General features: G+C 58.0%; 8 protein-coding genes and 1 pseudogene across 15 annotated transcripts; 3 read left to right on the forward strand and 6 right to left on the reverse strand.

The window, feature by feature from the left end:
- The first annotated feature begins 6,860 nt into the window (after positions 1-6,860).
- MACROD1 (mono-ADP ribosylhydrolase 1) lies at positions 6,861-114,341 on the forward strand. Of its 2 annotated transcripts, XM_058662873.1 has the most exons (11): positions 6,863-7,295; positions 15,856-15,957; positions 16,333-16,449; positions 105,613-105,642; positions 112,950-113,066; positions 113,318-113,439; positions 113,535-113,565; positions 113,644-113,717; positions 113,857-113,938; positions 114,019-114,051; positions 114,200-114,341. In XM_058662873.1, exons 1-10 carry the CDS (start codon positions 6,998-7,000, stop codon positions 114,021-114,023), a joined length of 978 nt encoding a protein of 325 aa, XP_058518856.1. In that variant the 5' UTR covers positions 6,863-6,997; the 3' UTR covers positions 114,024-114,051; positions 114,200-114,341. The 2 variants fall into 2 exon arrangements, with proteins under 2 accessions (XP_058518855.1, XP_058518856.1); XM_058662872.1 differs by lacking the exon at positions 114,019-114,051 and having other exon boundaries at positions 6,861-7,295.
- FLRT1 (fibronectin leucine rich transmembrane protein 1) lies at positions 37,169-39,702 on the reverse strand. The gene has a single exon (XM_004596733.2). It carries the CDS (start codon positions 39,630-39,632, stop codon positions 37,584-37,586), a length of 2,049 nt encoding a protein of 682 aa, XP_004596790.2. The 5' UTR covers positions 39,633-39,702; the 3' UTR covers positions 37,169-37,583.
- A 545-nt stretch (positions 114,342-114,886) lies between the features above and the next one.
- Positions 114,887-119,526, reverse strand: OTUB1 (OTU deubiquitinase, ubiquitin aldehyde binding 1). 2 transcript variants are annotated; one of them, XM_058662397.1, is made up of 7 exons: positions 119,387-119,526; positions 118,173-118,234; positions 117,942-118,040; positions 115,891-116,009; positions 115,638-115,722; positions 115,349-115,543; positions 114,887-115,254 (listed from the first exon to the last, which is right to left on the reverse strand). In XM_058662397.1, the coding sequence occupies exons 1-7, from the start codon at positions 119,442-119,444 to the stop codon at positions 115,057-115,059; spliced, it is 816 nt and encodes a 271-aa protein (XP_058518380.1). In that variant the 5' UTR covers positions 119,445-119,526; the 3' UTR covers positions 114,887-115,056. The 2 variants fall into 2 exon arrangements, with proteins under 2 accessions (XP_058518380.1, XP_058518381.1); XM_058662398.1 differs by lacking the exon at positions 119,387-119,526 and adding an exon at positions 118,959-119,050.
- Positions 119,527-124,005: 4,479 nt separating this feature from the next.
- On the reverse strand, positions 124,006-125,012 carry LOC101522590 (cytochrome c oxidase subunit 8A, mitochondrial). The gene is made up of 2 exons (XM_004596735.2): positions 124,821-125,012; positions 124,006-124,273 (listed from the first exon to the last, which is right to left on the reverse strand). The coding sequence occupies exons 1-2, from the start codon at positions 124,932-124,934 to the stop codon at positions 124,178-124,180; spliced, it is 210 nt and encodes a 69-aa protein (XP_004596792.2). The 5' UTR covers positions 124,935-125,012; the 3' UTR covers positions 124,006-124,177.
- A 10,103-nt stretch (positions 125,013-135,115) lies between these two features.
- NAA40 (N-alpha-acetyltransferase 40, NatD catalytic subunit) lies at positions 135,116-147,641 on the reverse strand. Of its 2 annotated transcripts, none has more exons than XM_058662879.1 (8): positions 147,533-147,641; positions 138,858-138,953; positions 138,158-138,210; positions 136,360-136,455; positions 136,122-136,280; positions 135,964-136,047; positions 135,628-135,705; positions 135,116-135,501 (listed from the first exon to the last, which is right to left on the reverse strand). In XM_058662879.1, the coding sequence occupies exons 2-8, from the start codon at positions 138,894-138,896 to the stop codon at positions 135,360-135,362; spliced, it is 651 nt and encodes a 216-aa protein (XP_058518862.1). In that variant the 5' UTR covers positions 138,897-138,953; positions 147,533-147,641; the 3' UTR covers positions 135,116-135,359. The 2 variants fall into 2 exon arrangements, with proteins under 2 accessions (XP_058518862.1, XP_058518861.1); XM_058662878.1 differs by lacking the exon at positions 147,533-147,641 and adding an exon at positions 146,233-146,463.
- LOC101535805 (small ribosomal subunit protein uS5-like) lies at positions 146,237-148,171 on the forward strand (annotated as a pseudogene).
- A 16,037-nt stretch (positions 148,172-164,208) lies between these two features.
- On the forward strand, positions 164,209-168,242 carry RCOR2 (REST corepressor 2). The gene is made up of 12 exons (XM_004596737.2): positions 164,209-164,765; positions 165,465-165,521; positions 165,744-165,824; positions 165,989-166,041; positions 166,123-166,284; positions 166,405-166,529; positions 166,615-166,684; positions 166,769-166,984; positions 167,191-167,268; positions 167,367-167,424; positions 167,540-167,787; positions 167,878-168,242. The coding sequence occupies exons 1-12, from the start codon at positions 164,639-164,641 to the stop codon at positions 168,187-168,189; spliced, it is 1,587 nt and encodes a 528-aa protein (XP_004596794.1). The 5' UTR covers positions 164,209-164,638; the 3' UTR covers positions 168,190-168,242.
- Positions 168,243-168,706: 464 nt separating this feature from the next.
- Positions 168,707-231,608, reverse strand: MARK2 (microtubule affinity regulating kinase 2). 5 transcript variants are annotated; one of them, XM_058662874.1, is made up of 19 exons: positions 230,919-231,605; positions 182,334-182,513; positions 182,068-182,121; positions 179,931-179,979; positions 179,581-179,646; positions 179,421-179,491; positions 179,222-179,278; positions 178,089-178,325; positions 177,554-177,673; positions 177,353-177,452; positions 177,164-177,276; positions 176,264-176,396; positions 175,939-176,117; positions 175,379-175,476; positions 174,546-174,707; positions 173,781-174,038; positions 172,913-172,939; positions 171,197-171,241; positions 168,707-170,676 (listed from the first exon to the last, which is right to left on the reverse strand). In XM_058662874.1, exons 1-19 carry the CDS (start codon positions 230,970-230,972, stop codon positions 170,328-170,330), a joined length of 2,352 nt encoding a protein of 783 aa, XP_058518857.1. In that variant the 5' UTR covers positions 230,973-231,605; the 3' UTR covers positions 168,707-170,327. The 5 variants fall into 5 exon arrangements, with proteins under 5 accessions (XP_058518857.1, XP_058518858.1, XP_004596797.2 ...); XM_058662875.1 differs by lacking the exon at positions 230,919-231,605 and adding an exon at positions 187,418-187,708; XM_004596740.3 differs by lacking the exon at positions 174,546-174,707 and having other exon boundaries at positions 230,919-231,608.
- A 5,887-nt stretch (positions 231,609-237,495) lies between these two features.
- SPINDOC (spindlin interactor and repressor of chromatin binding) lies at positions 237,496-247,410 on the reverse strand. Its single transcript, XM_058662888.1, has 6 exons — positions 246,996-247,410; positions 243,776-244,096; positions 243,543-243,686; positions 243,328-243,447; positions 243,011-243,205; positions 237,496-238,215 (listed from the first exon to the last, which is right to left on the reverse strand). Exons 1-6 carry the CDS (start codon positions 247,123-247,125, stop codon positions 238,004-238,006), a joined length of 1,122 nt encoding a protein of 373 aa, XP_058518871.1. The 5' UTR covers positions 247,126-247,410; the 3' UTR covers positions 237,496-238,003.
- Positions 247,411-273,685: the final 26,275 nt, after the last annotated feature.

Here is a 273,685-nt window from a genome sequence, read left to right on the forward strand (position 1 = left end):
CTTCGGATCGGCGCAGCACCGGCCCGTTGCGGCTCACTTGGGGAGTGAAACGTCGGATGGAAGATCTTCCTCTCTGTTTCTCCTCTCTGTATATCCGGCTTTCTAATAACAATACAATCTTTTAAAAAAAAAGAAAAGAAAAAGAAAGGCGCACACCTGCTGGCGATTCTAGAGAACATGAGCAAACAAAGGCCAGGTGGGGAGCTGCCTCTGGGGAGGACAGGCAAGCAGGCGCTTCTCAATGAAAATAAAACAAATTTTTTTTTTTAAAGATTTATTCATTTTATTACAGCCAGATATACACAGAGGAGGAGAGACAGAGAGGAAGATCTTCCGTCCGATGATCCACTCCCCAAGTGAGCCGCAACGGGCCGATGCGCGCCGATCCGAAGCCGGGAACCTGGAACCTCTTCCGGGTCTCCCACGCGGGTGCAGAGTCCCAATGCATTGGGCCGTCCTCAACTGCTTTCCCAGGCCACAAGCAGGGAGCTGGATGGGAAGTGGAGCTGCCGGGATTAGAACCGGGGCCCATATGGGATCCCGGGGCTTTCAAGGCAAGGACTTTAGCTGCTAGGCCACGCCGCCGGGCCCGAAAATAAAACAAATTTTTTTAAAGATTTATTTTTATTGCAAAATCAGATATACAGAAAGGAGGAGAGACAGAGAGGAAGATCTCACGTCGGCACCGTTTCGTGTCCTCACATCCCCACTTCCTATCCAGCTCTCTGCTTGTGACTGGGAACCAATGAAAAACCTAGATGTTTTCTGCCTTAATGGCTTGGCTGGGGGCTGTGTGAACTCCAGACCCGACAGTCTACATGACACACGGCAGGACACCTGGCAGGTGGCATAGGCGTAGGCAGACCACTCCTCAGGAAGGAGGTACCTGGTGTTTGAGAAGATCCACCACCCTCACCAGTTTGTACATTTTGAAAGTTGCTTGCTTCAAACCCACCAATAGAAGCCTGCTAAATCATGACTGTATAATTAATAGCCTGAAATGTATAAGAACATTCAACCGGGGTCTCTCTCGGGCTCATGCTCTCTCGTTTTTGTCTTCTCTGCGGATCCCGCAGCAGCCTCGGCTGCCCCTCCCCGCCCAGCCCTGCTGGGAGACCTAGGTTAACCTGAATAAACCACCTTAATGCCTTAGCACCGACTTCAGGCTTGATGATTTTCTGGGGATTTCAAAATCCAGCACAATACCAGCACAATACCAGGTCGAGGACAGCCCATAGCCTTGGGACCCTGCACCCGTGTGGGAGACCTGGAGGCGGCTCCCGGCCCCCGGCTCCCAGCTCCTGGCTAGGTCTTCCTCCCTGTCTCTCCTCCTCTCTGTATATCTGACTTTCTGATAAAAAATAAAATACATCTAAATTTTTTTCTTATTTGAATTGCAGTGACAGGGTGGGGGAGATCTTCCATCCACAGGCTCATTGCTCATGTGGTTGCAAAGGCCAGAGCTGGGCCATGCTGAAGCCAGGAGCCAGGAACTCCAAGTGTGTGACGGGCCCAAGCCTTCGGCCCTCTTTCTCTGCCTTCCCAAATGTCTTAGCAGAGGCTGGATCTGCAGAGAGCAGCCAGGGTTGCCACCAGAGCTCTGCTAGGGGGATCCCTGTGCCACAAGCCCCGCCCCTATGGGTGTTTTAACTCCCCCACTTTCCTGAGCCATTCTGCTAAACTGGATTAGGGATTCAGACTCTTGGGGTAGGTGGGTATGGGGAAATGAAGTAGCAAAGAACTTCCTCTCCTTGGGGGGAGGTTTGCCCCACTGGGTGGGCAGGCACTGGCTGTTACTGCCCTGGGGCATCCTGGGACTAGCTGCCCACACCAGCTTCTGGGGATCCCAGAGCCGCACCTTCGTGGACAGCCAGCCCTGTCCTCCACTGCCCTCCCAGGCCTGGGCCCCACACTGCTCTGTCCACTGTGTGTCAGGCATCCTTACTGTTCTCCACTCAGGGCCCTAGGCTGCCCTAGCCCGCCTCCCTCTTGGCTTTCTCTGGTTGGTGCCAGCCCTGCTGTGCCAGGCTTCAGAGTGGAGCCCTGGAAGGTGCCTTGGGTTTGCTCCCATATCCAGTGCATCGGCACATCCATCCCAGCTCTGCACATGCCCTGCCTTGTGTGGGGTGCCTTGTTGGTGATGCGTTCCCACGCCAGACCCTGGTCTCCCCCAGGACAGAGACCACATTCTGCATCTCCTTTGTGCTATCAAGCAATTTACTTCGGGGCCGGCGGCGTAGCCTAGCAGCTAAAAGTCCTCTCCTTGAACACCCCGGGATCCCATATGGGCCCCGGTTCTAATCCCGGCTGCTCCATTTCCCATCCAGCTCCCTGCTTGTGGCCTGGGAAAGCAGTTGAGGACGGCCCAATGCCTTGGGACCCTGCACCCGCGTGGGAGACCTGGAAGAGGTTCCTGGTTCCTGGCATCAGATTGGTGCAGCACCGGCCCGTTGCGGCTCACTTGGGGAGTGAATCATCGGATGGAAGATCTTTCTCTCTGTCTCTCCTCCTCTCTGTATATGTGGCTTTCCAATAATAATAAATCTTAAAAAAAAAAAAAAAACAATTTACTTCTTTGGGCTCGGCGCAGTGGCCTAGTGGCTAAATTCTTTGCCTTGAATGCATCGGGATCCTATATGGGCTCCAGTTCTGACCCCATATAGGTGCCAATTCTAATCCCGGCAGCCCCACTTCCCATCCAACTCCCTGCTTGTGGCCTGGGAAAGCAGTTGAGGACGGCCCAAAGCCTTGGGACCCTGCACCTGCATGGGAGACCTGGAAGAAGCTCCTGGCTCCTGGCTTCAGATCGGCACAGCACCGGCCATTGCAGTCACTTGGGGAGTGAATCATCAGACAGAAGATCTTCCTCTCTGTCTCTCCTCCTTTCTGTATATCTGATTTTGCAATAAAAATAAATCTTTTTAAAAATTTTACTTATTTGAGACAGAGAGCAGGATCTTCCATCTAGCTGCTGGTGCGTGCTCCAAATGATCACAACAGTTGGGACTCAACCAGGTCAAAACCACGAGCTGGGGACTCAGACTGGGACTCCCCACATGGGTGGCAGACCTTGGGAGTCGCACTAGCCCCTGCTGCCTTTCAGGGTGCATAGGGCAGGCAGCCCACTCAGGAGCAGAGCAGGACTTGCATCAGGACCCCAAGTGGTGTCCTGGTCACTGTACCCCAGAATAGGTACATCTGGAGTAATGGGGCAAATACTCATTGGGGTTCAGTGATGAATTACACAGCGATCAATGAATATGATAATATAAGTTCTGATTGCTAAGTGTTTGGAGAACTGGCCTACCTCACATGTGTTTTTAGGCATGTTACAAGCCTTACTTGGGTAGAGTGAGAAGATGATGTTTGTCAGATGTGGAAGAAGTTCTTTTCTCATGCAGTGTATAGTCTCCTTTGTTGGGAGGGAGTTCAGGGTGTTGGAGAGCACAGAGATTTCTGGAACATGTAGCTCAGAGTATTAGGACATTTAATTACCTATGTTGGTAATTGACATTCATTTGTAGGAGAGCATTTAATCCGTTGCATTTATGAGTTAATGAAATATTCATCAAAACATGAGTAAAGGCAGTTGTTCTTATTTTTATGCAAAATTCTTGGATTTATAAATAGGAAACTAGATTTGCAAGTTGCACTCGCATGTATAAGAAAAGCTGGTTGGGTTTTGATGTATCAGTTTCATAACCACAGTGGTGACCGAAGCCCAAGCTGAGGGAGGTGACTGCTCTCTTAGTGCACACCAACTGGTAGCCCACAGAGTCAGGGCTCACAGCCTCCACGGGGCCCCCTGCCTTGGATGTCCCCTACTGCACAGGGCACAATTGTAGGAGGCAGGAATTCCATTTAGATCTGTGACATTGGTAGCTTGGCCCAAGAACTTGGGCAAGTGCATAAACAGGAAGCTGAATTGCAAGTGTGGGGCAGCCAGGATCTGAACCAGGAACTGTGACATGGGATGCAGTGTGCCAAGCTGTGGCTTAACTCACTGTGCCACTTTACCCATGCTGCCACACAAAAATTTGCACAACCTTGTTGGCCCTGGAGGGCTTGGGGTGACAGCCAGGGTCACCTGGAGGGCAAGATGGTGGTTACAGCCAAGATGGGCACGGTCAGGTTAAGTTACATCCCTGGGGACAGGGCAGGACTGCTTCTGGGAGCCGCTGGGAACCAAAAAGTTAAGGGAGGGGCGTGAGTGGACGTAGGGGGTGGGCTTAGCTGGGCAGCAGCGCTGCAGTGCCCTAATCAGGCGACTCCTGTGCCAGCTGCTGTTGTTTCCAGTTTGTTCCTCCTGGTGACAAAGGCCTTCAGCCACCAGAGACCAGCAATGGGCAACTGGTGACACAGTGCACCTGCCAGGCCAGGTGGGCAACTCCACAGGAAGTAGTATGTGTTTACACCAGGGTTTTTGTGGATGTGGTGAGCTTCCTCCTCTTTTTCCTCCCTGGGAAGGTAGTGGACGAAAATTTCCTGGGTATAAAATTCCCCACCCTGGGGTGCAGGGGGCTGGAGGAGGGAAGGCAGAAAGATGCCTGGCTGTGGGACCTCTGACCTGGACCTTTCTTACAAGGTAGGAGTGGGATATTTGTATGCAAATGTCAGGTGAATTTTCAAGACAGGTGTCCGAGACATTGAAGCCCACCCTCCTCTCACTGCTCCTCTCTTCCCTGCCTATGCAGCCTGGATAGCTGCAGTGCGGTGCCTCGCCTGAGGGTCTGGCTGGAGCGTCTGGAAGCTCTGGGCCTCCAGGGCCATTACCAGCTTCGGAGGCGTGGTCCAGGAGCCCAGGCGCCTGTGTGCGGCAGGCAGACTCTGGCATCTCATGCCCACTTCAGGTCATAGTGGAGATCCATGCCCTGGCCGAACTGATCAGCACCTGCCTCCGCTCCTCACTCCAGCTCCCTGCCTGAGTAGACCCTGGGTGCCTGCCAGCGGCTCAAGTCACTGGGTTCCCACCACACCCCGGGGGATGTGGTTGGTGTTCCTGGCTCCCAGCTTTGGGGCAGCCCCATATAGCTCTTGTGGGCATTTGAGGAAGCAACTAGAGAACAACAAATAAACATATACACAAAAGTGTTGTTTAAGATTTATTTATTTTTGGGCTTGGCGGCGTGGCCTAGCGGCTAAAGTCCTCACCTTGAAAGCCCTGGGATCCCATATGGGTCCCGATTCTAATCCCGGCAGCTCCACTTCCCATCCAGCTCCCTGCTTGTGGCCTGGGAAAGCAGTTGAGGACGGCCCAATGCATTGGGACCCTGCACCCGCGTGGGAGACCCGGAAGAGGTTCCTGGTTCCCGGCTTCGGATTGGCACACATCGGCCCATTGCGGCTCACTTGGGGAGTGAATCATCGGATGGAAGATCTTCCTCTCTGTCTCTCCTCCTCTGTATATCTGACTTTGTAATAAAATGAATAAATCTTTAAAAAATGAATAAAAATTAAAAAAAAGATTTATTTATTTTTATTGGGAAAGCAGATTTATGGAGAGAATGAGAAAGAGAGAAAGATCTTCCATCTGCTGGTTTACTCCCCAAGTGGCCGCAGAGGCTGGAGCTGAGCCAATTTGAAACCAGGAGCCAGGAGCTTCTTCTGGATCTCCTACGAGGGTGCAGGGTCCCAAGGCTTTGGGCTATCCTCTACCACTTTGCCAGGCAGCTGGATGGGAAGTGGAGCAGCCAGCACACGTGCTGGTGCCTATGGGATGCCAGTGCCACAGGTGGTAGCCCTAACTCGCTATACCACAATATTAGCCCCTCTTAGTGACTTCTTTGGTAAGCAGCTGTGTAGCCTGCTAAGCTAGTGCGCCAGTCACCTAAAGGTCAGGCCTTCACAGGGGCCAGGGCACTTACGGCCAGGCTCCAAAGCTCATCCAACAATATTAATCTTGTAATAAACCATAGCCGTACTTAAAATCCATCCTGGGAGTCTTTGTAAAAAGTAATAGAATTAGAAAGCCAGAGACAGGTGTTTGGCCTGGGTTGTGACAGAAGTTAGCTCCACAGGCACTGGTCAATGTGTGGGCTCCATCACCGGGGCGGGCTCAAGTAGCTGGGCTCTCTGTGAATCAAAGTCACTCTAGTTCCCAAAAAAGCTTTCAAGATTTATTTTTATTTGAAAGACATAGTTACAGAGAGAAAGCGACAGATTGAGAAGGATCGTTTATCTGCTGGTTCACACCCCAAATGGCCCAATGGGATGAGCTGAGCCAATCCAAAACCAGGAGTCAGGAGTTTCTTCCGGGTCTCCCACGTTGGGTGCAAGGGTCCCGAGTACCGAAGTGGGGTAACCGGGATTCGAACCGGCTTCAGCTTCTGGCAAAAACAACACAAAACAAAACATCATGTTTTCCCACCAGAAACAGTCGGTTAGAACTGAGTTCCCTGTCTCCACTTTCCACTATCTATTGCCACGCCTCTGCCTGGATCGGGCTAGGAGGAGGCATCTCTCAGTTTGGGGCAGCAACTAGAGAGCCAAGACACGTGTCAGTCCCCCTACCCCCAGCCCTAAGACCGGCTGGGGACAGGAGATGCCGGCCCGGGTGACCCTCTTCTGGCGGCGCTAGTCTCGGCTCCACGGGGGCCTCACTCGGCTCTCCATAGCATGCGGGACTGGACGCGGAGAGGTGCGGAGGGCGCCCGCGGGCACGGCCGGGGACTCGAGACACGGAACCGCCAGGCGGCGCGCGGCTATCGCGCGTGGCGACACGGGGGCGCGGCCGGAGGTCGGACGGGGCGTGCACGTGTGCATACGAGTGCGCCGGCCCGGCCGGAGGCCCGAACTACAAGTTCCAGGGTGCCCAGCGGCGCGCCCGGGGTGTGTGTGCGGGGGGGGGGGGGGGCGGATAAGAGTGCCGGCGTCTCTCGCAGGCTGGGAGCAGGTCTGGCACCCGGCACCTGGCCCCGAGTGAAGACGGGAGCCACTTGTCCCGGACACCGTAAATAGTAGTTCCAGTGGGCGGGGAGCCGCCGCGCGCCGCCCGCTCATGTCTCTGCCGAACCGGGTGGCCGGCCGCCTGGCACAGCTGCGCGCGGCGGGACAGCGACTCGGCGCCCCGCGCCCCTGGCCCGGCCCCTCGGCGGGCGTCCCACGACCCCCTGGCACAGCGGGCGGACCCCCGGCGTGCCTGGGCGCGCTCGCTCCTCGCGCGCGGGCTTCCGCGGGAGTTGGGACTTTGGGGGCGGTGGCGGTGGGGCCGAGAGCCGGGGTGCGCACCTGGGCTCCCCTGGCCATGGCAGCGAAGGTGGACCTCAACACCTCCACCGACTGGAAAGAGGCGAAATGTAAGTGAGGCATGAGGGCGGTGCGAGGGGCGGTGCGACGAGAGCCCCGACTTAGCCCCTTCTGCCGGGACACCTGGGCAATCAAGACACCCCCCACCAGTGGCTCCCCTCCCCCTCTCAGCGCCACGCCCCCTCCCTCGTGGACTCAGCCCCACTGACTCCTTCCCGCAGCCCGGGGCCAGGTCGCAGGCAGGCGCAGCGTGAGGAAAGCCACTTTGCCCTGCCGGAGAAGACCCCCGACACCTCTCCAGAGCCCGTGCGGGACCCCCACCTTCTTCCACTGCGGAAAGGACACAAGCCCAGGGCTACTCTATTCCCCAAGGTCACGGGGCGTTAGGGCAGGGCTGAGTTGAGCTTAGCCAGCTCTCAGCAGTTGGCACAGTTGAAAGGGGAGAGCTTTGAAGGGATCAGGGCCAGCTACCCAGCAGGGGGCTCAAAAGTTCAGGGGCAGTGGGCTCCCCCACCCCCAGGCAGGCCTCTGCGGCCTGCACCTGCCCTGGGCATGTGGCAGGGTGCCCTTTTGCCTTCCCTGCTGGCTTCGGGCCATGTAAGTGCTCTGTCCTATTTCACAGTGTGGGTATGGGGGGGCCAGGAGGGAGGCACTGGTAGCAGGGTGGAGCTGGGGTGCTGTGCTTGGGAGAGCTGGCCACATGCCTTTCTTTCCGTTCCCCCCAAGGGGTCAGAATACTTTCTATGGCCTCCTGGACTGGACATGGGAAGGGAGGGAAGCCGACCTGAGGTGCCCCAGAGAGCCCCGCCTGGCCACCAGCTGCCCCTGCCCTTCAGGGTTCTGTCTGGGATGTGTCCTGGCTGGGTCCTCTGTCAGAAGCCCCAGGCTAGGCGGCTGGCTGTGAGCAACTGGTGAGACTGGACAGGCGGCCTGGGGCAGATGAGGCTGGGGTTAGAGGAATGGCGGCTGGTCCTGGTGCCTGGTAGTGAAAATCACGTTGACTGACACCTGCCGGGGCATCAGAGAGCATCTGAGAGGAGCCAGGCCAGACTGTCACACTCACTCTGCCACCCAGGGCAGGTGTCCCCGCAAGGAGGGTGGCTTCCCTGCTGCGTCCAAACGGCACAGGGCTGGGGTGTGGGCAGGCAGACAGCCGCTGCAGCGCCAGGGTTTGCTACCGGCCGGGGAGCCAGGCCCCCTCTCCATGCCTCCTGATGTGCTCACAGCTGGGATGTGTACCCAGTGGCATGGCTGGTGGCTACTGGGTCTGTAGGGCCATCAGGCAGGTGGCTGGGGCCCTGTCCACAAGGGGCTTCTAGTCTGGTGTTTGCTGAGCTTACGCAATTTGTCACGAGATAGCTGGGTCACGGGATGTGGCTGTGGCTTTCACCCCAGGGTCATTGCCCTGGACACCCTAAGGGCCTAGTCTCGCCTCGTGGCAGCCACTTCCCCCCAGGAGCCTGGGATTCAGGGGCCGCTGCAGGAGGCCCCGTGCCTGTGTCTTCTGGCCATCTGCTCCCCAGGAATCTGAGGGCCCTGCAGGGCGGGAGGGGTGGCCTCCGCTGGGCTCTGCCCCTGCCTGGGGTCTAAGCGAGGCCCCCAGACAGTCCCTCACTTTTTGTGCGCAAGGTGTGCCTTGTGCAGAGGTTGGTCACATGATAGTATGTGTTGTGGTTCCCAGATGTGCTGCTAGGCCATGTTGTGACAGCCACCTAGTGCTTGCCACTCCTCTTTTCTTTATTTATTTTAAAAGATTTATTTGTTTTTATTGGAAAGGCAGATATACAGAGAGGAGGAGAGACAGAGAAGATCTTCCATCCGATGGTTCACTCCCCAAGTGGCCGCAATGGCCAGAGCTGTGCTGATCTGAAGCAAGGAGCCAAGAGCCTCTTTAGGGTCTCCCACAACTGGGTACAGGGTCCCAAGGCTTTGGGCCATCCTTGACTGCTTTCCCAGGCCACAAGCAGGGAGCTGGATGGGAAGCAGGGCCATCAGGATTAGAATCGGCACCCCTATGGGATTCCGGTGCCTGCACAGTGAGGACTTTAGCTGGGCCCATGTTCTTTATTATCATATGAGGCTCAGCCACTGAGGTGGCCCAGTACTGCACCATGTGCTCCAGCATCCTGCCACATGTCTATATGATTTTCCTTGAGGTCAGTGACTGAGTACAGGGGTCTAGCTGGGAGTCCTTAAGATAACCTCTCCAGGGGTGGGGGTCCTTAAGACCTGGCTCTCATGTGTACCTGCTGGTGCAGGGACAGGTTCAGCCCTTCCCCTGCACCAGCCAATACAGGTACCAGTGGGGGCAGCTGGCTGTCCAGTCCCCACCCCCATCCTTGACTCTCATGGGAACTGGCAGGTACTACAGCCTAGCCCAGCCCAGCCCAACCCCAGTCCTGGCCCTCATGCTGTCTAGTGGGTGCTGCAACCACGTAAATTCAGCCCCACGAACCCCAACCAAGCCTGCCCCCAGCCCTGTTCTTTGTGCTTGCGTGCACATCTATGAGTGCTGTAACCTAGTTGGGGTGACCCCTCAGAACCTCTACCAGCAGGTATTGGAGCCTAGCCCAGCCCAGCTTGTCTCTCGCCCTGGCTGTCTGCACTGGCAGGTGCTGCTGCCTAGCCTGGCATGGCCCACCCTGACGCTGGCAGGTGCTATAACCTAGCCCATCCCAGCCTGTCCCCAACCCTGGCTCTTCACACTGGCAGGTGCTACTGCCTAGCCTGGCATGGCCCCCACTGAAGTTGGCGGGTGCTATGGCCTAGCCCAGCCCAGCCTGCCTGCTCCCAGTGCAGCCTTCATGAGCACTGGTGGATGCTATGACCTGATCAAGGCAACCCCAAAGAGTTCCTGGCAGACCAACCCCCCCATACAGGGCTCTCGTGAACATTGATGGGTGCTATGACCTAGCCTGGCCTGCCCACCCCAAGTTTCAGTTATCCTTGGCCGAGCAGGCCCCCCGGATTCTTCCTTCTGAGCCATCCCTGTCTCTTCTCCCTCAGTTATCTGCAGGTGCTGTGGCCTGCTCCATGGAAGTCCCCAGTAGTCATTTTGTACATGTCCAACAAACCCTCAGTGGCCCCCGTTCTGACCTGTCTGCAGCTCCCTTTCCCTGGCCGCTGTGCAGCCCTCCCCATCCCTGGGAGCACCTGCATTGTCAGCGGTCACTCCTACCTTGCCCAGGACACGGTGGGCTGGGGCCATGTGCTCTTTCTGTAGTCAGTGGCTGCATGGTGGTGTCGCGACCACGTGTGTGATGGCGACCCCATCCAGTGAGATCACCGTGCTTCACACGGGTAGGCACCCCCTCGTGGGAGGCTCCCACACCCCTGAGCTAGTGCCTGGTGGTACGTTTCTCAGAGCATGTCCTGATTGGCCCTCTGTCACGGCCTTTGGGCCCCTGGGTCATCGCAGTCAGGACCTGGCCTTGGGTGGGCAGAGCCCTGTGCTTTGGTGTCATCCCACACGCAGGCCCTAGAGCTATGTCCACGCTGCCCGGGCCTCAGTTTCCTCACCATTCAGTGGGACCAGGAGTGCCTGCCCGGAGTGTTCCAGGGCGCAGTGACAAAAGCAAGGTTCCCAGCGACAACCTGTCTCGTCTCCCTCCCGCATGCCTGGCTGTCTGCCCGTGTGTGGCCCCCACGCAGGGGCTCTGTCTATGTCCAGTTGGGGATCTGTGAGTCTTCTCATTGACCAAGCTCATGTGATGTAGCCGCCCCTCCCCCCAACTCATTTCTGCCACCAGCCGAAATTGTCGTGTTGAGCTTTGTCTCCTGGGGACACAGCCTTGGCAGGCCCCTGTGTGGCTAGGACCAGAGGTCAGGGGGGCAGGGAGGACTTGGGGCAAACAGTAAAGCCGTGAGGTCCCTCATGCCCTCCCGGTTGCCATGGGCACAGGTGATGGATGCCCTGCCAGGGAGCCCCACTCACAGTGGGCACCTGCTGCCTCCAGCTCGCTCTCCAAGTTGCGAGGGCCATAGAGACACTTCTTAGAACACATCATTGAATTCCCATTGGCCCAGTGCGCTTTATGGCTGCAGCTGAGCCTACTTCCTCCTGCTCAGTTGCCGCGCCCGGGGAGCCGCGTCGTCCAGGGTCAGGCCTCCCCATCAAAATTTACTGCAAACAATTTTTTACAACACCTGCCTCAGCGAGCTGTGAAATAATCTTCCCTCTTCGAAACCCAAGGCAAGTGCAAATGCATGTTTTACGCTGATCATATATATATATAAACCCTACACTTGTGTTCTGGGCTTGTATCTCATCTGGCCAGAGGAGGTAGAAAGTGCTAGAAATGTATGAGCCATGTCCAGCCCTGCTGGCGCGTGAAGCCGAGGCTGTGAGAGTGGCCGTTGACTTTCCATCCATTGCAGCCCCGCATTCTGCTGTGTCATCCCCCCAGGGATCAGCCGGGCCACCCCTGGTTCTGGGAATGGGAACACAGCACCTGGCTCGCTGGCCCTGGAAGGCTCCCAGGGACAGGGAAGGACCTGAGTGCAAGGGACAGGCTGGCCGATGTCCTTAAGGATGGCATCTGGGTGATTGTGGCCAGGGCTGAGGACACAGTTGCTTTGAGGGCTTGGCTGGAAGGAGGGGTTGTGCAGGTGCAGCGTGGGCGTTGAGAGGCTAGAGTCTCGCCTGTGACTGGCACAGGTGGTGCACTGGCACATGATGGCTGCTCCAGAGCCCATTGTGGCTCTGGGCTCCTGGACTGGGGTCCTCAGGGCACCTGGGACCTGCCACTATCGGAACCCGTATCCTACCTCTGCCATCCCCGGAGGGGCTGGCTATCTTGGCCCATTCCTCGCCCTCTGCTCCAGCTGTCTCCGTTTCTCTGCCCAGGTGCTATCTCTGGACACAGGGCTTCTATGCAGGCCGTCCCCGCTGCCTCATCCCCTCTGCCCTCATGGAGAAGCTCAGTGACTCGTGGGGCCTCCCACAATTGCCCACGAAAACCCACGTGTGCTGGGTGGATGGACTGCAGATGGCCATGGCCAAGGGCAAGTGAAGCAGAGGGACTAGACATGAAGGGGCCCGGCAGGTGCAGGAGCCCTGAGGCAGGGAACAGGCACTAGCTGTTTGAGAAGCTGAAAGGTGGCCCTGTGGGATCAGGGAAGACACAGGCTGACAGAGAGGCTGGTCTGCTGTGGGAAGAATCCAGGATACAGGGTGGGGTAGACCTGGGGTCAGCTGGGAGTCAGGGAGAGGGGAGGTGGGGGGAATTGTGTCTAGGGAGCAATGTGGAAGTGGTCTCATGGAGGTGAATTTAACAGACCTGCAGCTGGATGGGAGGTGGGGGTGGGAGTGGGGAAAGGGAGGAATGGGGGTGGGGAAGCTGTATTTGGGGTGGTTGTCCCCGCCCACCGAGGGAAGATTTGAGGGAAGAGAGCCCGGCTGGGGCGAAAGGTGAGGGGTGAGGGGAAGGCTCCACTCCGTGGAAGTGAAGGCCCCCCGGGAGAGTGTGGGTCAGCTGAGGAGGTGACGCCCCAGGGGACTTCCTGTCCACCAAGGCACACACTCACCCGTGACCTTGTGGGGCAGGTGCAGGGACCAGACTGGCTGGCCAGAGGGAAGAAGTGAAGGGAGGAAGGAATGTGGACAGCTGAGGACAGGGCTGGAGGGCAGGAGCCAGGCCTCTGGGAGGGGACGCTGGGACCCGTGGAGGGAGCGTGAGGTGCCAGCAGGTGGCTCCACTTCTGCCTGGAGGCTGAGCAGGTCGTTCTGCTGCTGGTGTTGCGGGGCATTGCGGGGCTGTGGGCAAAATCGTGGTTAGGAGGGTGCCTCCCCTTGGTGTTTGGAGACCCCCTCAGCAATTTTCCTAGCTTTGGGAACAGAAGAGGGGCTGGGGTCGCTCTGCTGAGTTTGCCTCTACTCAGGCTGCCCCCAGGCCGCCTGCACTACACGCACCCATCTCTGTGCTTACCCCAGCCGCCGGAGCTCAGGGAGTGCCTGGCTCCTTCTGGATCCCAGCATCCCGGGCTGTCCTGCTGGGGTCCCGTGCAGAAGGAAGGGGAAGGCAGCCCCCTCAGGGAGGGGGCACAGAGGGGCTGGTGCTGGGGTTTCATTGCCAACATCCCATATCTTTTTTTAAAAAAAGATTTATTTATTTTATTTTATTTATTTTATTTATTTATTTTATCACAAACTCAGATATACAGAGAGGAGGAGAGACAGAGAGGAAGATCTTCCGTCCGATGATTCACTCCCCAAGTGAGCCGCAACCGGCTGGTGCGCGCTGATCTGAAGCCGCTAGGCCACGCTCCCGGGGCCCCCAACATCCCATATCAAGTGATGGTTTGGGACCTGGCTGTTCCTCTTCCCCTCCAGCTCCCTGTTTGTGGCCTGGAAAAGCAATCGAGGCTGGCCCAAGTCCTTTGGGAACCTGCACCTGAGCAGGAGACCAGGAAGAGGCTCCTGGCTTGTGACTTTGGCTTGATCCAATTCTGGGTGTGGTGGCCGCTTGGAGAGAGAACCAGCAGGGAACACTACACCTCTTCTGTCACTCTGCCTTTCAAGTAAATTAATATATGTGTGTATCTTTTAGTAGGAGAACAGACAGGGCCAGAGAAATGGCCTATGAGCCATGAGGGATGCTAGAGGGGACTGGGCCAAGCCAAGGGACCTTGACTCCTTAGAAAGCATCACAGTGGGTCAGATCTGTGATATAATAAGTTAAGCTACTGCCTGCAACAACAGCATCCCAATATATATGGCACTGGTTTGAGTCCTGGCTGCTCCGCTTCCCCTGCAACCTGCTAAGGCACCTGAGAAAGCAGCGAAGGATGGCTGAAGCCCGTACACCCACATGGGAGATCCGGAAGAAGCTCCTCACTTCAGACCGGCCCAGCTCTGGCTGTTGTGACCATTTAGGAAAAGAACAACAATTTAAAAAAAAAAAAAGATTTATTTTTATTGAAAAGGCAAATATACAGAGAGGAGAGACAGAGAGGATCTTCCGTCCGATGGTTCACGCCCCAAGTGAGCACAACATCCGGTACTGCGCCGATCCGAAGCCGGAAGCCTGGAGCTCTTCCGGCTCTCTCACGCAGGTACAGGGTCCCAAGGCTTTGGGCCGTCCTCGACTGCTTTCCCAGGCCACAAGCAGGGAGCTGGATGGGAAGTGGAGCTACTGGGATTAGAACTGGTGCCCATATGGGATCCCGGCGTGTTCAAGGTAAGGACTTTAACCACCACACCGGGCCCAACAACAACAAATTTAAAAAACCAAATGTTTTGGGTCCAGCAGGGAAAGAGACACAGACAGGGCACCCCCATTTGCTAGTTCACTTCCCAAATGCCTGCGGTGACCAGGGCTGGGCAGGGCAGAAACCAGCAGTCAGGAGTGTAATCCAGGTGTCTGACATGGGTGGCAGGGATCCAGGCATACCGAACCGCCCCCACCGCCCCGTCCCTGAGTCAAGAGCCACAGCGGGCACTCAGATGGGGCTCAGACCCCCTAATTGTCTGGCCCAGCAGCCACGCAAAAGCATGGGTGGGTCATGTGACCTCGGTGCCCCTGGCACCCCACACTCCAAATGCCGCACACCCCCTGCTAGGGTCTGACATGCACTGTGCTTGCTGGCAGCCCCTCCTCGAGTCCCAGCCCTGTGCGGAATGCAGGATCCGTGTGGAGTAAGCTACCTGTGGCAGGTGAGGGAAGTGGCTGATGGGCAGCATGGATCGGACAGGTTGGGGATGGCCGTACCATGCCCTGAGCACACCTGTGGTCGGTGTGGCTGTGTGGGCTCTGCTTCACCACCACCACTGTGGGCAGGTGAGGGGACAGAGCCTACAATGGAACTAAGTGACTGGCAGGGAAAAGATGTTTGCATGGAAGCTTCCAGAAGGCCACAGTCCACTCTGAATGCTGTCCCAGATCTGCATGTCTACCGTGCGTTTGCTTTGTGCTTGGTGGCCGCTCCCCACAAGCAGTCAGTGGGGGCTGTGGTTCCAGGAGGGCTTGTCCCCCAGCTCAGAGCCTGGGTGTGCAGGCGGCTAGCAGCCAGCAGGGGGAGCGCGTGAGCCGCGAGCTTCTCGGAAGCCTCCGAGTGGCACTTGGGGGGCCTGACCTGGCTTGGCTGGCCAAAGCCTGGGGGGCACGGCTTGGAACAGGGGTCGCAGAGTCCGTGACCCAGTGGGGCTGTGACTCCCCGCTCCCCAGTTGTGGCCACAGGTGTCCTCCCTGCCTCTCAGTGCTCCTAATTTAGAGTGTGGACAGTTTTGTCTTGGGGTTCTGCTGGGGTCATCTCAGGGGGTCCCTTGGGCCCCGGGGTGTTGTTCTCCAAGGATGGCTGTTGTATGGCCCACCAATCATGAGGATCATGTCACCCGGGAACTGCTGACTGGTGTCGTTGAGTGCCATCAGCCCCCCAAGTCAGCTTGTGCAAGTTCATTTGGAATTGTTTGGGGGGACATCTCAGTCCCCCTTCTCCCCTCAAAGACATGAGGGCCTGGATGGATGGAGGCGTGGCTCTGACCCCAGTGCTGAGGGCAGGGCTCCCCGGGAGCGGTGGAAAGCTGGATGCACCCTGCACGGCGGGGTGACCCTGAGGGTGGGGCGCCCCTAGCCGGCTCCCCTTGACTCTCCTCCCCACCCCCACCCACAGCCTTTCTGAAGGGCCTGAGCGACAAGCAGCGAGAGGAGCACTACTTCTGCCAGGACTTCGTCAGGCTCAAGAAGATCCCCACGTGGAAGGAGATGGCGAAAGGTAGGCGTTGCAGGGCATGCGTGGGCAGCGGGAGCCGGCAGCTTGGGCACTGCTGGCGGCAGGCAGGCACTCAGCACCATCTCTCCCCAGGACCCACTGGGAGTCCAGGCCTGCCACTGGAGCCACCTGCCCACCCCTGCTAGGTTGTCAGGAGCTGTGTGTTCGGGGGAGAGGGAGCTCCCAGTCCCTGCACATGGCTGAGTGGGGCTCTCAGATCATTCACACCTCAATATTCATTCAAAAATGGGCACGGAGAGCATTCATCTCTGCCGGGCCTCCCCCTCCACCCATGCTCGGTCCTGCGTGGGGATGGGCAGCGAAGGTGGCCTCTCTGTGACCCCCATCCCCACCCTGTGGTGGTCCCTGCCTGTCCAGGAGTGGCCGAGAAGGTGGAGCAGCCCAAATACAAGAAGGACAAACAGCTCAATGAGAAGCTCTCCCTGTTCCGGGGTGACATCACCAAGCTGGAAGTGGATGCCATTGTTAATGCCGGTGAGTGGATGGCTGCCTCGGTCACCTCTGCCCCTGGCCGCCCACGCGGCAGGCTCCAGCGAGGCTTGGGCGCCAGGCGAGGGGGTCCCGCTGGCGCCTGAGGCCCTGCGGGGATGCCCAGACCCAGGACCCATTAGCAGCTGGAGAAGGGTGGGGGTGCTGCTGGAGCAGGGCCAGGAAGGTTGGAAGTGGAGTGTTTGGTCTGTGCTGGGTGGAGGCGGCCGAGTCCCCATGCCTGGCTTCCTTGCTGCGCCTCCATCATACCTGGACAGGTGGGGGAGCATGTGCAGGTGTCAGGGTGGAGTGGAGTGGCGCCCTGGCTGGCTGCTGCCCACCCAGCGTTCGCCTCTGCTGGCTCGGCACTTTATGGTGAGGAGTGCGGAGTGGGCTGCGGGTGGGGAAGGGCAGGCGGCTGGTTGTCTGGCTGAGGTCAGGTGTCAGAGGAAGGACCGTGGCCTGCTGCCGAGCCAGCATGGGCCCGGGAAAGTCCCATAGATGACCGGCCACTGAGTCCACAGCCCCTACTGTCCTAGGCGGGCAGCCGAGGCACGGGGCGCCTCTGGGAGGGGGGTGTTGCATTCACTGGGCCTGCCCCCACCCCCACCCGCAAGCTTCTCCCTGCTCCTTCATCTCACCCGAGGCAGCCATGCTGGCCGTGCTGGCCATGGGACCTGCCGGAGTTGCTGCTGCGGGCCGGCCAAGCTCCGGGACAGCCTTGGTACTGGTACAGTTTTGTCGGCTGGCTGTGCTGTTTTCTCGATGGGCCTCCAAGAAGGGGCGGCAGCACTGAGGCGGGGGAGACATGCCCCACTGGGCTCAGGTCTGGCAGCTGTCGGCCAGGAGGAGAGCCTTCTGCGCTTGCCCCAGGGTACGATGGGGTGGCTGGGCAGCCACACAGGTCCCCCCTCCAGGGTGCTGGGGACATCTGCTGATGTTGGCCTGTCCTCTCTGTTGTCCTTCCAGTCGGGGGACAGAGGATCGACGTAGGGGCCCAGGTGGGTGAGTGTCTAGGAGGCAGATGGAGTGGGTCCATGGGGCTGTGAGTGGTGGGTGATTTACATGCTTGGGATGCGGTGGCTCCGTCTGCTTCTCGTTCGAAGAGGTACCAAGGACTTGGCTTCCCCGTGTTCCCGTCTGGCTTCCAGTTGCTCCTGGGCACAGTTGCGAGGGATGGTGGGCAGCCTTCCCAGGGCCACGGGAGCTGGGGATAACTCGGCCAGAGCCTGAGGGCAGCCTTGTGCTCCGTACCCTAACCCCTAATCCCCAACACTGCTGCCTGTCTTGGTGGTCCTTCGGGCCGCAGCCCTGTGTTCCCTACAGTTCCCTGCCTCAGTTTACCCTACGCCTCACAGCTTGTCTCCCCAGGAGGAGGCAGGCCTAGGCCTGCCAGGAGCACCCCCTCCGGCCCTCGGCCCGCCGACCGCCAGGGGGCAGCAGAGCCCGCGGTCGCTGGGCACCCGTAAATCAGCCTGTTTATTAGCGGAATGAAAGTCGTGGGCATGGCAGGGCTTTTGTCGAAGCCGCATAAATCCGCGTCTGGCCGTGTGGAACCCATGTGTGCTTAATTCATATGTAAAGTTTCAAGCAGGAGGAGAAGACGTGTCCATTAAATTCTATTTGACTTGATTATAATCATTAGCCGTGAATAATTGGCGCTCGGCGCCGACCGCTGAGCCGCCACAATGGGTGAGAGGAGAGAGCGATTATCTCGGGTGGGAACGTCTACATTTTGCTTTTTGAGACTAGAGCACTGTTGATCCCCGGGCGTTGGTGGCCCGTGGACAGCAGTGCCAGCTGGACTGGGCAGAGGCTCTGGGCCCTGCTTCCTGCAGGACTGTGTGTGCTGACTGGGGGGGAGCTCATGCCTGCTGGCTGGGGTGGGGGCTGTGGCTGTTTGGGTTGTTGCACCCGCAAGCACCCTGGGAAGGATTGGAATAGGATTGGGATTGGACGCACCGTGCTGTTTCCTCCCCACAGAGGGCCCAGCCCCGCGGCGTCCCTCCAGCTGGCGCTCCAGGGACAGCCCTGCAGCCTGGCCCACCAACAGGTGCTTGAGAGTGATGTGGTGGGCATTTCTGTGTGTATGTGAGGGGATGGGGGTGATGTGAGTGTGTTAGTATGGTGATAGACTGTGCATGTGTGTTGTGTGTGTGATAGCATGTGTATCGGGGTGTGTGTGATGGTGAATATGTATTGGGGGGTGTGTGTGATAGTGTGTTGGGGTGTCGTAGGGAGCTGGTGCAGAGCACAGGGGGTGCCTACCTGTGGATAGCAGGAACAGGCCCCGAGGCTGCCTGAGAAGTTGTGGGCCTCCGCAGGCCACTTCAGCCCTGCCTCTGGGCTGCTGGCCAAGGCTGCTTGCTCAGGCCATGCCGGGCGAGACCCAAGCTCCTGCCCATGAGACCTGCCGCATCCATCGTAATTAAATTGGGGCTGCCATGTGACTGAGATAAGCTGGAGGGTTCCATGGGCCCCAATTAGGGAGAGGAGAGGCTGGGAGGAGCTGGTGGGGAGCTCGGGGCCAGGGATCCCCACCTGGGGGTACTGTGGCCTGCAGGGCACTGGCGGCTTCTTTGCCAAGGCGGGGGGTGGGGAGGTGTGACCTTCATTGAGGCTTCTGTGGCCAACAGGCAGCTGGGTCCCAGACCAGAAGCGTCCGGGACAAACACAGACCCCGATCTGTCTGGCCGCCCAGCCCTGACCTATGGGGTGTCATGGGGGGAAAGGCAAGTCTTTGTGCCCAGAAAGAGATGCCCAAGCTGCTCCTTACATTTTCCTCTGGTGGATGACATTGCACTGTGCCCCTCGTCCCAGGGCAGACGGTGTGGACAACACGAGTCCAGTTGCAAGACCCCCATCAGTCATCGGGAGTCAGGCCCAGCTGCTGAATGGGCTGTGACGTGCCCAGCACCGGGCACGCCACACCACACCACGCCAGGACTGGTTAATCCTGCGGGGTTGCGCAGTCCAGGTGCTGGGGAACAGGCGGGAAGCCATGTCTCCCAGGGACAAGCCGGCCTTGCCGGGAGTTCTTTAAGCCGCTTATTGATTTAAAATAAGGCATGAAGTGGCGCTACGTTTCCTTAAGACCCAGGGCTTTGATTTGTGAAAATCTGCCGGCCGCGGCCCGCATGCCCCCTCCCAGTGAGCCCGCGGATGCCCAGGCCCCAGCCCTTCCCGCCACCGCGCCTTGGTGATTTAGAGACCGCCTCGATGGACTGAAGCAGGGGGGCCGCAGGGATGCAGACTGCCTTGTGGGAAGCGTTCTGATGCTAAACTGTCGCCATAAATTGCTTTATCTGTCACTTCACATTTCAGCGTGTTTGCTGAGGCCAGCCGGCCAGCGGCTACACGGGCGCGGGCCTGGTGCGCCGGGCTCTGTGGTCGGCGGGGCACACGGACACAGCTTGTGGGAGGCCATGCTGTGTTCTATCCTCCCCCCCCTGGGGGTCCCCCAAGGACTAAGGGCTCTCAGGGCAGAGAAGGACTCATCATCAGACTTCCCGGCCCGCGTCCAGCACTGGGAGGGGGGCTGCCACAGCCACGCTTTCTAACCTCCCGTAAGCAGTGGGGTACAGGAGCAGCAACAGAGGAGTGCCTTCCCCCTGCACACACCTGCTTCTGCCTGGGGAAGGTCCAGAGACGCCCCCCACCCCGTGCTCAGATGAGGGGTCTCAGGGTTGCTGTGCTGGGTGGAGGTGGGGCTCAGTCAAGCTCGTTGTTTCACCAGCCCACCCTGGGGTCCAGTCTGGGAGCGAGGGGCTGGGGGAACCAGGGAGGCTGGTGGGGAAGCCTGGGTCCGGGTGTCCTCCCTCCGACATGCTGGAGGCTGCCCGGGTGACTGGCTCCCACAAGGTTGAGCGGTGGTTACATAAATCCGTGACTGATGGATTCCTGCTGAATTATTGAGATGCCCTCCTGATGAACAGAGCTATGGCTGGTGGGTGGGACCCTGGGAGGCCCTGGAAAGGTCCTCCTGTCCCCCTCCGCCCCCCAAGGACTTCCGAGCGCCCTGGTCCTTAGCCGGAACCTTCCACTTCCACGGGACCAGCCCCGAGAGCCGGAGCCTGGACCCGAAAACTCACGCTGTCTTGGGTTTGAGCAAATGTCTGTTGAATGAAGGAGTGATCAGATGCCCTTGGGAGGCAGTCAGCAGTGGAGAGGGGCTGTGGGAGCCTCGGACCCCCTCAGGGGCACGCCTCTCTTATTGTCCCAGAAGTGGTTCCTTTGTTTTGCTGGATGGGGTCGTCATGTACTTCCTGGGGTCTTAGTGTGGCTCTGGGGAACAAGGCATGCGAACCAGTGCCTGCCCTCCGGGCAGCTGCAGTCCCCTCGGAGGGAGACAGTGACAGCCCAGAGAGGGTGCTGTCTGCTGCCTGCTCAGGGTCACACAGCAGGAAGTGAGCCTCAAAGCCGACTTCCCGCCTCCCAGCTTCGAGCACTGTCCGGGCAGCCCTTCTCTACAACAGACCCCAGCCACCTCCCCCTCCCCGCTGTGCCAGGGAGTGGTGGCCCGCCCGCGAGGTGACCCTGGAGTGAGTCCTGTCCTCCGCTGCTCTGTCCTTGGGGCTGCCTGGCCGGGCACGGGCACCTGCACGCCCGCCCACCCGCGTCCCCGAGGTGCTGAGCCGAGGAGGATGGAGCTTGTGGGAATGTGTGTGTTTTGAAATTAATGGGGGCCATTAAACTGGCTGAGCATGAAAAGGGCTGGATGTGCGGCCCTTGGCTTGCGCCGCCGAACTCATCCGTCCGTGCCTGGGCAGACGGTGCCTAGTGGGCCCCTGGGTCCCCAGGCAATGAAGGGGTCCCCGCCCTGCTCCCCTTCCTGAAGCGGGAGTCCTCTTCCCCCTGACACCAGGCTCTGTGCAGATGGTGGATCTGGTGGGGTAGCCACTGAGTCCTCCCGGGACCCGCAGGCTGCGCCTAAACACACTCTCCTCCCTGAGCCTAGGGAGTCCTGGCCAGGCCTGGTTTCAGCGTGAGGCGGCCTCAGGGACTCAGTGCAGGCCCTGTTCCGTTACCTCTCCCTTGACCCTTGCAATGGGGACCCTCTGGAATTTCGGAGCTGGATTCCCGGGTCTGAGTCCACTCCACTGCGTACTGGCTGTGAGGTCTCAGGCAGTCCCCCAAGCCCTCAGTTTTCTCCTCTGAGAAATGGATGTGATGGGTTCCACCCCCTGGAATTATGTATTCAGTGTTTAGCACATGCCTGGCAAGATGGGTCCCTTGGGACATGCTGTTGCTGCCCCAGGGGCTCCTTGGGCCTGCCTGGCAGGTGTGCTGCCTGTTGGAAGCTGTCTCATATCTGGGGCTGGGCTAGGCTGGAGAGCAGGCAGGTGGCTCAGGGAATCGCACCTCCTGGCAGTTGGGGTCTTTCAGATGGGGGGGGTGTTCTGGCCAGGGGCCCCTCCCTGGCCTTCCCCTGAGCAGTTCTGCCACATGGGCGGCCCCCTTGCCCTCTGCGTCCCAGCATCTGCACTCCTGGTTTTCCCTTGCAGCTGATGTGTGCATCTGCTTGCCTAGGCCCAGGTCAGAGGGACGGGGAGGGGAGGCACTGCTGAGGTACCCCTGCATTCTGCTCACACCTGCAGCCGTCCTGGGGCGTGGCCAGGTCTGGCTGTGCCCACGGGGTGGCCTCGGAGGCCTCTGCAGTGGACCTGGGCTCTGGTCCATCTGCTCCTCTCTCGGGCACACTCTGTTTCTGTGTCATCTGTATGGGGGAGGGGGGAAGCAGTGAACAAATGGCCAGCAGCAATACACCTTGTGCTGGTGGCTCCTAACTGGAAACATTGCTGAAGATTTATATATTTGTTTATTTTTTTAAAAGATTTATTTTTTATTACAAAGTCAGATATATAGAGAGGAGGAGAGACAGAGAGGAAGATCTTCCGTCCGATGATTCACTCCCCAAGTGAGCCGCAACGGCCGGAGCTGTGCCGATCCGAAGCCGGGAACCAGGAACTTCTTCCGGGTCTCCCACGCGGGTGCAGGGTCCCAATGCATTGGGCCGTCCTCGCCTGCTTTCCCAGGCCACAAGAAGGGAGCTGGATGGGGAAAGTGGAGCTGCCGGGATTAGAACTAGTGCCCATATGGGATCCCGGGGTGTTCAAGGTGAGGATTTAGCCGCTAGGCCACGCTGCCGGGCCCATATTTGTTTATTTTTATTAGAAAGATTTACAGAGAGAAAGAAACAGAAAGAGCCTCTGTCTACTGGTTCACTCCTAAAGTGGCCACAACAGCCAGAGCTGAGCTAAAGCCAGGAGCCAGGAGTTTCTTTAGGGTCTCCCACACGGGTACAGGGGCCCAAGGTTTTGAGCCATCCTCTACTGCTTTCCCAGGCCACAAGCAGGGAGCTGGATGGGAAGTGAAGCAGCTGGGATACAAACCAGCACCTGTATGGGATCCTGGCACATGCAAGGCGAGGATTTAGCCTCTAGACTATCACACCGGACCCACAAGATTTATTTATTTACCTAAAAAGTAAAGTCACACAGAGATCTTCCATCCACTGGGTCACTCCCCAAATGGCCACAGTAGCCACAACCTGACCAGGAGCTTCTTCCAGGTTTCCCACCTAGGAGCAGGTCCCAAGCCTGTGTCGTCCTCTGCTGCTGTGCCTGGTACGTTAGCAGGGAGCTGGATCAGAAGGGGAGCAGCTGGGACTCAAAACAGGTACCCATATGGATGCTTGACATTGTTGGCTTAGCTTGCTATGCCACAGTACCAGTCCCCAATCCACACTCCCAAGCCTCACCCCACCCATCCTGAGAGCAGGAACCCCCTTCAGGCCCGGGCCAGCCCACTGGCTCAGGGTCTGTCCCTCGTCAGGGCTTACGGTGTTACACACCATGGCCAAGGCTCAGGGTGTCTGTGCCGTAGGTCTCCGAGGGACATACGAAAGTCCACGGAAGGACAGCTCGTCAGAGCAGGGACCGGGCAGCTTCTATCTTTGTCGGTGGAGGGAAGTCAGGAGCCAGGGAGGGCTGTGGCGGAGGACCGCCCAGGACGGGATGGAGCCGGCTTCGGCTGGCGTGCCAGGTGTTGCCCAGAGGTTGGACTGTGAGCGCAGCGGAGTCACCAGGCAGCTCGTGGCATCCAGCCTCAACGGGCAGCCATGAAAACAGGAGTTCAGGGACTGCCCAGCATCCCCACCTATGGTGCTGGTGTTGGCTTTATTAATGCTGTCTGCTTGCATTTCCCATTGGGCTTCGATGCCATTGAACTTTTGAAAAGCAACAGCTCCCTCACTGAGCGTGCTGAGGGAAACAGGAACCGCTGGAAGCCACGAAGCAAATGGCCCAGAATGCATGTTCGCAACTGGAGCTTGGGACGAGCAGGTGGGGGTTGCTGGAAGGAGGTGGGGGGCCCTTGCTGGGGGTAGGGTCTTCTGAGTACAAAAGGCAGCTTGGAACTTGCTAGCAGCTTTGGTGACAAGGGAAATGGGCTTTGGGGAAGTCGGTTGACATTTCCTTTCAATCCATGCTCTGCCTTTTTCTCCACTCTCCTGCCCTTGTCTCCTTGTCGGCAGTCTGTCTCCTGCCCCCAGAAAGTTCTTTGTCGCCTCACGCAGCCACCTCGTCCCAGCTGGGGAGCCCTTTCCCTGGGTGTGTGCTGGAGGTTGGCTTCTGCCATTTTCTCTCCTGCCATGGCCTGGCCTCCCAGCTGGGCTTCTGGGCCCCTTGCCTTGCCCTGGGCCCACTGGGTAGGTGGCTGTAGCTCCTCTCAGACGCACCTGTGACTAATGAGGCTTGCTCCCGGGGGGCCACCGAGTTTAAAAACGTGTCATCGTCAATTGGAGGCAGAGGCTCATGCCTGATGAGGGTGGCCTGGGGATGGTCGCCCCTTAGTAGTAGCTGGCTGTGTGCCCCAGGGGGCTGCCCATGCAGCCGTGGACCTCAGCCCCTCACAGCCTCCTCCCCTCCCACCCTACAGAGACCTGGGGAAGCCCCAGTGCAGGGAGGGGGTCTTCTCTTATCTCCCCATCTTGGAGGCCGAACCTATGGCTGATTCCGTGTCAGGTGTACGTTCTAATCTCAGAAGCGGAGAAGGATGAGTGACTTCCGGGCATGAGGCCCCAAGAAGGCCCTCACAGCGCCCCCTGACCAACCCCCACAAGGGCTGGCAGGCAGGCGTGATGTGTGGGTCCTCCAGCAGAGCCTCCCTGTGGGAGACACCCACAGTGCCTCTCCTCAGCCTTGTTGCTTCCTTGCTGGGAAGGGACTGTGGGGGTCATTTGGTCCATGCCCCTTCTTCTGGGCAGGTGGCCTCCTGACTGGTGGGCCGGAGGGTGCACCTCTGCCCTTTCAGTGACCTGGGATGTTGTTCCGTGCTACGGGGATGGCAGATGACTTATCTGTAACCCAGAGCTTCTCACCATGTCGCCTTGAAGGAATGATGAATGAATGATTGGGTGCGGGCACATGGGACCTGTTTGAAGCGTTGCTCTAGTTTGCGGGCTTGGTAACAGCCGCTGCTTGGAGGGAGCTGAGCCCGCTAGCCCACCCCTACCCCGCTGAGGTCCCACACCTGCCTCTAGTGATTGTGGCGTCCATGTCTGGGTACAGCAGGGGGTGATCTTGGCCTACAGCCTCGGATCCCGGCAGGGAGCTCAGCTGGAGTGGGAGGGGGCTTGAGGCAGGGGGCGGGACCTGGGGGCGGTGGTGTCATGGGCTGGCAGTGAGAGGTTCAGTGGGCCCTGGCAGCCTCGAATGTCCGCACACCACCTGCTGCAGGGAGTCCAGGCTTGCCCCACCCCTGGCTGCTGGGAGGCCTCGAGGCAGCCGTTGCTCTAAAAAGGGGCCTTTATTTTTCCTGTCTCCCTAAATGTTATTGCTTTTACGGGCTCCAGCAGTCAGCTTCATAGCCTGTGCGCACACATCTGGTGGAACACAGGAAGCACTGGAGGAAAGACGACCCCGGGGCTGGTTCTGACCCAGGAGGCCAACCCAGGGGGCAGGTGCGTGTCCCCTCCCAGGTCAGGGGACAGGTGTGTGTCCCCTCCCAGGCCAGGGGGCAAGTGCATGTCCCCTCCCAGGCCAGGGGGCAGGTGTGTGTCCCCTCCCAGGCCAGGGGGCAAGTGCATGTCCCCTCTCATACCAGGGGGCAGGTGTGTGTCCCCTCCCAGGCCAGGGGCCAAGTGCATGTCCCCTCCCAGGCCAGGGGGCCAAGTGCGTGTCCCCTCCCAGGCCAGGGGGCAGGTGTGTGTCCCCTCCCAGGCCAGGGGGCAGGTGTGTGTCCCCTCCCAGGCCAGGGGCAGGTGCATGTCCCCTCCCAGGCCAGGGGCAGGTGTGTGTCCCCTCCCAGGCCAGGGGCAGGTGCATGTACCCTCCCAGGCCAGGGGCAGGTGCGTGTCCCCTCCCAGGCCAGGGGCAGGTGCGTGTCCCCTCCCAGGCCAGGGGCCAGGTGCGTGTCCCCTCCCAGGCCAGGGGCAGGTGCGTGTCCCCTCCCAGGCCAGGGGCCAAGTGCATGTCCCCTCCCAGGCCAGGGGGCCAAGTGCATGTCCCCTCCCAGGCCAGGGGCAGGTGCGTGTCCCCTCCCAGGCCAGGGGCAGGTGCGTGTCCCCTCCCAGGCCAGGGGCAGGTGCGTGTCCCCTCCCAGGCCAGGATTATGTGTAGGGACTGTCATTGCTGCAAGTGGGGGCAGGGAACTGTGGGCCCTGCAATTCTGATGGATGAGGTAGTGCACCTGGTGGGATGAGGGTGGCCTTCCCATCCTCCTGGCACTCCTTGGGTGCTGGCGGGTACACCCCTAGTCCCTGACAGTGTAGATTCCTCCGTGCAAGTTAAAAATTACTCTGGGTTTGGCTAGCTCTTTACAGGCCCTGCCAATAGGAGATGCCTTTTTGTCACCCCCTTCCCACCCCACAGCAGGAGGAGCGGAGGAGGGAGAGGGGCAGGGATTGGCGGACCATTTGAAAACGCAGGCCTGCCCTTCTGTTTGCTGGGGCCAAGAACCCTCCCTTCCCAGGAGGTCCCCAGGCTGTGGCTGTTGCTTTTCTCCTCCTGGCTTATTGTGCAAAAAGCTCCCACAAATCAATAAGAATACTGGGGACAGATGGGGACAGGTGTTTCTGGTGGGAGGTGGACCTGTGACCAGCAGTAATGCAGAAAGACCTTGCTGGCTTGGGGAGGCCGTTACAGTGAGTTCCTCTCCTACGCAGATATGGGTGCTGAGGGCCTGTGTGTGCAGCCCGGGAGACTGCCCTTTCCCGTGTGACCTCTGTGGTTTTCACCCCAGGCCGGCCACAGCAGGTGCTGACACATGTGAGCTGTGCGGCTGGGATCCCTCTGGCCCGGCATCTTGTAGGTTGGGCTGATACCCCTACCTGCTCTCTGCCAGGGATGCTGTTTCCTCCACTTCCCCTTGGCCAGCTCTGGTCCCCTTCCAGCCAAGGGGCCGCCTGCTTCTGGAACCTTCCCTTGCCTGAGTTGGTACCTCTTTCCCCCTTCATTGAGTTCTTTCCTTCTGCAGGGCCTGGGCTGCAGCGGGGAGCTAGGGAGCTGTGGCCTCTACACCTGGGACCCCTGGGGAGCCATGAGTTCTAGCCAGCCCTGGGACACCAGCAGGAGTCCTGAGGCGGCTATGTGTGTGTGTGTTGGGAGGCTCAGCTCCCGGCAGTGCAGGGCAGGCCAGACGGAGCCCAGCGCTGCTCCTGCAGGACCCAGCCCTCCCCAGGTAGCCCTTATCTGCCAAGCCCAGAGTGGCCAACCATGGTGGCGCTGCCTTTGAAGTGTGACTTCAGAGGGAAAGAGCTGCCCGCAGCCGGCCACAGTCCAGGGGAGTCTGGGGTTTCATATCCTTAGGTCACCCTCTGCTCACCTCCCCTGAGCCCAGGCCTGGTAAAAATACTGCCCCAAGCGTCCTCCATCACCGGCTTCTGTTTGCACCACCAACCCTACAAGGCCCAGCCTTCTGTGCCCAGTCCCCCAGATGGAAGTGGACATCCGCTTTCACCCTTCCTCCAGGGGGAATAAAATGGCCCATGTCCAGTCCCTGCCCCTGAACAGCACCTGCCTTAGCATGGGGAATCCATGCTAGTCAGGGAAGGCTTCCTGTAGGAGGTAGCCTGGGGGGAAAAGCCTGCACCTACATGGTTCTGTGCTAACCTGTGTTTTGTCCCTGGGCAGGCTGCTTTGGTATGTCTGTTCCTTGCTCTGCTCAGTGTAAACAATGGTCCCGCTGTGTGACAGGAACTTGTGACAGATGCCTGGCGCCCTGGGACCCTGCTGCTGTGCAGCTTTGGGGAAATCCCCCTTCCCAGTTAGTGAAGGAGCAGATCCAGTGGTCACACGGGGAGGTGCCATGTTTGTGAGACCTCCCCCCCCGCCGGCGCCTGGACCAGCCTTGCCAAGCCTCTCTCTGTGCCAGCTTTCCGAGGAACAGGCAGCTCGCAGGAACACTCTTCCCCACCCACCTGCACCTCCCCCACCGCCCGCTGGAGGGGGCCTGCTGCTTCTCTGGGGATCGCCCAGCCCTGGCCCCGTCACCCAAGGGTTTCTGATCTTGGCCTGCAAGAGGCCCCCAATTCCTTTTTCCTGCTTCTCACCACAACGAATCCATTTGCCAGGGCCCCGATCCAAGAGAAAGCTAATTAAAGAATTTCTGCTCTTGGCGCAGCCAGAGCCTTCAGGCTCCCCCACCAACTCTGTCCTGGAGTGTGTGAACACAGGCAGGAAATGGGGTGTAGGGCTCTGAGAAGGGGATCCTGGGCATCCTGGCCTCTTAGAATGAGGGGTTGCCTGGGCATCTCCCAGAATTTTAGGGGGGGGAAGGTGGGCACTGACCCCTCCTCCATAGCCCTCCAGGGCAGTGAAGGAGTGGAGTCCCCACCTTGTCCACCTGCTGTTCTGACAGGCCCACTGCCTGGGCTGCCCTCGCCCTCCAGGGTCCCTACGCCACTTGAGTTTGCTTGCTTCTCAAGGACTTTGTCTTTATTTAAGACTTCTGGAGAGAAAAAGAGATCTACATCTGCTGCTTCGTTCCCCAAATAATCAAAACCAGGAACCTAGAACTCCTTCTGGGTCTCCCATGTGCCTGGTGGAAACTCACACGCTTGAGCCATCCTGCAGCCTCCCAGGGCGTGCAATCTCAGGAAGGTGGATGGGAAGTAGAAGCGAGACTTGGTCCCAGGCGCTCGGCTACGCATGCAAGTGTCCCAAGGGGTGGGAGAGGCCTCCAGGCCACGACACTGCTCCCTAGAGACTTTCACCAGACAGCCAGCCACTGGTGACGGGCAGAGGCCTCGGGGTCGCATTCACAGTAGATGCTCAGAGACAACTTGTTGATCCTGTGCTTGGCAGGCAGGCAGCTCGCAGGACAGGGCAAGGGTCCTTACCCTCCTGCTACCTTTAGGAAACTTCTGGAGGGGGAGGGGAGGGATGGAGGTTCTTCCCCATGCAGCCCCCCTAACCCCCCCCATCGGGTCCCTGCACCCTTAAGTCCTGGTGCCTCCATGGGAATGAAGCACATTGAAACCCACAGGTGTCTTTTCGGGAACACGTGGGGCACCGGCGGCCTCGTGGAAATGAAATGATAAGAAATTGCCGCTGAATTCTGGGCAGAAGTAAATTACTTAACACCTGAGGCAGGTGGAGATGTGGCTGCCACTGCGGTGGCTTTTAATAAGCCGGTCTCCGAGGCCGCCGCTTCCTCTGGGAGCCAGCCGGCGTCTTCTCCAGGCGTAATTTCATTGTGTCCTAGGCTTGGCAGCGGTGCAAATAAGATCTCACTTCCCCCATAAATCTCCATGGGGGGAGGTCAGATCGCATCAGTATTGTCTGTCAGCAAGCAGGACCCACGTACTCTGCCAGGGAGGAGGGACCAGCTGCCACCACCCAGACCCACCAAGGTGGAGCCTCAGGGCTGACCAAAGTTGGGGGATGGCTTCCATCTGTTTGGGACCCCCCCAACCCAAGCAGGCTGCTCTGGACCCACTGCCACAGAGTTGGGGTGCAGGCTATGGTTGGGGAGGTCCTGCCCCCTCCTGGTTGGAGGCTGCAGGAAGCCAAAGATGTTCCCCGGGAGGAAGAGGAAGGAGAAGGGACATTTCCAGCACCCAGTGGTGGCCGGGTCTCTTGCTGCAACCGGTTGTGAGGTGGACCCTGTGGTCCTGACTGTCAGCAGATGGGGTCACCTGGGCTGTGGGATCCCAACCAGCAGGGGGCTCCTGCCTGCCTTCTGTGGGTCCTGATGCATCTCGGCTGCAGTGGCAGGTCTGGGGTCCTGGTTTTGCAGGGTATCAGGCGTCGGCTGGCCATACAGAGCAGGGGTGCCAGGGAGAGTTCTTGGACTGTGGGGATTTCCTCTCTGCTCAGCCTTGGGTCTGCCTGAGGGGGCTGGCCAGCCCTGCTGCTCTCCCAGAAGGGTGGGCTCTGTCTCTTAGGCCACCCACCCTTTCCCAGAAGTGATCTCTTCCTTGGTTTGATCTAAAATGCAGGGCCTGGAACCTTCTCCTGGGGCTTGTAGCAGGCCCAGCCCCGGCTGTGCCTCTAATCCCTAGCAGTCCCCCTGAAGCTTATGGGCCCCCACCCTACCCCTCCCAGTCCTCTTACAGGCCAAGCTGGGGCCAACCTTGGCCTTCCTGCCCCCTGCACTGGGCAGGCTGGGCTGGGGGTGTGGCCAGGGTGCTTTAGCTGGTGGAGACCCACCTGTGGGAGCCTCTGCCCCCTTTGCTGCATCCATGAGCGGACCCTGCAGGGGTGAGGCCATGTCGGGGTGGGGTCGGCACCCCTGCCCTGGGGAGACCCACATCCCAACCCCTTCCTGCCCCTGTGGAGTAGACAGAGCAGTACCTATGGTTTCTGTGCTCCTGATTTTTTTTTTTTTAAATTTCGTTTTGAAAATACAAATTTTATTATCAGTCAGCCATTTATCCCCAGATGCCTGCTGGGGCTGGGCCAGGCTCAGCAGCCAGAAATTCAAGCCCAAGTCTCCAACCACTTCACTGTGTGTGTGTGACCTCCCCACCCTCCACGGACCTGGCTGGTGCCCTCCAGGAATCTGACGCTGTGGGAAGTGACACCTGCCAACTAGGCCTAGCCACACCTGCACATTCTAGCTGTGGGGCCGGGCAGATGTGTCTCTGAGTCCTTTCCTGGGAAGGTCACATGGTTAGAGGGTCTGCACAGCCTGACCTGAAGCCCGCCACAGGACAGGGCCTGCTCAGGTGTGTCTGGGAACTGAGCCACGTGAGACAGGCCTGAGAACCAGGAGAGAAAGCAGCCAGGGAGAGTTTGCTGTGTCGCCCTCAGGCCTAGAGACAGCCTTGGTGCAGATCTAGCTCCCCCAGCCAACCCCTCTCCCTAACACCCTAGCCCCAGCGCACAGTAGGTCTGCAGCAAATGTCTCCTGCCTGGTAGGCTGACTATACATATTCCAGAAAGATCCCTCAGCCTACGCACACAGGATATGATCAGAGTGCCTGGGTTATGCTAAATTTAGCAAGAAACTGCTGCTGTTCTCATGGAAAAAAAGAGTCCCGGCCCCACCTCCAGCCCCCAGCTCAGGGCGTGAGATCCGCAGCAGCAGCAGCTGTGGGAGCTGTGGGCACTGCGGGCCTGGGAGGGGGCTGGGGGGTGACAGGCCCGGCTGGTGTTCACTGGGGCGGCAGACTAAGCATGCATCCCAGGGCCCCGCGGCACAGCCCTGCTCTTATCTGGGCACGCACATGGCTGCCAGCACCTCTGACGGGCTAATCTGTGGCTCCTATTAACACATCCCCATATGGAGACTTGCCGGGGTGTGTCCGATGTCATGGCTTGTCTAAGTTCCCACTGGTGGCGGGTGTCACCAGCAGCTTTCCGGGGATCATGGCATGAGGATTAGGGTGCAGGGTGAGGGGTGCCCAGAGAATATGTTAGTCCCAGAGTCCCCATCCCTTCTCGGCTCCCGCCTCTGGACCACCTAGACCCTGGAGGGGAGCTGAACGAGAAGGGGTAATGCCCAGCCACCCCACCCCTGACCCAGGGCCAGCATGCCAGTAAGCAGCCGAGACACCCTTAAAAGTTAAATCTGTTTATTTCAAGAAAGGACAAAGGCAGGTGGGCCTGTGGACATCTCGTAGGAAAACAGACAGACAGAGAATGGGACGGGGCGGGCTCATCACATTCATTTCCACGCGGAAGTCTGAAGGCACCTACAGGAAGGAGGCCAAAGGGCGTTCGCAGTGCACTTTGGTTTGTGTTGTTGTGGCGGCGGCTGCAGTGGCGGCGGCTGCAGTGGGGGTCTGTATGTCTTAGTTTTCCAGAAACCCACCTGGTTTGGGAGTGGCCGGGCCTCCCAGGCACACAGCCAGCAGTGGTGGGGGAAGGCCTGGTCCCCAAGACCCCCCTCCGCTTGTACCCCTTGGAGAAGGAGAAAGATGGGACTGTGTGATTGAAGGCCTCCCGTCCCCAGCCCCCCCGCCACACACACTGGGGGAACTGGAGCGGAGACTCACCCCCCCCAGCCTCTGACAGAGGAACCACGCACCTGCCCCCTCCTCCCCAGACCCCTGGGAAGGGGCTGACTTGGAGCAAGCAGACCCGGAAGCAGATGCAATCCAACCAGGCTTTAATCATCTGGACAGAGAACGGCAGCCAGTGGGTAGAAGAACCTGCCCTGGGCTGGGCCTGCCTGCGTGGGGGCCGAGGGCTCTCTTTGCTGACCCCTGTCTGCCTGACAGCTATAGCCACCAGCATCACCTGGCACCCACCTTCCTGTGAGGTCCCCTGACACTAGCACCTGCTCTCAGCTGCTCCTGGAAGGTTTCAGGGTCCTTGCGTTGCTGTCCTAAGAGTTCCCAGGGGGCCAGGCCTTGGGTGCCCATGTGGACATCTCCACCAAGGAGGCCCCTGGCACGTAGGCTGGGCTGGGCGGGCTGGGACACCTGTAGGCACGCAGCAGCCGGCAGCCAGCCAGAGCTGCCTGGCCGAGCCCTGCGTTCATGGCAGCTTTGATTGTCGGCTGGGGTGGCATTTGTTTCCCTCTGTCAGAGGAAGAAGCTGGATGGGCCTCCACAGGCGACGGCTCGGCGACTCAGGGTGGGCAACCTCCTCCCCTCCTCTGGTCCGCCTCCTTCCAGGTCACCCGCTGGAGGCAAGGTTTAGAGGAAACAGAATTCCTCAGGGTCTCTGCCAGGGGCTCACAGCTGGAAGTTGGGGTGAGGCGTGGCTAAGCGTGTGAGATGACTCCAAGGCAAGGCGGCCGGTAGGCAGCCAGCAAACGGGGAGGATGGGGCAGTGAGAGGTGGCAGCCGTGGATGGCTGTCAAAGGAAGGGCGGAACACTCGTGTCCATTGGGCACTGTGCCAGGCTTCCAGGCCCTGTGGACCCCTGGGAGTCTGTGGGGAGCTAGATGACAATTCTGATGGGCCTCCAAGGGACTTAGGACCAGGGCAAGTGAAGACTGTTCCTGCTAGGACCATCTGGGGTGGGAGACCAGGGGTCAGGTTGCCATGCCTGCACTGACTGTCACAGTGCCCTGCATACTAGTCAACCCATGCACAAGGCCCCCTGGGCCCTCCCTGAGCCTGTGAGCAACACAGCTGGTCCCCTGAGAGCTAGGGCAGGTGCCAGCAGGAGAGCCTCCAAGCTGGCAGCCAAGCTGGACCCGATGTCCTGGGGTCGGGGGGTGGGCTTCCGCAGCACCCCAGGGTCTCTCTCTGGGCAGCCCTGCAGATTCTGACAGCAGGCACGTGGGCTGACCTCCGCAACAATGGGACTTTCCAAAGCAGAAATAAACCATCTATATAGCATGCCAGGGGAGGGGGAGGCAAACAAAATCTTTACATCAGTTTGGTTTTTTCTTTTCTTTCTTTTTTTTTTTTTAAAGAAGCCAGCAAGGATATTTCAGGCAACTACTTGGAACATTTCAAAAGAGCCATAAATGCCGAAAAATACAGAGCGTGCCGTGCCCTGGGAGCTGGCAGCCGGCCGCGATGGTTAGTTTGTGCCTGTGTGTGCGAGGTGGCAGGCATCAGAGCCCCAGGCCCAGAAGGGGACCCTCGGCCAGCCCTGCCCCAAGTGTGGGTCACTGTCCTCGCCCCCTTGCCCCTTGCTGAGTTCTGAATGCTGGAAGGGGTGGCTCAGGCCCACACTTCCTCCCTGACACCTTTGGAATCCTGAGGCTGGGCGCAGTTGGGTCTTGGACCAAGCTGGGTGGCTGTGTCTGGGAACCTTGGGACACGGAAGCCTGGGTGGGGCCCAGAACCTTCCAAGAGCTCATCTCAGGCTGCAAAGATTCCCGCTCTAACCCTGTCTGGCACTTGAATGCCCCCAGTCTAAGGGAGCTCACTGCCTGTTCTTACTGCTGGGCTGGCTTCCCTCCTCCCTCTTTGGGGTGTCCCAGTGTAGTGGAACACCCCTGTCCCTTTCACTTTCCACAGACAGATCCACCCTGTGACAGAGAGGAAGCACAAAAACCCACAGCCTTGGAGACCTCTCAGTGACCACACCTTTGCAGGCTGGTGGAACCCAGGGGTGGGGATAGCTTCTCAATCCCCGCTGTGGCCCACTGGGCAGCCCCCCTAATCCCTGAAGGCCCCACCTGGAGCCACTTGTGCCCTTCCTATAGGCAGAAAGCAGGCACTGCGCCCGAAATGCTCACCATGCAGACAGCCACTTGGGGTGGGCCCATCCACCAGGAAAAACCCTCCTCTCCCTTCAGCCCTGGGGAGTTTAACCTCCCCTGATCAATTTAGCAGATTCACTGGCTTATAAACGGCAATGATTTGCATCTTTGAGCCTTTTTATCCCTCCTTAAGGAAAAAAAAAAGCCTCCTCTCTCTGTGTTCTGGAAGGCCTGTGAATTGCTCGTTAGCACCCGCCCTGGCACCCATCCAGCAGCAGGTGGTGGCCTGGCTGCCTTACCTGCAAAGATTGGAGTGCGAGAAGGGGATCCATCGCACAGCGGGACCCGGCCTCGCTATGGACCTGGGAGCGTGGCTGCACTCCAGCCCTTCCTGGTAATGCACGCCCCAGCTCCACGGGCTGCATTCCCAGTGTTGCTTTTATAAGCTCATGGCTCCGCTCGGAACCCTGCTCTCCCTGGTGTGGTCAGCAGGAAGTGGATTTGCGGAGTGGGTTGGCCACAGGCTGCGGTGGGTCTGGCAGAAGGCAGGGTTTAGGTTCAGCACTGTCCTGGGTGTGGCTTAGAACTGCCTTACCCCTCTCAGAGGCTGCTCTGGGCACTGCCTGTGCCCTGTACCCAGCCCCACAGTATCCTTCACTTGCCTCAGGGGACCAGAATCACTGGAGAGAAAGGGAACTGTCCGCTTGGCTTCCGGGACACCCCACTCTCCTGGGTGAAGTTAGATCCCACCCCCGGTACCCCCACCTCACAGGAAGGGAAACCGTGTTTCCGGTCCCTGCCTCTCGCTTCCCCTGAGGCTGGACAAGGCCAGCCCAGACCTCGAGGGTGTCCCTGTGCCCAGGCTTCAGGCCTTGGCCAGGGGCTGTCACACAGAGGGTGCCGAGGGAGGCTGCGAAAGGAAAGCAGGACGGCTTCTGATGCGCATCAGGTCTGCAGAATTGAGTATGACTAATTAATAGATTTTATTCTTAGTAATCTCTTAAGCATTCCATACATCGGGCCCCTCTCCTGAGCTGAGCTTGGGAGAGGCCTCATTCGCAACATGCAAATGACGCCTGGCCCGCCTGCCTTCTCTCCCTCCTTGCCTTTCCTCTCTCTCTTTTTAAAGGGAAAATTTAAAGGCAAATTGCCATGTAATAGAAAAGAGATTCCAATCACTACATCTAATTACCACGAAGGGTAAACCACTTAACCAAAGAAGTGTCATGGGCTCTTTTTCCTTTTGTAAACTTTAAACCTGCCTTAAATACCACCAAAAAAAAAAAAACCAAAAAAACAAAAAAACCACTGTGGACACCAAGGCCAGCAGGGTGGTTCTGACTCTAGCGCAGGAGGAGGGGGTATGGGAGGGCCCTGGGGTATCCCCGAGCACCACCTGCCCATCTTGCTGTGTGTCCAGGCCTGCCTGCAGGGGACCCAGGGTGCCCAGCTGGTGCCTGGTATCCCTATAGCCAGAGTCGGGTGGAGATGGCCGTGCTGCTGGGCGTGGTGCCTCTATGGGCACCTGCAGGGCCCAGTTGCTCTCCAGCTCTGCTCCCTGGGAACTCTGGTCCCCAGCAGGCAGAGCCTTCCCCAGTCACCATGGGGAGACCCTGAGCTGGGCCTGGGGTGTGGCTGGAAGATGTGGTGGTGCCTCTCTTTTGCTGAAGACTTGGGGGGCCCCTGCCCCCCCCCACCTTGCAGGTAATGCCCCTTTTCCAACAGCCTGGAAGGAAAGCTTGGGAACAGTGTCCTCCATCCTCCCCAGCCTCAGCATCGGAAAAAAATGATACAGGCAGAAAAAGGAACATAAAGATCGCCTGGAAGCAAAGACGGCCCCAGGGGCTGCCTCGGGGCTGTGCCACCTCCTGCCCAGCTCTGAAGGGCTGGGTCAGAGCTTTTCAAGTGCAGCAAGCGGCTGGCACCAGGACCAGGGTGGGCAGCCCCGTGCCTGCTGCCCAGCCTCCTGCTCCTGCCCTGGCTGTGGTGGAAGTGCCGGAGGCATGAGGAGACCACTGTGGCTAGCGGCTGGTGCCTTTTAATCCTCTGCCCTAGGACCCACGCCTGCATCCGCTCGGCGGCAGCGTTGACACATGCCGCCCCACGCTCCCAGGGGGCTGGGATACAGCGAACATCAGAGGCCGCCGCCCTGTTCCCCCACCCCCAGCACTGCTGTCATTATTTCATCATCGTTTTAATCTCATGGCTCGCCACACTGCGCCATCACTTGATAAATGATAGCGACACTGATTCCAGAGGGAGGAAATAAAATCTTAACTCTTCCAAGGGCCCTGGCCGCTCCCCTCTCACAGGCTGTTTTCTGAAGGAGCTCTAGTCTCTGTCCCTGGGAGTGAGGCATGAGGAGGGGGGCTGGCTGGAAAGGGTCTTTGGAACCTTTTCCTGTTGGTTCTTGGGTCTGAGCAGCCCAAAAGGTCTCATCAGCCGAGGTTACCAAAAAGAAAAAAAACAAAAAATAAAACAAACTTCCTGTGCTGATGACCTGTCCCAGGACTCCCATGGAACATGCTCAGAGAGCAGTGGCTGTGTTCACCTCTGCTGGAGAGAAGACCCAGTAGGGGCTTCTTTCCTCCACAGCAGGAAGGACAGCGGCCCAAGACAGCCAAGCTGAGATGGGCCAGGGAGGCACATCCTTGCCTGGCCTGACCCTTGCCAGCCAGCAGGAAGAACATGCCTCCACCTCTGAGAGCAGCAGTAGCCTCCCCCATCTCCCTCTTCCCCTCCCCCATTAGCTCCCATCCCCCATACATGGTCTACTTACTTATACTCAGTGATTTCTAGCAAAAAATATTTTCACAATTCTATTGTCTCAGGAAATGTAAGGACTGACCCAGGAAGTACTGCAGGGACCACAGATGCTGCTCTAGCTACCCATCGGCACTGAGAGACGCGGGGCTGGGACGGACGGGCGGACGGACGGGCGGAGGCACCTCCACGTGGTGGCCAGGGATGCTGCAGCTTCTATGGGGACCTCTACAAGGCCCAGGAAGAGCAGCATGCTTCTCTCCCTGGAGCTGACAGCATGTAACCCTCCAGAGAGTGCAGTGAAAGACCCCCACACTCCCACTGACCAGGCGGGGGGATGTGCGGAGGAAGCAGGGAAGCTATCCCAGACATCCCCTCAGCCGACCGTGGGCTGTTGAGCCTGCAAACTTCCGTGAGGGTGTGGCAGCCGTGGCATGACTGCGTGGGGCCCCGTGTGCAGCCGCTTCTCTCTGGTTCTGTATGACAGCTTGCAGGTGTGCATCGAGGGCACGTGTAGGTAGTTATCTGTTGCAGTTTAGGAAGAAGCCCAGACTACTTTTAGCGCACCCCCCACACTGACTTGACTCCCCTAAATCATATCTCTTGTGGCCGTGAACCCCCTTCCTGCCTTCTATTCTTAAAAAAAAAAGAAAATTCTTCCCCTGACCATGACATTCTAACAAGTCGCCATCTCTCCCCAGCCGTGGCTTACTGCTGGGGGACCAGAGGCGCCCCCTTTTCTCGCTTGCTTGCTTGCTTGCTCGCTCGCTCTCTGGGATAGCGGTAGCAATGGCCAGAGCCAGCCGGCCGGCGGGGAGCCAGCATCATGTGTAGGAGTAGTCAGCGTCGGGGATGCCACCGTCACGGTAGCCCCGGGTGGCGCCGTAGCCGATGGTGTGTGTGCCCTTGCCCAGGCTGCTGCCATTGGAGGGGAAGATGGTGTGCACCACATACTCCTCTTTGGTGCGGTATGGGTTGATGGGCAGCATCTGCAGCCCGGGTCCACGGATCTCCAGGATGGAGTTATCCTTCTTGGTCCCCGACTCCATATAGTCATCCTTTCTCCTGCTGCCCCGGTTATAGGCCCTCTCCCGGCCCAGCAGCTCACCGGCCCGGTGCACATACCAACAAATGGCCCCCAGGACCAGGAAGAGGAAGACCAGGGCCACGGCACTGCCAACAATGCCCGCCAGGGGCAGGCCTGCCATGGGGCCCACATTCTGCTCCTGGTTGAGTGTGGTGGCAGGGCTATGGCTGTCAGCTGTCTCTGCCTTGGCACACACAGGTGTCTCATCTGCCACGTAGGCATTGCTGGTCTCCATGGTGACCATGCAGATGATATAGGTAGACTTGGGCTCCAAGGCCGTGAGCAGGTACTCAGTCTTATCCCCCTGCACCAAGGTCTCGGTGATGGAGCCCACAGCCGGGCTATGTCCCAGGCGTAGCCAGCTGAGCCGGAAGGAGGAGGCTGGGAGTGTGGCCTTCCACGTGATGCGGATGGAGTCTGCTGTGAGTGGCTTCACATGGATCACCAGGGTCTTGGCGCTGTCGCCTGTGGCCATGGGGTAGTCAAGGTTGGAGTCAGGGAGGCGCAGCCCCGGTCTCTTGGCCTTGAGCGTGAACAGTGAGCCCTGGGGTGTGGTGGCTGCAGCAGCGGCAGCAGCGGCGTGGTTGGAGGCTGTGGTCTTGGCAGCAGTGCCGGCCACGCCGGCTGCACCACCCTGAGCCCCAGCCTCGGAGCACTCGTCCATCTCGGTGGTGATGTCCTTGATGGCCATGCCCCGGACCTTCTCGGGGCCCTGGCACATGAGACCCCGCACGTTGACCACAGTGGCCCGTGCTTTCACCCAGTCCCGCAGCCACATGAGGTTGCAACCACAGAACCAGGGGTTGTTCCTGAGCAGCAGCTGGGCCAGGTTGCCCAGGTCATCGAAGAGGCCACGGGGCAGTGTGGTGAGGTTGTTGTTGGACAGGTCCAACCGCTCCAGCTCGCGCATCTTGGCCAGCGTGTTGTAGGGGATGTGGGTGATGGCGTTGTCCTGCAGGTAGAGCTTCTGCAGGTGGGCGCTGGGCAGGTTGAGGGGTGGCGCGGCCAGCGAGTTGCGCACCAGCGACAGCTCCGTGAGGTTCTGCAGGCGGCTGAAGGTGTCGTCAGCGATGCGTTGGTTAGCCAGCAGGTTGCCGTCCAGCACCAGACGCCGTAGGCTGCGCAAGCCCTTGAAGGCGTGCAGCGGGATGGTGGAGATGCGGTTGTCGTCGAGCCGCAGCTCCTCGAGCGTGTGTGGCAGCCCTGGTGGAATGCTGCTCAGGTGGTTGCGGCTGAGGAAGAGCAGCTTGAGCTGCTTGCTGTCGGCGAACGCGTCCTCCTCGATGCTGACGGTGGACACGGAGTTGTCATCCAGGTGCAGCTTCTCGAGCAGCGGGATGCGGGCCAGCGAGTCACGGGCGATGGCACGCACATTGTTGTCCTGCAGGTGCAGCTCCCGCAGGGAGCGGGGTAGGTTGATGGGGAACTCATCCAGGTCGTTCTCATACAGGTAGATGACCTGCACGCTGACCTTGGTCTTGAGGTCCTGGGGGATGCCAGCGTTGTTGATGTGGTTGTTCTGCAGGTAGAGGGTGGTGGCATCGTCAGGGATGTCGGCAGGGATGGAGGTGAGCCCCCGGTCGTTGCAGTAGATGAAGCCATTGTTACAGCGGCACACAGAGGGGCACGTGGTACTGTCGATGACCTCTGTCAGGAAGGCGATGAGCCCGTAACACAGGAACAGCCAGTCCCGCAGGTCCATGGTGGCTGTGGTCATCACCACGGTGGCTGTGACCGTGGTGGCAGGCGTGGCAGTGGCAGTGGCCATGGAGTGTGCCACCACCATGGTGCACGGCTGGTGGGGGGAGAGGAGAGTCCCACTCCGCCTGACCCCACGGAGGACCCCACCACCTGCAGGGAACACAGAAGGGGTGTGGTGAGCATGAGGCAGGGATGAGCATGGCACGTGTACACCCACCCACCACTACAGGACCTCCACAGTCACGGCCATGGTCAGGGTCACAGACGAGTGTTTTTGTCAAACTCAGATTCTGATGGTGTAGACAATGCCCATCGTGCCCCTGGTGCACCCTGGGCAGTGCCAGGGGTGAGGTTAATCCCAAGGGCAGACTTGATTTCTTTCTGTTAAGGACTCACACCAAGCCCGTGATTGTGGCTCGTGCCGGAGTGGCATGGATGTGGTAAGTGCTTTAGGCATTCAGGCTGCTGTTTCTTCCTGGGGCGGGGAACATGTATGGTCCTCCAGCTCACACCCAAGCTTGGAAGAGAAAGCTGTGTGCTCAGAGGATGAGGTAGGGGAAATGGAGGTTGGGGGAGGCGTCGCCGGAACCGAAGCCGAGGAAGCTGCCGGCCACGGCCTCAGCAGAGAGCGGTGCCTCACTGCCTGGTGCTAAAGCAACACCTCTGTTTGTCACCGGTCCGTGTCATGGGCAGAGGGACAGGGAGGCGTCCTCAGAGCTGCTTTCCCTCGCTCTGTGCCCCATGCAGGGTTTTGCCTTGCTCCCCTCTCCTCTGCTCTGCCCATGCCCCCTTCCCAGATCAGAACACCAGCTGCCCTGGACAAAAGAACCAAGACCATGTCCAGCACAAATCAAAGGGGTGAGGAGGTGTTCGTGAGATGTGATCTCGGAATTTGCAAATCAGTGTGAAAAAAAAAAAAACCTGCGCTGTGGGTTTTTTCTGCTGTTTTTCCATACATCGTGGTAGACAAAAATCAATTAAAGAGAATTCATCTGTCAGCCTGGGCGGGGAAGGTGTCGCCAGAAGACACAGGGGTCTGCTTGGAAGCCCCAGGCTCACAGAGCCTTCGTGACCATGGGACACCATGTGGGGTCCTCGCTCCAAACCCCACAGGCCGAGCGCCTCCACTTCTCACCCTTTCCAAGCCCCTTTCCATCCTCTCCATCCAGAAAACTCCTCATCCCTCAGGACTCAGCTCTGATGTCCCCTCCCCGCCTGGTCTTCCTGATGCCAACACAGAGCACTCACCCACCATCCAGCTACTCACTCACCCATCCAAGCACCCATTTATCCAGCCACCCAGATCTTTTTGGAGCAACCTGTGGTCCCTGGGAACTCCCTCCAGGTGGGTGGCGATTCTCGTCATATTACAGATTTTGCTTAGCGTTGTCAGGATGTCTGCTGTTCAGCCCCGAACAAATGTGTCAGTGCCGCCCTTCTTTCCATTTAGCAGATGGGAACACTGAGGCCTGGAGATGTTAGCTTTACCAAGACCTCTTGGAACTGAGCAGAAACTTGCCCAGGTCACCAGGGCCACCGGCCAGCCTCCCGGTCCCTGCTGAACTTGAGGGGCCCTCTGGGGAGCAAGTTGTATTATTGGATGATTGGTTTTTTAATGTTCCCACATGACCTTTGGGACTGGGAAGGATCACAGGCAGGGATATGCTCAGAGCTGTTGACACTGTGCAGACCGGGACAGGTCAGCCCTTAGAGGAGGGGGCTAGACTCGGGAGCTAGGGCAGAGCCCCTACGCCTGGCTGTCGCATCCACCAACTCCTCCGTCCCATTCCACAGCTGAGCAGCCTGGAACAAACAAAGACAGGTGAGAGCCTGTCCGTCTTTCTGTCCGTCTGTGCTGAGCCAGCACTGTGAAGGTCACACACATGGGGAGGCAGAGCCGAGCAGGTACCGGAGGTGGGGACCTCATGCTGGCTGGCAGCCACCTCGCACAGGTCTCAGGGCATGGCCCAGCCTGGGGTGAGGAGGGGGCACTCCCGCTTCCCTGATCTGCCAGCTGCCGAGTCCCAGCACGGGGGCCGCAGGTGGCCAGCCTGTGTTCAGTCACCATGGGGCACTGCCTAGAGCAGGCAGCCGACTTGTTAAAGCTCGCACCCAGGCCAGCCCCTGACCCCGTGGCATGGACATCTGTTCCTGGTGCCCTCACCGTTCACAGTCACAGCCACCAGCCTTCAGAGGCACTGGCGTCATGATGGAGTCCAAATTGTACTTTCAGAGCCGTGTGATGGACGACCGAGGCGTGTGTAGGAGGCAGGGGCCCAAGGCCTCATCCATCTTGGCCAGTCTCCCCCAAGGTCAGCAAGGCTGAGCCCCAGGAAGCACAGTGGGACCTGGAGGCAGGAGGGTGGTGGTGTATGTAGCTGGGTGGCCCCGCTGGGGAGACCCCCGCGCCTGGCAGCCTTTCCATTCCCTTGTTGTGTGTTTGATAGTTTATGTGGCCATCAAATTATACCCGGCAAATCGCCCATATCTTACGGGATCACTTATCATCGTGCAACAGCACCCTGTGAGTTATGGCCTGCTGGCTCTGTGAGTGACAGTAGGATCCAGGAAGGGGAAGGGGAGCAGCTGGAAGCGCCCAGCAACCACCCCCCACCTTAGCAGAGGAGAACGGCACCCAGCCCTCTCACTGCCAACACCTGAGACGGACCACCCTGGGTGGGGTCCTGCCGTTTGCAGCTTCCTGGCTGTGTGGCTGAGTCAGTCATTCCCTCTCTGAGCCCATTTCCAGTCACCCTTCCTACGGGGCTCACGCCTCTTGGGCCTCAGTTTCCCCCCACCCCGCTGCTGCTAAAAACCCCCGCTGTCCCAGGAGGAGACAAAGCAGCAGTTGTGTGGGCACCCAGTGGGGTCCCCTGAGGGTTAGAAAGGGGAGCCGTCCCTTTGCTGTCCCCAGGAGGATCTGCAGCTGGGCGACTCCTACCTGGCTTCACCAGCCCTTCTGGAAGAGGCCACAGTATAGTGGGGGAAGGGAGGAAGGCATGTCCCTGGGGTGTCGCTCCCCCATGGTTCCCTCCACCATTGGTGTGGGCAGCAGGTGGATAGCAGGTGTTCAGCTGGCCCGTCAGTTGAGTCCAGCGCAGTGGCCAGAACTCCGAAAAGCAGCCCATGGACAGACACCTGCATTCCGACCTTCTGCCCATCCTCCTACACTGATGCAGCCGACAGAGCTGGGGGAGGACAAGCCAAGGGGCTCCGCTGATGATCCCAGGGTGGAGGATGGCTCGGAGAGCCAGGGTGCCCTCCCACAGCTTCCTGGCTCCACCTCGCACTTCCTTATTCACACAGCCTCAGCCCCAACTCGTCCTTCTCCCCTCACAGCTGCCACCTGCCCTTGAGTGAAGGGTCCCCTGAGTGCCCAGCTGGACTAGCTTGGAGCAGGTGCTTGTGTGAAGGCCCTCAGGTGGGAAGCGGTGCGTGGCCTTGAAGGCAGGTGCAGCCTGGGTCCAGGGTCACAGAAGAGGGAACCATATGAGGTAGGGGTGTGGGTGCTCAGGAGAGCAGGCCCTCCTAGTCACCCAGGACCATAGCCCAGCTCACAGCTCTGGGCCACGCCTGGATTGCTGGCGCCTGTCTGTTTTCTAAACAGTCTTTCCCCCTCTCTGAGCCTCCTGCCACCCCTCATCTCCGGGGAAGGGGGTGCCAGCTCCCAGCTGTGTCCGGGCAGGAGGTGGGGGAAGGCTTCCTGCTTGGGCATGCTGCTAGGGGCCCTGGAGCTGGCTTGTGGGTCTGTGTGGAAACCAAGGACTCCTCAGCTCCCCTGCTGTGATCCTGCACCCCCACCCCACCATCTCCAGCCCAGGCCTTCACTGATGAGTCGGGGCGGTGGGCAGCAAAGGCTGTGAGCTGGGCAGGGGAGGGGTGCCAGCCATCTGCACTGCCTCCTTTGGCTGTGATGCAAGTAGGACCCAGGGCTCCCCCACTCCTGACAACATGGCCTTTGTTAGGGACCCAACTATGGCCTCCTGTCCCTGCTGGAAACCATAGGTGCCACAGAGGCTGTCCTAGGCTCCTGCCTGCAGCAAATAAGGAGACGGCCATCCAGCCCCTGCATTGGCTCTGTCTAGCCACTCGACCTATGGGAAGGTGGCCTGGGGGCTCAGGTCTTCAGCTGTGAAATGGGGCAGCTAATGGCCTTGCTGTCTCCCTGGGGTGGACACCCTGAGGGGACTGTGTTGGTGCTCAGCCGAGGCTCCAAGGAGCCAGGACACAGCAGCCAGCCACACTTCTTGGAGGTTCAGCCAGGGATCTAGGAAGGGAACCCAGGCCTTCAATATCCCTAGGACTTTTCCAAACCCTCATTCATGCAGGGGCCGCAGGGCCTATAGCCACCAGGGGCACTTCCTTGGGGATGGGGAGTGAATGCCAGGACCTCCCCAGGACCTTCTCTAATTCTGGCCCCTGCAGGGTGCCAGTCACACCCATCACCACCAAAAACTACTTCCCTGGCTAACTACCCTGCTTCCCTGCCACTGGCAAGGCCATCTACAACTTGTAATGCATGCAGGGTGGGGTGGGGGTGGAGATTCTTGCCAAACCTAAAGTTAATTATTTTTCTAATTTCATGCCGCATGCATTATGCATCAGCTGTTATCACAGGTGGTAATTGTAGGCAGGTATGCAAATGCAGCTCGGGTTCACTTAGCCACATGGGCCGTCTGGGTGGTGCCGCAGCCGGGCTGCGGGATGCCCCGAACTTCAGAGAATGCAAATCGCTTGGAAAAAACGCGACTTTAAAATTGTGTCTTAGGAGGTTAATTATATTGATAACAGTGTTCGATATTAAGCTATTCAGGGCCAGGAGAGGGTAGGAGATGAAAGGAGACACGTGTAATTTTGTTTCTTTTCCTCTCTCTCCGCATTATTTAATAAGATGCTCCTCCACCTGGTATTTCTGTCTGTCTCAGTCCATTTTTAGTTGAGCTGCCTAGACTGAGGCTTAATTCCTTTTGAGAAGGAAAAAGAGAGAGAAAGGAAAAAGCCCAGTGGAGTTTCAGAGGGGAGGGGCCTTTGTTTGAGAAGGTGGGGTGCAGAGGAGCAAGAAGAGAGATCAGGTCCCGAGCACAAGGCAGGCAGGGGCTTCAGGAGCCGGAGCAGGCGGAGGGGCTGTAGGAGTTGGGGCAGGTGGAGGGGCTGCAGGAGCTGGAGCAGGTGGAGAGGCTGTAGCAGCCGGGGCAGGTGGAGGGCCTGTAGCAGCCGGGGCAGGCGGAGGGGCTGCAGGAGCTGGGGCAGGCGGAGGGCCTGTAGCAGCCGGGGCAGGTGGAGGGGCTGCAGGAGCTGGAGCAGGTGGAGAGGCTGTAGGAGTCGGGGCAGGTGGAGGGGCTGTAGGAGCTGGGGCAGGTGGAGGGGCTGTAGGAGCTGGGGCAGGTGGAGAGGCTGTAGGAGTCGGGGCAGGTGGAGGGGCCGCAGGAGCCGGGGCAGGTGGAAAGGCTGTAGCAGCCGGGGCAGGTGGAGGGCCTGTAGCAGCCGGGGCAGGTGGAGAGGCTGTAGGAGTCGGGGCAGGTGGAGGGGCCGCAGGAGCCGGGGCAGGTGGAAAGGCTGTAGCAGCCGGGGCAGGCGGAGGGCCTGTAGCAGCCGGGGCAGGTGGAGGGGCTGCAGGAGCTGGAGCAGGTGGAGAGGCTGTAGGAGCTGGGGCAGGTGGAGGGGCTGTAGGAGTCGGGGCAGGTGGAGGGGCTGTAGGAGCTGGGGCAGGTGGAGAGGCTGTAGGAGCTGGAGCAGGTGGAGAGGCTGTAGGAGCTGGGGCAGGTGGAGGGGCTGTAGGAGTCGGGGCAGGTGGAGAGGCTGTAGCAGCCGGGGCAGGCGGAGGGCCTGTAGCAGCCAGGGCAGGTGGAGGGCCTGTAGCAGCCGGGGCAGGTGGAGGGGCTGCAGGAGCTGGAGCAGGTGGAGAGGCTGTAGGAGCTGGGGCAGGTGGAGAGGCTGTAGGAGCTGGGGCAGGTGGAGGGGCTGCAGGAGCTGGGGCAGGTGGAGAGGCTGTAGGAGTCGGGGCAGGTGGAGGGGCAGGGAGCCTGGGCAGGGTCCAGGCCTCAGGACACCTGTGGCACCTGGAATGGTACCACCAATTGTCTGCCTGACCTCTCCCACTAGAAGGCCAAGTGCCCAGGCAGGATAGGGTCTCCTAGCACAGCAGGTGTTCCAGAAACATCTGCCACTTAATAGAGGAATAAGTGAAGATGCCCGAAGAAAGACCCTTAAACCTCCAACACAGGATGGGCGACGGGGAGAGAGGCAGGCGGCTGAGCTCCATCAGTCTGTCCCATGCCAGGAGAGATGCCCTGGTCACAGTGGCCCAGGCAAGCACAAGGCTGGTCTGGACACAAACCAAGACCTTGGGCTTCCCGTCTGGTGCCCCCTCCCTTTCCCATGCCTCTTTCCAGCCCCTCTAGGCTGTCCGGGGGGCCATCTGTCCCTGTTGACCACCCAGTGTAACACAGGTGCACCTGTGTCCCCTCCCACAACCCCTGCACTGCCCTCCCTGGACTGAGCGTCTTCCAGTCTTGGCACTGAATTTGCTTGGGGAGAGTGATGGAGGATAGGTCAACACATGGGTCTCAAAGGAGCTGCCCTCCCCACAGGCAGGGAGCTGGAGCCCAGGCTGCAGGCTGGGTCCTCCCTTTAGTCCCTGGCCGTGTGGCTGCCCGGTGCACACAGGAGCGCCCAGGGAGGGGACAGGTCCTGCCCAAGGCCACAGCACTGGCAACTGAACAGCCAATGCCTATGTGTGCCTCACAGCCCCAGGACCCCTGAGGACAGCAGGGACCATTGCCTTGGGCTGGGCGTGGACAGCCACAAGGAGGCGGTGGGAACGGGCAGCACTGGGCTGGCGCGCCTCCACAATAAATAACAGCAAATAGCCCATCCGCAGGGCATCTTTCACGCCAGTGGCTAATAACGCGACTATTAATGCCCCTGCGGACAGCGTGCGCCGCACGGTGCTGACGGATGTCCCGGGCCCTGGCGCGCTCATAAATCAGCCCCAGTGCTGGGGCTGAGCGCCGGGAGGTGTCATTTTCCATCTTGGTAATGAATTGGGGCTTCCCTGCCCTACTCAGGGCGCTGTGGATCTGAGTTTGCTGAGCCACGGCCCCTCCCTCCATGGTCTTGGAGCACCCCTGCCCCTCCCCACCCCAGGGTAGGGGGTAGTAGGCAGGCCCTGCCTGCCCAGGCCTGGCAGGATCCCTCCTGCACTGCTATGTGACTCTGGGGCCTCTCGGGTCCTCTATGGGCCTCCACTCATTCCTCTCACTGGCGAAGGGGTGGAAGTAGGGGCGGGCCCTTAGCTGGTAGCTTTGCTTCCAGGTCATCCTGGCCGCTGTCGCTCAGGGGCTTGTGAGCCATGGCTCCAGGACTTGGATGCCAGGGCCTCCCTGACCCAGCTCACCAGAGCACCTGCTTGCCAACCGCCCCTCTCCCCTGCCCCAGGGCCTTGCTATGACCCCCACTGGGTAGAGCCAGTGATGTTGGCAGGGAGGGACTCTAAGTGAGACAGCCCCCTGCACCTGCACCTGCTCCTGTGTCTGCTCCCATGGGTAGGCACTCACCCCTCACAAACCCAGCATTTAGACTGACACAGACCCAACAGCACGAGGGCTACCAGGCGACAGAAGACACAGGTTGCATGGGGTTGGTGGAACTGCTCTCCTGGGCATTCTGACGGGGCTCTGTGTCCCCCAGTTGGGGAGGGGGCTTTTCATGGGCAGGCTGAGTCTCTCCAGCCTCCCGGGGCCACCTCCCTGCATCACAGCCCAGGCCACACCCCTTGGCCTTACCTTGTTCTGCCGCTGCAGCCTGGGAACTGACGGGGTCCACCTGGGCTTGCTGCTGCGGTGGCCTCTGCAGACACAGGCCTTGTCAGAGTCAGATTCCTGGCCCCCACTTACCTGCTTCTGGCCACAGACTGCAGGTCTGGGGCCCTGGGCAGCAGTGGCAGGTAGTGCCTTGGGGGGGTGGGGTGGGGAGCAGGGACCTTGATCTCCTGGGCTCCTGGCTTCAGATGAGGCTATGGGTTCCAAGTGGAGGCATCCCAGGCCCCCTGGGCCACAGGGGCTGCTGGCTTCTCCCTAGGGAGCTTGGGATGTGGGGGCTGGGAGCCCAAGGGTGCCCTTTGTGGCCTAAGGCTGTTGCTGACCCTTGCACCCCAGGCATGCCCTGTGGCCCGGCACCTGGGCCTGGGAGATGACCACTGCCTCACGGCCTACGGTCAACTCTGTCCCCTTTGTCCACAGGCTGCCACCTCCTGTTGCAAGGCTTCTGTGTGTGGCTTTCCCCCCTTTTCTTTACCAAGGGTTTTTTTTTTCTTCTTCTTCTTGTTCTTCTTTTTAATCCCTTTAAGTCACTTGGCAGAATGGGCTCGGCACTGAGTGCGTTCTTGCGTGACAGCGCCAAGAGGGGCCTGCGCTCGGCCGAGTCGGTATTCCTGCCACTCAGTCCGTGTCCCCCGGGGGAGGTGGGGGCCCATTACCCCGGCAGAGGAGTTCAGACGTTCACCGCGGGGCCGGTGCCGCCGACACGGGCTGCTGAACTGTCAGGGCCCGCATGTCCTGCTCCGGGAAGACGCCGCGGGGGGCGGGGCCTCCGTCCTGCTTCGCTGCGCTCTGGCCGTGGAGAAGGCTGCTGCACGGATAGGGGAGGCTGGGGCGCCCCACGTCGCTCCCCACCCTTCACTGTCTTGTCTGTCCAGGGGAGCCCTTCTGCTACTCCCTGCCTCTTCACCTGCCAAAGACAATGGGGGGATGAAGCGTGAGGAAATGGGAAGGAAAAGTCATGTGTGGGCATGGAGCTGGCGAGGCAGTCATTCCGCCCCATCCCCACCTCCCAGCCACCTCCCAGAAGCCCAGGCCAGCCCAGGATGGTTCCCTCTCCTCAGCGCCAGGTAACCGCTGCCCAGGCCTGAGCACCTGCTGTCCTCGGCTGGGGCTGGCAAGGGCTGGGAAGATAAAGGTGAAGTTCTTCAAGCTCCTGGCCCGGCCCCAAGCTGGCGCTGTTCTCCCCGCGCCAGCCCCCGCCCCCCCAAAGCACCTGCTCCTCTTGTTAAATGTCATTCAAAGGTTCCAGCTGGGCTGCTGAGGCCTGGACTTCCAGGGCCAGCACTGCCTTTACCTGTGGTAGCAGGCAAGGTCACCAGAGACCCCCAGGAAAAGTTGGTGTACACAATGCTGGCATTCCTTCTGCAGCCCCCCTTCCCCCAGCCCACCTGCCAGGCTGGGGTCAGAGGCCTGAGGCGGGGCAGGGCTGGGAACAGAGCCTGAGCGTCTCATTAGCGTGCGTGTGGAAGGGCTGGGTGCCCCGCTGTCTGTGTTCCCCCTGCAGGAGCCCCTCTTTGGAAAAGAGCTTTCATTACGCATCTGAGGGCCGCAGCTATGCTCTGAAATCAGACCCAGATGCTGCTTGCATCCGGGCACTTCTTTTTGTGGGGCCGAAGGTGGCCGATTTGAGAAATGCCATTGGCCTGGGGCCGCAGCAAATCACAGGATCTGGGGTGCAGCCTGGGCTACCCCCAGCACAGTGGGAGGGATGAAGTGCCACTGGCCAGAAGCAGATGGGTTGGCATGGCTCCATGGAGGCTTTCTGGGGGGAGAAAAGGAGGGAGTTGGACTGGGCCAGGGCTCTTGACAAGAGCCAGCCAGCGGTGGGTACAGCCCTGGGGAGGGACAGGCAGGAGAGGACAGAACCCCTTGCCCATCTGAGGATGACAGCCCTTACTGCTATTACCACCACGTGGTTTCATCCAATTATAAATTGTCATTTCTGTATGAAGGCGAGAGATGGAGAGAGCCCCATGAGGTCGCCGCCTCCCCAGCTGGGGTAAAGAAATTGTTTTCTACCAGGGCTAGAGGGTGTGGGCAGGGAGCGTTGAACCCCGGCATTTGGTGAGGGCACAGGGCTCCAGCCAGTCATGGCTGCCACCTGCCTACAACACAAGGCAGGCGAGGGCTGCCTCTGAGGTTCTGATGGCAGGAAGGCGGCGACAGCAATGGCTCCCACGTGGCCCAGCCCCTCCTGCAGCGTGCAGGATCAAGGCAATGCTAGCAGGGGGTCTCCAGCGGCCCTGTCTGGCCCACCATCCCTGCTGTCTCCCCACACAGTCCCTCCAGGCTCTGTGCTGGCCCCTGCTGGGCTCTGAACCACGCTGTGCCAGTCCTGCCAAGGTCTACTCAGACATCTCCCTCTCTTTCTCTCTCTCTCAACACACACATATGTCTGCCTCATGCTGCTGTCCCTGCCCCCCGCCCTCCCCACCATGTGCATGGTCACTGGAACCGTAATAAACAGCATCCAGTATCCAGGGAGGATCTGAGGCTGTATCCACTGCCTGGTACACTGTCGACAATAAACACACCTGTGTGAACTCTGCCTTGGGCTCTCTTGTTCTGAAAACCCAGGCTCTTGGTGCTGGGGTGGCTGTGTGCAAACTTGGCCCACCTTCTCTGCACTGACCGTTACCCACCCTCACCTCCCTGGGGAAGCTAGGTGCAAGGGCCTTACATGAACACGTTGGGCTGTGCCACATGCAGGATTTCCTGGCGAGCCTGGCCACAGTAGCCAGGAGGCATGAGCTCTGGGCAGCAGCATGGCAGCAGCCCTTCCTGTGTGTGGGCACATAACGATGGGCTGTGGTGACCACCTGCGCTCGCTGGCTCAGGTGTGGATGTGCCCACACGCCTGCCAGGCTAGCACCTGTGGGAGAGGAGCTTGCATCCCACAGAGGTAGTGACTGTATTTCCCCTACCACATGGCCAGTTGGGTTAGGCAAGAGTGACAGCGATCATGTGGTCTCAGTGACCAGAGGCATCCCTGGTCTTGGCCTTCCCTGTTCCTGCAGGCCCCAAGTCTGGCCTCTACAGCCAGGCACAGAAACAAGGTTTTTCCAATTGACACTGAGATGCGCACACAGTTTTACTGTTGTGGTCGACAACGCACGTGATAGTCGTACGAAAAGATAAGACAGTCGGGGGACAGCCAGGCAGCTATACATAGGGTGCCCACTTCACATTTGGACTGGGTCTGCCATCTGACGGGAGCAGGCCATGAACCTTATCCTTTGAACTGCATTGGCATCTCCTCGGGGCCACTCCACAGTGCCAGCTCAGAAGCAGGAAGGGAGAGGGGGCGAGGCTTCAAGTTCCAGGCCAGCTCCTTCCCTGGACCCCAGCCAGTGGGCCTCTCCTGCCTGTCCCTCCCGCCACCTCTTAAACCACTCAGCCCTTTGTCCAAGCCACGTTCATCCATCTCTCCATCCGTTTTTCCACTCGTCCCATCCAGTTCCCCAGTTAGCCATCCATCCTTCCCACAGACACCCAGTCCAGTCATGCTGTAGGTGCTATATGAGATGCTGGGGCTCCAAAGAGGAGCCCCCTGCCTCCTTCAGTGGTTCCCAGTCCAGTGCAGGTGGAGGGGGCTGCCTCACAGAGAGCCCACCTTGCCCAGCCTGGAGGAAGTGGTGGCTCGCAAGGGACTTCCTGGGAAAGATGACTCAGTGCTGCGGTTTTGGGATCCCCTGGACTCCCAGGTCACAGGCCCCTTGACCACCGTCTGTGTTGCCACCGTGCCCATTGTGGTCCCCCAGACTTCCTCCCACAGTTCCCAGGCACCGTGCAGATCTGTGCTTCCACCATTAACTCTGATGCTAGCGACTGGCCTGACTGTCGTGCTCTGGCCTCTGGCTTCCCGGGCTGGGTTTTTTTTCCCACGTGCCTGCCCTGCATCACATTCCTGGTATATGCTGTCAGGCGCCGAGTGGGCTGGGCGGGCAGTGGTATTGGACATGAACCGTGTGCCCCGCACACCACCTCCTTCCCGGGCAGGGCCAGCCGTGGCCAGGAGGGCAGAGTCAGATCGCTGCAGCCGGTCCCAGCTGCCACCGTGAGCCAGGAGAGCTGGGCTGCTGCTGCCTTTGGACTAGCAGGCTGAGGTCAGCAGCACGGCGTGACCCAGTGGATGAAAAGGCGCTTTATGACTCACACCTGGGGTTTCTTCTGCATTCCTCCCACCAGGCCAGCAAGGACCCACTGAGACCGTTTCATTCTCCCTGTCAGAGAGAATGCTGGCCTCCCTGGCCCATCCCTTGTGGGCAGTGGGAGCAGCAGGCACAGAGAGCTTGTCTACATGCAGGGGGCTGGTACTGCACCTGGAACTGGGTCGGCACAGCGGGCAGTGGGACAGGAAGTGCCCTGGCTGCGTGCAGAGGCTTGGAGTGGGAGGGCTAGCGGCAAGGAGGTTGGCGACCTGACCGGAAGTCAGAGATGGGGACTTGGTCCCTGGGAACCACCCCAGTGCTCTGCCCCAGGGGCCTGGTGGCCATGCTCAGGGTGCCGAGCAGGGAAAAAGCGTGACTGGAATTGTGACCATAGGAAGGGTACCAGGGTGCAGGTGGAGGGCACTGGGAGGCCAACATGTGTACTTGGCAGTGGTGGAGTTGGAGGGGCTGAGCAGGGAGGCCCATGAGCTGGGGGCTCCCGGGTCCTCCCTCCTGGCTGCAGTGCAGGCAGGTATGGTGGGCTTGTGGGGGGAGGGGGTTGGGTGCCAGAGACCTCTGGCTCCTGCCTCTGCTCTCCCAGCAATCGCTGCCCTGCCCCCTTCTCACTCACTCTGCAGGGCTGGGCCCGCTCCCGAGGGAGAAGGTGTGATCTCTCCCAGCCTCCGCGCCGTTAATTAAGCAGCTTGCTGACAGAAAGACTCAACTACTGGTGTGCAAGTCAGCCTGGGGGTGGCCACAGAGCCCACGCTGCCACTTGGCCCGGCCCAGCCCAGTCACCAGGGCCAGGACCTGGCACCAGTACCCACCCTGCTAGACAGAGGACACTGAGGCAGGCAGGGGCAGCCTCAAGCCCCAGATATCACTGCAGGGGGAGCCACTGTGTCTCTTGTGTTTCTCCTCTCATGTGGGAAATTCAGGGCCAAGGGGTGGCCTGGAAACCCTGCCCATGGCCCCTGGAGCTAGGCCTCCCATCAGGCACCTGCTGCCCATTAACCCCGCCCGACTTCTCCCTGCCCTGTCTTGGGGGATGGGGTCTGCTTCCAGCCAACTCCCTTGTGTGACAGTGGCTGCCAAGTGGGCACCGCGGCCCCTGAGCCGCCGTGGGCGGACGCCTCAAGAGGCCTTGAGTGCTCTCGTGCCTGTGAAGTCCCCTCTGAGCCATGGCATGCTGAGGGGACGCCACGGCCCGGGAAAGGCGGTGAGGGGACAGCAGCTGCCCCAGCTCCAGACAGGGAGGCCACAGGTGGCTGTGTCCTTAGGAGGAGGGGTAAGGCCACCAGTGTCCTCCCCAGGCCTGGCTCCTTGCCTCAGGGACATAAGGCACAAAATAGGGGGCAAGGAGGGGGTGGCTGTGGCCCGCTGGGCAGCACTCTGGGATGGAGTCCTCCTGCCCCCACCCCCAGCAGACCTTGCTGTCTGTTCCCAGGAGTCTGTGGTGCCACTGCCCAGGCTGGGCCCTTTGCTCTTAGGAGCATGGCTTTTGTGCAGGAATCTGACCCCGACCCTGAGATGGGGGCGTCCTGCCCACCCATCCCCACTGCTGCTCTGACCAGAGTGGGGTTATATGCCCTACCCCATCAGTCCAGCTGCCCCAGAGCGGGTGTGTGGCACAGAATGGTTGGCTGCAGCATGGCCTATCTTGTGAGCTTATGGTCCCCTGGTGGCAGCCAGGGACAGAGGTAGTGGTATCGTGGCCCTAGCCCAACAGTAGAGGACCAAGGAGCTATCAGAGAGCCCTAGGCTATATTTAAGGGGTGTCAGCTCCCTTCCTGGGTGACCACTACCTGGAGACAGCAGGTGCCCTCCCAGCCTCAGGTTCCCCCCAACTCAGGTGCTGTCTCCTGCCCCTCCACTCCTCCAGGGTCTCTGTGCTGGGGCTGGGGGCAGGGGGTCCAGCTTGGACCCAGGGACCCCTGGTGCTGCCCCGTCTTCTTCTTCAGACCTCTGTACCCACCACATTCAAGTCATGCACCTGCCATCCCCCAAGCCGCTAGAGCATGGCTGTCTTTCCTTACAAAGTGTTCACCTTCAGCCCCAGGCCTGCGCTGCCCTCCAGGCGGCTGTGCCAGCCCCGTGTCCCCAGGCTCAGTTGCCTTCCTGCCCTTCTCTCCACCTGTTCAATTCCCCACACTGCAGAAACTCGTGCCAAGGGATTTTCGCCTCAGTGTTGGAAATCAACCACCACCCCCCCCACACCCTTTCCCGTAAACACACTCCCTGGCCGAGGGGAGCGTTGTGCATGTGGACCAGACGGTCAGACTTTGTTAATATTTACAGCGAGTAGCTCAGGAAGCTATTAGCTCCCTTTTCTTATTGCTAATTGAAAGAGGAGAAAATGGTTGTAACACTTCAAAAGGACTTAAAGCACAGCCAGAGAGACCGCTGCATTGGGAGGAGGGGAAAGAGGAAGATGATCTTAAATAAATGCAGCTGGGGAGCCCGCACCTCGCGTGCGTGCCGGGCTGCGGCCGCCTGTCCTGCGAGGCCTCCTCACAGCCCTGCTTTGTGCGTCTTCCCATTCATTCACGAGCTGTTTTAAGGAGAGGAGGAGGAGGAGGGAGGACTCGCCGCTTGCCTTTGTCCACGATGAGGTTCTCTGACACTGTCAGGGCTGATGGGGCTCCTGGCACCCCCCACCCCTGGAATCCACGCTGGGAGGAGGTGGGCATCTTCCCAGCAACTGCAGGCTGGGTGCCTTTGGCCCTTGAGCTGGAAGTGATCTTGGAGAAGTGATTGGGCCTCAGTCTGCCCATGGGCCTCCCTGCACCCAGGACAGCCAACAACAGCATGGTCCCCTGGGAGGCGGGGTGGACTTCTCCAAGACTAATGACCAGGGCCACCTCTGCACAGGACGCGTCCTATCCCTGTAACCAAGCAGGTCCTGTAACCAAGTGCAGGTCCTGCTATGGCTAACCAGGGGCAGGCTTGGGGCCGGGGGGCGGGGAACTCCAAAGGCTCCAACGACTGTGCCATCCTCCAGGCAGTCCTCCCTGGCTGCCTGGGGGTGAGCACACTCTTTGGGGGCCTCAGAGCCTAGCCATGTCTCCTCCCCCCCCACCTCCCTTACCCCCAGACTGCGCACTTGGAGGGGCAGGGGCTAAGTCTGCAGCAGCAACAGCACCCAGAGCTGCCTGGGGTTGAGTTCTAACGCGGTCACAGCCCACAGCCCATGGCGCTGAGTGGTCTCCACAGACGACAGTGCCACCAGCAACAGGAGGTGGCCCCTGGCAGGAACTCTTCCTCTGCCACCTCGCCAAGCTCACAGGCATAGCTGTCCTCGGTTCAATTTTCCACCTGAAAGAGCAGAGGTGTCCTGGAGCCTACCCAAGGGTGCCCAGCAGGGGCGCCGCTGAGCTCCGACGCACGTGCTCCCCACCCCTCAAGGCTACATCTGCCCTTCCTGTGTCACCGGGGACAGGAGGCTCCCGCTGCATGAGCATGGGGCATGACAGCCTACCAGAGCCCCAGGGTTAGTCTTGAGGCTGAGAGACAGGTGGCAGGCTCCTGGCCCCAGCGGTCAGTCACAGAGATTATGGCACCTGCTAAACTGCCAGGCTCAAGCAGACCCTGACCCAGTCCCTGATGGGGCTGCTGAAGGTCAGGGCATGGCCCAGGCAGACCAAGAGACCTATGTGTGCCCAGTGCCCATCTGGCACACAGGCGCAGGGAGGGAGGGGGTGTTCAGCAGGTGCAGCTGGACGAGGGAGGGGTAGGATGAGATGAGTGTGCCCTGGCTGGCCAGGCGTAGGCTGTGCCCTCAGCTGTCCTGTCTCTTCTTCCTGTCTTGAATCTCAACCATGCCAGCCGGAAGCAGCCTGGCTGTCTGAGGCCCTGTCCTCCTGGCCCTGGCATAGCCATAGCCCTCTGCCCTCGCCCGCACCCCAGCTCCAGGCCCTGAGCCTCTCCCCTCCCCTCCCCGTTCCGAGGCTGCAGCCTCCACATTCAGATCACATCCCCAGCCCTGCCTTGAATACTGATTCTCCCGTGATGAAACCAGCAGTGCTTAGGTTTTTTCTTTTCTTTCTTTTTTTTTTTTTAAGCCAGGCAGGAGGAAAAGACGAGAGAAGAGAGAGAGGCACTGATGGGTGAGAGTTGGTGCCTGGCTTGGGGCTTCCTGCAGAGCTGGCTCAGGCTGGCCCCCCAGGCCACCAGGGGACCCTAGTACACAGGGATAGGTCCTGGAGTGGGAGCACTGCTTTGGGGTCCCTGGGTGGGGGGAACCCTATTAATTAAGAGTGGGTAGGGTCCAGCTTGGTAGCCTAAAGTCCTCACCTTGCACACACCGAGATCCCATATGGACTCTGGTTCTAATCCCAGCGGCCCCCGCTCCCCATCCAGCTCCCTGCTTGTGGTCTGGGAAAGCAGTCAGGGATGGCCCAAAGCCTTGGGACCCTGCACCCACGTAGGAAACCCAGAAGAGGCACCTGGCTTCATATCAGCTCAGCTCCGGCCATTGTAGCCACTTGGGAGTGAATCATTGGACAGATCTTCCTCTCTGTCTCTCCTCCTCTGTATATATGACTTCCCAATAAAAATAAGTAAATCTTCAAAAAAAAAAAAAAAAAAGAGTGGGTAGCCATCCACCCCTTCCTTGCTCAGCTCTCATCAGCAAATGGGAGCTTTTGGGCAGCCCCCATGAAGCTAGGGCCTAGGGGGCTCTGGGAGACCGCACCCCTCGTGTGTTCCTCGGCAGTGGACAGGACAGCAGGGTGGGCCCAGGAACGGTTGGAGCACCAGGTGAGCATGAATGAGCCCCTAACTGGGGCCTCAGCTGCCTGGGCGCTGGGCTCACGGCCCTCCACTCGGGGACAGGAGGTGAGCTGAGCCTGGCAAGAGGGGGCATGGGAAGTTGCAGGTGCAGAGCACAGCTCCCTAAGGGGCAGGTATCTTAATGTCCCCACATAGCAGTTTTCTTCTTGCTAAGAATGAGGGGAGAGGGTGGCTGCTGGCAGGGACCCACCTGGGGGGGCTTCCATGCATGCCCACCTTGGCCCGCAGGGCCTCCTGCAATGGCTGCTCCCTCCTACAGTGCCCGGCCTGGGCCTGGCGTAGGAGCTGAGCGCTGCTGTGCATGCCCCCCACCCCCAGCAGGCAGTTAAGGTCCCTGGAGGGGTGGCAGGAACCTGGACGGAACAGCAGACGTGATGAAATCGGCAAGGGTAGTGATGAAATCCCAGTTAGCCCTGCTCCGTGGGGATAGGTGGCTGCCGAGGGAGGGGGAGGATGGGGGCTAGGCTTGGCTGCTGATGGCTCAGCCAGGAACCTCTCAGCAACCTCTTCTCTAGGGAGATGCTACGAGCGCCCCTTCAACGGACACTTGCCCTACCCACTGGGCATGCTGTCCTCCCTCAGGGTTGTCCTGTGTCACGCCCTGCTTCCGAGATGCTGCACCCAAGACAAGCCCCAAAGGCCTTGGCAGACAGATGGACAGCTGGCCGCTGCCTCTCCATTAGCCAGGCTCTGTCGGAGCCTCTACTCCCCTACCCTCTCCCAAAGCATCTGCTTCTGTCTGTCCATCCATCCCTCTGTCCCATCCCTGGGGCCACCACCTGTCAGCATGCGGAGTACACACTCCCTGCCCCGTCACAGGGTTGTGTCATAAATTATTATCGACCCAGGGCCAGCCTGAGCTGGAGAAGCGTTGGGGAAAACACAGCCACGGGTTTTCTCACTGTGCCCCGCTGCCTACACGGCCTTATGTGTGGCTTTGCTGCCCACCAGAAAACGTGGCAATAAACAGCTGCTAACTATCATGCTTGGGGGCAGGGAGCACCCACCAGCTGGCCTGTCCCCCAAGGACTGAACCTGCATGCCCCTTGCTCTGCATGGCCTGACCAGGGTTTCCTGGCTCCCTCTGCACGGTGGCTGGCCTGGAGACCACGAAGTCTGGGGCAGGAGGTGAGTCCCCTGCCCCGCTCCAGCAGGTTCTAGGCTTGAGATTGGCAGGACCATCACGGGCCCTTGTTGTGTTACCTCGACAGTTTTCTCAAGTTCTGAAAGACCCGTGGAGGCACGGCCTGGGTCAACTCTGTGCCAGCTTTGCGGAGGGGCGGATAGAGGCCCAGCAGGGTCATATCTGTGAAGACTGGGGTGGGGGCCGGGAAAGGCCAGAAGCGGGGGTTGGCCACCACACCAGTCTGGGCTCCCAACTCTGCCCCTCCAGGTGGCAGATGGGACAACTTAGACCCGGCCACACCGAGTCATTTGACCAGTTTACACACAAACCCAGACTGTCTGAGGCCTAGGACCACCCCACCCTGGCCTCACAGTTCTGGCCTGTGCCACCTGTTTCATCGTGGGGGTTGTGACATTGCAACACACCCACCTGCTCTGTGCCTGGGAAGCTCTCTGGCCCTTGGACCCCTGCCATCCCTGTGTCCCTGTGGGCCTGGTGACCACTGCCTCCCTCCTTTAATTCCCTCCGTCAACCACCGGCCTGCGGCCCCTGACACCTAACAGGCCTGCCCCCTGCAGGCTGTCAGACGCTGTTCTGAGTCATTGCCAGGGACCCCCAGCTCCTTCTGGGCTCTCAGCGACTGCACAAAAGTGCAGAAGAATTGCATTCTTGACCCCTAGATCAGGTACTTGGGACCCAGTGGAGGGGTTGTGTGAGTTCCCCAGGGACAAGCAGTGGGAAGGGCAGCTGGATTTTGGGGACCAAGCCCCTGCTATGTTCCTTCACTGGAGACACTCGTATCCCCCCAGGCAACCTTGTAGGGTCCAGGTCTCCCTTCACAGGTGAGGAATCCCAGGGGGCACACTGTCATATCCAAGGTCACTCCATCACCTCCCAGCCCCACCCTAGGGGAGTCAGGCCACAGGAATTCCTGGGCGCCCAACTGCATTTTTTTGCTTAGTGAAAGAATCCTCAGGGCCCTGGACTGGGGCAGGAGATACATGGGGGAGGGGCTGGTGGCAGGTGCCTGTGGGCAGAGCCACAGGAGGAGGGACATGGTGCTAATGGGCCCACTTGGATGGCCCAGCACCCCTTGCACTGGGCCCGTGGCCACCCAGGGGCATCCCACAGCTCTGTCCTCACCCAGGGAGTGCAGGAGTGCTAGTGACAGCCATGCCACCTGGCAGCCTGGCAGGATTCTCCGTGGTTCCTGTTTTCACTGTTCCCTGAAGCAGCCCAACTCCCTTCCCACCACGAGCCGGACCTCTCTGCCTCCCCCCAGCCTAGAAGTGAAGCGCTCAGCCCTCACCCACCATCCCTCCATCATCTTCCCAAACAGTCCCCTAGAAAGTAGCAAAAGAACACTGCCTTGGGCCAGGCGTGTGGCCTCCAGCTGTCCCATCAGCCGAGTGAGCACCAAACAAGCTTACTATGTCCCCAGGGAGTTGGTGCTTCCAGGTGCCCTGGCCTCCTGGGAAACAGATATTACTAAAATCATTAGGGACCTGGGACAGGCGGCGGGCAGGGCCACCCTACAGCTGCAGGCAGGGTGAGACTGACAGGATCTGATCCCAACTGTGCCCACTGTGCAGGGAGCGGGTACAGGACTGTACTCGTCTGGTCCCCTGGCATGGGAGGTGGCAGATGGGGGGCAGGTGCACCCTACGGTCCCCTCCATTGCCCTCAGGCTTCCTGGTTCTGCCTGTGAGCCCCAGCGACAAGGAGGGGCTTTGGCTGCACAGGGCTGTGCAGCTATGGGCAGCCTGGGCAGCGGGTAGCAGGTGGTCAGCCCTGTTCCCTGGACAGCAACACCACGTCTGAGGCTTTTGGAGGGCCCCACTCTGGGCCTGGAGTTAACACAGGTGCCCACATGTCCGCGGCCTCGCAGAACTGTACCATCATAGATTTAAACTGCCTTGGGCCCACACCCAGGTATAGGTGAAATATAGCCACACGCCATTTACCAGTAGAGATGTTAATTGTGCGCCACAGCTGCTGTCACCGTGGAGACAAACATGCCTTTGGAGGGGTGTAGAACCCAGTGGCAGTGCGCGGGCCCACGTGGCTGTCAGGAATGGGGAGGGCAAGAAGTCAGCTCCTACTGGGTTGGGCCAGGGCCAGAGTGGGCAGGAGAGAACGCATGTGAGGGGCCTCTGCAGTGTGGCCCCAGCACTGTGGGAGCCACACCCTTGCTCCCCATCTGTGTGCCCTGAAGGAGGATGGGGCACACTGAGTAATCTCCAGAACTGGAGCTGGCAGAAGTGGGGCTGTAGAGAGAGGAAATGCCATGCTGGCGGGAGGGGTGAGAGGCACCAGGGATGACCCGGTGGGCCCCCAGTGGGGAGGGGGCCTGCAGCAGAGGTGGGCGCTGGGAAAATAAAGGAAGGAAGTTGCTCTCACATCAGGACCCACTGTCATCCCAGTGCTGTGCACGCCACCCCCAGCTGTGTGAGTCTCAGTGGGGATGGGGCAGAGCAGCCCCTCCAGCGCCCAGCCCTCTGGGGGCTGCCCTCCTCTGCTCCCAGGGGTTCAAGGCCGCTCACTGTCTGCTGGGCGTTGGGGCTGACGGGGGATGGGGGACCGCTGGGAATATACTTCATGTCCATCACTCCCCTCTCCAGGCAAGGCGGTACCATTGTTCTCCCACTGCACCCCCAGGTGCGTACCCCACCTTCCTTCCTGTGGGTGACAGTCGCCGCTTCCTGCCATTTGGGGCATTGGGACGAAGCCATGGCTCTGGCTGTGGCAGCGTGTGGCGGACCCGTCGAGGGATGGACTTGGTGGAAGATTTATGAGCTGGGTTAAAATTTAATTTGGGTGGAAGATCCCGGCCAGCCGAGCAGGCTGCCCCAGACAAATGGCCTGCTCCCTGCCGTGGCCGTGCCCCGTGCCAGCCTCCCACCCGCCCTCCCCGGAAGGCAGGCCGCCGTGCCCGCAGAGAAATCAGAGCGAGAATTCGATTTGGGCGGGAGTGGCGGGAGCTGAGGCTTGTTTGCACTTGAGTTTGAAATTGAACAGGACAGCTGCATGGCTTCGGGGGCTTTGGGCGGGAACTGCTTCCATATGGGGCCCTCCCTGCGGGGAGGAGGCCAGGAGGCCTCCCTACCCTCCGGAGGAGCACCTCGTGCTGGGGCGAGTCAGCCCCCGGGCACCCTAGTGTCCTGCTCAGATGCACCCCTCCCGTTGCCCCCTGGCTCCAGGTAGCTCCCAGTCATCTCTGAGGTCAGCTACCAGGGCTTGGAAATGCCATTGACCTAGTTTAGGCAGGGAAGGGTAGGGTGGGAACTTGGTGCCTGTGCTGAGGGGCACCAGGGCTTGTGGCGGGTGGCAAGGCCCCTGCACAGTACCCTGGCACTTTCACTCTCACAGGCACACCCTCGTGCTACTGCTGGCAAGGAACCAGGTCTGGAAAGCTTGGTCTCCTGTTCACAGGCCAAGCCCTTGCCTGGGGCACTGGGAGGCTGGGCAGGGCGGGCAGTGCCCTCTCTCCACACTCCCAGCTGTACAGCACACACACACCGTGTATATTCCCAACCCGGGCAGACACTGACAACCTCAGCTCCCTCCTTGCCCCCTGAGTGGTCTCCCTTGCACTTTAGTCATCCCCACAAGAATCGGGGTCCCTCTTCAGGACCCTGAAGGTCAGGGAGCCTCGGCTTGCACAGGCGCTCACAGCCACCTCCATTCCCACTGTCTGGTCCGGCCCTCGTGCTCAGGGGCTGTCTGCACTAATCCCCCCGGTGTGTTCACGAGGCCTAGGGCAGAGGAGTCACTGTGTCCACACATTTGTGTCGGTCCAGGAGCCCCGGGGTCTCAGCTGAGGGAAAAAGCCAGGACAGGTGTACCACACCAGCACCTTCTCCCAGCACAGTGCCCCACCCACGCCAGCCCCAGCCAGCAGGTCACCCTTGACCTTGGGAGTCAGACCCCCTCCTCCCAGTCACACACCTGAGAGCCAGCACTGGCCCTGGCTGGGCCAAGTCACCCTCTATGTGACCAGGCACCTTGGGACTTCTCCTTACTTCTTTATGCGTTGATCACCTGCCTCCCCCAATGCCGCCCAGCTGCGATTTGCGGCAGCTTTCAGAAATGCAGCCCAAGAAAAAAGGATCAAGAAGAGATACTGGGGGGCCAGGGGAATAACTCAGGCATCTTCTGGGGTCCAAACCCTGCACTTGACTCATCTCGTCATCTGTACAGCGCCTTTGGCCTGTGGAATCATGTCACGTCGCTTTGCACTTCGTTTTGCTCAGCTGTAAAATGGACATGATAATGTCCACCCTGTGAGTTGTTCATGGTGGCACTCAAGGTGCAGTAGAAAGGGACACGCAGTTCATGGCAGCCGTTCTGCCTGAGGGGGAGGCAAGAGCAGGTGGTGCTGGGGTGAGGCTGGCCTGGTACCGCCCATGGCTACCTTCTGGATCCTGGTAAAAACGCGAGCTCAGGGAAAAAGACGAAAGGGTAACAGGTGACCTCAAGGGTCTCACTGACCCAATGTCAAGGCCCAGAAATTCCCCCAGATTCCTCTCAGAGGGAAACCCTATGGGTGACATCCTGGCCCGCTCAGAGGGAGACTGTCGGGTTCTGGGGCCCTGGGCTGGGGAGACTCCTCTCCTGCCTGGAGCCTGTCCCCCCACCCCCCGGCAGCGGGGTCTCCAGCCTTGGGGGTCTTGACTTTCTCAACCTCCATTGTGGGGGCTCCCAGGCTGGCCCAGCTCCAGGTCCCCCAAGCACTCTGCGTTAGCCCTGGGGCACCAAGGCTCGAGGGATGGGGAGCCAGCACCTGCTCTGCTGCTGTGGGAATGGCATACCCTGTTAGAACACACAGACACAGGTGGGGGCAGCAGTGGCAGGGCCAGAATTGGTGGGATCTGAGAGTACCACCCAGCCGCCCAGCCGCATAGGCCTCAGTCTTCCCATCCGTGAACTGCTTGTTCAATACAAGAACATTTATGATGCACCAGCTGAATACAAACACCAGGCCACAACATCTGGCTGGTGCTCAGCTGTGTGCTGGGGGTGGTGGGAGGCAGGTAGCAGTGCCTTCAGAGCCCACCCGCCTGCTGCACCTGGCACAGCCCCCTGTTCTGGCCCTGTTGTTCCCCTGCCAGCCGGGATACAAGGGTCACAGACCAGGCAGGCTCTAGGCTCAGGCCCTGGTATGTCCCTGAGTACGCCTAGCCATCTGGACAATTCTTGGTCTGTAAGAAGGCATGCCTGGGGGGCCCGGCGGCGTGGCCTAGTGGCTAAAGTCCTCGCCTTGAAAGCCCCGGGATCCCATATGGGCGCCGGTTCTAATCCCGGCAGCTCCACTTCCCATCCAGCTCCCTGCTTGTGGCCTGGGAAAGCAGGCGAGGACGGCCCAGTGCATTGGGACACTGCACCCGCGTGGGAGACCTGGAAGAGGTTCCTGGTCCCGGCTTCGGATCGGCGCGTACCGGCCCATTGCGGCTCACTTGGGGAGTGAAACATCGGATGGAAGATCTTCCTCTCTGTCTCTCCTCCTCTCTGTATATCTGGCTTTCCAATAATAATAAAATCTTTAAAAAAAAAAAAAAAAAAAAGAAGGCAGGCCTGGGAGGCAGAGGGTCCCCTTGTGAAAGGGTCTTCAGTAATGCCCCGTGAGGCCACAGGGAGGGGGGTTGTCAGAGAGGGCTGCCCCCAGCCAGAGCCCTGGGTGCCCACCACTGATACTCAGGGTGCCCATGGCCCCTCCTCTGACAAACCCTCCATCTCTCTTACCCAACAGCTGCTCTGGGCAGCGTGTGGTTCTGAAAACGATCCAAGGGCCACCTGCTCTCCCTGTGTCCCGCCCATGTCCTGCTTCTTGCTCAGCAGTCCTGGCCTGGTTATGGGGGTGCAGGGGCTCTGGGGGCAGGGAAGCTCTCACCTCCGCTCCCAGCTCCTCCTTCGGACCTGGACACTACTTTTCTGGCCTCACTTTACAAGCAGTCACCCTGGGGCTGCTCTGGGGGGTGGGCAGGGCACACCCTGCTTTCTGTCCTTCATCACAGCTCCTAGGCCATGTGATCAGAGGTTCTGTCAGCTGATGTGGACACCCACCAGAGGTCTTGGCCCCGACCCCCCAGGGATGCCAAGTTATGGCCACTGATTCCAGCTTTGTAAAATGAATTCAAGCTACACTTTCCAAAAAAAAAAAAAAAAAAAAAAACACATGAGGTCCAGGGAGGGGAAGGAACGCTCCTCTAAGATGCAGACTGGTCCAAGGGCGCACCCTGCCTCCTGCACTTAGGGACGCAGACATGTTTCTGTCCTGTCGTCCTCCCCCCAGGTCCCCACAACTTCCTGGTGCTCCCTGCCCAGCCCCAAGTTGTCCTCGGCCCCAACCACACCTCCAGAGGGTGGTGCCACCCCCTCCTTCCCCACATCCACACTACAGTCCCCTGGGGCTGCGGCCCTGCCTTGTCCCAGCCCCACTTCCTCCAGGGGTCCCTGAACTCCCTCCCTGCCTCCCTGTCAGCCACAGCCCCTCTCACCTCCCAGCCTGTGCACCTGTTGCACCTCGACTGGGGACAGGGCTCTGGTGCCACACTCCCCACCCACCCCCACACACCCACACACACCTGGTCCCCACCCCCCGGCCTGGCTGACTTTCATCTCCTGTAGGTCCTGCGCCAGCAGCCCTGCTCCCCTTCCCTCGTAAGCGCGTGCTCCTAACAGAATCTGCCAGGTCTGTCTACTTCCCAGAGGCCCCCCAGCACAGCTCTGCGGAGCCCGTGGCAAAGGTGGGAGGGCCCCCCAACCCCGGCCGTGACTCCAGCAGCCCTTCTGGCCTGGCTCACCTCTGCACTAGCCACTGGCTCTGGGCTGCAGACAGCACCTCCCTACTTCCCGCTCAGGCCTCCCAGCACCCAGCCCAGCCTTGCTTTGGTAGCAGTCCTTGCTGCAGGTCTCTGCCCCGCACACACACTGGGTTCTAAGGTCTGGCCTTCCCTTCCGCCGGACCAGGCTTCCCCGACTGGCATCTGCCCTGTGCCCCACTGTCGTCCTTGCCCTTAGTCACCCCCCATGACAGGGTCTTTCTGATCTCCTTGGGTCCCCATGCTGGACTCAAAGGCTGGCTCCCCTCCCCTGGGCACCTCAAGAGGGGACAGAGGGGCTGTCTATCTTGCTCCCGGAGCCAGGAGCCCGAGGAAAGGGGGTGCAGGGCAGTGTTCAGCTCCCGCCCACCAGACAGCACCCCTCCCAGGCCTCCTTCCCACCCCACCCCCGAGGCCCCAGTAACCAGATTATCCTAAGCGGCTCCTCTTGTTTCCTGGTATAATTGGATTGAGGCCATGTTTCAGTGCAGCTGCATTTAATATTCTAATTCCATAGCCGCCTCGCCTCGGCTTTGCCCGCGTGAGGCTGGCAGCCAGGGTTGGGCGGGAGTGGGCCCCAGGCGGGCTCCAGGCTGGGCACAGGGCACTGCCGGTTCTTCTGGCATCTGGGCAGGCAGGAGGCAAGCATGAGGAGGACCGAGGAAGGGAAGCAAGCCTGGTGTCCAGCACCTGCTAGGCAGGCCCCCTTGGGGTGGCACTGGGGAAGGGGCAGATCTTCCTGTGGCCTCCAGGAGGCACTGTTAGCTTTGCACCCCACTGGGATGTGATCGCTGAGGTCCTGGGGGGGGACCAGGTAGGGTGCTGCTTAGCGGTAGAGCTGGCAGGGGACAGGAAAGGAGCCCAGGCCCTACTGTGCCACGTGGGGCACCTGAGGCTACACCACTCCATTCACCCCACACTCCACCCTGATAACCCAGGGCTCAGTTGAGGAAGGAGCCAGAGAAAGGCTGCACTAGGCAGGGGCGGGAAAGGCATAGGCTCCCAGCGTCCTGGCCCACGCAGCCAAACAGCAGCAGTCACAGACCCCTAGGCAACTGGAGCTCCAGTCAGGGTTGAGGTGTCCTCCCTTAGCAGTGTGGGACCAGCGCAGGTGTCTGTGTAGTCATGGGCAAGGCCCCGACCAAGAGACCCATGTAGAGCCTGCCGGAAAAAAAGAGGGAGATATGGGAGCCTGAGTATGTGCCCAGCCATGAATGTGTGTCCACCCATCCATGAGCACCAGCCCATGTGTGCAGTGCTCAAGTGTGGGGAAGGCTGGCGGACGCTCACTCCCAGGCCTGTCCCCCACTGGCCAGCCACAGCATGTGGGTCCTGCAGCCAGCTCCATGGGTCTTTCCAAGTCAAGAGTGTGAGAACTGAGCATAGCTGGGAAAGATGAAGAGCAGGGCCACCACGTGCCAGGTGCTCTGCCTCTCAGACACCTCTCCCCGGGCGCCAAGAGCTGGTGCCGCCTTATGGCTGGGGCCTGCCCATCCGTGAGAGGGGGCCCGACCCACCAGGGGGGCTGGAGTCTGTATACCTCTGCCCCTGGACCCCCAGCCCTTCTTTCCGCTTCCCCGGCTGCAAAGGCCCACGCCAGCCCCAGTCCATCACTCAGCCCTATTTTTAGGAGGTGAGAATCCAGCTGTGAAGACTCACTCCGCACCAGTGCCTTCCACGTGAGGGAGTCAGCTCCAGCCAGGGAGGAGCCAAGGAACATGGGAGCAAAGGAGGGGGAACGCACACGGGTCCCTGGCTGAGGGATGCAGGGCGGGGCGGGCAGGAGGACAGGTGTTCAGGGCCGGGGGGCTCCCCTTCCGCTTGCTCTGGCTGGCTGGCTGGCTGCAGCATCACACCCTGGCCTGGTGCTCGCCTCCAGAGCAGCACCGACTAAGATGTACACTCAGACAAGGAACAGCTAAGGCTGTAGTACAAGCACGTTCCAGCCAGCCCAGTGGAAACATGACAGGCAGGTGCGGGCCTGGCCTTTGCCCTGCTGCAGCTCCCTAAAATGCATACCCTGGGGGGCTGTGGCCATGGCTCGGGTAGTGGGGTCCCTGCCACCAGCACGGGAACCTGCTTCCCCAGCTCCAAGCTTCCATCTGGCCCAGCATGGACGAGCACTCCCTCGCGCTCTCTAAGGAAATATAGATCTGCTGTTTCTCTTGGGCCCTGAACTTCATCATTGGCTAAATCCAGTGATCCTCCTCTTGTGGGGGAAGTCTCCCCTAAACCCTGCCGCCATTGGGCTAACCCCTGAAGGGGGCGTGGCCAACAGGTGCTTGTTCTACTCCGGCCCCAGGGGAGCCATAGCGGGGCTGTGTCACCTTAGTCGTATCACCTCTCTTTGCCTCAGTCTCCTCCTCTGGAAAATGGGGCCAGTTAACAACATCCCACAACGATGTTCCAGAGCTGGGCACTTGAGGGATGTGTAGGAGCTTGGCAGACAAAGCCTCACTTGCTGCTTGAGGGAGAGGAAGCGCTCCCTTTTTCCTGCCTCAGTTTCCCCACCATGAGAGGAGATCCCAGCCCTGAGGCAGCCTGGCTGGACAATAGGCGGGGCTGGGGTGAGGAGTGGTGTATGCCGCATGGGTGCCCTGTGGGAGTGTGGGAGGTGAGGCCAGGGCATGCGCCTTCTCCTGGGGGGGACAGATACGCATGCAGCAGCACGTGGAGACAAGTGCCACATGAGGCCCTGTGAGCTCTTCCCAACCCCCCCTACATTCCACCCATCTTCTGAGTACCCAGCGCTCAGGGCAGCTAGGCCAGAGGAGGGGGCCCGATGGTCTGAGAGGAGTGGGGATGGCCAGGGGGGTGAGCGGCAGGGGCCTGCAGAGACCATGAGACAGGGCTGGGGGGCAGGTCCCTGTCAGCACACAGCGGGTACCCCAAAAGTGTGTGTGTGTGAATATGTAGGTGACTAGGCAAGCAAGGAAACTCAGGTGCAGGCAGCCCTAGGGACTGAGCCTGGTCCTCCGAGAGCCCCAGGAGGCCAATGTTTGGTGCTGCCCTGCCTTCAGTCCCCTGCCCATGGCCGGGCACCCTGGAGCAGGAACAAGTGGCTCAGAGTGGTCCCAAGGACCGCACTGGCCTTGCCTCTGGCCAGCCATGGGTCGGCCTCAGCCAACCCCCACGACAGGGAGTTGGTCACCCTTGAGAAGGATGTCCTCATTCTAGGGTCCCATGGTGTTGGGGTTCACAGATGATTGTCACCTCAGGGCTGCTGGGCCGCCATGGAGGAGGGAGGGAGGGTTGAAGCTGCCACAGAAGCAAGAAACAGGCGAACCTCAAATTCCAGCAGCAGAAGTGGCAGTTCTGAGGCGGCCATGTGGACCCAGAGCAGCGTTGTGGCAGGCAGGAACACGGGGCGCAAGGTCTCATCCCCGTTTCATGGTCAGGGAGACTGAGGCACAGCAAGTGAACTAGCTGACCCGGCTACTCTGCAGGAGGCGGTAGCTGTGTGGACTGCGACCCCGGGGGTGGGACTGGCATGGTGGGGCCCGATCCGGGTTACTCCAGGGCTTTAGTGTTAGGAGACCACAGGCTTGCTTTACTGCGTCTCCAGAATTTAATTCTATTTGTGAAAGACCTGGATCAGGTGGCCTAATTTAGCTCCTGGGATTCCTCCCACCCAGGGCGATCCTGACACACCCCACCCCCACACCTGTGCGTCCTGGGCCTTATGATCCCTTATGCCCTCTTCCTGCCTAGGAATCCGGGGCAGGGACCACCCACCACTCACCATTCACCCAGGGCCAGGGTAGGAGCAGGGAGCAGGCCCCGCCCCCAACCTGTTTCCCTGGCAGCGGCCCAGCTCTGGCTCTGCCCGCTGGGTGGCTGCCGGGCCAGCCGAGGGGGTGCCCAGGCAGCAGTCGATTCAGTTCGGGCTCCCATCATCTCGTCTGCCGGGAGGATTTAGTGCGCGGCCGCGGTCAATAGCGCGTTTGTTTGGCTATCGACTCGCCCAGGCAGAGCCGCTCCGAGTCTCCTGGGCCCTGGGCAGCTCCAGGTTCTCCAGGCTGCAGGGTGGGAGGGACCCTGAAGGGCCACTGGGCAGCAGACTAGTAGGGACTCCTTGAGGCCCCCACCCAGGCCACCCATTCCTACCCACAACCTGGCCTGTGTGGGCCTCAGCTCAGGACCCCATGCTCCCAGGACACACTTCTCCCACTGCATTTAGGTCTGGGGAGGGCAGATTAGCTGCAGTCTCCTGCTGCAATGACTCTGGGGCCTGGGGGCTCTGGGGCCAGAGCAGCATTGGGAAAGGAGCTGCTGGAACCAGGGAAGCGGCAATGTGCCCACTGTGCGTCCACCCACAAGTTCCACTCACACACTCGGCACACTGGCAGCATGCTGCCCTGGGCTGGGTATCAGTGATCTGGCCCACCGGGACCTGACCCCCAGCTGCATTCTGGGAATAATTCAGGCCCCAGTGGGAAGCGACACGAGTTCCCCGAGAGGAGTGCACCTGTTGAGGCAGTCAAGCGGGAGAGGCTGGGCAGGATCTTGGATGCCACAGAGGCAAGCCAAGCCTGTTGATGGGAGTGGGGCAGCAGGGGCCGTGGGTGAGCCTGCCAGAGGCTGTGTGTGCCAATGTGGGGTATGCAGCCCCACCCTGGCCCATGGAATCAGCCCTTCCCCAGCAATCCTGGAGTGGGGTTCCCACTGCCCACCTTTCCAAAATGAGAAAGAGCCAAAAAAAAAAAAAAAAAAAACCCCACTATTATTGTTCACGCCTCATCTCCCTCCAAAGTTATTAAATTTCATTCCACGAACAAATAAATCCATTTTTATTGCAACAGGAGGAGCAGGCAGCGGTTTTGCTGTGTTACCGCTTTTATTTTTCAAAGTCCTGTTAAATCTGCCCAGTGGGCCCAGAGGCCCCCCGCAGCCCCAGCACGCCCACATCAACCCTGCTGCTGGTGGGCCTGGATCCCGCCTGACCTGCTCCCCATGCCCCGGGGGAGGCCACCCACCACCAGCGCTGGCAGGCAGGGCCGCCGGGAAGGCTTCCTGCCGGCCTCCTGTCTGGCTTGCATTCTACAGTTTTTCTTTTTTTCTTTCTTTTCTTTTTTTTTTTTTTCCCCTACCGTTTTTCTGGAATACTTCCGGGCCCCCTCCTTCCTGCTGGTGATGGCAGCCGGATGCTTGTTCCAGGAGAGGGAAAAGGCTGGGGACCTCGGGGCTGCAGGCTTCCCACCCAGGGCTGGGGCTAGACCTGGCCAGCAACTTCAGGCTCACTGGCATGCCACACTGAGCTTGCCCCCTCAGTTTGTCCAACCATAGGAAAGGGGGTGGGAACAATGCAGCATCTCCCCAGGCACCAGGAGGGCCACCCGAGAGGGACACTGGGGCATGGCGCCCGAGATCAATCCCCCTCGTGGTTAGGCCCCTCTCCCTCAAGCCTTGGTTGAAGACTCTGTGCTGGTCGATGGGCAGCCTGTTGCACACAGCCAGCCTTCTGTGGGCAGTTCCCCAGGGCCTGGCAGGTGATGCTGCTGCCCAGCCCAATCCGGGTGTGTGTGTGGGGGGGACTCTCACGGCCCCACCTTCCCTCCCCTGGGACCAGGCTACACCCCCACCACACTGGTCCTACATCTGAAGCCCCACTCGCACCCCAAGCCTTCCAGTAATTGCTCATCAGGGAGTAGCTGCCAGGACTGGGGTCTTGCAGCCACACCAGTGGGGGATAGGCACAATCTCCAAGACTGCAACAGGGTTTGGACCCAAAAGACCCTTGGGGCCCCCTTCCCTCCCCTGGCCCAGCTAGGCCCGCTCCCGTCTGCCCCTGGATCCTGACAGCTGACAGCCCAGGCAGAGCTAGGAGGCCGAGCAGCACCTTCCCCTGCCTGCTGCTTAAAGCTGTCTCAGGAGTCGCATGGGATCATGGTTTCAGCTAAAGACGTCCACCGCAGGGAGTGGGGGGCACATGCCCGCCTGCATGCTTCCTGCTGCTCCCCACCCACACACACTCTCCTCTTCCCCGGGCTGCTCCCCGAGGATCCCTTGCTCTGGTCTCTCCCCGGCTGATGAGGGCACACGTGGCACTATCAGGAAAGGCAGCTCCAGATAATGTTCCCAGCGGCTGCCTGTCAGTGCCCAGGGCAGCACGCCTGCATCCTGCCTGTCTCCCTGCCAGTCCCACCCGCCGGAGCCCAGAGGCCAACCTTGGCCAAGGTGCGAAGGCTCCTGGGGGCCCCAGGCACCACCCGGGACACTAAGGCAGTAGCCCAGTCTTTCTGTTTCCCTCCCCCAACCCTGCCCGGAGAAACGGGACAGAAGTGCAATCCTGACGGTGCAGGAGGCTGCAGGGAGCACTGCCTGGTGTGTCCCCGCCTCCCTGGCCCCGGTTTACCTGTCAGTCAAACAGGGACACTGGCCCTGCTGGCCTTGAAAGGACACTATACAACACCTCCTCTGGTGGCAAAGGGGGATTAACAGAACCAAGCTGTCACCCGTGGCCACGCCCTCATGGCAGCAGGAGTGGGTGGAAGCAGGGGACTGGTCTACACCAGCCCCAGCCTGCCAGTCCTTTCTGCTGTGCCAAGGGTGGTGCCTGGAGCATCCCTGTTTTACTGCTACCAGGACAGGCCAGAGCTGGGCCTGGAGTGGCATTGCACCTGACTTGGTCCCCGCCCCCAGGGAGTCCCAGGCTGGGCCTGCCAGACACTTGTGGCTGCGAGTGCCCGGGGAAGGTGGGCTCATGGCTGGGAAGCCGCCTCGTCCCCTAACTCCCCAGGACTTCAGGGGTTTCTGGCATGGCCGGGAGGTGCCACGTCACCTGAACAGAAGGCTGAGCTGCTGTGGGCGCTCCGCAGCCACGGCTCCTGCCAAGTCTGACGCCGCAGCTCGACGCCATTGATTTACATTTTGATTCAACTTTTCTTAATTTTACTTCAACTTCACACGACTCCGGTTTGAGAATCATTTTAACGTATTTATCTGTGAGGCAATTTGTTAAATAACCCCCAAGGCTTGGCGGTTTTCCGTTCTGAGCTTTTATTGCAAGGCTGTTTTAAATTAAATTAGTTGTCAGGGTCCCTGAGTGCATTGTAATGGGGATGGGTTCAGTGCCGGCCCACTCCTCCAAGTTGTGCCACCCACTGGTTAAATATGCAGAAGCGAGGTATGCACCCTCTTTGGGAGGGGTCGGGGTGGCAAGACAAACAGCTCTGGATCCCATTCCCTGTCTGCAGCCTGCAAGGAGCCATCATACCCAGGCTGGCAAAGCTTGCAGCAGGCCCTTCCCTGGGTGCCCAGGGCGCCCCAGGAGGTGCAGGCAGGTGACACGGGTGCCTCTGCAGCATCACCCACCTGCAGGCTGCAGTGAGGCTGAGTGGGGTGTGTCGTCAAACCTGGGGCGTGGGGAGCTGCCAGGCTTCCCACCTGTTCCACCTTCCCCTGGCCATCCAAGCTGGCCATGTCTGTGGCGGCTGTCACCTGGGCCAGGAGCACGAGCTGTGAGCTGCGAGGTGCAGGTATTGAATCTATATTTCATTTTCACATCAGCAGCTGCTATTTTGCCCGATAATGGATTCCCCCCACACTGTCCTCTGGGAAACAGCAGGCAGAGGCAGCGTCCCGCGCCCCAGGAACAAAGCCACCCTGTCCCTCCTGGGCTCTCCGGGTACTCTGCCACCATCGGCCCTGTTGCCCCCACCCCACCGTTGCCCATGCACGGACATGGACTGCTCTTGTTGCCCAGGCCTCAGTATACCAGTTCCTCAGTCCTCATTCCCAGCACGGGGCCCAGCAGCTCTCACCTAGGGACGTCCATGCAAAGGACAGGACCTGGGGCGGCTCAGGGTGCAGGCTCCATGGCCACAGCCAGGGTCTAAAAGGATGGCTCCACCATTCTACAGTTATGCGGCCTCACTCGGGCCACAAACCTCACAGTGCGCCTCACGTCGCCCTTCTATGAAATGGGGATCACAGGGCCAAGGTGCCTGGAAGCCCTATGGAAGGGGAGCAGGATTTGAACCCCCAGGCTCTGCCTCCTGTGTCAGGTCCCGCCCAGAGGCCACTCGCACAGCGTGGAGGGGGAAAGGGAGAACCATGGTTTTCTGCACCCTTTCTCCCCCCTGCAGCCCCTGTCACCCCTTGGGGTGCAGGGGGAGGTGGACTTGGCCAGCCTTCAGGCTCTCGGCAACTCAGAAAGGAGGGAGGGAATGCCTCAGAAACGGCAAACCTGACCACGTCAGGCCCTGGCCAAGGGGCTGGGACTGTGACACTGGGTTACACTGTGTCTGGGGATGCCAGCCCACCATCCCATATGGGGTGCCTGGGATGGAGGACCACTCCACTTTCCATCCAGCTCCCTGTTAGTGCACCTGGCAAGGCAGCACAAGAAGGCCCAAAGACCTGGGCCCCTGGCACCCATATAGGAGACCCAGATGGAGCTCCAGGCTCCTGGCTTTGACCTGGCTGTTGCAGCCATTTGGGGAGTGAACCAGCAGGTGCAAGATCTCTGTATGTCCCTTTCCTCCATCTCTGTCACTCTGCTTTCCAAATAAAATAGATAAAATCCATTAAAAAGGGGGGTGGGCCCAGTGTGGTAGCCTAGTAGCTGAATTCCTCACCTTGCAAGTACTGGGAATCCATATGGATGCCAATTCTAATCCCAGCAGCTCCACTTCCCATCCAGCTCCCTGCTTGTGGCCTGGAAAAGCAGTTGAGGATGGCCCAAAGTCTTGGAACCCTACATCCATGTGTGGGAGACCCAGAAGAGGCTCCTGGCTTCAGATCAGCACAGCTCCGGCCGTTGCGGTCACTTGGGGAGTAAATCATCAGACGGAGGATCTTCCTCTCTGTCTCTCCTCCTCTCTATGTATCTGACTTTCCAATAAAAATAAATCTTTTTTTTTTTAAGGGGGCGGGTGTCAGGGACCTGGTTTAATACCCTCCACCCTCCCAGGGGGTCGAATCAGGGGGATGAAGCCCAGGTCCCACACACCTGCTCAGCCCAGGCCCACCTCCCTCCCACCGGCACTGCCTATAGCCGGTTGCCTGGTCCACTCCACGTCACTTCCGCGCCAGGCCCAGCCCGTCTGCCAGGACCCTGGGCCAGGCTCAGGAGTCTGACCTGAGCTCTTTTATCAGTGTATGTCTCCACCACATCCCAGACTGCTCCTGGGCGGGGCAGGCACTTACACGGTGGGTGTCGCTCCTGCTGGGTGGGCCTTGGGAGGAGTGACTCACTAAACAAGTAGGTAACTCTTTACCTTGAGAAAACTGGACTCCTGACCTCTGAGTGCCCAGGGTGCTGGCTGGCAGCAACCCCTACCCACCGCAGCCCAGCCGGCCTCTGCCAGACCTGGCTGCCCCCTGCTGGGGCTTGGGAGCGCTCAGAGACGCCCCCTCCATCCTTGTGCTTGCTCACTCGGGCCTCGCCAGGGGCCGGCACTCTGCATCCTGCTGTATTGCTGTCAGGACACGCTTTGGGTTTTAATAGGGCTGGAGAGGAGAGGCCAGACTTGCGCCAGCCAGCCAGCAAGAATCTCAGGAGAGGGCCTCGGGAGAGGGCTGTGCACGGGCCAGCAGCTGGGACCCCACGCAAATGGGGAGCACTTGTCCCCACGCCCAGAGAGCCCGTATCCCCACTCCCTGCCAGTCCACACTCCCGGACCCCTCTGAGTCCATCTGTACAAGGGGGTCCTCCCTGGCGTGAGACCCTGTCCCCCAACCTCACCCCGTGGCCCAAGCCGCTGGGCACGAAGGCAGCGCGTGGTGGCGGCTGGGCGGCTGGGGAACTATTGGTCGCCAACCCTGGGCTGTGCACTTAGGGACTTTCTCCACTTCCCTAATGTTTTATTCATGCAAACCCAGGCTGCATCTGTCCTCGGAAGACGGGGAAGAGGCAGGAAGGAGAGCGAGTGAGTGCGAGCGCAAGTGGCTCTGGAGACCTCGGGCTGCAGGCGTTGCTGGTGCAAGCTGCCGGGGAGGCTGGGAGCTGCTGGTGCACATGTGCGCTCGCCCGTGGCTGACACCCACAGGAGCCGCCATGCGGGCGCCTCCTCGGCTCCTCCGGAGCTTCCCGGGGGAGGCCCGGCTCCACGTCGCCGCCCCGCGCCACACTCTCTGGGGCTCGGAAGGGAGCGGGAGGCACTGTCTGTGCTAATTGCATTGTTAGACCGAAGGTGCTCGTGTTCGGCTGTCTAATTTGGGGCCTTTATTAAACATGATTGCTGGCTGACAGCCGGGCGAGGACCAGCGGGGCTGCTGGTGGCGGGCAGGCTGGAGGGGCAGGTTAACATGCATGCGAGACTGGTGGGGGTTGGGGTGCACGCTCTGTGTCCCCCCCCCCCGCCTTTCCAGCCACTTCCCTTCCATCCATCCTGCTTGGAGCAAGGGTGCCGGGAGGCTGGGGTGCCGCCAGCCGTGAAGGCCTCCTGTTCACCCCTCCAGGAAAGCGCCGGCCCCCTCCCCTGCTGGTGCCCCTTCTTCACACTCTGGGCACCCTTGGGGGCCTCTGAGCTCCTTTGGGGGGGCTCGTCCCTGCCCCCGCACCGGGGCGTTATACTCCTACCCACTGAGCCTATGCCCACGTGAGGGGGCCCGAGGCATAGCCAGGGCACAGCTGGGCAGCTGTTCACCCTGCTCCTGTACAACAAAGTCCTCACCCACAGAGTGGCAGCTGCTCATTCCCCTGTTTATTTGAAAGGCAATTTCCCCAGCAAAGTTACCTGGGTTACTCCCTCTGAGCCAGCAGGTAGGTGGGGCAGGAACCCAGGAGGGTGGGGCAGAGCACAGGTGGGCAAAAGCGCAGTCAAAAGCAGTGAGAGGCAGGGGGCAGAGGGTAGGGAGTACTCACCCAGCCCACATCCAAGCCAGATCTTCCAGGTTTTGGGGTGGCCAGCTGGGGGCATGGGATGGCACACAAACAGCCCCTGGCATTGTGGCTTCCCTGGGCAACACTGTGGGGCTCCACCCCTAGTCCCTGCCCTCTGAAGCCTGGGGTTCAGGCACTGCAGACCCCAGTCTAGTTGTCAAAGTTAGGGTTATAGGGGGCGGGGTTGAGCAGACCAAGATCAGCCCCCCAGCTGCGCTATGCCCAGTTGGGGTGCTCCAGCCAGGCCCCCAAGACTCATCAGTGGCACAGGGGCTTGCATGCTTTACACCTATTGAGCATCTGCTGTGTGCACCAGTGCGGGGTGGTTCAGAGAAGTTGGGGGATGGGGAGCTACCCTTGTGGTGTGGCACAGCCCCTGTGTGAAGAGACAGCTGTGACAGACCGCCAGGGAACACAGGCCTGGGGCTGTCCAGGGGGGCTTCCTGGGAGCACAGATGAGGGAGCAAAGCCGCACCCGCCCCAGGCCTAGGGAACATGCAGGGGCATCAACAGGGTAGGCAATGTTGGCCAAGATCAGCTCCGGCAAGTGGACATGGGGACATGCATTGTGACCCCTGTGTCCCAGGTCGGAGCTCTGGCACTGACACCTCCTGTGTAGCTTCTTGTGAATGTGCAGCCCCCTGAGAAGCAGTGGCCACCTCCAGTGGCCCACACCACCCAGGCGCAAGCCCCCCACGCCCGCCGATGGCATTCCTGACTACCACTGTCAGCCTGGCCCCATCCCCGCTGCTGCAGGCATTTGCACAATGTTTCCCTCCCCCTCCCCCTCCTCACTCCACCTTTCAAATACCATAAATAATTTTTTAAGCAAATGGAAGGTGTGGGGAGTGGGGCCAAGTTCAAGGGCTTCTCATTTTTACTCTTCCACAAATCAAACTGGAACTCGGTGCTTCTCCTGGAAGCACACCGCCAGCCTCATCTGGGGTCGCAGGGGCCCCTAACTCCAGAAGGGCATGGGGGTGTCCCAGGAGAACACGGTGGTGTGTGTGGTGGAGTGTCTCCAGTGCCTTCTGCATGGAGCACTTTGGGGGTCAAAGCAGGTGACTTGAAAAGCTCCGGGTGGAGTGCAAAGTGGGCCCCCGAGTTCAGGGACTCTGAGCTGGGGCTGCAGCGGGCCAGGCCCAGTCCTTTCCTGGCTGTGTTTGCAGCAGGGGCCCGGGGGCTGGGGGCTGGGGGCTGGGGGTGGAGGCGCAGCGTGAAGGAAGGGCACGCAGCGGAAAGTCAGCACGGCGAGCATCCATCTGCCCTGACAGCAAGCAATTACACCGTGTGATCGTCAGATTACTCCAAATGCATTTATTACAGGGGTTAGAAGCGGGGGACTTATTTACTGGCAAATCCATACTCATTACAGGACTCAGCCTAGCCTAGACTGAAAACAGCTCAACTGAAACAAATAATTACCAAGGTCCTTCCAGCGCGAGGCTCTCAGGTGGTTGTGTGTGTTGAAGCGGCGGGGGGGGGGGGGGGGGGGGCGCGAGGGGAATGCCACACCTTTAAGGTAAAGGAAGCAGGAGGCCCACGGTGAGAGTGCCTGGGTCACCACGTGCTTGCCCACCGGGGTCATAACTGTGCTGACACGCCTACTTGGGGCGGAGCTAACTTGCCCCGCCCAGAGGGGTTGGCCACACCCACACCGCAGGCGTGGAGCCAGGTTAGGGTTCAGGGGAAGATGACCAGGCCAGTCTCCCCGCTTTCTGGGGAATGGAATAAGTGAACGCATTAATTTAAGGGGAGCTCACATGGACCTGGACCCAAGTCACACAGGCTTGCTGAAGAACCCAGTTTGGATCCTGGAATTTGGGGCTCTTGGAGGCCACCTCCCTGGGGAGACCCCAGGCTGGGATCTCCTCTAAGCAGGTAGCTCTTATCAGAACACTCAGAACTACCAGGCACACTCAGTGCATGCGTGATGTTGGGGGCGCAGGTGACAAGACTGGTGGGTCCCCAAGCCCCAGATGCCTTTTGCAGACCCCCTGTCTGGTTCCCCGGCAGAAGCAGTACAGTGTGCTCCAGCCCGAGCCCTCACTCTACGGATGAACAAACAGGACCGTCCGGAACCAGGGCCAGCCCGGGTCTCCCCAGAGCTCGGACAGCTCTCAGCAGTTCCGGCTCCACAGCCCCCTGGGCAGCGGCGGCACCGATCGATGCCCGCATGGAGAGCTGTCAGGTCGATTGAAATGTAGGCCCGGCCTCTGTGCCCGCTGGGCACATGCTGGCACCGCCACCCGTGCCTTAAATATTCATTCACTTGACAGAACACTAATTAAACAAAGTAAGGTGCATTATTACTTGATTAAATTTTTTATTGGCAGCTTAATTGGTCTGTTAGTTGCCCCTTAGGGAGTTGTCCTCCCACTCCCCCTCCCCACCCTGCTGTGCGGGAGGGGCCCCTGGCACCGCCTGGGGCTGAGGTCACCCTTAGCCGCCAAGGTGCCCACCCTGGGTCAGTAACCACTAGTCAGCCCCAGGCTCCCCAAAATGAGCATCAAAGACCCAGACCTGAGAGCACAAGGTTAGCCCACACGCTACAGACAGCACTCGGGGGAGCCATCCCACCCTGCACTTCAGTTTCCCCACCTGCACCTCTGCAACCCTCTCCCTGCAGACACATAAACGCCTCCTTGCCCACAGCCTGTATGGGAGAGCCCTGATAGGAGCCCCATGGCCTGGGAGACCCCAGCACTCTGCGAGTCCACTTGTGGAACAGCTGGGGCACCCCCACTCAGCAGGTGAACCCCCTCTCTCTCCCATCCAGGCTCCCACCCTGGGGTGCACACCTCTCACTGCCACCCCAGCAGGTAGCCAGGAAGCTAGCTGAGCTGTGTGTGACACCTCCCAGGTTGGCAGCCAGACACAGCATCCCCCAGTGGAGCTGGGACCTGCCTGAAAAGACCCACTTCCCCTGGCAGCATCTGGCACCTACTCCCGAGCCTGTCCTTCAGTACCAGCAGACCCCCGAGGGAGCCATCATTCTAACCGCGATGCTAGGCTCATGTTGCGGCCACCCCAGTTTACAGAGGGGAGGAGGGTGAGGATGGGAAGGGCTGCTGGGAGACCCAGGGTGCACAAAGCTGCCCGTCCTGCCCCCACCCGTACCCACTTGCTGGCCCCCTAAATCCTTCAGCAGGTGACGGTAGTGCACCCCTGAATGGGGAGTGGAGTTTTCCCAGGGTGGCCCAGCCCCATGGTACTCACCCAGCAGTTGCTGTGCCCTATGTGGCCCAGGCCAGACGGAAGCTGGTCCACCCCCCGCTTCATGGCCAGTCCTGCCCACCCCCACCAGTTGCCCATCCCGCAGAGACGATCCAGAGCCTAGCCGATGACACAGGAATCATCTGGCCACCCCAGAAGCCGCCGCTGGCGCGCAGGAGGCGAGCTAATTGGCATCGCCGGCCTCAGGAGCAGGAAATGAGTGGCCGCAGCCGGCGTGGAGCGGTAAGCTGCTCAGTGTCATCGGCCTTATCTGCGAACAGGCTGCCCAATTACAGGGCCGTGCCCGCTGCACACGCAGCTGCCTGCTCCTCGGCCACCCCTTCCGCAGTGTCCTCACAGCATCTCCCAGGCCTGGGCATCTGTTGACCTTTCCGGGAGGCAGCTGTACTGGGGAAAGACCCAAAGCGACAGCCACGCGCCCAGGTGTGTGCAGCGGCGGCAGGTGCACTGTGTCCTCTCCCCTCCCTCTCCTCCCCACCCACAGTAGGAGCAGGTCACGCTGCCCAGGTGCCCCGCCTCTCTCCACCAGCCACTGCCTCACGGGAGAGAGGACGAATAATTTCCGGGGTGGAGAGCACTCTGCCATCTATCTCAGAAATGCAGCCACTGGGGGCTGTGGTAGGGTGTCATATATTAGGAAAATAGGACGGTAATGGGTTTGCAATTGTACCTAACGTGGCCCGGTATTACAGGATTACACGGTGTGTGATTAGGGGCTCCTGGGTGGCAGCAGGATGGCTGTGCTGAGGGTGGGGCCACCCTCTCAGACAGGTCAGTGAAGAAGTCAGCTGGCAATGCTGGCTATCACAGGGGTCCACAGCCCAGGGCAGCCTGACAGGTGCAGGGGAGGGCACCTGAGGTCAGCTTCCATGCCTCCTCCCAGTTCCGCCCCAGGTTCCACCTCTGGGTGGTGGTGCCACTGTCAGCTCTTAGTCCCCAAGAGGATGATCCTGAATGCTCAACCCAAAACTGTCCCCTTTGGACCTTGACCTTGACTCCCAAGGGGTCATGGGCTCCTGGGTGTCAGGTCCTGATCATATAGCTGCTGGCCAAGGGCAGGGCAGGGGCAGGCTCTGCTGTGTCCCCAGAACCAGCGCAAGCCCCAGCATGGCACACAGCTCACCGTTCATGAGGAGCTAAGCATGGCCAGGGGGCAGAGAGGGGTCCCTGATGGCCACAGCCTGAGCAGAGGGACCCCAAGCGTTGTGTGTCCATAAGGAGGACATAGCAGCAGGCAGCCCTGCTCCAAGCCCAGCTTGTTCTTTCTCCCAGGCTGCGGGGCCACTGCAGCACTGAGCAAGGCAGGTGGCACAGGCTGGCCTCCAGAGAGAGGCCCGGCGGCCCTGGGGGTTAGCAGGGATGGCTGGGGAACCAGGGACAGGCCTTGGCTGGGCAGGGATATGCAGAATGGGGGCTGTCCCGCGTGGCTCTAAGTCTGGTTTATCAACTCAAGGCAGGGCAGGCACAGGTCCTAGTACCCCACCCCATGCCACAGAGATGCCGGATTGGCCCTCGCTTGTCCCGGGCTTGGGGGGGTTGGCCAGCAGGCAGAGCACAGGACACTCCCTCCCACCATGTATGTTTCACCCACTGCGGTTCCACCAAGCCTCCCCACAATCCCTGGGGGCGGGGGGTGGGGCTGGCTCCCCACCTGGCCCCTGCTGTCACTCCCAGATGGAGGACTGGGCTCCTCTCTCAGCCGTCTGTCCGCGTTCCCGCAGCTGCTCTCCTTGCGGCTCCCCCGCCCACAGACGGCTTGGCTTGGGAGGGGGGAGTGTGACTCCACCCGAAGGCTGCCTGTCTCTCCTGGCACTGAGGAGCACCAGGGAGGGGAGTGGAGCCCACAGGAGGAGAGGGTGCCTGCTGTGGGGGGAGGATGGGTGCTGCACCTGCCCCGCCCCCAGTGCCACCCATAGGTGAAGGCACTGGCGCTCCCGCCTGGGTGACTTACAAGGCGGCAGCTTCAGCGGGCAGGACTCCTGCCCACCCAGGTGCCATGCTGCTCAGGATGGGGACGCGAGTGGACCCTCAGCCCCCTCTCCTTATCCCATCGACCCTGCCCCCACAACAGGTGAGAGGCCCCCCACTTGAGGGCTGGGTCACCTGTGCCCACAGCCATGGCACCTGTCCCCACCTACAGCCCTGGAGGGACCGTGGCACTCCCAACACTCTCAGCCAGGCCTCAGCTAACAACCCAGCATTCAGGGGGGCTGGGCCCCACCCAGGCCTCTGCACGGAGGAGTGGGGCATCACCTGTCCATTTGTCATGCCTGACGGAGGACGGGCAGCAGCCAGATTGTGTCACAGTGTGCCTGGGCTGGGCATAGAAGACACATTACCCAGCTCTTCCTCGGCCCCAATGGGACACGGAGACCGACCCGGAGCCCCAGGCCCGCTGGCATTACCAGCTCCTCTGCCTGTGTGAAGCCCCTGCCTTGCCCTCCCCCTCTCCACCCTGTTAATCATGGGCAGCCCCTCCCTGAACCAGCTGTGTCCAGCTGGGGTCTAAAGTGGCATCTCTGCCCACTCCAGTCTCCTGCCCACCCCACGCTCTCCCTGTCAAGGTACACCTGAATCAGGGCTCCTCTCCCCCTTGCCCCAGCCCCCAGAGGAGCCCCACATCCCAGCTGAGCCCCTCAGCACAGTGGTTCCGGGGCTGCTCTCGGGGGACACAGAGGTCAGCAGTGATGAGGGTCAGCTGCTGAACCAGGCTGGGATAAGCAAGGAAGGCTCCCTGGAGGAAGGGCTGTGAGCAGGGCACAGAAAGGAAAAGCCAGGCTGTGTGCAGGTTGGGGAACAGTATGGGGGCATCAAGGGCCGTGAAGTCGAGGGTCCCAAGGAGGGGAGACACCACCAGGCTTCCCCAAACTGGCGGGCAGGTGCCACCCAGGGAGCGGTGGTGGCAGAGGCTGGCAACCCTCAGGGTGGACCCACTGGCTGGGGCAAGAACATTCTTCAGTTTGGGGTATGAAGCTGTTTTCCAGAAAGCCCTGTGTCTACTTGAAAGATGAGAAAACTAAGGCCCAGGAATCCTGGCCTGCCCTGCCATGCCGATGGCACCCCACCATGCCCCTCAGGGAATATAGGGTCGTGCTCTTGCCATCTCAGCCCTGCCCCTGTTCCCAGGGGACCCTCACCCAAACTCCCCTTCCACCTCTACAAGTGAGTGGGTTGGTTGCAGGCCAGAGCAGCCAGGGCCCAGCAGCTGGGCCAGCTCCAAGCCCCAACCGGCAAAAAGCCTCGGGCTGCCACAACCCCCCAGCCTAGCTACAGAACCCTGCCCAGCTAATCTGCTTCATTAAAGGCACTAATTAATTGGCTTAATTAACAGGGTAACCTCGGAGCCAGCAGCACTACCTCCTAAAGAGGCAGCACCAAGCCACCGCCCCCGGGGCTAGAATGGAGATGTCTCACCCACCCCCGCCAACCCAGGGCTCTGGCCGAGCTCTGCGTCCTCTCTTGGCAGCATCTTAAGGCCTAGGACCCCAGGCAGCAGCATCCTGGGCACTTCCCCGCCCCATACCCCACATCCATACGCAGGGCAGCTGGTATCTAAAGGGGCCTCTCTGTTCCCACTCTGAGCTCAGGATGTAAGCGCTGTGATTAGGGTGGAGCGACAGAGCGCTGTGATTAGGGAGGGAGGCGGGGCTGCTGGAAGAACCTACCACCCCATGCAGGCCGGCAGGGATGGCCTCTCCTGGCACCATGGCAGGAACCTGCTGGGTGAGGGTCCCTGGACCACTTGCCCCCATGATCACTAAGCACTGGATAGGGTTGGGGCGAAGTGAGTTCAAAGCCTAGGCCCACCCCAGGAGCGGGAGGTTGTGACAAGCTCCTGCACCTCCCCAAGTCCCACTTCCTTCTGTGCAAAACACCTGCCCCAAGTGTCTGGCGGCTTCCCTTCCTAAGTGAGCGCTTGCAGGGAGGGTGGGTTGGTTGGGGAGCTCCACAGGAAACAGTGTCTGCCAAGGGCAGTGGGGTCAACAGCAGAGGTTCATTGCCACGCTCCTCCTGCCCCGGGGCTGTCCCAGTCAAGGCCTTTCCTGGAGCCACAGGCAGATGATCCTGGCAACTGCCTGTGGCCGTTAGGGCCTCATGGCTCAAACAGGGGATCTGTCCAGGCAAGGCTGGGGTGAGCTTCCCAGGGCCTCGGTGAACCAGGGCCAGGCGGACCATATGGAGGAGGGTGGGCCTTCCTTAGGGGTTGGCTCTAGCAGGAGACCCTGCCCTCCCGCTCCCAGACATCACCACAGATACGGACAGTGCTCATTAGCAGGGACAGCATCTCACTGGAGCAGAAACGCCCAGTCCATGGACTCGCCGTCCCTCTCTAGCCCTCCCAAAGAGGAAAGGCAGGACCCTAGCAAGGGGAGCCCAGGGAGGCCCTGTGTCCCTAGGAGTGGACAGGCCCAGTGAGAGCTGGAGTCAGGGGGAGGGGCCCTGGCACACTGGAGCCGCACAGTGGCCACCCAGGATGTCCACAGCTGTCAGCGCCAACAGATTTTGGCTCCGTGTAAACAGCTGCTCACCAGCTCCATAACCAGGAGCCCGGGACTGTGGGCCCTGCCCAGCGATGATGACAGTCAATCAGCACGGCCCAGGGGACGCGCCGCCTGCGGCTGTCACCACCGAGTGCCGGCGAAGCCGCCACCGCCCACGTCTCCACGTTGACACCTGGAGAGCTGTCAGGGCGAGCGGCAGCCCCTCTTGGGGCCAGCCTCTGCCCACTCCGGCCCCAAGTGTTACAGATAAGGAAACCGAGGGCCCCCCGGAGGGAGGGGCTCTGGAGGGCTCCACCTCCAGGTAGACGGAGCCTGGGGATGCAGAGCTGGAGGAAAGGAGGCTGTCCCCCTGGGCAAGGCTGGACAAGGGGGCACAAGGAACAGCAGGCTCAGCCCAGCCAGTCCTCTCCAGGAAAGTGAAGCACAGAGGGTACAGGTGCCTCAGTTGCCTCGTCTCTCAAATGGGTGCATAACACAGAGCTGCGCGCCTGGCTCAGGCCACTGCTCTGCCCACCCCATGCCCCAGCCAAGACCCAGGATGCTAGAGGGGTCCAGGGCCCCCAGCCTCCTGAGGTCAGCAGCCCCTGTCCTGCTGACCCTGGGTCAGGGCAGGGACCCCGTGCTGGCACACAGACCGAGCTCTGTGTGGATTCGGCTGGGGCGTGGGCAGCTGCCCAGGCCCCGGCTCTGCTACCACAATGAAGCCATTGAGCCGCGGCCCACAGGAGCCTCGTGCTCCTCCCAGGCTCGTCCCCCTCCTGATTCTCACAAGCCTTGTCTTGTGTGCAAGGCCAGGGGGCCAGCAAGGCAGCTGTCGTGGAAGTAGGGCCCACACTTGGCCAGGCCCCTGGGCACCAGCCCCACCCCGAGGCAGGAGCCCCCCCAGGCTTGGCATGCAGGGGACCAGGAAGGCACCAGCTGTCTACCCCCTAACCCAGCGACCTCACGAGACCACTGTGCTGGGGCTCCTCCCTCCTTCTCAGCCTCAGTTTTCTCCTCTGTAAAATGGGACCTCGGGAACCATAAACCAATCTGTGAATTCTGAGCCCAGCACTGAAGGCCCTGCTCAGGACCCAGGCAGGTGGGGAGACCTGAGGTGGGGTAAAGGCCGGAGCCGGGGAGAGGTTTGGTGTCTGCAGGGTCAGGAAGGGCTTCATAGAGGAGGCAGTGTCCCGCCAATGTCAGGGAGGGACGGCAGTGTGGAGGAGGCTTGGAGGGGAGGGCTGGCCAGGCCAGAGCCCCAGGCCACAGGTTTTGGATTTGATGTGTCAGGAACTAGGGAGCCACTGATGATGTTGGAGCTAATGAGTGACTTGATTCAATTCAGCTTTTTCAGAAGTGTGGCAGTGTCTGGGCCAGAGAACACAAGGGACAGGGCTGCAGAGGGTGTGGGGATGCGTCTGAATTTCATCCGTGTCTTCCTGTCTCTGTGGGTTCATGATGCAGTGCGACCCGGGGCAGAGAGGAGCTGTGGGTCCCGGGGGTGGGGACAGCATCTGTCAGGGAGCGCCCACAGGCCCAGAACCGCTAGGCTCTGTCAGCCTATGCTGACAGATGCTGCTGGGATCCTAGGAGGTAGCCACACCAGTGTGCCAGGGCACCTCTGGGAGAAGCTGGAGCCCTGGGGAGAGTGCACTGCCCCGGGGATGGCGTTCAGGGAGGCTGGGACCCTCCCTGGTCCCCCCATGGTAGCAGTAGTGCTGAGAGCAGCTGGGTGGGTATCCCAGATCTGCCATGCAGAAGCTGTGTGGCTGGGTACCCCCATGCATGGGAGGGGTGACAGCCATTTCACAATACAGTTGGCCAGGTGGGGGACCCCAGCTGAGACCCTAGGAACAGTCCCTGTGTCTGCACCCTCAGGACCCATTGAGGCTGCCACCTACCCTCATCCCATGCCCAGCCCGGGGCTGTGTCCTCTGTATGAGAGCCAGAATCAGGGCAGCCAGGGACGTTCCCTCCCCCAGTCCTAGAAGGGCCAGGCACAGTTCCCCAGACACACCCAGGGGTCCTGGCAGCCAGCAGTGCAGTCCCCTCCATTGTCAGCACCCCAGAGGCCTCACTCCTGCCTCCCAACACTTCCTGCCTGCTCCCCTCCCCCTGCTCCCCGTTGCACCCCTGCAGAGCCTGGCTCCCCCACTCTCCACCCCAGGTGGCAGAAGGACCAGGGAACCGGACGGTCACCCCCTCCTGACAGAACCCGGCTGAGTAAATAATGACATTTCCTCCGCTCCCCGGCGCCTCGCCCCGTTCCCTTCCACAAATAAATTATCAACGTGCCCGGGTCCCGGCGGAGCGGAGCGGATCTCGGGGAACAATGAAAACGCTTTTAATAGGATTCCAGGAGCTGCAGCCGCGCACGCTGGCCCTAATGGAGATTGCTGTGTGACCGCAGGCCACCAGCGCCCTCCCGGGGCTCCGCCAAGCTTGGCCCTGGGGCACCCGCAGGCAGCCAAGTCCAGCTGGGCCACCTGCTGACGTCACGGGGCCAGAGGAGAGTGGGCGCAGGCCACCAGCCACCAACAGCCCGAGCACCACCCCCGAGGCCCACCTCCCTCCTCACGCCCCCTCCCACTCTGCTTCCGTGCCCTCAACCCCCAGCCCAGGAAGGGGGCAACACCAGAACTGGGAGCAATTCGCTTGCCATCTCTCTGCCTCCATTCCCATCTGTGTTTGTAAAGGACTCCAGGGACGGAGACCAAGGCACCGTGATGGATGTAGCTGCTCCCACCCACCGCCCTTCCCCAGCTCCATGCCTCAGTTTACCCGAGGAGAGGCTTACTAGGGGAGCAACTGGCTCGCTGGTGCCCCCCACGAGCCCTGTCAGCCGCAGCCAGCACTGCTGGTACCACACACATCCTCCTGCTGTGCTGAGTGGGAGCAGATGCTCAGGGCATGTGGCTTTTTTTCTGGAAAGGTTTATTGTTATCTGAAAGGCACAGTGACACACTGAGATTTTCCACACACTGATCCGCTCTCCCCAGGTGCCCACGACAGCTGGAGCAAGGCCAGGCCGAAGCCACGTGCGGGGAACTGCATCCGGGGCTCCCCGGGGGTGGCAGAGACCCCTGTGTGTGCTTGGGCTGACTTCTGCCGCTCTCCCAGGTGCGTGAGCAGGGAGCTGGAACTCAGGCTGGGACTCTGGGGGCTGTGGTGCCCAGTACTGTGCCTCAGCACGCCATGCTCTGGCTGTGTGACCACGCTCTAACCACTCCGCATGCCAGCCTCGGTTTTCTTTTTCTGTAAGTTTTATTTATCTTTATTGAAAGGCAGATTTCACAGAGAGAAAGATCTTCCATCCGCTGGTTTACTCCCCAAGTGGCCACAATGGCCAGAGCTGTGCTGATCTGAGCCAGGAGCCAGGAGCCTCTTCCATGCCTCCTATATGGGTACAGGATTCCAAGACTTTGGGCCATCCTTGACTGCTTTCCCATGTCACAGCAGGGAGCTGGATGGGAAGTGGAGTAGCCGGAACATAAACGGGTGCTTGCAAGGTGAGGATTTAGCCATTGAGCCATTGTGCCAGACTCTAGCCTCAGTTTTTTGTTCTGCAAAATAATTGTGCTGGGAAGTCGCACTGAGACTGTGCAAGTCGAGCTGAGGGGCTCCGTGAGTTACACTGGGTATACAGCAAGCTCCTGAGCCCAGGGCCTCTCAGAACCCCACATTTCTGAGCCATCGTACTCCTAGCCCTGTGGTACCTTGTGGCCCAATCCCGGGTCTGGCAGCAAAGGGGAAACTGAGGCAATGGTGCCCCCCATGACTGAGTGTGTAGTCTGTCCCTCATCTGAGAGGGTGTGGTCTCAGCAGCAGGTGCAGAGCCCCACCCCCAGGTCCCCACCAGTACCACGGCAGACAAGCAGCCCTGCCCAGTGCTGCCCCTCCTGGCACAGGGGTGCAGCTATGGAGGGGAAGGGGTCTGCATCTGCCCTCTCCCCAGGAAGAGCTCCCTGAAAGCAGGACGAGGAAAGAGGATGGGGTACAAGGTTCACCTGCTCGGGGAGGTGGGAAGGCAGAACCCCATGTGAAGACAGGTGTTCCCCTTGCCTCCCGCTTCCACCTAGGCGCAGGGCCTCTGCCCTGAGAGAACAGGAGAGGGAGTCCCCACTGGACGCCCTCTGAGCCTCGGAGCCCCCAGCCCAGGAGGGATCTGGTGGCCCTGGCTTCTGTGTTCCACCCGAAGCCACCACCCACCTCGGCTGCACAGGAGCCGGGCTAAACTCCCACGATCCTCTGTGACTTGCCCAACCCGGCCCTGCGGCCAGACCGCACGGAGCTCCTTTTCCAGCCCTGAGCCCAGGACGGCAGCTCCCAGAGGCACCCCAGGCCCGGTGTCCTGGCAGACAGGTGGCCACACCCTCTGCAGTCGTTTGCCCCCTAGCTCACCTCTGCTCCCAGGCCCCACCTCCGCCTGGCAGCCCTCCACCCACTACTCCCCAGAGAAGCCCATTCCTGGCGCCAGTGCCCCACAGCATCAAGGAGGCTATTTTCCCAGCAGCATCTCCAGGCGTCGCTGGAGGGGCAGGGCGAGGGGGGCGGCGGCTCGACAGGAGCAATTTGCTTCCATGGATAAATGCCATCTCCCTTCCCAAGCCATCCCCCTGCTCACTCTCTTCCTCGCACGCACTAGATATATTTTTTTTTACAGTTTGCTAAATCTGTTGTAATCTGGTGCCAATGATTAATTCGGGTAGAAGGAGGGAAAAGGGAGTGAAAATATATGTATTGCTTAGAGTCGCCTCACAGCAGCCACGCAGCTACCACGGTCAGGACCCGCGCCTGCCAGCCAGGACCCACACCTGCCAACCCCTGGTAGCGCCAAGCCCCGATGCGCCCACCCGCCCAAGGGGCCGCCGGCTGGGGTGCCAGGGTGCCGGGGTGCCGGGGTGCCACACTCCGCCGCCGGGGAGGCAGCGTCCCCTAGTGGTTAGCATAGCTCGCGCAGCGAGGCCTGCACTGCCTCTTCCCCCCTTGCCTGCACCCCAGCACTTCTCAGCCCTACAGCCCTTGCCACTCCAGGGAGCATCTGGACATTCCAAGCCCAGGGGCCCTTCGGGTGGCCTTGAGTGCCTCTCAGCCCAGCCATGCAGCGGAATCCGCAGCTCTTGGGGCCAGGGGCACCCAGGAGTGTTTGAGGGCAGCCGAGGACGCAGCACAATGTACCCCAGTGGCCAGCCAGCGTCCTGCCTGAGGCCTGAGGCCTCACACCCGCCAAGGGTCCACACGCAGCCCCCCTCTGCTTCAGCCTGTCCTGTCCCCTGGGCTCTCATCCCTGCCCCTGTCCTCACCGACTCCTGCCCACCCTTCCCTGGGGATAGTCCCAGCAGGCTCTCACGCACCTTGCCCACTGCCCTCTGCTCATGGTGGAAAGGGTGTGGCAGACCCCCCTCACTGTGAATTCCTGAGGACCCCCGCCCACCAGCAGCTCTCTCTCCCTATCATGTATCCTCCAGGGCCCAACACTGCACCTGGCTGTGACCAGCACTACAGCTACCCCACAAAGCAATGAATGAATGAATGAATGAATGAATCCTCAGGAGAGGGGAAGCAGGGACGGGGGGACAGCAGATGGAGCCACGGGTTCAGGGGAACACCCTTGCCAGGCGGGCCCCACCCCCAGCGTCTGTGGCCTCAGCCCCCCCAGCCTCCCCAGTTACCAGCAACTTGTACATAACAAGTCAGGCCCCAGAGTACTGACATCATCGTAGAGCTGGGGACTCCAGGGAGCAGCCAGGCTCTGGGGGGCCCGCCCCATCCACCTGCTGCTTGAGCAACCGCAGGCTGCATAAACCCAGCTGTCCGCGGAGCCCTGTGAGGCAGAGCAAGGCACTGTCCTTCCCATCTCCTCCCAGCCCCGAGCTCACCCGGGATGATAACTGCCCCACACACGGCCCAGGAGTGGACACATGTGCTTTGGGCCCCCAACAGGAGCTGTAGCAGGCCTGAACTTTGTCCTCCAGGGACCAGCAAAAGTGAGGGAGGGGGACCCCCATCACATCCAGGGGGCCCTGGCTAGAGGCCCAGTGATGCCCCACCCCCATGGCGGCACACACCCCTGGCTCTCAGCCCATATCTGTACCCACTCAGTGCACCAGGAACCACAAGGCCACCAGCGATGGCCACTGCCCTAAGAGGTCACCACTGCCATCCACGGCCAGGGCTGCAGCTCCCTGCCCCGCCAGCAGGAGGAATGATTCCACCTGCAAATGTGACTAGGCCCGGGGTCCGAGTCAGTCTCTACCTGTACTGCAAGGCCTGAAAGCCTGAGCCCAGAGGGAACTAGAACCAGGCAGGAAGGGAGGGGGATGCCAGGGCCCGTACTGCCAAGCGGGAACCCTGCTAAACAAACCATGCCTACAGCACTTCACAGCAGGTGCCCCACTCCCCAAAAAGGGAAGCTGAGACCAGCAGGCCAGACAGAGGGTTCTCCTGGCAGCCCAGTGTCCCAGCCAGATACCTCCCCCAGTACAACAGCACCAGATGGGCCCAGCCCGGACCCTGGGTGGGGGCAGGGTCATTGCTAGGTCCCCAGCTGCCAGTGACCGTCCACACTGTAGGCAGGGCTTCACAACACCACATGGTGCCCCCACCCTCCCTTGTGCCTGGCCCGCCAGGGGTCTCTGTGATTAGCCGGTGACTGGTCTCTCTACAGTCCCCACGACAGGGCCACCAGGGGTTCCTGGCCCCTCTCAAGCTGACTGTGGAGTCCTGCTTTTAAGATGTACTTCTTTCTGGGAAATGCAGAGTGACAGAGAGTGAGAGAGAATTCTCCATCCACTGGTCATTCCCAGAGTGGCCTCAACAATTAGGCTGGGCCAAGCCAAAGGGCAGTAAGGAGCTCCATCTGGGTCTCCCATGTGGGTGCAGAGACCCAACGACTCAGGCCACTTCCTGCTGCCTTCCCAGGTGCATGAGCAAGAAGATGAGCAGTCAGGATCCGGGCCTCAAACCAGCACCCAAGTAGGGGATGCTGGCATGGCAGGCGCAGCTAAACTTGCTGCACCATGCCACTGGTGGGCTGACACATGCATTGCCCTGCGCTGCCTGCTCCTGTGCAGGACACCTGGCTGTCCTCACAGGGAGGGATGAGGCAGGTCCCCAGGGGCCCTAGAGGGGAGGATGTAGGCCTGGCTCACCCAGGAGCTTGGCCAAAAGGCCCTGGTCTGCACAGAACCTCACCCTGTGCAGCCCTGGCAACAGGTGACAAGTCCACAGCTGCTTTAGCATGACCTCCAGCCCAGACACAAACTGGGTGGCACTCTCCAGGGCTGCTGTGGAGCGGGAACTCAGGGGAACACCAGGGGGACTGCTGCTGGGGCCAGCACACGGGCTGCATAGGGCAGTCTGATCCCCAAACCTTCAAGCTCTCTGCGGGCTCCCTAGGCCCAGAACAGGGCCAGGGCCATTAGCAACCTGGGACAGGTGCTCCTTGGGAAGCAGTTCCTGCTTCTGGTGGGGATACAGCAGTGGGGTGAGGGGCTGGCAAAAGTTGGTGCTGGCTACCAGGCAGGGGCTCCAACTCGGCAAGCCTAGCACAGCACATCCGGGCTAGGGGCCTGCTGCATGGGGCACACATTGCCCAGCCCACACACCCACACACCCCCTCATACTCTGCCACCTCTGCCCTCCTTCCTGCTCTGACCTGCCTCTGGCTAGCCCCACAGCCAGATGTGAGCGCTCAGTGCAGTGGCTCCCTCTTGCCCCCAGATCCACGCCCCCCCCCCCGGGGGCAGCTCAGGTTATTTCCATTTTAAACCTTCTTGAACAGTCGCCCACAGAGTCGGCAGCAGCTGACAGGTGATGTTTGCGCCGTCCTCCTGCGGCTGGCAAGAAATGTGCTTGACCTTCCATGCCAGAAACCCCAACCTGGAGCCCCCCACTGCAGGCAGGGCCTCCACCTGGAGCTGGCCCCTGAGCATCCCTGTCCCCAGCTCCAACACCACCCCGCGGGAGAGGGGCTGCTCTCCATTCTTCCTCAGCGGGTGGCTACTCCCCCTGTCCCCCTTCTCCCTGTCCCAGGCTGGGCTTTGTTTATTCACATCAGAGCTCTAGCTTGGGCCTCGGGGAACTACTGGGCCCCAGCTGATTTAAGGCCCCACGCGCCTCCCCAGGTTGCGGCGGGGAAGCCAGGACCAGCTCCCGTGGGGCCGCCCCACAACTTTCTCCTCCTCCAAGAGCTCTGAAGAGCCTCGGCTCCCTGCCGCCTCGCCTCTGGGCCTCCTGCGCTCCCAGGGGGAGGGCGTGTGCCCTGCCTGCGCGAATTCTGGCCCGGAGATCTTGGGGAAGGGTCACTGCTGCCACCCACCCAGCCCCGAAGTTACAGAGCTCTGGCTGCCAGGTGCACGGCTCCAGCCGCGCAGGCACAAGGCTGCCAGTCCTCCGCGTGCACAGGGAGGGAAGTTGGAGGCTGTCTGTGCCCCCCTTGAAGTCGTTTTAAAAATAAAACCTCGCTCCAACCGTGACTCACGCGGCTGCCGGGGATGGGAGCGCGGCGCCTGGCCGGCCGGTGCCCTCACCACGGGCATCTCACCCTCCAGTGCCCCAGTGTGGGGCCAAAGCTGGGACTGACCCACCCAGCCTGGTACCCCTCTCCCCTCCACCCCGCGGGCCTGGCCGCCTCTATGGAGCAGTGGGTGAGCAGCGACGGCTTGGGCTGGGGCTCCGCCGAGCGCCCGCCCTCTCCAGCGTCTGCTGGGGAGAGCGGAGCCGCCGGCCACGCACCCCGCGCCTCCAGGCGGTGGGGCCAGCGCCTCCAGCGCTCTGCGCTCGGCTCCCGACCTCCCACCCCGAATCCCAAAGGCTGCGCGTTCCTCCGCCGCGCCGGGGCAAAGCCGAGCAGCCTCCCGAGCCCGCCGCGCCTCCGCGCCTCGTTGGCCCCGGCGCCCCGTCCCGGGCGCGCGGCCCCGGCCCCCGCCTGTTCAGTCCGCCTTACCTGCGTAGCAGCTGGGGAGGCGGGTCTCCTCGGGAAACTTTGCGACGCCGACTGGAGCCTCAGGGGTTATTCCAAGGAGCGGGCACGAACCCGAGCTGGAGGGCGCCCTGTGGGGCCCAGGCGAGGAGCCCCCGGGGCGCGGCAGAGCACGGTGGCGGGCCCGGGGCGGGGGGCGCGCGGCGGCGCATCTGCCCGGCTCGGGCGCCCGGCAGAGACGCGGGAGGAGTGCGCGGGGCTGCGCCGGTGGCGGGCTGCGTGTGCCCGGGCGGGTGCGCTCCGTGGAGCAAGGGCTGGCGGCGGCGAGCAGGGCGCGGGAGCCAGGCTGTGCGGATGCCTCTCCCCTCGCGGCGGCGGCGGCGGCGGCGGCGGGGGCCGTGCGTGCAGGCGCGGAGCGAGCGAGCGAGCGAGCGGGCGGGCGGGGAGAAGAGGAGGCGGCGGGCGGGGAGGAGGCGGCGGGGGCGGGGGCCGCGCTGCGCACTGGCCGGCGGGACCCGGCGCGGGAGGCTGCGCCGCCGTGCGGGGACTCGGGCCCAGCCCGGGAGTGGCGGCCTCCGCCTCCCGCTCCTCCTGCCCTCGGCTAAAACGGTTGGGGGTGGGGCGCGCGGCCTGGGGAACTGCCCCTTGGGAAAAGGGGGTGTTGGGGTGGGAGGGGGGAAGGGAGGCTCCCGAGGCAAACCCGCCTCCGGCGCCGGGAGAAGAGAGGGGTTCTCATTCGCGCCGCCTCCTGCTGCACCCCACTCATTCATCCAGCCTACCAGCCAGCCATTCATTCAGCCCCCACCCCCGACCCCGTGCATTCATTCACAAACGGGTACCCACCGCCTCCTCTGTGTGCTGAGATAACCCCTTCCTCGCCGCCTGGCCCCGTTGCCCAAGGAGCCACACATGTCAGTGCCCTCGGAAGTGCCCCCAACGGCTGCCTAGGTGATCAGATGCCAGCCCAGGCATTGGCCTCACCAGCTATGACCTTGGGCACGGTACTTAACCTCTCGCAGTCTGGGTGTCCTTGGTAGTAAATGGAAGTATCAAGGAATCTTAAGTTCAAGGTTAGGGTGAGGTTAGGGACCTTGCCTGAGCAGGTGGTTGGGGGAGGCTGGAACACTGTGGGGACTGCGCTGTGGGTGGGGGCTAGTGTGGTCTCGACCAAAAGCCCCCTCCTGATGTCCCAAGTGCCCACGCTCCTGGCCTCCTGCAGGTCACTAAGGAGGTGTCCCGTCTCCCTGTTCTGGCTGGACCCTGTCACCTTGTCGTTGAGCTGGATCACCACTTGAAGGGCTGCTCCCAGAGTCCCTGCCTCTGCCCCCCTCCACTGCCAGCTTCACCCCCAGGACCCTCACAGCCTGGCTGGGCTCCTCTCCACAGGCCCCTTCCTCCGATGCCAGGCGTTGGGTCAAACCTTCCAGGGCCAAGCCTAGGTTGCTCTCCCCTGTCCTTTGGGGGCTGGCCAGACCACCCAGATCCCCGCTGGGGGAGGGGTCATCCACAGAGGTACCCTCTCCCTCCCTCCTGCTCCCCCCACTCTCCCTCAGGGCTAGCCCCCCTCCTTGCCCCTCTGTCCACTCCTCTCCCATCTGAGCCTCCCTTAACTCCTTTTCTTCCTTCTCCCACTTTCTACTCAATTCACCCAACAGCTCTTTTTTCCCCTCCCAATTTTCATTTATTGCCTAAACAGCATTATGCCAACAATAAAGGAAAGAGAATAAATCCCCCACGATGCCACCACCGCATGGCGCCTGCAGCCTCCGGGCCTGCTCCTCTTCAGGCGGGTCCAGTGGGCAGGGCTGGCATTCCCAAGCTCCAGGACTTCCGTTCCGCCTCAGCAGGCTCCAGGTGCATGCGAGGCATGGAGCTCCATCACCCACGGTCATGGCACCATGTGCAGCTCAGCATATCTGTGTCTGCCTTCCTCCTCAGCTAGGCAAAGGGAAGATGGCCCCCAGCCCCACCGTCACCCCTGTCAAGTGTGGGCTGGCAGAGAGTGGGCACTCAGGGCCTCTGGTGGATGTGCAGGTATAGCTCTATTTGACACCTGATCCTTAGCTATCAAAATATCATCTTGGTAATTGTGGCCTAATGGCCATGCTATGCCACCTGGCTAATGAGCCATCGCCTGTTCAGCCATGCTTGGTGGCCACTCCTGGTCCAGGGGACACACTGATATGCCAGCCACTTTTCAGGGCATCAGAGGTCTGGGTGGAGGGGGAATGAATTGGGCCCTGCTGAAACCCATGGTGGCAAAGCTAGAAACTGTGAGTCCCTCCCCAAAATGTGCGGAAGCCCCCTATGGTGCTGGCAGCATTTACAATAGTATCACCAGGGAGCTGGAACTCAGAGAGCTGAGAGAAAGATTCCGAGTGGACAAGCTGATTCCAGCCGGCTCCCAGGTGCCATGATGGCTGAGGGGGAATCCTCATCTGAGTTAGGGAGAAGAGTTGGGGGCTCCTGTGCAACACAGGATGGTTGATGTGTGGCATCTTGGAACAACCTGGGGAGTCTGGACTTTGCCTAAGGAAGATCGATTCCAGAGGGGGACAGTCGGCCCTGAGATGCAGGATGCTCACTTGTTCAGTCAACAAACACTGAGCCCCTGGGGTGCTCTGTGCGCTTCAGGACTATTCCCTGGGCTGGTGGGGAGCACGGAGGCGCAGAAGGACCAAGCTGACCTGCATGCCAGGTCCTGATAAGGACGCTGTCAGCCAGGAAGGATGCATAAGTGACCTGGTGACAATTTGTGGCTTCAACCTTGAGCTCGCCACGCCTCAGCTCCCTGGCTCCCACAGCAGCTGTAACCGGGGTGGCGTCTGGCAACCAGCACAGGGGGCCCCTGGCACTGGACACTTGAGGTCACCCTGACCCTGCCCACAGCACCCTGGCCTCCCCAGCCACCCACCCTCCCTCCCTTCCTGGACCACTGGTCATCTTCCACTCACTACCTTACCTCTTCGTGGCTAGTCACCCTGGGCATGGTCCTGGCCTCCCCGCTCCACCCCCAATCGGAACAGAGCCAGCGAGATGGTCCTGTGAGATCGCTGGAGGGGTGCTGTCCGGGCCAGGGCAGGGTCTTCCCCACGGGAAGCTCCAGGTAATCGCCAGGACAGGCCAGGGGGCAGTGGGCAAGGCTCTGGGCTCAGCCTCAACCCGCAGAGCAGACATGCTCTCCAGCCTCACCCCAAGCCAGCGACCTCCTCACAGGCTTCCCATCCCAATCTCGGATTCTGTGTATCTCCAGGGTTGGCACTGTGGCGCAGTGGGTAAAGCCTCTGCCTACAATGCTGGCATCCCAGTTCAAGTCCCAGCTATTCCACTTCTCATCCAGTTCCCTGGTAATGGCCTGAGAAAGTCCCCTCGGCACCAGGACCTTATGGGAGACCTGGAGGAAGGTCCAGAGCCCTAACTTCAGCCTGGTGCAGCGATTAGCAAATGAGCTAGCACATGGAAGCGCTCCCTCCCTCTCTCTCTCTCTCGAACTCTGACTTGGAAATAATAAATAAATCTTTTTAAAAAGATATCTCGGACCCGGCGCAGTGGCCTAGCAGCTAAAGTCCTCACCTTAAACGCGCCAGGATCCCATATGGTCGCCAGTTCTAACCCTGGCGGCCCCTTTTCCCATCCAGCTCCCTGCTTGTGGCCTGGGAAAGCAGTCGAGGATGGCCCAAAGCCTTGGGACCCTGCACCCGCGTGGGAGACCCGGAAGAGCTCCAGGCTTCCAGCTTCAGATCTGCGCAGTACCGGATGTTGCGCTCACTTGGGGAGTGAACCATCGGACAGAGGATCTTTCTCTCTGTCTCTGCTTCCTGTATAACTGACTTTGCAATACAAATAAATAAATCTTTTATATATATATCTCACATGCAGAATAAGAGAGAAAGAGAGAGAGATCTTCCATTTCTGGATCACGCCCCAAATGCCTACAAGAGCCAAGGCTGGGCCAGGCCAAGTCTGTTAGCAGGGAGCTGAACTGGAAGCTGGGACTTGAACCAGCACTCCAATAGAGGCTGTTGGCATTGGAAAGGGCAAGTGAACCCATGGCACCACAGTGCCAGCTAGCGCATCTCTGAGTTCTGTCTAAGAGGGCCCCCCGGGTCTCCAAGAGTCAGCCACTGAGCACCCAGCCTCCTGGTCCCGTCCCACAGCCTGGGCAATGTACAGGGTACCCTGGATTGCTGGCTTGGATTCACAGGCAGGTGGCTTTATGGCAGACTAGCTATGCACTCCAGGATGCCTGGCCAGCCCAGCAGCCCTCGCTGGAGGCCCCACAGCCCCTTGGACCTGTGCCCCAACACCTGAACCCCACTGTGCTGGCTTCCCTGCTGCTAGACACAAAACTTCCCCTGGGCACCCAGTACAAGACTGGGCCTTCCTGCCCATCAGACCCTGGCTCTGCGTCTTCTTCTCAGACCCCAGGGGACCTGTGTCTGGCACAGAGGGATCAGCAGGTGCCAGGGTGTGGAGGCTGCTGGGCAGGGGTAGAAGGCAGTAAAGGTGAGGCGTGACCAGGAGGCGCCTGGGCCTCACTCTGATTGCAGACTGGCACCTGGGATGGTGCGGAAGGAGGAAGCAAGGGGTGGGGCCTGGTCTGCAGAGAGGGCGGGGCCACAGAAGGACACAGGGGAGCCTGGAGGTGAGCTGCTGGGAAAGGGAAAGGGGATGTCAAGGACCCCCAAGTGTCAAACTGGGGGCCTCAGAGAGATGCTGGATCAGGCACCCCACCACCCTGGCGAAGCCTTCAGTCCTCTGCCCTCCTCAATGCCCCGTTCGTCTGTGTCCCCTGCAGCTGGGTCACTGCCTCAGTCTCTCCCACAGCCTGCCCCTCTCAGCTCCCACTGCCCCAGTCACCTTCCCCACTCCGCTGAGGCCTCCTCCGAGGCTCCTCTCTGTCCCCCAGCACTTGGGATAGCTGATACCACTGAAAAGGGCATCCTGGCTTGGGTGGGGTTCCTGAGTCCTGCCCTCCCACCCAGTCCTGGACCATGGCATCTTCTGGGACCCCCAGCTTTACCTGTCCTGGGACAGTGAAGGGAAAGGGTATCCCTAAACCTGGGGTCCACAACCCCGAATCCTGGGAGTTCAGAGCTGCAAAACAGGCCCGGATGGGTGAGGGTCACTGACAGCCCCTCTCACCTGTCACCCGCAGGCTTCCCAGCTCGGCACCTGCTGGTGCTGGGTGGGGGTGGAGCGCAAGGAGGGGCAGGGGCGGGGTCCCGGCGCCGGCGGGGGGCGGGGAGAGGGTTGCCTGGCAACCGGCACGCGGCGCCAAGGAGCGGTTCTTAAAGAGCCCAGGCTGGGCCACGCGGGGCCGAGGTTTCGCCTCGCATACCAATGGCCGCCAGGCAGCTTCCTCCTCCCTCACAGAATGCAACTCAAGCCAGGAAAGACAGGGAGGACGGGGCGCTGGCACCGCGGGACTCTGAGGCAGACGGGGCAGGGCCCAGGCCTGGGAGGGGGTCGCGACTGTTTCTGCAGGGCTGCACCTGCACGGCAGGTACACGCAGGAGCCTCGGCTGGCGGGAAGTTCTGCTCTGTGTCCAACCTGAGGTTCTTGCGCAGCTAGTGACCCCGGTCCAGCCTCGATGCCACACACTTTGTGGTGGCCATCCTTCTGGGCCTGTCTTACGCAGGGCTGCCTTGCAAGGGGACGGTGGGGGGGGGGGGGGGACTCGTTGTGGCCATGTCTGGGGATGCCTCTGAAGCTGTCCATGGGATGGGGGCTGTGACCCCAGAGGTTAAGACCCCCAGGGCCTTAGTCAGGGGGCAGGCAGGGAGCCCCTCCCACTGCTAGCGAGGGTGGAGGAAGGCGGCTGGGCTGAGCGGTTGCCCCTGATGGCTTCCTCTCCTCCCACTGACTGGATCCAGCCACGCTGGGATCCCTCCTGCCCGGGTCCACTAATTGGTCCTCTGGGTGCAGCCATACCTCTGGTGCTCTCTGCGCCTGTCTCAGCTCTGGCCGACTGCCGCACCCACTCCCAGAGCAGCCCAGCTCCACACCTCCCTACTCCAGCACCTGCACCGCCACCCCACCCCCCAAGGGCCGTGGCAAAAGGATCAGGGTACGCCCACCTCTGCATGCTGCCTGCATCCCAGGCCTACAGGGCTCCACGCAGGGACCCTCTGTCCTCTGGCGGCCCCCCGCCCCCTGTGTGAGTGTCTGTTGAAGGCTCACGTGGGCCTAAGAGGCCCCACCCAGGCTAGCCTTTGGGATCCAGGAACCAGCAAACCCCAAAGGCTTCTTTGAGGGTGGTGAAGGAGGGTGTGCCGAGAATCAGGACAAATAAACACAACAGTGGGAATGGAGGGCAGAGCATATTTCCCCCCCCAAAAAAATTCAGTAAAAATATGTTCATCTAATTCAGAGGCAGTGGGACAGCTCCCATCCGCTCACTGGGTCACAACCAGTGCCTGCAGTGGCTAGGGCTGGGCCGGAGCCGCAGGTGGACGCTCCATCCAGGTCCCGCCCAGGCATGGCAGGGACGCAGCCAGTGGAGCCATCACTCACAGCCTCCCAGCCTCTGCATCAGCAGCAGCCAGAACTGGGGGTGTGGTCTGGTCCGTGAGGGTCTTCACCGATGAGCTCAGCTGCTAGGCTCCATGTCCACGTGCTGGCAATGGGCGGGGGAAATCAAGGGGATATGAGACCCAGAGGAGAGGGAGGAACCAGGCTGGACAAGAGTTGGAATAAGAGTGCCAGGCAGAAGTGCAAAGGCCCTGGGGTACATGGGAGGGAGAGGAGCCTGAGTGGGGGATGCATGGGTGGTCGTGGAGGAGAGCGCTCATTTCTTTTCTAAGTATAATAGGAAGCTATCAGAGGGCTTAAGGCAGGGAAGTGACATGATCTAATTTATATTTTAAAACGTTCATCAGAACAACCACTTTGGAGACCAATTTGGTAATAACTAGCAAAGTTTAAAATGCGCGTGGAGCCCAGCTCAGCCACACTGTTCTCACGGCGGGCACCCAAGAGAAAGGTGCAGGTGTGGCCCTGAGCTACCACAGGTGGCCTAGATCCCCCCGCTGCCCAGCCTGTGGGAGAATGGGCAGCTGAAGGGACACACATACACCAACCCCAGATAGGAGAGGCCAGCACGGGCCTGCAGGATGCAGCCCACCACTCGGTGGGAGTCATGCCCAGTGTGAGGCCAAGGTCATGGTGCTGGACCCCTCCCAGAATCAGCGATGGAGGCCAGGCCTGCAGGCCAGGCAGACCTGGGGCACCTCTTCCTCCCACCCACCCCCAACCCTTGGTTTAGTTTTCTCTGCAAACACTCCCTGTTTTGTTTTGTTTTGTTTTGTTCAGAAGACAATGGAAGGTCAGAGAAATTGAGGCGTTACCAGGGGTCACACAGCCAGCCTGCACTGGGGGGAAGAGGGGCCACCCTGAGTTCTGCTTGCAGGTGGTTGTGGTTTTCCAGCTGCGACAGAGCCCAGGGTTCCAGGATGCTGGCTCAGTGAGCTGTGGCTGAGGCCCCCCCATCCCCAGCACCCGCCCACCTCTCATTCCTACACTGAGGAGACCACACCGGCTGGCTGGAGCCCAAGCCATCTCAGGGTAATTGGGTTTAGGGCTGGTCATGATCATGGTTATGCTAATGTCGATGCTGAGTGCTTGAACCCCTGACTTCTGGGGGAGGGGTGGCAGCAGGGGTTCCCCCCCCACACCATGTACACACAGTCAAGCAGCAGTCAGCACCCCCTTGAAGCCACACCACCTCCCCAGTGCTGTGACCTGGAGGAGTCACCCAGCCCCTCTGAACACGCCCCTCCCCCACTTCCTCATCAGTAAAGCAGCAAAAATGGCTGGGGCTCTGGGGGTGGGGAGGGTGGAAGAAGCAGCGGGAGACAGAGGGTGGGCCCAGAGACCTGCTTTTCGGTCCACGGTCCTGTGGGAGGTGCAGCAGGCCCGGCCGGTTGACGGGATGGTTGATTCACACTGCGCTCTCGCTTCCTGTCTGGGTCTCTTCTCCAACTTGGGGCTGTAAATGGAAATTCGTTACCAAAGGAGATGGCACTAAAGCGGAAGGTGCCCAGGGACCAGACCTGTGGAGCAGGCAGTCCACACTGGGCAAAGGAGGGTTGGCATCCCCAGGCCCTGGGCACAGGGCGATGGAGGTACCTGGGTGGGTTCCATGTGGGAAGGAGAGAAGGGGTGGCCGGAGCTGTGCAGTTGTGAGCACAGCCAGGTAACCTTCAGGAGAGGTGGAGGAAGAGGAAGAGGCCCAGCTGCATTCCCGTCTCACCCATCCCTGGGCTCGGGTCCGAGGTGAGGCAGAGAGGTCCTGATCCAACCAAGCCAGAGCTGGCTGACCAGGTTCCCTATGTGACCCTGGTCCATGCAGCTCACAGCCTCAGTTTGTCCTTCTGTACAATGGAGCTGTGCATCCAGCAAGGTCCTGGGGCCACCGCCACCACTGTCATTGTCCCTGTGGCTGCAGCTCATCTCACCCTTTTTCTGTGCTGACCTGAGGACACCAGGACTCAGAGCTCGTGTGGTTCCCAGGTTCACACGGTGATGGGGTTAGCTGGGAGTCTGCAGGGGGACGTAGGGATGGGGTCTTGGGAGGAGGTGCCCACACACTTGCTCCTCTGTGACGCTGAGTTCAGGGTGTCCTGGCTACCAGGGACAGGAGCCCGTGCCCTCAACTGTCACCTGTGACAGCCACACCCACTGGGGGGCTGTATGGCCTCAGCAATTTTACAGCACCTTCTTTTTTTTCTAAGATTCATTTATTTGTCTGAAAGGCAGAGTTAGAGAGAGAGAGATCTTCCATCTGCTGGTTTACTCCCCAAATGGCTACAATGGCTGGGGCTGGGCCAGACCGAAGCTAGGAACCAGGAGGTTCTTCCAGGGCTCTCACATGGGTGCAGGGCCCCAAGCACTTGAGCCATCCTCAGCTGCTTTCCCAGGCCACAAGCAGGGAGCAGTCAGGACTTGAAGCAGCACTCACACGTGGGATGTCGGCGTTGGCACCGCAGGCAGTGGCTTTACGCGCAGTACGCCAGGGCTGGATCCTGCCGGCTCCTTCATCATCTCTACCTCCACCCTTGGCTGGTAAGGAGGCTGAGGGATCTGAGGCCCAGGAGGAGCTGCCCAGATGGGCTCCTCCTTGGGACTCAGTTTCCCCATCTGCCAATGGGGTGAGAAGCAATGTGTGCATCTGAGATGGTGGCAGTGGTCCCACATGGACGCTGGGGGTCTGCTTGGTGCCCACACACGTGAGCCCCTGTGTACCCCCACCCGCCCGGGAGGCCCATCTCCCTTGCTGTCCCCCCACCCCCGGCTGGGAAAGGGTCAGAAAGGCTCGCATGGGTCTGCCCAACCTGGCTGGGCAGCCCCAGCTGGGAGGACGTTGACCTTGGCCTGGGGGGATGGCGTTTGTTAGACATGTGGAACGTGCTGGCTGCTGGAGGTGCCTTTGAAGTTTCTTATTTTATCTTACGAATTCAGCCCACTCCGCTCTCTAGGCCATCTGCGGGATGTTTCTCATCTAAACCCTGTTTTAAATGACTCGCCCTTAAGTAACACGGATCCCGCCGCCGGCATGTGGGACCCAGGGCTGGCATTGAACACTGCTTGCCCGGGCCCAGACAGGCGGCAGCAGCAGCACCCAGCCCCTGGGCCAGCAGGATCCAGAGGAGGGGGAGGGGGCTCTGATCCCCAGGGGAGGCCTGGGAAGGCAGCCAGTGCAGTGGCCAGCAGCACCCCCTCAACCCCCATGCAGAGCCCCAGGCAGCCTGCCCCTGCTCGCAGCTGCCCCAGGGGGTGCTCATGCCCCTCTGACCTCTCCGTCCTCCTTCTCTGCCAGCTGGGCTACAGCAGGGCCCTCCCCACCCCTCCAGGCCGCTGCCCCCTCCTCCTCTTGTCCTGGGGGTCCCAGGGCCACCCTTTCCGGGTCAGCCTCCACCTGCCCACCCACCGGCACTCTCTTCTCCCTTTTATTGCCTTCACAACCTCTGGCATCCACAGCAACTCTTGTTTAAGTTCATTCTTGGTCTGTGGTTTCTGGATCGTCTCCCCGCTGGGGGTGAGCTCGGTGCCCACAGCAGCACGCGGGCAGCCCAGGTGCATGTGCTGTGGATGCACCATGTGGGGCATGGAGGCAGCGAGCCAAGCTATGCGGCAGGTGGGGCCGGGGAGCAGCCCCCGCAGCTGGCAGGCACTCCAGGCAGGGATGTGTGGAGGAGGATGCAACGTGGTGGGGGGGTAGTGTTGGCCTCAATGTCACCCCTGTGCCTGCTCCCCAGGGCCCCTCCCAGGCCCAGGGACCTGCTCAGCACTTTCCTCGGGTCACTGCGGCTTCTCTCTGGCGCCCCTCTCCTACCCAGCCCCCAGCAAGAGGACTTACTCCCTGTCAGGGAAAAGCCATGGAGGCTGCTGCACCTGCCAAGGGGGCAGCACGACCTAGGTGTCCCACTTCTGCCCTTGGACCAGCCGTCCACACACCCCCTGCCTCAAAACCTGCTCCCTCAGGGACCGCAGCCCCCAGCCCCAGCCCTGTGGGGGGGAATCACCTGCAAAGGCTGCTGGAGGCTGGCCAGGGCAGCCAACCTGTAGGGGCTGCTCCGGAAACTGGAGGGCACCTGCTGGCCTCTGCCCTGGGAGCCGTGGGAGGAGGGGAGCTGAGGTAGAGGATGAGGATGTTGCCTGGTGAGGAGGGGCCAGCTCTGCAAGGGTGGATCTTAGGGTGAGGCTAATAAGGCTCTCTTCTGGGCAGCTGGCAGCAACATCGTGGGCAAAGGCCCTGGGGCCGCAGGAACTGGCACATATGTGAGGGAGGGGAGCCTGAGGTGCACGGTGGGGGGAGGGGGCCTAGTCTGTTCTGGCAACAAAGGGGAGGTACTCTCTTTCCACATGGGGCCATCAGGAAGATTCTAACTAGCAAGCCAAGAATGACACAGGTTAGGAACGCCTATGGGTGCACGGCGGGAGCCTCCAGGCCGGGTAAGGGGGCGTCCCTTCCTCCACCGATCACCGCGGCAAACTGCGCTCAGGATGCTGTTGGCACGAAGACAAATGTTATAGTTTAAAAACATTTTCTTTGACCTGGAACTTCATTTCTTTTTTCTTTTTATGTTACAAAAAATTGACATTTTCCTGAGCTGCTGGAAGCATGCCGGGCCTGAGGCCATGCCTGCTTGGGCTCCTCAGTGTGTGTGCAGTGCCCAGGCTGTGCTGGGCTGGGTAAGGTGCTGTGGCCATGACGGGCACTGTGATCTCAGTACCAGCCCGCAGCAGGAGGGGTGCACAGTCGCCTCTGGCTGGCCCACGCTCACTCCCCACCCCCACCCCAGCTCCCAGAGCCCCCCTGGCTTTCCCCCACCCCTAGGCATGGTCCTCCTGCCCCCACCCCACCCCCACCAGGGCCTCTTCATTCTCTGGTCCTCTCATGCAGCCATGTCCTGGCCAGGTCCCTGCTCCCACTTGTCCTCATTTCCAGGGCGCTGTACCAGGCTCCCCCACCACATCAAGCCACCTCCTCTTGGAAGCCTTCCAGGAGTATAGACTACATTAAGTCACATATCATTCTTCGGCTGTGGCAGCTCCCAAGGCCCGGCTACCCAAGTGTCCATCTCCACATGCCCAGCGCCCACACAGCTGGCATACAGTTGGTGCTCAACTGAGCAAAGCCAAGGCCAAGGCCAAGGCCAGCTCCGCCCTGCAGTGATGGCTGCCAAGTGCTAGGACCTGGGACCTGTCTTGCTGAGCAGTGGGCCACCCACCAACCCTTGAGCAGTTTCAGCCCGAGATCAGAGCAGCCAAGGCTAGGGACACAGGAGGGGACCCAGTGTCCAGCCTCTTCCTGGAGGACAAGGGACTTGGCAGCAAGGGCCATGGTGGACTGGGGACGAGGGCTACCTCAAGGTCACAGGAGCGGCACTGGGCTGGAAGCCGAATCATCAGGTGGCAAGGGACACCCAGCAGGGCGCTGACCTCCTGCTCTGGGGCTGACAAGCAGGCCTCTTGGAGGAGGCTAGCCAGGATGCCCCCCCCAAGCCCCCAGGGCCCACACTAGTTTGGAATCTGTCTCCGCCTGGGAACACCTGAGATGGCCCCTGAGTTAAGGCCAGGCCCCCTCTTGAGCTCACAGACCGCCCCACCCCTGGGTTCTCTGCAGGAAAGTCTGGGTCCCTGGGTCCCTGCAAGCAGGGTTCAGGGATGAGCCTACCCACTGTGGAAGAGACCCCCCCAACCCCAGGCGTGCCTCCCTACTGGCCTGGCCAACCCCTCTGAGTTCCAGCTGCTCCCTCAGGCTCCCCTTGGGGGTGTTGGCAGGGAGGGAGAGGGTGGGGTGACCTCCCCTCCTGACAGGGGCCCCAGGCAGGAGGTCAGCGGCCCTCCCGCCCTGTCGCGGCTGGCTGCCGACCCGCTTGGCGCTGCGCCTGCTTGGGTGCGAGCCAGCTCGTTTGCAGCCGCTGTTAATTAAGAGAGAGCGGTGTCGGGGCGGCGGGGGGGGGGGGGGGGAGGGGGGGAGGTGGGCCCTGGGCCATGGAGTGCAGCGCCTGACAGCGCCAGGGCTTGCAGGTGCCTAGGGGGTTGACCTGGGACCACTCATCTGTCCTTGCTGTCCTGGACGGACCTGTGGGGGACCTCCGAGAGCCCCCACCCCTCTTCATGCTGCCAGGGTGCTCTCTGCAGGGTCCTCGCCCACTGCATGCGTCCGCCTACTATGTGACAGACAGCAGGAGCTGGGACAGTCCCTGCGCGCTGAACAGATCCCTGCCAGTCCTGGTGGAGCCGCTGTGGGACCCCCCCAACCTTCTCAGGGCCCCATTTCCTTCCCTGTGACATGGGGACAGGCGCACCTCCTTGGGGACCTTGCTGTGAGTCTGGTACAGGGCCCGTAACAGACTCAGGTCGGGCCTGGCAAGCTATCCTCACAGAGGCCACCACGGTCCCTGGGGCAGGGCTGGCCGGCCACCGCCTGCCCCTCACCTGGCGCTCCCGACGGCAGTGACCCCAGTCGCCCAGCCTGCCTTGCTCCCCTAGCCCTGTTCCTGGAGCGCCCCGCCGCTCTGTGCCTCTCCATCTTAATTAGCTGCTCGTATTAATCTCCCCAGTAACGTGGCAACTCGCAGCCTTGGGTTTTCGGGCTATGGAATTAATTATTCCCCAAGCGAGGAGCTGTCAACTCCGGAAGACCGGCTGTTCGGAGCCGGCGACACCACTTAGCAGCGTGCGCATGGGTGCCTGTCGGGTGCAGGTCCTGCTCTGGGCACCCTGGGGCCTCCCCAGGATCCAGCAGGTGGGGTGGGTGGGGAGGCTCTGAAGGCTCACCTGGCGCCCGGCGCACCTGGGCGGCACCTGCACGCCGCGCATGTGGCTGCCTCTCTCCCTTCAGCAGTGATGGTGCCATGGCTGCAGGCCGCGTGGGCGGGAGCTGGCCCCAGGCTGCGGGACTACGAGCCCCAGCCCGCTCTGCCCCAGTCAGCCCATTAGGAGACAGCCAGCTGAGAAGAGGGGGGGGGGGGAGGTCACCCAGGCTTGTCCTGCAGCCAGAAGCTTCACCCCAGCTCTGGGAGGTGACGTTGCTCTCATTTACACGTGAGGAAACAGGCACAGGGTCACGTGGCCCCGGTTATCCACCCGTAGAACCCTAGTCCTGGAGCTCCAGAACCCGACGTCGCACCCCTAGAAGCGCCCAGCTGGTACCAGTGCCCTTCAAGCCGAGGCTTAGCCCGCCGCGCCCGCCCCTGGCCTGGGGCATCGTGTGCGGCCACTTCCCGGGGTGGGCCACCCCGCTTTTCCTCTTGTGGGCCCCCCTTCCACGCCTGCCCCCGCTCATGGCTCCGAGGGCTGGGGCCCCAGGCTCTGGCGCTGTACCCGCCTTCCCACTTTCCCTGCTAACCCGCCTCTTTCTTCTCTTACAGCCAACAGCTCGCTGCTTGGAGGCGGAGGCGGTGAGTGGATCTTCCTGACTTCCGGTTTCGGGGTGCGGCTGGGGCACAGCCCTAACCCTCGGCGTTCCCTTGCCCCATCCCCGTTGGCTCTGGGCAGCTTACCCCTCTTCTTCCTCTCCATCGGCCGAGAGGCAACCCCGGGTGGGAGCAGACCTGGCTCCCTCATCGTACAGTCGCGGCCAGGATGCAGGCAGGCCTCCTGGTCTGTCGTGGGATGAGTGTGCTGGCCCCGGGGTGAGGGTCCTGATACAGGGAGAAGGGCCTGTCCCAATGCCCTGGGAGCCTGGAGAGCCCTGTGCTCCTGACCTTGTTGGTCACCGCCACGAGGCCATGGAAAGCAAATCAGGGTGGGCCTGAGCACCTGGGCTTGAGGTGCAGATGACCTGGAGGGCACCCCGGGGGCCCCTCAGTCCCGCCTTCCTGGTCACTCTAGGGCTGTAGCCTCCTTCCCACCCCTCACCCCCACCACCACTGGGGGGGACCCCCAGCCCCTTTGGCCAGCGGGTAGGGCAGCCACTGCTGTCTGTGCGGGAGGCTGGATGATTGGCAAGCCACAGGCCAGGGGTTAATGCGCCGTCGGATAAATCCCAGCGCCATGTTTACACTCGCGGCGGCGGGGCCCAGGCCAGGTTTTAAAAGGGAGAAGTATAAAAGGGGCAGCGGAGGTCGGGAATAACTAAGTGCTGTCGCCGGGCGGCCGGGAGGCAGGGTGGCAGGCGGGGCTGCTCAGGGCTGTGCTAGCCTCCCCCGCCGACATCCCCCAACTTCTCCTCTGGCTGTCCCCATGGAGGTGACCAAGGCCCAGAGCCAGGGGCTTCACTGGGAGCTGCAGGACAGACATGGTGACACTCAGAGGTGGGCCTGTCCTACCTCTGAGGGCGCAGCGGGGGAGGGGGTGGACACATGCACAGGGCTAGGGGTGACCTAGTGGGTGCCAGGCCCCGAGCCCGCCCACTCCCTGCCCCTGGAGCAGGCAGAGCAACCCTGTGACCCAGGGAGTTTTCTGGGAGGAGGTGGCACCTGCAGCAGGACCCGAGCCTAGGTAGGAGTGTGCAGAGTGCAGGGTGCTGGGAAGGGGGTCCCTGGGCACAGTGCAGGTAAAGGCCTGCAAGGAAGGAGCACCTATGGGCCCGGGAGAGGTGGGCAGAGCCCAGCCAGCAGGTGGGCAGCAGGCGCAGACCTGGGTCAGGATGGGGCAGGCTGAACAAGGTGTGGCCTTCTAAACTCCCTCGGCAGCCTGTCACCCCTATTCTGAGCCAAGGCCAGGGTCCCTCTCAGACTCCACCTGCTCCCGGCCCCCTACCCACCTCACCAGTCTTCTCAGGGAGCCTCCCTGCCCCCCACCAGGGGTGTCAGCAGTGGCCTCTGTCATCCTCTGCTCGGATCAGGGAGGACTGTGTCTACAGCACCCAGAAGGGCCTGGTGGAACAGGCGCTCAGCATTTATTGAACGAATGTGCAAACTCCAGAGAGGGGGTGCTGGCAGAGGGCAGGAAGCAAGGGGCAGCTTGTGGACCCCACTTTGGGAAGTCCAGAGGGGTATCTAGCCTGTCCAAATCAAAGCGGAGGGCCCCTGGAAAGGGTGCCTGTGGCTCCCCCTGCGGCTTTGGGGGCAGCCCTGCACGGGGCCTGACTGGCGAGCAGATGGATGGTGCGGCCGTGACCCTGGGAGGAAGTGGGCCCAGAGTCCAGGCTTTTAACGCCGGCCGAGATTTATGGAGCCGCCGCGAGTGCTTGCCGGGGCTGTCACTCCGCTAATGTGATTGGAACAAGGTGGAGGTGGCGGGGAGTGGACGGCGCAGGGCTGAGGCCGGAGGGGTCTGGCACCACCCTGGCATGGGGGATGGCCCCAGACCTGCTCTGCGCCCCACAGCTGCCATGCAGGTGCTGCCACCACCCCCACCTACCTCCCAGAGTCCCTGCTGGTCTGGCCCTAAGCTGTTTTCACCTGTTGCAGGGGAGCAGGGCTGGGGCTCCGCCTGAGCTCACCCAGATACCCCTGCCCTACCCCCGGGTCTCCCCAGGCTCCTGCTGCAAAGATTCAGGCTGCCACCCTGCCCCAGCCCACCCCGTGCTTGGGGTGCACTGCATCCCCTGCTGCCCACCATCCTGCTCCAGTCGCCTGCCTGGCCCCTGCCCCCTCCCCTCCCCTCCAGCGGCCCCTGCTCCCCTCCCCCCCAGCGGCCCCTGCTCCCCTCTCCCCCCAGCGGCCCCTGCTCCCCCCCCAGCGGCCCCTGCTCCCCTCTCCCCCCCCCCAGCGGCCCCTGCTGCTTGGCCACTCCTGGGCCAGCGTTCAGAGAAGGTTACTTAGCTGTCCCACCATGGTGCCCTCCAAGGGGCCAGCCCGGTGGGGAACCCCTGTTGTAAAGCAGTAGGAGACTCAGAGAGCAGAGCTACCTGGCCTGGGAAGAGTTCCTAGGGCCCCCAGGGCTAATGGGACTTCCCCTGGAGGGTACTGCCCTTTGGGCCCCTCTCAGGCCTAAGGCCAGGCTTGGGGGTGCTGGCCCCTCCCTCCAGCCCTTGGGGGCGCTGTCCAAGCTGGGGGAGGGGCCAGGTACTCAGGATTTGGCTCTGTCCCGGAGGACACCCAGCCGGGCGGGGAGCTCTCTGCTGGGAGTGGGAGACTGGGCCTGCCTGGGCTCTGAAGGCTGCATAGGAGTTCAGCAGGTGGAGCAGCACAAGACAGCCCCCAGAGAGGTCCCTGGCCCCCACCTCCCAGAAGGCAGCTCAGGGCACCACTGGGCATCCCAGTCACTGTTGCGAGGTGAGTAGGAAGGCGGTGAGTCTTAAATCAGGCAGGGAGTGGCAGCCCGCAGCCGGGGACTGCGCTGTTTACTCGGCCACAAAGCGCACGGCTTTCCGGGGAGATCTGTGCGCTCCTTTTCAATTACCCTTGTCTTTCTCTGCCACTTTCGCACTAAAGGGATAATAAATGTATCGGAGCGTTTCAATTATTCATCTGCATCATGACCGTGCCTGCCACGGCCCAGCTCCAGTCACAGACTCCTTCAGGGCCGCCATCTCTGCTCCCACGGCGGTGGTGGATAAGAGAGAGCAGGATGAAGCTCACCCCACCACACACACCCCTCAGGGCCAGCACCCCTCATGCCAAGCCTGCAGGAGCCCCCCACAGGGGGCCAGCCTCCCACCTACAGCCCCGTGGCTGGAGCACCCCGTGCAGCCCCCGAGTTGGGGCCGGCGTTGCCTCCTGTGTCGGTGCTGGTGGCGCGCACACTGCCTGCCGCCGTCAGACTGCCCCAGGTACCCCACACAGAATCCCTCCTGCCAGGCCCGGGCCTGCCAACCATGGGTCCCTTACTGCTGCAGAACTGGCCTGTCCCCTCCTCACCCGAGACCCAGCCCCATGGCCCTGGAGCTACCAGGGCTGTTCCTGGCCATCACCCAGCTCCTGCCTGCTGGTCTGTTGGCCCAGAAGAGTCACTGCTGTCCCTCCCGTGAGCCAGGCGGGATCTATCTTCTATCGCCACCACTGGGGATCCCTGATTGCTTCCGTGGCCTCCAGGACAGGGCTCGCCTCTGGCTGCCCCATTAGCCGTGGCCAGGCTCCGCTGGAGCAGAGCACATCATGGCTGCTAGGGTCCTCTCCAGGCCAGAGTGTGTGTGGTCTCCCTGGCCAGGCCCTGGGGGCTTGGCAGCCATACTCCACAGACGTGTCCCTGAGCCAGCCTGGGTGAGGGCTGTGGGGGTGGCAGGGTAGGAGTGGGAAGGCAGGGACCACATTGGGGCACAGGGATGGGGGACAGTGGAGGCCCCGAGGTGTGCTCAGAGTATGTCCCTCCTCCCACACCCCAAGCGGATGGCAGAGTTTTTGTTGCTGGCTGCTGTCAGGCCAGGCAGGTGCAGTCGCCCCTCCTCCTCCCTCTCCGCCCCCCACTCTAGCCCCAGCCCTGTCCCTGCGCATGCTGAGCTCCCTGCTGGAACCTGGGCCCCTCCCCTCCACATCGTTATCGACCCCACTAGCACCTCCTCTAGGGTGGGCCCTGAACGGGGTGTGGTTTGGAGCAGGGAGAGGTGGACCTTGGGTGGGCTGGCCTGGCTCTGGCTTTATCTCAGGGGAGAGAGTGCCAAGTGTTTCCCAAGGAGGAGGACCTGACCTTGCCGCCCCCCAACCCCTCCCCACGCTGGCCTTCCCTGGATGATGGGACAGAGGCACTGGCTGTGACCCACACGTGGGCTGGGCAGGCAAGATGGCGGTGCAGCTGCGCACGGCTGCCACGAGGCCCTCACGCTGCCAGCAATTTCCGCATGATGAACGAGGCGCCGCTGCTGTGTACATAATGAAGCCGTGATGTTTTCAGATCCCTGCGGACGGCCGCTGATCTCACCCCGTAATGAATTTCGGATCACATCGTGGAGCTGTCGCCCATCCATCTCCTCCCCTTGGGGTACCCGCCCGCCCGCCTGTCTTGGCACCCACCAGAGTGGGCACCACATCCCTCCCAGCCCCAGCCTAGTCCAAATCTAGTGCTGAGCCCAGGGTGGGGCAGGTTTGTCAACTGAACAATGACATAGTGGACAGAGGCTCTGAGAATGAGCCACAGGCGTGCAGCTCTGGCCTCAGGGGCACCTACCTCAAAGGTGGAGCAGGGGGTACAGTAGGAGAGCGGAGGGTGCAGAGCACCCAGCTGGTGCCCTACTTCTGCTCTGTCTCATGGGCCCTGGCACTTGCTGGGAGGGGCACAGGACTGGTGGGCAGGGCAGGGCAGTGGGAAGGCACCCAGCTCCTGCCTCCAGCTCTCTACCTGGCCGGAGGCCCCTCGCTCGCACCTTCTGTAGAAGGGGGTAGCTGTGGCATGAGGTATGGGCAGCTGGCTCAGCGTGTGCCCAGCTCGGCAGCCCCAGCCTGCTTACCCCCAAGGCGCCAGGCTGAGCTAGAGGGGTGTCCCACCCTGGGGTGGCAGACCCAGGGGATGTGTTGGGGCCTGTGGCTGTACAGGCCCAGGCCAGGCCTTATCGCCCCTGCTGAACTGTGCAACCCTGAGAAAGTGGCTTTGTGCCCCTGTGCTGGGGGCGGGGTAGTAAGGGGCATGTATACATCTTGGTCCTGGTCCTTCCTCTGGGACAGGCTGGCCACCACCTCTGCATACAGGCTCAGTCCCCATGCTGCCCCCACACAGTGCTCCCTGCCATGTCTGCGTCCCAGGGGCTCCGCTCAGGGGACGCCATTGGCCCCGACCTCCATCTGCAGTCAGCTGGCCAGGATTTCCAGGGACACCCAGGGCAGCGGAGGGGTGTCCTGCCGCCCCAATCCCAAGGCTCCCATCAATAATTAACGAGGCCCCTGCTTGCTTGTTTGTTTAGTGTGAGGAATGCTTCCCCACTGAGGCACATTTATTGCTGAATAAATTTAAATATCTAATCTTCCCTTCATGAATATTACAGCACCCTAAATAGCAGCCAGCACCACCCTCAGCCCCCCACCTCCTTGGGCCAGCTCCTGGGAGAGCCTGGCCCCAGCCCCCGCCCTAGCAGTCGCCCCTCCAGGGGCCAGCACAGGGCTAGGCAGGGGTGCCTCATGGCCAGGGCAGCTTCCACCAGCAACGGAGGGACGAGTGCCAGCAAGAGCCAGGGCGCCCTGTGGCTGGCCCCATGTGGAGAGGAGGGGTGCAGGAACATAGAGCTGTGGGCATGGGGAGGCAGGGATGGGACTCCGGACCAGCCCACCAGCAAGTACCCTGGGCCAGCTGCCCTCTTCCATAAAGCAGGAGGCGGTGAGGGATCTGTATGTCCTGAAGGGGCTGGAGCAAGGAGGCAGGCGGCCAGTGGCAGGTGGGTGGGGGTACCCAGGGCTCAGTTTAGCCCAGGGTAAGCAGGCAGAGCAGGACCTGGAGGTGGCTGAGCGGGGTTGTGTGTGGGCCTGTGCCTGAGATCTGCAGGGCTGGGGCAGGGGACACGGGACGGCCAGCACTGGCCTGCAGGGTGTGGGTGATGGGCTTCAACACTGGGCAGAGCTGTGCCCGGGCCCGCCCCCTCATTCCCCAGGTCAGCCCTGCAGGCCAGGCTGTGTGGCTGTGATCCTCCACCAGAAGCATTTTGTCCCTGAAGCGTGGCGGCTCACTGGCTTACCAGCTCACCGCAGGGCCTCCTGGCCGGCCAGGGACCCCCGGGGCAGACAGCAGGTGGACCTCCTGCACGCACACCTACTTCCTCTATTGCTGCCCCTGTGGACACACGCCCTGAGCTGCCCACACAGACCTCTGTCGCCTCTGCACAGGCCCAGCCCTGGTGTCCCCCCTGCAGCCCCATGACATGGGACGAAGCGGACACCGAGGCCTAGAGCAAGCAAGCGAGGCCGCCGTGGGCTGCATGTCTGTGGCCAGCCCTGCTGTGGCCCCAGTGCTTCCCAGGGTGTGGGAACCCCGGAATGTGCACCCACTCTGCCACGGGGGAGCCCAGTCCTGACTGCTCCCACCCACCCAGCCCCATCCCCAAGTTCCCACACTCCTCTGCCCATCCCCAGTCCCGTGCCAGCTACAAACTCCCCAGGGAACAAAACAAGGGTACAAGTTGGCAGTGACGGGAAGCATATGCCAATGTGCCTGAACCTGTGCCCCGACATGGAGGCCAGAGTTTGGAGGTGACAGGCAGACAGGGCCAGGCCTGTACACCTGTTGACTGAGGAGCCGATGGCCCTTGGCTTTTCAGCCAAGCTTCTGGCACAGGCCTGGGCAGCATCATCACTGCCAAAGATGGGGCAATGGCCCCTGCTCGCCTGCCCCGTCCCTGGTGCCAACTGAGACTTTGGCAAAGTCTTAGAGCCCTGAAGAGTAAGCACAGCCTTGCACGGAGCCTGCCTGGGGTGACCCCCCACACACAGGAGCATCGCCCCACACCTCCAGCCCCGCCCCGTGGGCCTCAGGGCCCCTCCCAAGGCCCCCAGCCGCCTGCCCTCTTCGTGGGATAAACAAGCCAAAGCCCAGCCCAATTACAGCGATGCTGTAACCAGGGGCTCATTAACCATCAGGGATTTGTGCTCCCAGAGCCACCTGCGCAGCCCAGGCCCGTCCCCTGATGGGACCTGCCACTGTCTAGGTGTCCCTGACAACGGGTCCCGGGCTGTGCCCGCCTCCCACCTGTCCCACCTGCCTCCCTGGCTGGCCGAGAGCAGGGCGGGCCGGGAGCGCCCCCTGCCGGCAGCCCCGCGCTGCTTCCCACCAGGCCAGGCCAGGCTGGACGCAGGGGAAAGGCGGGCGCCCCTCTCCCCGGCCTGTTCAGGGGAGGGGCTTACACTGCTCCCCATGTAAAGCGGGGAGCCCCGGAGTTCACGAGCCCTCCTTTCCCCTGCAGTGGACGGGTGCATCCACCGGGCCGCCGGACCCCTGCTCACTGACGAGTGCCGGACCCTGCAGAGCTGTGACACCGGCCAGGCCAAGATCACCTGCGGCTACCGGCTGCCGGCCAAGCGTGAGTCTCCCCTGGCGTGCGGGGACACTGGGCGCCTGCGTGCGGCGGGGGCAGAGGGCTTAACCTCGCTGCTCCTCGGCACCCAGACAGCAGGCGGGCAAGGACAGGCCGGGAAGGTCACAGTCCGGGCTCCGCCGCGTCCACACGGAGCAGCCGTGCCCTGGGTGGACGTTAGCTCAGCGGGGAAGGTGGCCCCGGCCAGCAGGGGGCGGAAGCGAGCCGGGGCCAGGCCTGACCCTGTCGCCCCGCAGACGTCATCCACACCGTGGGGCCCATCGTGCAGGGCCAGCCCAGCGCCGGCCAGGCGGCCGAGCTCCGCAGCTGCTACCTGAGCAGCCTGGCGCTGCTGCTGGAGCACCGGCTGCGCTCGGCGGTGAGCGGGCCCGGGCGGGGATGAGGGGCGGGGACGGGGGTGGCAGGCCGAGCCGCAGAGCCCTGACCCCCTCTCCCCTGCCCTGCCCCGTCCAGGCGTTCCCCTGCATCTCCACGGGCGTGTTCGGTGAGTGGGGTCCAGAACAAGCGCAGGGGTGGGGGTGGGGAGGGCCGAGCCCCTCACAGCCGCCTCCCCCCACCCCAGGCTACCCCAGTGAGGCCGCGGCCGAGGTGGTGCTGGCAGCGCTGCGCGAGTGGCTGGAGCAGCACAAAGACAAGGTGGGGTCCCCAGGACCTGGGGCCCCGTCTTCCTGGGGGCTGTCTCTTAGAGAAGGGTGTAGTGTGAGCTGCAAACTTGGGGCAGGGGCACCCCCAAGGCAAGGTCAGGTGCAAACCCCTAACCCCGTGGCTGACACAGGTGGATCGGCTCATCATCTGCGTGTTCCTGGAGAAGGATGAGGCCATCTACCGCCGGCGGCTCCCGCACTACTTCCCCGTGGGTAGGTGCCCCCTCCGCGCACCGTGCTGTGCCCCCCAAGCCCTGGCCCCTCCCCGGAGCTCACTGACCTCTGCCTTCCAGCCTGAGGCTCCCGCACTCCCCAGACCAGGAGCGGTAAGCAGGGCGTGGCCGGGCTGGCTGCCCTGGACTAACCCAGGCCCACTAACACACCTGCTCAGCCCCGCCCCCAGGGGGAGGAAAATGGGGTCCCCTGGCGTGGGATGGGGGAGCCGCAGCTCCCTGCCCTCTGCTCTGCCCTCAGACGCTCCTGGGCCTGCAGGACCCGGCTCCCGGCTCTGAGGGCCCTGAAACCCTCCTGCTGGCCCGGGCCTGCTCCAGCAGCATCCTGCTTCCCCAGCACCCAGTCCCACCGGAGCCTCCCAATAAAGACAGCCGCACAGCCAGCCCCCACTGTGTACACTCGCTCTGTCTGGAGCCTGGGGAGGTGCAGCTGCGGGCTTCGGGCTCCCCGCAGACTCCCCCTTTTCTGGGGCTCCTCAGGGAGCACACGGCCCAGGCCCACCCCACACATGTGGAGGGGAAGGCAGCCAGTGCAGATGGCGGTATGGCTCAAAGGGGCACACAGCAGGCACAGAGAAGGGGCAAGGGTTAAGGGGGTGGCAAGCTCCACTTCACCTGATGGCTGTGGACAGGCCTGAAAGCTGTCCCTCCCTCACCACTTTGGGGCACAGTGTGCACCCCAGCTCCTGCACCCGCCCAGAGCCAGGCCCCATCGCCCAGGACTCCAACCACACACACCCCTGGAGAGCAGGAAGCCAGGCCTGGGTCCTGGTCAGGAGAGCAGGGTGGGGGCACTCCAGGGCACCGGGCAAGATACCCAGGAATTACAACTCCAAGGAGCCAGGAGGGGGCTCCCCAAGAGGCCTGCCCCCCAGTGCTCCTGCTGGGGCAGACCCACCCGTGGCAGGGACACGTGGACACGCACACATGCAGCTCACCACCAGCATCCCCTTTAATAAAACGTGGGAGGTTGTGACAGGAAGTGGGGGTGAGGGGAGAGTGAAATATGACCATTTACAACCACAAAAAGCCCCTCTGTCCACGCCTGGCACCTAGCGGACGGGTGGGCGGGCCGGGGGCGGTGCCAGCGGGCTGGGCCTACTTGTAGAGGATGTCGTAGTGTCCGGGCCGGTAGAGCAGGTAGACCTTGGGCTCGGAGCCCTCAGGGAAGACGTGGGGGTTGGTGGTGCCGCCCTCGCCGCGGTCCATGTACTCCACCTGGATGGCCACACTCAGGGCCTGTGCCAGCGCGATCACGTGGATGTGGTCGCTCTCCTTGCACATGGGCTCCACCTCCTGCGGCACAGGGGCAGGTCAGGCCTGGGCCTCCCCTCCCAGACCCAAGACAGGGGAGGGGGTCCCAGGCCGGGGGGGTGGACGGGAGCCGCACCTGCTGGCAGAACTCTTTGACAGTCCGTCCCCCCTCAATGAAGTGCTCGAAGAACTGGCTCTCACGCTGCAGGTAGCCCGAGGTGAGCAGCCGCAGGTAGACCACGAGGTAGTCCGAGGTGCTCTGGTCGTTGAAGGAGGCCAGCAGGTCGGCCACCGAGGTCTGCTTCTCCACTTGCTCGATCAGGTCCATGAACTGCAGCCGTGGGCAGACAAGGGGCCGGTGAGCGACCCTCCCCAGGCCGGCCCTCCCCACCTGGCGGGCGGCCCGAGACGGCCTCGTGGCTCACCGTGTTGTGGAAATCCTCAATTGTGAACTCAGTGAAGCCCTGGGACACCAGGTCCTCTTTGCTCTTGGCGGACACGGCTTTGAATCTGCAGGCAGAGGGACAAGGCGGCCAGCACAGGCCCTAGACTAGCAGCTGGGGACTGCGACGGCACCTGTTCCCCAGCCCCGGGCAGGAAGAAGCTCCAAGCAGGAACCCAGGTCCCGGGCAAGGCCTTGCCCGCCTCCCTCAGTGCCCAGGTGCCCACCCTCCTCACCGCTGCAATTCCTTGCTGTCATCCAGCAGCGCCTCCAAGTGGGAAAATCCGAACGCGCGGTAGAAGCAGTTCCCATCAGGCCTAGTCTTCCGGATGTAGGAGTACTTTTTGTGAAGGTCCTATGGAGGGACAGCCCCGCCCCTGACCATCAACACTGGCCCAGAACCAGGGCTGGCCTGACCAGGGTCCCCACATGGCAGCCACCTGCTGTCCCAGCTCCGCCCTCCCCCAAGCTGCTGTGGCTGCACGGGAGTTACCTCACCAGATCCCCCAACAGCCTCAGGAGGCCGCGCACATGCGCACAGGCAAGCCGGCTGCCCAGGTCCCTGAAGCAGCCAAGGCACGCCCTGCACTTGGCCTACAGGGCTGTGCAAGCTGATGTCTCCCTTATCATGTGGCTTCTCCACGTTTCAACCGGAGGCAATGTCAGGGCAGGGGGCACAGTGCCAGGCTCACATGCTGGCCAGACACCTGTGGTCCCCATGGCCCAGCACCTGGAGGTCCACTCCCCTTCCTTCTCCTCCTCCCCCAGGCAATGACCTAGAGTCCTCTCCCGAGAGAACTCAGCCCCACCAGCAGGAGCTGCCCCCTCGGATGTGTGCCCTCTGTCCCTCCCCCGGACCCCAGGGCTCAAGGACCCATCCCAGCAGGCACCCCTCCTGCTGCTAGACACCCACAGCTCCTCCTCGGTGCAGACCCCCCCAGATCTCCTCCCCGCTGTGGCAGCGCCCAGCTGTCCTCACACCACAGGCACCCCTGCCACCATGCCCACTCCCTGCCAGCTCTCCAGTCAGCTGGCTGCCTGCTGACTCCAGGCAGATCCCTTGACATCCCCCCATCTGTCCACGCGCTAAGGCTGGGGTGCCACCAGACCACAAGGCCCCTTCCTTCTGACACACCCCCACACAGGGCTGCCACACAGGCGGGGAGGTGTCAGGCCCATGCAGCTTTTGGTTGCCAAGCCATGTGGCTCCTGTGCCTATGTAAATCTTGATTCCCACAGTCCCGAGAGTAAATCCACACCTTCCGGCACCCCCAGCGCCAGCTCTCACCCAGCTGCCTCCAGCCAGTGCACGCCGCAGCACTGGCAGGCCTTGGGCTACTGTCACACCTTCCTGCCCATCATGTCCCACTAAACACCCGAGGATCTGCGGAGCGACCCAGGGACAGGAGCTGGAGCCCACCCTGGCACCTTCACCAGAGACTAGCGTGGCTAGTAACTGCAGCTGGGCCCCCAGCCCTAACCCATCATGACCCAAGCCCCCGCACTGTCACCTGCACCCCTCGGGCAGTCCTGTGTGGTGCAGAACACTGCATTCAGAGACAGCCAACAGCGGAGGCTCCACCAGGTCTGGCGATAGAACAACTGCCTGCACCCAGGGGGCTGGCTCCATGTCCGGAGTGCAATTCTGTGACTACGCAGGCACGAGCTGGGTCCTCCATTGGGTCAGGCTTCTCTTGGAACAATGCAGCCAGTGCCAACAGAGTGGCTACTGCAGACACCCGCCCCAGCCTGATGCTTCCACTCCAGCCACTGCACCTGGCCTCCCTCCGGGCCGGCCCCAAGCTCTCCTCCAGGGGGAAGAGCTGGGCAGCCCCAATTTCCCTGGGGTAGGAGAACAAGCCTCCACCCCGGGCCTAACTAGCCCATTACCCACACATGCAGTCACACTACGACCATGAGAAGTAAGGCAGCCCGCCTCAGGTGAAGTCGACACAGCAGGTCCTCCTGCCCAAAGCCACCCGCACCCCAGGCACAGAGATCCAGAAAGCAGGCTGAGACGAGCATTCCCCAGGCTCCTGCCCGCCCTGTCCCGGTCTGATCAGCCAGGGTGAGCCTGACCGTGCTGGAGCCTGTCTAGATGCACAGGCCCCACCATCAGCAGCTCCCTCAGGCTCCCAGGCAAGCCACCACGGGCAGACGCTGGGCATTCCCACCACACGCACAAGGACACAGAAGGACTGGCCATGGCTCGTGGTCTCTGAACTCAGAGCCCACCCCCAGGCCTGGCAAGGAGCAGGCCCATCGCCCCCGCCTGACGGACGCCCACCTTGATCTTCTGTTGGTAGACATTGTCGTCCTCGGCGTACTCCTTGTACAGGACGGAGAGCTCCAGGCGCTCGGACACCAGCGGATTCTGCACAGCGATCTGTGGGAGGCGGCAGGCAGGGGGGTGGCGTGACCCACCTCGCCAGCACACCCAGTCACACCATGATCCCTGACGGGCCTCCAGGACCTGGCTTCACCACCCAGGCCCAGCCACCACCTGCCCCATGCTCACCTCTTGCTGAATCCGGTCCTGCTGCGCCATGATGGCTTCATCGTAGGCCAGACAGTTGACACCTGCAGGAATTGGAAGGGCCGGCTGAGCGGGGTCCAGGCCGCCTCCACAGCAAACAGGCAGGCAGGCAGCGGGGCGGGAAGGCAGGCTTGGCATCTGGGCGCCGCCTCCGCCTGCACCGCGCCCGAGCTGGCAAAGTCCTTGCCCTCCTGGGCATCCCGCGGGAGCCTGTGGCGGCCAGGCCCTTGGGAAGGCAGGAGGCCCGGGCGCTTCCTCCGCCCACGCCAGCCATCGGTAATGGGGCTCATTGGACAAAGAACAAATCCAGGGCTGGGCGGTGAAGTCGCTACGGCAAGTAAGAACCTGTGGTCAAGGCCGCTGGCTCCGCCTCCTGCCCGGGGACCCCAGCGCCTCAACCGGGGCAGCACCTCAGCCAGCTGCTTCCCCTATGTGTGGGACCCCAGGCGCAAACCCTCTGTCCCGGAACCCAGCGGCTCAGCCGGGGCTGGGGGCAGAGTACCCTCCAACGCTCCAGCAGCAGCAGCGCGGGGGGTCGGCGGGCTCCACTGTCTGCACGACCCCCAAGGGGGGCGTCAGGACACCTGCGTTCCAACCCCGGCTCCCTCTTCAGTTTAGTGACCCTTGCACATCGCAGCGTGGGGTCCTGGCCTTCGCAGGTGCGGTGCCCGGCCCGAGGTGCGGTGCAGGACTCGGGGTCGGGACGGGGTGTCCCTCGCCGGCTCGGAGGAGGAGCAGAGGGCGGAGCCGACTCGGAGGGCTCCCCACCTGCTCCAGGGGAGGGGGCTTCTCAGCACACAAGGGGCGGGCGGGTGTGCGGGGCTATCCCAGGAACGGCGGCGCCGCCCCGCACACCCGCAAACGGCCGCCACGGCCCTGCAGGGCCCGCAGCTCAGCCGGACTCGACGCCGACGCCGCGGGCGGCTCGGGCCGGGCCGGGCCTGGACCAGGGCCCCGGGGCCGCCTCAGGCCCCGCGCCGGGCGCGCGCCGCGGGGAGAGGGGCCACCTCGGCCGGGCCGCCCGGCCCTGGGGGTCGCGTCGGGAGCGCCTTCCATTGTGAGGGGGAAGGGAGGCGAGGAGGGCAGCGGCCGGCCGCGCGGCTCGCCCCCGCCGGCCAGCCCGCCCGCCTCGAGCACCGGTGGGCCTGGCCTCGCCCCCGCGAGCCCGGGGCGGACATCGCCCCCACGGCCCGTACCTTCCGAGTCGCTGCCCAGCGCCTCCTGCTTCTGCTGCTGAGGTTCCTCCGCCGCCATCTTTAAACAGCGCCGCACTGCCGACCGCTTCCGGGTTACCCCTATGCCCTCGTCCCGGAAGCGGGCCCCTCCTAGGCAACGTCCCTAGCAACGGGCTCCCCTCCGGCGTTGGCATGAGCTGGGCACCCGGGCCGCGGGCAGCGGCCCCCTGGCCCGCACCTCCGCTTGGCGTGGCCAGAGCTTCCTCGAACCAGTTCAGTTTTCCCTGGAGTTGGGAATGCGGGCTGCTACTGAGCTAAGTAGGGAAATGTAATGAAAATTACTCCAGCTGGAGCTGGGGCGGCACTGGGGGCCGCTGGGTGACGCCTGTCATCCCCCTGCCACTCCACCTAGCCCGGGGTCCTGCGGAGGCCCCCGCAGCGACCATGTGAGAACGGCCATCTTTAAGAGACAAAAAGGAAATCATTGAAAGGCAGAATTACAGAGCGGCCAGACAGAGATTTTCCATCCCGTGGTTCACGCCCCAGATGGCCGCCACAGCAGGAGCTGGGCTGGTCCAAAGCAGGAGCCAGGAGCTTTCCCCACGTGGCTAAAGGGCCCAAGGACTCGGGCATCCTCTGCTACTTTTCTTTTTTTTTAAAGATTTATTAATTTTTTTATTACAGCCAGATAAACACAGAGGAGGAGAGACAGAGAGGAAGATCTTCCGTCCGATGATTCACTCCCCAAGTGAGCCGCAACGGGCTGATGCACGCTGATCCGAACCCGGGAACCTGGAACCTCTTCCGGGTCTCCCACGCGGGTGCAGGGTCCCAAAGCCTTGGGCCGTCCTCAACTGCTTTCCCAGGCCACAAGCAGGGAGCTGGATGGGAAGTGGAGCTGCCAGGATTAGAACCGGCGCCCATATGGGATCCCGAGGCTTTCAAGGCGAGGACTTTAGCCGCTAGGCCATGCCGCCGGGCCCCCTCTGCTACTTTTCCAGGTGCATTAGCAGGGAGCTGGACCAGGAGCAGGGCAGCTGCTGCCCATATGGGATGCCAACACTGCAGGCGGTGGCTTACTTAACCTATTCTGCCCCAACACTGGTCCTGTAAATTACCTTTAAAAAAAAAGATATATATTTATTTTTATTGGAAAGGCAGATATGGAAAGACAAGAAGAAACAGAGAGAAAGATCTTCCATCTGCTAGTTCACTTCCCGAGTGGCCGCAACAGCCGGAGCCAAGCTGATCTGAAGCCAGGAGCCAGAGCCTCTTCCAGGTCTCCCATTTAGGTGCAGGGTCCCAGGTCCCAAAGCTTTGGGCCGTCCTCGACTGCTTTCCCAGGCCACAAGCAGGGAGCTGGATGGGAAGGAGGCTGCCGGGACACGAACAACTGCACATATGAGATCCTGGTATATGCAATACTACTTTTAGCCACTAGGCTACCACACCAGGCCCAATTAACTAGGTTTTTACCTGTTGTTTATTTGAAAGACTGGGTAACAGAAATCTTCCATCTGCTGGTTGATTCTGTAAGAGGTGCAGACAGCCAGATGCAGACCCAGCCAGAGGCCAGGAATTGCATCTGGGACTCCCCTGTGGGTGACAGGGCCCCTCTCAGCTGTCTCAGGCACATTATCGGGGAGCTGGATCAAAAATAGCTGGAACTCAACTGAAAATGGGATGCCAGCGTCCTCTGGTGCACACGGAGGCTGTGCAGGAAAGCCCCTGGGAGAGGCCGGCTTTGGGGGACGTCAGGCCCTGCACAGTGCGCTCTCACTGCTCAGCCATCACCTGTGCCCCCGGTGAGGTGGTGGGTCACAGCCGAGGTGGGCTGCAGCCCTGGCTGCTTCTCGACCCCAGGAGACCAAAGGCCCCCCCATCTGGACCCTTTGGATGGTGACATTGTAGTGTCTGCCCGCCTGGCAGGCTGGAGCTGGGGCTGGCACACAGACCTGATCCTCTGTGCCTGAGGTCCTGTAACTGGGGGCACTCTGCACAGCACCCCGGGGCCCGCCCTTTTGGAGACAGATGGCAAGGAGTGCCAGCAGGAAGCTTCTGCTCTCATCCAGCCCCAGGATGGTCGGCTTTGGGCTAGCTCTTTTTTTTTTTTTTTAAGATTTATTATTTCAAAGGCAGAGTTACACAGAGGAAAGAGCTTCCATCCACTGGTTGGAAGATGGCCAGATGGCCACAATGGCCGGAGCCGAGTTGATCTGAAGCCAGGAACCTGGAGCCTCTTCTGGGTCTCCCACGTGGGTGCAGGGTGCCAGGCACTTGAGGCACCTGCTGCTGCTTTCCCAGGTGCATTAGCGGGGAGCTGGATGGAGTTGGAGCTGCAGGGATGGGAACGGTGGTGTACGTATGGGCTGCAGCAACAGCCTAGCTCTGGCCAGGGGTGACTTAGTTGGGGGTTAGCAGCAAGCCACTGATCCCAGACCAAGGGTCCTGTTATTTCTGCTGTCTTGAGATTCAGCTTTTCCATTATGAACCTCTCCAACCTGCCTAGAGAGCTCAGCCCAGCCAGTAGGGCTACCCTAGAGAGGCCCCAGGCCCCGTGGAACCCTGCTGGGATCCTAGCTACTCTGTATCTAACCCAGCTTCCTGCTACAATGCTCCCAGAAGACAGCAGGGGAGGGCTCCACACGACCCAGCAGGGGCGCCCATTAGGGGAGTGAACCAGCAGATGAAAAGGCTTCTCTCTGCTTTTCAAATAAGGAAGTCTTTAAAAAGAAATGGTTATCGCTTCTCGGCCTTTTGGCTAAGATCAAGTGTAAAAAGAAATGGGAAGAAATAAATCACGCCTGCCTGCGAGGATTTGCCCGGAGACCTTGGCACAGCCCAGTTTGTCTCCACCACCTGTCACCTGCTGCTGGCTCCGGCTGCCAAGGGCGGGCCTGGAACAAAACAGCACAGGTGCCAGGCCTTGGACTGCCTGCGGGAGAGTCGCCAGGGAGAACCCAGGGAGACCGCAGCAGCCACAGGGTAACCTGGCCCAGATGTACCCTCCTGCTGGACAGAGCATGCGCAAGTCCCACACCCACCCACATCTGTGGGATTGACAGGTGAATACATGGAGAGGACAGGAGACTCCACACAGGGTCCCAGTGACCATGAAGCCTCAGTCCTGGAGGAGGAGGGCTTGCAGACCACCCAACAACTTCCAGGGGACCCAGGAGACAAAGACGGCCCCTGGGACGGCACAATCCCCACGGGCTGCCACGGCCAGGAGAAAACCGCAAAGGGGTAGCCACTGTGGTCCACAGGCTGCCTAGTAGGTTGCCGAGGCTGTGGAAGCTGAGTGGGTCTGCACTTCTGGGCCATCGGCTGGGTTGCCATGGTCACTTGCAGGATCCATGCCACCTAAAGGAAGAGAGGGGCAGAGCAGGGACCCCAGTGGTCTGGGGTAAACCCCAGCTCCACACCTGCCCACCAGCTCTCACGGCTGACCTGCCCCTCAGTGTCTGCTCAGGGGCCAATGTCACACTCCATCCCCTCTGCAATGAGACAGGCAGCACAGAAGTCATCCCGAGGCCACTGGGGGATGGGCAGAGCCCGGTCAGCAGGGCCTGGGGACCGCAGCACTTGTGCCCTCGCCCTCTTGTACCCAGGGCTCTTGGCTTGGGACCCCCTTCCCTTTTCCCTCCCGCCTACCGGGAAGACTCCCTGTCAAGGTCCTCAGCCTCATTCATGACCACCAAGTCCCTGTGCTGGGGACAAGATGCTCCCCAGCAAGGGCAGGGTCCTTGCTCTTCCTGCTGCCACACCGTCTGAACACCAATGATCAGTGCCACACTTGCCCAAGTCACAGGACTACCCAACCTGACTCCCATCCTCCACAGACCGGGTGTGCTGCTCCCACGCAGAGCGCCCACAGCCCCTCATGCTCCACTTTGCCCCCGTCCCGCTACACGACCTGGCAGCCTGTGGAGCCCAGGGGGCTGAGGAGGGCTGGCCAAGGCCCCTAAAACAGGGCACCCCACTTGAGACTGTGAGGCTGGAGTATTGCCCCCAGAAGACGACTATCACCCATGCCTTTTTGAGTTCCTGGGGTGAAAAAAAGAAAAAACACACAAAAGGCATAGTGGCTCAACAGGCTAACCCTACACCTACCAGTGCCAGGATCCCATATGGACACCGGTTCATATCCTGGCTTTTCCACTTCCCCTCCAGCTCCCTGCCTGTGACCTGGAAAAGCAGCAGAGGATGGCCCAAAGCCTTGGGACCCTGCATCTGTGTGGGAGACCAGGAAGAAGCTCCAGGCTCCAAGCTTAGGACCAGAAAAGAGCCTTGGAGCTGACATAAAAGCAGCCAGGTACTACAAGGTGCCTCACCCCACGGCCAGGGTCTGGTGGGGCTCACGGAGGGCTGGTCCTGCAGATAAAGGCTTGTCAGGGGCTAGGAGGCAGGGACATAACCCAGGGAAGGGGCTGGCCAGATATTCACCACCCCCAGCCCCCCAGCTACCCCACCCCAAGTATACAGACAGGGCTGGCCAGAGGCACCGGTTCAGTAGGCTTTATTGTTGTGAAGTGGGCTGCAGGAAGCAGGCCCCACCCAGACAGGTTGTCCCAGGAGTTCAGGCAGAGCTGACTGGAATTGAAAGACATGATCCAGGAGAGGCCTGGTGGAATTGGAATTGAAAGACATGATCCAGGAGAGGTCCCAGGCCAGGCCAGGAATGCAGGAGTGGTGGTCCATCAGGTGGGGGTGGGCTGGGGCCAGTGTGGGTGGTCACTGGGGCCCTTGGGCACAGCTCAGCTGGGAATGCAGGGACGGGTGGTTGCTGGCCGGCCAAGGCCGCAGCCCCCTTCACTCCCGCTTCTTGTAGCTGTCCAGGTGCGAGAGGATCCAGCCGGATGGCAGGAGGAAACACAGGATACAGGAGGTGAGCCCGACGGCCATGTCCTACACAGTACAGAGAAGGGACCCCGAGTGAGGACTCCCCTGGGTTCCCTCCCCCCGCAGGCAAGACTCATGGGGGGGCGCAAGTCGCCCAGCATGTCCACCACAACGGGGAAGGGGCACAGCAGGTCCAAGGGCCGCGCTGAGCCCCGCGGTGCAGAGCAGGGCTGGGATCCAGGGAGACGCTTCTCCGGCTCCCAGATCAGGTGGAGGGGAGGCAGCAATGCACCTGCTGGGCATCGGAGTGGGCCTCCCCGCTCCCCTCCGCTCCTGGACGAACAGGCACGGAGGCAGGGGACTCCTTACAGCCCTGCCGCCTCCGGCTAGCGGTGCCCATCGCCGGCCTCGAGCCCCGAGGCCCCCTTGGTGCCTTCCGGGGGGCACCACGTCGCCCCTGAGGGGCAGCAAGCACCTCGCGGTCACGCAGGCGGGTGCAAAGCTAACTGCAACATCCCAGAGGCCCGCGGGGTCCTCCTGTCCCCGCCCGAGGCATCCACAGCGCGTCACCCTGCAGGGTCGGGAAGGCCGGTGCAGGGCGGAAGTTCCTCACCATGGTCCCGAGCTGCTCCCGCGGAGGCTTGGAATGGACCTGCGCGCGCGGCACCGGGAGCCGCCGGACCGGGCCCGTGAGGCCCCTCAGCAGCAGCGGCGTGAAGACCGACATAGCGGACAGAGCCGAGCCACACGCCAAGGTCGGGAAGCCAAGATGGCAGCGCGCCGGAAGTTCCGGGGCTGCAGAGGCCCGAAGATTCCCGGAGATGACGTCAAGATTTACCTCCCAGGTTTCTGGCGCGTCCCCCGAAACAGCCAATCCACGCTTTCCGACCACCGGCGGGCGGAGCGTGGAGGGGCGGTCTTTCTGTTGATGACACCTCCTGATTTGCCTAGTTACGTGAGCGACATCGAAGGTACCCAATCATATCGAAGACTACCTAAGCCTCACTCTTGACTCCTCCCTCCATTCATTCTAAGTCTAGACGTGTGTCCTCCAGGTTTTCATGGATTGATTCCCCTCTTCTGTTCTATAGTTAACTTCTCTCAGCTGGGCCGTGCTGCAGTCAGAAACTCCACCTTGGTCTTCCACGTTAGAGGCAGAGGCTTGAGGGCTTGGGAACGGGATTGGACTTGAACCTGCCCTTTCCAAATGTGATGCCTTTGTCTCAGTCTCTTAACACGCTGTGCCACACCGCCAGCCCCCATCTCTTTTTTCTTTTTCTTTTAAAGATTTATTTTACTTTTATTGGAAAGGCAGATACACAGAGAAGAGGAGAGACAGAGAGGAAGATGTTCCATCCGATGGTTCACTCCCCAAGTGAGCCAATCCGAAGCCAGGAGCCAGGAGCCTCTTGCAGGTCTCCCACGTGGGTGCAGGGTCCCAAAGCCTTGGGCCATCCTCGACTGCAGGGAGCTGGATGGCAAGCAAGGCTGCCGGGACTAGAACCGGCGCTCTTATGGGATCCTGGAGTGTTCAAGGCAAGGACTTTAGCTGCTAGGCTATAGCGTTGGTCCCCATCTCTTCTTTCTTAAAGGTCACAGACCGTTCAGTGGCTGCCTTGCTTGCCCACATCCAACTTCTGGACACCACCTGGCAATGGGCCACAGCTCCTTGCCTTCTGGTCCCCAGTCATCAAGCCTTTTATCCCTTTCCATTTTCTTTTTTTCTGATTATTACTTATTCAGAAGTCAGCTAGAGAAAGAGATACAGAGAAGTCTTCCTTCTGTTGCTTCAGTCCCCACATGGCCACTCAGCAGAGGCTGGGCCAGGCAGAGTCAGGACAGTAATAAGGCCAGAGGCCTCATCCAGGTCTCCCATGTGGGAGCGGGGACTTGGGCCATACTGGCTGTCGTTCGAGGTGAATGTTCAGGGATGGATCCAGAGTGAAGCCGGCAGGTCTCCAACCAGAGCTCAGGTGGGATGCTGCTGCAGGCGGCAGCACCTCTACCTCTTCAGATCATGTTGTATCTGAAACACTTTTCAACTCTCGCCTACCCTTTTTCCTTTAAAGATTTACTTTATCTGAAAGGCATAGTTGGGTCCAGTGCAGTAGCCTTGTGGTCTCACCTTGCACACACCGGGATGCCATAGGGGAACTGGTTCTTTTTATTTTGTTGATAATCTTTACATAGTTGATTAGGGCACAAAGGTTTAAGGGCTAGAGGAACGTGGGTAAAACCACTGTTTTTCTTCTTGTCTCTGGGATAAGGGGAAAAGCCACATCGAGCCTCCCACCCATCCCAGGGTCCCCAATATGGGGCCTGCTCCGAGGGCTCTGCTCAGATGTTTTGATAGTTCCACAGTTCCGAATTACTCAACCTCACCATTCCAAGCATGAAGAAATCTCTCCAGCATCCACTGGCTGACATAGTCCACCTTAGAGTTTCCATTTGCTTAGATTTTCACTGCCAACACTTGACTGGGGTAGTTGATCGACTTGTTCTGTCCTCCGTCCTCTGTCGTGGTACCTGGTGTCCTCTGCAGGCTCCAGTGTATCACTGTATCCTCCGTGTGCACCTGGATATGCTGTCCACTGCTCCATCTGAGCCACTGAACAAGCATTCACGGTTAAACCAAGGACCCTGCAACCTTCTCCATGGTTGAAGTTCTGAGTCCAGTGGTCCAGTTGGAAGATTCCCAAAGAAACCTCATCTGAGGTGATCCCAGATCTGATTCTTGTGTTTGTGCTTGCCAGTACAGGTCTGGCACAGTCCATCACCCTTATCAGCTTACACTCATACTGGTGGTTGTGATTGCTGGATCAGTTCTGCCTCCAGCACTGTCCTCTTCGCAAACCAATGGCTGTTGCAGCCCAACCCAGTCCCACCCACTTGGCCAACCCAGTCCCACATGTGGCCACATAAACCAGTTGGAGCTGCAGCCTAGTTAGGGCGACTCCCAATAACCCCCACCAGGCCTGCCCCTTGCCCTGGTTCCCATATTTACCAATATGTACAGCAGACTGGTCCAGTCTGTCCCACATCCCATTCAGCTCTTGTACATGTCAATGGGTACTAAAGCCTAGTTCACCCCAACCAGCCCCACTATCCAGTCCACACACCTGCCAATGGATGCCACTCTCTGCCTCGCCATGCCTGCCCCAGTTCTGGTTCTCATGCTCACCAGTCAGAGTGGCAACCCAAAAGGGAGGTGTCCAGTTTCCCTACTTGGCCCACTCCCACTCCCAGATCATGCACTATCTAGGTGGTTCTGCAGTTTAACCTGACAAAATGCCCCCCATGACAGCCTCTGCCAGCTGATGCTGCAGCAAAGCCCAACCAATCCACACCTGCTCTGCTTATGCATACACCAGTAGGAACAGTCAACCAGTCTGGCTTTCCCCTGATCCAGTTCGTATGAGGCCAACAGGTGTTGTGGTACTGCCCAGCCTGGTCTGCCCCAGGGCCAGCTCTTACACTCACCAGTGGTCCAGCAGGGGAGCGCCATGCAGCCCCCTACCATGTTCATGCCCTACTCCCGGTCTCACATGTGCTGGCTGAACACTGCGGCCCATCCTGGCATGGCCCATCTCACCTCAGCATTTGCCAGTGGGTGTTGCAGCATGGATGGGCCAGGCACCACCACCAGTTTCGGCTGACACTGGTGGAGGCTACAGCCTAGCTCAGCCCAGCCCAGCCAGCTGCTAGTCCCGGCCCTAACGTAAGCTGGCTGGTATTGGGGGTGCCAGTTCTAACCCCAGCAGTTCCGCTTCCGATCCAGCTCCCTGCTTGTGGCCTGGAAAAGCAGTCGAGGACAGTTCAAAGCCTTGGGACCCTGCACCTACATGGGAGACCTGGAAGAGGATCATGGCTTTGGATCGGCTCAGTTCCAGCTGTTGCAGCCACTTGGGGAGCGAATCCTCTCTGTACATCATACTTTCCAATAAATATAATTTTAAAAAAGGCAGAGTTACAGAGATACAAGGAAACGAAAGATCTTTTTTTTTTTTTTAAAGATTTATTTATTTTTATTACAAAGTCAGATATACAGAGAGGAGGAGAGACAGAGAGGAAGATCTTCTGTCCGATGATTCACTCCCCAAGTGAGCTGCAACGGCCGGTGCTATGCCGATCCGGAGCCAGGAACCAGGAACCTCTTCCGGGTCTCCCACACAGGTGCAGGGTCCCAAAGCTTTGGGCCATCCTCTACTGCCTTCCCAGGCCACAAGCAGGGAGTTGGATGGGAAATGGAGCTGCCAGGATTAGAACTGGCGCCTATATGAGATCCCGGGGCGTTCAAGGCGAGGATTTTAGCTGCTAGGCCACGCCGCCGGGCCCAAGAGAAAGATCTTCTATCTGCTGGTTCACTCCCCAAATGTCAGCAACAGCTAGGGTTACTAAGGCCAGGAACCAAGAGCTTCTTCTGGATCTACTATGCGGGTGCAGGGACCCAAACACTTGGGGCACTTTCTGTTGCTTTCCCAGTTACATCAGCCTGGACCTGGATTGGATGTGAACAGTTGGACGTGAGCCGTTCCCACACTGGATGCAGGCATTGCACCCCGAGCCAGCCCCTACCCTTCCTTTTTCACCATGGTAACGCCTAACTGGCCTCCACCTGCTGATTCAATCTACTTGACTGAGCCAATAGTCCTTGGGACTGGCATTGTGACATACGATGGAGTTCCTGACTCCTGGCTTTAGCCAGCAATGAAAGATGTCCCTCTATCTCTGTCAGCTCCTGGATCTCCCTATCTGGAGCACAGGGAGACCCAGAGGAAGCTCTGGCTCCACATTAGCTCAGCTCTAGCAACTGGGGCCATTTGGGGGATGAACCAGCAGACAGAAGATCTCTCTTTCCTTCTCTCTGTATATCTGCCTTTCCAATAAAAATATATCAATCTTTAAATCAAAACAAAACAAAACAACCTCTAGTATTTGGAGAGAAGACAGCGACAACAAACAGGCACGCTGCCCTGCCCATGGGCAGCAGCATTCAAACAAGACGACATGCCAGCAGCCCCCGGGCCAGGCCTTAAAAACTGGACCAACTTGCTCCATCTTTACAAATGTGGCATGAAATAGATACCACTTTTTCAAATTTAAAAAATGCTTATTTACCCGAAAAGGAAAGTAACAAAGATCTTTGATCTGCTGGTTCACTACCCAAATGGCTGCAGGAGCCAGGGATTCCATCTGGGTCTCCCCCATGATGGCAAGGCCCCAAGGGGAACTGAGTATAAAACGACATAATCAAACACTTCTTCAGTGCCAAGTCGGGAGGGAGCTGATGCTGGCTCCCAGGACCATGTCCTTGCACCTCATCTCAGCCTGTTTTCATAGGGGAACCCAGTGAGGCGACATCCACTCTCACTCCCATGGACCCAGAGGACCACCCTGCTGAACCACCTAGGGCCAAGCCTCCGTTGAACCTGCTCTTTTTGGGCTTTCGCCATGGCCTCCAATGTCTACTGGGAAGGGGAATGAGCTGACGGCCACCCATTTGCAAACAAAGGCACCTGCTGCCAGCTTCCCGCACTGCACAGACTTTATCTCCAGCTGCCACACAAGCTGCTGCAGAAAGGGGCTTTCCAGAAGGTTCCATATCCACGTCAACAGCCTCAAAGGCACTGCTGCTGCAGGGGTGAGGGGCCAGGGCCGCAGGTCAGAAGCCCTGGGGGGAGGGGACCTGGTGGGCTGGACAGATAGCAGGGGACCCAGGGCGCTGGGAGACTCCAAGCTGCCCAGCTGGTTGGCAAAGAAGCCCAGCTTAAAGGCTTCTGGACGCTCCGCCCCCTCCCTAGGGGTCAGGGCTGGGAGGCCAGGCAACAGCTGCCTCCCACTAGGAGAAAGGCGGGGACCTCCAGCTGCCCTCTCCAGCATTGTCTGAGGTGGCAACTCCCAGGTGGGCAAGCACAGCCAAGCCAGGGTCCTGGAGACCCGCAGGGCTCGCTGTGGGCTGCTCCCTTAGCTCTGCAAACGTTTGCACTTTTGTGCCATGACCCAGCCCCTCCCCGCTGTGGGCTCGAGGAAGACCCTGGTGAGCCAGAGAAGGAAAACACTGCCATCCATCTAGCGTCAAGTTGCCGTGGCACCTGCTGCTTTGGGGATTTTGCCATGCCAGCAGGCCCTTTGTGCTCAGAGCAGCCTCACCCGCAGGGAAGTGTCAGGCAGTGGCGGCCCAGTATGCTGGCCCAAGGAGGCCCAGCAGGCAGTCTCCATTCACCTGGTAATAGAATAACAGCCTCCCCTCCAGAGCCCTGGGACAGCCCAGCCAGCACCCCTTAAGCCAAGCTCCCAGTTCCCGTTGGCTCCCAACTCCAGCTGCCTGCTAGCGCAGACCTGGGGTGGCTCAGGTGGGAGACCAGCCTGAGCTTCAGCCCCCCAGGCTTTGGCTGGTGCTAGGGGTGTGGCCAGCGAGTGGGCGTTCCCTGGGCGTTCCCTTGGCCTTGCCAGTGAGCCACAGAAAGCTGGGCTGTGGGAGCAGAGCAGGGGCTTCTCTGGAAGCCCACCTGGCAGTGAGGACAGACTCTGTCCCAGCCTGGGTGAACCTCCCGAGCAAGGCCAAGGGCACCAGGTCAGCGGAGGGAGCTGCCCAGGGTGAAGGTCATCCCCTGTTGCCTTCCCGGGTGCATTGGCAGAGAGCTGGACCCAAGATGGAGCAGCCAAGTTCCAACCAGCATTCCAATATAGGATGTTGCCGCCCATGATGCTCGCCCCATACATGTTTTGTTTTACTAAAAAGCAGGAAATTAAAAGTAACACAGGCTTGGCGGCGTGGCCTAGCAGCTAAAGTCCTCACCTTGAACATCCCGGGATCCCATATGGGCGCAGGTTCTAATCCCGGCAGCTCCACTTCCCATCCAGCTCCCTGCTTGTGGCCTGGGAAAGCAGTAGAGGACGGCCCAAAGCTTTGGGCCCCTGCACCTGTGTGGGAGACCTGGAGGAAGTTCCTGGCTCCTGGCTCCAGATCAGCACAGCACCAGCCGTTGCGGCTCACTTGGGGAGTGAATCATCGTACGGAAGATCTTTCTATTTATCCTCCTCTCTATATATCTGACTTTGTAATAAAATAAAATCTTTAAAAAAAAAAAAAAAGACAAAAAAAAGTAAGTAACACATACCTTGCAGCCTGAAAGGACACAGGCAGTTCTGAACACTGCTGGTCTCACACTGCAGTGGTGGGTGGAGAGGGTGTAGCGGCCAGGTGTGAGGTGTTGCCTTCTTGCTGCTGCACTGCCCAAGGTTCCCCCTGGGCACTCTCCTCTGTAGCATCTTCAAGGGGAAGAGGTGCTTGGTCCTGGCTGGGAGACTCACCACACAGGATAGACAGGAACCTTGCTTTCGCTATCACCCAAGATAATCTGTGCTATCCACCCTGGGGTCCCCATCACCCCCCACTCCTGGGAGTCTCTCCCAGCCTGGGTCCAGCTGTGAGCCCAGGGCTCGTGTTCCCCTACCCACAGCGCCTTCCACCAGGGGGGATGGGCATGGAAGCTGGTGCCAGGCCCACAGGCTGCATGTAAGCTGGAGCTGTACCTCATGGCCCCAAGCTTGGCTCCCAGTTCATGAAAAGCTCAGGCCCAAAAGTGGTGCTGGACCAAGTTCAGACAGGGAGCCTGTGAGGCCCAGGAAGGGGCTGGACTCCAGTGCTGTGGGGTCAGAGGTGGAAGGTCTCAGTCGGCCGCCCCCAGGAGCCTCTGGCCTCAGCTCTGGGTGCCAGCTTTCTCACCTGGTCTGGGCTCACCCTGGCAAGCTTAGGGCAGGGGTGACAGGCCCTGAGGCTGGTTGGAGGTAAATGGAAGGGATTAGCTGGCAGACAAGGAGCCAGCTGGGTCTCCTGGGGGTCACAGAGGCTGGCAAGGCCCTTTCCTGATGCAGGGGGATGGGATGCAGGGGACTCCTAGGAAGGGCCAAGGCCGAGGGGAGAGGGGTCCATGAAGCGGGCACAGGGAGAGGATGCGGGTGTGATCCCGACCTACTGGACAAGCTGGAGAGTGCCCCTCCTATCTGGGCCTTGGCTTCCCCATCTGCTAAGTGGGTATGGCAACACAAAGGCCAGCAGGACACAGCAGGGACGGCTGGCCTCCCTGGGCTTGGAGAAGGAAAGCTAGGCAAGGTGGGAGTGGAGTGGGGGCAGGGCAGAGGCTGCGCTCCCCGAGGGCCATCTGTTCCTCTTGGGCACAGCTGCTGCCAGGCGCCAGAAGCACAGGGGACGTCTGTGTGCAGCTGTCCCTGGACAGGGGGAGGGGGCAGTGCCCCAGGGGGAACAGACTGAGGGCTGGGGCTGGCTGGGAGCCAGGCGGTGGTTAACCCCTTCCAGCCCACATCCATCCTCCTGCCCCCTGCTGCAGCACTGGCTCCAGTCTGGCCATGGGTGCTTTGGTGCTCTGGGTCATGGCTATGACCTGCCCTTCTCCAGGTTCAACAGCTCCAGACCGCTCTCCAGGACCCCTCCCTCTGGTGGGGTGGCCTGCACTACGCAAAGCTGTGGCTGGTGTGACCTTGGCCTGGGTGGACCAGCAAGGCCCCAGCACAGGTGCTCAGGCTCCCAGAATCCCTGGTCGTCCAGGGCCACGACTGCAGCAGAGGGACATGCCGTCCATGTCAGGCTGCTCAGCTGCGGCTCCCAGGTCCCCGCCTCATCGTGTGCAGCATCAGGGACAGGGAGCATCCCAGCAAACATCAGCCATCAGGGTGGGCACACACCTCACAGTGCCAGCTCTGGCTGCTCCACTTCCTACCCAGCTTCCTGCAGGAGCACATGGTGACCCTTCCCTGGGGAGAGCAGGTGCCCACCTTAGCAGTGGGGGAAGCGGGTTGCCTCGCAGGCCTGCTGTGAGTTCTCTTCCTCTGAGACAATCTTTTACTAGAAACAAAACGTCATGGCATAGCAAGTTAAACTGCAGCCTGTGGCACCAGCATCCCATATGGGTGCTGGTTCATGTCCTGGCTGCTCCCTGCTAATGCCTGGGAAAGCGGTGAAGATGGCCCATGTGCCTGGGCCTCTGCACCCATGGGGGAGACCTGGAAGAAACTCTTGGCTCAGAGCAGGCTCAACGCCAGCGACTGTGGCCGCCTGGGGAATGACCCAGCACGTGGAGCTTGCAGCCAGGAGAGGTCGCCATGAGCTCCACCCAGGGGGCCAGGAAGCAGCACTTGTACACCCGAGGTCTCCATGCACCCCCCGGCTGCCCGTCCAGCCGTCCTCATGCCTGCAGGCTTCCGGGCCTGCCAGCCAGGGGTCTCCCAGCTAAGGGCTTCCTGGAGCCCACACCGCCTGTGGTGCCCTGGCATGGAAGTCACCCAGCAGCTGAGCAAAGTGTCTTTTATTTGTGACAGATACAGGGGTTACTGTTCCCCCTTTGATTCCAGTGGTAACAAAACATTAAAGAAAATATCCAGGAGGACTCTGCCTTCCAAGAGTTTTCTAGAAAACCAGAAAGGGTATATGTATATATATATATTTAAAAAAAAAAGCCAACATGTCAGACACACATTCAACACCAACAGAATAACCTGAAATAGGGTGGACAGAACTAAAACAACACCTGAAAGAATTCAACATGTCCCCCAACAAAACACTGCGCCCCACAACCAGACTTGAAGGGCCTGTGGCATCCCTCAGAACCCAGGTCAGGAGAAGCAGAGAAGGGTGTGTGAGCCATCTGCTGAGCCACAGCAGAGGGACCCCTGCCCCCTTCCCTGTTGCCAAGGACTGGGCCTGCAGAGGCTGGAGGGGCAGAGCGAGGGCCTAGCACCCGGGTGCTAGACGTCCAGTGACCGACACACACTCACCACGTGTGGAATTTACACTGGGGCCTACTGTCCGCCCCCGGGAGTGGGAGGTATCAGAAACCCATGATCTGAGACAATAAATATTATTCCTATCCTTTGGGACAGGGGTCAGAGGTCAACCTCCTACCACGCTCTGTCCTCTTGGGACCCTTGGGGAGCCCATCCGCCCCCTTGACGGCTCTGGCGGGCACACTTGGGGACAGGCCCTGGGAGCCAGCAGGCTGGGCACGGGTGGCCCAGCCTCCCCGAGGGAAGCTGTGAGGCCCTGGCCTGCAGCATCCAACCCCACAGTGCTCAGGGGTGCCAGGCCCCGCCTGGCCGGTAATCCAGGGCAGGGGCAGTCAGGGCAGAGGTGACGTGTAAGTTGGACCCACAGGACACCTGCAGTGCCCCCCAGCCCCGACCCCACAGCAGACAGGCCAAGGGGAGGTGCTGGGACTTCTCCCTGGACCAGGATCAATGGCTGGGGAAATGAGAAGGCGGGGTGGGGTGAAGAAGGGGTGTACTCCAGGCCAGCACCCAGCTCCGGCTGCCACACAGGGACTCCAGGGAGCCAGGGGCACCCACTGTGGTCCTGGACTGAGTGTGACCGGCGGGGATGTGGGCACGGCACTAGTGCCTGAGGCAGCGAGGGGCGAAGCTGGGGGGCACAGACAGGCGGCCTGCTGCTGGCTGGGGGCTCCCGAGGAACAGGTGTGGGGTTGGGGAGGCACATCACACCCCCCAGAGCTGTCAGCACCAAAAGATGGGAGAGGGCATCACCCACACAGGAGGGGCTTTTCCGGGGGAAGAGGAGGGCTCCCTGATGCTGCTTCCCCTGAGACTAAGATCAGAGGTATGTGGAGTGGGAGCGGGAGGGGCAGAGTACGCAGAGCTGACAGCAGCTAAGCACCCCAAGCCCCACACCCCACCCTCACTTGCTGCTCGCTCCCAGGGCCTCTCACCCCAACAGCAGAGAGGAGAGGGACCTCCTCCCGCAGCCGGCTGGGCAGGAGCGCCCCCGTGCGTCCATCCTCCAGGCTGAGCCGGCTCCCTTCGAGGGTCAGTGAGCACGGCAGCTGGGTGTGTCTGTGTGTCACCTTGGGAGCCCAGCCTTGGGGCGGTAGCCGAGATCTGAGCTGGGACAAGTGCCGCGCCGTTCCAGGCCCCCAGCTCTCCTACCCACGACGTCCTGCTCTTCGTGCAGAGGGAGAGGTGGTCGGGGTCACTTCTCCCCAGGTTCTGTGTTCTTGGGGAGCCAGCTGGCCTGGGCAGGACTGAGGCTGAAGCTCAGCAGGCACCTGGCAAGCAGCGTGGGCGCAGGGGAGAGGACGGGCCCTAGGAGAGAGCGCTCCGGCCCGCGGGTGGCCCTCAGGACTCAGTGGCAGCAGCCTCCATAGTGCCCTCCTGGGTGGGAGTGCTGGCTGTCCCCAAACTTGGTCCTCCGGCTGAGGATCTCATAGGAGCAATCTTCCCCACAGCAACCGGACATGCTAGGGGAGGAGTCATCGATCTCAAACCTGTGGCAGGAGAAGGAGGGGGCTGCAAACAGCCGAAGGCCTCCCACCCCACTTCCGGGCTCCCCAGGCCCAGCAGCACAGCGCGGTGGCAGCCGCCCACTCCCTGACCCCAGCCCCGCTCCTTACTGCATGGCTTCCCTGAAGAACTGATAGGCGCCGTGGTTGTGCTTAAACACTGTCAGCATCACCTTTTTCATCTGTGTGCTGAGGAGGACAGAGCAAGCACCTCACAGGTGGCCCGGCACGGCCTGCCCTACCCCAGGCGGCCCTCCTGCGTCTCCCCGGGAGTCACCCCACGGGTTCTCCTGCTCCCCCCTGCAGTCCTGGTAAAGGGGCACAGATGAGCACTGTGCAGTGTGGAACACGCCCAGCCCGGAGCTGCAGACCTCCCTGCCAAGGAGGCGCGGTGGGCAGCAGATGGCAGGTGAGTCAGGGCCCGCCCTGCCAGCAGGTGGCCCTCACCTGTTGGCCAGGAGCTGCAGGATCTGGAGGAGGAACTTGCCCAGGCCTTTCCGCCGCACCTTGCTCTCCAACTGCACTTCGTAGCTGCAGGGAGCAAGCAGCCCAGTGAGCAGACAGGGAGGGCTGCGTGCCACCAGGCAGGGTGTCCCAGTGCCTACCAGTACAGGACTTCGTCCCCGCACTCGACATCAAACCGGAAGTGAGAAAAGGCAACGGGGACCGAGTTGTTTTCCCAAGCGATGAGGTACCAGGCTCGGTCATCCGTCATCTCCTCCCGCTTCTCCCGGTCCTTCCAGCCCCACTCGCTGTGCTCATACCTGGGGAGGTGGGGGCAGTCAGGCGGGTGGGAGCCAGGCTGCAGAGGCAGCTGGGGCGCAGTGCCTGGGGCATGCTTACATGGTCTGCATGTTGGTTTTGGTCAGGTCGAAGGCCCAGTCCACGGTGGCTGGCTCTAGCCCAGACACTCGCTTGCACTCGATGGAGACATTCAAGCTGTGAGGACAAGAGGCACTCAGAAACAGGGAGCAGGGCGGTGCCCACCAGGTACACGTTAGCTGTGGGAAGAGCCAGGCCCACACCTAACGAGAGAAGGGGCCTGGCAGGGGGGAAGGCCTGCAGGCCCAGCCCACCAGCCCAGCCCACAGGCCAGGGGTGCACACCGACTAAGCCCAATGCCTGCTCCCCGCTGGATCTCTCCTTTGTACTGGCTCCCAAACATTCCTGGCCACCAGCTTTGCCCTCAGGCGCCTCTCCTGCTCCACTGGGCCTTGCCCCTCCACCTGCAGCCAAGCTCTGCCAGGTGGCTGGGCTCCAGGCGCCCACATCCATGCCCCTTTGTGCTAACATAAACCCAAACTACCTTGGTCTAACAGCAGCTTGGCAGGGGCTCAGAAGGGTAATACGGCTGACACGAGCCCCTTCTGAGCACATGCGCTCCCACGGGATCATGAGCACCCCACTCTACAGGAGGCCCGGGTGCAAGGATGGGGGATTCTTGTTTCCTGCAAAGTCGATGGAACAGCTCAAAAGAAATCCAGTTCACAAACAGAACATATTTTCAGAAAGGACAAAACAGGGTGGCCAGCACTGCAGTGCAATGTGTAAAGCTTCTGCCTGTGGTGCCAGCAGCCCATATGGGCACCAGTTCGTGCCCTGGCTGCTCCACTTCCCTTTCAACTCCCTGCTTGTGGCCTGGGAAAGCAGCAGAGGATGGTCCAAAGCCTTGGGACCCTGTACCCACGTGGGGGATGCAGAAGAAGCTCCTGGCTCCTGGCTTAGGATCGGCACAGCTCTGGCCATTGAGAGGTGATCCAACAGAAAGAAATTTGCATACTTGCTCTCTCCCAAGCTCTGCCTTCCAAGTAATAAAAAAATCTAAAAACAAAACACCAAACACTTCAACTGGTGCCCATAAGGGATACAGGGTTACAGGCTTAAGGTGTTAAACCACCATACTGGCCCTTAACAAACAGAAAAACAACTGAACAAGAAAAGCTTGGTATTCGGGCACAGATCTTTCACTAATCTGAATTCACAGCACGTGGGAGAGGGACCACAGCTGCCAGCAGACCCAGTCTGAGGCCAAGGGCAGCTAGGTGCCCAGCCTGCGACTACTGACTCTGCCTCCAGGGCAAAGCAGCCCGAGGAAGCTGGGAGAGCAGTGGAGCAGCTGGGACAAGAGCCGGCATTCCAGGGTGGGACAGTCATTCCAAGCACCAGCCCGATGTGCTGTGACACAAAACCTGACTGACTTCCTCGCCTCTTTCTGAAGCTACTCTAGTTAGCCACTGCCGTCTGTTCTAACCAAGAGCGGAGCAAGTCATTCGTCACGGTACAGATAACAAGAGGCCCGGCTGCAACTGAATCCATAGCACAGACATACTGTTCTTCCCGAAGCCCAGCACACCACAGCTGAGTCGCAGTGTGTTCAGGAACCCAGCCCACAGCCGCGACAAGTTCATGGCAATGCTGAACACACAGGGAGAGCGCACTGGACAGCCTGGATGTCCCGGCCGAGCAGTGGACATGCCAGCCCCTAGGGAACCTTGCTCATGCACACAACGGGGCAACCCTGGCAGTGTTGTCCCAGGAGACGAGTGCCACCCTTGGGCATGTCCCTAGCGGGAGCCTCTGTGACCACAGGAAGAGAAAGGCTGTTTCACCGCCAGGGGTGCCAGGTCAGTCTGCGACTCACCCATTGCGGTCGTATTTCTTGAACACTGGAAAGGCTTCCAGGGGGTCTCCAAGCTGGGGAGGGAAGGCGAGCAGTAGCAGATACGTGGCGTGGGGACCCCCAAGGGGGTGGGCTCCTGGCATCACCCGAATGGTCTGTGGGCAGGACACCTGCTCCCAGCACAGAGATGGAGAGGGGCCCCGTGGCCTGCCTCGCACCACCGAGAGCCGCATCTCACCTGCCCTTGCCAAACACTGCCCGTAGCAGGGCAGGCACCGAGCCATACCCTCCCACGTGTACAGTGTCTTCCATGAGCCAGCTACAGGAATGACAAACACGGCATAGGATGGCCAGGGAGGGTGAGCCATGCCTGTCAGGCTGCTCCAAGACTCACAGGTGACCCACACCTGCTTTGGATGACCACGGCCCCTTGAAGATCAGGGCAATGGGTGAAGGAAAAGCATGAGAAAGCCATACAGCACACTTTATCACGGGCCTTCCTCCCACACGCAGGGTCCCAGTGAAAACTACTCCAGATCCTCTTGGGCAGCAGTCCCTCCCCTAAGGGTCACCACTGCCCAGGTCCTCCCAGCTGGCTCTCCCAGCAGGAGCACAAGCATGGGTGGGGAGTACCACAGTCCTGCCACAGGGTGGCGCCAGAGGCAGCTGAATGAAACCCCAGGCAGGTTCGGGAGGCGGGGGCTGGGCAGGAGGAAGTCACCCTGTTGGCCGCGTCCACTTTGGCACACACAGCATCCATGGCTGCTCGCTCCTCCAGCCGCTTCTGCTTCTTCTCCTTCGCTTTGCTCGACTTTCTCTGCAACAAGGAGAAGCAAGCTGTGGCCGACCAAAGACTTGACTTTGAGGAAGTGCAGGGGAAGAGGCCCAACACAGCAGGTCCTGCCACTTCCCGGCAGGGAGCCCTGCTCTTCAAGGAGGTGGACTGGCTGCCAGACTCCTGGTCCTTGGGAGGACCAGCAAGAGCCAGGGCCTGCAGCATGGCTGGTCCCTGCAAGGCCCAGGAAATTCCCACCAGCCCCCTCTCAGTCAGGGTGGCCTTTGCAGCCAGCATCTTCTGCTGTCTCGAAGGGAGCTGGGCACACTGGGCTGAATATGCTGAATATGCCAGTCCCCAAAGCCACAGCATATTCAGGCAACGGGGCCAGAGCCAAGGTTCCCGGGGGTTCAGCCCAGGACGCGCGTGCTGCCCAAGGCTCAGGGCCAAGGTGCACGCAGACCAGCTCCTGCACTGAGGCTATCGTGGTCCTCACAGGGCCAGAAGAAGCACTTCCTATCCTGTAAAAAAACAGGGTGATGCGCGGAGCAGGTCTAGGCCCTGGGCTCCACCTGACCTGGTCCAAGCCTGCCCCTGCTTGTCCCTCTAGCGCTGACAGGCTAACGGGAAGGGACAACACTACCACACACTCGCCAGGGCTCCCCCACACCTCCAGGGGTCTGTCTTCTGAGCTGTGCGGGGTGCCAGGCCTTGCTCGGACCTCCAGGCCTGCACCCCACTGTGAAGGCCTCTGGCCTGGGGACTCCAGCCCTTGAGCTGCCCAGGGAAGGCCTGGGTCCTCAAAGGCCTCCCCTGCAAGCAAGCGACGGGTGCTCCTGGTGACACACTCCTGCTGGCGGTCCCCCCGAGCGGGCTGAGCGCCCGCACATAACCACCAACTACTGCTGCATAAAGCAGGCCCTATGGGCTCCAGGAAAGCTGTCCTAGTTACAAGGGGCAGCAAGCTCGCAGGGCCCCCAGGACGCTCACAGTGGCCCCGCAGCTCCCACAAGGGGCCCCTGGAGCAGCAGAGAGCTGGGGTGCAGCTGGGCTACAGTCTCAGGTCCTGCCTTCAGCCACTGGTTGCTGGCCCGGGTCTGCAGGAAGTCACTTTCTCCCTCCTCAGCCAACCCCTTGGCCTCCTCACTCACAAAATGAGGGTGACAGTAACAGACCCTGGACTCTGGGGGGACAAACTGCTATGTTCTCCTGTGCATGAAGTATGCGTGCTACAGATGTCTGCCATGTAGGACGTGCGATCCCGCACAGGCAGCCTGGCCGAGTCCCAGGTCTGCCACAAATTCCAGCTGCCCGCCAGCACGCCTCCTGGGAGGCAGCAGGGATGCCAGCTCAAGCGCTTGAGGTCTGCCACACATGAGACCAGGATGGAGCTCTGTCGGGGCTCCTGGTTCTGGCCTTGCCCAGTAACCATGGACATCTGATGAGTGAACCACAAGACCAAAGCTCTCTGTCTCTCTGCCAAATCTTTTTTTTTTTCAAGATTTATTTATTTTTTGGGCTCGGCGCGATAGCATAGTGGTTAAAGTCCTCACCTTGCATGCCGGAGATCCCATATGGATGCAGGTTCTAATCCCGGCAGCCCCACTTCCGACCAGCTCTCTGCTTGTGGCCTGGGAAAGCAGTCGAGGATGGCCCAATGTATTGGGACCCTTCACCCGCATGGGAGACCAGGAAGAGCTCCTGGCTCCTGGCTTCTGATTGGCTCAGCTCCAGCCATGTGGTCACTTGGGAAGTGAACCATCGGATGGAAGATCTTCTTGTCTCTCCTCCTCTGTATATATGACTTTCCAATAAAAATAAAATCTTAAAAATATAGATATATATAAGGTCTCCAGGTCTCCCACACGGGTGCAGGGTCCCAAGGCTTTGGGCGTCCTCGACTGCCTTTCCAGGCCACAAGCATGGAGCTGGACGGGAAGTGGAGCTGCTGGGATTAGAACCGGTGCCCATATGGGATCCCGGGCATGCAAGGCGGGGACTTTAGCCACGAGGCCACAGCACCAGGCCCTCTGCCAAATTTTCAAAAAAGGAAAAACAACCCCCTTTTTGCGGTGCTGACCTAGGTACAGGGAGCCACTGCACATTACAGGACCCCTGACCTGTTTCCATCCTTGTGACCCAGCGAGGCACGTGCACCCAATTCCCTGGAGAGATATCTGAGCAGACATAGCAGGGTCCCGGGACACAGGGTACAGGCAGAGTTCTCAGAGGCCGCCTGCCCCCACGTCTACTACCCACACACCCGCCACCTGCCCACATGTCTACCCACCCACCCGCCACTTGTCTGCTATATCAACCTGCTCACACGTCCACCTGCCCGCCACATCCACCTGCCCACACATCTGCCTGCCCACCTGCTGTGTCCACCTGCCCACTATACCCACCTGCCCGTCGCATCCACCTCTCTCCACGTCCACCTGCTCACCCACCTACTACACCCACCTCTCTCCACATCCACCTGCCCACCCACTACATCCACCTCTCTCCACGTCCACCTGCTCACCCACCCACTACATCCACCTCTCCACATCCACCTGCCCACCCACTACATCCACCTCTCTCCACGTCCACCTACCTGCCCCCCACTACATCCACCTCTCTCCACATCCACCTGCCCCCCACTACATCCACCTCTCTCCACATCCACCTGCCCACCCACTACATCCACCTCTCTCCACATCCACCTGCCCACCCACTACATCCACCTCTCTCCACATCCACCTGCCCACCCACTACATCCACCTCTCTCCACATCCACCTGCCCACCCACCCACTACATCCACCTCTCCACATCCACCTGCCCACCCACTACATCCACCTCTCTCCACATCCACCTGCCCACCCACTACATCCACCTCTCTCCACATCCACCTGCCCACCCACCCACTACATCCACCTCTCCACATCCACCTGCCCACCCACTACATCCACCTCTCTCCACGTCCACCTACCTGCCCCCCACTACATCCACCTCTCTCCACATCCACCTGCCCACCCACTACATCCACCTCTCTCCACGTCCACCTACCTGCCCACCCACTACATCCACCTCTCTCCACGTCCACCTGCCCCCCACTACATCCACCTCTCTCCACATCCACCTGCCCACCCACTACATCCACCTCTCCACATCCACCTGCCCACCCACTACATCCACCTCTCCACATCCACCTGCCCACCCACTACATCCACCTCTCTCCACATCCACCTGCCCACCCACTACATCCACCTCTCTCCACATCCACCTGCCCACCCACTACATCCACCTCTCCACATCCACCTGCCCACCCACTACATCCACCTCTCTCCACATCTACCTGCCCACCCACTACATCCACCTCTCCACATCCACCTGCCCACCCACTACATCCACCTCTCTCCACATCCACCTGCCCACCCACTACATCCACCTCTCTCCACGTCCACCTGCCTGCCCACCCACTACATCCACCTCTCTCCACGTCCACCTACCTGCCCCCCACTACATCCACCTCTCTCCACATCCACCTGCCCACCCACTACATCCACCTCTCCACATCCACCTGCCCACCCACTACATCCACCTCTCTCCACATCTACCTGCCCACCCACTACATCCACCTCTCCACATCCACCTGCCCACCCACTACATCCACCTCTCTCCACATCCACCTGCCCACACACTACATCCACCTCTCTCCACATCCACCTGCCCACCCACTACATCCACCTCTCCACATCCACCTGCCCACCCACTACATCCACCTCTCTCCACATCCACCTGCCCACCCACTACATCCACCTCTCTCCACGTCCACCTGCCCACCCACCCACTACATCCACCTCTCTCCACATCCACCTGCCCACACACTACATCCACCTCTCTCCACATCCACCTGCCCACCCACTACATCCACCTCTCTCCACATCCACCTGCCCACCCACTACATCCACCTCTCTCCACGTCCACCTACCTGCCCCCCACTACATCCACCTCTCTCCACATCCACCTGCCCACCCACTACATCCACCTCTCTCCACATCCACCTGCCCACCCACTACATCCACCTCTCCACATCCACCTGCCCACCCACTACATCCACCTCTCTCCACATCCACCTGCCCACCACTACATCCACCTCTCTCCACGTCCACCTACCTGCCCACCCACTACATCCACCTCTCTCCACATCCACCTGCCCACCCACTACATCCACCTCTCCACATCCACCTGCCCACCCACTACGTCCACCTCTCTCCACATCCACCTGCCCACACACTACATCCACCTCTCTCCACATCCACCTGCCCACCCACTACATCCACCTCTCTCCACATCCACCTGCCCACACACTACATCCACCTCTCTCCACGTCCACCTGCCCACACACTACATCCACCTCTCTCCACATCCACCTGCCCACACACTACATCCACCTCTCTCCACATCCACCTGCCCACACACTACATCCACCTCTCTCCACATCCACCTGCCCACCCACTACATCCACCTCTCTCCACATCCACCTGCCCACCCACTACATCCACCTCTCCACATCCACCTGCCCACCCACTACATCCACCTCTCTCCACATCCACCTGCCCACCCACTACATCCACCTCTCTCCACATCCACCTGCCCACCCACTACATCCACCTCTCTCCACATCCACCTGCCCACACACTACATCCACCTCTCTCCACATCCACCTGCCCACCCACTACATCCACCTCTCTCCACATCCACCTGCCCACACACTACATCCACCTCTCTCCACATCCACCTGCCCACACACTACATCCACCTCTCTCCACATCCACCTGCCCACCCACTACATCCACCTCTCTCCACATCCACCTGCCCACCCACTACATCCACCTCTCTCCACATCCACCTGCCCCCCACTACATCCACCTCTCTCCACATCCACCTGCCCACCCACTACATCCACCTCTCCACATCCACCTGCCCACCCACTACATCCACCTCTCTCCACATCCACCTGCCCACACACTACATCCACCTCTCTCCACGTCCACCTGCCTGCCCACACACTACATCCACCTCTCTCCCTGTCTGCCTGCCTGCCCACCCAGCAGAAGCTCCTGGCTTCAGATCAGCTCAGCTCTGGCTGTTGCAGCCATTTGAGTAGACCAGCAAATAGATCTTTCTGTCTCTCCTCTCTGTAAGTTGCCTTTTTTTTTTTAAGATTTATTTTTTTATTGCAAAGTTAGACATACAGAGAGGAGGAGAGACAGAGAAGAAGATCTTCCGTCCGATGATTCACTCCCCAAGTGACTGCAATTGTCGGTGCTGTGCCGATCAGAAGCCAGGAGTCAGAAACTTCCTCCAGGTCTCCCACACGGGTGCAGGGGTCCCAAAGCTTTGGGCCATCCTCGACTGCTTTCCCAAGCCACAAGCAGGGAGCTGGATGGGAAGTGGGGCTGCCAGGATTAGAACCGGTGCCCATTATAAATTGCCTTTTCAATAAAAAATAATAAATAAGCCTTGAAAACATTTGCCACATCCATGCCTCCACCCTTCACAACATCCAGAGGCCCAAATGAACCTGGTTTTTGTGAAAACAGACGGTAATCCACGTCCTAACCTGACACATGCCTACTTTCACACAAGTACACACCCGACTCTCAACGCACAGCCCCCACGAGGCGGTGGGGTGCCAGGCCCCCGAAGGAGTGCTGCCTCTGAAGCTGCTCTCTCTCGGGCACTGGGTGACATGCAGAGCAGGGACCCCGCCGAGGGTGGTCCGGCGGCTCAGGCCCATCTGACTGGGATGTCCGAGGTGCCAGCTCTGGCTCTTGGCTGCCAGTTGTGCGTGAGGCAGAAATGATACAAGGATGGTCTGTGATGCCATGGGCAGGTCTGAAGGGCAAGACAGGGGCTCAAAGGACCAAGAATCGCAGCAACTCTGGGCCTGCTAGTTCAGCTCGGCCAGCAAGCGTACAACAGAGTGGCCGGAGGCGCCCGGCTTTTATTCTGGGTACAGTGACCAATGCCAGCTGGCCATACAGGCCTCACTGCAAACAGCAGCTGGGTGTGGGGAGATGGGCTTCTCCCTGTGAGGTACACAGCACCCCAATCCCTGGTCAAACACGGTGATTTCTTCATTTTTCTCCAGGTCATTGGTTCACCCCCCCAAATGCCCACAGGGTCGGGCCAGACCCAAGTCAGGCGCTAAGACTGCGATCCCAGCCTCCGTACACGGGCACGGGAAGCCAGCACCACTGTCCCCCACAATCAGCATCAGCGGGGGAGCCAGCGCCTGCAGCACCCCATCCCAGACCTGCCTGCTCAGTGCCCACGCCCCAGTGCCTGTTGTGACAGGGGTCAAGTGTCCACTAGGTTCATGTGCTCAGTCAACAGATACTTGAGGTGGAGCAAAAGAAAAATCTGGGTTAGTAACGGCAGGGACAAGTCCAGCAGGTTAAAAATAGCGCCCTTCTATTTCAGAGGTCTAAAAGCCAGGCTGCACTCCAGGCCAAAATGATAGCAGCCACCTGCCTCCCTTCAGCCCTCACCTCATCCATTCCTCTGCCCCCCAGGGCTGAGCTTGGCACCCCCAGACCCCAGGCCTCCTCCCTTGGTCCAAAGTCCAGCCTCCCTAGGACGCGCCCCTAGCAGATACACACGGATCAAGCCCCTGGCAGCGAGGGACAGGCCCCTCTGACCTGAGGTGACCCACAGGCACATGCCAACCGCTCTGCCCAACCGTTTATCAGCACATGCCAGAGAAGGGCAACCGTGGGGTAAGGAGGGTGCTCCCCCATCTTCTCCCTTGCAAAGCCACCTGCAGGACAAGGACCAGGAACAACCCCGAGTCCCTCCCAGGGATCCCCCAGCCATAGCCGCGGCCAGGGATGCCCTTGGCCCCCTCCCCCCGTAGCAGTAACGGGGTGGGAGACAGGGGGTTCTTAACCCAGGAGGGTTCAGGGGGGACCCCGGTGACCTTGGCCGAGTGCTTCCTTATCTTGGGGCGTCCACGGCTGGCCTGGCCGGCAGAGGACGGGTGACCAGGGCAGGAATGGGGGCGACAACCTCCGTGCCCGCGCGGGGAAGCCGGTAACGGGCCAACAAGCGGGTTGCTACGCCGGGGGCTCCCCGGGGGACGATTCCAGGGCTAAGGCCAAAGTGGAGCACCTTAGAAAGGGGGAGTCGGGTCATGTGGGGGGCTGCGGGTCACGTGAGGCGGAGGGGGTCAGGGTCACATGAGGGGGTGTTCCAGGAACAATGAGGCGGACGGGGGTGAGGGTAGCGAGGGGCGCCCCCAGACCCGCCGTCTCCTCTCTCAGCCGCACTCACCCCCATGGCGGCGGCGGCGGCCCTCGGCCCTCGGCCCCTCCTTCACACTCTCCGGCAGGGAGGAGGCAACGGCGGCTCCGGCTCAGGCGGCGGCGGCGGCGGCGAGCGCGGGGCGGCGGGCCCGGGCACGCGCATGCGCCTCGCGGGCTCCCCGAGATCCCGGAGGGCACCGCGCCGGCGCAGAAACGGGGACGGGGGGCGGCGAGCGCGACACGGCGCGCAGGTGGAGCGCCCGAGGGTCCGCAAGAGCAATGTCGCGCCGGCAATGACGTGTGGCCACGCCCCCTCGCCGCGGCGTCATGGAGCTATGGCAACGGCCGGGCGCCGGTAGGCCGGCTTGGGCGGTGGAGAGGATGGCAGCGTCTTCCTGGCTCGGAGCCGCCGGACCAGAAGTCGCAGACGACCCCCGCTCTGAAATACCAACCCCTTCGGGGACACAGCGGAGGCTTGGGAAGCGGTCGCACCTTCCAGCTGTCGGCTCCGCAAGTGCTTTTGCTTCCCGCAGTCCTGTTACTTCTCCTTGTTCCCACCTTCCAGGCCCCCTCCATTCATTCTCTGCCCCGCCCCCCGTGCGGGGCTGAACCCCGAGACGCGTCGCCGCCGCCAGAAACGTGAGGGTTTTTTCAGAGGGAGGCGGCTGGGTGACAGTTGAGAACTAATAGCGCTGTTAAAAACAAGTGAGTCCTCTAGGGGACTTGCGCCACATTCCTGTTGATCTTTACCCTAACTAAGCAGAGTTTAACCTCCATGTGACCTGCCCCGGAGTCACCTGGGGAGGCGGTGCAGCGTGCAAACCCCTCCCCGGATCTCCCGGAAGACCTCAGCGTGCTCCCTTGGCTGTTACAACGACTCTTTCCTGACAGTAGAGCTCCTTAAAGACGCGGCTGCTCCACCCAGCGGCTCCCTCCTCACAGGGTCCCCAGGTGGCAGGTGCTCAGCTCTTGGCATCGGTACGTGCTGGCTCCCAGGATGCACAGGAAGTCAGAGCGACACTGGGACTTGAGCCAAGGCACTGTCCCAAGGGGTGCGTGCCAGGCCAAATGCCTTCCCCCAGTCTCCCACAAGGAAAGAGGAAACCCTGCCACAGCAGCGCCCTGCCCTTTGCTGGGTTATGCTCCTTATCCCATCTTTAGCACTTAGTACCCTGGGGGCTTCCGCCGAGGCTTCGGAAGCGGGCTGCGGGGCCAAGGCCTTGGAATGCACCATGGCAAGGCCGAGGACAAGGAATGGATGGATCCCCGTCACCAAACGGGGCTGCCTGGTGAAGGACATGAAGATACAGTCCCTGGAGGAGATCTACCTGTTCTCGCTGCCCATCAAGGACTCTGAGCTCATCAACTTCTTCCTGGGTGTGCTCCTCAAGGACGAGACGCTGGAGATCTGGCTGGTGTGGAAGTAGATGAAGCCCGGCAGGCACCTCGGCTTCAAGGCCTTCGTCGCCATCAGGCACTACAATGGCCACGCAGGCCTGGGCGTCAAGTGCTCCAAGGAGGTGGCCACGGCCATCCAGGCACTGTCATCCTGGCTGAGCCGTCCATCCTGCCGGTGGGCCGAGGCTACTGGGGAGAACAAGGTCGACCAACCCCACATGGTGCCATACAAGGCGACAGGACATGCAGTTCGGTGCTGGTACGCCTGAGTCCCACACCCTGTGGCACCCCTGGTGCCCAAGAAGCTGCTCTTGATGAATGGCATTGACAACTGCTACACCTCCGCCAATGGGTGCACCGCCACCATGGGCAAGTTCGCCAAGGCCACTTTGACGCCATCTCCAAGATTTACAGTTACCTGACCCCTGACCTCTGGAAGGAGACCGTGTTCACCAAGTCTTCCTACCAGGAATTCACAGACCACCTGGTGAAGACGCACACCGGTGTGTCCGATCAGAGGACCCAGGCCTGCTGTGGCTACCACCTACTTTTCTACACAAGGACAATAAAGCAATTTGACCTGAAAGAAAAAATAAGTTTGGGCATGGCACAATGGCTCAGTGACTAAATTCTCACCTTGCAAGAGAATTAAGTTTATTTTGGTGCAAAGCAGTTTAAATCCTTACATACTTTTTCTTTAATTATTATTTATTGGAAAGCCACAGTTTACAGAGAGGGAAGGATGGAGAAAGAGAAAGTGCTGTACTTGTCTGTTCACTCCCTGAATGGCCACAGCACTCAGGTCCTGGCCGGAGCCAGGACCCAGGAGCTTCCTCCGGGTTTCCCCTCGGAGTGGCAGGGGCCCAAGTGCTTGGGCTTGCCACTGCTTCTCCCAGGCCAGAAGCAGGGAGCTGGGTCAGAGAGCAGAAACCAGGGCCATGTGGGATGCCGGCACTGCAGATGGAAGTTCAACCCAACAGGCCACAGTACTGGCCCCTATGCAATATTTTTTCATAATGCACATTTTTCAAGAACTTTTAAAATGGAGAATCAAGATGGCGGAATAGGGTAAGGACACGTTTATACAGACGGAAAAACATTTAACCAGGATGAAGCAGAGAGGACATACTTCAGGAAATAGGAAAGGACAGAACAACAGCAGAGGGGTACCTGGAGACTGACAGACACAGGAAAGCAGCAGACACAACGGTGTGGTGTTGCAGAGACTGATACTCCAGCACGGCAGTCTGAACTCCACAGCAGCCAGAACTCCACCAGCAACCAGGTGGGAAGAGACTTTCACTGGGAGCTCGGGTGGTGAACCCAGACAAAGAACTGTCCGTTCTGCTGGTCCGTTTGACTTGACCAGGAGCAGAGACACAGAGCAGCAGATCTCAGACGGGCAGTGCGGGAACAGAGTGCATTTCACAGTCCAGTCAGCACCCTTGAGCTGAATTGGGCGCCATTTTGCGTAAGGAGGAAAGGGCGAGGGAGAGGACTGAGCATGCGCTGAGCTGGGAGTGAGCTCATTTCTGACTGGGTGAACTGCAACGACGTGGCATTCTACGGGTTCCACTCAGGGCAGGTCTGGGATAGCCCTCAGATCTGACGGCCGGAAAATCAAGAACCTTAGTGGTTGTACGGCAGGCACCATTTTGGGCACTGTGGCAATAGCTTTGGGACTGCAGGGGACAACAGTGAACTGCGCATGTGCTGATCTCACGATAACTTGCTGAGGTCCGAGATTGCACTGGTCCCTCAGGAAAATAATACTGACTGTGTCATCGTGCGTTTCAAAATAGGTCCGTGTGGCACCCAGACCTAATGTCCAACAGGTTCCGACAAGATCAGCGCCACCAACAACCTAATTATTTTTTTTTTTAAAGATTTATTCATTTTATTACAGCCAGATATATACAGAGGAGAGACAGAGAGGAAGATCTTCCGTCCAATGATTCACTCCCCAAGTGAGCCGCAACGGGCTGATGCGCGCCGATCCGAAGCCGGGAACCTGGAACCTCTTCCAGGTCTCCCACGCGGGTGCAGGGTCCCAATGCATTGGGCCGTCCTCAACTGCTTTCCCAGGCCACAAGCAGGGAGCTGGATGGGAAGTGGAGCTGCTGGGATTAGAACCGGCGCCCATATGGGATCCCGGGGCATTCAAGGCGAGGACTTTAGCCGCTAGGCCACGCCGCCGGGCCCAAACAACAACCTAATTATATAGGACACCTGGTGTCTCTCTAATCCTGGGACCTGCTCCAACCGGAAGTGGGAGAAAGGTTGCAAGACAATGGTGCAGCCTCACCACAGTATCACAGGAGGTGGTGAGTGGTGAGCCAAGAGCTGGGGCTGTGGAGACCACAGTGGAAATCTGACATAAGAACCCAGACCTGCAACTTGCTGGAGGTTGTGGCACAAGTGACTGCAAGAAAAGTTGTGTACCAACTGCAATAAGTAAAATCGCATTGTAGCCCTGTGGGTGACACAGCTTAGAAACCTACCCCAAGGAGAAGACTCTGCTAACCAGAAGTACAATGATCAAGAGCAAAAGAAGAGACAAAGGCACAATGAATATTGCCGAAAACTCTCCTGCAAGGGAGCAAAACTCTATGCCAATCTCAGAGTTAACTGAGGAAGACATCGAGAAAATGGGGCACACAGAATCCATAAGACTCATTTTAAAGATTCTGATCAACAATGAGAAGCTCATGCAAGAGTTCAAAGAATTTAAGGAAGCAATAAAGCAAATCAAGGTTGGTATATCAGAAATTAAGAACACAGTAGAGCAAATTAAGAGTACAGTGGAGAGGCTCCAAAATAGAATGAAGCAAGCAGAAGAAAGAATCTCAGAATTGGAAGGTATTTCCTGTCACCAGGGGGAAGCAAACAAAAAGCTGGAAGCAGAGCTGGATCAGGCCAAAAAAAGTATTCAAGAATTGAAAGACACTATTAAGAGGCCAAATCTAAGAGTTATGGGAGTCCCAGAAGGTGCAGAAAGAGAAGCTGAGTTTGCAAATGTATTTAATGAAATAATAAAGGAAAATTTCCCTAATGTGGAGAAAGAATTGGGAAACAAGTTCCAGGAGGGGCACAGAACTCCCAACAGGCTTGACCAAAAGCGATCTTCATCACGACATATGATAATCAAGCTCTCTTCAATTGAACATAAGGAAAAGATCCTTAAATGTGCATGTGAAAAAAAATCAATTGACATATAAAGGAAAGCCAATTAAGCTCACAGGAGATCTCTCACAGGAAACTCTACAGGCAAGAAGAGAATGGAGTGACATATTTCAGATTCTAAAAGAAAAAAATTTTCGGCCCAGGATAACATATCCAGCAAATCTTTCTTTTGTCTTTGAAAATGAAATAAAATTCTTCCACAGTAAAGAAAAGCTAAAAGAATTTGCCTCTTCCAAACCTGCCCTACAAATGATACTTCAAGATGTTCTCTTGGCAGAGAAGAGGAATAGCACCTACCAAAACCAAAGGCAAACGGGAAGAACATCCCAGTAAAATGACAACAGAAGACTAAACCAATGAACAACCCATTGCTAAAATGACAGGACCAACGTAACACCCATGTATATTAAACTCTGGATGTAAATGGCTTAAGCTCAATCAAACATCATAGAGTAGTACACTGGATTAAAAAACAAAACCCATCTGCTTATTGTCTGGAGGAGACACACTTCAACAAAGATTAGCGGAAACTATATCACATGGGTTTTGTTATTCTCTGTTAGTTTCATCTCTTCAAAACACTTCCTTCTGATTAAATCATTCAATGACTCGTATATCATACAGTAGCATCATTTTCTTCAAGAAGGTTTTTGATTTTGGGCCCGGCGGCATGGCCTAGCGGCTAAAGTCCTCGCCTTGAATGCCCCGGGATCCCATATGGGCGCCGGTTCTAATCCTGGCAGTTCCACTTCCCATCCAGCTCCCTGCTTGTGGCCTGGGAAAGCAGTCGAGGACGGCCCAAAGCTTTGGGACCCTCCACCCGCGTGGGAGACCCGGAAGAGGTTCCTGGTTCCGGCGCGCACTGCCCGTTGCGGCTCACTTGGGGAGTGAATCATCGGACGGAAGATCTTCCTCTCTGTCTCTCCTCCTCTGTATATCTGACTTTGTAATAAAATGAATAAATCTTAAAAAAAAAAAAGAAGGTTCTTGATTTTCATTTCTTCAGCTACACATTAGTCATTTAATAGCATGTTATTTAACTTCTTGGTGTTGTTAATTTCTTTTTTCTTCCTGTTGATTTTGTTTTGTGGCTCTTTATTTAAGGGGATGTATAGTAGCTGTGTAATGGAGACTGTCATATCTAGTAACATGTCATTTCACTTTAGGCATTGTAAATTTCTATTTGTTGATTTTGTATCATGACTTTTCATTTAAGGGGATGTACAGTAGTTGTGTAATGGAGACTGTCATATCTAGTAGCATGTCATTTAGTTTCATGGCATTGTAAATTTCCTCTTTTCTTTCTATTGTTGATTTTGAAACATGACTTTTCATTTAAGGGGATGTACAGTAGCTGTGAAATGGAGACTAACATTCAGATGTGAGGATATAGTGTGGTATGCATTTCCGCTTCCAGACAAAGATGGACTTACAATGAAACTGTTTGGTATATCTTGACAATAGGATTCTGGACTGTCTGCCATTGTCCATGCCCACAATGATGGACATATGACTGAGTATGAAGAACTATATGTTAGTAATGATGTAGAGGGACTGGGGGGGCGGGAACTGGGGAGGGGATAAGGGAATATGAAACTGTACTATAAAATAATAATAAAATGTATAAAAAAAGAACTTTTAAAAATGTTTTTCTTCAAATTTTTATTTCTGCATCATTTGAAAGGCAGGAAAACAGAGGTCCTCTATCTCTTGGTTCATTTCCCAAATTTTTGCAACAGTTAGGACTGGGGCAAGCCAACATCAGGAGCTCAGAACTGTATCTGGGTCTCCTTCATAGGCACCCAAGTACTTACGCTGTCACCTCCTGGCTCCCGAGGTGTGCATTAGCAGGACTGGCTGGGGGACAGTGGGTGCGGGACTCAAACCAGACCACTCCACTACAGAATGTGGGCCCCCAATGGGGGACCTCAGCTGTTAGGCCACGAACACCCACCCTATTCTTTTCCCTCATATGCATGGTTCTCTTTTTCTTAGGTTTTTGTTTGTTTGTTTGTTTTTTGGAAAGTCAGATATACAGAGGAGGAGAGACAAAGAGGAAGATCTTCCATCCAATGATTCACTCCCCAAATGGCCGCAACAGCCAGAGCTGAGCTGATCTGAAGCCAGGAGCCGGAAGTTTTTTCTGGGTCTCCTTCATGGGTACAGGATCCCAAGGCTTTGGGCCATCCTCAGCTGCTTTCCCAGGCCACAAGCAGGGATCTGGATGGGAAGTACAGCAGTTGGGACAAGAACCGGCGCCCATATGGGATCCCAGGGCGTTCAAGGCGAGGACTTTAGCCGCTAGGCCACACCGCCTGGTTTTCAAAAACGCTTTGCACCAAGGTAATTTTGTCTTGCTTTGTATCTTCATAATACTCTCTGAGGTCCCCAAATATTAACTGATATAGATTCCTTGAACGGTCAATGCAGACAGGAAAGTGGACAGAGAAGGTGAAAGGGCTGCTTTTCAGCAAGAGGATGAGCTAGGAGCAGCTGACTGGCTTCCGTGGATTTAGACACCCTGGGGGGCGGGGCGAGGACAAAGGAAGGGCGGAACAGAGACCATTGCTGTCAGAGAGGCTTCAGCACCAGGGGAGAGGCGTGGCTACTGGAGGGCGTGGCCACTGGAGGGAGTGGCCATGAGAGAGGTGTGGCCTCTGGGGCGTGGTCGCGGGAGAGGTGTGGCCACGGGAGGGCGTGATGGTGGGAGGGCGTGGTTGGGAGAGGTCTACCTGCTGTGAATCCCACTGCAGGCAGAGGTAGCAGTACTGGCCAAGTGGACGTGGAGGTGGGAGAGAAGGAAGAGACTCAGGACACTGTCGATCCAGGTGTAGACTGGGACCCCGGAACATCTCAGGTGGCTTCTGAGGAAGGAGCAGGATTGGGGGAATGGGGAATTCCACTGTGGCCAGGTCAAGTTCAAGTTGCTTTGTAAAGCCAAGTGCTTGCACTGGAGCTGTGCTGGAAGTCGCCCTGGGCAGGGAACGCAGGTGATTGGCCACCTGTCCTACTCAGAAAGAAGCAAAGCAGCCTAGCATGCCGTGGGCTGGGGAGCGAGGTGAGAGCAGCAGAGATGGCAGCCGGGGTGGGCAGCGGGCCCCTAGGAGCCTGCTTTTCCAGCAGGGAAACTGGGTTTATGGAGGAAGTAGGGAGCGTGAGGGGATGGGCAAGGTGAGGTGTGGGGCTGGTCTCAACCCTAGTCCCAGCACACCTGACCCTGGCATGGCTTCCTCATCTGCTTGCCACCACTGAGCCTACCACTCCCATGGGCCCCAGGCTGCCGGGCCGTCCTGACCCTCAGGGCAATGAACTAGCAGGTGAAAGATCTCTTTCTCTCTTTCTGTTATCTTCTTTTCAATAAATAAACTCTTCAAAAGATAAACACGGGTTCAGTGCAGGAGCCTAGCCACTGAAGTCCTCATCTTGCATGTATTGGGATCCCATATGGGCACCAGTTCTAATCCCGGTGGCCCTGCTTCCCATGCAGCTCCCTGATAACGACATTGGAAAGCAGTCGAGGATGGCCTTTGGGACCCTGAACCCGCATGGGAGACCCAGAAGCTCCTAACGCCTGGCTTTGGATCAATTGAGCTCCAGCCGTTGCCATCATTTGGGCAGTGAACCAGCAGATGGAAGATTGTTGTCTTTCTCTGCAACTCTGTGCTTCTAACAAAAATAAACCCTAAATTTAAAAATTCTATCTCCTATAACATTTTTTGGCAGGTGTTATTTGAAAGGCAGAATAATATGTGTAAGTGAATCACACTGAATACCCACATGAGCCAGGTATAGGGCCAGGCTGAAGCCAGGAGCCCAGAACTGCGTCCAGGTGTCCCCCGTGGATGGTAGGGATCCAAGTGCTTGGGCCGCACACCTGCCTCCCAGGTGCTTCAGCAGTAAGCTGCATGGGGAGTAGGACAGGGCTTTGCCCAGGCCCCCTGGGATAGGGGGCTCAGGTAGCACCACCACATGGCATGCCCGTTAATGGGAACCTACTTGAGTGGCTCTTCCATCTACCCTCCACCATCCCCACCAGGCACCTGCCCCAACAGAGGCTTCTCGTCCCACTGGCTTCCTAACCCCCTGTTCCTCTCTTCCCTGGGAATACGCTCCCCTCAGCCACTAAGCTCCCAGCCACTAAGCTTGCACTGTTTGGCTCAGCCGGACATAGGGCTGCCATGGGCTTCGCAGACTGGCTGGAGAGCCAATCCCACCCCTGAGGGTCATTGGTGGGGGGCAGGAGGAGCCACAGTTGGCACATGGCAGGCCCCTGGCTCCCCAGAAGGCACCCTCCTCCTGCAATCTGCCCCACTCCACTGCAGGCAACTTCCCCCACTCACATGGCTGGCCAACCTCTCTCCCCAGGGCCCCTCGGAGTCCCTCCTTACCATGGCTCCCCCTCCCTGCCTCAACGCTGCCCTCACTGCCTCCTGCCTATTCTCAGAAGCTTCTGGAAAGAACCTTCCTGGGCCCGGCGGCGTGGCCTAGCAGCTAAAGTCCTCGCCTTGAATGCTCCGGGATCCCATATGGGCACCGGTTCTAATCCTGGCAGTTCCACTTCCCATCCAGCTCCCTGCTTGTGGCCTGGGAAAGCAGTCGAAGACGGCTCAAAGCCTTGGGACCCTGCACCCACGTGGGAGACCTGGGAGAGGTTCCTGGTTCCCGGCTTCAGATCGGCACAGCACCGGCCGTTGCGCTCACTTGGGGAGTGAATCATCAGACGGAAGATCTTCTTCTCTCTCTCCTCCTCTCTGTATATCTGACTTTGTAATAAAATAAATAAATCTTTAAAAAAAAAAGAACCTTCCTATTCTGTGTCTACTCCCACGTGTCCCTGTCAGTCACCAGCAGAGCCCCATAGCCTGGACTCTGCCCTGCCCCCTCCCTGACCCTCCCAGCCCCCTGGCCAGTCTGCCCAGCTCTGACCCTGCTCCTGTGTCCCAGGCTTATCTTTCCGGCTGCATCTGGCCCTGCCTCCACTGTCACTTCTGAAAAGCGTCTTTCTGTCCTTGGCCTCTGGGTCTCCAACACCCTGGTCTCTCCCTCCCTTTCTTCTTTCCTTCCTTTCTCTCTCTCTTTTTTTCTCAAAATCTATTTTTTTCAAGATTTATTTATTATTTCATTGGAAAGGCAGATATACAGAGAGGAGGAGAGACAGAGAGGAAAGATCTTCCGTCCGAAGATTCACTCCCCAAGTGGCCGCAACGGCCGGTGCTGTGATTGCCCCTTCAGGGGAAACCCAGCGGCCACACTGTCTGGACCCACAGGCAGTGTACCAGCAGCGCTGTGCACAAGCCAGCCCTGGAGCCCAAGCTTCTGCCAACTGCACCTCCTGCTCGCCACATCAGGCAGCTGTGGCTCCCCCTCCTCATGTTGGGGCTCTGTTCTTATGGTGTGGCAGGACCTTCACACGCCTGTGATCCCCGCTCTGCTGTGTCTAGCTTCCCCCTTCCTAAAGGCATACCACTCAGACTCGCTTTTGCTGTTCCTGGAGGGGCACACGGGCTCCAGGTCTCCCATGTGCCTGGAAGGAGTACCAGCTGGGGGTTGCTGCGGCGTGGATGTGACAGTTCTTTTTTGGGGGGGATGAGCCTTCTTTTCTGATGCGGTGAGGCTGTTCCTTTGAGGAAGACATTTAGTGATCTCATACGTGGCCCGTGGGCCCACCATGTGAGATGCCTCTGGTGCTGTAACCTCGCATTTTGTGCAAGTTTCTGTTCTTAATAAATGACCCAGTGTCAGTGACAGGTGAGTCAGCTGAAGTTCCAATGGGTGGCCTAAAGCACACACAGCCACCCCTTCCTTGGTCAGGGACTGGTGGGAGGGACATGGGCAGGCTCAGGGGTTCCTTGAGGGAAGCTTCTTGGCCCTCTTGTCTGTCTTGGAAAGTGTCCTCTGCCTGGAGGGGATGATTGGAGCAGCTGCAGGCATGTAGTGACCATGAGGACCCCTGGGCATCTGCCTGGGTGACTTGACCTCTGCACTGGGCTTGGACCCTCCTGCAGCCACGGGCATCCTCATGGCAAGGCAATGGACACCCTGGTATGAGTGCCTGGCACTCCGCATCTAGCCCACAAGGTGTTGGCTGCCCGCTCTGCCACCTTGGGACCGGCCGTCTGGGCCTAAGCAGGTAAGCTTCTGTGGTCTCAGCTTCTCACCTGGGAAATGGTGCTGAAAGTACCCAGGTGAGGCACTGGGCTCAGGGTGCGCTTACTTATGCACCAGCTAATTTACACGTTAACAGCTATTGTCACCTGCTGTGTACTAGTACTCTTTAGGGACCGGGATTGTAACTAGGAGACATCCAAAGTTGGTTCTTGTTTCTGGTACAGGCAGGTGTCTAGCTCCGAGGGGCTACAGGGGAGGTAATGACCGTGGCGTCAGCCATTAATGGAGCACCTCGGATGTCCCAGCTGCTGAGTGCTCTTTGGGCTCATCCTCCAGGTGGGGCACAGTGAGGCAAACAGGTGGGCATGTCTGTTGGGCTGCTATCAGGGCCAGTGTGTGGCAGGGCGCATGCCCTAGACAAGGGGATGGACGTCCTGGCTTCATTTTGGAAGGTGACTTAAGCATTAGTCGGCAGGGGGAGGAGGAGCTGTGCCCCAGGACTCTGGCAAAGAGAGAACAGACCACAGGAGGCCTGGGCCTCTCCGGCTGCAGGCGGCTGAGGCATACCTCAACCTGCATCATGTCCGAGGCTGCACTGTGAGTTCCAGAAACCAGCCAGGCTAAGCAGGAAAGGGAGGAGCCTGTGGCACTGCCCAGCTCAGTGGTTCCCAGGTTCCAGCTGAGGCTGGGCCGGGGGGCTAGGTACTTATCCAGCTCCTTGGTGCCACCCCTCTACTGCTCAGTGTTGACTTCCCTTTATTTGCGAGACAGAGATGGACAGAGCTTCCCCACTGGCTGGTTTACTCCCTAAATGCCTGCACTGGCTGGGACTGAGCAGCCTTAAGCCAGGAGCCTGGAGCTCCATTCAGGTCTCCCATCCAGGTGGCAGGGACATGGCCTCTGGAGCCATCAGCCCTTGCAACTTCCCAGGATGTGCAGCAGCAGGGAGCTGGAGCTGGACGTGGGGCTGGGGCTTGTTCCAGGCGCGGCATGGAAGGCAGGCACCCTGGCGGTGGGGGGCCTCAATTGCCATATCCAATGCCTGCTGGCTTTCCTCCAGGACCACAGAGGGCAGTCCATGCTCAGCCCTCCAGCCGACTCCCAGCTTCCAGGGCTGGGTCGCAGCCTTGTAGCAAGCAGAGTGGGGCAGGGTCTCTATTCCACTTCTGAACCAATCATGGTATCTGGAGTCCTGGGACCTCCACACAAGAGGGGGGTGTGAGTAGGCGTTTTGTGCACGTTGCTTGGGACCCCTAATCCCATAGCAGGTGCCAGGGTGGAGTCCTGGCTTTGCTTCCTGCAAACATGTGATCCTTAGGCACTGGGGTCTCTGACCCTAACTGATATGCGGCTCCTGGCTTTTCCACCTGGGGCAGCCCCAGCTGTCACAGGCACTTAGGAAGTGAACCAGCAGGTGGATCTCTCTGTCTGCCTTTCAAACAAAATAGTTGAACAGGAAGTGTAGGGGTACGGCCATCAGGAGACCTGAATTGAAAGAGTTAACTCGTGCTGAAGAGCCTAAACTGAATCCAAGGATAAAGTAGCAGAGGTGGGGTTGAGCTTTAGAAAGATGGTGATGGGGCCTGGCACAGTGGCCTAGGGGCTTAAGTCCTCGCCTTGAACGCACCAGATCCCATATGGGCGCCGGTTCTAATCCTGGCAGCTCCACTTACCATCCAGCTCCCTGCTTGTGGCCTGGGAAAGCAGTCGAGGACGGCCCAATGTATTGGGACCCTGCACCCGCGTGGGAGACCCGGAAGAGGTTCCAGGTTCCCAGCTTCAGATTGGCGCGCATCGGCCCGTTGCGGCTCACTTGGGGAGTGAATCATCGGATGGAAGATCTTCCTCTCTGTCTCTCCTCCTCTCTGTATATTTGACTTTGTAATAAAATAAAATCTTAAAAAAAAAAAAGAAAAAAAAAGAAAGAGGGCTGGTCAGGCTGGCAGGCCCGGGCAGCAGGGGGTGGGGCCTGGCGGGAACTGGGTGGATGCGGATGATGGGAGGGGCTTTCACCTGGGATCCTGGGCGGGGCGGGGCAGGCCGAACACCGACCACTGGGCAGTACCTCTAGATCCGCGTTTGGCTAGGCTTAGATGCCTGGAGCCCAAATCCAGCAGGCATTTGGTTGGTTGAGTGGGTCCTGAGGCTGCGCTGGGGCTGGGGTGCCCATAGCACAGGGTATGGTGGGGAAAGGAAGAGGCGTTGCCTGAGCCCCAGGGACCAGCCCTGAGGGTCCGGGGGCCAGCGGGGAGACGGGCCGTCCTGCCCAGGCGCGGAGGGACCGTGGCTGCCAAGGGGTCCTTGGAGTCGGAGATAACCGAGGCAGTGACCTCAGCGAGAGACCAGGGGTGCCACAGAGGGATTGGGGTGTGTGTAGGAGGTGAGGACTGCGAGAAGGAGGTGTGAACAGACACACACACCAGTGGCAGTGGGAAGGTGTGGGAAGGCAAGGAGGGGTGCCTTGTCGGTGCGGGACTCAGGCACCTGACGGAGGAGCAGTAAAGTAAAGCTCCGAGGGAGAGGGAATTTGGTGGAGGATGGGAAACTCCCGTCCCCTCCACCAGTTGTGGCCTTGAGGGGCAAGGGACATCCTCCCCTCTTGCAGGATCCTCCCCTAGGGGCTTCGTTTTGTGCAACCTCCCTCCCCTCTGCAAGTGGGAGGCAAGGTCACGGGCAGGCGGCGTAGAGCCAGCAGGCAGGTGGGGGCTGGTGCAGCTGCAGCGCGGGGAAAGGTGCCCACTGCCAGGCTGGCTCAGAAAAGCTCAACCAGGAGCCTGGGCAGTGGAGTAAGTCCTAGGGCGGTGGACAGACCCAGGCTAGAAAGCCCTTGAGTTCCAGGCTGGGAGAGCTGGGACCAGAAAGGCAACAGGCAGCCATGGCAGGTTACGGAGCAGGCGCAGGACAGGCTCTGGAAGCCGCGATGGGTAGAGGGATTCCAGGGGCTGTGCTGAAGGCTGGGGAGAGTAACGGTCATGTTCTGTGGGGGCGGAACCAATGGTGGGGCCCCAAGGCCGTCCTGGGCAGAGGATGGCGCCCTGCTCTGACGACAGTCCAGTTGGCGAGGCGCTGGGTCCTCCTGGCAAACAGCCCAGGAGGTTAGGGTTATGGCCCCTTTTTAGAGATGCAGGGCCCGAGGCGGCCAGGAAGCAGAGTTCACCTCAGCCTAAGGTCAGCGCTCCCAGGCGCCCCTGTCTTGCCTGCAGGGGGCTCTGCTGCACCTGATTTTGCAATGTGGCCGGACTTGGAAGGGACGTGAGGCTAAAGCTAAGGCTCAGGGAACTCCTACGGCCTAGGACGACCGGCGTGCAGGCACGCACCCCGCGGGCGTGGGCCCCGCAGGGCGCCTCGGCCTCGGGGTCCCCCTGCCTGCCCCCGCGGCCACCGCCAGAGGGCGCTGCGGTCACCCAGGTGAGCGCCCCCCGCCGCCCGGCCCCCGCGTGGGAGCGGGGCGCGCTCCCTGGTGTGGAAAAGCCGACCCCGCGTGCAGCCCGGGAGGCCCCGGTGGCCGTCTCCCCTCTGTCTCCGCCGAGGTCTCGCTGACCCTTCCTGCCCGGGAGTCAGGTTTCTGAGGCGTGGGCGTCAGGAAGCCGGCCGGCGGGGGGGGGGGGTGTCTCTCGCTGACCTCCCGTCTGGGGCCGCCGCCCCGTGAGAAGGAGTCCACCCGCCTCCTCAGGCCTTCCCGCCCGCACGGTCACCCGGTGCAGAGGCGGCGGGAGCCCCGCACCGCCACCTCCGTCGCCTTCCCGCAGCCTCTTCCCCACGGCGGGGTGGGGGTGGGGTGGGCTTGCAGGCGCAGCCCAGGGATGGGGCGGGCAGCACCTGGACCACAGCGCCCGCCCCCGGCCAGGGGCCCCAGTGGGTCTGAGGGCAGGGAGGGGCCGCATTCCTGTCTAGGCAGGAATGAGCCGGTGGGGGCCGGCCAGGGGGGCTCAGCCAACTCCTTCCACCCCCTCCATCTCCCCCCACTTCACCTCCCAGTAGGTCGCCCCTTTAGGGAATACCGTCCCTCCGCCGCCGGCCCGCCACGCTCCTTCCCCCCACCCATCCACCCGCCTCCCTCCCCAAGCTTAGCCCCTCGGCGGTGGCCAAGGAAGGCCTGGCCTGGGTCCCAGCTGCACACACCACAGCGGCCAGCCTGGCCGGGCCAGGGCTCGGGACAGTCCCGGGCTGTCTGGCAGGGCTGGCGGGGCCGGGATTGGCTGGAGCTGCCCCCGCGTTTGGGAGGAGGGAGCAGGAGGGGTGGCCGGGTGGCTCACCAAGGTCACCCTCCTTTCCTTTCTCAGCATCCCAAGCCACCTTTGTCCCCGACAGGCAGGGCGCCGGGGAGCTGGTGTCTTCAGCAACTGCTGAGCGCCTGCTGTATGCCAGGTGCTGAGAACACAGCAGGGAAGGCGGGCAGTGGGCGGCGGCCCTGTCCCCCCAGCCCAGCAGGGGGACATGCCGGACAGAGCGCCACACAGCTCCTGCAGTCTGGTGTCGTGGGGCGGTGTGGCTCTGGCACCCGGGCCGGCTGCGGCCAGGGCAGGGAGGCCTCCCTGGGGTGGGGGTGGGGGATCTTCAGGATAAGCAGCCTTTTAGCGCAGCCTGCTCTTCCCTGAGGGGAGGCTTGCAGCCTGGCCCACAACCTTCAAGGAGGAAGGCGGAACCCACACCAGGACGAATGGCGGAAGGGCATTCCTGGGAGCTCTTCCAGCGGGTCCTCGGGAAGCCAGGGGACCCCAGCTCTCCGGGCTTGCTGGGCTGTGGCCCGCGCCCAGGCTGAAGGAGAGGAAGGGCTGTTGCCTTCTCTCCCTCTCCTCCCACATCCACACCCGCGTGCCTGTGTTCCCAACCACGTGGCTCCTCTGCACCCTAAAGCCTGGGGGAGGAGAGTTCCCGACCTGGGGCGGGGGTGGGGCCTTGGGGAGCCGGGGAAAGGTGGATGGGGTCAAAGGGGTTCTGCGGGGAGCCCAAGCCTTAGCACAGCCCCGCCCCACAGCCCCAGGGCCCCAGGGAGGGGGTGCTGTCTCTTTAAGAGCCTTCGGGCTCTGCTGGGAGCAGATGGCCAGGCCGGCCGGGGCCCCTTGTCCTTTGTGTGGCTTCGCACAAAAGAGGGGGCCAGCTGGGGAGGGGGCGGCTGCAGCAGGTGGGAGGGGTGGGCCGTGCCCCTCCCCCTCGTCTTCCAGTGCCCTTGCCCCCCCAGGGGGGAGAAGGTTGCTCATTAGGCTTCTGCCTCCCCTCTGGAGACTGTGGCCCCCCTCAGCACCCACAAATTCCGGAGGCCTCTCCCAAGCCACAGCCCACCTCCTGGACAAGGCCTAGGGACTCCCTGTCCCCAGGGACTAAGCTGCTTCTCCCCATCCCAGCCCCTTCGGCCCCAAGCCTGCATTAGACACTCAGAACAGAATGGGGAGTTTCTGGGAGGGGGATGCTGGGGGTCCCAGCTAGGGAGACTGGGGCAGGCAGCCTTGGAGGAAGGTGGGTGGGATGTTGACACCTTAGACCTCTGGTGGGAGTTGGCAGTGGAGGGCTGGCCGGGGGTGGGGCTCCAGGCAAGGCCCCTACCATCCTCACCTCGCGGGCCCAGCCTGCAGGGCCCATGCTAGGAGAGGGAGGTGTGCGCGGGGGGGGGGGGGAGCACCAGGACCACCCTGAGCAGCCTGTGGGCAGCCCTGATAGCTCTGTGCCTGGCCCTTGCTGGGGCCACCGCCCTCCCCGCCCTGGGGCTCGCTGCCCAATCCATGATTTCAGAGGAGGAAAACGGACTCGAGGTGTGGCGGGCAACGTGGCCGCTGGCTGGGTGGCCGCACATGGCCCAGTAGCACAGCCTGGCAGGGGGGTGGGGTCGGCTGGACTCGGCCCTGCCACCCGCACGGGAGCCACCCTCCCCCGCAGCCGGGTCGTGGCCCGACCGCAGGCCCCCGGACCGGTCAGCCGCAGGCCGCGGGTGGGGGCGGGGAGCCCTGGCAGGGCCCGGGGCCGCTGCTAAATTTAGGAATCTGATTACAGAGTGGCCAAGCAAGGGAAAGGGATAGAGCGGGGTGCGAGGGCCGGCGCGGCGCGGGTGCCCTGCAGCCCGGAGCTGGCGCGGCAGGGGCGGGGGCTCCGGCCTGTGTGCGCCGCAGCACGTGCCCCGGCGGGCGGGCGGCGGGGCCGGGCACCGGCGCAGCCGCCGGTGTGCGCGCTGGCTCTTTGTGTGCCTGGCAGGGTGGCTGGCTCGGGCTTGGAAAGTCTCTGCCCACCCCCTCCCCCACCGCCGTCTGCGCCTCGCTCCCCGCTCGCCTGTCACTCTGCCCGTGCCTGTCCGGGGGGAGGGGGATGCTGCTTCCAGCTGGGGTGACAGAACCCAGTGGGGAGGAGACCCTGCCGCCCCCACCCCCACTCCCCCGGCCCATCCCTCAGCTCTGGAGACCACTCTTGTCTTTTTGGAGGGGTGCAGACGACGGCGCTTAAAGGGAATTGGGGTAACCCCTGGGGGACCCGGAGAGCCACCAGAACCTAGGCTCTGGTCCAGTAGCTGCTGGAGCAATTCACCGGTCGCCGGTGCGGCTTCCCACCCGTTCTGGCCCCCAAGGGCGCATGAAAGAGGGGGGGGTCCCCTTTACGGAAGGGGGCAGGGAGTTCCTTGGCAGGAAGGGAAATGGAAGGAAAAGCTGGGCTCCACCCGGGCGGGCGGTCTCCGGGTCCCCAGGGCAGGAGAGTCACCCAGGTCCACTGATGTGTAGGACTGGGGCGCGCGTGGGTGGGGCTGACCCCCGGCTCCTCCTGGGGGGCAGCGGGGGGGGTCTTCCCTGCCCCTACTCCCCCTCCCCTCCACCTCCTCCGGAGCACAAGTGCGGGTGCCCCCGCAGAGGGACGCGCACCCCCAACCCGGGCCTGACCCCACCCCCTGAGGTCTGGCCCCGCCCCCGGGTCCTCCCCCCAACCCCAGGGCCAGATGTTCAGCTGGCGGAGGCATCGGCTGGGGGAGGGGTGCTGAGGCCGCAGCCGGCACTACTTCCCTGCCAGCAGCTTCATTGTGTGCGCGAGGAGCGAGCGGCGGCGCAGCGCGGGCGGCCGGGCGGGCGGGCGAGCGGTGGCGGCAGCCGGAGCGCGCCCGGGAGGACGAGGGGGAGGACGAGCGGGAGGACGAGCGGGCGGACGAGCGGGAGGACGAGCGGGCGGGCGCGCCCCGGGACCGTGCGAGGCGGCGCCGGCGGCTGCGCTCCGCCCGCCTCCCCGGCAGCCGCGCCGTGTGTGCGCCCCGTCCCGCCGGCGTCTCGGTGGGACAGGGTCCCCCCGCCTGGGGACTGGGGCATCCCTGGCGCCGGCCGAGAGGCGCGCGGGCGGAGGAGGAGGAGGAGGTCCTGGGGCGCCCACCGTGCCGCCGCCGCACCCGCCCGCTGAGCGCTGTGGGTCGCCGCTGGTGGGATTCCCGGGCGCCCCGAGGGCAGGGCGCCCAGACGAAGCCTGACCCTGAGCGGTGACCAGAGACAGTGAGCCCGAGCTGCACCGGACCTTGCGCTCCCCGCTCGTCTCCTCCTCCGCTCGCCGCGCGTACCCCGCTTCTGCACAAACTTTCCCGACGCCCTCGCCCGTGGAGGGCGGGGGTCGCGGAGAGCGCCTGCACCGCCCGCCGACTCGCGCCCCGCCGGACCTCGAGCCACGCTGACCGGCGGCTTCGCGCGGCCTCAGGGGCGACCTCTCCAGGCCGGGCCGCGCACGGCAGCCGCCCCCGGCGCTCACCCAAGGCTCCCGTGCCCCCTCGGGGCCGCTGGCCGGGGGGCATGCCCTCGGTGATGGAGAAGCCGAGCGCAGGCTCCGGGATCCTGTCCCGCAGCCGGGCCAAGACGGCGCCCAACGGCGGCCAGGCGCACTCGGAGGATGACAGCAGCGAGGAGGAGCACTCGCACGGTGAGCCCGGCGGCCGGGGGTGGGGGGCGGGAGAGGCGCGCGCTGGCCGTGAGGGCAGGCGGGGACGGGGCGGCAGCGGTGTTACAGGGAGCAGAGTGCACACCGCGGGTCTCCTGCTCTGAGCCACCGCCGCCACCTCCTCCTTTCCCAAGCCTGGGCCGCCGCCACCGGGCGTCTGGAGGCTGGGCCCTCGCCGCGTGCCGGCGCTGCTGCCCGCCCTGCCCTGGCCTGCCCTCCGTCCCCGAGGGATCCAGGCTGCGCGCCCCACCCCGTGTGGATTGGGTCCCTCCTGCCTGACCACCTTGCGTGGAAATGAAATCTCCTGGGGGAAGGGACTTGGCGAGACCGCTCCCACTTGAGTCCTCCTGCTCCTGTTGCAGGGAGGGTTGTGGCCCGGGTCTGGGGGCTGCCTTCTAGACCCCCCCAATCAGAACAAAGCACTATGCTGGGTCTGGCCTCAAAACTGTCTCCTGTGGGCTTCTCCCCCGCCCCCCGTGTGTGTGCCACTCGCTCCCCACCCATGGCCACGACTGTGTAGGGGCAGTTCCTTCTGGGGCCCAGGGTCCCTGAGGGGAGGTGGGGTAGTGAGTCCCCTAGCGCCCCCTGGAGAGGTGGGTAGCTGGGTGGGCCGGAAGGAGCTCTCCAGGCCATAACCTCCCCCTTCGTTGGAACCCTGACCACCTCCCCCTGCCTCCACAGACAGCATGATCCGTGTTGGAACCAATTACCAGGCGGTCATTCCTGAGTGCAAGCCCGGTGAGTGGCGGGGTGGGGCGGGGCAAGGCCCCTGACTTGGCGGCTTGGCTGGTGGCCCTACCTAAGGAGCTCTGGGCTGCCTGCCCCTGGTCTTGGTTGGTCTGCGTGGGAGTGGGTGGCCCTGGGGCTGACCCTGTCTGGGTCTCCGGCTCCGCGCCTCCCGGCTGCCCTCTGGCCTGGGTTCTGGGACATCAGACTGATGGTGTCCCCACTCCCTTGCAGAGAGCCCAGCTCGCTACAGCAACAAGGAGTTGAAGGGGATGCTGGTTTGGTCACCCAACCACTGCGTGTCAGATGCCAAGTGTGAGTGGCTTCCCCCTGGGCCCCTCTGGTTCATCCCACCAGGCGTCTGGTGCAGGCCCCACCCCTGTGGGTGTGGGTGTTGGAGGGTTACCCTCCAGGGACAGGCCTGGGGCAGGAGTTGTGACACCCCCCCTCCCCAGCACCCTTCTCTCCCATCCCTGTAGTGGACAAGTACATCGCCATGGCCAAGGAGAAGCATGGTTACAACATCGAGCAGGTAAGTCTGCCCGTGGGGTAGGGTGGTACCAGGGCGAGGTGCCCGTGCATCCTGATCTCTTACTCCTGGCTCCTGGGCCAGGCTCTGGGCATGCTGTTGTGGCACAAGCACGATGTGGAGAAGTCACTGGCCGACCTGGCCAACTTCACCCCGTTCCCCGATGAGTGGACGGTGGAGGACAAGGTGCTGTTTGAGCAGGCCTTTGGCTTCCATGGCAAGTGCTTCCAGAGGATTCAGCAGATGGTAAGGGCCTCCGCTGGCATCCTCCCTCCTGCCCAGTTCTTCATCCCCTCCTGTCGGGGAATGGGGTGGTGGGTGGCCAGTCTCAGATGGGCCCCAACCAGTCAGCCTTGCTTCTGCCAGCTGCCCGACAAGCTGATTCCAAGCCTGGTGAAGTATTACTACTCCTGGAAGAAGACCCGCAGCCGTACCAGTGTGATGGACAGGCAGGCACGGCGGCTGGGGGGCCGTAAGGACAAGGAGGACAGGTCGGTGCCCGGGTTAGTGCCAGGGAGGGGCAGGCAGAGGGCCTGCTCCTGCTCCTGCTCATTCCCTTCCCCCTTGTGTTGGCAGCGATGAGCTGGACGAGGGCCGAGGAGCTGTGAGTGAGGGTGAGCCAGATGCCGGGGACACCAAGAGAGAGGTGAGGTCCCAGGCTGGCCTGGTTGCCCCCGTATCTCTCCTTGGGTCCCAAGCCACTTATCCACTGTATCTTCTTTCCCTGCAGCCTGTGCCCTCTCGGCCCCTGAATGCCCGCCCAGGCCCCGGGAAGAAGGAGGTACAGGCATCACAGTACCGTCACCACCCACTGCGCACCCGGCGGCGCCCCCCGAAGGGCATGTACCTGAGCCCAGAGGGCCTCACTGCGGTGTCTGGAAGTCCGGACCTGGCCAACCTCACACTGCGAGGGCTGGACTCTCAGCTTATCTCACTCAAGCGCCAGGTAGTAGGCTGAGAGGAGAGTGGGCAGGCAGCACTGCCTTTGGGGTGTGGGCGGGGAAGGATGGTGCTAGGTGGAGGGGCTGGGCCTGGCTCGGCTCCATGGGTCCTCACAGTGTTCCCCTGCACTTTGGGGGTGCCCTGGAGCAGTGTCCAGTGGATGCGGGATGGTGGCAGGCTCATGGCTGCCATGTCCCACTGGCCTCACAGGTTCAGAGCATGAAGCAGACCAACAGCAGCCTGCGCCAGGCCCTGGAGGGTGGCATCGACCCGCTGCGCCCCCCTGAGGTGAGGGGACAGGAGGAGTTTGCCCTGGAGGTGGCACAAAAAGGGGCTTGCCGTTTTCATAGTTTTGAGTCTGAGATGTATTGCTGCTTGCCCTCCAGGCCAATACCAAATTCAACTCGCGTTGGACCACTGATGAACAGCTTTTGGCTGTGCAAGGTGGGTTGGACTACGGGGAGACACCAGGGCCCCCGGGATCTGTGTCGTGCCCCATCCAGGAGCCCTGTGGAGGGGAGCAGCTCCCCAGGGAGGCTGATACTCTCGCCCCTTGCAGCCATCCGGCGGTATGGCCGAGACTTTGGGGCTGTTGCCGAGGTGATAGGGAACAAGACACTGACACAGGTGAAGACCTTCTTCGTGAGCTACCGGCGGCGTTTCAATCTGGAGGAGGTGCTGCAGGAATGGGAGGCTGAGCAGGATGGGGGGCCCGGCGCCCCAGTTCCCACGGAGGAGGCTAGGAGAGGGGCTCCGGTGCCAGCTCCGGCCCCCGTGCCTGCGCCCGCCCCAGAGGAGGATGATGAGGTGAAAGGGCGGGTGAGGACACCTCTGCTCCTGGGATGGCTGAAGGGCTGCCAGGGCTGCCAGGGCTAGCCTGTCTCTTGTGTCCCTCAGGTGCAGATCACCTCCGTCTCCACCTCTGCACCCCGAGCTGTTCCTCCAGCTCCGCCGCCACCCCCTCCACCTGCTTCGCTGTCCCAGCCACCTCCACTGCTGAGGCCTCCGCTGCCCACGGCCCCCACGCTGCTGCGCCAGCCGCCTCCGCTGCAGCAGGGCCGCTTCCTGCAGCCTCGGTTGGCCCCAAACCAGCCCCCGCCGCCGCTCATCCGCCCTGCCCTGGCCTCCAGACACAGTGCCCGGCCCAGCCCCCAGCCCCCTCCCTCTCTGATCGGAGCCCCGCTGGAGCCTCCTGCGCCCTCACTCTGAGCCTTGGAGACTCTAGGGCCTTGGAGGCTGGGCACGGCCTCCTGGACCCCTGGGTCCTGAGCCTGTCCTCTTCCTGGCCTGCACTGGGCCAGAGACCAGTGTGTGAGAGAGGACGGTTTGGGGAGTGGCTGTTATTTCCCTGTCCCTTCTTTAGCAATAAGTCCTGGGTCAGGCGGGAGGGCTTGGGTGAGCACAGGGGCTCCCTGGGAACTCTTTGGGGGCCTGGTGGGTCATGAGGAGCTCTGAGGGGGCCCACCAAACTCACCCCCCCAAAACTTGCAAATTGGGGAGGGGTAGGGAACTTATGCAGACATGGGTTTATTTTTCAATGTTTTTTAAAAAATAAATAAAATCTCCCAAACTTTCTAGTGTCCCCATTTTGATGTCCAGGGTTTCTTCCCTCCCAGTCACTTCCCCCTCTCCCCAGCCCAGCCCCCATACTGATTTCACTCCTGCAAGGCAGGTGGGGTTGGGCCAAGCTTGCCTGGTGGGGGGAGAAGAGGCAGGAGGCAGCAGCTCAGATTCCAAACATTCTCTTTATTACGTGTTTGATCCAGAGGAGAAACTAAGTGCAGGAAGGGGAGGGGGGCTAGGTGGGGGGGGCCACCTTGCCTGGGTGCCCCGGCCCCACCCGCTAGGTGAGCCAAGCCACGCCCTCCCGGCCAGGCCCCTTCGGAGCACCCGGGCTTTTCCGCAGGGCTGGGGGAGGACGGGGAAGCCCTTGGTCTGAGCTGGAGCCACAGGCTGGGGGGGAGGCAGGGCTGAGGTTGGCGAGGCCCCATCCCGGGGCCAAAGGCCTCGATGTGTCGGGGGGCCTGGCCTGCGAGTGGGGGTGATGAACAGGGCTGGAGTCATCATAAATCAAGAAAAAAATAAAATAATAAAATAAAAAATAAAACCCATCACAAAAAATGTACAACTTGGGTGAGGGCAGGGTGGCCTCTGCAGGACTGCCCCTTCCTCCCCCAATTTCTGAAGAACAGAAACAGCAGAGAAATAAATTAAGGGATGCAGTGGCCGCCACCAGCCAAGCGCCCATCCATCGCCCACTCCCATAGGCCGGCCGCGAGGTTAGCAAGCTGGGAGTCACTTATCCGCCCCCACCCTGTGCAGGGCAGCCAGCCCCTGGCCCTGCTACCCAGTGCAGCCTCCCACCAGGTGGCCACAGCCCTGGGCATGTCTCCTGAGGGCAGGAGCAACAGTGTCAGAAGAGAAGTCAAGGCCAAGAGATGAGAAGGGTGCAGAAGTCACTGCACTGGCTTGAGCCAGCGCCTGGATTAATGCCAACGACTGGGAAAGGGGGGAGGCACTGGAGGGGGCGGATGAAGGCCGGCAGCCAGCAGGGGGCCTGTGCTTTCAGACGAGGGGGCTGCAGAGCCCATGCACCCTGCGGCCCCCTCCCCTCTCCCAGCCTGGGGTCAGCCCCTCCTGCTAGGCAGGTGAGGTGGGAAAGATGGCACAGCCTTGAGGAGGGGAGCGAGTGTCCCCACAGCAGCTCATGGAAGGGAATGCCCAGCTCTGCGCAGGCAGGGGCGGGCTCCTCGTCGCCCCTGCCCACCCCCGGCGCCCAGGCCTCCAGCCCAGGGGCCCGAGGGCAGGGCAAGGCCACCTCTGGTGGTTGGCTTGGAGGAAGGAGGGGAGGAGAGGGGAGAAGCCCAAAGCGGGCCAGGCGGGGGAGGGCCTGACGGGAGCTCCACCACTCTTGCCTGAGAGTGTCCCAGCTGGGAGCCCCCCTCCCGGGCGCCCCACAGATCCAGTCTCAGCTGTCCCAATGGGGCAGGGAGGAAAGCTGGCCGCTGGGATATTTTTTTTTTCTTTTTTCTTTTTGGTAATAAAAAATTTCTTGGTTTAGGCGAAATACTCTGTGCAACCGCAGTACCGAGGGGAGTCCTGCCCCCCACCCCCCTTCCTTTGCCTCCAGGGGGGAGAGAGGAGGAGGAGGAATTTCTGGGCAGGGCGAATGTGGGGGAGGGGGGAACCATCTCCCATCCCCCACAGTCGTGGAAGAAAGGACCCAGCAGGGCAGGGACGGGGTGTCAAGTCCCAGCAGAGGGGACACGCTGCCCTGCCCTGCCCGGCGCCCCACCGTAGTCTCGCCCAGGGTGTCCAGGGTGTGCAGTCGCTGGCCCGGCGGCCGGTTAAAGCTTCAGCTCGTTGGCTATTTTGGAGGCAATGTTCTTGAAGGCCATGGAGGTGCCCGATATCCGCTTGAAGCGGACCCCGTTGAGCGAGAGCCGTGGCAGTTTGCACACCTCCATCTCCCACTGCACGAAGTTCTCGTGGCCCGGCGTGCCGTGCATGCACAGCAGCATGTACTTCTCATGCAGCTCACTCTGGCAGCTGTTGGCGTCCAGCACCTTGCGGATCTCCCGCATCATCTCGTTGGGCTCCATGGAGCTCGTGGTCTTCATGCTCCACGTGAAGCGCAGGGAGCGGGGCTTGGCCTCCTTGTCCTTGTCATCGCCACCTCCGCCCACCATGTGAGGTCTGCGGAGAGGGCAGAGGCCCCGTCAGGTGGGAGGCCCGGGCACCCACCCATGGGACCGCCACCCTGGCAGGCAGACCTTGGGCCAGAGAGGACAGTGGGAGGGAGCCGAGGAGCACAAGGCCAGAAGTGGGCAGCAGGAGGAGCAGGGGATGGGCAGGCCTCCTGGGCTGCCCAAGGGGGTGAGGCAGCCCTGGAGGAGGGGACTCATACACTGATCTCTCTGCCGGGGGAGGGGATGGCTGAGCATGGAGCACAGCCTGTATTAAGCAGTGTGGCACGGCAAGGCCAGGCATCTGCTGCCCCCATGGCCCACCCCAGGGCTCCCATTTCCAGAACATCCAGGCTCTTGGGCGAGCAGGCCAGAAGTGCTGCAGCTGGGTTAGGGAAAGGGAGGTCCCAAAAGGGTGGGGCAGGGTAGAGTCCCTGGAGAAGAGCCAAGTGGCAGAAGGAAGAGAGGGACAGGAGGCTATGGCAAGCCTGGTGCCCGGGCGGGGCCTGCGCTGGCTCCGGCCCTCTCACCTGAGCGTCTCCACTCGGTCTTTGCTTTCAGGTTCATTCAGGTTCCTCAAAAAACAGAGCGAGGGAGAGTTTAGTGCTGCGATCTCTCGCTCCTGCTGGCCACAGACCCAGGTGCGGGTGGGTCTGGGAAGGTGCTGCCAGCAGGTGGGGGGGACCCAAGCCAAGGGCCCCCTGTCCACGCCTGCAGGCCAACAGGGCTCTACAGCACCTCCCACCGGCAGCACAACAGTCCCTGTCCAACGAGGAGCCCAGCTCACGGCCTGGCCCTCCCCACACTGCAGAGCTGTGCGTTGGAGGGAGGGGCCTCTGCAACAGCAGGTGCCAGGCACAGCACGATGCAGTCTGGTTTGTCCACTGGCTGGGCCGCCCGCTCAGCTCCTTCTCCATGGTGCTAACAGACTGGGGGCTCAGGACTGCAGTGCTGGCAGAGGGGAGGGGCTGCAACATCCCTAACTTTAGGAGAGAAGGAACCAGAGGTGTGTGGAGGATGCCTGGGGGTGGGGCCTGTGACTCCCCAGCAGCCAGGAGGAAGAGGTCTGGCCCTGCTGAGCGGCTTCTCCAGCTCCTGCCTGGAAGATGCGTGTTGGGAGCTGGGTAATGGGACTGCAGAAGGGGGATGGGGCGGCAGCAGCACATGTAAAAGGGACACAAAAACACAAGACAGACATGATGCCAACAGGTGCACTGTGAGCAGGGAGCCCAGTGGTGCAGGGGAGGGGGCCCCAGCAGCTCTCTCCGGGCCCCCACAATACGAGCACTAGTCATGCAGGGAAGAGCTGGGGGTCAGGGATCGGGGAATGGGGAACACTTGGAGATCCGGACTGGATGCTCTCTCTAGCAGCAAGGACCCCAGTGTGCTTTCCAGGTGTCCTAGGCTGGCACCAGGAACCCATGCCCCTGGCTTGGCCTTCTGTGTACAACTTGACATTTGGCTCGCCCAGGCCTGCAGGGAGGAGGATAAGGCCAGGGTGAAGGAACCAGGATCCTGCCCAGAGAGGCAGAGGCCTGTGAGACGTGCCTCGCCATGGCTAGGGGATGAATGGCCCTTGCCCAGGCTACTCGGCTTCAGGCTTTCTGGAGAGAGTGACTAGCCTTGCTGCTGTAGGGGCTGCTTCTGCAGAGCTGCCAGAAGGGGGTGCTGTGCCCCATTTGTGAAGCCAAGGCTCCCTGGGCCTGGAGGAGTCAAATGGAAGCCTGGGAATGCCAGGGTTGCCCCTTTAGTACCACCCCCACCCTGCCCCCTCCCCGCACTCCCCACTGGTCTTCTCCATCCCAGAGGCCAGCGGGAAGAAGCCACAGAGCCTGGAAGTTCAGGAAGCCCAGGAGATCCCAAATGAGAGACTGTCCCAGGTGCCCTTGTAACCCAGTGCAGCTTCCTCATAGCACATGCACACGACGGGAGGGAGGGCCAGAGAAGGAACCCAGTGCTCGTGACCAAAACCTGGGGGCAGGGGATGAGACAGACAATCTTAAAGGGAGAATCCCCAGAGAAGGCCTCCCCAAGCGTGAGCATAGACATGCCCGCAAGCCCAGGCCGGCCCCCGCCTGTCAGGCTTGGCACCGACCACGGGCACCCAGGCTTCGTCCCTTTAAGATGGCGCAGGAGGACCACACAGCGACGTTAGCAAATGGAGGGGAGCAAGAACCAGAAACAGCGAGTTAGTGATGGAGCAGGACAAGGGACAGACACACACACACAGCGGGCTCAACGCCTACCTTCTGGCAAACCTGAAAGACAGATTTCTAAAAAAACAAACAAAAAAAGACAAAATAAAAAAAGAAATAAAAAAAACCCAACAAGACGGTATGTGGATAAGCAGGTGGGGAGTGGGCACCCCAGTCTGGAAGAGCCGCTCAGCGAGAGTCGAGTCGCAGACTCGCAGACCTGCGCCCGCCCTCTGCAGCCCGCACCCCTGCCACCCGTGCGACCAGGAGAGCAAGCCTGCTCTCTCCACGGCCCAGCCCACACGGGTACCCAAGGGTGGGACCAGGGCATCCCAAGAAGCCAGGTGGCTGGGTGTGGCCCTCCCAGCTGCACCCCAGCTGGCAGGGCTCAGAAGTGAGAAATCTGAAGAAACTCCCATCCAGACCAGGAACTGGTCAGCCTGGGGCTGGAGCAGGAGAGGCCCCAGGAGTCCCCAGCAGCTGGTCATTTAGTACATCCTCTTGGGAACCCCGCACTGGGAGGGGAGTGACCCATACGGTGAGGGAAGTGGTCAAAGGGGGTAGATGCAAGGCCAGAAAAATGATCCTCCCGGGCCCAGCCTGCTGCCCTAAGGACTCTGCAGCTGCGTCACCAAATAGGTTTCCATGGGAACCCAGGAGCGAAGAGGGGGCTTTTATTTTAGCATCTGAGTTCACACTCTCCTGGAGAGGAGGCGGCACGGGCCATCTGCCGGGGCCAGAGAATGATGGGCGCCTGTGAGGAGGTAGGGAGAGGCCTAGGGAGCAGGTCTGGGCATGGACAGTGTTGGGGATCACCCAATTTCTTGGCCCTCATGGTGGCTTCTTTGAATCCCCAGGACCCGAGCCCAGCTCTCGGCACCCTCATTCCCCAACCTGTCAGTCAGAACTCCCTGCTCACCTGCGTACAAACTTGGAGGTGAATTTGCTGAAGATGCTCCCAGAGGCCCCCCGCCGGCCCTGGCTATGGCCGGAGGGAGAAGCTGGGGTCACGCCGTAGGGCAGATTCTGCTGGTCCCGTACTTGCCGGAGCTGCCCAGCATGGAAGGTGCTCCGAGTGGACACACCCCGGGGGAAATTAGTTCGGTCTGGGGCTCCAGCACTGCTGCTGATGTTGTGGGCGGAGGGAGAGGCGACAGGGACACGCTGGGGGGCTGTGCTGTGGGAGAAGAGTTTGGGGAGGGGAACACATCAGGAAACAGGGCAGTGCCTTGTGGTGGGGAGGTTACGGCAGAGGTGGTCACCACGAGGACACACGAGGAAGGAGGGGTGTGACCACTGAGGGAAGAGGCAGGGGAGCAGTGGGGAGGGCAGGCAGGGGAGCGTGCTGCCTGTGGACAGCAGCATGGGCTGCACACAAGCCGGCTCTGGGGGTGGGGGGCAACCCTCAAGGACTGAGCCCTAGGCACGCCAGCTGTCCCTAAGGAAGTCAGGCAGGCTCTGAGTCTAGGAGCCACAGGACAGCTTCTTGTATACCTCTCCTGAGGGAAGACCTGGAGAAGAAGGACATTAATGCTCTTTTCTTGTGCCTTCCACTTCCTGGCTGCAGGGGACAAAGCCATTTCCTGTGGCTAAGATGACAGGAGAGCAGGAGCTCCAGAAGGGGAGAGAAGTTGCTGAGGACCCGGCAGGGCAGCACGTGCCCCAGCTGACCCTGCACACTTGCCTGGGCCGCGGCACCTCACAGTTACTCTCCGTGGGGGGCAGCCCAGAGGCCTTGTTGGGGTGCACGGAGGCCGACATGGATTTCTGGTGCTGGCGGGGCCGGGCCGCAGAGACTGTGGCGGAAGCAGAAGCCGTGGAGGCCCGGGACCCTGGCATGGTTAGGCTAGGAGACAAAAGCAGCGGAGAGGCCTGGGTTAGGGGGCGGACAAGGGCAGAGCACTGGGATTAGGAAGCAAGGGTGGGGTGGGGGGCAGAGCTAGGAGCAGCAAGGAGATGTGGGTTAGGCACAGGGAGCAGCAGCAGGCCGTGCCAGAGCTGGGAGCTGTGCAGGGGCAGGAGGCCAGAGGTGAGGCAAGCTGGCAACAGGAATGCCTGCAGTCTGCCTCAGCCTCCTGCGAGTCTAGTTCAAGGTCTACTGAGGGAGCACGATGCTGCCAAGGAGAACCTGCTCAAGAAATGCCCACAGCCAAGGTGGGCAGCACTGCTCTCAGGGGTATGCAGAAACCATCTGCCACGGGTATACTCCCACGACGGGCCACTTTTGGCTCTGCCCTGAACTGTACCCCAAAGACAAAGGTGCTGACCCTGACGATGCACAAAGGCCGCGAACATGATCTGTGAGAGACCCCCTCGGTAAACCATGAGCAGCAGTCAGAGAGGAAGGGGGAAGGAGGTGGCAGGGGGCGAGGTGGAAAGACAGTTGGACCCCACAAAGCCAGGACAGGACTCTAGGAGCACGGATGATGCTCTGGGGGACAGAAGACGGTGTTGACAGACTTGGTCGCTGGAAGAGGAGGCCCCGAGAAGCGGGGCAGGCAGACCCAGGTCGCTCACCTGTCCTTGCCATTCTGGATGGAGGCCTGGCCAAGGCTAGCCCTCTCCAAAAGTGGGGAGTTCCGGCTTCGGTTTGTGCTGGTGGAGAGGACGCTGTTCTGTTAGGGAATGAAGAGCAGGAGTGTTGTACGGTCAGGTTCACCAAGCGCTCTCCTTCCTCCCTGGCCTTAAGCAGGAGCTTGAGATTAAAGGGATTTTGCTTTTCCTCTTGTGTGTGGGGCCTGGAGCACCAACATCGCATAACAGAATGTCAGCTGAAGTCCTAACTATTCTGTTTCCAATCCAGCTCCCTGCTAAACTGTGCCTAGGAAAGCAGTGCAGTCCAGGAACTGCAGCCTATGCCCCCAACATGGGAGACCTGAGGGAACTCAAGGTTTCTGGCCTCACCCTGGCAGCACAAGCCGTTGTGCCCAGTGAGTGAGTGAACCAGCACATGAAAGATCTCTGTCCCTCCCTCTCTCGGTACACTGCTTTTCAAATAAATAAATCTTTTAAAATAAAATAAAAGAGCTGCCTGGGGAGGGGGGAGTGGGGAGGACAGGCAGGCACGCCCAGCTCACCGTGGAGGGGGTCGGGGTGGTCTTCTTCCTCTCCAGGCCGGGCAGGGGGCTGGCAGGCACCTTGGCTGTGCTGCTGGCCTTGCGCCCCGCATCCCGCTCCTCTTCAGGCCGTTTATTCTCTGCATTGTTGCTCTGTGTCTTCTTGGAGTAGGAATTTGAGGTGGGAATGGCAGGACCAGCTGCAGGGCCAGAGGGATGGGTGAGCCTGGAGTCACAGGCGCCAGGACCCCACACAGCGTCCTTCCACAGCCCTGCAGCTCAGCTGTGACCCTCATAGCCCGTGCTGGGAAGGTGAGGCCATCTGCCAGCCCCCTGGGAGACTCACCCTGGTCACTGAAGCGCCGCTGCTTGGGGTTGGCCGAGATGCTGCGCTGTACCTTATGGGAGGGGGAAGGGGCGCTGCTATTGGTCAGATCTGCCGAAGGCCGGGGCTTCAAAGTGATGTTGTCACCTTCCAGCTGCAAGCACAGAGAATGTGAATTCAAGACAGATGTAGGTCCTATGACCCAGACCATCACAGGGATGGTACCGCCAGCACACAACTGCCTAGGCTCCCAGGGGACATCATTTCCTAGACCAACCAACACCCACACATGCCTCCTTCCCACCAGGGACACATGTTCCCCAGCACAGATTCCAACTACAGACACAGCCAATGGCACCACCCAGAAAGATCAGCACGCATGTCAGATGCAGAGATGCTCCGTCCTCCACCCCAGGAATGTGAGCCCAAACCAAGAGAGAATGGAGAGAGGGTGTGCGGAGGCTCCAAGCACCCGCAGGCACACACAGGTGAGGGACCAAGCCCAAAGGCAGAACAGCTACAAAGCTGTCCAAACTGCAGACAGGCTGCACACATGTGTCACACACACACCCAAACACAATTCACAGGTCTGGGGTGCTGCAAGGCAGAGAGCTCTCTAACCCAGAGCAGGGCACCTGCAGACACATTCAAAAGAAACCTTGACCGATGAGGCCAAGCTGCCTAGTGAGGCTGGGCCCACTCTAATCAACTCACCCTCTGGGAGCCAGACCTAGGGCCTCCCTCCAGCAGCTCGCAGCCAGCCCCTTAGAAGGAAATCAGCCAGAGGCCAGAGGGCCTGGGACACCCAAGCTGGGGTGTAAAGATGGCCAGCAGGGGGCGCACCCACTGGAGAGGTGCTTCTGGCCCCAGGAGCTAGGAGCCAAGAAGGAGCCAGCACAGGCGCAGGCAGGGAGCACAAACCTCGGAGCTCTTGTAGCCCAGCAGCAGGTAGGTGGCCATCACCTCGTTGTACCTCTGGCCCACCAGCGAGTCCTGGATCTCTTCCCGTGTGTAGCCCATGGACACCATCAACTCTGCACAGGGGACACACAGTTAAGGCTGTTCCTGATGCCCAGGCAGGCATGGCCTCACGGCCCAGCGCGGCCTCACCTGTCCGCCGGGGGTCCTTGTAGTCAGGCAGGGGCTCCACGTAAGGCTTCAGCTCATCGTCCTCGTGACCCACGTTCATCCACCGGTCTTTCATGATTTGCTGGGAGCAAAGGGAAGGCAAAAGGGCAGAGGGGAACACTCAGCTTGGAGGTTTCCATGGGAAGCCCAGGACCTCCAGGTAGCCGGCTCCAGACTGCTCACCTCTAAAGTGCCTCTCTTGCTGGGATTAAGAATGAGAAATTTCTTCAGCAGGTTTTCACAGTCCGTGGACATGTAGAACGGAATACGGTATTTCCCCCTCAGTACCCGCTCCCGCAGCTCCTGTGGAAGCACCTAGGGTTAGCACAATCCAATCCTGCGAAGGCTCAGGGCAGAGACCAGTTTCCCTGGGACCCTGGGGCCGGAGAGTGGCCATGCAGATGGCAACAAGGCCTAGCAGACGGCTGCGGCAGAGAGGGAGAGAAGTCGCAGGCCGTGCGGCCTCACTGGTCTGGGGCTGCTACCCACAGGACCTGGCCAGGGAACTCCTGTGCAGTACAACCTTTCTCTCGAGGAAGTAATTGTGAATTCCTAGGGACAGAAGGTCTGGTTAACTGCTACCATGGCAGCAAACCCTTCTCAAGCTCTGGCTTGGAAAAAAATGCAGAAAAAAAAGGTGAGAGGTCAGGGCAAGATCAGAGGCCTAGAGAGGACATGAGAAGTAGTGATCATGCGCGAAACTCGCACTGCACTCCACCTTGAGGTTCTGTCCATCAAAAGGCAGGGATCCGCTGACCAGTGTGTACAGGATGACTCCCAGGCTCCACACGTCCACCTCAGGCCCATCATATTTCTTGCCCTGGAAGAGTTCTGGGGCAGCGTAAGGGGGACTGCCGCAGAAAGTGTCCAGCTTGTTCCCAAAAGTGAATTCGTTGCTAAAGCCAAAGTCTGCGATCTTGATATTCATGTCCGCATCCAAGAGCAGGTTTTCTGCCTGGGAAGTAAGACGGAGACCATCAGGGAAGGTGGGCTCCATGGAGGAGACCATCAGGGAAGGCGGGCTCCACGGGGGCTGGGGCAGACAGCGTTGAGGTGTGCAGCAGAATGACAGGCAAGTTCTCCTGGGCCTCTGAATGCTCTCCACCAGTGGCAGGCAGGGCAGGAGGATGGCACGCAGGCCGCTCCTCTCGGGCAGTCATGGCAGGGCCGTCATCTGTGAGCTGTGTGAAGCCTATGTGCCAGGCCAGGCTAACCACCCTCACATGTGCAAGGTCTGAGCAGTCATGAGACACACAGGTGGTCTGGGATCTCGGTAAGACAGGCAGCACGGATGTGCCTGCTTGCAAAGGCACTAGGACCCAGCTATGGAACATTTTGGGTCCCTCCCTTGACCAGCCAGGAGGCTGCCTATGGCCTGGCAGTGCCCATACCAGAACAATGAGGCTCCCAGCAGAAGTGTTCTGAGGGCTTCCTGGTCACCTGACAAAGCGAATGGGCAGGTGCCCAGCTTAGTTAAGAGGTCAGCTAGCATGCCTGAGTCCCACATCGGAGTGTCAGGTTTAAGTCCTCGCTCAGATTTCTGACCCTAGCTTCCTGCTAATGCAGACCCTGGGAGGCAGCAGGTGATGGCTCAAGTACTTGGGTCCCTGTCACCCAAGTAAGATACCTGGATCAAGTTTCAGGCTCCCAGATTTGAACTGGCACAACCATAGCTGGTGACATCTGGGGAGTGAATAACCAGTGGATGGGAACTTGCTCTCAAATAATACATTATGTGCGTTGAGTGTGTGTATATAAATAAACGAATGGCAACTCTCTGGGCCTGGTGACGTCAGAGCCAGAGGGAACAGCCCAGCCCGCACCCAAAGGCACAGGAAGGACACGCCTCACCTTTAGGTCTCTGTGAACAATGAACTTCTGATGACAGTACTGCACAGCCGACACTATCTGAAAGGAAGAAGAAGGGTTAGTCTAGGCTGCCCAAGAGGTCACCAGGGGACTGGGAAGGCTGTGACCCTATAACCAAGCAACCTACAGACCGGAGCCCCTCCCTGGATGCCCAAGGCAGGGCTAACAGAGGTGCACCCACCTGGCGGAATTTGGCTCGGGCCTCTTTCTCTTTCATCCGCCCGTGAGCTACTAGGTAATCAAATACCTCTCCTGGAAGAGACGGGGTGGGCATCTGTCAGAGCCGGGAAGCCTGGGAGACAGGGGCCCGAGGGGAAGAGGCGGGCAGTCCCCACACCTACCGCCACTGGCATACTCCATGACAAGGTAGAGGGTTTTCTCAGTCTCAATCACTTCAAATAATTTAACTGCAAAAGAAAGGTCAAGCACTGAGTCAAGGGCACAGCAGGTGCTACACACGGCATGCATGGCCCCGATGTGCACAGGGTCCATTAAGGACGAAAGCCCCCTCATGCTGCCCCCTCTGAGGAACAGCTCCTCTCACTCCAGCTGGACCACATGGTCCAGGAATGAAGCTCCTCTGAGCTGCGCTTCCCCAGAAAATCCCTGGCAATTCCAGACTCTGGAAGGAAACCCACACGCCACCAAGTGGAGCCTGGCTGGGGGAGAAGAAAATGTAACTGGTTCTCACCTATGTTGGGATGATTCAAAACCTTCATTATTCTTACTTCGCGGAATAGCTGGAAAGCAAGACAGCAGGGGTCAGGCTTGTCCCTCCCAACAGAGCCCTGCTAGGACTCTAACACCAAAACCAAAACCAGAACAGGTCAGGAGGGGAGGGCAACAGCAAGGCAGGCAGGAGCAGCACCTGGATGAGCCTGCGGCGCCCTGTCAGGCACCTCTGAAAAAGGGAGTGTGGGCCCATACAGGAGACCGCCAGCCCAGCCCACGACAGCACCCTGCTCCGGGTGCTCTGGGTGCTGGGCTCGTTTTCCAAGATCACCTGAAGCACGCAAGCTGCCGGGCTGGGGCTGGGGGCTGGGCTTTTCTTTCTCTCCTGGGCCTCTGGGGTGGTGACAGAAGAAGCCACTCCTATATATAGCTGATGCCAATTTTAATCAAATCCACCTCCACACACTCACGCTGTCTTTGTGAAACAAAAATCAGGGGCTCCAAACCATATATTTCCATGAAGAGAGATGACAGAAATGAACTGCCTTCTCTTGGCGGGGGCCAGAGAAACAAAGGTGGGGCTTCTGTAACTTCCAGGCCTCCGCACTTGAACTAAGCAGCAGAGTGGGGGTGATGGGGGGAAGGCACCTGGAGCCCAAATTCAGGATACAATGTTGGGAATAAAATGAATCCAGGTTCCCCCTTAATGGTGTCCAGGAGCTCTGTGAGCTGGAGGCAAAGGCAGCAACTGGTTTCCCATTGTCAGGAACTGGTTCTGCCTGAGCCTCCTTGTTGGGTCACAGGAGGGACAGGCACGAGGTGCAGCACGGGAATAGGTCCCTTCCTGAGGGTGGCCCTTGGCTTGTAAGCGGTAGTGCCTGGGAGAGCTTGGCGTTCCTGGGCTCCCAGGGACCCAGGAGGGACTAACTTCTTCAGGTACCCTTGCTGGGGTGAAACCTCACCAGTGATTTGGTCAGAACCACAATGCATTGGTTAAGTGTGGGCTGTATTTGTCTCATGCTGGTGTCTCCTGGCCAGTTAGCCGGAGGGACGGAGGGCTGACTGGCCATTATTGTGATGACTGGCTGGCTGTTCCCAAGACCCAGGGGCCCACCTCATGCCGCTGCATGCTTCCATAGGGTCAGAGCCAACATGTCCAGTGCAGCACCAGGGAAGCTCTGACGATGACCAAGTGGCTCCCTTAACCCAGGGCATCTTGAGGGGATGCCAAGGCTCACAAAAGCAGAGAATGCACGGCTCTGAGTCGGCCTCTCTGCTCTCAGAAACAAGTGCCAGCTCCAGCCAGAGCCTCTTAGCATCACCACAACATGTGCCTGCTGGCCTGCAGCCCTGCCCTCGGACAGAAAGAGGCAACTGGCCATGAGCTGACTAAGCTAGGTCAGCTAAGTCAGGAAGCACCAAGCGAATGACAGTGCCCTCTGAGCACGAGGCACACGCTGTGGAAGCCAGGCAGGACCCTGGTGCCCAGGACACAGAGAGGAGGCAGTTACCAGCTCAACAAGCCCTGGCCACTGGCAAGCTCTCTCCTTGTTGCAAATCCTTTCCTCCTGGGTCTACATCCTCACGGGGAGAGGGTCTGTGTTCCCAGCTGGGGACCCCTGCTGGCTAAGGAGGACTCCAGCTCCCTGCTGCTCAGCAGACGACTTTGACCTCTGCAAGTGGGAAGGAAACTGGGAGTTCAGTGTGCCAAGCCCAGGCTGAAACGCATTTGGCACAGGAGCAGGGCAACCTCTATCCCAGACCACTCTTCTGGATCATTCCAGGTCTCAGTGCAGCTGCATGCATTTCTGGTAATGGCCACAAACACACACTTTTGCACAGGGCTAGCCACAGGCCAGGAGATAGTCAGATGCAGGCAGGGGCTGGGCCAGCAGTGCCATGTGGCCGTAAATGGGCAGAAGGACTTGTAAGAAGTCATGCCTGCGGCCAGGAAGGCCACCCTGCAGGGGTCACCCCAGAGGATCTGACCGAGCCCTCAGGGGAGGAGTCACAGGGAGCAGGTGCTGGGCACGTGCAGCAGCCAGAGATCCTCCACCGGGTTCTAAAAGTAGTTTCAAAATGAGAAGCTCCAAACAGAATGGCAACACCCTTGGCCTGCAGGGATCTCGGCAGGACAGCAGGTGCTGCGTACTTACCTTCTGGAGGCTGGAGGAGTTTAGCTGAGTCTTGTCAATGATCTTCACAGCCACCTGAACATGCGAAAAAAATCCCAAGATGACCTGTTTGTGCAGGCCAAGCCCAGGAGCCCGATCTACTTCCTCCCCGCTCCCCCTACACGCCTGCTGGGCACACTGCTCTTAGCACCCTTACGTGCCCAGAAGGTTATGGTGACACTCGTCCCATCACAACCTTCTGGAGTGCAGGCAGGGGCCCGCTGCTGTGCCCCAACTCCAGTGCTCACCTCCTTCCCAGTTAGGATGTGCCGGGCCAGCTTCACCTTGGCAAAGTTGCCCTTGCCGATGGTCTTGAGGAGCCGGTAGTTGCCGATGTGGGGCTGCTCGTCAGCAGAGGGGGCCGAGTTGCGGCCCCGCAGCATGTTGGACTTACTGCTGGGCTTGGGATCAAGGTGTCCCAGGGTGGGCTGCAGGGGTAAACAGATACATGCTGACCTGTTGTCCCTCCAGGTCCCTCCAGCCTCACCTTCAGCTCTCTGCCAGGGGGCCGGGAGCCGTGCGAAAGACCAGCCGACCAGCCAGCCAACCTTCTCCGGAAACAGTGGGTGCCAGAGCATAGGACCAGAGGCGTTCCCTCCCTGGAGCCCCGACCCCCTCCCCACGCTAGCCTAGCAGCTCCTCTGCCGCTGGGGCAACTTGGCTGAGCCTGTGTTACTCATCACCTCATGCGTGGTCACCACTTCTCCCAGGGGGCATGGCAGTCAGCGAGGGCAGTGCCCCACGGTCCAAGACGGGAATGTGAGGGAACAGAAGTCCCAGCAGCCACTGACCATAGGATAAAAAGGGCATGGGCCAGGCAAACTACACCACTCCACTTCAAAAAGCTTGGGGAAAAGCAGATTAAAAGGGAAGCTTATTTTGGGTCCCCCTCAAAAAAGCAAACCCCAAAATGAAATCCATATGCCTACTGTTTCATAAACACATCTTCCAAGACCCTTTGGGAGCCCTTATACATCTACATGAAGGCCTGGGTACTCATGAAAGTGCTCAACAAGGTGGGTGTGAACCAGCAATTCTACTCCTAGGCATACGCAGAAGCAAAAACGCATCCCAGCAGCCAGCGTCCGCAGCAGCACTGTGCGCAGTGGTCAGAGTGTTACACCTCGGATGGACATCAGCTGCCCAACAGAGAAACCCGTCCAGTCCAACGCTGACAGCACACAATGGTCTATGCTGGCCACAGAGGCCACACACGCTGCACGTCCCTCTGACAGGAAATGGCCAGGACTGGCAGTTCCACAGACAGGAAAGGGACAGGTACTCCTCTACGGAGTAGGAGGGTCAGGAGGACCCAGCAGTGACAACTTAGGGGTGAGAAAATGTTCTGAAATTGTGTGAAAGATGAGTACACAGCTTTATGAATTTAATAAAAGCCACTCAAATGTACACTTCACCTCTAGTTTGCAAAGAGGACAAATCTACTTCTATGTAGACTCAAAATATGGGACTCTTCTAGCATCTGTAAGTCACCCTCGTGCAGGACCATGCACACCTGTCCAGCATCACTCCATGTTTTATTATGCTTATGTCCAGCTGAAGGCAGCGACGCGCACACCCAGAATGGCGGGCTGCCCACAGTTCGTTGTCCAGTTACCACACTAGGACAAGGCCGTCACCAGAGCCTCATCCCAGAGCTTCCAAGGCTGCCTTGAAATTTTAGGGAGGCTGCGTGGAAGGCTGTGGGGAGGTCAGAGGAGTGTGAGTCAACACTTTTCCTTTCATAGTCCCTGCTGGCTCTAAGCAAAGCCCTCAAAAACCACAAAGAATGACTTGCTAAGGAACTGTCCAGGGTTCCTGGGCAAGAAGCACACTTGCCCAACGAGATGCTTTGCAAACAGCAGGAGAAACCCGCAAGCAGACTGCTTCTTGCTGAGCAGACTGACCCAGATCCTAGAAGCCCACTGCTGGGCTGAGCCTCCTGACATCCCTCCTCGGGTCTTCAGCTGTCACTTGTCAAGTTCCCCTCCTGCACAGCTCCATGGGATCCCCTGTACTGTGGCCTCTCCATCAGGCCCTGCGCCTCACCTAAGCCTGGCTGGTTTCCATCAGCGTTTGCTACACACATAGTTTCAAAGACTTGCTTTTGCTCCTACCAAAGGATCTCGAAGTGCCACACTCTATGGACAGAGGGCATGCCTGGGTCCTTCTGGCACTAACCGGCATCACCATAGCCAGGTGCTGGGCACAGCAGGTAAGTTGCTGCTTGCGACATCTGTAACCCATGTGGGAATGGCTGGGTTCAAGTGGCAGCTCTATTGTTTTGAACAACAAGAGGAAAAGATAGAGAGGAATTCTCCATCTACTGGTTCACTTCCCAAACTGCCACAATGCGCAGAACTGGGCCAGGCTGAAGCCAGGAGCCGGACTCAAATGGTAGCAGTAGTGACTTATACAAGCATTCCCATGTGGGACATCAGCACTGCAAGTGGTACCTAGCCTTTTCCATCACAAGGTTGGGCACCCTAACCTCACTACTTCTTTTTTAAAAATCATTTATTTATTTTTATTGGAAAGGAAGATTTACAGAGAGGAGACACAGAAAGATCCTCCATCCGCTGGTTTACTCTCCAAGTGGTCGCCACAGCTGGAGCTGCCACCAGGAGCCCGGAGCCTCTTTTAGGTCTCTCATGCAGGTGCAAGGTCCCAAGGCTTTGGGGCATCCTCTACTGCTTTCCCAGGCCACAAGCAAGGAGCTGGAAGGGAAGTGGAGCAGCCGGGACAGTGCCCATATGGGATCCTGGCACAGGCAAGGTGAGGACTTTAGCCATTAGGCTGCCACACCAGGCCCCTAACACACTTCTGATTCCTGGCTTCTTGCTACTACAGACCTTGGGAGGTCACATGCTCAGGTTGCTTTAGGTCCACCATACAGGAGACTTAGACAGCATTCCTGGCTCCTGGCTCTGGTTTGGCCCAGCCCTGGCTGTTGTGGGCACTTTGTCTCTGCCCTTCAAATAAAATCAAAGTAAATCAGAAAGTCTCTAAAAGAACACGGTGGCCCCCCCAGCAGGGCTTGGAAGGTCTGGCTCCATGCCCCGCCTCTCCTCAGCCCCATGCCGCCCAACGGTGCTGCCTTCCTGGCCTGCCCAGGGGACCACCAACAGGCCATTCCTTCTGCCAAAACGCTCACAAGGGGAGGACAAGACGGGCCAGCTTCCAAAGCAACCTCGAAGTTAACTCACCTGAGCTACTTCCTCTCTTTCCTGAGGATACACACAAAAGTGGTCAAGTCTGGCTGCTTCTAGGCCCTCAAGGACCACCTGAGAAGTCTGGAACCTTCACCTCTGTGCCGCTCAATGGGGGAACCTCTTGTGCACCGTGGGCTCTGCCCTGTCCATGCCCTTGGTGCTTCTGGGCCCAGGGCTGGGTGTCCTCGCCATACCTGGCTGCATGTGCAAGCTGGCCTCCACACTCGCTCTTCGTCCCTGGCCGACAGGATGAGGACTGAAGATGCCAGAGCTCAAATTCCAACTCTGCCAGTCACTCAACTCACATACACTTCCTTATGGCCAACAACACACACAAGGGGCAGGTGCTGTTGCTCTGAAGGGGGAAGAAAGGCACCCCAAAGATGATGGTGCTGGGGGTGTCACACATCTCTGTTGGGGGTGAACTCAGGCTTGCCCAACCTCCTAGCTGTGCCTCCTTTATCTACAGGGTGATGATAAGAGATCCACTACTTCCCTCAGGCAAAGAGAGGATGCCTAGGCAAGGCCGTACCCAACACTCAACAAGAAACAGTCATCATGTCCCTAAACGCCAGTGTTCTCAGAACCAGGGCTTTGCTGAGCCAGGCGCCATACCCCAGAGCACAACCACGAATGTCAGAGGGTCTTTTCCACAGCCAAGGGGCCAGGGCTGTTGGCCACTGTCCTGCAGACTCAGCTCTGTCCCTCAGACTCAGGAGGAAGGGATGGAGGGGCCAGGAACTGTGAGAGGCTGGCCCCAAGCTGAGGAGCCAGCACAGTGAGAGCAAGGAGGTGCTGCCTGCTCGGGCTCCGGGCAGGAACACTGGCAACCACTCTTTGACCCCTGCCCCCAAGTCCCTTCTTGGGACTTAACAGCCCAACACTGGGACCTCTTAGCTCCTACCCAGTTCTCTGACCCCCACTTGCTTCTCCTCTGGTATAAACGTTTCCACAGCTGGGTGCAGAGGACAGGGCATGGAGGACATCAATGCAGAGAAAGGGCAGACAGAGGAGAAAGTCCCAGGAGACAGGGCTTCCTGGGCAAGGACCCCAAGAGGCACTTCCTCACCTGGCTACTTTCTGAAGGAGGAAGAGGAGCCTCAGGCCCTGCAGGGGAGGCGCTTGTGGAGGGAGCGTCCCCGCTGAGGTCATGACTGGGCCCATCCTGGGAGGCCGGCTAAGCCAGAGCAGGTCCCTGAATCAATGAAACAGCATCTGGCTACTGCACGCTTAGCCCCCGCCCCCCACCAGCTCGGGCTGCCTGTTCTCCCGCTGGCAAAGCCCAGGTGGGCCCCCAAGGCTGTGTGTAGTCTTTGGAAAGCAGCCCCCTGGTTCCCAGCAGCCTTCAGAAGGAGCAAGGAATCCCCCTTAGGTGGTATCGACAACCAACATCATCCAAGCAGGCCACTGAGCAGGGTCCACGCAGTGCCAGAGTTTGCAATGGAGAGGAGAGATGGCGGGACATGGAGGGCGTGCTTGCAGATCCGCTGCGTCTGCTGGGACTCTTCAGCCTGGGATCTCAGAACTTGGCCTAGGCATGTAGCCAGGCCCATCCGGAAGACAGCCTCCACCCTGAGGCCTGCGCTGACTCAGGTAGGCAAGGCCCCCTGCCCTAATGCTGGCAGTGCCTACCAGTGAACCCCAGGGAAGCTGTGCTCTGTGGCTGGCCGCGGGGGGGCTGGTCCCACGTGTTCTGAGGCTTCTCCCAGAGTGGAAAGGGATCACACAGGAAGGGGTGCAGGCAGGTACTCTCCCGCCACAGGCAGAGTGAGCCAGGGCACTGTGGCGGCAGCGGGGGTGGGGCAGGGTGCTCCTTGGGTACTGGCACCGGGCAGGGGGCCCAGATCCCAGCCTCGCTTTCCCTGCAGCGCCTGAGCGCCCTTCACAGTAACCGCCCAGGCCTCTGCCTCTGTCCCTGGCTGCCTGGGCCCGCAGGCTGAAACACTGCCGGTCCCTTTTCCTTTCCCAGTTTCTCTGTTCCTTCAACATCTGGACCCTTCCTCTGGATTTCACAGCCTGGAGCCAGGGTCTGGCTCCCTTTGGTGCTTCTTGAAAGTTCCTGTGACTTGGTGGGGGTGGGGGGAGCTCAGGGGCAACCCAGAGTCCAGAAGGGGAAAACATACCCGGTTGGAGAAAGGGACCAGGCCTGCCAACGACTTCCATTCGGCGGGGCCCACAGCAGAACCTGTCAGGCAGCAAGGGCAAAGTACAAGGGCCGGGACAAGCCAGGCCCAGGGCGGGGGCCGGCTCAGCCAGCCACCCTTCCTCAGCAGCAGTGGGCGACACCTTCCACCTCCTCAGTGAAAAGCAGTGAAGCTGCCGCTGCCGGCGGGCTGAGCGGTTTCTGCCTGGGAACCTGGACGGTGTCGCAATCGAAACCGCCACCAGCAGAGAGAGGCTAGGTTTGGCCAGGAGAGCAGCAGGGACAAAGCCCTGCAGCTTCTCAGGGCTGGGCCCTGGGGGTCAGGAAGGGCCGGCAGCTTCAGGACACCACTCCAGGCACCAGGAGCAAGGTGGGAGGACAGGGGCAGGAGAGGACTGGGCGGAAGGGAGACAGAAAGGGGCGGGCTGACGGCCACTTCCTCCTCCCCTCCCCCAGGCCTCACTCCCCGGAAGTGGGCTGCCCCACCCTCCCCAAGGTGCTCTGCTGGGTAACAGCTGGCAAGAGGATGAGGAGGAGCTGCACTCCGGCCAGGCCTGTCATAAATTCCTTATCTCTCTCGCAGCAGGTGAACCCAGGTTGGGGCAGATCACTTTAACAAGACCTCAGACTGGGCTGGGAGGAATCCTGTGACTCCAGCATACCGACCCAGAGTGGCACCCCTGCTGACAACCAAGCAATCCAGGCCCTGAGCAAGCAAGGTGGCAGGCCTCGGCAGACATCATGGGCCCACAGTGGCAGACGGATTTCCTATTTCCTGGAAAAGCAGTGCTCAACCTTAGCAATCACACACATCACTTGGACACAGGACGTTCTCTTCAAGGCTTCAGGGGCCTTGGTGACTCCGAGAAGCCCTTCAGGGACCTATGGCTCTGGACTAAGAGCCTTTCTCACTGTCAGATAATGAGGTGTTTAATCCAAATGCCGGGGAACAGTTCACATGCTCCCCCCAAGTTCCTTCCTTACTGGGAGTCTGGCCCCAGGCTTCTGCTCAATCCCAAATTTCCAGTCACCATACCCTGCCCCTGCTCTTCACAGATGCCCCACGTGCCCCACAAAGGCCCCTGCTGCCCAAGCACGTATGGCCATCTCCTGTGACCAGAGGCCTTGCCTCCAGACCGGGGACTTCCACGAGTGTCCTGGCCTCAGCCACCCTATTGGCGTGTGCATAGTTCTGCTTGGGTCAGAGCCTTCCTAATGGAGCAACTCTGTAAGCAACTCTTTTTGGAAAGGCCAGGTCTCCTGGAGACCATGCCAGCCTGCCCCTGGGAGCCCTGCCCACAGAACCAGTGTTCCCGACGTGACCATAGGTCCATGCTTATATGCATACACACCTACTGGGTCTGTGGTCTCCCCACTTCCCAGGGCCCAGAACTGGGGCCTACTTGCACCAGCTATCCCTCACTGAGAGCAGAAAAGGAGGCCAGAGCAGGTTGGCACAGCCCCAGAGCTTAACCATGCCACTGGATGGTCTCCTCAGGCCTCCTGGTGACACTCAATAGGGGGTGTTCTCTAGCTGGCTAGGGAGAAATGGACTGGGACTCAGGCAAAAAGTCATGTGGCTGTGGCAAATCCCTAGTTTTTGTTTTCACAATTATTTATTTATTTTACAGAGATACCTGGGGAGAATACAACGGTTCATGCCATGCAGAATGTCCACAATAGCCATAGCTGGGCTGACACTAGAGCCAGGTTTCCTACCTAGGTGGCAGGGACCAAATGATTGAAGCCAGCCCTGCCGCCTCTAGGGGTTCCATGTTAGCAGGAAGTTGGAGCCTGAGGCGCGTACAGGACCCAGCATCTTCATGGCCAGGCTGAATGGTCCTTGGCTTTTCCAGCCCTTGCTGCCTCCAGGGACCACCCTGACATCCTCTGATGCTGGGCAAGTGCCCCCAGCCAGAGGTGCCTCCTGGACAGGGAAGCATGTGGCAGCAGAGAGACCGGACACCCTTGCTCTAAGCATCAACTGTAGGGGGGTATCCAGTGCCCTTGATATGCCTGGCAGAGGAGAGGCAGCGGTCGCCCCCCTTTTCCAGTCACAAAGGTGCCTCCCTGACAGGAGACACCAGAAAAGCCTGCATCATAAGCCCTCACTGCCCTTTAACCATCCAAGCTACAACCCTTACCCTGAGCCAGGAAGCCCATCACTGCAGCCTGGGCTTGGGGCGCCTGTATGCCTCCAAGTCACAGCAGAAGCCAGCGGCGGCCAGGCAGCCCTGCAGACCTCAACTGACCTGCAGCGAGCGTCAGCTTACTCTGTGTCCTGTCTGTAAGCTGCTCTGCTGTGCACTCCTCCAAGCACCTGTCATTGAACTGCTGCTTGCGGTGCAGGGCTTCTCCTGAGACACAGTGGGTTCCAGGGTGCCACAGGGCTTCAAGGCTTCTGGGGGCTGCTCTGCACTCAAGGGCCTGCTCACGGGCTATGGCTTCTCTGCCAAACCTTGGCCACTGTTGCCCCAGCAGACGGCTGTGGAGTCACAGCCAAGCATAGAGACCAGCAAGGTGTGCGTGCCCTGCTCCTAGACATTCTGGCAGAAAACCACACTGGAGTCTCCTTGCAGTTCCCACCGATGGGAACATGGGGCAGGTCAGTGGAGTGTCTGAACCTGGGTGTGAGTCAGGAGCACCATGACCAATTTCTCAAAGTTTGCTCATGTGGAAAACAAGTACACTAGCTATAGCCATTTCACAGGACTAGAGGGACGACTGAGCAAGAAGATGCACACCAGTGCTGGGAACAGTGCCTGGGGCTCCTCTTGTTGCCCTACCCTATGCCAAAGCCTTGCTACCGCTCTCTGAGGCTGAGAGAGCCTGAGTGCGTCACTACAGGCCAGCAGAGTCACCGGACAAGGCCAAGTCAGACTCCAGCCCTGGCTGGGCTGGCGGGCAGAGGACCCTCTCTCCAGAGGAGGGGCAAAGGAGAGGGCGCTCATGCCATGCCCTCCTTGCAGCCTAACGGGTGAAGGTGGTCCTGCCAGGCCCGCCCCTCATTAGATCTTTAACTCTTCCTTTCCTGCAAGGACCCAAGCAGCAGCCGACATACCAGTACCACACGGTGCCAAGGGCTCGGGGAGGCTCACCCTGCCTCGGCTCCTCCTGTACCAGTGAGTTACTGTAACCATGGAGACCACAACTTCCTCCATCTTGCCCAAGCTAGCCTGCCGGCAGCCCTAGCCTACAAAGAGTGGACAGAAACAGCCTGCAGCAGAGGCCTGGCTGGCTTACTGTACAGGGGACCACAGCAGGCGGACACCGACTGGGCTGCCTCCTAATTAAAGCCCGCAGGCCTTTGTCCAGCAGAGCACATTTGTTGGACTCTGGGCTTCTGCACACAGCTGTCCACAGGAACGCTGTCCATGGCAAGGCACGAAGGGCACCTGCTGTGGGAGCAGGAAAAGTAGTGCAGAGAGCTCCCCAGACAGACACATTCAAAGGTCAGCACGGTGATGTAGCAGGTAAAGCTGTTGTCTGCAGCGCTGCCATTCCACATGGACACTAGTTCTAGTCTCAGCTGCTCCGCTTTTTAAAATGAATGTTTGAAAATATTCATTTATATTGGAAAGGAAGATTTACAGAGAGGAGAGACAGAGAGATCCTCTATCCACTGGCTCATTCCCCAAATGACTGCCAACTGCTGAAGCTCAACTGATCCAAGGTCAGAAGCCAGGAGCCTCCTTCAGGTCTCCCATGTGGGTACAGAGGCCTAAGGCTTTGAGCCATCCTCCACTGCTTTCCCAGGCCACAAGCAGAGCACTGGATCACAAGTGGAGCAGCTGAGACACAAAGTGGAACCCATGTGCAATGTTAGCACTTGCAGGCGGAGGACCAGCCTGCGGAGCCACCACACCAGACCCAATTTTTAAAAAAATACTTATTTTTATCGGTGTTGTGACTATCTGATGAGTAAACCAGTGGATGGAAGATTTCTCTCCCTCTGTAACTCTTTTAAAATCAATAAAAAAAAAAAAGGGGGGGAAATAGAAACGGGCCTGGCACAGTAGGCTAGCAGCTAATGGCCTCGCTTTACATGTACCAGGATATCATATAGGCATCGGTTCTAATGCCGGCAGCCCCACTTCCCATCCAGCTCCCTGCTTGTGGCCTGGGAAGGCAGTCGAGGACGGCCCAAAGCCTTGGGACCCTGCATCTGCGTGGGAGACCTGGAGGAAGTTCCTGGCTCTGGATCGGCACAGCACTGGCCATTGCAGCCACTTGGGGAGTGAATCATTGTATGGAAGATGTTCCTCTCTGTCTCTCCTCCTCTCTGTATATCTGACTTTGTAATAAAAATAAATATATCTTTTAAAAAAAAGAGGAAGATCTTCTGTCCACTGATTCACTCCCTAAGTGGCCGCAACAGCTGGAGCTAAGCTGACCTGAAGCCAGGAGCTTCTTCCAGGTCTCCCACGCGAGTGTAGGGTCCCCAGGCTTTGGGCCGTCCTCGACTGCTTTCCCAGGCCACAAGCAGGGTACTAGATGGGAAGCAAGGCCAGCAGGATGAGAACCAGCACCCATGTGGGATCCCGGCGTATTCAAGGCAAGGATCTTAACTGCTAGGTCACCGCAACAGGCTCAGATCTTCCTTTCTTTCTCTCCTCCCTGTGTATCTTTCCAGTAAAAACAAATCTTAAAAAATAAATACACAAGGGCCCGGCGGCATGGCCTAGCGGCTAAAGTCCTCACCTTGAAAGCCCCGGGATCCCATATGGGCACCGGTTCTAATCCTGGCATCTCCACTTCCCATCCAGCTCCCTGCTTGTGGCCTGGGAAAGCAGTTGAGGACGGCCCAATGCCTTGGGACCCTGCACCCGTGTGGGAGACCCGGAAGAGGTTCCAGGTTCCCGGCTTCAGATCGGCACAGCACCGGCCATTGCGGCTCACTTGGGGAGTGAGTCATTGGACGGAAGATCTTCCTCTCTGTCTCTCCTTCTCTGTGTATATCTGGCTGTAATAAAAATGAATAAATCTTTTAAATAAATACATACATACATACATACATACATACATACACAAACAAAACTGCAGTGCTCTGTCAAGTAAGCATCATCTTCTTTCAGCTGACCCAGGTAAGGAGACCCAAGGTGAGGGGCCTTCCAGGGGGGAGCAAGGGTCCCTCCTCTGTCTTGGGCACTGGCTGCACATTCGCTGCTTCCTGTACCTGTTCGCCTGGCCTTCCCATACCCTTAGGGACCACTGGTGCTTGCACCTAGCGGCCCATGTTAAAATATTCAAAACAAAACAGGTAACATTTTTTGATTCTGAAAGTTAGCCTCTCCTGTCTTGCAAGGCATATTATAGACAAGGCTTGGAAAGCGAAGATTAAAAGCTTGCCAGAACACTCCCCTCTTTCAGAAGCCCTTGAAGTTGGTCAGGCTCTGTCTCTCCTGTCAGACCGCACTACGAAGACAGTGACACTGGCCTGTCGTCTGTGTGGCCCACAACAATGTCTAGCACAGCATTCAATCAGGTAAAGAAACGGGGCCAGTGTTGTGGCTCGGCGAGGAAAGCTGCAGGCGATGACATCAGTTTGTATCCTGGCTGCTCCATTTCCAATCCAGCACCCTGCTAATGGCCTGGGAAAGCAGCAGAAGATGCCCCAACACCATGTGGAAGCCCCAAGATGAAGCTCCTGGCTTGACCCAACTCAGTGCAGGCCATTGCTGCCAACTGGAGAGTGAATCAGTGGATAGACATTCAAATGAACGGCTTTTAAAAACCACTGCAGGAATAAATGTGCACAAGAACCAAGAGCTGCCCCGAGGCCCCTCCACCATGATCTCTGCGGATGGGATTCATGCGGGCGGCTGGGGGCGGAGCCGAGTGGCCACCAGGGGGAAGCAGAGATGGACTCGAAGGCCAGGCCCATCCTAGTCGGGACCCTTCCCTCAGACTCTCCCACTCCAGGGCGCTCTGCCCTCCTCTGCTTGCTATTAACACTCCTGGGGCAGTAGAGATTACTCTAAGAGTCACCAACTGGGGAAATGATGGAGCCCTGTCTGAGGGCGGAGGCCACTCCTGCTCACTGTGTCACACTGAGAGCTCTGGCCTGGCCCACTGTGCCCACCCTAAGGCCCCAGGATGCCAGCAACAGTCACCCGTGCCTGCTGTCTGCCTGCACTGATTGGGACTCCTATCCTGCCCCCCCTTCCCAAACTGGCTCCTGTTATAGAAGGCAAAGGAATGGGGGGAAAAAAACAAAACAAAACATGGCAGCTGGGAGCTCTCGGCTGACTCACCCAGCATAATCATCTCCTCCCAGAATCTCCCATCTCTCCTGGGGCGTTTGCCAGCACAAAGTAAAAAAGAAGTACGCGGGGGTTTTTCTCTCTTGCCTTTCCCCCTGCCACTATGGCAGAGGATCTCGAGGTCCCCTCTCATCACCAGGATGGGAGTCTACTTTCTCAACTTTTTCTAATAAATCTTGCTTTAAAACTAAACTGTGTTAGCATGAAAATTCTTCTTTCCTGCGAGACAAGAATTGAGGTTGCTGCAGTATTCGGGGTTCAAAAACCCTACAACAGTTTTGGTGCCGTGACTCGGATTCTACCAGCGAGATTTCTCCAGCCAGCCTGCAAGCATCCATCTCGTCGGACGACTTCAACAAGAAGGAACACTTGGAGCCCAGATAACCCACCAGGCACCTCCGATGACTTCTGCCAGGCGTCTCTGATGACTTCTGCATTCTACTGGGGACCCTCAGACCGACCCCCAGAGGAATACCCAACTTCTGCCCTTTTGAACTATGCCCCCTCTGTCAGCAGGAAGCAGCCAGAGCAGTCACCGTCCCATTTCCCCTAACAGAAGTTAGGGTTACTTCTTCTGGGGGGCGGAATGTGAGAGGAGTTAGACTGGGTAGTAGGCAGTTAGGGTTTTCTGGGTCCCCAAGTCATTTTTTTCTCAAATATAAAGGGGTATTTTCCCCACCATGTCTTGGATTCACCAGAACATGTCTCTCCCAAGACAAATGCATATCTTATCAGGAGTGCTTCCCCAGGAGACAAGGGTGACATTAACATATCTATTCCCCACCTGAAGCCTCCACCCAATTCTGTCTCCAGCCATTGCCAAGGGGGAAGGCTTCAGACTGGCCTCTTTATCATTAGAAAGGGACCAAGGAAGTTGGCCAGTGACACCTTTCCGGCCTTTTGTCCCAAGGCCAGGTACCATGGAAACCAGGAATTTTCTTTGTTTATGGAGAAACATCATTGAGGGGAGTCTTTAAAAGATGCTTTCCCCACCATTAATACGGGTTTTTCTCTCTTGCCTTTCCCCCTGCCACTATGGTAGAGGATCTCGAGGCCCCCTCCCATCACTAGCATGGGAGTCTACTTTCTCAACTTTTTCTAATAAATCTTGCTTTAAAACTAAAAAAAAAAAAAAAAAAAGTACACGATCTCAAAATAAATAAATAAATAAATAAATAAATAAATAAATAAAAATAGAAAAAAATTATATATACATATCAGCATTTATGCAACAGCTCTCTACCTGGGCACAGTTAACCCTTTGTTTCTGCTCCTTCCACCACTACAATGCCTTGGCGCGGAGTGGAACCAGCTCTGGCTGGCAGACAGGCCTCATGGGGCCTCTCCTGCTCCAGCTCTGCTGCTGCCAAGTGCGGAACAAGGCCTGCACCTCTTCCCAGTGCACCCCCATGAGTGGAAAAAGTACCGCCTTTCCACTCCTCCAGTTTCAAAGAGAGAGCCGAAGGAGGAGGAGGAAATGTCAGGGAAACTCACTGGGACAAAGTTTGCTGTCCCAGAAGTCAGCCTGGCCAGAGGTCAGCAGCATGAGCGAGGAGGAGGAAAGGCCATAGTAACCACCCAAGGTCTCACAACATCCCCCGGCACACCAGGACCCAGCGTGACCCAGCAGGTAAGACGTCGTTAGCTACCCCCTCCAATCAGAGGGCCTGGCCAGGGTTAAACACGAAACTTGGCTCCTGACTCCAGCTTCCGGCTTCAGCAGCTGCTGGGCAGCAGGGGAGTGAACCTGCAAACAGAATCCCTACTTCTCTCAGCCTCTCAAATAAACACAAATAAACCCAGCAAGCTGCTTCTGCTGACAAGCACAACGCCACCTCTCCACTCAGGGGAGGGTCCCCGGGCGTGGGAAGGGGACAGCTGTCTCAGGCACTGCTGGATGAAGGGCCAAATTGGCGGAGGCTGGGAGCCCAGACACTGTGTCTGTAGAGCAGTCACAAGGACCAGTGCCAATTCTCAGCCACCTCTCTGGGCAGGAGGAGGTGGTGTTCCTTCTGTCTTTGTCACCTGGTGTCACTTACGCACTGAGGAGTGTATTGTTAGGCAAGTATGTCACGTGAACACCTCAGTGTGGACTCATGGACCCTGCCAGTGGTCACATGGATGACCGTCCCGAGTGTTTCCAGCCCATTACTGATGGAGATGGCATAACATGGCACGGGACTCAGCCAGGGCAAAGGATGTTGGCAGGCCCTCAGGCAAGAGAGCCCTGCCACTCCCATCAGCACCACAAATCTCAGGCAGCATGTTCACCACAGAATCCTCCACGTACCAAAGGGTCCATTCTCAAAAGGAACTAGCATTACTATTATTATTTTTAATATAGAAATACATTACAAAGGGTGTGTCTTCAGGCTAGCTGAAGAGGACCCACAACTGTGTCTGAGCAGAGAGTTCGACTGCAGCCCAGAACAGGAGACGACCAAGTCTGTGTTGCAGGTTTGCTCTGTGGACACCAAGGGCTGCCTCACCCAGAAAGTCAGAAACAGGGCTTAAAGGGCGGAGGGTGGCCATATGTGGCGCACCAGCATTACGCTGCCTGCATCAAAGTGCCTGGGATTGAGCCCCATCTCTACTTTTGCTGCAGCTTCCTGCCAATGCACACCCTAGACAGAAGGAAATGATGTTTGAAGAATTTGGATCCCTGCTACCACATGTGAGACTTTATGGAGTTACTGGCTCTCAGCACCCACTGGGTCCACCCTCAGCTGTGGTGGTGGCTATTTCAGGAGTGAACTAAAGATGGAAGATCAACACTTCACTTTCCTCTGCAGCTCTTTTTAAATATATAAGTAATTTTTTAAAAATCAATAAGAAAAAAAAAAGCCCTTGGAGCTTGAGGCTGGGGTAGTAGCCGGGGTGTTGGGAGAGAACCCATTCAAGGGGACCAGCTGGGGAGGGAAGCGGGCAGGGCACGCCTCCCTGCTAGTCAACAGAGGCAGGCGGTGGACTGCGGTGGCTCCTGAGCTCCCAACATTGGCTGGCCTTCAGGACTGGGGTATTCTGTCTGGAGTAGCAGGGCCTGGGCTGGGCTGCCGGCCTGGCCAGTGTGCCAGATAGCAGCAAGACCAGGCTCCCCAGAGGGCTGGGCACAGGTCAGTGCTGGCACCGAGTGCAATTCGCAGCCAAAGCCTGAGGCTGACTGGCTGCGGGCAGTGGCAGCTCAGCAGTCCAGATGATAACCATCTCCCACTACAAGTGCCTCTTCAAAAAAATAACACTCGTTTTATTTTACCTGAAAGAGAGAGGGGAGCCCAGCAGGATGGCTCAATGGCTAAATCCTCACCTTGAAACCACCCGAATCCCATGTGGGTGTCGTTTTGGGTCCAGGCTGCTCTATTTCCTTTCCAGCTCCCTTGTAACTTGGGAAACCAGTGAAAGATGGTTCAAAGTCATCCTCTGTTATTCACCCAGTCCATAAGCAAAGAGTTGGACTGGAAATGGAGCAGCCAGGACTTAAACCAGTGCCATATGGGATGCCAGTGAACAGCGGAAGATTAGTTTGCTATGTCACTGTACCATTTCTGCCCTTAAAAAAAAAAATCCAACCTCCAGCTAACACATCTGGAAAGGCAAAAGACGATGATCTAAGTGCCTGGGCCTTCTGTCACCACATGGAGAACTGGACGGAGCTCTTGGCTCCTGGCTTCAGCCTAGTCCAGCTCTGGTCATGGTACCTATCACTACCCAGTGAATGGAAATGCTCTCTGTCTCTCTCATTCTGCCACTTGACCTTTCCAATGAATAAATCCCACTTAAAAAAAAAAAAGGCTCTTTGTACCGTGAATTCATCTTCCACAGTCCAGGCAAGAGTCAACTACACTTGCTGCCCAGAGAGGGCGGCAGGGAGACCCGGGAGCAGCGTGCTCTGCAGGCCAGAGGCTGCTGGAAGCCCTCTAAAGAGCACCACTCAGCTGGCAGAGCTGTGGAGGAAAGGCCCCCACTCTCAGGCAGTATCAGATGCACTCTTACCTCAACCTCACAAAAGAGAAGGGAAAGGAACCCTTCTCTGAATTCACTTGGTGATGCCACAGGTGGACATCCTACAAGAGGAATCAAACTCCCAGACCCAATAATCCCGAAGGACAGCATAATGAATGAGAGAGAGGGAGCAGAAAAAGAGCAAGTGATCTTCTCTCCCCTAGTTTCCCCCCTAGTTTCCTGCCTAGGGCCAAGCCAGGGCTGAGCCAGGCTGAGCCATCCAGGTCTCGCCTGTGGGCGGCAGAGACCCAAAGCACATGGCTATCACCTGCTGTTTCCCAGGCACAGTAACCGGAAGCCAGTCTGGAAGTACCAACTAGATGAAACTTGAACCAGTATTCTGATAAGGGATGTGGGCATCACAGATGGCACTGTGGCCTCCTGTGCCACAAGGTCCACCCTGGGCTGCTTCAGTTGGTCACAGGTCGGACGGCACAAGTAAGGACTCAAGGGAAGAAACAAAAAACAAAAAAACTCCACACAGGACACCGCCAGTGAGAACTGGACTAAGTGGCAGAAGCATTGCTACCAGGCCAGTGCTGTACCTGGTCAGTGCTAACGGCAGCGCCAAGAGCTACACAGCAATGAGGGCATCCACCACACCATGACAGCACAGGTGAATAGTGTCTGGGACAGGCACACAACACACCATGCACACGCCAGCACCCCAGAGGAGTCACTGGGTTCAAGTCCTGGTCCTGCTCTCAATTCTGGTTTCCCACTAACGCTCACTCTGGGAGGCAGCAGATGATGATGCAAACGCCTGGGTTCCTGCAGCTCATGGAGGAGACCAGCACTGAGCCAGTCCATGGAGAGATAACAATAAAAACATCTGATAACAGTAAAATAATACAAATTTAAAATGTCTGATGTACAGCAAACATAACAAGTTCTCCTCACTGTAAGTCCACCAGTTTAAACATCTCCACTCAGTGCTCACCAACACTGCTCTGCACCTTTCCACACTGGCCTGAGAGCTGGGCAGTTCAAGGCCAAGTTCTGGTCATCCACTTACATTGCTTGGACTTGGACTAGCTTTCTTACAGAGTCAGAAAAAGCTCCAGTAGCTCAACTGCTCATCCTTTCCATAAAAGGTCACTCCCTCTCCCTTAATAAAAAGCACTTTAAACATACACATCCTACCCAGGAAAACCTGAGGACCCCACAGTCTCCTGAGGAGTGAAGCGTTACAAGACCCCCTAGTCTTACAGATCAGGAAGCTTCGCAAATGACTCTGCATGATGACTAGTATTTCTCTCCTTTCCACACTCACTAAAGCTGTATGTGTGGGGTGATGGAGGCCATGACGTCATCGCTGCAATGGCCTTCCAGCTCCCGAGCGTCTCCGCTGCCTGCCCCAGGGGACTCGGCCGACTCCTCCACCAGCTGTCCCTCCCACAGCACTCCTGGATCACTGCTCAGGAAGATGGGTTTTGTATCCCATGAACTGACATGTGTCTGTCTCCAGGGCAGTTTTCTGAAGCAGTTGCATGTCATGGTTCTCAGACAAAGGATTTGAGATACAGGGCAAAGTTAAATGAGATGCCAGAACTAGGAATCCAACAGGAATATGGGTAAGAAAGAACAGAAATGAACCACTGCCTCCTACAGCAAAAAGCCCTACCCACAGGGGCCTCATATCCACCCCCTAAGTTCCCTTCCTTTGGCTGACAGAAGCTGCCTCCCGGGGCCTCCCCGCTTCCACCCTGACAGCTCCACCGTGTCAAGTGACTAAGGCATCTAACACTGGTGCTGGCTGCCCCATGAAGAGATAGCCAGGGTCATGTGAGCCGGGCCAACATGTTCTGTTGCACTTGTTTATAGGCAAGAGGATTAAACAACTTGTCAGGGGAAAAGGGGCAGACCCTGCACACAGGGCAAGCCAGCAGAGGCCTCCTGCCAAGAAATCCTTTGCTCAAATATAAAGCAGAAAGCTCTAGCTAAATGCCAAATCAGCTAACTATGCCAAACACCACTACTATCAAGTGACTTTGAAGCACTGCTCAATTTTTCCAAAGTTCTTCGTATGGAAGGCTAATGCGTGGAGTTTCTTTTTTCTTTCTGGCAAGGGGAAGGGTGGGGGAGAGAGTGGGAGACTAGGAGGACGGGCAACAAAGGACCCATGAAGAACCCATATTAAATGCCCAAACAAAGGCACTCTGGCCTACCAAGAAATGTGTGTACAGCACATCTGGACAAAGCCTCCACGTCTTAGACTCTTCAACTTCCAGTGGGAGGGCAAACCAGCACAATCAGAATTTGCTGTGGCCACTTCCTGCTTGGTCAATGTCAGACTGGGAAAGAAACATCCCCACGAGGTACAGCAGCTCCAGGGCAGAGAGGAGCAGGGAGCCGGGGCCAGCGCAGGGTCACCTTCCAGTCAGCAAGTGAGTGTGGCCACAGAAGCCACTGGTCACAGACCCAGGAAACAACAGGGCCAGGCAGGAGCCCTGTGCTCCTATCCTCAGGCATTCTGTGCTGCCCAAGCTACAGGGCTGGGCTGGGGCTGGCTCCCCTGCCCTGGGCAATCAAACCCTTTCTCTCCTGCTCTTCTGCAAAGCCCTCTGTCCCAGCCCCCAAATAACTAATCCTTCCCATGTAGCAAGTGTAGCGGTTACCCGCTAAGGAGGCACCTTGCTGAGGGGCGAGGAGAAGCCACCTGAAGCCTACAGTGGAACCCCTTGTCCAGGAAGCCCAGAGTGGGTTGTGATACAGTGGCACGAACGCTGCACTCCCTCCCTGTCGCCTTCTCAGCTGCAAGGCAGCCATCACTCTGATGAGGACAGGGAGGAAGGTAGTGAGGACTGCGGAACAAGCCCCAGGTTCCAGGAGGAAAAGAGATCAACCTCCCACCCACGTTCAGCTTCTGAAGAGCAGGAGTGTTTAAAAGTACTTTCCATTTCCCGATGCACTGACAGACAGGGAAGCCCTGGGCAGACCCGGCAGCCCCGTGGCCAGGTCACTGTCTGCCCTCAGGAGCGCTGGTCTCCACAAACATTGCAAGACAGTGTGTCTGTGGTGGGTAGTATGCTCTAGCACCCACACATCATCCTCTAGACCAGCACTACACGAGGCAGTAACCTGCTCTGAGCTGATCACTCCAGCTTGCTCGGCAATGACAGGTGGCAAGAAGAGGGGAAAGAGGAAGACAGATTAGGATTTTGTACTTTCAAGTCCTGCCCCAAAAGTCAGGGAGAGAAGCAGCTGAGCGCCCACGGGGTGACAGGAGTTCAGCTCTGGGTTCTGCAGAGCCAGCTGCGTCAGGAGAACCGCAAGAATGTGCACCTCAAACAAACTGGCAAGAGGAGGGGAACCAGCTAGGCCAGGAACGTGAAACAGTCCTCCGGTGAGAAGCAGAGCAGAGCTGGAGGTGGGCAGTTGATGGTCTCTGGGAAGAGGCAGGAGGTGAGAGAATAGACTGGATTAACATGGCAACAAAAGTCATGTGCTGGCAAGAGAGGTGACAGCTCGGGTGGGCAGCAGAGCCGGCTGTCATGGCACCTTTTCCAGCTGGTCCCATCCCAGTCCTGGGTCATCCCAAGCACACACCTGTTTCATGCTTCTCCAAGCACCTATGCCCTGACGTGTAGTGACAGGTGCACAAGGGCGCTCACTAGCTGTGTGGTGCACCCTTGCCTGGCCATGGGCACACAGGAGCCCCCAGAGTCCACAGTCCCTCCCCCAGTAGGCCTGAGCTCCTCCCTTCCCTGCACCAAGCCCAAGGCAGCCAGAGAGGTGCTGTTTAGTGACAAAACCAGGTGTCAGGAGTGGCAGGAGGGAGGGCCACTTCCTCCTTCTCCACCCTCCACAGGAAGCCTCTATGACTCCCTCCCCCAGGGGAGAGGGACAGCAGTGTTGACACCTGGGCCTGACAGCCAGTCCTGAAGCAGCCCCGCTGCGAAGTGAAAGCAGCCATCCAGGACTGACACCTCAGCCAGCCCACGCTCCATCCTTACAGACCTGTCCCCTCACCCCACAGGCCACTGAACATGGCTCCCAGCACCAGGAACAGGAAGTGATGGTCTCACATTCAAAGAACGACTAAGAAAAAAAAGCAGCTCTCCCTCGACAGGTATCAACTGTGCATTACACACACACACACACACCACGCATACACAGCTGAGCCCAATGCAGTGTGTACGCCAGTGGCCTGCCTGCAGCTCTGTGCTCGGCCCCCCAGGTCTCTGCCGCCAAGTACCCTGCCCTTCATCGTCGTCCACTCCCTTCTTCCTCCTGATAAGTCTCGGTCCCACACCTCTTCCTACAGGTAGTATTCCATGCTTGTTTCACAGGGTGCTCCAACTTGCACCTCTTCTATTAGGACTGAATGGCTAATTCTCTTCTCAGTTCTTGGCGGCTGCCACGTTCACTGAGCTGGTCCTCAGTACCTGCCATCTAGCAGCCCTCCAGAACACTCTGTAATCTGTGGTGGAGTTGGAGGGTCAGGGTCGTCCAGTTTTCTTCACAGGGACTCCTTCCGCCAGGGCTATCAGCACAGCTCAGCCCCCACTGTTCAGAGCTGCTCCCCAGGGCCTCCCGGCACCTCAATGGACATGGCCTCTGGTAGGATTTCAGAGCTCATCTCCAGTTGGTGGAGCAGGGGCCTGCTGCGTAACCATGCATCCTTTCCCAGGCTGACCCCTGCCATGGGTAGGGGCTACAGGCTGCCCTTCTGCAACAGACTCTTTCAACAAGATCATTTCTGAAGTGGAAGCAATGGGGATGTAGTGCCAAGAGCCCAAGAGAGATCTACTTGAGGCCCAGCTCTGCCCAAACAAGTTACATAACTTGAAGCAAGTCATTCTCCCTCCTGGGATCCATGTTTAAACACCTGCAAAGTGAGGGGCTAGAAAAGGGCCGGGAGGGCCTGCCCTTGAGGGTGTGACAGTTCTCAGTGCCTCTGCACTAACAAGCCTGCCAGCTCTGACCCAGAGACCACAGCAGGAAGTGGGCAAGGACTGTGTGTCCTGAAGACCACTTCCTGGCCTTGGCTTACATCAAGTCAACTTACCTAAAAGTCGAGTCTAAAAGCAAACCTCACTTAACATGCCTGGCACACCAGGCCTACATACTGAAACACCTCTTTTGCCTAGGGTTGAAAAAAATAAAGAGCAACCTATGTGACAACTTAGGAAATTAAGGGACTAAGCATCAGCACTTGTTAGAAAAAGTACAAATGCCTGGCGCAATGGCTCAACTGGCTAAATTGTTTCCTTGCAAGGGTCGGGATCCCATATCAGCACCGATTCATGTCCCAGCTGCTCCACTTCCCATCCAGCTCCCTGCTTGTGGCCTGGGAAACAGTCAAGGACAACGCAAAGCCTTGGGACATTGCGCCTGCATGGGAGACCCAGAAGAGGCTCCTGACCCTGGATCAGCTCAGCTGTGGCTGTTGTAGCCATCTGTGGAGTGAACTAGCAGATGAAAGATCTCTCTCATTTGATCTCTCCTACTCTCTGTAAATCTTCCTTTCCAATAAAAATAAATGTATCTTTTTTTAAAGATTTATTTATTTTATTACAAAGTCAGATATACAGAGAGGAGGAGAGACAGAGAGGAAGATCTTCCGTCCGATGATTCACTCCCCAAGTGAGCCGCAACGGCTGGTGCTGCGCTGATCCGAAGCCAGGAACCAGGAACCTCTTCCAGGTCTCCCATGCGGGTGCAGGTTTCCAAAGCATTGGGCCGTCCTCGACTGCCTTCCCAGGCCACAAGCAGGGAGCTGGATGGGAAGTGGAGCTGCCAGGATTAGAACCGGCGCCTATATGGGATCCCGGGGCGTTCAAGGCGAGGACTTTAGCTGCTAGGTCACGTCGCCGGGCCCAAAGTAAATAAATCTTTTAAAAAGAAAAAGAAACAGTACAAGCCTGAACTCAGGGTCCCCTAGGAAAGGAACCTGCCCTTCCCAGACTTCATTTACACCCCAGTTATAAGTGCTCCTACTCCCAGCCTCTTTAGACAAAAGGTAGCCACAGGAAGGCTGACTCTGCCTGCTCTGAGCAGGCGCAGACACTAGTGGTGGGGCTGGCGGTGCACCTCATGCTTCTCCTCCCTCGCCACACTGTATCCTGATTCCCACAGAGGCTGGGCTGGGCTGGGAGCTGCTGGGTGCGGAGCTGCCCACCTGCATGGGCAGGTGACCTGTGAGAAGAAACTGACTTGGCAAAGCTGAGCAAGCAGCAGTTTCAGTTTCCCTGCCCTGAGTGGGGGCAGGGGGAGCAGGTACAAGCAACCAGTCTGACAGGTCTGCATCTGCACCACCCTCACAGCTGTCCTTCACAGTGCCAGACAGACAGGAGACTGCAAAGTTGGACGAGGCTTTCAAACCCAGGGTCACAAAGACCACACAGGCAGAAGGGAAAAGATGAGCATCTTTCCCACTCCTGTTCTACCATACAGATCCCAGAGAACCTGGTCCCCATCCCTCACACCTCCTGGGCACTTCAGAAACCGAGTGACCTCCTCCGAGAGGTCCCAAGAAGAACCCAGGTCCTGCTGGCTGCAGGCACTGGGCGGGTGTGCAATCAGCTAGGAGCTCTCGTCCCTCTAAATCACTCCAGCCTCAGAGGCAGGCCTCGGGGTCTCCCCAGCTCTGGACACAGTGCCCAGGGCCCCCCGGCTCCTCACTCACAGAGCGAAGGATGGGGCCAATGTGACCAGGAGCAATAACGCAGGCGAAGATGTGCAAGGGGTAAGAACTGCTCGACTTCAGGGATCGGGGCCCCAGCCTGGGAGTTAGGGTGCCCTCCTGGGTGTGCCCTTTCCCTGGGGTCTCCCCTGAGTTCCTAACACAGTTCAGCACTAGCATAGCCCTACCCCACCCCCTTCCTCTCTGAAAAGTAGCTCTACATCTCATTACAATATTGATTAAAACTAACTTACAGGGCTGAAGATTGGACAGAGACAGACATCTGGTTTACCAGACACTGGATGCACTTCCTTAATAGCAGCTGCACCAGAGAACACTCATGTGACAACTTTTCTCATATTTACTTCATAAATAATTCCCTGAGACGTGAGCATGTGTAAAACACTCCATGGGGACCCGATGCAGATGGCTCACCTGGCTCATCTTTGCCTTGCAAGTGCCAGCATCCTGCACGGGCACTGGGTCATGTTCTAACTGCTGCACTTTGGATTCAGCTCCTGCTTATGGCCTCGGAGACCCCAGGAAGCCCTTGGCTCCTGGCTTGGGATCAGCTCAGCTTTGACTATTGAAGCTATCTGGGGAGTGAATCAGAGAACGGAAGATCTCTCTCACTCTCTATCTCTTCTTTTCTCTGTAAATCTGCCTTTCCAAACAAAATAAATCTTTCAAGATTTTTTTTTAATTGGAAAGGCAGATACACAGATAGGAGATACACAAAGTGAGAGAGATCGTTCATCTGCTATTTCACTCCAGTGGCCACAACAGGCTGAGCTGAGTGGTTCTTGCACATCGGAGCAAGGTCTCAGGGTCCCATAGTGTCCTCGACTGCTTTCCCAGGCCACAAGCAGGGAGGTGGATGGGAAGTGGTGCTGCTGGGATATGAACTAGCACCCATATGGGATCCTGTAGATGCAATGTGAGGATTACGCCACTAGGCTATGGTGCCGGGCTCTCAAAATAGATCTTTAATAAAATAAAATATACTCAAAGACTCTGGTGGTGGTAGTGGGCAGATGATGCAGAGAATACAGCGCAACCCTCAAAGTAACCAACAGTGCAGTAGAACACAGAATCACACCAGCCAGCAAGGACCACAGCAAGCCATGGCAGGAGCCTGCTCCGCCCCCAGCTTCCATATGCCACTGGCACAACAGGCTGAGACAGATCAGGCAGCTCCAGGTCTCCCGTCTGCCTCCCCCAGGATCTCCACTCCCGGAGCAGCACCGAAGCATCGGCCACCCCTCCTCATCTTTCCTCGCCATGTGGAAAGGGGACAGGCCCAACAATTCAGCTGAAAGGCGATCACGTGGCTTAGTCATGGAAGTGACGTCAGAGAAAGCCCCTGGCAACAGAGCCATGGAGGGCTCCCCTCCATTTAGAAAAAAAAAAAAATCTAAATTATTTAGTTTTTTAATTTATTTTTTATTGGAAAGGCAGATTTACAGAGAAAAATCTTCCATCCACCGCTTCACTCCCCAAATGGGCACAATGGCCAGAGTTGAACCAATCCAAGGAGGTGGCAAGGTCCCAAGGCCCTAGGCCATCCTCCACCTCTTTCCCAGGCCACAAGCAGGGACCTGGATGGGAAGTGGGGCACCCGCGACATGAACCAACATCCTCTGGGACCCCAGTGCTTGAAGGGAGAGAATTGGCCAATTGAACCATCACACTGGGCCCTAGGAAGGATTGTTGCTCGTCTGCATCTCCACGCTAGGGTTCTGCCCTCGATCTCCTCCCACCCAGGGCGGTAGCTGGTCTAACCCACGAGAGGTTTCATGGCAGACCTTTTCCACAGGTGACCACAGTTCTTCAGGAAGTTAGCAGGGAAGAGCAAATACTCTGAAAGTGCAATTCCCCAGGCGAGTATTTGGTGCATTGGACAGCTTAGACTGCTGGATTCCTAGATATGAGAGTGCCTGGGGTCAGGTGCTGGCTGCGCATTTTGTGTGGATGTGCAACGCATCAGTCCCTGCTGTCCACGTGGAAGACCACGGAGCACCCTGACAGTTTTGGGCTGCTGGCTATGGCCTGGCGCAGGCCCTGGCTGTTGCAGGCATCTGGAAAGTGAGCCAATGGATGCAAGATCTGTGTCATTTCTGCCTTCCAAATAAAAACTTTAAAGAAAATCACATCCAATCCTAGAATTAGAGAGAAAAACAAAAAGTAGATATAGAAGAATGGGGATGGCTTTCTTGCTAAGTAACCGTCCTATTGTAGCAGGCAGCAGACTAGCAGCAAGACTCTGTCCTAATGGTTTTCCACGCAGAATTTCAGAACGCAAGCACCACGTTGTGAGCCCAGGCACTCAGCCTCACCCGCTCCTGCCCAGGGAAACCCAAGGAAGGCTGAGCAGCAGCGCCTGCCGCCGTCATGAAACAAGGGGCTTGAACACACCACCCCCAGGCAGCCGCCCAGTTGGCTATTTCCCTGGCAGTTTCTGTGGTCTTAAGACGGTAGGATATTTGCTTTTAAACACTCTTAAAATTATATTTCCGAATAGGGTTCAGTCATCCAAGACAGAAGGAATGAAAACCAAACCAAATAGAAGGATCTGGCACTACCAAATAGAAGGGGAACCTCGTGAGAACAGGGTGGGCAGAAGCCCTGCTTACCACCTGCACCAGGACGCAGACCCCTGGGAACTGAGCCCTGTTCACTACCAAGCCAGAAAACGACGACAGAGGTGGCACCAATGCACGAGATCAGGTCAAGGGAAATCCCCGCACAGACACTCACCGCATCAAAACCTGTTCGCGTGACCCAAATCTACAGTGTTCACGTGAAAAAGCAAACAGAACTAAAGCAGCACAACAGTTATACACCAAGGTAAAGGACTGCCGTGGAATCAATTAGCAGCCACACCTCTCCGCCAGCATGCAGCAGTAATTAAGGCAGCAGGTTTCCTCGCTGGGAATTTGAGTACAGAAGGCCAGAGCCCCTATGGACTCAACCCGTTACAGAAGCCTTTTCATTAGGCAGGAAGATGCGGCCACGGGCTCTCCGTGGGAACGGCGGCCGGCCCCAGCACGGAAGCACACCTGTGCCCAGCGGCCCAGAGCACTGGGCTGCTGGAAGAGAAAGGGAGAGCGAGGGCACCATCTGTGAGGAGACCAGCATACTGCCGCTCAAATAATTGATGCTTATCCATTCTAACAAAAAAAGACATGCTTCTAAAGCCACTTTAAAATGGCACAGAACTGTGACTTCAGACCAGTGAATCAGCTTGGGACACCAGTAAGCACATAGTCAAACCCCTCTCTTTGCCAGGGCAGCAAGGGCCCAAGAGGTAAGTGATGAGTCAATCCAGGGCAGAGGCTCCTCCCATCACTCTCGTCCCATCCTCCAATGCACCACCACCAAGATCAGACAAACAGAAGAGCAAGCGGCCCAGCTCCAGCACACAGTGACCCAAAGGCGAATAGGAAATAGCAGCAGGATAAAGGGCAAAGCAGGACCACCTGAGCCTGCCCTCAGGTCCCACATGTACACAGAAGCCTGTCGCCACCAACTGTGTGCTCCATGTTCCTGCATGTGGGACACAGGCAGGGGTGCAGAAAACCTGACTTGGCTTCATAAGGGCAAAAAAAAAGTGAAGCAAGCAAGAGCTTATTTTATCTTTTTTTTTCCTTACAAAGAAAGGATTCTAGAATTCCAACAGCCCACGTGTGCTATGGGAACAGGAGCGTCAGGTGTAGAAACGCAAGCCACCCGATGCTGAGGGTCTGGTGTTTCTAAAGGGATTCCTGACATTCCAAAGGATGGAAAGAAATGAAGCAGCTACTCAGAAGCCAGGATTTGATCAGCGTTTCCCAGCTTCCCCCTGCTCTTGCATGGAGCATTAAATACCAGGTACCAAGACTCCTGCCACTTTCACAACTGCAGGCAAAGGAAAGCAGGCACAATTCTAAGTCTAACAGGTGGGCATTTCATTTGCCCCACAGAGGCAGAGCTCACTCAGGGAACTAGAGGTGGGGTGTCCAACACGCTTCCTCCTTAAGCTACCACCTACTGACCTGCAGGGTATCAGCAGTCGGACGCCAGATGGGAACAGGAGCTGGGCCTTGGAGCCTGGCACTCAGACACAGGGTGCCCAAACCCCACTCCTACACAACAATGCTCGTGTGTCTGCATTCTGAGTGTGCCTACTCACATGAGGTGTGAATTTTTTTTAAAGATTTATTTATTTTTATTACAAAGTCAGATATACAGAGAGGAGGAGAAACAGAGAAGATCTTCCGTTCGATGATCACTCCCCAAGTGAGCCGCAACGGGTCTGAAGCCAGGAACCAGGAACCTCTTCTGGGTCTCCCATATGGGTGCAGTGTCCCAAAGCTTTGGGCTGTCCTCGACTGCTTTCCCAGGCCACAAGCAGGGAGCTGGATGGGAAGTGGAGCTGCCGGGATTAGAACCGGCGCCTATATGGGATCCCGGGGCGTTTAAGGCGAGGACTTTAGCCGCTGAATTTTCTACTTGAAGCATCAGACCACTGCTGAAAGTTTTTGGGTTATGGAGCACTTTTTGATTTTCAGATAGGATTAGTCACCCTGTGTCTGCTATGCACTGACACCACTGAAGCCAAGAGCGAAGGGCTCTCCCCAGAGGGCAGCCAGTGCCAACAAGGAACACACTGGACCATGTGGGTTTACAGCTTTGAACAAGTGACTCGGCAATTCTGGGCTTTTATCTCACAGCCTGTGAAGAGGGGGAAATCATCAGATCTACCCTTCTGCAAAGAGTGAGCCGAGACGAGTTTCCGATGCGGCAGCCTACATACGGTCATTTCACATGGGAGGCCTGTGTCTGACGTCATGGACTGGCTCCTGATTCCAGCTTCCTGCTGGCGCGAACTCTGCCCTGAGCAGCTGTGTTCCCAGACCCCACAGTGGACCTGAATTGGATTCCCAGCTCCTGGTTTTGGCCTGGCCCAGAATGGCCATTGTGGGCACTTGTAGTGAGCCAGCAAACAGGAGCAAAAGAGGATGGCTGAAAGGCACAGCAAGAACAGCAGCCAGCATGTGTGGGAACTGGGACAGGAGGTGGGTGTGGGGAGTCCCTGGGGCTCAGTGGGGCTGGACCAGGTAGGGGATCTTTGGGGACAACTTTGCTAATGCATATGAGAGCTGAGGCTGAGGGCAAACCAGGCTGTGCTGGACAGCTGCACCTGTCACCATGTCTAAGAACCAGACCAGCCTGGGATGGGCACAGTAGGGGTCCAAAGGGATCACCCCAAGCAGATTACAGCACCCACTTGTGAGCACAAGAACCGGGACTGCAAGATCAGGCTAAGCCTCAACACCAGCTGGCAACTGTGAAAACCGAGGCTGTGGGCAGGCCAGGTGGAGGTTCTTCGGGATTGCTCTGACTAGGCTGCAGCACATGCTGGTTTGCACACAAGTCAGCCCTGGGGGTGGGCTGGGATAGACTGCAGCACCTGCCAGTCTGTGAGAGCCAGGGCTGGGGGTGTGACTGACCAGGCAGCTGCACCCGTTGGTATGCACGTTGGCTGGTACAGACAAGCCAGACTCTGCAGCAGCTGGCACACACAAGAGCAAGGTCTAAGAACCTTCTAAGGAAGGTTTCCTGGAGACTGCTGCATTTGATCTCTGACCTCAGATGAAAAACACAGACGTGTGGTGCGACCCCGAGCACTCGCTGCAGGACCCTTGTGTAAGAATGCAGAGCACACCCAGATGCACACGAAAGACAAGACAGCCAGCTCCTCCAGCCAACAGAAGACTTCGAGTACCGCATCAAAAGATGGAAAGCAGAATCTGAACAATACGCCAGGCCAGCTCTACAACAGGAACCTAAGTCTGTGAGCACACCGAGACACACAAGGACAGCCAGCAGGCCTTAAAAAGAACTCCTCAGGCCTGGCATGGTAGCTTAGTGGCTAAAGTCCTTGCCTTGAAAGCGCCGTGATCCCATATGGGTACCAGTTCTAATCATGGCTGCCCACTTCCCATCCAGCTCCCTGCTTGTGGCCTGGGAAAGCAGCCAAGGACAGTCCAAAGCCTTGGGACCCTGTACCCATGTGGGAGACCTGGAAGAAGCTGCTGGCTCCTGGCTTCAGATGGGCGCAGCTTTGGCCGCAATGGCGCTTGGGGGATGAGTCAATGGACGGAAGATCTTCCTCTGTCTCTCCTTTCTTCTCTCTATACATCTGACTTTACAATAAAATTACATAGATAGATAGATAGATAGATAGAAAGAAAGAAAGAAAGAAAGAAAGAAAGAAAGAAAGAAAGAAAGAAAGAAAGAAAGAAAAAAGAAAGAAAAAAAGAAAGAAAAGAAAAGAAAAGAAAAGAAACAAACAAACCTACTCACCTCTCAGGCCCAGCACTACTAGTCTAGTCTAATGGCTAAATTCTAGTGGCTACATTCTCACCTTGCAAATGCCAGGATCCCACATGGGCTCCACTTCCCTTCCAACTTGCTGCTTGTGGCCTAGAGGAGGTTTCTGGCTTTGGATTGGCTCAGCTCTGGCCATTGTGGCCACTTGGGGAGTGAACCAGTGGACGGAAAATTTTTCCACCTGTCCTCTCTGTAAATCTGCCTTTGCAATAAAAATAAATAAATCTTAAGAATTCCTCACCTCTGCTGTAACAAAGCTGTCAACTTCTCAGAACAATCAAGACCACTCAGGTAACACCCTGGAAACATCCTTCCCCACATCCAGGCCTCCAAGGTGACATCACACGATCTCGGTTCCCAGGTGCTGACGCAGTGTGACGGAAAGGAGCAGCGTACTGCCTCTTCCCTCTCCCACCCCTGACACTCTCATCCATTTCCCCCTCCAATACGGGTCTGCAACCCCCTCATTTTTGTAATAAACATTAAAATCCTAACTAAAAAAAGAGAAAGGCATAGCAGAGAAACTTCAGGGTAGCTGAAGAGAAAGTGGGGTGGTGAGGGAAATGAGGGGGACTCAAGGTCCAGGTCTGAAGTTCCCTCCTGCACTGTTGGCTCTCCCAGCAGCAGTGGGGGACACTGTCATCTCGAGTTGGCAACGAGCTGATAAAGATCTGCTTCAGGGGCATCCCAGCTAGCTGAAGAGGCGTGAGCCACACTAGGCTGACATGACACAATACAACAAAAACAAGGAAAGGACCGTATTTCCAGGGATCTGACATAGCATAAGAATAAGGACTTGATGGGACAGTGGGAAGAGGGCAGAGAAACAGCTGCAGCCACCATGCTGGGAGTTACCCTCTCACCTAGGACCCAGCCAGACGCCGGTGTCAAGAAATAAACAAGAAAATAGTAACCAAGTTAATGAATGAAGAACAACTAAGTGTGGAGCTACGGCAGGAAAAGCATCAACAGTGCTGGCTGCCGAGTCCACAACCGAGGATGGACTTGGAGCCTGGAAGGAGCAGGGCGCTGGCCCGCCACTGTTCCCTCGCACACCGAGACTCTCAGCCACTTGCAACGGATCAGCCTAGAGGAACCACTACCAACTGTGTGAATATTCTTTAAAAGGTTTATTCTTTTTTAATTATTATTAGAAGGGCAGATATACAGAAAGAAAGAGATAGAGAGAAGGATCTGTCCGCAGGTTCACTCCCCAAGTGGCCACAACGGCCAAAGCCAAGCTCATCTGAAGCCAGGAGCCAGGAGCCAGGAGCCTCTTCCAAGGTCTCCCACATGGGTGCAGAGTCCCAAGGCTTTGGGCCGTCCTCGACTACTTTCAGGCCTCAAGTAGAGCGCTGATGGATGTAAGATAAGGATTTAGCCACTAGGCTACCACACCAGGCCCGTGAATACATTTTTGAAAGCCAAACTCCATCGTCCATTTAGACCAGTGGTAAAGCACAGCAAAGTAGCACACCAAGTTCAATTCTGGAACTGAACTTAAAGCTACTCGTGAATCTGGAAATATCCTTTGTGTAAGGACAGAGGATTGTGGGGCTTGCTGAGTGATGAGAATTGGAGCCATAATCCTGTAAGTCTGTATGGAGATTCAACAACGTTCAGCATCTGATTAAATTAAAATTTTTTGTTTGTTTTTAAATTTAGGAGATATCTTTCAACCAGTGGTTCACTCCCCTCAATGCCCAAAATAGCTGGGCTGGGCCAGGCTGAAGCCTGGGGCTCAATCTGGATAGCCCTGGGTTGCAGGTACCCAACTATGTGGGCCATCGCCTGCTGCTCCCAGTGCACACATTAGCACCAGGAAGGAGCTGGCACCTGCATCCAGGCACTTGGACCAGGATACAGATGTCCCAAGCTCTGCTTTAAGCGCCTACTCTTAGTGTTCTGTTTTTTGTTTTTAATTTATTTGAAAGGCGCAGTTAGAGAGCAAGACAAGAGGATCTTGCGTTTGCAGGCACACTCCCTGGAAGGCCGCTGTGCTCCCCACAGAGCAAGGCCGGCCCAGGAGCAGACAGCTCCATCTGCATCGCCCCAAACACCTGGGCCACCTTCTCCTGCTTCTGCTAAGCCATCAGATCCAAGTGCAGCAGCCGGGACCACAAACTCACGCCCAAATGGGTGGCAGTGATGGGACGGCTTTCCCTACCATGCCACATCACTTTCCTTCTGCACGTCAGGAATTTTTTTGGGGGAAGGGGTTATTCGATTTTAATCTTACTATTTCTTTAAATTTCCATCTGGTTTTTAATGATGCTGCTGAGATGAATTCTGAGCAAGTTCTATCAGTCTAGGCAGACTTTCTTCAGATAGACATTGTGGCACAGATAGGAAGCTACCACTTTAACGTCCATCTCAAATACCAGGTGCCTAGGCCCAGCGTGGTAGCCTGGCAGCCAAAGTCCTCACCCTATCTGCGCCGGGATCCCATATGGGCACCAGTTCTAATACTGCTGGCCTTGCTTCCCATCCAGCTCCCTGCTTGTGGCCTGGGAAAGCAGTCGAGGACGGCCCTACGCCTTGGGACCCTGCACCCGCATGGGAGACTCTGGAGATTCCTGGCTTTGGATTGGCGTAGCTTCCAGCCATTGTGGCTGCTTGGGGAGTGAATCAACAGACAGAAGATCTTCTCTGTCTCTCCTCCTCTCTGTATATCTGACTTTCCAATAAAAATAAATAAATCTTGGGGCCCGGCACCATAGTGTAGTGGTAAAGACCTCGCCTTGAACGCCCTGGGATCCCATACGAGTGACGGTTCTAATCCTAGCCACCCCACTTCCCATCTAGCTCCCTGCTTGTGGCCTGGGAAAGCAGTCAAAGATGGCCCAAAGCTTTGGGACCCTGCACCCATGTGGGAGACCTGGAAGAAGCTCTTGGCTCCTGGCTTCGTAACAGCTTGGCTCTGGCCATTGTGGCCACTTGGGGAGTGAACAATCAGACGGAAGATCATCCTCTCTGACTCTCCTCTCTGTATATCTGACTTTACAATAAAAATAAATAAATCTTTAAAAATAATAAAAAATTAAATCTTTATATATATGTGTGTGTGTATCAGATGCCCGTGGCCAAGTGAAGGCCTCCCTTCTGATCCAGTTTTCTGCCAAGAGACACCTGAGGAGGCAGGGGATGGCTCAAGGACTTGGGTTTCGACCATTCACACGGCCCCTGACTCCTGCCGACAGCCTGGCTCAGCCCTGGCTGCAACAAGCATTTGCAGAGTGAACCAGCAAACAGATCTTCCTCCCTCTGCAACTCTGCTTCGCAAATAAAAACTGAGAGCAGCTGAAAGGTGGCCTAGGTGATTATTAGAGAAGGCCCAAGGTGGCCACCTGTGGCACTACGACACAGTTTTCAAAGTCAGAGTGCGTAAACATTGGAAGAGAAAGAGTAAGAATTAAATGGTAACCTAAAAATGATGTATGTACTACAATTTTGTTCTTAAAAACTATTTTATTGGGGTTAGCATTGTGGCATAGTGGGTAAAGCATCAACCTGCAAAAAACACTGGCATCCCATACAGATGCTAGTTTGATTCCTGGTTACTGTGCTTCAGGCTGGACTCCCTAATAATGTGTCTGAGACAGCAGTGGAAGATGGCTCAAATGCTTGGAGCCCTGCACTCAGGTAGGAGACTCAAAAGAAGCTCCTGGCTTTTAACTTCAGTCTGCCCCAGGGCTAACTGTTGTAGTCATTTGGGGGAGTGAACCAGTGGGTAGATCTCTAACCATGCTATTGCAATAAATTTTAAGAATTAAAAAAAAAAAAAGTTTGTTGTCAGCACGATAGTTCAACTGGCTAATCCTTCACCTGCAAGCACCAGCATCCCACATGGTCCATGTCCCATCCAGCTCCCTGTTTATGACCCTGGAAATCAGAAGAGAAAGGCTCAGTCCATGAACCCACATGGAAGACCCAGAAGCAGCTCCAGGCTCCTGGCTTCACATCAGCTCAGTTCTGGCCATTGTGCCCACCTGGGGAGTGAACCAGAGATGAAGATCTCTATACCTTCCCTCTCTATAAATTTGCCTCTGAAATAAGTAAATCTGTAAAATATATATATATATACACACACACACACACATACACACACACACAAATGGGTTATTTTCTTACCAAAAATTTATCATTAAAGATTTTTTTTTTATCTGAAAGAGTTAGAGACACAGGGAGGGGAGAGGAAGAGGAGAGGAGAGATGAAGTGAGATGAAGAGAGAGATCTTCCATGCAGATGGCGGCAGTGCCAGAGCTGAGCCAGGTAAAGGGTAGAGGCAGAAGCTTCATTCATGTCCTCCACAGGGCTGGAGGTACAAGTGCTTATGCCACCTTCTGCTGGCTCACCCAGGCCATTAGCAGAAGGCTCGATTGGAAGTAGAGCAGCCAGGACACAAACACCCCATATGCAATGCTAGCATTCCACGCAATGGTTTTATCTGCTATGCCACAATGCCTGCCCTAAGCTATTGATTAAAAAAAATTTTTTTTCTTTTAATTTATTTGAAAGAAAGAATGACAGAGTGACAGAGATCTTCCACCTGTCGGTTCACTCCTCCAAAGCCTACAGCTCCTGGGGGCGGAGCCGGTGCAAAGCCAGAAGTCTGGCAGGAACTCCATCCTGTGTGGAGTGGAGAGGACCCAAGGATTTGATCCTCTGCCTTCTGAAATAGTGGGAAACTGGGTATGAGTTAGAGCAGCCAGCTCAAACTAGTGCTTGAACATGCGATGTGGGAACCCAAAGCAGCAGCTTTGCTACATAGCTGTGCTACGACTGACAGTTTCATAAAAAAAAATAACTTCTTTCAAAACACTGATTTAATTCATGTCCACACAGTAAAATACAAGTAATGGAACTGAACTTAAAAATCATATGATGTATTCAGAACACACAGATTTGGGCCGGCATGGTGGCCTAGTGGCTAAAGTCCTCGCCTTGAAAGCCCCGGGATCCCATATGGGCACCGGTTCTAATCCCGGCAGCTCCACTTCCCATCCCATCCAGCTCCCTGCCTGTGGCCTGGGAAAGCAGTTGAGGATGGGCCAGAGCCTTGGGGCCCTGCACCCGTGTGTGAGACCTGGAAAGAAGTTCCTGGCTCCTGACTCTGGATCGGCACAGCACCGGCCGTTGCGCTCACTTGGGGAGTGAATCATTGAATGGAAGATCTTCCTCTCTATATCACCTCCTCTCTGTATATCTGCCTTTCCAATATAAATCCCCCCCAAAAAAAAAACCACACACAGATTCGTAGAAAAAAAAAAAACTGAACAGAAGTTACCAGGATCTTGGAGTTCGTAAGCAGGAAGCTGTTGTTTAAGCAAACCTCCCAAGCAGGAAAACAACTGGGATGTTTTATTTGGGATAATGAAAAAGTTCTGGCAATAGAGAAGATTACAAACCATTGCAAATAAATTTTGTGCCACTGCAACTGTACAGCTAAAGATGACTAAAATAGTAAAATTTGCTACATATACTTCACAGCAACAACACAATGAACTGAAGGCCAAGGTCAGGAGAGAATCTCAGAACACTAACTGAGGAACAGTCTGCAGACCAGAGACCTGACACCTGCCGGGGATGGGCCTACGGGAGCTGGGTCAGTGTCACGGCTCAACAAGCTCACCCTCCACCTGCAAGTGACCTGAAAGTATCAGCATCCCCTATGGGCGCAGGTTAGTGTCCCAGCTGCTCCACTTCCGATCCAGCTCCCAGCTTATGGTCTGAAAAAGCAGTGAAGGATGGTCCATATCATTGGACCTGCTTGTGGCCTGGGAAAGCAGTCAAGGACAGCCCAAAGCCTTGGGACCCTGCGCCTGCGATGGCTTCTGGCTTCAGATCGGCTCAGGTCCGGCCACTGCAGCAGCTTGGGGAGTCAATCAGCCGACCTAAGACTTTCCTCTCTGTCTCTCCTTGCTGTATATCTGTCTTTCCAATAAAAATAGATAAATCTTTTTCAAAAATACACGTACTACCTAAGAACATAAACTTATATAAGAAGTCTACCTGCTGAACTGATCCTTTTTTTTTCAGATTCATTTATTTTTATTGGAAAGGCAGATAAACAGATATACATCCACTGACTCACTCTCCAAGTAACCACAACAGCCAGACTTGAAGCAATCCGAAGCCAGGAGCCAAGAGCTTCTTCTGCATCTCCCACACGGGTGCAGGGTTCCAAGGCTTTGGGCCATCTTCGACTGCTTTCCCAGGCCACAAGCAGGGAGTTAGATGGAAAGTGGGGTTGCTGGGATTAGAACCGGCGCCCATGTGGGATCCTGGCAGATGCAAGGGGAGGACTTTTAGCCGCAAGGCTACCGTGCTAAGCTCTGATTAACTGATCTTACAAGAAGTGAAAACACAGAAGCAGGCATCAAGCTGCATTCATCCTACAAACCTAAGTACCAGTTCCAGCGCGCCACTTCCACTGCCAGCTTCCTACTAGGGTGCATCCTGGGAGGCAAGAGGCCACGATCAAGTGGGAGACCTTGACTATTGGTGGCTTCTTCAGGCTCAGCCTTCGCACTCACACTGTTTGCCAGCAGATGGGAGATTTTTGCCTTTCAAATTAAATTAGAATGAAGTGAAATATCGCAGTGGCTTAGTGGAGGGAAGGGATGCAGATAGGCTGGTCAGGCACGCACTGTCCCAGCCAGCCAGGAGTAAGCTGTGGTAAAACAGCACACAGAGGGCACTCACGGCCAACAGCACCACATCAGACCAATCAAAACAGCTGGAGCGCGATGCCCAATGTCCTCACAGCAAGGAAGTGACCGATGTCGCGCAACAGTGGCTTTCTCACCCTTTATATAATTAACCAATTACTCAGAACTGCGAAGCTGGTGTCTCCATGGGGGTTACAGCAGTCCACAGCTACCTTAGCAGAAATTAAAACCAACCACTTACATTTTACTAATTCATCCAAAATAATAAAACCATTACATGTTTACACAAAGATCTATCTTCATGAAGAAAACAGAAAAAAAAAAAAAAAAACCAGCAGTATTTTCCAAAACAAAATGAAATTTCAGGACAAAAGCTGCGTTGTTTTACCTCTTCCAGATCGCCTTACTATCTGCCTTGGTGGAGACAGCCGACTTCCGCACTCACTGTATTACAGTATATTGCTTTGGTTGGAATAAGAGAAGGAAATCTCACGTCTCCCTGATGTATAGGTGGAAAACAGACTGAGGAGACTTTTAAGTACTGAGGATCTTCTTTGGCACTAGGCTAAAACTCACAAAGTGGCCCATATTCCAGGCTAGTTGCAATGTAGAATCTGCCATCTTAATGAATCTTTTGTACAGGTTTTATATCAAAACCCATTGTCATCTTGCGTGGTGAATGGTTCTTTTACCTACTGGCAAGCTGGAAAATGTTTCTTCTCTAAATTATGTAGAATTCCAAATACTGACATTTCAACCAACATTAAAAAGCCACATTCTCTATGCTGGTCTCCTTTAACAGATCTTGGCTTTTATTAAAATTTAAATTTTTTGCTTGAAAACTTGAGTTTTGGTGGCTAAAGTCCTCGCCTTGAACGCACTGCACCCATGTAGGAGACCTGGAGGAAGTTCCTGGCTCCTGGCTCTGGATCGGCACAGCACCGTCCGTTGCGCTCACTTGGGGAGTGAATCATTGGACGGAAGATCTTCTTCTGTCTCTCCTCCTCTAGAAAAGGCCTCCAGGTGTGTAACTTCAGCTTATGCACTGGGTGCTCCCTAGAACAGGTTCAGGGCCCAACACACCTGCTGCAACAACCAGCACACGCGAGACACACAGCCGAGCCTCATGGGAGCTCCGCAGCTCAGTACTCGGGGCAGAGGATTTTACTAAGGATCAAGATGGAACGCAGATTAGTGACCTGAAGTCTTTGGTCCAGGACATTCCAGAGTACAGATGCCTTTAATTTTGTCCAGTGGCAGGCTGGTTCCGGGCGGGATGGCTGCGGCCCCGCCCAGCAGAGCCTGGGGCACCAGCAGTGCAAGCGGAAATGAAGCTGTTCCAGGACAAGCCAGGAGATTCTGAAGCTTCATCACCACTTCTGCCTGTTGCTGAACATCCTCAGAAAAAGAATTCTCACAGTCGTTGGTGCTGACCCGGCAAGTCCAGCCCCGTCTGTAGATCTGCTCATTTGTGTAAAGCGCAACTTCTGTAAACAAGAGAGTAACTTGGTCTTCATGCTTGCAGGGGCACCTTCAGCTTGCCGAACCCCAGGAGCATGTATGTGCAGGGGCACGGTCCTGCACGATGCCAGCTTCCAGCCAGTCGGCACTCATGAAGGCCGCCATCTCACGGGTATGGGGCAGCCTCCGGCCACAGCAATGCGGCAGACTCGCCTGGCGGAGGCTCCAGAGACTCAGCTTCCTGGGTGAAACGCCGGAGCACATGTGGCTTTCAAACAGCTCCCAGTGCATGCACTTAAAACAATTATTAAAAAAAAAAAAAAAAAAAAAAAAAACTCTGAGTGGTTGTACTTCAAAGCCCCAAAATGTTACATGGAAACAGACTCTTGAATGAGACACAAGAAGGTGTGCTATTAATGTCCGCAGAGTTGAGACAGGGTGCATTATGACTGTCCATCTTTCCTTCCGTCATGTGTTAAATGCAGTCCTGTCCACTGCTCCCGAGGAGTTCTGCTCATGTGTCCATATCAGGATTTGTTTTTTAAGATTTATTTATTTTATTGGAAAGGCAGATGTACAGAGAGGAGGTGATATAGAGAGGAAGCTCTTCCATCGATGATTCACTCCCCAAGTGAGCCCAGTGGCCGGTGCTGCGCTGATCCGAAGCCAGGAGCCAGAAACTTCTTTCCGGGTCTCCCACGCGGGTGCAGTGTCCCAATGCATTGGGCCGTCCTCAACTGCTTTCCCAGGCCACAAGCAGGGAGCTGGATGGGAAGTGGAGCTGCCAGGATTAGAACTGGCGACCACATGGGATCCCGGTGCGTTCAAGGCAAGGACTTTAGCTGCTGGGCCACCTTTCTGGGCCTGCCTTCTAGTTCTTAAAATTTTTACAGATTACTTAGCAGTTACTTCTATTTTGTCTTAAAACAGAAGAGAAGTTGTAATATTGCTCTTGTATTTAAGTATGGAGTGTCAGCTTGAAACAGGGAGAGGACAAGGCTTGCTTTTCAACCCATCACCAGAGCCTCCATTTACAAATCCTGATATGGGGGCCCAGCACAAAAGCGTAATGGCTAAGGTCCTCGCCTTGAATGCGCCCCGGGATCCCATATGGGCGCCGGTTCTTACCCCGACAGCTCCACTTCCCATCCAGCTCCCTGCTTGTGGCCTGGGAAAGCAGTCGAGGATGGCCCAAGGCCTTGCGACTCTGCACCCATGTGGGAGACATGAAGGAAGTTCCTGGCTCCTGCCTTCAGATCAGCTCAGCTCTGGCCATTGTGGACGTTTGGGGAGTAAACCAGCGGATAAAAGATCTTCCTCTCTGTCTCTCCTCCTCTCTGTGTATATGACTTTGCAATAAAAACAAATCAATCTTAAAAAAAAAAAAACTTGGAAAGCCTTATAGCCTTTTTTTCTTCTATTTTTAATTTTACAATATAATTCCATAGGTGCTAGGATTTCCCTTATCAAGTGTTTTTATAATTGTAATTAACTTGTTGAATTTTCTCAATGCTAAAAAAAATGCTGGGATTTTAAAATAATTTTTAAATGTACTTATTTATTCATTTTTATTTGAAAGGCACAATCACAGAGAGGGAGAGACAGACTCTTCCATCCACTGGCTCATTCCCCCAAATGGTTGCCAAAGCCAGAGCTAGATCCAGCTAAAGCAAGGTCTCCCACTTGGGTGCAGAGCCAAGGAATCCCATAGGGGATTCTAGCACTACAGGTCAAGGTTTAGCATGCTAAGTCACTGTGCCTGCTCCCTCAAAACAATGTTTTATTCAACAACAATGATCTTACCAAGAAAAACTTAGCAACTAAGAGAGTTGGAAGTAGTAACTGCCCATCACTGCAAACTTCCCTATTCCCACCTTAAAAGACTGACTTAAAATTTCCAGGGGCTGGGAAATTCCAGCACAGCGTGTTAGCCTAGTGGCTAAAGTCCTCATCCTGCACATGCAGGCATCCCATATGGGCGCTGTTTCAAACCCTGGTGGCTCCACTTCCCATCCAGCTCCCTGCTTGTGGCCTGGGAAAGCAGCCAAGGACGGCCCAAAGCCTTGGGACCCTGCACCCACGAGGGAGACTCAAAAGAGGCTCTGGGCTCCTGGCATCGGATTGATGCAACTCCAACTTTCACAGCCACTTGGAGAATCAGCAATGGAAGATCTTCATCTCTGTATTTCTGACTTTCCAATGAAAATAAAAATAAATCTAAGAAAAGAAAAGTTTCCAGGGGCAAGTGCTGTGGTGTGGCACACTAAGCTGCAGCCTGCAACGCTGGCATCCCGTATGGGTAAAGGCTCTGTCCCGGGTGCTCCATTTCCAATCTAGTTCCCTGCTAATCTGCCTGGGAAAGCCCAGACGAAACACATGGCTCCTGGTTTCGGCCTGATCCAGGCCAGGAAATGTGACCATCTGGGGGTGATGGAAGACCTCTCTCTTTGTGTCTCCTCCAATTCTGCCTTTCAAACAAGAGTAAAAAATTCTAGACAACACAACACAGAATCACACATCTCACTGGCCTAAAGAGGAATATTATCACACAGCCGCTGGAAAATACCCTATACACTAGGCTGAGAGAACAAGAGCGAAAAAGGCAAATGCTGTTTTTAATAACTATGACTTCGTGCACCACCTGAAAATCTCTCAGTGATTCCAGGGTTCCCTGATACGTACACTCAGAACCAAGTTCAATACTGCACTTTGGGCCCGGCGGCGTGGCCTAGCGGCTAAAGTCCTTGCCTTGAAAGCACCAGGATCCCATATGGGCACCGGTTCTAATCCCGGCAGCTCCACTTCCCATCCAGCTCCCTGCTTGTGGTCTGGGAAAGCAGTCAAGGACGACCCAAAGCCTTGGTACCCTGCACCCACGTGTGAGACCTGGAGGAAGTTCCTGGCTCCTGGCTTCAGATCAGCACAGCATCGGCCGTTGTGGCCACTTGGGGAGTGAATCATCAGATGGAAGATCTTCCTCTCTATCTCCTGTCCTCTCTGTATATCTGACTTTGTAATAAAAAAAGTTTAAATAAAATAAGATACTGCACTTCGCAGAGGAGCAAGCGTCTCCTCAGATGTGTCCCAAGACAGGTCAGAGCTGCCACCAGGAAAACGGGGCAGCTGGTCCTAACCAGCTGTGGGGTTGCCAAGCCGGGCCCTGCCAATCAGGTTGACCCTGGGAGATGTCAATAGCACATATGTCCTACAAGCAGAGAGAAGGCAGGGCAAGGCGGCCGCAGCGGCTCTGGGAGGCAACAGGAGGAGCTCCCGGCATGCCAAAGGAGAGAAACCTGTGCCGCCAGGAGCACCAACACGCTCCGAAGGAAGGGAGGTCAGAGACGCCTAAGGAAGAAGAAGGAAGTGAGACAAGTCAGCAGGGGGGCAAAAGGAAGCGGAACAGAAGTCTGAGGCAAGACTGTCACCTTCCTCCTGGGCCACAGCTGCAGTGTGCCAAAAACCAACCAAGCAACTTAGAAAGCATTCAGGCTCCCCAAATGGCCTGCAGAAAGCAATCCCAGAGCTCCCAGCGTAGTAATGTGGGCAGCCTGCGGCCGGGTGCTGCAGCACAGCACGCTAATCTGCCACCTGCAGCGCCAGCGTCTCACTTGAGCATGCTGGTCTGAGTGCTCCCCACTCCACTTCAGATCCAGGTGTTAGATGATGCTCCAACGGGGGCCCCAGGAGGGGTTCCAAACTCCTGGTTTCAGCGGGGCTGAGTCCAAGCTGTTACGGGCTTTTGAGCAGAGAACAAGCAGATGGGACATAGGTCTCTCTCCCTGCTTTTCAAATAGATCAGAATAGACAAGAATTTTGGAAAGTACAGAGAACTCACCAACGTATTATTTTCGTCCAGACAGCTGATTGGTTAAACAAAACAAAACAAAACCAGCATCACTAAAGTGAGCAAATATTAGAAATCAACACCTGTGGGATTCCAATGACTATCCTAGGGCAGACAGAACACGATTCCTTCAGCCAATTGCAGGGGTTTCCCACCACACCATACACCCGTCCACTGCGAGGTGCCCAAAGAAAGCTCACCAAGTTGCTCAATCGAACAATCATCATGTTATTGTGCCAGGCAATATTCTAAGGGCTTTAGTTACTAATGCCTCATTTTTTTTTAAAGATTTACTCATTTTATTACAGCCAGATATACACAGAGGAGGAGAGACAGAGAGGAAGATCTCCCGACCGATGATTCACTCCCCAAGTGAGCCGCAATGGCCGGTGCTGTGCCGATCCGAAGCCGGGAACCTGGAACCTCTTCCGGGTCTCACACACGGGTGCAGGGTCCCAAGGCATTGGGCCGTCCTCGACTGCTTTCCCAGGCCACAAGCAGGGAGCTGGATGGGAAGTGGAGCTGCCGGGATTAGAACCGGTGCCCATATGGGATCCCGGGGCTTTCAAGGCGAGGACTTTAGCTCCTAGGCCACGCCACCGGGCCCATATACAAGTTTTTAAAGAGGCATTAGTAGGGCCTTGAAAGCAGTCGAGGACGGCCCAATGCCTTGGGACCCTGCACCCGTGTGGGAGACACGAAGGAAGAACCTCCTGGTTCCTGATTTCAGATCGGCTCAGCTCCAGCTGTTGCAGCCACTTGGAGAGTGAACCAGCAGATGGAAGATCTTTCTCTTTCAGTAAATCTGACTTTCCAATAAAAAATAAACAAATCTTTAAAAAAATGTGTATTTTTTTGGAAAGGCAGAGACACTGAGGAAGATACAGAGAAGATAATCTTTCTTCTACTGGTTCTCTCCCACAGTGGCTGCCAACCAGGCCTGGACCAGGCTGAAGTAAAAAACCCTGGAACTCTATTGGGTCTTCCATGGGTGTTAACAGGCACCGAAGTACTTGGGCCATCCCCCACTGCTTTTCCAGGTATGTTAGCAGGGTGTTGGCTTGGAAGTGGAGCAGCTGAGACTCAAACTGGCACTCATACAAGATGTCAGCACTGCAATTGAAGTCCCATAATTAACATCTGTAATAGTCACAAAAGGGCCCGGGGCATGATAGCCTAGTGGCTGAAGTCCTCTCCTTGCCTTGCACGTGCTGGGATCCCGTACGGGTACCAGTTCCTCTCTCAGATGCTTCACTTCTCTTCCAGCTCCCTGCCTGTGGTCTGGGAAAGCAGCCGAGGACAACCCAAAGCCTTGGGACCCTGCACCCACATGGGAGACCTCCTGGCTCCTGGCTTCGGATCAGCTCAGCTCTAGCTGCTGCAGTCACTTGGGAAGTGAATCAGCGGGATGGAAGATCTTTCTCTCTGTCTCCATCCCTCTCTAAATCTGCCTTTAAAACAAAAATAAATCTTAAAAAAAATCTTAGATGGGCATTTAGCATGGTGGCTAAAGTCACCCTGTGGGACACTGCCCATCCTGTCGGAGTGCCTTGTTCCAGGCCTGGCTACTTTGTTTTTGACCCAGCTCCCTGCTTCACACATCCCAGGAGGGAGCAGAGAACGCCCACGTCCTCAGGTCCCTTCCACTCACAGCAGACTGAGCTGCAGCTCCAGGCTCCTGGCCATTTGAGGAGTGAACCACTACTAGGAAGAGCTCTTTCTTTGACATAAAGTGACAATCAATTTTAAAAAATGAGAACACAAATGTAAATCTACTCTAGCAGAGTCTCTTTAGAAAAGAAGCCGACATCCTACATCCCAGCGCCTGGCCTTCCACCCACCCCCGGCGCGACTGCTAACCCCAGCTGCCCGCTAATGCCACCCCGGGGCAGCCGCAGCAGCGACCCAATGGCGGTGTCCCTCCCACCCAAGGGGGCACTTGCACTGTGCACCCAGGGTTCAGTCCCAGCCCTTGCAGGCATCTGGAGAACAAAGCACTCAGTGAAAACTCTGTGACACAGATAAATAAAGCAGGTAGAAAGGAAGGGGACCACCTACACACAGCCTACTAAGAACCCAAGCTGAGACCCCAGCACAGCCGTGCTCAGGAAGTGCACTACTGGGTCACTGCTGAGTCAGCACGACAGGAGAGGGAGACTAGCAACACAACCCTGCCCCTCTAACAAGCCCTGGCACTGGGCGACTGGTGCCTCCACCACACTTTCCCGGCTGTGGCTCAAGTGCCTCCAAGCCACCAATGACCGACGACTCTCTTCTCGTCCCCCCAGCAGCCCTGGATGGAGAGTCCCCAGGATGCTGTGCAGGCCTGGCTCTCATCGCCAAAACAAGTAGGTGTCCAGGTGTCCCGCCTCTCTTCCAGACCCACCCCACAACAACCCCTTCTTCCTGGCTGGACCGAGGGCCTTTTGCTAACCAGTTGTAGAGGAAAGGAGAGGCACCTCAGAACCTGTGCTAAGGGCACAGAAAGCAGCCATGCCAGCCCGCGTGCCGGCCCTGGGTGTGGAGGAAGCCCAGCACGGAGACCCACTCCCTTGGCGGGGGGGGGGGGGAGGGCAGAGCTGTTCATACATGGGCGGCTCCTGCACTCAGGCCTGGGGGATCAAGGCCCTGGAGGAGGCCGATCCTGGTACTGCCAACTTCCCCAAGAGCAGAGGAAAAATAGGCCACAGAGGCTCCAAACCAGCCTGACTGGTTCTACAGAGAAGCTCCTGAGTGCTCCGCCTTCCTCAGGTTAAAGAGAAAAGGCCCCAGCAGTGGCCTAGAGCCAAGCCCTAACCACACCCCTCCTTTTTCTCTCTCTCCCAGCCCACCCCATCCCCACCTTTCCCTGGGGTCGCCACCAGTGCCAGTGTCACCTCGCTCTCCCTTCTACCAAACAAAGCTGGATCACATGGCATTAAGAGCCAAAAATTAACAATCTGGCACATAGAAGGAAATACCTTTCTTTTCGTCCTTTTGGCCATTTTCTGGTGAGAAATGTAAAGAATAGCTGAAAGTAGAAAAAGAAACGCCGACCCAGACAGACAGAGCTGGAGAGAACTCCCCAAGGAGACTGAGAAACTTCAAACCCCTGACAAAGCCAGACGGCTAAAGGGGTGGAGGCGACTCCTCCTCAGACTCCAGGAAAAGCAACCAGGAAGCCTCCTCTCCCTGCCAGCCCCTCTTCCAGCTCAGCTGTCGGACGCCGGCACTGCAACACAGTGCATCAAGCCGCTGCCTGAGGTGCTGGGTGCCAGCTGAGGCCCCGTCCAATCCAGCTCCCTGTTAACGCACATGGGAAAGCAGAAGGCCCAAGTGTCTGCGCTCAAGGCCCAAGTTCCAGGCTCCTCTCTCCTGCCTGGCCCAGCCCCAACTACTGCGATCATTTTAGGAGTGAACCAGTGGATGGAAGAGCTGTCCTTCTCTAAAACTCTGCCCTTCAAGCAAATAAGTAGATATTTTAAAAATGAAAAGCGAGGGCCCGGCGGCGTGGCCTAGTGGCTAAAGTCCTCGCCTTGAAAGCCCCGGGATCCCATATGGGCGCCGGTTCTAGTCCCGGCAGCACCACTTCCCATCCAGCTCCCTGCTTGTGGCCTGGGAAAGCAGTCGAGGATGGCCCAATGCGTTGGGACCCTGCACCCGCGTGGGAGACCTGGAAGAGGTTCCAGGTTCCTGGCTTCGGATCGGCGCAGCACCAGCCGTTGCGGCTCACTTGGGGAGTGAATCATCGGTCGGGAGATCTTCCTCTCTGTCTCTCCTCCTCTCTGTATATCTGACTTTGTAACAAAATAAATAAATCTTTTAAAAAAAAAATGAAAAGCGAATCAGCTCTCCGGTGCCTACCCAGCAAAAGGCCCAGGGCAGTGGGCAGTGCTGCGATAACAGCATGCACCCAGAGCCAGAGCTTCGAGGACTAGCCTGGGGGAGCCGGCCTTTCCTGCAGCTTCCTCCCCACCGGCCAGGAAAGGGTTACTTCTGCTGAAGCCTGGAAGAGCCTCACGTGCAAGACTGCAAGGAGTGCAGGTACTGCACTCTCATCCTAACAAGGTAACTCAGTCACCTGTCTGGTCTGCCATGCTGCCCTTAAGGGAGGGCCAGGCCTGGAGCCCCACTCGCCCTCTCCACTGCGCCCTCCATCTTTGTCTTGGGTGGGAAAGTGGCTGACCCAGCAGCACCCCCCCACAGCACAGAGGCCCAGGCCATGGAGGGAGAGGGACGGTGGGCCCTGGGGCTGCAGGGTAATCACCATCTCTTGGCCCTCTTGGTATGCTGCGGCTACTGCCTCCCAGTCCGTTAATGGGCCTCAAAGTGCTGCCAGGGGAGGTCACTAAGCCCAGATGCTATCAGGGGGCCAAAGGTGGTGCCCAGCCCCCACCCCACTCATCGATAATGGGCCACAAAGTCTGGGCTTGACTGCATTCTAAACATAAAATATTCATTCACTTCGACATAATACATATGTAAGCATGTCCTGGGAGCTCCAGGGAGAAGAGAAACGCCAGCCAGGTGGCTAAGTGCTCAGTAGAAAGGAGTTCAGGGTCTTGATTAGCCTGGCCAATGCCCGCCAAGAACTGGCTGGTTCTGGCCAAGGGGACACAATCTATTCTAAAAACTCTGACTCTGAGGACGGCTAACCAACAAGCCTCCGGGGCAGACACCTTCCCCGTCCTCCCTCACAGTAAGACACGCACGTCAGTGGACCTTGGTCCAAGCTGCGGTCACACTGGACTGTCATCCGAAACACACCACGCCTCAGGAACCACTGCCTGTGTCTGTCCTTCCCAAAGTGCACAGGGCCTTTTATGATTTACCAGCTCCAGCTGCCGGTGCAGGCCCAAAGGCCAGGCCGGCACTCCATGAAGTCCGGGGACTCCTCCAGCTCCTGCTCTACTGTCACTCCCTCCCCGACCTCAAGAGCCTCACAGGACAGGAGGCTTCGCTTGGTGGTCTGACATCTACCACATCCCAGACCCTGAGCCCCAGCTGGGGTCAGAGGTCAGAGTCAGAGCCAGCACCCAGTGCTGCCCAGCTCAGAGTGAAAGTAAAACGCTAACTCGGCCAACGTCCCGGGAAGACACCTATTGTCAACCATGCAGCATGAGCGAGCCGCAAGGGGCCAGAACCCACAGCAGGGTCAAAGGACTGTGCCTGGGCACAGGACCCTGAACTTGGGCTTGCTCCCTTGGCAAGCGGCGCCCAAGCTCCTTCTGCCATTTACTCCCTGGAAAAGCGCCCCCTGTGGGCAATCCCAGGATCCTCTCCAGAGCCCTCGCCTGGCTGCCGAAACCCAGAGGTAAAGCTGCCCGCAAGCCATCCAGGCCCTCACCAGCCAGCAGCAGGTGAACTCTGGAAGCTGGACCGTCTCCACCCTTGTCATGGTGACTGCTGCTGCTGGCCGCAGGACAAGCAGGCACCCTGCTGACTGCTCTCAACTTTGCCAAGCCTCCAGGCCGGTGACCAAAGACTGGAAAAGAATGGAACAGAAAGCTCTGCTCACAGACTAAGACTCCACAGAAGTAGCAGGCCCAGGTCAGAACCCCTCTCTGGGACATGCAGAAGGCTGTTATGAAAAAGTGCAACTTGAACCAGGTGTCATGAATATCTCAGACAGGGCTTGTCTTTGTTTTATCTCCTACTTTCACTGTTAGGATGAAGACCGATTCTTGCGCTTCAGCACAGGGTAAGTGAGTGTGGTTGTGTGTCAGATGTGATCAAAGCGCTTCTGGAAACAGCTTCTCATCAGCCACATTTAAAAAAAAAAAAAGCTTGAGAGCAAGAGCAAGAAAAGAGATTGGAGACAACCACTGGGGTTTGTTTACCTATTTTCTGGCAAAACCAGTTTAAATAATTTAACTCTGAAAAAGGTGACTGAGGAGCTGTGGGGGGAGGGACTCAGCCCACCCTGCGCCCCTGCCTCCCATTCTAAGGCCGAGGACTGAGAGGTCTCTACTACCTGCTGACTGCTGACACGACCTGCTCTAAGGAAGCCACCGTTTCCCGACAGCCCTGGCCTTGTGACTCGCAGAGCAGCTTGTTTTTAAGGAGCACAGATATTTGCTTGGAACAGTCACCCCAGATTTTCCAGAGTTCGCGCTTTAACCTGAGAACTACCCGGAAGTGGCTTAGGGAAACCGAAGCCTAGAGGATGTAAAACCAGGCGTAATTCAAACTTCAGAGCACGACACCAGCACACAGCCGCAGCTCTGCCCAAGGGCAGGGCCCGTGTCCCAGCCCCAAGCCCTCAGCCTTGCCGAGCAGAGTGCTGGGGGAAGTCAACACGTGCCAGCAGCACCTCCACGTTTGGTAAACCCCACAGAAGTGCAACTCCACATCACCCTGTCAGACAGAAATCACTGTGGCCTGGACACAGGAGGTCCCACGGCGCTGCTCAGCCCCGCAGACGCCTGAGGGTGCCAGCTCCCCGTCGAGGCACGGAGAGTTCTCCAGTTAGGCAGGCTCCACCTGCTCAGCCTGCTCAGTTGTGAGAGAAAAGGACAGGAGGAGCCACCTCAAGGGGTCAGTGAAAGCAGCTCCCAGAAAGCAGAAACAGCTGGCCAGCGAGGCCAAGAGACAGCGGGCCCCAGCCCCAACGCCCCCGGCCCGGGGACTGGCGGCCCATGCGGAGCCAGCTGTCAGGCCCAGGAATGAAGACGCTCCCCACCCTTCCTTCTCCACACCCAGTGCACCCCAGAAACAAACAATCCATAAATAATAAAAGGGCCAACCAGTACGGAGAATTCCGTCCACGACGCCTCATGAGTTCCTAACTGTTCAAGTGACCGAGAGCACAGGGCGATAAAATACCAAAACAACAAAACGCTAACCAAAGGAAATGAGGTAGTGTTTTGTCAGAGTGGAAGGTAAAGAAAGGAGACATGCATGCTGTGTAACCACAGCTCTCCCCCAGGGCCTGGAGAGGGAAGCAACCAGGAGGGGAACACAGACAGGAGAAGGCCAAGCCCCGGAGCCGGGGCCGGAGGGTAGCGCTTCCAGCCTGGCTAGCAATCTCCACCAAGAAAGGTGCACCACGGACTCCACAGGGCAATCAGCAAGGGACCCTGAAGCAGCTTGGGACAAGGCAGGGCTGAAAGCCGACGCCTCTTGCCTCCCAAGTGACACCGGCCCCCAAAACTAGGCCGGGGTGACAGCCCCTAGCAGTGACTGCCGGGTCCTGGACTTGATGGGACTCACAGGAGCGAAGGGTAGGGAAGCGACCGCAGCGCCGCGTGGGGGGTGGGGAGACTGTGGAGAAGACACTTAACGGGGAGGGGGGAGAACAGCCATCCCCGCAGAGGGACACATTTGAGGATGAAGACACGAGCAAAGCGACAGCGTGGCAGCAGGCAGGGCGCAGGACGTGGGAAGCAGAGCAGAGCAGAGGTAGCTCCGGAGAGGACCGAGCAACAGGTTCTGTTCGCAGGGCAGAGCGGACAGAGTGAGGTCCCCGTGACCGACCGCAGGGGCCGGGGCGGAGGCGGCTGTAGCCCCGCGGGACAACACAGAGGGAAGCCAAGGGCCCGGCCAGCCGAACCCCGGGACAGAGAACAAGGGGCTCCCCAGCATTCGGAAGGCAGCGAGGGCTGGAAGCCCCAGGCAACCTGTGGGCACCCGGCGCGCATGACAGCTGGGAAACACGGAAGCGACAAAGGCCAGGGCGCTCCCGGAGAAAAGCAGGGAAAGTGATGGGAGCCAAGAGGAGGCGAACGCTTTGGAAAGGTGACGAGGGTGGAGCTGGTGGGCTGCGCTCCCGAGGGAGGAAGCAGCGGGGTGGGGGCGGCGCTGGGCACCTGCCAGCGGACCCTGCGGGTCACGACCGGACACCAGGAGAACCGGAGCGGGAGCGATGCGGGTTAGGGGTGCACGGCAAGCTGTATGGCAAAGCGCGGGGTGCTGCTGGCGGAGCAGGAGCGCGGCTGTTTGGAGCGTGGGTGGAAGAAGACCAGAAAAGGCCCCTGAGAGGGGAAAAAAGGGGGGGAAGACAGGGGAAGCTGAGGAGGTTAACACGGAAGAGCGCAGGAGGCGGCGAGGGGCGGGCGGTTGGCAAAGAGACAAGTGTGCAGTTCAAGGTGGGTCCCGGGTCAGGACTCGCAAGGGGGATGTGCGGGGCCGGACCCGGATGACAGGGCAGCCGACGCCTGCGGGATGGCAGCTGGGGCACGAGAAGAGCAGAGGAGGGAGGAGACTCCGCAAGGTGCAGGGGCCCAGCCAGAGAATTCGGGGAGCCCTCGGGGCCCCTTACCTGCTCCGTGTCCCTCTCGTTCAGCGTGGGTAGGGGGGTCCGGGCGCTGGACATGGCGCCGGTATCTCAGGGGAGGGAACCGAGAAGCTTGGAGTAAGGGAGGAAAGGGAAGGCGCGGAGCCCGGCCGGGCGGGGCTTCTCACAGCAGGAGCGCCCGCCGCATGGGCCCCGGCCGGGGGTGCGGGGAGGCCCGGGCAGCCGTTCACGCCAGCCCGGGGATGCGCCGCTCGGGCTAGGCCGCGCCGGCTCCGAGCGGCTCAGGACCGCACCCCCCCGACCCCCGGCTGGGCTGTGCCGCGTTTCGGCCGGGCTGCGCCGCTCCGCCTACTCTCTGCCGCCGCAGCCGGCCGCCTGCCTCGCTCCTCCCCTGCCCTCAGCGGCACTGCTCCGCGCCCGGCACACAGGCAGCCGCCGCCGGACCTGCTGCTCCCAACATGGCCGCCACCACCGCCGGCCCTCGGCTCTTTCCGCCGGCAGCAGCCGGAAATATCCGAAGCGCTTAGAAACGGGAGGGGGTCGTGCCTTCTCCCGGTCGGGGACTACGGGTGAATTCCGGAAACAGCCGAAGAAGGTAATCCCCGGAGACGCGCGCGCAACTCAGCGAGTCCGAAGGCCGAGCTTCGGCTCTGTTTACGGAAATCTACGAAGGAACTCCGGGCCCTCTAGAGCGCCCCGCCGAAGCCACGCCCACCGGCTTTTCTCCGCCCACATCAAACTGGCTTTCGGCAGTTTCCGGAAACACCCGAAGAGGCTCCGCGTGGTGAGCCGACCACGCCCCCGTCCCGCGGAGCGGCCGAGGGAGGCCATCGGCCATTTCCGGCAACACCCGAGGCCTGCCGAGCGCCCCCTCGTTGCTCCCCCGGGGTTCCCAGAGCCCGGGTCTTCGTTTCTTTTCGGCAGTTTTCGGGTATTTTCAAACAGTGAACCAGACGCGTGGATCCCTGCGCGTGTTTTTATTTGACTAACTAGGAAGCGAGACTGGTGGCTGTCTTTGCGGTTGGCATCCCTCAGCTGTGCGGCAGCTTCCTACTTCGTGTCTGCTCACACCTCTATGGGCACGATGGGTCAAATAGCAAATGCCTGCAAAGGACGGCATCCCACATAGGCGCCAGTTCTAGTCCTGCTTGTTCCCACTGCTGCCTTAGGATCAGCTCAGCTCTGCTGCAGCCATTTGGGCAATGAACCAGCAAATGGAAGATCCTCTCTCTGTAAATCTGCCTTTCAAATATAAATCTTAAAAAAATCCACCTTCTGGTTGTCATCCAGCCTACATCTTATCAACATCTGTCACCCGTAGGGACGGCCACCTATTACCTATTTACCTACTGCCCACTGCCCACCGTGGACCCCCGGGCTTCCATGCATCTGTCTAGAATGGTCTGAGGGGCTTTGCCAAGGCCAGCATCTCCCACACGCGGTTACAGGAAACTTTGGAGGCTCTGTCACCCAGCTGTGCCAACCTGAACATGCTCCCCTCCCTACACAGAAGGCATTCATTCCGTTGGAATTGGCATTCCAAAGAACATCTTTGAGTTTCATGTTCTTTCTTTATTTTTAAAGATGTATTTATTTTCTTTGGAAAGTCAGATAACAACTAAAAAGACAGAGGAAGATCTTCCATCCGATGGTTCACTCCTCAAGTGGCCACAATGGCCATACTGAGCCAATCTGAAGCCAGGAGCCAGGAGCCTTTTCTGGTTCTCCCATGTGGGTGCAGGGTCCCAAGGCTTTGGGCTGTCCACCACTGCCCTCCCAGGCTACAAGCAGGGAGCAGGATGGGAAGTGGAGCTGCCAGGATATGAACCGGTGCTCATATGAGATGCCTATGTGTTCAAGGCAAGGACTTTAGAAACTAGGGTACCAAGCCAAACTGTCCAGTAAGGTTTTCTTTTTTTAAGATTTCTTTATTTTTATTGCAAAAGCAGATATACAGAGAGGAGGAGAGACAAAGAGGAAGATCTTCTGTCCAATGATTCACTCCACAAGCAGCCACAACTGACGGAGCTGAGCCAATTTGAAGCCAGGAGCCTCTTCTGGGCCTCCCATGTGGGTGCAGGGTCCCAAGGCTTTGGGCTGTCCACTACTGCCCTCCCAGGCCACAAGCAGGGAGCAGGATGGGAAGTGGAGCAGCCGGGATTAGAACTGGCACCCATATAGGATTCCGGCGCATGCAAGGCGAGAACTTTAACCACTAGACTACTGTGCCAGGCCCTGTCCAGTAAGTTTTTAAAGTCCCCAGCAAGACATGCTGGGGAAAGAGGGCTTTTAAAAGATAATGCACATTTTTTAGTGGTGGAGTCTACTGGGGACACCCACTTGGGAGACCCTGAGTTTAAATTCTGGACTCCAGGCTCCGGCCTGACGTAGCCCTGGCTGTTGTGGGAAGGATAAAGCAGTTCTCTGTCTCTTAAATAAATAAATAAACTCCCCCCACAAAAAGAAAATATGAATTAAAAAAATCTTTTACAGATAGTGTACCTCTTCCATGTGGGAGACCTGAAAGCTCCAGGCGGGGCGGGGAGTGAGCCAGCTCTCCCTCCCTTCTCATGTGTACTGTCTTTCAAATTAAAATTTAAAAAAATTTTTAAAACAGCATGCGTTTCTCATGCTTTCAAAGATCGTCTACTTATTGGAGACAGCAGGTGCGCAGGAAGGGGAAGTCTCTACCACTGGTCCCACATCCCAGGCAGGTTGGCACCGGGAGCTGGCAGCTCCAGCCTGTCTCCGAGGTGGGTGGCAGGAGCCATTCCTGACACTCTCAAAGCTGCTTCCCAAGTCTGGCTCAGCAGGAACCAGAGGAAGGGAGCAGACCCTGGGCACTGGACCCAGGCACCTGCTCGGGTATGGGCCACAGGCATCACAGTAAGATAGGTGTCTTCCCCCGACCTTCTCACCTTGTTTCCCATTTCTCTCATGAGACAAACACATGGGCAAGCAGAAGGATGATTCTTCAGGCCTCTGTTAGCCTCAGTTTCCCCACCAGGAAGGTGAGGTCACTGCATTCATGAATTCTGAGATCCAGGAAGCCCCTGCCGCAAACAGGAAGTCAGTGTGTCCACTCTTTACTTCCTGCTAGGCTGTCTCGCACAGGACCTGCAGCAGCCTAGGCTCGTGGCACCTGGGACGTAGTGGGACTAACTGTGCTGGGCTGAACAGCTGCTCACAGTGGGCAGGGACCACAGGCCCCAAAATTTGGCTTAGGCAACAGGTCCCCAGAGGGGCAGGAGCAGAGAGGTCCCAGCGGTTATACACAAAGTGCCAGTAAGCCCACTGACAAGGTGCCAGTTGACTTCCAGTTCACAAATGCAGCAGGTGAAACCAAGCCCAGGCTCAGGCGAATCGGGAAGAGAGGCACAGCTAGATAGAAGTGAGAGGAGGGGTGTAAGTCTTCCTAAGGCTACAGACTAAGGAAGGTGGCCAGGACCTTAAGCCACCTCTGCGTGCCCCAGCCCAGCTCCAGTCAGCCCTTTGACCACTGAGAAAGAGGTTGGTTATGGTGGGCCCAGTGCAGTGTCCTAGTGGCTGAAGTCTCGCCTTGCACATGCCAGGATCCCATATGGGTGCCAGCAGCCCCACTTCCCATCCAGCTCCCTGCTTGTGGCCTGGGAAAACAATCGAGAATGGCCCAAAGCCTTGGGACCCTGCATCCGTGTGGGAGACCCAGAAGAGGCTGTGGGCTCCTGACTTTGGATTGGTACAGTTCCGGCCGTTGTGGCCACTTGGGTAGTGAATCACCAGGTGGAAGATCTTCCTGTATCTCCTCCTCTCTGCATATCTGACTTTCCAATAAAAATACAGAAATCTTTAAAAAGTTGGTGATGGCATGTCAAGGAGGAAAAGAGGGGAGGACAGGGGCACTGCCCACTGCCCTGCCCCACATTCCACCCCCAAAAATCTCTGCGAATCATCTGCCCTCTGGTGGCCAAAGGGAGACATGTTGTTGATTCCTGGGCCTGCTGTTACCTCTGAAATCAGGGTGCCGCAAAGCAAAGGAAGGGGGGTCTCACCCCACCTCCCCTGCACGCTGCCTCACCAGCCCCACTTGTGGCACAGGTTGCCTAACCAGCCTCCCATTCTAGACTCCCTATGATGCACCTGCCAGAATGACCCTCCTGTGCTCTGTTGGAAGGCCATGGCCAGCTCCCCTGAGGGCTGTGACCTAGGCCTGACTCTATGAGCCTGGGACCTGCTGGCACAGAGGCCTGCACTCAGGCCACGAGTTGGGTCTCATCTTTACCAAGAGGGTCCTACTATCTCCTCTGGCAATGGGCTCTGCATGTCATGTAGCTGCTCCTGGCTGGTGGAGCAACCTTCAGCCTGTGCTCAAAGCTTTGCTCAGTGTGGCATCAAGTCACCTTTGCCAACATGTCCTCCCCTCGGTGCCCTGACTGGCACCTCTCCCCGACTCCCACTCCCTCCCACACAGCCCTCATATCCCCGTGCCCTTGTGTTGGCGAATCAGGCTAATTCGTTGTCCCCACCATATCCCTCGGCTTCCCAGACACACTTCAAGATGTGGTCTAGGGTGGGCATTTGGCACAGCAGCTATTGCGTTGCTTGGGACAGCCACAATCCCTGTGGCTCAAGAGGTCAGAGCCGAACATCTCGTCAGTGTGAGGCCAGCGGTTTGGGAGCCCCTCCCCATCCTCAGCCGTATTTGGTGTCAGAATGGCTCTGCGTAGACAGTTTTTCTTCCCCTCCCAGTCCCTAAGGAAGGCATCAGAGAGGACAAAGGCTGCGGGAGTAGGGGGATGGCGTGGGGAGGCAGCACACACGGTCCTGGATGGATACCACCAGAAGACAACAGCATCCCCAGCCTGGGGGAGACCGCTAACGAGTGCGGGGAGTTCTCCTGGTGTTGCGGCAGGGCTGGGTACGGAGAATACCTCAGGGTGGATATTAAGCAAGCAGGCACCTGGGCACTGGGTGGGGTGGGTGGGGTGCTGAAGCGAGACCTTCTACCATACTCTTTATCTTCTAGCAGCCAGGAGGTACTCTCCAGTGGCTCCCCACCCCACACATTGAGCCCTGGGCTCCCTGTGGAGGCTGTGGCTGGAGTCATGGAGCAACCATGCCATTCATCACCATGGCAACTGTCCTCCACGGCCTCAGGAGTACACCCAAGAGGGCCCTTGACAAACATCTGTTGAGTATCTACAACACGGGGCACCCCCCCCAACGAAGGCCTCACAAGCTGGACACTGCCCATGGAGCTCCCAGTCCAGGCGGCCCCACCGTGAATCATGAGGAAAGATATCAAGCCATCAGCCTGCCTTGCATCTGTGAACACACAAGGCGTCAATGTAAACATGGCCACAGGACAGGAAGGACTGGAAAGCCACTGCAACCAGCCGTCATCCCTGCTGTGCCCAGGGCAAGTTGATGGTATTGTTCAATCCTTCACATTACCCAAGTCACAAGGTTCACCAGCCCTCAGACCTGAGAACTTGCTGACCCACACACCGGCAGAGCCACTCCCGACCCAACACAGTGTTTTGAGTCCTGGGCCTATTTTCCACGATACCTCACCATCTTTCCACCTGCCATAGACAAGGTCGCCACACACATTCTCGGGCTCCTTCTCCAGAACAAAAGGGACCCTGACCCAGCAGCCCAACAGGCTGGGACACTATGCACAACTCTACCTGTGAGCCAATCAGGAGCAGTGAAGCCAACCAGCAGGGACGTGGCCCTACAAACCACGCCTGCCACGGAGCCAACGGGACGTTTGAGGGAGCCACATGTGAGTTCTGGCTGACCGCAGCGAGGATGGCTCCATCATGGAGGGAAAGCAGCCTGGCAGAGACAAGAATGGGCCAGCTGATGGTCCAGGGCATGAGAAGAAAGTTCAGGCAGGAAAAGGCTTGGCTGAACTCCCAGCTGAGGCCAGGTTAGAGGAGGTTATGCAACTCAAGACCACAGGACACTCCAGCCCCACGTGCCCACTTTCCCTTTGTGGGTCTTGGAGGGCACCTCTGCCCCTGCAGGCCGACTGTGGCCATTTTTTACATGGAATTTCAGCTCTCTGGTAGAGTATCCCTGGGACCCTACAGTGGCCTCCCAAGTAAGTCAGAGGTATGATGCTAGCAGCAGGTGCACAGTACTCTGGTATGCCATATTGGAACACTCGGCTTCAGTGTTGGCTACCTTACTTCCGATCCAGCTTCTTGCCACAGGTGTCATGGGCTCAAGTACAGCAGCTCAGGCTATCACCTCAACTTACTTTCCAAGAGCTCCTGTCCTCTAAGCCCACAGTGGCCTAGACTGTGGGAGACCTAGGTAGAATTCTGGGTATTGCAGGCATTTGGGGAATGAAGCAGAGGATGGGAAGATCTTTCTCTGTGCCTCAGAGTAAATGCAGCCGGGAGTTATGATCCCCTTACCAGAGCAAAGGTGAGGGAAGGTGGCATGCTACCCCCACAGCCCATAGCAAGCCAGTCCCAGTTCCGAGGCCCAACACAGCACTGCCCTGGGGACCAACTCGCCACCCAGCACCATCTCCACGCTCCTGCATCACGAGTGGCTCTGGGACCCAGCTGTCCTGCCCAACCTCTTCAACCAAACAGTCCAGTCGGTGCTCTTAATAAAAAAAAATAATTTATTGTCAACAAAGGCGATATATATACAACAGAACAGGTGAACAAGGTAAGGGGAGTGACCAGAGCCCCAGGCGGGTGCTGGGCCTGTGCAGGGATGAAGTGGGAAGAGGTAATGAGGGCCTCCTGGCTCAGGAGCCTGAACAAGTGGGGGAGGAGAGGTGCCCCCCGAGGTAGTGGGACTCGGCTCAACCCCATTCTGACCACCTCCTCTGTGTAAGGCACTGTGCCGGGGGAGAAGGGTGGGGAGCCAGAGGGCGGGAGGAGGTGGGGACGGAGGTGCGGGTCAGCAAAGGATGGGGTGGGTATTCTCCACAGGCCCAGTGTCCCACTGCACAACAGCCTCCGACACCCGGGGTTGATATTTTCCAGCGCCCCAAGGTTCCAGCAGATACTGCCCAACAGGCAGTCAAGCGGGACTGCTCCAAGTTATAAGCCAAAGGCAGGACACTGGGTCTGCCCTCCCACCCGCCCCAGGAAAAGAACAATTTACACCCCACCCCCCGCCTCTGGCTGCCCTGGCCCAGCAGCACTGGGTCCTGATAGAACCGTGGGCCAGTCTGCAGTGTCACCTGCTCCCACAGCCTTGGAGCCCTGGGGGCGCTTGGACCAGTCCTGCAGGAGGCTGACGGCCGGAGGTTCCTCCATCCGCACGCGGATAACCTGGAGATCCAGTGTCCCGCGGAGCCCCGGTGGGGGAGCTGGCAGGGGTGGGAGCAGAAAGCAGAGTCAGGGTCCTGCAAGCCCTCAGCCCGGCGGTGTTTGGGAAGCTGGGGGCCAGGCGAGCCAAGGAATGCCAGGCCCAGACGCCTGCTCCCCCAACTCTACACTTTAGTGGACAACTCCACCTCAAATCACTGTGCATCCTGGCCTAACGGGTAAAAGCAGTGAGAGACCGGCTTTGCCCACCAAGCAGTGGACAAACAGGGCTGGGAGAGGAGTGCTGGACAGAGCCCTAGGTTGGTGTCTGGCTGCACTTCACAACGTCCACCCGATTCTGGCCCTGGCAGCAAGACCTGGGCCCCACAGCTCAGCTGTTCAGCTGAGGAGTCAGGAGGAGCTGCTGCCAGTGGGTAAAGTCAGAAGATCTAGACAGGGGACAGGGGCCGCCATGGAGCCCAGGCAGGAACAGCATGCTGTGCCCCGGACAAACAGTCCTTGCAATTGCTGCATGCCTGCAGGGAGGAGTCCAGCGGCTTTCCTTACGCTCTCTTCAGAGACACGAGGCTTTGAGAAGTGGCAGAGCAGACAGGTACAGTTTCTATAGTGACTTCTGGGCTGTCCCCAGGTTGACGATTCTGCTTGGAGCTCACATGAGCAGGCCGAGGGAGGACTGAACTCCACTCATTTCTTCCCTGACCAACAACGGCTTACCGAGCACCTATGACGTGCCAATGTTGTGCCACTCACTGCACCGACCGTTAGTGGTGACAATCAACACATCAACAAAACAGACGCCACATCGGAACCCCAGGGCCAGGAGGCAGGGTAGCCAGCTGCGTACAGTTTTAACAGCAAAGCAAGGGCTTAGCTAGATAGCAGGCTGGAAACAGCAAGTGCAGATGCCAGGCGAAGAGGGGAAATGTCAGGGGCCTGGTGGGGAGACCTTGGTGCCCCAGGGGTTCCAGCCTTGTTTGGAGTGTGTCAGGGCAGGGGCCCAGAAAGTTCTGAGCAGAGCACAACAGGCAAAGTTCCAAGGCCAGCCGCCAGGCCACGGTGGTGACAGGAGGGTGAACTCTGACCCCCTGCGGGGGTGCAGAGAGCCAGACAGGATGACCTAGAGGTCTGGCCCGAGGCAACAGGCAGGTGAAGGATGCAGCCAAATGGCTGGCACACACTAAGATGAGCCTTGGGGTCTGGCTTGGACCTGTCAACTGGGCAGCTGAGAGGGGCTGGAACCTGGGGCTGAGCAGGGGGCCTGACCATGGACCAAGGTGGGTGCCTGGGTGTGAGCCACAGCTGGAGGGACCTCCTCACTTCTTCACTCACAGAACACAGCCCCTGGAATCAGCACAGTACAGGACCGCCACACCCTGACCCAAAGTGCATGTATTCTAGCAACATAAGACAATGTGAGCCCTGCAGCACAGGGCCTGAGGGGCAACTTGAAAGAGAAACTGGAAAGCAGGCCACCGGCTGCCCCGGGCACAGTGGCAGGACCAGAGCACAGGACTGGATTTTACTGTGGGGAAAGCCAATGATGACCTGGCTGCAGAAACAGATTTCAGGTGGAATGTGGAAGATCCAAGTCTGCCTGAAGTGGATTCCAGAGATTGGGCAATTTCAGTTCCGAGAATACCTCCCAGCTTCGTGAGACAGTTTGGAGTAAATGGGACAGTGGCTAGAGGGAACGAGTGGCAAACAACAGTTGTGTGTAAACTGCTGAAGGTCCACAAGGGACGGCCGGGCGCTGGCAGCGGGGGGGAGGACAGAGCAGGTGGACTTAACAGACGCCAGGGGCGAGTTTGCCCTTCTGCAACGTGGAAATCAGTTCCGTGCGTGCTGCTTGTGGCCTTGTGGGAGAGCTTAGGAAGTTAGGGACTTCCCAAGCCAATGGACTTTGGGGCCATTTCTCCCTGCTGCTAAGGAGGAAGGTGGGAGGTGTGCGGAGGTGGGCAGAAGGAGGCTGAGGGGTGGTAGAGATGTAGGCCCCAAGCTGGGAGGACTGCCCAGCTGGTCCCAAGCCCCCGGCCTGTCACCTTCCTCCCTTGTTTGCTTCTCAGGGTCTGCTGGTCCCTTCCCCAGCTTGTCGGGCATCAAGGGCAGAGGCTCTGGAGATGTCATCACAGCCAGGGCCAGGCAGGCAGCCACTTTTCACCCACACTTTCTTGGTCAAGCTCTGTCCCAGGTGCCGAGGACCCAGACCCAGGCCCTCTAGTGCTTGGGCAGGTCTCCCTGTCCATTTCCTGGCCAGGGCTCTGGGTCTCCCCCAAACAAAGCAGTGCACAACAGGGGTGCTTTTCTGTCTTGTCTGCATGTGGGTCCCACAGCTCGCCTTTCTTCTGGCTTGGACACCCTTCCCTACTCTCACCCATGAGGCCCAAGGAACATTCTAGAAGCCTATGTGTCCCAGCTTGCTTCTCCTATGGGCAGGATCTGTTCTGAGAAGGCCACACTACTGCCAGGCAGACAGCACACAGCTGCCTGGGGCCCGCAGGCTCCCAAGAGCGGGGCTCTCTCCAGGATGAAGCTGCTGTCCCCGTGCCCGCTCTGCACAGCCTTGTGGTTGAGCCCTACCCTAAGCGGCTGGGGACAGAGCTGCCTGTCTCCTGTACCAACCGTACAGCTTCCCTCATGGCTGGGCCTTGTGACCACTCACTGCTCCTTTCCCTAGCGCCTCCTGTGTTTTCTGGACCACCCCTGCCCCCAGTCCGGTCTCTAGGAATCCTGCCCCTCTGCTACTATCTAGTCAGCTCAGGCAACCCCAAACAAGTCTAAAACCTCAGAGATCCTCCACTCATCTCCTCACAGGTCACCCTGGAACTCAGAATGAAGCCTCATCATTAGAGAATGATGGCAGAAGACCCCTACACAGTGGCACAGGCCAGCCGTGTAGGGCCATGCTGGGAAGGAGCCGGGGAGCGCCCAGCTGCAGGCAGAAGGTGCATTCCAGCATGCGTGGCTGGAACAGGACTCAAGCTGGGTGAGAGGTCAAACCGTGACCAAGAGGAAAGGGCAACCGAGTCAAGAAGGGCGAGACATCCTGGTGAATCAACAAGCAGGCAGGGTGTGCGTGCACCCTGCTCTCCAGGGATGTAAGCGTGCCGAGCGTAGCCCAAGCAGCACACACAGGCACTCTACGGCAGAGGCATGGCCCCGCCAGCCGGCAGCGCACTCTCACAGCTCTTGCATCCAGTGCTGCACAGCCTGGGAAAGCAGGCAGGCCGTTTCTGGGACACCTGCTCATTGCCCGCGAGCTGTGCCTGGCGTGGGGAGGGACAAAATGAAGCTGGCGTGGCCTTGCCCTACCCAGTCTCATCTGAACTCTGTTCACTGGCTCTGCCTACTCTGGCTACTGAAATGATGCCCCCAAAGATGTCCCATCCAAACCCCCAGACCTGTGGCAGATGAAGGATGCCGATGAAGTAAGGCTGCTCATCGGTTGGATAAAACACAACATACAGGCTTTGGCCTTAAAGGCCAGAGTGAGCCTGACATAGCAAGAGGCAGAAGGTGCATCCCGAGGGGGGAAGCAGCTAGGTCACAGCCACGGACGGCTGCCTGGGAGGTGGACGGGCCACTGCCACCTGTGAAGCTGGAGCAACGAGACCTCGGCAAGCCAGGCCACACGAGAAAGCCGAGTTTTCCTGTCTGTATCCCAATTTTTAGCTCAGTAGATTCACCATGCACCCCTGACCTTTGAACCATGCGCTGTTCTGAGCACTGGGTTTACAATGATGCGTTACGGCAGCCACCCGCCTATAGCAAGAAGATGCGGAGAGTCCGGGAAAGAAGACGGAGAGCTGTTTTTTTTCTTTGTTTATATTTAGTTGAGGGAGACACAGAGAAAGCCCCTGTGCATGGGCTTGCTCCCAAAGTGCCTGCAGTGCCCGGGGCCAGCCAGGCTGGAGCTGAGAGCCCGGCCTGGGTCTCCCTCATGGCTGCCTCCCAGGGTGTGACGGAGCCAGCAAACTCATACACCCTGATGTAGCGTGACAGTGTCCCAAGTGGGATCGGAGTGGCCAGGTCCAAGGTCTGCCCTGACATCTACTGTCTCCTGAGATACAAGTTTCTGAAACAGCAATGGGTGTTTAGCCCAACTATTAGGATACCTGTGTACCCCACGTCAACTGAGCTGAGTCCAACACCCAGTGCCAGGCTCCCTGCCACATGCCTGCTGTGCACACATGGACAGTCAGCCACCTCTGCAAACTTATTTCGCTTGAATAAGTTCATTCTGGCTGTGAAAACAAAATCAACCATGCCTGGTTCCAGCTCAGGTTCCTGGTTCCTGTCACCACATGAAAAACTTGGACTGTGCCCCTGGTGGCTGAGTTTTGACCCTGCCCGGTCACAGCCGTCGCAAGCATTCGTTGAGTGATACAAAGGATGGGAGATTTCCCCTGACCCTCTGCCTCTCAATGGAATACAAACCACCAGGCCACAGCACAGATATGAGTACCGAGTGCCATTACTGGGCGCTGACTGGCTGGCGTCCCCAGGCAGGAGTCTGTCCCTGGTCGCGACCTGTCTGCTGACACCTGCCTGCTGCAATGGCTGGGCAGCCCCAGAGGAGGTGGACACGGGCACCAGCCTCCCGTGTGACACAGCTGTTAGGTTTCTAGGCGGCGGCAGCACAGCTCTCTGACCCAACGGCTACTCCCATGAAAATTCCTAAGAAATGCTGAGAAAAACTTATCGCCTGCCACCTCCCCATCAGTTAGACAGCCCATCCGAGGCAGCGTCCCTCAGGGCATCCAGGCACCTACCTGAGGGGCCAGGACCAGAAACGCTGTCCACCCGCCAACCTACTTGGGTTCTGTTGGAGGAGCTCACCTGGAGAGAGCTCCTCCGGCTGGCCAGCCCCCGCCGTCCGGCCCTGCTGAGGTGGGCCCTTGGCGTCGGCAGCTCTGAGCTGCGTGTGGGAGAACAGCTGGAGGACGAAGCCTGGGGGAAAGCTGCCGTCGGTGAAGTGTCGGACCTCGGCCGGTGCTGCGAACGTCTCAGTGGGTGATTCGGGCGATGGGGGATCTGTAGGGAGATGAGGGGCCCGTGTGAAGGGAGCCAGAATCCCAGGTGAGAGCCTGAGGCCTCAGGGCACTACTGAGGCCTTCTGCCCACGCCTCAATCCTCACCACCAGGTTTGCCCTCACCTGGGTCCGGGCTTTTGGTCACGGCTCTGCCCCTCTTCTTCCGGACCGGCTCCTCCCCGGCTGGGTCCTTCCACCTCAGGCCCCGTGGCTTCTTGCTGGCTGGCTCAGCGACGGGGGCGGCTGCAGGGGGCAGAGACCTTCCGCCAGGCCTGAACCCACCACCCTAGGCCTCCTACACCCTCCCTCCGACCCCTCTGGCTCCCCTAGGGACTGACCAGGAAGCTCGAGGGGGCGGAGTCCCCTGGGCCGGATCCTCCGAGGCAGTGTCGTGCTGTCCTCCGGATCAAGGAGGACAACAATCTCTGCTGGTGTCTCAGCAGGGTCCGGGAAGGAGGCCTGGTCCGGCTGCGTGTCCCGCCCTGAGTGGGAAGTGGGCAGAGCCTGGTGAGCCGGGAGCTACACGATGGGCCCGCCCCTCCTCCTCCCAACCCCAGTCCTGAGCAAGCACCTGGGCCGGGAGAACACGGCTGCTCCGCACCAACGTTGTGCAGCAGGGCCACCCCTTCGCCCCAGGCTTCCAGGATGTTGCCCTTTTCAGAAGGGCTCAAGTCCAGGGTGTGAGGGTGCTGCTCCAGAATGTGTGCTCGGGCCGTGTCAGCAGAGGGAGCCCGGATTTCAGCGCCACACACCATGCACAGCGCCCGCCCGCTGCCTCCTGGGCTGTTGCCCACCAGGAACTCCTGCTCCCAGGACACCTGCTGCCTCGGCTCCTCGCAGCCGGCCTCCAGCAGGCTGGGCCGTGGCGGAGGGGTCTTCTCCTGCTGGGTGACTGCACAAGGAAAGGAGACACAACAACTAGCAGTGCTGCAGTGGGATCCCCACAGGTTCTGGGGTTTTGCAGCGGGTGGGGGCTTCCCATCCAAAATCGAAAGCAGCCCCTTCTAGGCCCGGAGAGCCTCACGGAGCACAGTCCTCCTTCACCTCACAGTGGGGTCCTGAACCTTAGAACTACATGTTTCCCCAGCAGGCTCTGGACTGCGCACACCTGGGTTGACCACTGCGATGATGTCGCCCCAGAAACCCATGCATTCCCTCTCCCTGACAGTTGGCTGACCGCCGGGCCGCTGGGCCCACTTTCATAGCGGCAAGGCCAGAAAAGTACATCACTGATATTCACCCAGAGGAGGTGCCCACAGGCCTCCCTGCTGCTCCAGCTGCCTCTCCCACCCTGTCAGCCCACCTGTACCTACCCCTTGGGTATGGAGCATACACCCCAACAGGCAGGAGCGCTATTCCGCACATAGCGGGCAGCTCCAGGCTCGTGACAGCAGGGCTAACCCCAGCAGGCATTTGAGAAGGTCCCCGGCCTCGGGCTACGCTGGGTGGCACCTCTCCTGTGTGACCACTGACAGGAATCCCACCTCCTGGTCACAATAGGCCCTCCTCCCACCACTGCTCCTAGTCAGCACCGGCAGCTGCAAGGTCCATGATGCTAAAGCCAGAGGGCAGTCCTTCAGCTCCACCAGGGCCCACGGCGTTCTCCAACCAGCCTCTCTGCTCACCCGGCTGCCACTGCAGCCTCACTTCCTTGGGGCCACCTCCATTCCCCCAGCTGGGCACCCCTCCCCTAGGGTCTGTGTGCCCACTCTTCACATCACACTGTCGGCTCCACGACAGCACGGGTGCTGGACAAGGGCCGGCCTCCATCCAAGTGGGATGTCATCATGGGACACCTCCAGGGCTTAGGCCTTGACCCCTTCTGCCGAGAAACCTCCCGGCGCTGCCTGCCTGCAAGTGTGAACCTGGGTCTCCTCCCTCCCTGTCTCACTGGAGGCAACCGTGACAGGCAAGTTAAACTTGCCACAATCCAACCTCAGTTGCCATCTCCCCACAAGTCCGTCCACCTCTCCCCAGTTCATCCTTTCACCCCAAATCCTTCCAAATACTTGTACCTCAGGGGCGTTGCTCTTGCTGTTCTTGCTAAAAATTTTTAAAATCTATTTATTTGAGACCTCCCGCCCCCCCCTCCGCCCCCGCTGGTGCAATTTTCAAATGTCGGCAACAGCCGGGGCTTGCCCAGGAAGGCAATCTGGGTCTGTCAGAAACCCAACCCTGGGCGCCTTCCTCGCCGGCTGCCTCCCAGGCACACATCAGCAAGAAGCCGGAAGGTGGAGCAGAGCTGGACTGAACAGGGGCCCTCCCCCACGGATGTGACCTTGCTGAGCCACGTCTTTTTTTTTTTTTTTTTAAGATCTACTCATTGTTTTTGAAAGGCAGAGTTACAAAGAGAGATTTGCCCATCTACTGGCTCTCTCTCACAATGGCCATGGATGGGCCAGGTTATCCGGGTCTCCCATGTGAGTGTAAGGGTCCATTCGGGACACCTGCTGTTGCTCGCCTAGGCCACTGGCAGGGCGCTGGAGAAGCAGCAGAGTGAACTTGACCAGAGCCCAAAGGGGGATGCGCTGCTCTGGCCACCCGCCTGCGTCCTCCCACTTCTCCTTCCCCTGGCCACCTCCCACCATCCTCAGGCCTGCACGCCAGAGGACCACCACATGAGCCTTCGCTGACCATCAATCCAAAAGACAAAAACACACCTTTCCCACCTAATTTTGCTTCTGTCTGACACATGTACCGCCACAACACATGTGCATGGGTTTACCCATCTCCCACCGTTGGCATACAGGCAGAGCAGGCAAGGTGGACCACAGACACTGGCCCACTGGTGACAGGATTCCACAGATAGCTCCTCCCCCAGGCAGGACACTCCATGAATATTTATTTAACAGGAGCAGGGAGGAGAGCCCGCCTTTATTTCCCTCAACAAGGCTGACATCCTCCTGATACCGGGAAGGACAGGAGGCAGGGGCCGTTCTGTTCCCTGCTCCCCCCAAGGAAAGCTGGAAGGTGAGCAGAGAGGGCCTCATACTCCCTCAATGCTAATTCTTCCTTGAAGGCGGCTTTGTTTTCTGTTGCTTTGCCAACTACTGAGCTCGGAGACCATGGAGAACGGAGAGGAGGCCCAGGGTTCCCGAACCCCTCCCCACGCCCAGCCAGAGCCGGTTCCCTAAAGGCGGGCACTGCCTGCGGCCCATTCATCAGCCTTGACACCTGTGGCTTTTGCAAGTGGAAGAGGTGGCTAGGGGAACCGGGGAGAGCACCCAAGTCCTCCGTTGGGTCGGCGGCCCCGCTGGCCTTCACCACCCCACCTACCCCCCAATTCCACTCTGGACAGCACAGCTGCCGCGCCCAGGTCCGGGCCTAGAGGCCTGGTCGCCCCTCGGCCTGCAACACAGCCCGGCCAGTGAGCTCGCCGAGGAGGGAGGCTGCGGGGTAGCGGGAGCGGGTGGGGGTGGCGGTCTCCGGGGCTCAGGACCCAGCCGAGGGGACGCTCGGGCACCGGAACATCCGGAGCGTCTGGGGCGTGGATCGAAAGCTCCAGACCCTGGGCGGGGGGAGGCCCGAGATTCCAAACCGGGTGGGGGAGGAGCAAGAGCGCGCCCCGGTCCCCGGCTGGGAAGCGGAGCTGATGTCTGGGACCCCCTCAGAGGGGACGAATTTGGAAAGTGGGGGTTGGTGGGTGTGTATCCGGACCATCCCCCCCTCCTGACACACACACACACACACACACACACACACACACACACACCTTGACCCTGGCGGAGGCGGATGGGAGGGGTTTGCACCCCGCAGCCAGAGCACGACACAGGAGTGGGGCTCATCCTCACCTCTGAGCCTCGGCTCGGGTCGCGGGATCACGGCCACGACCACCGCCTCATCGTCTTCCTCCTCGTCGTCTTCGCTTTTGAGCTTCACCTCGAAGCAGTCGAGCGCCGAGCCCTCGGCCCCCAAGGCCATGGCGCGGCCCGGGCGAGCGCGGTGACTGGATGCCGGGCGCGCAGGCCTCCCGCCCGCGCCCGGCCCACGGCCGCCGTGTCCAGCGCAGCCCGCGTCCACGCCGCGCGCCCGCCCGGCCTCGGGGAAGACAACTCACAGAAACACCACCCCGGGCGGGGAGGGTTCAATCCGGGGCCCCAGACGCCGCCGCTCCCTGTTTATAGAAGCCCAGGGTCTGCGCCCGCCCTCCAAGCCCGCCCATCGTCCGGCGCGGCCAATGGCGGCCATCTCCGCCCTGGTCCCGCCCAGGGCACGCGGTCCGTTAGCAGCCGGGGGACCCGCAGGGCGGCGTGAAGGCGCGCGGGCTCGCGGCCGCCCCCCTGAGCCGCGGACCCCCACGCACCCCAGGGCCGAGGCGGCGTGCGCGCGCGCCGGTGGGCGGGAAGGAGACCCCCCGAACGCGTCCGGGCCGGGGGCACCCAGCGCTCTTCGTGGAGACGCCCCCGCCATCCGCCGGCCTCTGCGAGCGGCACGAGCGCTGGCTTCCTGGAGCCCCCAGCATTTTGCTCAGAATCCCTTTCAGCTCCGGAAGGCGGGAAAGCGGCTAGGGTCTCGGGCTTGGGCGGGCGGAGCCGGATTCGCCTGTGGACTGGCCGTGTGACTTTGGGCATGCTGAATTCCTTCCTTCCTTTTCTTTCAGAAACCTTTGGGAAGCAGGGACTGTAAAAAATGTGGAGGAACCGGCTAGCCGTGGGTGTGCGCGCCACAGTAGCTGTGCTGTCATTTTATCAATTGTGTCCTTTTTATACTTTTAAAAAACGATTTATTTTATTTTTATTGGAAAGGCAGATACACAGAGAGGAGGAAAGACAGAGGAAGATCCTCTGTCCGACGACTCACCGCCCCCCCAAGCGACCATAACAGCCAGTGCCGAGCTGATCTGAAGCCAGGAGCCAGGAACCCCTCCGGGTCCCCCACGCGGGTATAGGGTCCCCAAGGCTTTGGGCCGTCCTCAGCTGCCCTCCCAGGCCACAAACAGGGAGCGGATTGGAAGTGAGGCCACCGGGATCAGAACCGGTACCCACATGGGATCCCGGCACTTTCAAGGCGAGGACCCCAGCCGCTAGGTCACCGCGCCAGGCCCGTTTTATAGGTTTTTAGTGTCATTTTGAGCACAGGAGGCAGATTTCACGACCTTTCTCAAGGACATACAGCCGTCCCCTGCCCTCCCTGTCCTGAGTCCTGTAAGCAGCACCCTGTCTTCTCTGAGGAGACCCTCCTGAGAATTCAGTTGAGAGCATGTGAAATCTGACACAGAAAACCCATCAAGAGAGGATGACCCAAGGCCTTAAGACCCTGTCCCCACGTGGGAGACCCCAAAGAAGCTCCAGGCTACAACAACCTTTCTGCCATAGCGGCCATTTGGGGAGTGAACCAGCAGACGGAAGATCTATCTATATTTAGGAGGTTTTTTTTTTTTAACATTGGAAAAGCAGATATACAGAGAGGAGGAGAGACAGAGAGGAAGATCTTCCATCCGCTGGTTCACTCCCCAAGCAGCTGCAATGGCTGAAGCTGAGCTGATCCAAAGCCAAGAGCCAGGAACCTCCTCCAGGTCTCCCACGCAGGTGCAGGATCCCAAGGCTCTGGGCTGTTCTCGACTGCTTTCCCAGGCCACAAGCAGGGAGCTGGATGGGAAGTGGAGCCGCTGGGATTAGAACCGGTGCCCACATGGGATCCCGGCGAGTTCAAGATGAGGACTTTAGCCGCTGGGCCCGGAAAATCTTTCTGTCTTTCCTTCTCTCTGTAAAACTGCTTTTCCAATTAAAATAAATCTTTAAAAGGAAAAAAAGAATAATAATAAGAAGAAGACCTGTGTTATGCCCAGAAATTCAGAATAATGGGGTGGGTCAGGAAAGGAGGCACAATTAGTCTGAGGTTAATCTGGAGTGTTTAAAGGGAATAATTTTATTATTCCCAAGTGTATCCAGTCCCAGTGGAGGATGACCCATAGCCTGGGACCCTGCACCTCCTGACCCAGACAGGAAGCCTTTTGGGAAGTAAACCAGTGGATGAAAGATCCTGCTCTCTGTTGGCTCTGCCTTTCAAGTGAATAAATTAAAAAGTGTGTATATATATATATATACATATATATATATATATATATATATATATATATATATATAAAAATTGGAAAGTCAGATTCACAGAGGAGAGACAGAGAGAAAGATCTTTCATTCTTTCATGCTCTGGTCACTCCCCAAGTGGCCGCAGCAGCCAGAGCTGAGCCAATCTGAAGCCAACCTTTCCTCAGCTACGTCCCTGGTATTCCTTGCAAAGAGGGCTCTGAATGCCTTACCGATGGGCGTTCACATGGTTATGTATAAAGAATAATGCAGGATTGAAACCTGTGTGGAAGGGTGCAGCACAATGGCTCAATTGGCTAATCCCCGCCCCTCTCCCCGCAAGTCATGGGGTCCCCTCTGGGCACCAGTTCTTGTTCCAGCTCCTTGCTTATGTTCGGAGAAGGCAGCAGGGGACGGCACCGGTGGGACCCTGCACCGGTGTGGGAGACCAGAAGAAGCTCCTGGCTCCTGGCTTCGGATCAGCACAGCACCGGCCGTTACACTCACTTGGGGAGTGAACCATCGGATGAAAGATCTTCCTCTCTGTGCCTCCTCCTCTCTGTTTATCTGCCTTTCCAATAAAAATAAATTAATCTTTAAAAAATTTTATGTGAAAAGCTCAGCAAGTTCCCAAGAACTTTCTGTTAGCAACAAAATGAAAGTTTAAGGGTGATAAATAAATCAATCCACTGGTTATAGCTTGACAGCATTCTTCTCTCCCTTCCTCGGGGACAAATACAATAATCACTCATAGCGCAGCCTACAGTGTCCTGGATTTTATGAGACAGAGTTGCCGAGGGAGGCCTCAACTCCAAGTTGTCTCATTCCTGTACCTCCCTGGAGCTAACCGTCGCTGTTGAATGAATCAGAGGGGCACCCTGGGTTCCAGCACACGTGGGAACAAACTAAATCAAGCACCACTCAGCTCCGAGAGCGCCTGCGTGGTTGCGGTTCCTTCCGCTGCACCTGCTGGGGACCAGGAGAGTCTCCAGGCCTCTTGCCTGGCTCAGGGTCCCACCTGCTGTGGGATTGGAATCTGCCTTGTTGAGACAGCCCCCTGTGGAGGAGTAAGCACAGAGCTTTATTAGACAAAATAACTCTTTTTTTTTAGGATTTATTTTGGGGTCAGGGCTGTACATAGTGAACACTCTATCCTGATCTCCCATGTGGCTGGCAGAGGTTAAGGCACTTGGGCCATCCTCTGTGGCCTCCCAGGATGTCTGAGCCAGGGAGCTGGGGTTGAGAGCAGGCAGGACGCCAGCCCCGCTCCCCTGTCAGCCTCCCCAGCGGCAACTTTCCTTGCTGCATCCCAAGGCCAGCCCCCTGGAAGCTCCTTGACCTGGTGACTGTGACCTTGGAGCAAGATGGGAAGGAACAGCTCCTGTGCTAATGCTGCTGCGGTAATTTTGCGTGGTGTCCCTGGACATGCTGAAATGATACACTTCCTGTCGGCACAGTGTTCACTGTGGCTGCCCAGTGGGGCCTTGGTGACAAGACGGGGCTTGCTGACATGCAAGTGGGCTGCTGCAGCAAGCCAGCTCAGCCAAGTTCCCAATGGGGAGGGGCTGTCAGCAAGAGCGAGGGCTTGGCTCCTCAGCAGCTTGCCACTGTGTCTTCAGACCAGGCCAGGCTAGCTGGTTCAGTGCTCTGACCATGGTCACCTTGACATCACCTCAAAAAGAAGGACCAATTAAAGATGTCATGTGGGTCAATGTGTTCAACCATTCAGGTCCTGAAGCTGCACAGACTGTGGCACAGTGGAGTGGCCCGGTCCAGCCCCTGCATGTGATCAGAGCCCCCCATGTCTTGGCCCCCATGTCAGTGGGGACCCCTCTGTTGTTCCACTGTGAAATTCGGGAGTCGTCCTAGTCCCTCACGGTGTGCGGGTGCCTGCCAGGCAGGTCCATTTCTTGTCCATCTTCAGGATTCCAGTACGGGCCAGAAACCAGCTCTCTGCCTTCATGTCAGGGCTCAACCCAAGTGAGCTGCAGGAAGTTGGGGATTCATTGGTTCATGGAATTCGAGGAAGGGCAGGGAAACATGTGAACTTCAGGTATAGCTGGATCCAGGATGTGCAAGCCATCCAGGTGTTCTCTCACTCTAGCAGGGCGTGTCCCTCTGACTCGACTCACAGATGTCTTTTCCCACTTGGGCAGCTGTGGCCACTGTGGTCCACAGACAAGGGTCCATTCCTTGCACATTTCACACCTTGCTCCTTCCACTGCCCGCACGGCCTTCTGGCACTGAGCGCTACAGGACATGCAGATATCCACAAATGACTCTGTAATTCTTGAAACTATACTTTGGTGTCATGAGTTGATGTGAGTCGGCTCGATGGGCAAGAGAAGAGTTTCTAGAAGCTGTTCTAACTCCCAGCTGCACGGTAGGGGCTGACCCCAACATATGTGACATCAGTTGTGTAGCAAGCTAATCTTCTGCAATGCTGGCATACCATTTGGGTGCCAATTCGAGTCTCAGTTACTCCGCTTCCATTCTAGCTCCCTACTGATGGCCTGGGAAGGCAGCAGAGAATGGCCCATGGTCTTGGGTCCTTGCACCCATATGGAAAACTTAGAAGAAATTCTTCATTGCTGGCTTCAGATGGTTCAGCTCCTGTCATTGTAACCATTTGGGAAGTGAACCAGCCCTAGGAAGGTATCTCTCAGTGTCTTCTCTCTGTAAATGTGCCTTTCAAATAACAAAAAATAAATACTTTAAAAAGATGTTTCAACAGCAAAAGCAGAAATAGACACTAAGATTATAACAGCATGGTAGTCTGGTGGCTAAACTCCTCATCTTACATGAGCCGAGATCCCATAGGCATGCCAGTTTGTATCCTGGATGCTTGGCTTCCCATCCAGTTCACTGCTTCTGGCCTGGGAAAGAAACAGAGGATGGCCCAAAACCCTGGGACCCTGCACCCATATGGGAGACCTGGAAGGGGCTCCTGGCTTCAACTCAGAGCTCAGTTCCAGCAGCTACTTGGGGAGTAAACCAGCAGATGGAAGGTCTTCTGTGTCTCCTCTCTATAAATTTTTCTAATAAAAATAAATTAACCTTTAAAAATAATTATAACAATATATAAAAGTTTTTTTGAAATAATATTGCAAATTGATACACACCATGATTATGTAGAATAGATCTTCCATCCTCTAGCGTCCATTGCGCATGCCCACGACAGCCAAGGCTGAGCTGGGCTAAAGCTGGGAGTTCCAAGTCTGGGGCCCTGCTGTGTGGCAGGGATCCGAGGACCTAGTACCTGCTGTGCCCAAGGATGCACAAAGCAGAAGGCTGGACAGGAAATTGGAGCTGGTGCTTGAGCAAGACACTCAGCTATAGATATGGGCATTGCAAGTGGTTCCTTGACCACAGCACCAAACACCTGTCCCCGATAAATAAAACACATCAAGAAACACTTTTTTCCCTATGTGTAATGTTTAGTATTATTATTTAAATTGTTACCTTTATGATGTTGCTATTCTGAAGTGATCTAAGAGAAAGATGTGTTTAAACTGTCTTTATTTTTAATATTACTTGTATAGTTGAGAAGGGTGTATGCCCTCGTGGGTCTCTGACCGGGGGTGGGGGAGGGTTGAGGCACTGAAGAAGGTGAGTGAGACAAATGCTTCAATTTTCCTTTTCTCCTATGATCTTAGTGGGAGCAGGAGGGGTTAAATTTTGTTGTCCAACTACAACAGCAACCAGGGAAGGGGGAACACTCATTTGATGACACCTTAGAGACTTTGATGAGAGCGAGGTCTTCCATTTTTTGGTTCATTTCCTAATGGCAGCAGTGTCCAGTGCTAGGCCGGGTCAAAGCCAGGAGCCAGGAGCTTTTTCTTAGCCTCCCTCGTGGGTGCAGGGTTCTGAAGAGCTGCCCTGTCTACTGCTGCTTTCCCAGGTCATTTACAGGGAGCTGGAACAGAAGAGGAGCAGCTGCTCAGACCGGCACCCACGCAGCATGCCAGGATTGCAGCTGGCAGCTTGACCCACCGCACCACACAGCCAGCCCCTTTTTAGATTACCTTCTTTCACTTAGTACTGCTCGTTTGTACCAAGTGACCTCTAATGACTGTTCATGATTCAATACCCGCTGTCTTTAGTTCTGACCCATCTCCATTGCTGGATGTACCACAATTAGCTTACTCTGGCTTCTAATGAATGGTTTCTTGGTTGCTCACTAGACTCCTTTGGGTAAAGTCCATGGAGAGTGGTTCCTGGATCGCTGCGGTAAGACTGTACACATTTTGGTAGGAAACTCCCAACGGCCTTCCAGAACAGTTAACGCATCCTGCATTGCCGCCAACAATCACTGTTGTCTATATGTTTTATCCATTCTGATAGGATGCGGAAGTATATAATCGTTATGCTGATTTGTCATCACTTTACTGGTAATATAGAACATGCAGCACATTTTATACATGATTGAAAGATCTATTACTTTATACTTGAAAGGCAAATTTACAGAGAAAAGGACAGAACGAGAGATTTTCCATCCTCTGGCTCAATCTCTAAATGGCTGCAGTGGCCAGAGCTGAGCTGATCTAAAGCCAGGAGCCAGGAATCTGTGGGTCTCCCACAGGGATGCAAGGTCCCAAAGCTTTGAGCCATCTTCTACTGCTTCCCCAGGCCAGAGGCAGGAAGTTGGATGGGAAGTGGAGCAGCCAGGACATGAACTGGTGCCCATAGAGGATTGCAGCGCTTTAAAGGTGAAGATTCAGCACTATGGCACCAGGCCCTAATGGGATGCTGGAGTTGCAGATGAAGACTTAACTTACTATGCCACTGTTGCAGCCTCATTTTATATTCTTTTTTTTTTTAAGATTTATTTATTTTTATTACAAAGTCAGATATACAGAGAGGAGGAGAGACAGAGAGGAAGATCTTCCGTCCGATGATTCACTCCCCAAGTGACTGCAATGGCCAGAGCTGTGCCGACCCAAAGTCAGGAACCAGGAACTTCCTCCAGGTCTCCCATGCAGGTGCAGGGTCCCAATGCATTGGGCCGTCCTCAACTGCTTTCCTAGGCCACAAGCAGGGAGCTGGATGGGAAGTGGAGCTGCCGGGATTAGAACTGGCACCCATATGGGATCCCGGCGTGTTCAAGGCAAGGACTTTACCTGTTAGGCCACGCTGCCGGGCCCTCATTTTATATTCTTATATGCCATCTGTCTGTCTTCTTTGGTGAAGTGTCTGTGAAGTTCTTTAATTGGTTTGTTTTTTTTTACTGTTAAGTTTTACGGGATTTTTCATTTACTCTGGCTAGCAACACTTTATCAGATATATATTGTGCAAATATTTTCTTTCTGTCTGTGACTGATTTTATTCTCTCTCCTTTTAAAAAATGTATTTATTTTGTAACGAAAAGGCAGATGTACAGAGAGAGTAAGAAACAGAAAGATCTTGCATGCTCCAGTTCATTGCCCAAATGGCTGAAACAGCCAGAGCTGAGCAGATCCAAAGCCAGGGGCCTCTTCCGAGTCTCCCCTGGAGGTGCAGGGTCCCAAGGCTTTTGATTACCCTTGTTGCTTTCCCAGGTCACAAGCAGGGACCTGGATGGGAAGTGGCACATCAGGACAAGAACTGATGACCATAGGAGATACTAGTGCAGCAAAGCGAGGATTTAGCCACTAGGCGATGGTGCCAGGCCCTCAGAAAATTTAAATACGTAAATTCTCCTATATGTGCTTTCATGTACCTAGATATCAAGAAAATGTGTTGAAATGTTAGCAGTAACTGGGAATCTAGGTGAAGAGTGTGTAGAGCGGCATGGTACTAATTGGCTACTTTTCTGCAAGCTCATGATGTTTCAAACTGAAACCATAGGGAAAAACAAAGCTGTTGTATGGTTTAGATACAAACAGGAGAAGTAGAATAGACAAAGAAAATCGTTACAAAATTAAGACAATGCCAATCATGCTAAGATGGATGGAACTGAAACAAACGGAAGCTTCACTGGGAGTTGATGATTTCCTCATCTGGGTGTAAAGGTATGACTTTCCTTCATAATTATTCATTAGACTCTGCATACAAACTCAGTGGATTTTTTTATGTATTTATCCTTCACAAAAGAAAAAAAAAGAGTATGCTATAGAAATACTTCGAAAAGGTGCCCGGCGCTATAACCTAGAGGCTGAAGTCCTTGCCTTGCACGCTCCAGGATCCCATATGGGCACTGGTTTGTGTCCTGGCAGTCCTGCTTCCCATCCAGCTCCCTGCTTGTGGCCTGCAAAAGCAGTTGAGGACAGCCCAAAGCCTTGGGACCCTGCACCCACTTTAGAAACCCAGAAGAAATTCCTGACTGCTGGCTTCAGACTGGCACAGCTCTGGCCGTTGCAGCCACTTGGAGAGTGAATCACCAGACAGAAGATTTTCCTCTCTGTCTCTCCACCTCTTCTCTGTATACCTGACTTTGCAATAAAAATAAGTGAATCTTTAAAAAAAATGATCTCAAAGAAAAAGTAGGATAAAAAAAAGATTGATTTATTAAAACGGCAGAGCTCTAGAAGAAGCAATGTCGCATGCACGAGTTCACGCGCCGGAAGCCTGCAACAGCCCGGGGCTGGGCCAGACTGAAGTCGGAGCCAGGAACTTTCTCCAGCTCTTCCACACGGGTAGGAGGGCACAAACACTTGGGCCATCTACACCGCGTTTCCCAGGCCGTGAGCAGGTGGCTGAAGTGGAGCAGTGGGGATGTAAACTAGTGACCATGTGGGATGCTGCAACTACAGGTACAACCCCATCCCCTGTGCCACAGTGCCAGCCCCTGCTAAGCGCTATGGTAGAAACATGAACTGTTTTTGCTTTGCAACAAGCAATGACTGACAGGGTGCTTCTGTTAAATGACCGCTTGTTAGAGCTTCATCTGGCGACAGGTGCTTACCATGGACTCATTTTGAAGCTAAGGATATGGTGCCATCTTATTTTTACATGCGGTAGTTCTTAAGTAATCATCAATTTTAAATATTGTTTAATTATATGTTAGGAAATACATACTTCACAACAGGTTCCATGAACTGCAGTGTGATGTCCCAATTCTTTTTTTGTTTCTTTTAAGATTTATTCATTTTATTACAGCCAGATATACACAGAGGAGGAGAGACAGAGAGGAAGATCTTCCGTCCGATGATTCAATCCCCAAGTGAGCCGCAATGGCCGGTGCGTGCCGATCCGAAGCCGGGAACCTGGAACCTCTTCCAGGTCTCCCACGCGGGTGCAGGGTCCCAAGGCATTGGGCCGTCCTCAACTGCTTTCCCAGGCCACAAGCAGGGAGCTGGATGGGAAGTGGAGCTGCCGGGATTAGAACTGGTGCCCATATGGGATCCCAGGGCTTTCAAAGCGAGGACTTTAGCCGCTAGGCCATGCCGCCGGGCCCAATGCCCCAATTCTTTATGTGGGAGATACTGTAGTATGTTCATATTTTTAAAAAATTATTATAAGAAAACTCTGAAAATTTACTAATTATTCAAAATCATATATAACTTAATACACAGTGTTAAACTGACCTGTTCTTTTTTTTAAAGATTTATTTATTTTATTACAAAGTCAGATATACAGAGAGGAGGAGAGACAGAGAGGAAGATATTCCGTCTGATGGTTCACTCCCCAAGTGACCGGAATGGTCAGAGCTGCACCGATCTGAAGCCGGGAACCAGGAACCTCTTCTGGGTCTCACACGCGGGTGCAGGGTCCCAAGGTATTGGGCCGTCCTCAACTGCTTTCCCAGGCCACAGGCAGGGAGCTGGATGGGAAGTGGAGCTGCCGGGATTAGAACTGGTGCCCATATGGGATCCCAGGGCTTTCAAAGCGAGGACTTTAGCCGCTAGGCCATGCCGCCGGGCCCAATGCCCCAATTCTTTATGTGGGAGATACTGTAGTATGTTCATATTTTTAAAAAATTATTATAAGAAAACTCTGAAAATTTACTAATTATTCAAAATCATATATAACTTAATACACAGTGTTAAACTGACCTGTTCTTTTTTTTAAAGATTTATTTATTTTATTACAAAGTCAGATATACAGAGAGGAGGAGAGACAGAGAGGAAGATATTCCGTCTGATGGTTCACTCCCCAAGTGACCGGAATGGTCAGAGCTGCACCGATCTGAAGCCAGGAACCAGGAACCTCTTCTGGGTCTCACACGCGGGTGCAGGGTCCCAAGGTATTGGGCCGTCCTTGACTGCTTTCCCAGGCCACAAGCAGGGAGCTGGATGGGAAGTGGAGCTGCCGGGATTAGAGCTGGCAACCGTATGGGATCCCGGGGCATTCAAGGCGAGGACTTTAGCTCCTAGGCCACGCCGTCGGGCCCTGACCTTTTTTTTTAAGGTTTATTTATTTCTATTGGAAAAGCAGATATACAGAGAGGGGGAGAAACAGAGACAGAGAGAAAATCTGTCCACTGGTTCATTCCCCAAGTGGCCACAACACCAAAGCTGAGTCAATCAGGAGCCAAGAGTTTCTTCTGGGTCTCCCCTGTGGGTGCAGGGTCCCAAGGCTTTGGGCCTTCCTCTGCTGCTGTCCGAGGCCATGTACAGGGAGCTGGATGGGAAGTGGAGCTGCTGGGATTAGAGCAGGCAACCATATGGGATCCCGGGGCATTCAAGGCAAAGATTTAACCACTAGGCTATGGTGTCAGGCTTAAAGTGATTTTTAATGCAGTTGCATTTATCCACTGGAATGTTAATCTGTGTCATTTAAATCAAAATCATCATCACTTCTGTACTTCTGCAGTTTCCTCTGCAATGGGACCCATCAGTATTTTCTGACTTTGTAGGAATTGTTTTAACAACGTCTTTCATTCCTCATTTCGTACATGCTTCAAGGTCATAGGCATATCGTCTACACGTTATGTGATCAGAACCTTTCACTGCCATTTGTAAAAAAACTCAAACACATTTTTGAGGTTTCAATAATGGTGTGCACTTACCGTACGTTCCGTGCCATGCAGGAGCTTCCCACAGCGCTGACACACTCCCTCCTGAAGTTGGAAGTCTTTTTCTTGGCTGTGGCTCTTTTAGCTAAACATTCCGACGCGTCCGAGGATTTGAATGAGCCACGTTGCCTTTCTGGGAGCTCATCACCAGGGACCCTGAACACAGCTCGGGAAGCGCCAAGCCGGGCCCCCGCTTCTGCAGGCGTGGACACCTCTGCCACTGACCCAAAAGGTGCCTCATCCTTCCAAACTTTAGAATCTTTTTTTTTTTTTTAATTTTTATTGGAAAGACAGATATACAGAGAGGAGGAGAGACAGAGAGAAAGATCTTCTGTCAGATGCTTCACTCCCCAAATGACCGCAACAGCCGGAGTTGTGCCGATCCAAAGCCAGGAGCCAGGAGCCTCCTCTGGGTTTCCAATGCGGGTACAGAGTCCCAAGGCTTTAGTCCATCCTTGACTGCTTTCCGAGGTCACAAGCTGGACGCTGGATGGGAAGCGGGGCTGCCGGGATTAGAACTGGGATGCTGGTGCATGTAAGGCAAGGACTTTAGCTCCTAGGCTACTGCTCCAGTCCCCCAGTCCATAAACTTTGACTTTTCTTTTTTTTTAAAAAAGATTTATTTTTATTACAAAGTCAGATATACAGAGAGGAGGAGAGACAGAGAGGAAGATCTTCCATCTGATGATTCACTCCCCAAGTGAGCCGCAACGGGCCGGTGCGCGCCGATCTGAAGCCAGGAGCCAGGAACCTCTTCCAGGTCCTCCAGGTTTCCCACACTGGTGCAATGTCCCAAATCCTTGGGCCATCCTCGACTGCTTTCCCAGGCCACAAGCAGGGAGCTGGATGGGAAGTGGAGCTGCTGGGATTAGAACCGGCGCCTATATGGGATCCCGCGGCGTTCAAGGCGAGGACTTTACCTGCTAGGCCACGCCGTCGGGCCCCAAACTTTGACTTTTCTTGTCTTACTACTGTGGTTAGGATTTTCAGGAGAATGTTGAAAACAAGAGGTAAAACAGACCATCTGTCCTTCGCCTGTGAAGGCTGTGAGGGCTGGGTCTGGGGGCGGGTCAGGCCACGCTAAAGTATAGCATCCGTGGGTGTGCATGAGAGCCAGTTGGGACATGGGCTGGGCTGGGCTAGGCCACAGCAGAGCTGTCATGCACAGAAACTGGGACTGGGCACAAGTCTGGTGGGAGTTATGGCCACAGCACCTGCTGGTACGTGTGAGGACTGGGTCTGTGGTGGGCTGACTGGACTGCGTCACAGTACCCACTAGCTTGCATAAGAGATGGGGCTGAGGCAGGGCTTACCACAGCTGACCCTACACTGGCTGGTGCACGCAAGAGTAAAGTCTGAGACCACCTCAGGCATGGTTTCTTGTGGGATTATTCCGCTAAATGGCCAGACTTAAACCCTTGCCATGGGGAAAATCACAGGATGTGCGGTCCAACCTTGGAGTATGTGTATCAGGACTGGGCCCCCTCAGGTGTTGCTGTTTGTGCAGTGGACAGCATGACAGCCACTTATCTGGCCCAGCAGGAGATGTCGACTGCCTTGTTAGAACAGGCAAAGCTGAAGTTTGGAAATTCTCCTGGCCAAGCTTTGCAGCACAGGTCTGCGGATACACTAAGGTGGATGTGCTCAGCCGCCAGGCCCCGGGAAGTTTCTCAGCTCCGGAGCAATGACGCCAACAACTTCTCAGAACTATCAAACATACTCAACCGACACCCTCAGAACACTCCTCCCCACATCAGGGTCTCTAAGGTGTCATCAAATGACTGTCCCCCTTCCCTGGGTTCTGATGTAGTTTGACACAAGGAGTAGCTCTCTCCCCTTTGCTCTGCAGGCACAGAACTTAAAGACAAACAAACAAACAAACAAAACCTGCAACATTTGTCCCCCCCTCATCCATGCCTGACCCTCCCAACCCTGATCAGTGGCCCACATGAATGCGCATCCCTCTCAATTATGTAAATAGTATTTAAATTTTTTAATTAAAAAAAAAGGCCATCCTTCCCTTTTTCTGGACCTTCCTAGCACAACTTCTGGCTTCTCACCACCAAGTGTGAAGTCATTTCTATAACATTTCCAAATTTTATTTTATTTTTTCAAATTTATTTGGAAGTTGACCAGGTGAGAGAGGGAGCGAGGTCTCCATCTGCTGGCCCACTCCCCCAAATGCCTGGATAGATGGGATGCAGCAAGTCCAAAACCAGGAACTTAGACCTTAAACCGTGTCCATGTGTGGGTGGCAGGAACCCAGTAGCTGAGCCCCGATCTGCTGCCTGCCAGGCTCTGTACTGGCAGGAAGGGGGCATCAAGCAGAACTGGGACTTGAACCTGCGTCTTCCGGTGCCTCCTGGACAAATGCCTGCCACGCCCTCTCTTATTTCTGATGTTAATGATTTGTGTCTGCAGCTTTTTTTTTTTTTGTCATTAGTTTGGGTAGAGGCATAGTAATTTTAATTTCTCTTTTCAAAAGATTTGCTTTTGACTGGTTGGGTTTTTTTATTAATTTACTTTTTTGTAGATTGCTCAAATTTTACTATTTCTTTCAAATTAACTAATTGTGTTTTTTTTTTTTTAAGATTTTATTATTATTGGAAAGCCGGATATACAGAGAGGAGGAGAGACAGAGAGGAAGATCTTCCGTCAGGTGATTCACTCCCCAAGTGAGCCGCAACGGGCCGGTGCGCGCCGATCCGATGCCGGGAACCTGGAACCTCTTCCGGGTCTCCCACGCGGGTGCAGTGTTCCAATGCATTGGGCCGTCCTCGACTGCTTTCCCAGGCCACAAGCAGGGAGCTGGATGGGAAGTGGAGCTGCCGGGATTAGAACCGGCGCCCATATGGGATCCCAGGGCATTCAAGGTGAGGACTTTAGCCGCTAGGCCACGCCGCCGGACCCAATTGTGTGTTTTTTTTTTTAAAGATTTATTTATGTATTATTAGGAAGTCAGAAATACAGAGAGGAGACAGAGAGGAAGATCTTCCGTCCACTGATTCACTCCTCAAGTGGCTGCAGCGGCTGCAGCTCTGCCAATAGGAAGCCAAGAACCAGGAGCTTCTTCCAGGTCTCCCACGTGGGTGCAGAGTCTCAAGGTTTTGCGCTGTCCTCGACTGTTTTCTCAGGCCACAGGCAGGGAGCTGGATGGGAAGTGGAGTAGCCAGGACACAAACTGACACCCATATGGGATCCTGGCACATGCAAAGCGAAGACTTTAGCCACTAGGTTACCGTGCCAGGCCCTTGTTTTGGTTTTATATTTTTTCCTTTTTTCACACCCAATTGTATGTATTTAAAATGATCTATTTATTTTTATTCAAAGGCAGATTTGCAAAGAGAGAGAGAGAGGTTCTTGCATCCACTGGTTCATTCCCCAAATGGCCACAACGGCCAGAGCTGAAGTGATCTGAGACCAGAGCCTGTTGCCAGGAGCTTTCTCTGTTTCTCCCACGTCTGTTACAGGGGAGGCTTTGGGCCATCTTCTGATGCTTTCTCAGTACATTAGCAAGGAGATGGATAAGAAGTGGAGCAGCTGGGACTCCAACTGGCTCCCATATGGGATGCTGGTACTGCTTGCCAAGCCTCCGTTCTGGCTCCCATTAATTGTGTGTGTGTGTGTTTTAACATTTGTTTATTTTTATTGGGAGGTCAAATTTTCAGAGATAACCAGAGACAGAGAGAAAGATCTTACATCCACTGGTTCATTCCCCAGTTGGCTACAAGAGCTGGAGTTGAGCTCTGATCTGAAGCCAGGAGCATCTTCTGGGTCTCCTACGTGGGCGCAGGGTCCCAAAGCTTTGGGCCCTACTTGGATTGCTTTCCTAGGCCATCGCAGGGGGCTGGAAGGGAAGTGGAGCAGCAGGGACATGAACCAGCACCCATATGAAATCCTGGTGCATGCAAGGTGAGGACTTTAGCCACTAGGCTATCATTCCAGGCCCCTGTCCATTTACTTTATCATCATCATTTTGAAGGTAGAAAGACAGAGATGGGCATAGGGATCTAGCATCCACTGGCTCACTTCCTGAGATGCTCACCAGGTTGGGGCTGCAGCCTGGAGCCTGGGCCTCCGATGGACGTGGCAGGTAGCCAGCGTCTGAGTCACCGTCAGCTGCTCCCAGGATGTGCAATGCAGGAAGCTGGAACTGGAAGTGAGCTGGGAGCTGGGCCTCCAGCACAGGCCCTCCGATGGCGCTTACAGATTGAGGCCTATCCTGTGTCTTTCAGCCGGCTGACTCCCAGCACCCAGGTACCAGGTGCTCACCGGCAGGCGGGGCCTGTTCTCTACCACGTCATCTGCTGTGCTCTCTTGCTGCACTTGTTCTTTGTGTGTGTGTGTTTTTAAAGATTTATTTATTTTTATTGGAAAGTCAGATATACAGAGAGGAGGAGAGAGAGAGGAAGATCTTTCGTCTGATGATTCACTCCCCAAGTGACCACAACAGCCGGAATTGCGCTGATCGGAATCAAGGAGCAAGGAACTTCTTCTGAGTCTCCCACATGGCTACAGGGTCGGGCCGTCCTCAACTGCTTTCCCAGGCCACAAGCAGGGAGCTGGGTGGGAAGTGGGGCTGCCAGGATTAGAACCAGCACCCATATGGGATGCTAGCATGAGCTACATGAGGACTTTAGCCGCTGGGCCACCATGCCGGGCCTTCCACTGTATTTTTAATTTCTGATGGATGAGCTTTTATTGATTCATTTCTGTGACATATTCATCAAATTTCTAGAATTCCTGTATTACGTGCTTCTCACTGTTGATAAGAAACTTTATAACAAGTGCTTTGAATTCTGTATCCCCCATTTTCTTTTTTTTTTTTTAAAGATTTATTTATTTTATTACAAAGTCACATATACAGAGAGGAGGAGAGACAGAGAGGAAGATATTCCGTCCGATGATTCAATCCCCAAGTGAGCCGCAATGGGCAGTGCGCGCCGATCCGAAGCCAGGAACCAGGAACCTCTTCCAGGTCTCCCACGCGGGTGCAGGGTCCCAATGCATTGAGCCGTCCTCGACTGCTTTCCCAGGCCACAAGCAGGGAGCTGGATGGGAAGTGGAGCTGCTGGGATTAGAACCGGCGCCCATATGGGATCCCAGGACGTTCAAGGTGAGGACTTTAGCCGCTAGGCTATGCCACCGGGCCCATCCCCCCATTTTCTTGATGTCTTCCTCAGTTAACTCTGAGGTTGGCAACGGTTTTTGCTCCTTTGCAGGGGAGTCTTCAGTAATAATCATTATGCCTTTGTCTCCTCTTTTGCTCTTGGTCATTGCAGTTTAGATTATCAGATTCTTCTCCTTGGTGCAGGTTTCTAAGCTTTGTCACCCACAGGTCTACAATTCGATTTTACTTATTGTGGATGGTGCTGGTGTCTGTGTGGTGGGTGTGGAAGACAGGAAGGTGTGAAGAGAACTGTTCCATTGCAGGCAATGCCGCAAGGAATTTCCCGCTGTATGGCAGGGCCTGGCGGATGTCTCTACAACCACCTGATTGCAGCTCCACCTCCCTTTGCATGGACAACCCCACTGAGAATTCTGTAATCTATTTAGGCCTTGTCTGCCACTGTGGAGTTGGTGTTTACTACCAATGTGAGCTTGGAAGTTGATGTTGCTGATACCATTTTAGCAAAAGGGCCTTTTATTATTGCTGCCCCCACTGACCATATGCTGATCAAGGGTGTTCCGTCCCCAGGTGTAGTGGGAATCTATTCTTCCCTCTTTCCTTGATCTTTAGGTGCTTCCTTCTGTGATGCATTTCCTCCTTTAACTGATTCAAGATTAAGTTGTAGAATGAGGATTGTAGTAGGAATGTGTTACTGATTGCTATGCACCATCTATTGAGAACTTCCTGACCACAGGGTCAGGATGGATAACATCCTGCTTTAAGGTGAAACAAACGGCAGAATTATCCTTGGAAACACCGACTTGACCATGACGTAAAGAGTCTGAGCCAGAGTTTGACTGCTTCTGTATAAATAGAGCAGGCAGCTTTCGTGCATTGTCCGCGATGATCATGGAATTGTGGTGGTCCATTTTGTCTCTCTCTTTGCACTTCATCCACGCACCCTTCACAAGTTCCGAACTCAGCTGGAGCTGGACTCCGGCAGGTTGGTACACGGCTCTTTGTTTCCAGTCACTTGTGCCACTCCCTCCAGTGAGTTCCAGGTCCGGGTTCTTATGTTAGACTTCCACCATGGTCTCCACAGCCCCAGCTCCTGCCTCACCAGTTTCCAGTGATGCCGTGTTGAGGCTGCACCGTTGTCTGTACAACCTTTCTCCCGCTTCTTGTTAGAGCAGTTCCCAGGCTTAGGGAGGTACCGGGTGTCCTATACAGCTAAGTTGTTGGTGGTGGTAATCTTGCCAGAACACGTTGGCTGTTACGTCTGATAACCACATGGGCCTATTTTGACCTGTATGATTCCATGGTTGGCATTATTTTCCCTGAAGGACCAGTGCAATGCATTGTACCCGGTGAGTTTCCTTCCAGCTCAGCGCAAACACAGCTCACTGTTGTCGTGCAATCTTAATGTTTTTCCACACTGTACAAAATGGTGCCTGATGTACCATTACTAGAGTTCTTGATCTGCTGGCCATCTGAGGGCTACTCGGACCTATGTTGGGTGGAACCTTGTTGGTGGAGTTCTAGCCGCTTGCTGAATGCCACTGGAGTATCAGTCACTGCAACACGACACCGTTGTGTCTGTTGCTTTCCTGTGTCTGTCAGTCTCCAGGTACCCCTCTGCTGTTGTTCTGTCCTCTCCTATTTCCTGGAATGTGCCCTCTCTGCTTCACACTGGCTAATGTTTCTCTGTCTATTTAAACATGTCCTTACCCTATTCTGCCATCTAGATTCCCCCTCCTTTTTGTCTTTTTTCTTGGCAAATCCATGATGCATTTTGGTGCTAGAGTGATATACATCTGTAACGAATCCAAGTGAGTTGTCTGCCTCACAAGTAGCGTGAGCATCTTCCCATCACAAGAGCACCTATTCCGTTCCATCCCTTGAATCACTTCCCGCTGAAGTCACTCACATTTTTTTAAAGTTTTATTTATCAGAAAAGAAGATTTACAGAGAGGAGAGACAGAGGGAAAAAGAGTGAATTATCTTTCATCTGCTGGCTCACTCCACAAATGGCCACAATGGCTAAAGTTGAGCTGATCTGAAACCAGGAGCTTCCTCTAGGCCTCTTACTTGGTTGCAGGAGCCCAAGGCTCTGGGCCATCCTCTGCTGCTTTAACAGATGGGAAGTGGGGTAGGTGGGACACAAACTGGAGCCCAGATGGGATGCTGGTGCCTACAGGTGGAGGATAAGCCATGGCACTGGTTCCTTACTGTTTTGTATATGCATACAAGCCAATATGCGTTTGGCTCTGTGTCTGTGTTTGGAGCAAGGCATGCATAACCATATAGATGATTGATATTGCTTTTTTTTAACAAATCATTGCTTAGCTCTATTAGAGAAGTGCTACCTACATTTTATAGGGCACCATGGCCATGACAGTGTCAGGTCTCCTTCCCTGGTCCAGGGGCTCCACCCCACCCAGCCTTCTGCTTTTCACTGTCAGTCCATGCTGTGACAACCTGGGTACTGCGGCCAGCTATGACCCGTCTCATCATAAATGGGGCCAAGGGCAGTCAGATGGGAGAGAGCTGAGGCCTGGGCGCACCCTGCACACTGGCCGCTGCTCGCTTGGCATGTTAGCAGAGTATGAGTGTTTTGTCAGAAGCATAGCCAGTGTCCCTTTCCTGAACCTGCCTGAGGAATTGCAGCAGAAATGGGGGCTGCCCAAATGATGGCATGCCCATGGACACCCCTGCCTTAGCATGCCTGGGCAGCCCCTTGGGTACCTCCATCACGGTCAAGGGCTACATGTGCAACACAGGCAGTATTGGAAGGCTTGGGATGCTAACAAAACAGTCTCCTCCCAATGCCAAGGGGAAGGGGCGATGAGTCACCTGCCAGTGAGTGTACTGGCCCTGTTAACAAATGCCCTTAGAAGTTGCCATTCCAGTCCTGGGCAACCAGAGGTCAGGAGGGTTGCTGGAGGAGTTCTGGTCCTCCTCACCACCCCCAAGCAAACCACCTGTTGTCTTCATCTCTTTCTCTTTCCTTCACTGTCAGAAAGCACATGACTGTGACCACTTGTGACCAGGAAGAGAGCCATGCTGCTGGGCCTGGAGGGCAGGAGCCCAGGGGACAGCCACATCCCGGGGGTGGACCTTGCACGCTGTCTTCCTGCCCTCCAGGACCGCAACGTGGCTGTCTCCTTCACCTGCAGGCCTCCTCCCACTGCAGCCAAAGTGCTGGGGCGCTGGACCCTAACCCCACCCCCTCCAGGAAACGTGAATGGCATGCTGCATGCAGTTGGTCACAGTGATTGGCTTGATTGGCTAAGTTGTAGCCACGTGGTCCAAGGCGACCCAGTGAGAGTAGGATTTTGTGGGATTTTGTGCTCCACCAGGGAGGAGAGGAGATCTCTTTCCACCCTTGGGGTGAGGCTGGCAGTACAGCTGCTGGGCTGCTGTGCGGAAGGAGCTGTCAGAAAGGCGACAGGGAAGGCTGCAGGGCAGAGCCAGAGAGAGACCTCACAGACCCCAGGACGGATGACGCTCACTGCTCGGCCTTTCCAATAAAAACAAATAAAGCTTAAACAGATACATGGGAATGATAAGCATATCTTTTGTGTTTTTTTAGAATATTTATTTTTATTAGAAAGATCTACAAAAAGAAAGATACAGAGACAAAGATCTTCCCTCCGCTGGTTCACGCCCCACATGATGGTGGTGGCTCTGGGCTAGGCCATCTGGGTCGCCTGTGTGGCCGGCAGGGGTTCAAGGGCTTGGGCCAGCTTCTGCTGCCTTCCCAGGCACAAGGAGGGACAGTCTCAAAATGGTCTCATGGGAGCAGGATCCGAGCGAGCAAGCTGGGCACCGGCCCCTATGCTGTCATTCTTGAAAACTGTGAGGCAGGGGCCAGCAAGATGGCTCAACTAGCTATTCCTCTGCCTAGACGCGCCAAGATCCCGTATGGGCAATGGTTTGAGTCCTGGCTGCTTCACTTCTCATCCAGTTCTCTGCTTGTGGCCTGGGAGAACAGTAAAGGACGGCTTGAGTCCTCGGGACCCTGCATCCATGTGGGAGACCCGGAAAAAGCTCCTGGTTTCAGATCGGCTCAACTCCTGCTGTTGCAGCCATTTGAGGAGTGAACCAATGGATGAAGATCTCTGTGTAAATCTGCCTTTCCAATAAAATAATAATAGTAATAAATATTTTCAAAAGTGTTAGGGCAGCAAGTGTCACAATGTTTATGTTTGTGCATAACAGCTTTTCCCTGTATGTTTGAAGTAGTTTACAAGTGTCCTGGAGTAAGCCTTTTTTTTTTTTTTTAAGATTTATTTGTTATTACTGGAAAGTCAGTTATATAGAGAGGAGGAGACACAGAGAGGAAGATCTTCCATCTGATGATATACTCCCCAAGTGACCAGAACAGTTAGAGCTGAGCTAATCCGAAGCCAGGAGTCAGGAACTTCTGAGTCAGCCCGTGGGGGCAGGGTCCCAAGGCTTTGGGCCGTCCTTGACTGCTTTCCCAGGCCACAAGCAGGGAGCTGGATGGGAAGCAGGGCCACCGGGGTTAGAACCGGCGCCCATATGGGATTCTGGTGCATTCAAGTCGAGGACTTTAGCCGCTAAGCCACCGCACCAGGCTCAGAGTAAGTCTTCTCTTTACCGATTGCCAGTCGTGTTTTGGACAAGTCACTTTCATTCTCCTCTGTTGCTGGTTCTCCTGGGATGTCATTGCCTGTGACTAGGTTGGCTTGCTGGTTTCCTGTTTTCTAGTAAGTGAACAGCAGGGGCAGGGCTCTGGCACACTGGCTAAGGTATCGCTGGGGATGTGTGCATCCCACACTGGAAGCTGTGGCTTCAGGCCTGGCTCCTCTGCTTCTGGGCCAGCTGCCTGCTCACGGACGTCCAAGGAGGGCGCAGGTGATGGTCAGAGGACCACCACACACCTGCTAAATCTAGGTGGAGTTTCTGGCTTTAGGCTGACCCAGTCCTAGCTATTGTGGGCATTTGGGCAGTGACCCAGTGGATGGAAGCTCTCTGCTCCTCAGATAAAATGAAAATAAATTAATATACATGCAATGTGAATGTATTTGTTGGAAAGGCAGAATTACAGAGAGAAAGGAGAGACAGAGAGAGGAAGCCCTTCCATGGATTGATTCATGTCCCAAATTTCCACAACAACGGGTTGTGCAAGGCTGAAGCCGAGCGTCAGGAAGCCCAGTGGGGTTTCCTGGGTAGAGGCAGGTGCTGAAGCACTTTGGGCATCTTTTGAGCTTCCGCAGGACCATTAGTAGGGAGCTGGATTGGAAGTGAAGCAACTGGGTCATCAACCTGTGCTCTATAAGTTGCTGGCATCACAGGTGGCGGCTTAAAATGCTTCATCACAATGCCTGGCCTGAAAATAAATTGATAAAAAAATTGATATTTATTTCATTTGTATTGGAAAGGCAGATGTGCAAAGAGAAGGGAAGACAGAAAGATCTTGCATTCATTGGTTCACTCCTCAAATGGATGCAATGGCCAGAGCTGAACTGATCCAAAGCCAGGACCCAGGAGCTTCTTGCTGACCTCCCATGCAGATGCAGGGTCCCAAGGCTTTGGACTGTCTTCAACTGCCTTCCCAGGCCACAGGCAGGGAGCTGGATGGGAAGTGGAGCAGCCAGGACACAGACTAGTGTCCATAGGGTATGCTGGACACTAGTGGAGGATTAGCCTATTGAGCCATGGTGCCAGCTATAAGCATTTATTTATTTATTTAAGAAATGCAAATCTTGGGAGTGGGTTTTTAGCCTGGAGTTTAGGTTGCCCACATGCCATCTCAGGGTGTTTGGGTTCCATACCAGATTCTGGCTTCTGACAGTTGAGCCCCTGGGATGGTCAGCCCCTGCCCCACGTGGGAGACCCAGACTCAGCCAACTCACTTCCTGCTCTGCTGCAGCCCGGCCCAGCCCTGCCCCGCCCGCTTGCAGGCCTGTGGGCAGTGGGCCAGCAGAGGGAGGCTCTGGCTGCTTGTCTTTCTGCATTTCAAATAAAGCAGCACTTTTTGTTTTAAAGCAAATCTTATGTTGGGTTTTCAACAGAGGTGCCACCCCACTCCCCCTCCCTCTAACATGTGACATGAAGCTGGAAGTCTTGGCTGACACCTGGATGCAATCTTGGAGTCTGAAACGGAAGTGTACAAGGATAATTTACTTTCCAGCCCACACAGGAAGTCCCTCCGCTGGTCACAGGCTGTCAGACTGAGGGATCCACAGTTGCTTACCCGCAAAGCTCCGGTTCTGCTCTCCCGAAAGCGTGGGCAGTGCTGCTAGATCGGGGCAGTTCTAGCTCTCCAACACTCCGAGGTGTGTATGGGTGTGTGTGCCTGTCTGTGTACGTGTGTGTCCGTATGCCTGTCTGTGTGTGTGTCTATGTACACATGACTGTGGGTGTTCATGTCTGTCTCTGTGTGTCTTTGTGTGTATGGGGGGGGGGGGCGGGTTGGCCTAGCAGTACCGGTCCTGGGTTCAGTTCCCAGCTGCAGCTCCCAACTCCAGCTCTCTGCCAACGTAGACTCTGAGATGCTTGAGTAACGCTCATGGAGTTGGGTGGGAGATGTAGACTGAGTTCCTGGCTCCCTGCGTCAGCCCAGCTCCGTCCTGGCCGATGTGTGCCCTTTGGGGAGTGTATCAGCACATCCGAGTTGCTCTGTCCCTCTGATAAATGAATGCTTCAGTGGTTAAGATGCCCACCCTCGGGCCCGGCGGTGTGGCCTAGCGGCTAAAGTCCTCGCCTTGAAAGCTCCAGGATCCCATATGGGAACCGGTTCTAATCCCAGCAGCTCCGCTTCCCATCCAACTCCCTGCTTGTGGCCTGGGAAAGCAGTTGAGGACGGCCCAATGCATTGGGACACTGCACCCGTGTGGGAGACCTGGAAGAGGTTTCAGGTTCCCGGCTTCGGATCGGCGCGCACCCCGGCCCGTTGCGGCTCACCTGGGGAGTGAATCATTTGACGGAAGATCTTCCTCTGTCTCTCCTCCTCTGTGTATATCTGGCTATAAGAAAATGAATAAATCTTTAAAAAAAAAAGATGCCCACCCTCCACACCGAGGTTCCTGGTACTGAGTCTCGTCTCCTTTTTCCTTCCAGCACACCCTGGGAGGTAGCAGTGGTGCCTGGGGGGCTTGGCCCCTCCACCCATGGCGGAGCACACGACCAAGGTCTCGGCTCCCGGCTTGCACCTGGCCCAGTCCCGGCTGCCGTGGGCATTTGGGGAGTGAACCGGCAGAAGTGAGAACTCTGTCTAGACCTTTCTCATTCTTTACTTCTCTGCCTTTCAAATGAAACAAACACGTTTAAAAATAAGGATAACACATATTTTAACAAATAATGAAAATAGGTGCCAGAATTTGTGACAAATTTGGATCCGGGAAGAATAATTCATTTTCCTCCTAGAAAGCTGCCTTCGTGGGGCTGGCATCGTGGTACATCTGGTGGAACTGCTGCCGTCAGCTCGAGCATCCCAAATGGGCGCCGGTTCTAATCCCAGCAGCTCCACTTCCCATCCAGCTCTCTGCCTGTGGCCTGGTAAAGCAGACGAGGACGGGCAAAGCCTTGGGACCCTGTAGGAGACCTGGAAGAAGCTCCTGGCTCCAGATCAGCTCAGCCCCGGCCAGCGCAGCCATTTCAGTGAACCAGTGGATGGAAGATCTCTCTCTCTCTCTCTCTCTCTCTCTTTTTTAAATTTTTATTGGAAAGTCAGATATACATAGAGGAGGAGAAAAAGAGAGGAAGATCTTCCGTCTGATGGTTCACTCTCCAAGTGATTGGAGTGGCTGGTGCTGTGCTAATCCGAAGCCAGGAGCCCGGAACTTCCTCCAGGTCTCCCAAGCAGGTGCAGAGTCCCAAGGCTTTGGGCTGTCCTTGACTGCTTTTGCAGGCCACAAGCAGGGAGCTGGATGGGAAGTGGAGCTGCCGGGATTAGAACCAGCACCCACATGGGATCCCAGTGCGTTCAGGGTGAGGACTTGAGCCGCTAGGCCACGCTGCCAGGCCCCGAAGATCTCTCTATGTCTGTAACTCTTTCAAGTAAAATAACTAAATCTTAAAAAGAAGAAAAAAAAAGACTATGTCTAAGTAAGATAATTAAGTGTAGGCTGCATGGTGTGTGGGTTCGAGTCCCAGCTGCCTGTCAGTGCCCGACTTCCTGGCCTCGCTATAGCTGCTCTGGAGAATGAATCAACATATTGAACACCTTTGTTTCTGTTTCTCTGCCTAAGAAAGAGAGAGAGAGAGAGAAGGAAAGAAAGAAAAAAGAAAGATCAAAAGGAAAAAAGAAAAGAAATGCAACTTTTTCAAAAACTCTGCTATGCGGAAAATCATCCATGTTCTTTTCCCTCATTTTTGGTATCAAAGGACTTTAAATTTTGTTTGTTTGTTTCCACATTCACATTCTCTCTTTTCCTTCCTGTATCAGGGGGAAGGCAAGAAATAAAGGGAGAAGCCCCACCCAGCCTCCCAGCCATCCCGGGATCCCCATGTGGGATCCCACTCAGTTGGCTCTGATAGTTCAATAGTTCTGAATTGCTGCCGATCTCGCCACTCCAAGCACAATGATATCTCTCCTTAAAAAAATTTTAAGGATTTATTTTTTACTTTTACAGAAAGAAGGAGAGACAGAGAGAGGGGAAAAAATATTCTATCCATTGGTTCACTCCCCACATGGTCACTATAGGTGGAGCTGAGCTGGTCCAAAGCCAGGAGACAGGAGCTTCTTCCAGATCTCCTACATGAGTGCAGGGACCCAAGGCCATTCGCAGGCAGTCAAAGGGCAAGTGGAGCAACCAAGACCCGAACCAGTGTCCAAATGAGATACTGGCTCTAAAGACAAAGGCTTAGTCGGCTGCACCATGGTGTTGTCCCCAGGAATCCTTTCTTCTTATTATTTCAAATTTTAGTAGCACACGGAGAAGGGTCTCCCAGCGACACATTCACTCCCCAGATGACTGTAACAAACTGCGTTGGCTCAGGTTGAACCCAGGAGCCCACACCTCAATCTGCATCTTTCATGTGAGTAGCAGGCAAGGACCCAAGCCCCTGAATTCCCCTGCTGCCTCCTGTGGTGCATATGATTAGAAAGTTGGAATTGAGAGCAAACCTGAGATTTGAACCCCATGTCCCACTGGATCTGAATAACAGAGGCCATCTCTGCCCCCTCCCCCCGCCGGTATTGATTTGTTTATTGAAAGGCAGATATATGTAAAAAAAAAATATATATATATATATAAAGAGAGAGAGAAAGAGATATTCTGGGGCCTGGCATGGTAGCCTAGTGGTGAAAGTCCTTGTCTTGCATGCACCAGGATCCCGTGTGGGTGCCGGTTCTGATCCCAGCCGTTCCATTTCCCATCCAGCTCCCTGCCTGAGTCCTGAGAAAGCAGTTGAGGACAGCCCAAAGCCTTGGGACCCTGCATCTGCATCTGAGACCCAGAAGAAACTCTTGGCTTCCGGCTTTGGATCGGCTCAGCTCCAGCCGTTGCAGCCACTTGGGGAATGAACCAGCAGACAGGGGATCTTTTTCTCTGTATCTCCTTCTCTCTATATATCTGCCTTTCCAATAAAAATAAATAAATCTTTAAAAAGAAAGAAATCTTCCAAACCACCCTGCTAGGCTGCGGCTCCTGCTTGTGAATGTGAGAGCTGGGGCTGGGGGCAGGCTAGACGAAGCTGTGGTCTAGGTCTGGGGTTGGGCTGAGAAGAATCAGGCCGCAGTACACACTGGCATGAGTGAGAGTCAGGATAGCGTGCCAGGCCCAGTTGGTCTGTAGCATCTGCCACTTCACATGCTGAGAGTGGGCCAGGCTGGGCTAGGCTACTGTACCCACTGGCAAGAGCTGGACTGGGGGTGACTGGGCTAAGCCAGGCTGGAGAACCTGCTGTCGAATGCCATGATGGGGGCGGTAGACCATCTCAGACTGGGTGCAGCACTTGCTGGCATACACAAGACCCAGAGCCAAGAGTGAGTCTAATAGAGGAATCTCTGGGATTCAGTTGTTGGGCCGCTGTTTCCACTGATGAGTGTGAGAGCTGGGACTGGAAACAGGCAGGTCTGGACAGGGCTGCAGTACTCATCAGCTGGCATTTGGGTTGGATCTGGGGGTGGGCCAGCCTGGGCTAGGCTGCTGCACCCTTTGGCATGCATGAGAGCTAGAACGAGTGCAGGCCAGCTGGGCTAGATCACAGCATCAGCTGGCAAGTGCTGGGACTGGGTGTGAGTTATGTAGGGCTTGACCACAGTACTTGCAGGCAGGTGCAAGATCCTGGGGCTGGGAGCACACCAGGCAAGGGAACTGTGGGCACTCCGCTGCTAGGCCGTACCTTCTTCTGGTAAGCATAAGAGCCAGGGCTGGGGGCGGGCCAGGCTGGACAAGGTGGCAGCACCTGTCAGCACACAGGCCCGGGTCTGGGGCA

The sequence above is a fragment of the Ochotona princeps genome, chromosome 4 (genome assembly GCF_030435755.1).
Source record: "Ochotona princeps isolate mOchPri1 chromosome 4, mOchPri1.hap1, whole genome shotgun sequence".
NCBI classification, from domain to species: domain Eukaryota; kingdom Metazoa; phylum Chordata; class Mammalia; order Lagomorpha; family Ochotonidae; genus Ochotona; species Ochotona princeps.

Bases quoted from the DNA above. Each gene is read 5' to 3' on its own strand.
- MACROD1 (XM_058662872.1), top strand. From the start codon at position 6,998: ATGTCTCTGCCGAACCGGGTGGCCGGCCGCCTGGCACAGCTGCGCGCG. The intron at 105,643-112,949 runs GTGAGTGGATCT...TTTCCCCTGCAG, and splicing joins GCTGCTTGGAGGCGGAGGCG to TGGACGGGTGCATCCACCGG. The intron at 113,718-113,856 runs GTGGGGTCCCCA...TGGCTGACACAG, and splicing joins TGGAGCAGCACAAAGACAAG to GTGGATCGGCTCATCATCTG.
- MARK2 (XM_058662874.1), bottom strand. From the start codon at position 230,972: ATGTCCAGCGCCCGGACCCCCCTACCCACGCTGAACGAGAGGGACACG. The intron at 182,122-182,333 runs GTGAGCACTGGA...TCGCATGTTCAG, and splicing joins ACATCCTAACTGGGAAGGAG to GTGGCTGTGAAGATCATTGA. The intron at 179,647-179,930 runs GTGAGAACCAGT...TTTCTTTTGCAG, and splicing joins TTTGAATCATCCCAACATAG to TTAAATTATTTGAAGTGATT.
- OTUB1 (XM_058662397.1), bottom strand. From the start codon at position 119,444: ATGGCGGCGGAGGAACCTCAGCAGCAGAAGCAGGAGGCGCTGGGCAGC. The intron at 115,723-115,890 runs GTGAGGAGGGTG...CTCTGCCTGCAG, and splicing joins GACAGCAAGGAATTGCAGCG to ATTCAAAGCCGTGTCCGCCA. The intron at 115,255-115,348 runs GTGCGGCTCCCG...CCTGTGCCGCAG, and splicing joins TCAAAGAGTTCTGCCAGCAG to GAGGTGGAGCCCATGTGCAA.
- FLRT1 (XM_004596733.2), bottom strand. From the start codon at position 39,632: ATGGTGGTGGCACACTCCATGGCCACTGCCACTGCCACGCCTGCCACC.
- NAA40 (XM_058662878.1), bottom strand. The intron at 138,211-138,857 runs GTGACTTCCTCC...TTCCCTCCCCAG, and splicing joins AAGTGGACGCGGCCAACAGG to CTTGGAGACCCCCTGGAAGC. The intron at 135,502-135,627 runs GTAAGGAGCGGG...CTCCTGCCACAG, and splicing joins TTCTTCAGGGAAGCCATGCA to GTTTGAGATCGATGACTCCT.
- LOC101522590 (XM_004596735.2), bottom strand. From the start codon at position 124,934: ATGTCGGTCTTCACGCCGCTGCTGCTGAGGGGCCTCACGGGCCCGGTC. The intron at 124,274-124,820 runs GTGAGGAACTTC...TGTACTGTGTAG, and splicing joins GGGAGCAGCTCGGGACCATG to GACATGGCCGTCGGGCTCAC.
- RCOR2 (XM_004596737.2), top strand. From the start codon at position 164,639: ATGCCCTCGGTGATGGAGAAGCCGAGCGCAGGCTCCGGGATCCTGTCC. The intron at 166,530-166,614 runs GTCGGTGCCCGG...TTGTGTTGGCAG, and splicing joins CGTAAGGACAAGGAGGACAG to CGATGAGCTGGACGAGGGCC. The intron at 166,685-166,768 runs GTGAGGTCCCAG...CTTTCCCTGCAG, and splicing joins CCGGGGACACCAAGAGAGAG to CCTGTGCCCTCTCGGCCCCT.
- SPINDOC (XM_058662888.1), bottom strand. From the start codon at position 247,125: ATGGCCTTGGGGGCCGAGGGCTCGGCGCTCGACTGCTTCGAGGTGAAG. The intron at 243,687-243,775 runs GTGCTTGCTCAG...CTTCCCACTCAG, and splicing joins GCCGTGTTCTCCCGGCCCAG to GGCGGGACACGCAGCCGGAC. The intron at 238,216-243,010 runs GTGAGCTCCTCC...CACCCCTGCCAG, and splicing joins GCCGGAGGAGCTCTCTCCAG to CTCCCCCACCGGGGCTCCGC.